This window comes from Corvus moneduloides, chromosome 25 (genome assembly GCF_009650955.1).
Source record: "Corvus moneduloides isolate bCorMon1 chromosome 25, bCorMon1.pri, whole genome shotgun sequence".
In the NCBI taxonomy this organism is placed as follows: Eukaryota; Metazoa; Chordata; class Aves; order Passeriformes; family Corvidae; genus Corvus; species Corvus moneduloides.
Genome location: NC_045500.1, coordinates 4215884 through 4488366, shown reverse-complemented (window position 1 = coordinate 4488366; position 272483 = coordinate 4215884). Strand labels below are relative to the sequence as shown.

Below are 272483 nucleotides of genomic sequence, written 5' to 3'. Positions count from 1 at the left end.
AAACAGGCATCTGTCTTAATCTAAGTATGCAGTCAGCTCCCACCAAAAAAAAAATCAGCATTTGCAGAAAAGAGAAGCAGTCACAGTTTCAGAATCTATGTCTTAGGATTTCCTCCAGCTAATTGTTCTCGTTATGTTGTCATGCACAATAAAATATAATTAAAGTAATAAAAAAGCATTGAGGCCTAATATGCAAATACTGGGCCTGCCATGAATCAGATCTCCCAGGAGCTTTCCCCTCTCCAGACACAGTACTCGATGTTCCCAAAGTTAAAAGCAGGGAGGGATTTATTGCACAGAAGATGCAATAAAGAGATATATAATAAATAAATATAGCTATATGGAGGCATCCAGTCACTTCATCACCACTGATGACTGTATTGCACACAGCTGCAGAAGGAGAGGCAGACGTGGCTGCTTGTCTTGCACTCCCACACTTTTTTTTTTTCCTCCCAAGCCTCTATTTTCCCCAAAAGGAAACCAAAAAAGGAAGTATAAGTGTCCCGCGTATATATGTGAAGTATCATGTAGAAAATGATTTCATCCCACGCTTCCCCTCTTTGCTCTGAACTTCACCAAAACAACAAATTCTTCAGACTCTCAGACAGTCTGCTGGCTTCCTGATCCACACTCGCTTCGCTCCAAGCAGGAAAAAGCTCCGTGTTCCAGAGCGGCAGCGGCCTGGATGTAGCTTCAGGCAAGGTATGGTCCTGTGTGCCGAGCGAGGCATCTGCTCCCGAGTTTCCAGAGCCTGTTTTCCAGCCTCTTTCCAAGTCCAGTGTCCCAGCTTTGAATTACATCCCGGCAGGATTAATTAAAGGGAAGAAGCATGGTGTCCTAGATGATTTGGATTAGCTAATAAGGTTATTTTAGTCTGCTGGCATTCGGTAGGGAAGAGTGATGTTCCACAAGTTCCTTTGTGCAGAGGGGGCAGGAATTACTGGCAGTGGAGACATCCTGCTCTTCATTCCACATCTGTGCTGCTCACGAGCTTTAATTTCTGGAGCAGTAGCATGGAAGTTTCCTGAAGTTCTAAGACAGATATGTTACTTCCAGGTGTTGGGAACAAGTTGCTTGTAGTGCCAGGACAAGGGGGAATGGCTTCGCACTGACAGAGAGTAGGTTTAGGCGGGATATTAGGAAATAATTATTCTTTGTGAAGGTGCTGAGGCCCTGTCACAGGCTGCCCAGAGCAGCTGTGGCTGCCCCTGGATCCCTGGAAGTGTCCAAGGCCAGGTTGGAGCACCCTGGGATAGTGGAAGGTGTCCCTGCCTGTGACAGAGGTTGGAACAAAATCATCTTTAAGGTCCCTTCCAACCCAAACCATTCTGGGATTCTGTGTAGATTCGAGACAGGCATTTCTCTCTTAGACTGTGTGGTACGTGGCATAAGTGGCAGGGAGTTACAGCAAGGATGTGTCTGTGTTGAGGCTGCGGCTGAGGAGAGGGAAATCCACACCTGCTGAAATTTAAATGCCCAAATACCCTGTGTTGCTCATCTTTTCATACCAGAGGTTTTGAAGGGGAGCAGGAGCAGACCCTTGGTCTCGGTGTTTCCAGAACGTATGTGCAGGGAGGGATCAGTTCTTGGATTTGTGTTGACCTTAACCTGTGAGAAAAATTCCTGACGAAACGTGTGTGGGAGATGCAGGGAACGCGAGACTGGACAAGAGAGCCAGGAAAGGCCTGGGAGCAAACAGCGCAGCCGGGGACTGCCTGAGGCTCCGGCGCTGCACAGCTCCTGGCACTTCTAATCTTTTAATTCGCCGTTTATTTATTTTGTTTCTGCTGTAAGTTTCGTCGGTGTCACATTTTCCATGGAGATGCAGGGAGCGCCACATGGCTGGCGACACGGCAAAGCCGGGCGACGGATGGCTGGGGATGGGGAATGGAGACGGGAAAAAGGGAAACCTCTTCGGGTTAGGGATACAGGGTGAGGGAAAGCTCTTCGGCAGGGACACACGGTGAGAGAGGAGCGGCTGCGACCGAGCGGAGACGGCAAGAGAAGGAAACACCCCGCGGGTCTGGAAAAGGCTTCCCGAAGGGGAAAGGCCTCGGCAGGGACCGCGGGAAGGGCTGCGAGGGAGGAGGAGGAGGAGGTGGGGGAAGAGAAGGAGGAGGGGGAGAAGGAGGAGGAAAAGGAGAAGGAGGAGAAAGAGGAGAAGGAAAAAGAGAGGGAGGAGGAAGAGGAGGAAGAGGAGGGCAGCCGGCGGAGGGATCCGGCGGCGGGGCGGGGCGGCCGGAGGTACGAGCCCCCCGGAGGCGCCGGGGAGGGGCGAACCCGGCCCGGCCCGGCTCGTGTCGGCGCAGGCTCCTCCGGACGCGCCGCTCGCGCCTCTCAGCAGCGCAGCGGGGCCGCTACCGGGCCGGGAGGGCAGCGCAGCGGGGCCGGCGGCGGCAGCGGTGGGACTCGGCCCCGCGGCGGAGCGGAGAGCGGAGCGCAGCCAGCCCGCAGCGCCCCGCTGGGTCCCGGGCCGGAGCGAGAGGCGGAGCGGCGGGGGATGGAGCCCCGGGCCTAGAGGCGGCCGCCCTGCCCGACCCCCCTGCGGGCGCAGCACGGGCGGGGGTCGGGGCGGGCGGGCAGCGGGGATGGGCCCGGCCGCGGGCGGGGAGCGCCGCCCGCCCCCCGAGCGCCGCAGCCCCTGAGCCCCGGCGGGGACGGGCACGGGCCCCCCGCGCTCTGCCCGTGCCGGGGAGGATCGGCCGCTTCTTGGGAAGGTTTTTTTTTTTTTTCTCCGAGTCCACCGAGCTTGATTTGTTGCCTTTTTTTTTTTTTTTTTTTTTTTTTTTTTGGAGTTTTTTCTTGTTGGAGTTTTTCCTTTATCCCCCACGCCCCACTTCCGTGGTTTGGATATTCTGGGTGACTGCAAGAAGAGTTTTGGAGTTGTTTTGGATTGGGTTTGGTTGTTGTTTTTTTTTTTTTTGTTCCCTTCTCCTGCCCTTGAACTGAGTTTGTCCTCTGTGCATGCCTCTTCTGGAGCAAGGCTGGATCCTGAACCTCGGTGCATGTGAGGGGCAAAGCCTCGTTCATATTCCTGCAATAATAGTAAAATGTAAATTGGATAATACGACTTCTTGCCAAAGGCTCCAATGAGTGGCACACAGTCCACAATCACGGACAGGTCAGTATAAAATGAGATTTCTTAATTTTTTTCCTTTTTTTGAAGTGGGAGATATTCGCAGAGCTCATGTACTTTGTGTTTTGACTTCAGTGACAGACGGGATCAGAAAAGCAGGATTAAATCAGAGTTTCTGGGAACCAAGAGTGTCTTGACTGTCAAAGTGACTGGGTTAACTTTGAAACCGGAGTATTTCAAGTCCAACAGCTTTCAAGCCTGCCAGGCTGACTTTGTAGGAACCAGGGGTGGTAATTCAGCTCCCAGAATGGGCTGGTGCTGCGAGGAACACCGAAAGCAAGTGTTCCTGCAAGAAGTTTAAGCAGGAGAAGCCACCAGAATTTAGGATATAGCTCAAGCCTCAACTCAGAGACCGTGTTGAGGATGCACTTGGGTCTCCTTGGGTCAAGTACTGCAGAGAGGTCACTCCAGGTGAGGGCAGGAGGGATAGTTGACAAGCAGGAATGTCTGCTGGTGTCTATCTTAGCAGTAACCTGGCTTCAGATACCTGCTCAGGCCTCTGGGCTGCTCTGCAGGTGCCTTTCATTATGTTTGGAGTTCTCTTGTTTGCTCTGGGATGTTTCAGAGGAAGGGGAAAAATTATGACCAAAAAAAAGTCAAGTAGGAAACCTCTTCACTTGCTTTTGAAACGAGTGGAATGAGAGTCCTCAGATTTTTTTTTTTTATGAGAAGAAAAGATACCTTTTTTTGACACTGTACGCTAAAAAACATTTATTTTATCGCATCTTTATCGCGTTTCTCTGGTGGTTAAGGTTTGAATGCGTGTGGCAAAGGCCTCACTTTGGCCTTTCATGACCAAGCAGTTCTGGCACAGCAGCGCAGCTGAGGCTGGGATAGAGCAATGATGCTTTTGGGTGCCTGAGCTCACCAATTTTGGGCTCCAGGTGTGGGCAGGAAAGAGACTGAGTGTGGTTCTTACTCAAACCCAGGCCTTTTCGTGACTCCACAGGTCCTCACAGACAGCACAGTCCAAAGGGCTCTGGGACAGCTCAGACTTGTGTACAGTCTGTGTTTACAACTGTTCACAGAGTATTAAATCTTGGCAATTAATTGTGTAGTTTGTACTAGCGGAATTGTTTCTTTTGCAGTGCATGAATGATTCTTGAGTTGCAGGATGTTTTTCTCTGTACCAGGCAAGGCAATGACAGTAAAAAGGCATTTCAGTGGATTTGTGAGGATTTTGTTACGCACTTAGGGCCATATGTCTTGTGGCAGTTGCATGATATCAAAAAGAACGACAGGATTTTCATACCAAGAGGCAGCTGAGTGATGCATGGAAAGGAAAAGCATGAGAACAGGGAATTTAATTTACTTGTTAGTAAAACAAAATACTTTCTATTATTGAATTGGGGCAGCCAAATTGAAAATGCAGCAAAGACAAAAAAAAAGTCTCATTTCCTTTTGCTCTCAGTCATGTCAGGAGGATGTTTCTGTTTGGTGTTCCATTAAGGTTTTGGATCAAAAGGCTTTTAATGTCAGGTGAGAAGCTGTCTCCACAACCCTGGCAGGTGGATTTCTGTGATGGCTGGGGGAATGTGGGGAATCTGGATCTCTTCTTGTCTCTGTTTTTCACCTCTGGCCTGAAGCAGTCCCAGCTCTGGGGGACAAAGTCATGGTCATGGTTCAGCCTGGAGAAGAGAAGCTTTGGAGTGACCTAATTGTGGCTTGCCAGGACCTGAAGAAGCCTAAAAGGAAGATGGAGAGAGACTGTTTTAAAAGGCCCGGAGTGACAGGACAAGGGGGAATGGCTTCAAACTCAGAGATTAGGGTTAGATTGGATATTAGGGAAAAATTGTTCCCTGTGAGGGTGGGGAGGCCCTGGCACAGGTTGCCCACAGGAGCTGTGGCTGCCCCTGGATCCCTGGAAGTGTCCGAGACCAGGTTGGAGCAACCTGGGATAGTGGAAGGTGTCCCTGCCCATGGCAGGGGGTTGGGAGTGAGATGATCTTTAAGGTCTCTCCCAGCCCAAACCATTCCACGATTCTCTGATGATTCTGTGATTGTTCCCTGGCTGAACCTTCCAGCAGAACCGCAGACATGGTGGTGGTGTTTGTTCCCATCATGTGGATCTCTGCCATTCCTTTTTACCTCCAGCATTGTGCAGCATTTGGAGGGGATGGTTTTTGATCACCCTCGTCCCTGCAGTACATTCCCCTTTTCTCTTTAGGCCCAGGCAGCCTCTGTGTTGCCTCTTTCAGTGTGGCTCTTAAGCTTGGAATGTAAAGCAGGTGCAATATAAATAATGTTGATGCTTCCACTGTCATTAGATCTACGTGGTATAAATCATCTGACATGTTCAATTCTCTTTTTGCTTGTCAGTCACCTTCCTTGGTGGGATCGAGATGGGAATTGCCTTAAACCAGGAAAACCCAGCTTGCATCTGTGCCAGATGGTATTAGGAATATAATAGGGTAGCTTGGGTCTGGATTTTTCTTCATATTAGCTTTACATATTTGCATTTTGCATATGTAGAGCTGCCTAAATGCATGTTACAGACAGCAGATATTTCCTTTGGTATCCCTTCAGTTTAAGGTGGTAATGATTTGACAGCTGTCACATTTCCCTTGTCCAGGGTTGCACTCGTCTCATCCTTGACATGTTTTATATCTCATGTATTCGTTGATGATGTCATGATTACCATTAAAATATATCAATTAGGAGTGTATGAATGGCCATTTCTAGTGCTGTTCTGTAGCCAGGATGATAAGCGATGTTTTTATTAAGTCCCCTCCTTTTTATTTTTTTCCCCTTTTATTTTCGTTCTCTTTCCCAGGAAAGTTGAATGGACTTTAGTGTCTGGCACTGCTGAAACACAGTCAGGCCAGTTCATATCTGATGTGTCTGGGCTCACTCTCTCTGTGGACTAAACCTTAACCCAGTTAATTTTGGTAATGGTTATGCTCAGATTTTGTTATCAGAGCTCCCAAAGCAGCATCATTTTCTGGTGTCTTTTTCTTCAAGTGCCTTCGGTCTGGAGGGAGGTGAGTGCCGGGGGGAGTGGGGGAATACCAGGCATTAAACAAAAAAGGCAGAACAGATGTTAAGGCTCCTGAGAGTGTAATGGCTGTTGAGAGTTCCTGGAGGAACTCCTGGCACACACTGCTCCCCATCAGCATTTCGGGGAGCACCTAAAGGGTGCAGGCAGACAAAAAATTATCTCCTAACGTAGCCCTTGAGGCTTAGAAACACAGCAGCAGAACGTTCTCCAGGATAGCTGTGGTGCCTTGCATGGCTTGAGATGGTTTAAGAGAGTTAAACACTGACTTCAGCTTCCCCTTCTTTCCCTCAGGATGTTCTTTTACTCTGTCAGCTGCTTTTTTTTCGTAGTCCCGGTGCCCATGGGACCGTATTCATCTCCAGCCCTATTGCTCCTCTCCTTTCTGTTTGTAAACATTTACACCCTCTTAATTTAATCCTCTCTTAGCTATGCTGTATTTGTTCAGAGGCCTCCAAAGGTGGCATTTGTCTTGCTGAGCTTAGTAAGTCTTTGAGGTAGACATCCCTGAGCTGCTCTTCTGGCTTGACTTGATCGTTAGTGGAAGGAAATCTGCGCATCGAGGGGACCTTTCTTATCCTAAAGGTATCTCAAATCAGTCAGCTGACTGAGCTTCATCCAGCTCTGGATTTAGGTGAGATTTGCCATATCTTTTAGCCTGAAAAAATCTATTTTTGGCTACTCGCTGGTGCTCGGTTGGATTTTTGCTGCTGGATGCTGGTTTTTGGCGGGGGGATAGTGCACTTTGAGGCCCATCTGTGACCGGCTGAGAGGTAGCGGGTGGCTGGGCAGGGTTTGTTGGAGGAGTTTTTGTGTTCCTGCTGGAGTGTGCCCACATTCCCTGCCTCTGGAGCTCTCCTGGCCGGACACTGGCCAGCTCTGGGCGTTGCTCTGTGCCGTGCGTGGCCGGCCACACATGGCCGGGTGAGATAAGGGCTTTATTCTTCCCAAGGCCACGCTGGGGCCGGGCTGAAATTCGGCCATTTCCAGCCTCTGCTTGGCCACCGAAGGCCGGGCCGAGCTCGGCTGTATCCTGTTATGACACTAAAGAAACATTTGTGTGCCATTAATTTTTTTCGCTCTCGGAGTTAACTGTATTTTTCTTCCTGTCACCGTTCCAAACACACTTCAGGGTTGAGCAATTGCGCGGCTGCAGGACTTGCTTTATGTTTCTTTCTGTTTGTTAAAGGCCAATAAAAGAAAGGAGGCTCTTGCTTTCGCAGGACCTCGCTGAGGAACTGGTGGCTCTTCTCTGCAGTTGCTTGCAAATGAGTTTTATTTATAACCGTGCTGTAGTTTCTGTTGCTATGATTGGAAAACAGCAGCACATAATTATCCTTGAGAAGTTTTAATTGGTGATTTGCTCCTGACTTGGTATTAAAATAGACTCTAATTGTTTCTTATCTGCTTTAGATGCACTTTCCCTGTCTTCGGCTTTTTGGAAGTCCCTGTAGTAACTGGGAATTCTTTGACTGTATGGTGGGAAAAAGGGCTTTATTTCTTCCAGCAGGGTAAAAACTGCATGGGAAGTCACGCCTTACTGAGTAGCTAGATGTCATTATCATGCATTTTTAAAATTAGTAGAGTTTGTAAAATCCAGTCTTTATGGAAAATGGGCTGCAGCATGACATCTAAGGACTGAAAAGAATAATAGTCTTTGAGTGGGGCTTTCCATCGTTGTGCCTTCACTGTGTTTGGAAATGAGCAGTTGACAGAGTCTGTGCATAAATTCATGTTTTATTTTGCTGCTCTTGAGGCTGGCAGAAGAGAGGACTGTCTGGGGTGTTTACTGCTGGCTGGGACACAAATGCTACCACTTCATGTTGCATAGTTTATTAGGGCTTTCACTGGAGACAGGAGCTGAGGTGAGCTTGATTTTCTAGTTTTGAGTAGAGCTGTGGGCGTTGTGATTATTTGGGTGGAGGCAGGAATGATATTTCATCTGTGAGCCCAATTGTATAATTCTCCCTGCGCACAGAACTCCTGTTAATGGCATTTTAACATTTCGAACGGATTGATTAGGAAGGGTACTGGGATGTTGGCTCCCTCAATTTTAGATTTAAAAAATTCTGGACCACATCTACGGGAATTTAGCAGCAAAAAAAACCCCAACAACTCAGCGCTGCCCTAGCTGGAGATGCTTGAGAAGGAAAGTGCAAGCTTGCCCTCGGAGCAGGAGTTTGCCGAGGTCACTGGTGGGACTTGTGGGTGTTCACTGGTGTCCTTTGACTTCGTGACCCATGTGGGAGGAGAGTTCCTTGGTCCCGGAGGGTGACAGCGGTGACCACAGTCCTTCTGCTGGAAATCAAAGAGTCTTCTGTTCACTCTCACAACCGGTCTGGACCATGTTGTTAAAAGTGATGATTTTGTAGTAGAGGTGATTTAGTGTGGAAGTGGTGATTTATTGTAGGAGTGATTTAGGCATTGGAGATTTTGGCGTTTCATGCTAAGGCTGTACAGAGTATTGATGAATTTGCGTGGGGAAGGTGGTGCAGATACCAGTTATTTTCCGTATTTCATGATTGCACACAAGGATTATTTGGTTATTTCCTGAAGTGGGGTCTCCCAGTGAATTTGTGTCTAAGGAATTTGAGTGGCTTCAGTGACTGCTTCTGTTTTCCCAAGAGGCTTTGGAGTATAACCAGCAGGATTTTGGACATTAAGTGTTGTTTTCCCATTTTCCCCGCAGTGTTTTGAGCAGCACCACTTACCTCTGATGGTTATAGTTCTCACTCCCACCTGGCCAGCCCTGTGCTGTAGTTTCCAGTTATGCAGAGTGTCTCAGAGAGGAGCAGTGTTTGCTTTGGTCTAGAGACTGAATTCTCCACTCCACCTCGAGGTGGTCCTTTGGGTCACCAGGGAGGTATGTTGGCTGTGCTGCTTGAGAGATAAGCTCAGCCTCTTGCCTCAAGGCTTTATCCTCTTGGTTTCTCCTTGAATACCTCTTCCTTCCCTCTGAAAATTAGCAGTTGGAGACTTACTAATGAATCCCATTTGTATTATCCTCGAGTTTCTAGTGGATGAGTTGCTATAAAAGTGCTTCTTGCAGCATTCCAGATACTCCTCTGCCTAAGCACTCCCCCTGATATTTTATCTGCTTTGAGATAAGTAGATTCTCCTGTGTAAGAGATGTCAATAGCACTAAGAGAAAATAGACTTAAATGCATATTTTCAGGTAGGTGATGCTGTTTTCTGTGCCCCTGCTCTGGATAATTATTAGGTTTAAAGAATGAAAGTCTTAGTTCATGTCTCAGCTTGATCAAACTAAGGGTCAGGAGCCTGGATGTTGGTAATATCTCAACATCAGAAGAGAGGGCTTAAAATAAGGACAGGAGAAGCAGCAGCAAGGGAATTAGTAAAATGAAAAGGGATGTAAAATGTGCAGTGTTTAAGTAAAGGGGATAAAATACAAGGCAGGATACATACAAAATAGTAACAGCACACTTAGAAAAAGACAGGAAGAAGCAATGTTTACTCATTTTTCTTTGAAAAGAAAACATGTAAAAATAAATACATTAAAAATGACAGGAAAAAACAGTGTCCTTATGTTTCAAATGGAAGCATAAGTATAAATAGTAAAAGCCAAACAAACAGTGTTCAGCCTGTGACATTCACAAATCGTCTCCTGAACGCGGCAGATGCTTTGTTATCACCCTGCATCCTTTCCTTGAGGATTTTCAGTGTTGTGTCTGTTTGACTTCTGAGGCCCATGGGCAGGAACCCTTTCTTGCAGAGCCTGGTGGTAAATAAGAAACATTGCTGTTTACATTTGTTGGCAAACACTTAAATGTGATCCTGTGGGGCTATTCTAAGCTCTGTTTTGACAACGCTGAAAGGTCTGGGCTGGGATGTTCAGTGGCAAAGGCGCTCCATGGAATTGCTCTGGCACTGGGAAGGCAGATGAGAAGAGTCCTTCCTGAGGTGGAAAAGATCACAGCACAGGTTTCTGTACTTGGCATAATTCTGGTGTGAGCTGTCTCATTGTCCCTTTAGTCCCTGGGATGCTGTCAGATGTCCTGCTGCAGCCAGGCCGTGTTCCTGGCAGGAGGGGCATGGTCACAAGTGTGTGCTGTTCTGGATGTGGCACTCGGGGCTCAGTTCTTCCAAAAAATAAACCTTTTATGGGCAGGGAGCAGGGTTGTGTAAAAGCGGAACTGTGTGAATTAAGCAGCAGGGCCTCTCTTGGTGGTACAGAGAAGATGAAATGTTGATGCTAAAAACCTAAGAGAGAATCTCCAGGTTCTGGCAGCTCTTGGTTGCTCTCACTTGGCACAAGAACTGTGGCTGCAAGGGTAAGACTTGAACTGGTTTTACTCCTGAGCTCTTGAAGTACGTATTGGAAATCTTCAGGGATATTGGTGGAAAGCTTAACTTTATTCAGGTTCTGTTCCTTATTTTAATCTGTGAGTGCAGCACAACTTACTCTTGCTTGTGTGAGAAGCTGATCCTGAATTTATTTGCACGCTGTGCATCCTGGTTTGTGGTATCACATGCAGTTGTTTTACAAAGGGCTTGGGTGACCTCCTAAGTGGAATCAGTAACCTAAAAAGAATTAAATACTCTTTTCTGAGTATTTAACTGAGTCCTGAGTGAGCTGGAGAGGGGCTGGAAAGCTGAGGTGGGACCTGGATTGACCTGAGCAAGCATTTCCCAGTCTGGAGGAAAAGCCCCATGTGTTTAATAAAGCACCAGACTGATGTGAGACAGGCACAGGACTGGGAGTCCGCCACTCCCATAAACATACAGGCTTCAACCTGCAGGCTTACCTGGAGCATCTGATGGCTGCTTGAAAGTCTTTTTTAGCCTGTTACGATAGTGGCTGTTGGTGCAGCTTCTTGGCAGCACTTCAGACAAGGTGTCTCCTCTCAGTGCTCCGTGCCACAGAGGCACCGCTGCCTTTCTGCTGTGTCCAGATGCAAAAGAGGGTTCAAAGCTGCCAGAAGAGTGATGGAAAACGTGGAAAAGAAGAGAATTAAAGGAGGAAGCCATAACAAGCGAGCAGAGAAAGGAAATAGGAAAAAGCTGCAGTGTAAGACAGGAGAAATCAATAGGAAGTGAGTGAGAGGGAGAGAAAGGGGAGAGCTGGTGGCGGCTGCCAGATAGGAGAGGGGTTTCCTGCCTGCCCCATGCTCTGGAGGCACATGTCAGCCCTCGGGGGCCAGGACCTGCTGCTGGAAGGCACAAAGCCCTGACAAGGCAGGGCTGCAGCTGAATGTGCTGTGCAGGACTGAAGGAACACGGTTGGTGTCTGGGAGCGCCTGTCTGGCTCTTGAGGAGGCTGCTCCGAGTGACAGCAGGTCCCGTGTGACAGTGTTTGAGCCATGATGGTAATGTTCTTCTGTTAAGTGTCTTCAAAGCTGGTGCTTACAAGCAAGAAGATAATGTGGTTTTCTGCTCTGTGTCGACTTTTGAAAAATTATAATTATGTGATGTCCTCACTTAGGCACTGACCTCAGCTAAAAGTGAGCTGCTGCTCTGGGGTCTTAAAGGAGGGATTTTGCCTCCATCCTGACTGGGGCGGCAGCATCAGCTCTGGCAAATATCCAGGGGGGACTGCAGTAGAAGAGAGCAAATTTATATCGTGTGGATATAAATGCAAGGATGGGGGGAATCCTCGTGTGCCAAGGATGAAAGAGATCTCCTGGTGCTGAAGTGCAGCTCTCCAGCTGGCAATTTGTTCCTGCAGCCTGTTGGGAGGCACCAAATGATAGGTTGTGGTTTGCCCTGCGCAGGCCCTGCGGTCTGGGGAGCGGAAGTGGTTCCTGTGGGCGCAGATCTGATCTGAGCAAACCCAACACCCTCGGTCGCTCTGGGGATCCTGCACAGAGAGCCCTCTGCAATTGTTGTGGGATTCACTTTGTTGGGAGGATGTGTCAAAGTCTGTCGGGCGCCCGAAGGAGCACCTGTGCAGTGCTGCTCTACCCTGAACCATCAGCAGTAAAAGCAAATACCTCGGAATAATTTGGAAATAATGATTTGAAAGAGCAAAGCTTTCTAGGTTGTCATTCCCTAGACATATCTGGAATATTTATCTAGATATCTAGATCTCTGGAGCACAGGTTTGGATGCTTCAGTGCTGGGTGACTAGGTGTAAGAGTTTGATAATACTTGGAATTGGTAAATACTGTTTGCCAAGCACAGCAGCCCCTTGGAGTGCAGCTGAAAGCCCCAAGTTTTACACTTGAACTGGTGTAAAATGCTCAGGCTGCTCAAGTTGTGAGAATGAAGTACTTAGGGAAAAAAGGGGGGGGGGGGGAGGGAAGGCAAGCACATGTTTCTTCCAGTGTGGAAAGATGTAGGAATGTTGGTGCTGGCTGTAAATGCTGGAGTGGTGTTTACTTTGGATGTTAACCAGTGCAACTTCAGCTGTATGTATGGCACAGCAAACCCTGACCTCCCCTCCCTTTCCCTTCTAGCAGGCTCATGATCAGCTTTCACACTCATCAGTGACACTCCAGCAGTGTTTTTTGGTGTCTGCACCTGCTCACCCCATGCCTTGGCCTCCCCTCTGTCGCTGGGGCACCTGGCCCTGGTAATCCAGGCACAATCCCAGGTTTAGGCCAGGAAAACCCTTCTTTCCTGGCAGGGTGGATCTGATTGCCTGGCTCGGAGGTCAGTAGGGCTCCAGGTGGAGGGGACAGTCCCTGGGTGCTGCTCTGGCACTTGGCATTCTGGAGGAGGCTCTTGCCTCTCCCAAATCAGGCAGAAGCAGATAATTAAACTTAGCTGGAAGAGGGAGAGGAAACAGCTTTGCAGCAGGCTTGAGTTTTGGGCTGCCTGCAAAACTCTAAATCCTTTCCCTGGAATTCAGCCAGATGAAAAGAACCTGTCCCTTCCCACTCCCTTCTTTTTTTTTTTTTTTTAATTAATATCTGTTTTTTTAATCAGCCTGGCCCTGCAGCTCCTGGGAGGCAGCTCTGCTGAGCCTCCTCGCTGGCTGCAATGACAGGAACATCACAGCAACTCAGAATGTGCTGAAAATTTTGTTCCATCTGTCGCTCTCCATATACAGAGAAAATGGCTCCTTCATATCTCTAAATTGATTCTTGGAACTGATGGGATTTGATCAGCAAAGGTCTTGAGAAACTTGAAGTTTACACTTGAAATAAGTTGGTTTCTCTGTTGTTTTATTGGGGAATCTGGCTGTGTTCTGGCCCTGATAATCCAGGCACAATCCCTGGGAATATATATATATAATTTTGGGGAGTATATTCCCCCCCAAATAAGTGTTCCTATAAAGTATATATAGGGATTTAGGATTTTCCTTTCTTTTTTTTTTTTTTTTAATTACATGCCTTTTAGATCAAAAAGCTGGCCCCAAAAGAGCATTTCAAAGAGGGGAAAAAATAACAAAGAACATGCAAATAATGAGGTGGGGTTTGTTGTTCTTTTTTTCTTTTTGTTAAATAAAAAAGGTAGTTTGTAATTGGTTGTGGGGATGAGCACAAAGGGACCCTGGACACTTCAAACAAGGACTGTGACTTGTTTATTTAAATTGTAAATTTAAATGTCAAATCTCTTCATCTTCTCCTCTGAGTTGTATTTGGATCACTTTGGCGTGGCAGTAAATTAGAATAAATGTAAAATACAGGGATGAGCTGTATGGACACGAGGAGCCCTCCCAAATATCTGGGACCCCACCATGGGAAGCTCGTCCCCTGTGGGATTTTCGGGAATACTCTCTCAGTTGTGCTGAGCTTCGTGGCAGCTGATTCCATGATAACGTGCAGGGAGAATTGCCCAGTAGCAAATGAATTTTGTCTTGCAGGATCAGGAGCTGCCTGGGCTCTCCCCCTCTCTCTCTTTTCCATCACGTGGAGATGTTTGCTTTAGATTAAAGCACTTCTCTGGCATCCTGGTGGTTTCCCTGCTGCGGAAAATACCTTGGGAGGAGTTGTCTTACTGAACTGAGAGAAAACTGCGTTTCCCTTTGCTTTAATGCACTCAGCACTGACATTCTGCTGGTGACCAGTGCTTGCTTTTTACATTTACAGGTTTCTTGCATATGTGGTAGCGTGGATCATCTCAACTCCTTAAGCTCAGCTGTTGCTTCTGGTGATAACACAACATTTTGTTAGTCCTGGGAGATGTTTGACTGTGGGCAGCTGATGGGTGGTGAATGTATTGGGTTCATACAGAGGAAATTGGAAAGAAAGGGTTGTGTTTTGGCATTTGGAGTTTGCCAGGACAGCAGGGAGAGAGTTGTGGTTTCTTTCAGGCATGGGTGACTCCGATCTAGCTGATAACAGCCAGCATGTTCAAGTTTCTGTGGGCAAACTGTGTGCGTGCTCTGCTTAAATAGAAATAATAGCACTTCATGTTGTGTATTTGATGATCAGTTTTACCTGGAAAGCAGTCGCTGGGTTAAAATTTGTCTGGTTTCAGCCCTGCTATCCCTCCAGAGAAGCAGGAAGCACCTCGTGTGCAGCACAGTACAAATATATTACGTGCAAATATTCAAAAATTCAGATGAATCAGCTGCCAGGCCCCACCGAGGAGGTGCAGTGAGCTGTGTGAACGTTCCTGCTTTGCAGTCTCAAAGCAGAGGCAGATGCAGGGTTGGAGTTAAACCAGCAAAGCTTCCTGGCAAGGTTTGAAACCTTCCTTTCCTCCCTGTGTATGCCTTCAGTGCTGGGCTTTAGGGGAAGGGGGAGATGGAGAGCCCTGGAAAAGGCTGGTGGTTATCCACTGGCTGGAGGGCAGAGGAGGAGTTGTCAATAGGACAGAGTCAGAAATAAAGTGAGTTCTGGGGGAGATCAGCTGGTGTTTGGCTCATCAGCAACATCTGGAAACACTGGGAACTCTAAATTTGTGTCCTCCTTGTTGCACTGAAGCAGGGGGAAAATGAAAGTGTGTTTTAGTGCATTAAAAAAATGGATTTCTGCCTTTTCAGAGGTCGGGGCTGTGAGTACAGGTGTTGCTACCTTGCATTTTCACTTGGGTTTTTCTTCCTGGCTTTTTGAATTTGGAACTCTAAGGCTGCAGGTGTGGGATAGAATAATGATAAAGCCAGTCCTGACTTGCTTCTGGGGTCAACATTTTGATGTTGATGGTGTCCTTGAGTCAGTTTATGTTTTGTACTGTAAAACTGGGGTGGGATGAAGTTTATGGTGAATTAAAAAGGACCTGCAAAATTCTTTGGAAAGAATAAATGAAGCTCTGCCCCTCCCTCGCTGGTTCTCGATGAATAGTGAGCAGTTCATGGAGTTTTATAGGCCTGGAAGTATTTATTGCTGACAATTCCCAGCTCTGGAGTGAACCAGAACAAGGTACTGAGTCCTAAATCCATGAAATCGGTCTTGTGTTTTTTATCTCTCTCTGAATTACGACACAGTTTTAACAACTGTGTTCAGTTTGCTGGGAATGAAATAGATTTTGTCTTAGCAAATGGAGTTTCCCAGCTCTCACTGCTCTCTTCTCAAATTGTCAGCTATAGAATAATTACGTTTCTCTAATTTACGCTGTTTTGGCGTGGACTCAAGTTTGCATTTAGTGGCTGGCATAAATATATTTTGGAGCTGCTTGGGGGGGGCTTTTTTGTTTATCAGATTTACTGGAATTGGTTGAGCTTAATTCAATGACAGGATAAGCAAAAAATTGTTTAGATGGGCTGTTCTGAAATGTTTAATGCCTTCTAAAATTGTTCATGGTAAAAGATCAAGGAAGGAAACTCTGTGACCTTTTAAATGCAGCCCCATAGAACCCATTTTCCTATGCCAGAAGTCAGCCCAGACAATGAAACTGAAAGAGGGTTCCCTTTCATAAAGGATCTTTCATGTTTTGCTTTTGCAGATTTATTTTTTTTATCACAGATTTAGCAGACTTTACAGCTGTCTTTTAATCAGTTTCCATATTTGTACCAGAACTTTCTTATTTTAATTACTGTCTGTAGAAACCATTCAGCTGCTTGTTGTGTGACACAGTAGAAAATGATAATTTTCTGTAATTCTTTTCTTGGCTTAGATCACTTCAGTAATATCTATTAGCAGCAAATGCACAGAGTTACAATTTTGTGCTGAAAGTTTTAATGATTCAGTGTTTTCTCTTTTTTTTTGAGAGCTGATTTTTAAAGCACTTTGCTGAGGGTTAATGCAGCCGTGCATTAAAAGCAGACAGCTGTGGTTCAGCCTTGTAATGATTGACTCTAAAGTAGGTTGCCAGTCTAATCCTAACTTGTGCTGATCTGGGCTTTTTGCTCAGCTGCCTGCAACCCACGAGGTGGGTTTTGTTCAGGGCACAGGATTTGGGTGGTGAATCATCCTAAATAATAAACTGAGTTGTATCTCCGGCAGTAAAGTTGATTTTCCCACTCACTCACTTTATCAGTTTCTCTCCTGTCTAAATCATTGCTTTTGTGGGTAGGACTTCTGCATGTGATTTAATCTTTTATTTCTTCTCTGCCAGTTTTAATTTGAATTTTCCCTGGCATACTGCAGATGCTGTCCTCAAGTTTCACTCAGTGACTGCTGCAGCCCTGTCCATGATTGTACTTGAAAAGCTGAGGGTTTTTCTTAGGGCATTCTCATCTGCATCCTAAAAGTATTTGCTTAACTCATATAGCAAAATGCTCTGAAAATTGAAAGTTTGCAGGAATTCTGCCATGTGCAGTGCCTTCCCAAACAAGTTGTATATGCTAAATATCTGTAATATTTTCTGTACGTCGCAAGGTGCCACAGACTTCTGTCACTTCTCTTTAAAAAAAGGAATTATGCTACTGATGTAAGGTAGAATGGCTGATCTGGACAGCATTTCCACTTCAATTGTTGATCTCCCTTTTTACTGCAAAAACAATTTCCTGTTTCTGTACCTTAGTTTTTTGTTTTTCCAGCTAAGTTCCGGTAATGGAAGGAGCTGAAGTAATGAAGGGTTGTCTCTGTGAAGCAGGGGGTTTGGAAGATGATTACTTTATCTGCTGTAAGCTGTCCTTAAGTTGTCTCCTCTGACTTGCAGAAATTCCTAAGAGGAAGCTGCTGTGTCTTTAACTTCCACTGCCTCTTATGTAACCCAGCATAGCTGGGATACTCAAATGAAATATTTACTCATTTGCTCATCAGGTTGTCTCCTGCTTTCCGTAAAACAGACCCAGAGCAGCCAGAGAGAAGATTTCTTAGTCCTTTGCTGCTTGTGAGTGGCTGAGTCCAACAAAAGGTTTTGAGACAACACACAGACACTTTTTTGATGGAGAAAAGAAAACATAAAATCCCCCATATTCGATTCAAGTGCAGTTCTGTGCCTCTAACACCTTTATGACTTTTTGTAGGATGTACTGACAGAGCAGCCCATGATTTTTGTGCTTGACAACACTCAGGTGTTTCTCAGATGTGTCAAAAGATGCAGGTCATGAGCGGACTCTGATTTCCTGCTGAAATATGTCAGATTTCTCACATTTCTTCTTGTCTGTACTTTTATATTTACCCATTTTCTCAAAAAACCCCCATCGCAGTCTTTTGCTAGTTCCTGTTCATTTAGGATGTGTGGGATGGGTTTTGTTCCTTGATATAAAATAGGAGAAATGAACATTCTGAGCCCAAAGGAAGGGGGGAGAATGAGGGTCAGTGTTTATAATATAAAGCTCTGTGGAGTATTTGGGTACTCTGATGGGGAAGCTGGGCAGCCGTTCTCTCAGGGATGATTTTTGGGGCTAATAAAATCTGTTGGCAAGCTTTTTATTCATTGTGGTGTTACAGTGTTAGGGATTTACTGCTTTAAAATGCACATGTCCACCTATCCCATATCCTGGTAGTGTCTGTATGGAATTCTTTGGTCAATAACAGATTTTTTTCATCCATGGCTGCCTGAACTTCCCAAAAATTTGAGTGAGGTTTGGCCTCTCCAGCTGAGCTGAAAATATCACACCATGGAATCCCAGACTGGGTTGGGTTGGAGGGGACCTTAAAGACGATTTTGTCCCATGGGCAGGGACACCTTCCCCTATCCCAGGTTGCTCCAGCGTGTCCTTGGACACTTCCAGCGACACAGGAGCAGCCTGTGCCAGGGCCTCCCCACATCCCAAACAGGATCCTGAGGGTTTGGTGTGTTGGAGGCTGAGGATTTCCTGGCAGGACTCCCCCAGCAGTGGCAGGATCGGATGCTGAGCTCCTCCTGCTGCTGCTGCTCCGTGGATTCTTTCCACAGGGGTGTGGACTCCGTTCCTTGGGGACCACTTGGCTTCCGCTCTGTGGAGCTCTGGGAAGCTCTGCTTTTCCCAGGCCTGGCTCCTTTTTGGGCTAAAGGTCTGGAAATTCTGTGTAAATATTTACCATAGGCCAGCCTGACAGGCGGAGAGCTGGGATTGAACAAGGAGAGGAGCTTTGCCGATGGGCAAGGAGGAAGGAATTCCTTAATCAATGTGGAATATGGGGGACCAAAATTGCTGTTCCTTGCAAAGAAGGATGGAGCACAGAGACTTCAAAGTTCTGGAAAGTGAAACCTGGGATATTCAGGCTTGGGACTTGTGTGATGTTTAAGAAGCACTTATTTAACTTAATTGCCATGCATTTTATTCTAAACAGGCAAAGACAACTCTCTAAGTGAGTTGTTCACTACTTATTCCTATCCCATCTTTCCTATGTTCTTAGGAGAGATTTCTTTTTAAATTATGTATTTTTTTCCATACTTTTCTTTCCTTATCCTCCTTTCCTGCTGTTGTCCAGGACTGTAGAAATCCCCGTGGATTTAAAGCAGTGATATTCCATTTACAGTCCTCACCATTTCTTGGCTATCTCTGATTTCTCCTAAAAACCTGATTGCATCAGACTTTCTTGCTTTTTATGGTCATTTTTTTTTCCTCCTCCAAATTGTTTTCTTATTATGTCCTGTGACTGAGCGGACTGGGGGAAGGAAATCTGGGAAATCAGAGTAGGAAGCGAGACAGATTCAGGAATGGAAGCTTCTTTCTTGTTTTTACACTGTTTCCTGGCAGCTGTGTTGGTTTGCAGTTGAAAGGGATGTATTGTGTTGCTTTCTCCCAAAAACTGTAGATAAAATAGAAAAAAAAATTAATTCTGTGATTTTTTTTAAAGTTAATTATTTCCATAAGCAAAACAAAATTGCAGACAACAGTTAAGTCTTACATGACTGTGCCCTAAAGTCCTTTTTTTTAATACTAAATGTTTTTCCTGATAGACTGAAATTTCATTTGGATTCTTCAAAGTCTGTTTGACTTCTTTATAACGAAGAGAAGCTGCAATATCCATTTCTGACCCTTTTAAGCTTGTTTTATGGTACAAATGCATTTGTTTTCCCAAGTGCTGATGCCAATAACAGAATTTTTATGTTTCAGGGAATTGAAAATGTCCCTTCTGAGTTAAAAGCCTTGAAGCATATTCCTTTTGTATTCCTGGTTCCTTCTCACTGAGTTTAATGACTTCAAGTTAAATATTTTGCACGAAAATTTAAAATGGATGAATCTGAGGGGTTTTTTTGCAAGGATATTTAATATATATAAATATATAAAAGACACAAATACGTATATAAAAGACATAAATCTATAAAATACAGAAATACATAAAAGTAAGATATAATACTCTATAATGTTGTACATATTTGTATGATTGTAAAGCAACCTGCAACCTTAAATTGGTGGTAAGGGTGAAGTGTGGCAAGAAGCTGGGAAATGTGAATTTGCTCTGTACAGTGAGGGAAATAAGAAATACCAATGTTTTAACCAAAAGATAGTTCAGTAAATTAAGGTTTATTGGTCTGTGAGATTGTCCCATCTGTGTTTCACTTGATGATGAGGAGCATTAGGGAGAAAAATTTGGAAGTCATTGATTTTAGAATGTAACCCAGGTTTAAAAATATCTCTGTTTTGACACCCTCAGCAGAGGCTGTTTGGTGCATGTGATTCTTACTCAGGCATGCATAAACTGGATATGGAGCCCTGCTCTGGGATTTGCAGCCCCTTTTCCCTGGCGTCCTTAACTCTGATTCCACACTGGTTAAAAACCCCAATATTGATCATTTTTTCCCTTGTGCTTCCCAAGGACTGTGACAGGAAGGGGTGCTCCTGTGAGGATCTGAGCTGATCCTGGCCTGGCTTTTTCCTTCCCTCTGGTTACCATTTTCTTCTGGAGAGCTGACATTTTCTGCTTTGTGAAATTCCTAGAAAATTGAGGAGCTGGGCAAACGTTTCAAAATAGGAACCAATGAGACGGAGCTCTCTGCTATTTCGAAAATGATAATGCATGCCACTGGAAAAGGGAGAAGCATGGAAAATACAAGTTCTGGCTGGGAAATTATTGCATGGAGCAGGGAGATGGAGGGGTAGGAGTTGATTTCTTTGGCTTCCTGTCCTCTGGGTAATTGCAGCCTTGCTGCAGTTATGGCTTGGAGATGATGTTTGGTACCAGCATGCATTGGACTGGGCAGGCTAAAAAATTCAGTCATGAGAACTGAGGAAATGCAAAAAGAATATAACCCTGTTAATATATTAAAGTGGTTTGCTGCAGTTTCATTTTGTAATAGGCCTCGTGATTTGGGAGGAGAAAAAAAATAGTGGAATTTAATGAGGAGTAGGGTAATTCAAATCAAATCACCAAAAATGAGTTTGGTGGAGTTCTCTGGGGTTATGGCAAGGACTAAAATAGAGATCTTGGTTTTTCCCTGCCCTGTCTGTATGTGGCAATTTGGCCGCTTGTTAATGGAGACCCGCAGCCCGGGGCGTGCTTGGAGCCCTGGGAAGATTTACATTAATCAAACACAAACAGACAGTGTAGCGTGAAGAAATTTCTATCCCGCCAGCACTGCTCCCAAACTTCATTAGGTTATTGGGGCAGAAAAAGAAAACAGCCCCTTCACCCTCCAATCCTTCCCCAGGGCTTGACCACTCGGGGAAGCTCAAAAACCTCACAGCCCCCCTGTTTTGACCTCTGAGTTTCCCTGTGTGGATGGCAGAGAGGGGCAGTGCTTCGTTCTCAGCCCGTTGCCTGCCTCCCCACTCCTGAAACAATCCAGAGGCTGTGTTTTCCTGGTGTGGGCGCTGCTTTTCCAGGTGCCACGCGTTGCAAAACGCCTGGAAACCCAGTACGTGCCCAGCGTGGCACAGCATGACCCCTGAAAGGCTGGAAGTGGATTGAGGGGAAAATCTCAGTGCCCTCTGCCAAGCCTTTGTTCCTGTGCCTCGTGATGCAGCTCCTTGGATCAGTGTTGGGATTTCCTGGCGGGAATGCACACAAATCTGTATTTTTTAATATATATATATATATTTATGTATGTTTATATGCACGCATATAGATGCACACAGAACATGCACCTCCATCCGTCACGCATACATAAACATATATAGAGATACATATTTTTCCGCCCTCCCCCAGGACAGCCGGAAATGCTGAATTTTAAAATCCCAGCTCTGTCTCCTGCTTCCCCTGTTGCTGTGGGCTGGCCATGGATGCTGCTCTCCCTGAGTCCATGAGCAGCCCCGGCTGATGCTGCTTGGGAGGAGGTGGGAGAGAAGAGGTGGAGTTTCTTCCCTCCCCTTGAGTGGTCAGTGAACAATCAGGCAGATGCCTGCCAAGGATATCCAAGGAGAAGCGTGAAAACCCCGGGAAGCTTCCAAAGAGGACAGCTCAGGCTCCTTGGGGAGGATTTGGGATCAGAGCACTCCCCCTGGGAATGGGCCTTTGGGATCTCCCTGCTCAGCTGACTTTGGCGTGTGAAACAGGTAACACAGAGCCTTTGTTCCTATTCCCTGAGACAGGAATACCTTCCTTGAATGCAGAGCAGAGAGAAAGGATTTTTCCTTTAATATCTACTGGAAAAAAAGGGTGGGAGGGGAGGTTTGTCTCCTTTTTTTTTTTTTTTTTTTCCCTTTCCTTTTTTAATAGCTGTTTTGTGAACCTGAGTTGCTCCTTTGTATTTTCACTGTGAAAATGGCCAGTTTAATATGTTTGCTGTGAAAATCTGTGTCTTGGTGTCTGAGCTCAAGAACAAAGGTTTTGACAGGCTGGAAAGATGCTTTAGATGTAGATGCTGGCAGCTCTCCCTTCTTTCCATTTCCCAGTAATTCCATACCAGACCCTTCTCACCAGCCATAGGGAATGTGGTTTTTGATAAGCTGATATTTTATGCACGTTGATGTTAAATTAGCTGTTGCTGCTCAAGCAGTCATCTCTGAGTGTTTTGGGTGGGGTTTTTCTTTTCTGAATACACTTTTCACTGATATTACATTTTTTTTCCTAATTTTATTTTATTGCGTGTTCTAAAAGTGTTCTGAAAATTAAACTTAATTGTATCAGTCGCAGTGGTGGTGTGGACAGATTTGAGGCAGTGTTGATACAGTGACAGCCATCAGATGAGCTATGAGAGAAAATGCAGTGTTTTGTACTAATACATGAGGTTTTGATGTGGAGAGGCTGTGAGATGCTGGGGGGATTTGTTTCTTTTTAATATAAATACAAATACAGGCAGTGAGGGCTGGCAGTTCTCAGCATCCTGCCTGGCTGAGGGAGAGGCACCAAGAGCTGCTGTCACTGAACCCAGTGGGGAAACAACTCCAATCTGGCATTGCTGTTTCTTGGTTATCTCCATACCCCTTCCACATATCTTGGGGAATTTGCTGCAGTCACCTCTTAGCAGCTGGTAGCTTTCCTGAGTAAATATTTGTTTGGGTTTGGTTTTGGGTTTTTTTTTTTCCTTTTGCTTGTATTTTTATTTATTTTATGAGACCCAAGAGGCAAATACTGATACAAACACATTCAGAGGCCTATTAATAGCTCTGTGTTTGACTCATAGGCTGTTCGTAGGATCTTGAGCCATTTTACAAGGAGCTTCACTCCTGGTTTTTTATCTTCCATTTTACAGTCAAAGAAACAGGGCTTGATGTTGCTGAGAAATCCTAATCCTGTGTTCTGCTCTAGTCGGTCTTTCTGGATTTATGCTGTACTTTAGATGGAGGGGAGATGAAATGGGAAGGAGCAAAGCATGCCACGAATGCCTGTGTACATTTTTCCCTCCTCATGCAATGTGTGCTATGTGCATCTTTTCTCTGGTGTTTTATGGGCCAGAGCTGCATTTCAGGGCAGAAGTAACAGGTTTGCGTATCCCAAAAGCCTCTTTCTTTTTCTTGGGCCATTTAAACAACTGAGAGAGCTTCAACTCCAGTATATAGCGCTGCTAATCTCTTTATAGCTCAGCTGACATCACATTTTCTTTTTTTGGAAATCCTGACAAACTGCAATGCATGGTGGAGAAACTTTCCATGGATGCTTCTAAAATCTGAGCGAATGCTGGGACAGAAACCCTCCTGGGAGGTGTGGAAGCCAGCAAGGTGAAATGCTCCTTCAGTTGCATACTTTGAGTTTAGGCTCAAATAGTTTGGGTGCCCTTGGTGTTTGTATCTACAGGAGTAAAACTTCACCAGAATTAGCTGGGAAGGACTAAGAGCTAAAAATACACAGTACAGGTTAAGCAACACTGTGGTAATGATTTCTTGATTCTCTCCGTGCTGCAGCTTTCCTTTGTAAAATTGTGGATCCAATTTTTCCCTTGATGTAAATTAAGCCCCTGGGAGCACTTTGCCTTTGGGTGGTTTAAGACATATTAGCTGTAAATTAGTTTATGGCAGCTGGGAAATATTTAGAAGCTTTGCAGAGGTCAGAGGGGTGGATGTTGTCTGCACATCCCATGCAGAATGGGTGTAATTTGGCCAAAGGTTCGTCACTCAGTGGGAGAAGGGAAGGCAGGGCTGGAAATGCTTTTGGGTTGAGTCTTTGCTTAGCTTTGAACTCATAAACGGCTGGTTCTGGTGAGCAGGCGAGTCTTGGCTTACATTTCCGAGCAGTAAACGCACATGAACCTTTAAAACAACCCAACGAGTGCTGAAGGAAAATTTAAATTAAGACAAGGTGCCTGCTGACCTCGTTTGTCATAGAAGTAACTTAATGAAACTTCTGAGTTGTACAGTAGGTCAGACAAACTGATAATACCTTTGGAATGTGTAAATCCATGGGGGAAGGTGCTGCTGAGCTCCTGTGCTTCTGCTGATGTTGTCAGGTTGTAGGGACATCTGTGTCAGGTAAATCACAGGATCCCGGGATGGTTTGGGTTGGAAGGGACGTTAAAGATCATCCAGCTCCGTGGGCAGGGACACCTCCCACTATCCCAGGCTGCTCCAAGCCCCGTCCATCCTGGCCTTGGACACTTCCAGGGATCCAGGGGCAGCCACAGCTGCTCTGGGCACCCTGTGCCAGGGCCTCACCACCCTCACAGGGAACAATTCCTTCCCAATATCCCATCTAACCCCACTCTCTGTCAGTTTGAAGCCATTTCCCCTTGTCCTGTCACTCAAAGCCCTTGTAGAAAGTCTCTCTCCATCTTCCCTGCAGGTCCTGGAAGGCCACAATGAGGTCACCCCAAAGCCTTTTCTTCTCCAGGCTGAACAATCCCAATTCTCCCAGCCAGTGACACATTAAACCGGGCAAAGCTCATAATGCTGAGGAGCACAGCAACAACTTAGCCTTGTCTTTTCTTTAAAACATCTTTTTAGAAAGACACACGGGAGGAATAATAAATGTCTTATTGCAGGTTCTTTAGTACGCTCTCAGTAGTCCCAGGCCGTGGAGGTGTGGTGTTCCTGTGCCAGGCAAGTGTACTCACTCCCCAGAAATGTGAACTCTGGGCCAAATACTCCTCTGTGCCTCTGAACCTTGTACATATATTTGCAAAACTTAAAGCTGCCTAATTGGAGGCAGCGTTACACTGCGTTGAAAGCTACATTTCCAGTTGTATTACGTGCACTGTGTGTTGGGGTTGGTGTTTTTTTTTTTTTTCCTCTCCTCCCTTTCTAATTGCTGTCTTTTGCTGTTTTTAAGGACTGTTTCCACACCAGGCTCGTTGCTGGTTCATAACAACCACAAGCTGGGTATGGCATTAATAAGGAACTAGGCTTGGTGCCTAATGAAATGCACCAACTGCTCCCCGCGCTGGGGCAGCACGAGTGATGCCAGTGCTGGGGGTGTGTGTGCCAGGTGAAAGCAAATCCCGCGGCACTCCACAGCTGTGGGCCTCTCTGGTCTGCTTAGGAAAAGAAAATTGTCTTGTTCCTTTGATATTTTTTTTGGGGGGCATTTCACTGGAAAGCTGTTGCAGACGCTGTGGAGGAGGAGCGGTGCTGCTGCCACCGAGCCAGCTCCGCATTGCAATTATTGGCAAGCAAAGCAAACATTTCATTTCCCCGTAATTAGCTGCAGTTTAGGGAGGGCAGGTTAATTTGGACTCCACGCCCTGTCTGCGCAAGAAACCCTGGTGCTTGATTTGATTCTTTCAGGCTGTGGGCAAAGGGGTTTAAAAGGACTTTTCAGAAGTGAAAGCTGGTGGAATGAATCACAACAAACGTGCTCTACCCCTCTTCCTTCCCTTCTTCCAAACAGCTGGAGCTCAGGATGCAAAGATGATGTGAAAATACGGAAAAAATGGGGTATTCTGGGGCTCTTCTAGTATGGCCAAACTGCATATTTCAGCTTTTTCTTGCTTCAGGGAAGCTTGAGCTCTCAAGGCCTGGGAATATTTGTCCATGGCCTACTTCAAAATAAATAAATGAGTGAGAAAACTCATAACTTTTGAAGTCACAAGCTTGACCTTTCTCCTGTACCTGGCCACTTGTGTTAAATGGGTCATGCAGTAAAAGGTTGCAGAGGAACAAATCGTGAATGTTTCTTGTCTGCTGGGCGCTCGTTCTGTGTAAATTTTTGTGATGATAACATTTTCTGGAACTCTTTTTAGAAAAGCACTTGGCCTCTTTCAGCATTTGTGGTGTTTAATTTTTTTTCCATTTCAAAGCTGTCAATTTTTCTTTCCCAGAGGTGAAAATGGAGAGATTCAGTAATTTGTAACCAGTCACGTTGGGAAACCAGTAGGAAATCGCCTGGGATTTGGCAACCTCTGTTCCCCACCAATTTCTGAGCGGGGTTTGTGCTTGCTCTGAGCTACATTCAGTGGCCAAACCTCATCCCTGTTACTCAAATCTTGCTTTTAGGCTGAATCTAAAGGCAGCATTAAGGAAACGTGAGCAACCTGGTTTATTTATGTTCCCTCCAGAGCCCCCTCCCCAGTTTTCATTTGTTTGGCTGCTTCCACCCTGCTGTAGGGCTATTAAACAATAAATGGCCTTGTGTGACAACTTCAGGGCCTGGAGAGGGAAAGCTGCTGCTTGGAAGCTGAGCCTTGGAAGTCAGTCAGGAGTGGAAGAACAGCACTGGCTGCTGAAAATGTCTCTGTCCCCTCCCCTTTGGAGAGTTTCTGCGGGGACTAAAAGTTCTTGCAGGGTCCTGGCCTGAGCAGCAGAGCAGCACAAAGGCCACATTGAGAATAGCTGCTGGGGAAGCCCTCCTTCCTTGCCTGCCCAGTAAATGCAGCTCTTTCTCCATGAAAAGCCCTGACATCAGCTCTTGGAAAAATCCAAGTGCTTGTGTCATGGAAAATAGCTGAGGCACTTGCTTGGGCTGGGGCTGAATGACTGAACTGTGGATGAAACGTCTCTGGAGATGCTTTTCTTCTCCCTTTTCCGAATGGTGCTGTTCATGGAGAGACTGAAACCTTTCCCATCTCAGGGTTTTACGGGGAAGGACGCTGAGGAAAGAGCTACAGCTGGCTGTAGTAAACTCAGAGTACCCTGCTTGTCATTTTTACAGGACATACTATGATGATACATTCCTGTATCATCAGGAAATTCCATGTGTGGAGGCAAATCTCCAAATTCTTGCTGTTTGTTTTATGGAGCAGATTTATCTTTGCATTCTGCTTTTCTTTCATAATTTAAGCTGGGGGGTTTTTTTTCCTCTTTTCTTGCTCCCTTCTCATGCCGCCACCTTCTCTTCACCCCTCTTGATGAAGCCCCTCACCCAGAGCCAACCACAAGAATGAGAAAGAAATCTGTATATAGGTATTTAATTTTTTAAAGCTCAATGAGGAAGCATCCTGTGAAGGCAAGGCACAAGTGGAATTCTCTTTTTCTGTAGAAATACCTTCCTCTTGGAGCCCTGACCCTCCCCATCTTACAGATGGAACTTGCCAGCCTTCCAGACTTTGATTTTTATCAAATTCATCTTAACCTAGTTTTAAGTGTTTTGCTCAGCACGTTGGTTGCCATAGCACCAGTCCCTTGCATCGATCCATATCCTGATCCATCAGGAAATATGCTGATGGGCTCTGTTGGCTACTCTGCGCTTTCTCTCCTGAAAGGAAAATTGAATGGCATATTCTGGTTATGGATAGAGACATTAGTGGCTTGAAAAATGATAAAATATTGAATGGGAGGCATTTCCTGATGCTTTATTAAGGCAAATGCAACACTGAGGCTGCTGGGGATGTTCAGGGGGGTTTGACACAGAACATACTGGCTCTGTGGGCTCTCTGGTCACTTCCCTAAATTTCCCGTGTTCCTTCTCCAAAGGCAGTGATGCCTGTTCACGGAGCTGTCAGCAGGGCAAGGTTAATAATGCCAGGAAGGATTCCTCCATGAGTCACTGCGTCAGCTGTGCTGCCTGCCTCGGACTCCCACAGAAATAACATGGAGCTTGCAGTGCCTCCCTCCCTTCTGCCTCCTTGCACAAGTCCCCGAGATCCATCCATAGGCTCTGACAGTTCCCAGGAATCCTCCCCATTTGGATCCCCGTTCCCCTGCTCCGTGGGTCCAATCTGTTGACATCAGTATGCAGTGGTTTTGGGGGTTTTTTATTTAGGAAAAAACCGCGGTGGTTTCCTGAGCTTCTGTACTTCGATCCATGGAAAAGATGACCCAGCAGAAAGCTGCTCTTTCCGTGGGTTAATGCCGAGGTGAATGGACTGGATGTGTTGGATCAGGGCTGTCCCAGACTGCCTGGTGTGCTTCCAGCTGCAGTTGGTGGCTGCGTTTTCTCCTGCTTGCCAAAAGTTGCCCGCTTGCTGCATCCGTGTTTTCCCTGGATCTGCCTGTCAGTTGTTATCTCCTCAGCTCCTTTGGCTCTCCCACTGCCCTGTGCCCTTTTCCTTGGGACACAAAACTGCCTTTAGCTCCGTGGAAAGGTCGTGCGGGTGCCACTTCGTGTCAGCACTCTCCCCTAATGCCTTTGTCAGGGCTTTTAAGAACCTGCTCTGGTGGATCTGTGCCTCTGCAACCCTGGAAAACAAACTCCCTGCCGTGTTCTTCTTTCATTCTGTCTCTTCCAAGGTGAAATTCTGGGAATTACCTGCAGAATAGCATTTATGACAATGCTTACTGTGCTTTCAGGGCACTTTAAACCTCCTAGATTTAGATAGAAAACGAAGCATTTCTCTGAGTGCTGTCGGTGAGGTCCAATCAGGGTGTTGAAAATGAAGTTTAATAGGTATTAAAGGAGCTGGGTGCGCTAGGAATAGTCCTGAAACTGTTCAGTGATTTTTACCTGTCACCCAGGAACAGACTGGTTTTTTCAGGATCTGTTTGGGGATGTATGAACGAGAGGAGAGCACAATCCAGCTCAGCCTTTCCGAAATCTTGAACACCCATCCCTGGGAGCGTCCAAGGCCAGGTTGGATGGGGTTTGGAGCAACCTGGGATACTGGAAGGTGTCCCTGCCCATGGCAGGATGAGCTTGAAGGTCCTTCCAACCCAAACCTTTCTGGAATTCCAAGTGAGCTAAATTCACTTTTCACCAAAATCTGTGGAGCTGGTGCTGGCCAGAGGCTTCTCATTGACTCGTGGCTTGGTGAAAACCTCCTGAATTAGGATGAGATTTTAAAAAGCCATAGTTTAGGGTTTTTATTGGGGGGACTTGGAGTTAACCTCTGGTTTCCCTCTTCTCTTTCTAAATGTATGAAAAAGACAATGAAAATGATCAACCCTGGAGTATTTCTCCTCTCTCCTGAATTTGGCATGATCAGCTGTGCTTGCTGCTTTTCTTTCAGAGTTAGAATTCATTCCGAGGGTTTTTCTGCAACAAGCAACATCTTCTTTAAATGAAACTAATAAAGCACTGAAGCAGCTTCTATTGCAACTGTTCATCTCCTAATTAAAGATGAGTTCTGTCAAGCAAGCAGTTTTTGGCTGTTCTCTCCTGCATGGGTTTCACAACATTTCTTACTCATCTGGGCACAAGTTGGAGTAATTTCTCCTTGCACGGTGCAAACACACACAAGCTTCATTTCAGGCGTGTGAGCAGTCCTGGAACTAAAGTTAGGCACATGAATAAATATTTCCAAGGTTGAGGCCCTTGTCTGAATCTAAATATTTTTCTCTTTGATCAGCTTTTGAGATAACAGATACTTGAATTCTGGTAATATTTTAGTAAGGGAGGAAAAAACCCCCCACATGGTTATCTGGATGCTGTGCTATTTATGGTCAGCTATATTTTCAACCTCCCGGGCTAGAATGGAATGCTTTGTACTGCTGGAAGCCGGGAATCCTTCCTGCTCTCATGTTTTTTGACACATTAAGTCTTAAAATTACCTTTTTCTGCCTGGCTTCGAGGTGGTTATTAGGCTCTGGTGGTGCTTATGTGTGAGCTAACCTGAAATGTAATGTTTAATCTGCGGTGTAACTATTGGTAGGTGTATTTTCCTCACTTAGATTTTCCTAGTGCAGCATGACTAAGACGACACGCTTTTAGTAATTTGATGCATTTAAATGACTTTTAAATTATTCGGACCCAGCATTTTAAAAACAAAATCTGACTTGGCTTTTAATTGGTGCTGGTATTTGGGAGAGTGGAACAACTCGTTTGAAAATGTGCTGATGTTCATCAGTTATCAGACAAAATGTCTACAGGGTTTTTATCGTGGAGCCTAAACTTGCCAGCTCCATTTGGAATTAAGGCTCCAGCTGTTCACCACACCCTGCTCTGCCTTCTTGCTCCTGTTTACAGTAGGAGGTGAAATATATTTTAATTTGAATTATGTTGTGCTGGGTGCCGTAACACGGGGAGGGGATTTTCAGGGCTGCTTTCAAATGTAAGAATATTTGCAAGTGAAGATCAGTTGCCCTGAAACACAGATAAACTCACGAGAGCTCCTCTGTGATCTTTGATGGGATTTTATCCACTTTTGCTCCGCTTCCTGCTGTAGTGACACAGCGTTTGGGAAATGAGGAATGTTCTCCAGGTGGTGTTCAGGCAGGGAGCTGGGAGGAGAGGCAGAATGTGGTACTGCATGCTCCCAGCAAGGGTCGGTGTTGTAGCCTCAGCCCAGCTGACTCTTCCACCTCAGATTTCTGTGATTTCATAACTCAGTGCCCAGGAGTGATTGCAGATCCAGGAGGGGAGGTTTTTTTGGAGGGGCTGGAGAGCTTCACCTTCAGCGTGGCTGGACAAAGCCCGTCCCTTTCTTACTCCGTTGATTTTAGGGAGTACCTGTGAAGCAAAGGAAAGGCAGGAGAGGGTGTGGAGTGGTGGATGTGCAGCATGCAGAGGCTTTGCTGGGGTGCCCTGCTGCCTCCTCCCCTGCTCCCACCCTGTCCCTGCCTCCTTCTCTGCTTCTTGGGAAAAGAAGGAAACTCGGGATGCTGGCAGGTGGCCAAGGGGCTCCAGCGCTTCCCAGAACTGCTCCCGGCACGGCTGCATGGGATGGGGGACACAGCCCTGGGCTGGGGTCTCTTCCCAGGGAGGAGAATTCTCCAGAGCCAGCTGGATCCTGACCCTTTGTACCATCCAGCTGTGAGCACAGCTATGGATTGGGAACAAGGGGATTTTGGCTCCCACCCCACAGGAACTTGAAATTCACTGGTAACGTCAAAGCACTGAAAAAATTCCAGTGATTTCAGTGCTGCTTTATTTACAAAAACTTTAAAGTTCCTTCCTAAATAATTAATCACCAGCCTAGGTATAATAAGCAGAAAAGTTTTACACAACTTCTGGACCTGGAAAATAGGACGTTTGTGTTTCAGAGATAATAAAGAGCTCTGAACCAGCCCAAAAGATACAGCAGTGAGCTCACTTTGTGTTGTCCACAAACTCTGCCTGTTGCTGCAGGAGCAGAGCCTGCAGTTCTGGCTGCTGATAAGAACCTCTATAGGATTAAGTTTGTCACTGAAATGCTTCATTAAAATACTTACCAGTGGTGGTAGGGCTTTTTATGCGGCTCAAAAGTTCAAATGCATCAGATAATAAAATGGGGTGTAATTCATCCTAAGCATCTTTTCCTGTCTTTCCCTGGCTTCCTTTTTTTTTTTCTTGTTTTCTGCTTTTCAATGAAACACTTGATTGCTGCTGCATCTGTTGACTGCTCAGGGTTCAGGCAGGGTTAGATTGGCCTGAGATGACTTTTGTTTGCTTTGCTTTGGGATTCAAGCTGTCTGTCCTGCACCAAGTCCTCCGTCAGTGGCTGAAATGTGTAAGTGGGAGGATGGGATGCTGAAGAGATGTGGCTTTGCAGGTAGAGCTGAATGAGGAGGGGATGTTTCTTATTTGAATCAGAGTGGATTTCTCAGACCTCTCAGATTAAAACAGAGCTCTTGGGGGCTGGAAGAAAGAGGACTGCCACCTCTTGCCTTCAATGAATTAACTTTCTGCTGTTTATGCAATCACAGGGCCCTATCTACCCCCTTAGTTTGGAAGCTGCTGTTGCAGTTCAGCTAAATTCGATGCTGTTATCTGAAAGATGGCAAGTGTCTTGCTGTGTATAATTATTTTCAGGAACAGGCAGACAACATTTTAATTTCCCTTGCCTAATGTGTCATCAGATGCTCGTTCGGAGTTCCATATTAGTGCATGTTTGCACAGGGGATTGGCATGTGGGAGCTGGCCAGTTTTGGGTGTATCCACACTTGATGGCACAGCTCTTGCTCCAAGAGAGGCATTAGGCTGGCTCTGTGCAGCTAGTTACGGTTTTCAGGTAATGGGGAGGGAGTTACTGGAGCTTTAGGACTGGGCTTTTCCTGCCTGGGCCGCTTGAGGTGGAGTTATCGAGGAAAGAAGAGGGGAGTAGGTGACAAGAGGAGCATTTGGGGCAGTTTTGTGGTGCCACAAGGAATCTTGGATGGAAAGCTCTGGGAGAATGGTTTGGTTCTGTGTGCTGGACCAGTTTCTGGGATGGGGCCATGGCTCAGCTCAGAGTCACAGAAACGCCACATCCACGTGTTCCCTGCACACCTCCAGGGATGGGGGCTCCAAACCTCCCTGGGCAGCCCCTTCCCATGTCTGACCACCCTTTTCATGGAGAAACTCCTCCTGCTGTCCAGCCCTCCCCTGGTACAGCCTGAGGCCGTTCCCTCACGTTCTTTCACTCATTGCCTGGGAGAAGATTCCAAACCCTCTTGGCTCCAAACTTTGAGCTGAGCCTGACTTTGGAGCTGCTCCTTGTCCCTCTCGTGTTGTCCTGTTCTAATCCAGACTTCCCGTGGGACTGTTGATCGTTACCAGACTGGTCTGTTTAAACTAAAAACATCAAATGAAATTATGAAATGGTCATTTATTGCCCTGGTAACGTCTGTGGTGTTAGAATTGTGTGGGCTTGAATTTCTTCCCTCTAATCCCTCACCCTGGCACTTCTTGGAAAAATGTATATAAATAGGAGAAAATGCATTAAGAATGACTGTTGTATATAGAGGGGGAAATTATCAGCTATAAAACACCTGTAGAGCCTTCATTTAGAACAAAAAGTGATTTAGGTTACCTGGTCTTTCCTTGCACAGCTCTAGAGGTGTGTTTTGCCTTCCAGATGAAGGATCTAAAACACAAAACGAGTAGGAATGGAGCTGAACTTGTGAGTCTGAGAAGGAAATAGTTGTGTTTTTTGAGAGCAGAAGTTTTGGTGCCTCGAGCTGGATGGCACCACCTCGTCCTGGCAGTAATTGAAGGGAAAAAAAATCTTGGATTCGTAAATCCCACGTTTTCCTCAGTTACAAACACAAACAGACTTTTTTCTCCTTTCAACTTTGTTGCTTTTGTTACCTGTATGTGTAATGCTACTTGGAATAGGTAATACAATTTCAGCTTTGTTGCACTTGTCTCAAAGATGGCAAGTTCGTGGAGTTCCATGAAAATAGAGATTGTGAAGGTATCACAGAAGTGTAAAATAACTGTTGGTATTTAAGCATTAATGGTGATATCAAACCTAATACTGAAAAACATACATTAAACTTCTGTTCTTTTTTCTTTTCAGGTTTCCTCTCAAAAAACCTTCGAGGTGAGTTCCTGAAAATTGTTTTTTTTATTGTAAATTATGTATTTTTTTATTGTCAGTGATGCTGCAGCATTTTTGCAGGGGGAATGCTTTTAAAAGTTTATAAAAAAATATAAATACACAAACACAGCTTGTAGTACCCATTACAGATGTGAGGAAATCAATATCCAGATGGGGATAAGGTGCCAAAAATAGATTTGTTGGTGGTGTCCTTGGCATAGGGTGAATGTTTGCATTCTGTTACATGGCTGGGGGCTCATCTTACCTGAGATTTGAGATGGTCAGGGAAGGGACACTGTTGGTACATCATGTACAGGTGCTTCCCTTCTGGGGCTATTCTGAATCTTTAATTTTGGCATGCTGAGATATTTCAACTTTGCTGGGAGAGTTAAGATTTCAGGAGGGTTTTTTCCATTAAATTTATTTCGCTTTTAAAATAAAATACGGGCTGATGCTGACTGATAAAGAGAATGCACTTGCTGTTACCAATTCTGGAGGTTACCAAGACTGTTCCTGGAACCTTGGATACGCTCCCAGAGATTGCAAGGGAGATCATTTTCCCCTTTGAATTCAGCCTGGGAATAAATTTTTTAAGCGAACTCGATGCCTACATTTCAGTCTGAATTTCTGGTGAGCAGGCAGAGCTGGGTGAGGTTTTTTCTGAGCAGTCAGGCAGCTCCTGTGGGCTCTGCAGTGAGGATTTTGTGCTTTTCTGTGCCCCAGACATGGCAGCATTCTGAGCAGAGAGTCTCCAGCTGACAAGAAGCAGAAGGTTGAACGCTGCAGCAGCACCCACGACTTTGATCCCACAGGTAAAATCCTAAAATTCGAGAAAAAACCCCAGCAAAAGCACTGGGAAGCAGAATAAAAATGATTTTAATGTGCCATAAATGTGGTTTTCAGAGCTGTGTTGTTCTGCAGAGGCAATGTGGGCATTGAAATGAATGTGGGCTTGATTTTTAACACCCTCATAATCAACCTGGATTAGTGTATCAGTAAATAATTATAACAGCTTCCACTTTGAGGAAAGTCAGGAGGCAAAGGCTGTAATTAGCTGTGAGGAGTTCTTTAGTGAAGTCTGAAATTGGAGATGTGGTTGGCTCAGCCAGCACTGGGTTGCCCTGTTGGGGTTTTTAGTTTTTGGAGGTTTGTTTTGCTCTTTGGTGCATTTTGATCCCTCTCTGCCACTTGCAAAGTGAATTTGTGCTTCCCAACGTGACACATTTGAAGATGAACACCTCATTTTAAAGGATTTGCTATCCTGCTTTTATTTAGCCTTCCCAAAGGTTCAATTAGGGAAATGAGGGTGAACACAGGATTCTTATTCTCTCTGAAACACTCACCCAGTGCCTGGTCATGAAATGCCTGCTCCTGTCTGAGCCCCCTGGCCCCATGCAAGGTGCATTTTTCCTGTCTGTGCATTCAGGCTTTTCCTTGGGGCTTGGGGAACACAGGGGAGGTGAATGGAAGGGTGGCACAATTTGCAGGATGTGGGGTTTTTTGTGCACAAGGCTGATGTTTATAAACCACCCTGGTAATGGTTTCTGCCACTGGCTGCATGAGTCCTTCTAGTGTGCACAAAATAAATGAAAATGGGCTTTAAATGCCAGTTAAAGACATCCTGTAAGGGGAAAAAAAACCTGATTTAGTGCTCACCTTTTTTTTGTTTGCCATTTGGGAGAGGTAATGTAAAGTCATTTCAGGTCGGGGGAGGTCTCAGGCTGTGAACTCGTTTTGTAGAAGGAATTTAGTTTCTCCAGAAACAAACTTCAGGAATCCTCTAATCTTAATTTGCAGAAAGTCACTCCAATGTTGAGAGCTGTTACCTGGCTTGGGATTTGATAGGGGAGCTCTGCAGTGCAGCCTTCAGAAAATCCTTTTCTTTTCGAGGGGTGAATTCAGGATGCTGAACTGCTGTGCCTGTGCTGGTTGTTTACTCTGGGGAGCAACATTGCCAGAATCTCTGTGCTTGGACTGGTTTTTTATCTGTAGTTACTGCAGAGAGCTCCTTTGGTTGTGTCCTAGCTCCTGTAACAGATTCTGTGTGCTGTTACCTGTGTCTCTGTGTATTATTCACCCCTTATTCCAAGTGTTCCACCTATGTTTTGTTCACATCTTATTTGTGTTTTGCACGATTTAACCCAATAAATCCAAGTCTGTGTTTTTCATGAAGTTTGGTTTGGTTTTTTTTTTTTTTGGTTTTTTTTTTTTTTCTCATGTTTAGTCTCCATATTTTCTATATCTCTTTCTCCTTTTCTCCTGCTCTCGTGCAGATAGCTCCTCCAAGAAGACAAAGTCTAGTTCTGAGGAGAGTAGATCCGAGACGTATGGTAAGCCAAAGCTGCAGCCTCCCCCTGGGCAGCTCCTGCTTTTCCTGTCTGTGCATCCCAGGCTTTTCCCCCTTCCCTGATCCGCATGGTTGGCTCTGCAGCAGGGACTGCCCTTCAATCCTGCTTCAGTTCTCAGCTTGTAGCGTGGTAGTGGCTGGAAAAGGTTTGATCTGGCACCTGTGGAGAGTTGGGAGTGCCCTCCTGGTGTCACTGGGTGCTCCTGGCAGTGAGGGCACAGCTCCCGAGGGGTTTGTGCTTGTAGGAAAGTCTGTGCCATCTTCTCACCGTGGAGGTTGGAGCAAGAAATGCATCTTCCTGCATTATTTGTAGGTTGTCTCTGTCAGTTCCTTTGAACAGAAATGGAGAAATGTATCTGTAAATAATTTAAATGAATGTAAGGATGTGAATTTCCCCATTCTCTGTCTCAGAGGGAGTGAGTGGCCCTGCACTCCTGGGCTTGGAGGCTGGAATAAATGGCACATAACGAGTTTGGGATGGGAATATCCCCACACATCCTGGCGTTGTCCCTTCCCCATGAGGGGCCTGTTTGCTCCCTCAGCTTTCCCAGATGTGTCAGTCTTGGGCTGTGACACTCCCCATCCTGTAATGACTTATTCCATTTCCAGTCGCTGTAGATATTTGCATTCATACCTTAGAATTTAGAAGGGAATGAGTTCTCACAAGTTGTTTTTTTGGATCCTGTCAGCATCTCCAGCCCCTTGGACTTGGGCTGAATCTGGCTGCATTTCTTATTTCCAGGTGTGCATGTCTTAACTCCAGCCATGGGTTGCTCTCTTCCTTTCTTGTTTCGGTGGTGGTTTTTTTGTTTTTAATTCATGTTTAAAACAGTCTGTGACACTTTCTGATTTTAATTTGTTCAGAAAATTGCTGCTGCTGTAGGATTTTGGATGCAGTGACTCTTCCAGAATCATCAGCTTTTATCATTCCACTGGAATAAACTGCCAGGTGTTCATGGCTGTGCTCCAGCTTCTTAACCCACCTCTGGAATACAAAATGAGGCTGTCAGAGCAAGAAACACTAAAAACTAACCAAACAACACCAACCCTGAAGAGTTTAAACCAACATAGGCATGTTAGGAAAAGCTGGTGCAGTTCAGGGAGGTGTGTCCTGTTCTTTCTGTGAGATCTCTTCACTTCCCCTGGAATTTTGAATCACACACTTTTTTTTTTTAAAGAAAAGTAACATGATAGTCATGTTCCTGAGGGTGTGAGAGTGTTCCTTCAGAGCTGTAAACAGCTTTGGAGGGTGCCTTGATGGAAACCTGTCTCAGAGAGAGCTGGCTTGCTGCAGCTTGTCATTCTTCCTGCCACCCTCCCAGGGAATGAGCAGGGAAAGGGCTGGAACAGCAGGGATTTGGGGATGATTTTCTGGTGTTGAAGCCTTGTTGCTCCCCTGCCAGGTTAGTCAGGATAACCAAACCACCCTGGGCTCCTTTCTGCCCGGTGCTGTGGGTTAATGACAGGAAGCATTTGCTGCCTTTGCTGGAACATCTCCGTGGTGATCCCTCTGCCCCAGCCCAGGCAGTGGCCTGGCTTTCCCTGTGTGCCAGAACCAAACACAACTTCCTGACGTAAGCTGTGACTTCCCCCAGGCTTCCTGCAGATGCTGTCCCCGTGTCCAGGATCCGTGGGAGCAGCTTCCACTCATCCTTCCTTTGCAGCAGCCTCAGCTCTGTTGGGCCTTGCCCTGCCTTTTGTCTGCTTTTCCCAGGTTTCTCTGGAATGTGTGCGGAACTCTGCTGTTTGCTTTGGAAGGGACCAAACTATTCCAAACCCTACAAGTAGAAATACTGTACTGATATTTTCCTCGCTGCTGACTGGATGGTGGCTGGCCTCTGGAAAGGGAATAATGGGGAAGGCTGGAATGACAACAGGGAAAGGAGGTGTGGCTTTGCTGGGTGTTTGTTCTCACCTCTTGAAATTTTGAATTAAGGAGCCAGAATTTCTGCAAGTGTGTGAGTGGCTTGGAGGGGCAGAGTGGTCAGGGAGGGAAATCGTTCTAATGTACAGAAGTTAATTTATGGTGACATGAAGCTCTCAGTGAGATACTTTCATTCTTAAATCCAACCCTCCCGTGTTTATCTGTTCAACAAAATTGAGATGGTCAGGAGAGACACTTGAGTGTAGTTTGTTATGCTGTAATTTGCTAATTAGTGCCATGATCTCTCATGGTATTTAATATGTTTTTCTTAAAGTAGAATTTTCATCTCTTAAATGAACTTAAAGCTAAAATTACCTTTCAAGGTGGTAGCTGAGGTATCAGTTTCTCTTTCCCTTTCCTCACAACTTGGTTGGTCCCCAAAGATCTTTCTATTTAGCAGTCATCAATTTCTGGCCTAAATATCAGCCTGGACTTGACACAAACTCTTTCACAGATTTTCTCCAACTTTGTGATAAGTTTTTGGATTTTGTTTTGAAATTTGAGATGGTTTTTAATTGAAACTTATTCTCCCTGGGTTTTGGGGGTTTTTTTTGCAGTTCTTAATCAGCTTTGCATTTTCATGTTGTGGCCACCATTTTTTCAGAGAAATTTGCCTTCATAAAAGTTCTATTTCTCTTTGTGGAGCAGCATTTCTGACAATAATTTATAGACAGAAAGCTTCCCAAATGAAGTGAAACATTTGTCCCCTCTCAAAACCCTGAGGAGTTTGGCTTTTTGTTTATGGAATGATTCATTTCAAATCCCTCTGTTAAACTGCATTTTCCTATGGTGGCCTCATGCCCCCAGGGGAGGTTTTAGTTCCCAAATCTCAGCTCCCAGGCCATGTCCTGCAGACTTGGGAGATGGAATTCATGTCCCATGGAATCCCAGGCTGGTTTGGGTTGGAAGAATCCTTAAAAATGCTCTTTTTCCAACCATTCCATGGGCAGGGACACCTTCCACTGGCCCAGGTTGCTCCCAGCCCCATCCATCCTGGTGTCTCCATTTTCTCAGTCAGGTTTTTAGAGTGAACCCCCTGCCCTGTTTGTTGCTAAAGAAATTCCCTGTTTCGTTAAATAACTTCCAAGTAGGATGTACAGAGGAGACAAATAAAAGCGATCTCCCAGAGCAGCTGTTGGACAGCCCAGATGTGTCTGGCCAGGCTGTTTGAGAGAATTATTTTGGCCATGGGGTGTCAGTGACCTTGAGAAGTTCAGGCTTTGCCCTTCCACCATCCCAAAGGCGCTCTTGGAGCAGGGCTGGAGAAGGGAGAGGGACGAGTGCCACCTATTGAGGAGCCACTCCTCTCAGCTTTCATTCTTCTCTCTGCTTTCACTTTTAATTTTAACCTCTGTAACTCCAGCACACCTTTGGCTGCTTTGTTGTGCTCCTGGCTTGAGGCTACACCAGTGAGTTTGGGGCAGTTTTCATCTCCATGGGGACAAAAAAGAGAAAGATTTATTATTGTTTTCCTCCAGAATTTTATGAATCGACTGAAGACACAGAAATTTAAAGCGTAGTTAAGTGATAACTCACTTCATAACATGAAGATACTGTTAAGGGAAAGCAAAAATGAGAATTAACATGATTATTGATTCGATTTTGAGTACTGTCAGTGATGAATTCTGTTGAGTTTGTAATACTTACTAAATTTCAGCTGGAAAAAGTGAAATATCACGGTGAGATATTTGAAAGTGAGCAGAGTAGAAGAGAGCACGTGAAGGGTGGTTCAGGCAGGGAGTGCTATCAGAGCTGATCTAGTCCTGCAGGTCACACTTATCTCCAAGAAACTTTTAAGATAACTTCATTAAAATCACTATAAATTGTGTCTCAGTCATGCATGGTATCTCCTACGCCTCATTCCAGCCTTTTATATTGGATTAGGGGAAGGGTTAAGTGTTTGCTCCTTATCTGAAGGAAACAAGTACAGGAAAAAGCAATTATGGACTAATTTTGGGTCAAGTTGTCCTAATTTCAGCTGTCTCTCCATTCTAAATTTAAATTCTTGGGTGAAATTGAGCCTTGTGGAGTGAGAGTTTAACTTGAATAAACTTGAATTAAATTAAATTATATTCTGCCCGGTCAGTTTATGTTGCACTGGCACTGCTTTGGCATCTGGCTCACCCAAGGAGGAAGTTTATCAGTAGATCCAAGGATTATTGCTTCTGGAGAAAGAGAAATCCAATGGCAGAGCAGACTCAGGGCTCTGCTGTGTCTTTAAACCAGGACAGTCCTCGTGAGTCAAAAGCTGCGTTTAGTGCCTTACTCATCCAACCTGTGGGGCTGGCAGGGAGCTGGAAAGGAGCTGTTTCTCTGAAAGAGCACCAGTTCCCACACCCCAGCCCCAGGCATCATTCTTGGGAAGTGAGGCTTCAAGAAGCTTGGTCATATAAAAGAAGGGGAGGTGCACGAGGGAGAGGCATGTTCCTTCACTCATCCCTGTGCAGAGGGGGTGAAAGGTGGGGGGATCCTTTCCATCGCTTCCCCAGCCCTGCAGAGCACGAGGTATCCCATGCTTTGCCCTGCTTTGTTGGCAGGAGGGGAATTACTGGGATGTGACGGTGCTGCAGAAGGCCTGGAATACTTTTTCCACTGCTCCCACACCCATTTTCATCTGTGCCACACTGGAGGAGAACAGGACTGACTGGGCAGGCAGTGTTTGCTCTTGAGGCTCCTCATTTCCATGGGGAGTTGCTCCAGAGAAGTGAAAGGAGCCATGGTGGTTTGGGAGCAGTGTGAGACACGGGAATGACTCCCTGCTCTGTTACCATGCATCCCTTAAAACTCATTCCAGAAAAGCCAGTCTGGCTGGGACAGCATCTTCCCAGTTCCCCGTGTTCCCTCCATACCAAACAAAACTGCTGCAGTTTTGGAATCTCATTTGGGAGAGCTCTGATTTCTTTCTCAAGGTGCCAGTGTAGGAATTTTGCCTGCTGCGCTTTTAGAAATGGAAAAGCAAAGCAAGCTGTTAGAAGGAAGGGTGATGTAAATAAAAGAACATTGGGGGAGCATTTTACAGAGTTCCTGAAGTGTCTTTTCAGGATGAGGGCTCCCTTGTGGGAGGCTTTTTGCAGCTGCTCCTAGGAAAGTGCTTGGCAAGGAGTATGCCAGGGCTGCTGCTGGCTTTTGTTTTGTCTTTCCCTTATTTCATTTCCAGGTGAACAAAAGACATCCTCAGCTTCCCACCTGGTCCAAACGCTTCCCCTACTAAATGGATTTATCTCTGCACCAGCATTTGTGCTCACATTATACTGAGTGCACCAGGAAACAAAACAAGTTGCCTTTGATGTCTCGCAGCAGGTTAAAGGAGGGGCAGATTCATCTCCTGGGATTTTGGCCCTGAACTGCTGTTTATTTCAGAAGCCCTGTTCAGGGCAGTTGAGTGTGGCTTGTACTTGTTCACCTCTGCTGTTCTGGCTCTGTGCAATATTTCACCTGGAGCAGAAGGTGCCCCAGGAGGAGATTTTGGCTGAGAATTGGGAGAATTTTCCTGATCAATAGATCTGTTTTAGTCCAACCCCCTCGTATTATTCTGAGGGATTTGTGCTTCTCTTTCAGAGCAGCTTGTAGAAGCTGTGAGGGGTTTTTGGTGGTGCAGTGGTACCTGACAGCCCTCTGAACTATTAATGCAGACAAAGGGAAATTCTGCTCATCGGTGTGGGTACTGCTGCTCTTCTTTAAACCCTGCTTTTCCCTCAGGTTGTCTCTGATGTGCCGGAGCTGTCTGCATCTCTGCTGTGAGATTCCTCCATTTTGCGTAGCTGGAGCAATAAGCTTGACCTGTCTTGACATCCCTCTCCATTTCTGGCCTGCTGCCCTGTCTCTCCTGTATTTCCCCTGTGCTGTGTTATCCCCATTCCACTGAGTACTCTGTGATTATCTGGGAGATAAGGATTCGGACTGACACCTGCCTTGTGTCTCTTTGTGTTCCTCTCCTCCTCTCCTTGCTGCCCTCTCCCCTGTGTCCTCAGGCCTGGTGCAGAGGTGTGTGGTGATCCAGCGGGATGAGAACGGCTTTGGGCTGACGGTCAGCGGGGACAACCCCGTCTTCGTGCAGTCCGTCAAGGAAGGTGAGAACACCCTCACACCTGCCAGCTTTCCATGGGGATCCTGGAAGTATGTGCGAGCTGGAGCAGAAAGCTCCCAAAGCCCTCCCCAAGCGGGCTGGCTGCAGCTTGGGAAGGGATGTGCAAGGACAGGGTTGAGCTGCGGGGATGCAGTGAATCCCTTCCTCTGTAGTTTCTCCCAGGCAATCACTGACAGAACGAGAGGGGACAGTCTGAAGCTGTGCCAGGGAAAGGTTAGGTTAGACATCAGGAAAAAACTCGTCCCTGGAAAAGTGATTGGGCACTGGAATCACCTGCCCAGGGAGGTGGTGGAGTCCCCATCCCTGGATGTGGCACTCAGTCCCATGGTTCAGTTCGTGGGGTGGTGTTAAGTCATAGGTTGGACTTGGTGATCTCAAAGGTCTTTTCCAAGCTGGTTCCTTCTGTGATCTGGTGGATTTGGAGCTGACCTCCTGCATCCCAGGGGGAGGAAGTGAGTCCTTGGCACGTGGTGGGATTGTGGCCTGGCGTATCCAGTGCCAGGTGAAAGCAAAACTGCTCTAGACTTGATACTCAGAGATTTTACTGATAGAGGAAGTCTGGCTGAGTGCAGGAGTATTTTGCATGTTTTACAGAAGTCTTAAAACCATTTTTGCTAGAAATGATTGTATTGAAACGGGAACTAAATGATTTCTTGCCCCTCCAGATGGAGCAGCCATGCGGGCTGGAGTGCAGACGGGTGATAGAATTATCAAGGTAAGAGCATTTAAATTGTGAGAGAAGTGGGTCCTTTGTCTTAAATGAGCTCTTTCCCTGAAAAAAAAAGTCATTGATGTATCTGCTGTGGTGTTGGCATTAGGAATGGTCTAAATTTCAGTGTTCCTCATCTCAGGATTTTATGGCCAAGTTCAGCATCCTGCCAGGTTCGAGTATCACTAATACAATAAAACCAGAAATGGCAGGGAAGAAAAGGAAAAGTTGTTAATAATGACCTGTATGTACATAAATAGCCTGCCTGAATTATTGTTTTCCCCCTAACTGCCCCCACATCCATGTTCTTTTTTAGTCCCAAGCGAGTAAGAAATCAAATCAGTAACTTAAAAGACTGTGTAAACTATTGCTGCAAAATGCTACAGCAGTTCCTGACACAGATGGAGCTGGGATTTCAACCAGGCATTGAAATTAATGAATTAAATTAGCTACCCTGTTGTTTTTCTGCCCAGGCAGAGATGGATTGCTTTTTTTTTTTTTTTTTCCTTTCCCTGCCTCCTTGGGTTCTTTTTGGTGGTGCGTGCACAGTTTTCTTTCTGCAGAGCTCTGCTCACCGAGATAAACTGTTAGAAGGATAAATTATTTATCTGGTAATGTCTTGAAAGATGCAGTAGCGGAGATGGGGGAGAAGAAAATGCTGCTCCTCCTCCCGGTGCCTGCTGTGGAATGTGTGGAACTGCTTGGAAATCAGGAGTTAAACACTGAATTTTCCCCTCTCCCTGCCCAGGTGAACGGGACTCTCGTAACACACTCGAACCATTTGGAGGTGGTCAAGCTGATCAAGTGTAAGTAAAGGCAGGTGGCTCTTCTGTCACCTCTAAGGCATGGCAGGCATCATTCCGAGGGCCCGCTCGAGTGGCAAGGGTGAGGTCAGTGCTGAGAGATAAAGGGAGTGTGTGGAACAGAGAAGTGAAATTGGGGTTATTTTGACATCCTGAATTCAAGCTGATACATTCCCCTGTAGTTTCTCCTTGACTTAATGTTTGAATTACCACCAAGCCTTGCCTGGGTGCTTTCCCATCTTTTGTTTCCACCTGAACTACCACAGCTGGGCAGGCACTTGATGTGTGCATTGCAGAGCACTACAGGAAATACGTTCCTGGTGGATTTTCTGCTACAAAGAAGGAGGTGGTGATGGTTTATTTTGTGTGTGTGCGCTGTAAATGTAACGTGCTGGGCTGGAAATCGGATTGCTTGCATTTGTAAGGGATGATTCTCATGAAGGTTTTTGGAACATCTGAAATTTGAACAGATTTCTAAACCAAGCAGTGCTCTCAGGTTCATTGGTTTGGAGGAGGAATGGTGTGAATTGTGTCTGCAGGGTGAAATGCCAGTGAGGGAAACCAGAGAACCATGGAAATGTCCCCGTGTGTGTGACCTGTGCCTGTCCTTGTGTCCCCACAGCGGGTTCCTATGTAGCTCTCACTGTCCAGGGGCGCCCTCCAGGGTCGCCCCAGATTCCCTTGGCGGATTCCGACGTGGATCTGGCAGCTTTTGGGCATATGTCTCCCATCATGACATCCCCCCACTCGCCTGGCACGTCAGGGAATGCAGAAAGGATCACCAGCCCAGTGCTCATGGGGGTAAGGCTTAAAGCTCTGTTTCCAAGGGAGAAATGGAGTCGGGTGATTTTGGCCTGAATTTTTTCGCACTTCAAATTGGCAGTGGAATATTTGTCCTGTCAGTGGGTATTTGTTCACTTCTGAAAAAGCATTGTGCAACTAAAAATGTCTAGTTCTGTTTGAGATAGTAGAAATACAGGTTTTTAAAGTGTTGATAGCTATGTTCAAAATTAAGAAAGAATGCCTAGCATAGGGTTGGAAATGTGAGTTGTTTCTCATCGGGCTTTTCAGAGCCCATGCTTAGGAAGTAGGTGAAAAATGTGCATGTCTATTTTCCTTATCTGCTCAGCTCCACCAGAAATACCCCAACCCTTCATCTCTCTGTATTTCCTAGGAGGAAAATAACATTGTCCACAACCAGAAGGTGGAGATTCTGAGGAAGATGCTCCAGAAGGAGCAGGAGAGGCTGCAGGTACTGGAGTTGTGCAGGTTGGAGAGAAGGCGGGGGAAGCGATGCAAAGAGGGCTTGTTGAATCACAATTTATTAGCAGAGCTGTGTAAAACACACATTCTGTAGCAGCTCCTTGAGCGTGCAGATGTGCTGGTGATCGTTTAAAACAGCCACACAATTCTGTTCCAGTTCCTCCAGGAGGAGTACGGCCGAACCTCCTCCACCCGCCTGCTCAAGGAGATCCAGGAGGCAAAGAAACACATTCCTCAGCTGCAGGAGCAGCTGTCCAAGGCCACGGGCTGCTCTCAGGTACAACAGGGTGCCAGGCTGCTCTGGGGACAATTCTGGGGTGCTGATGGTGCTCTAGGCAAGCTGCAGTTCCCTGTGCTCGGACAGGCAGGCTGCACCCTCTAGAGATGACATTTGAAGTTGGCTGTCAGGCACTGTAATGTCAGGATGTGGAGTAGATTTTACAGTGGGCTCTCAGCTCAGCTGTGAAAAACCTGCTTTTAAGAACAAGTGCAAACAATGATGTGTTTATTATCTGTCAGTGCAACTTAAAATACACGCATGAAGTCATTCTTGGAGGCTTTAAACAATTTTGCTTTCGCTTTTGAAAAAAAATAAACGTGGGCCGTGTCATTTTTCCCTTTTCCATGTGTTAAAAGTGCTGAAAACTTGGTGTGGGTTTTGTTGTTTTCTTCTAGAAAAGCACTGCAGCCTTTTCTAGATAAATTAAGAAGGTTTTATGAGTAATGTGAGCTAACTGGCTTTTGAAGGAGTTGCTGTTTAAGGATGGTCTCTTGAAATATTCTGCTGTCTCCCAACTCACTTTGATCTTTCCAGGATGGAGTCTTGTCCTCCAGGTCTGGGTCGGAGTCGCTGCAGATCAGTGAGGGGGAGGCAGAGAGTGGGGACAGTGGCAGCAAACTGGATTTCAGTGGTGACAGCCCCTCCAGACCCAACAGTGACATTGCTGATGTGAGTCTGGGACAGCCCCGAGGCTTTGCTTCCCTCCCTCTTGCATTTGGGTTTCCTTGGCAGATTCTGTGTTTGTTGGCCTGGGTAACACTGTGCAGTACTGGAACAGGCTCCTCAGTGCCCAGCAAAACCTTTTCCCTCTGAAAACCTGGTATGTTGGACTGGGATTAGAGACTGGGAGAGAAATAGATTTTGGGGCTTTATCCAGGGTTAGATTGTCCTGGCATTAATCCCTGTAACCAAACAAAGAAAGATGGATGCCAGCATCCTTCTCAAAACTCATTTGTCTATTAGAGCATCTTTGAAGGGAATATTCCAACTGCACACTGGGACTCAGATCCAGGCAGTGGGCAGCTTGCCAGGAAAGTGGGAAAGAGCTTCCTTCTGCCGAATGAGCTTCAGCTCTTGGCACCAGCAAAGGCTCTTAAGTGACTTCACTCATTAGTTATCAATCAATTAGTGCTCCTACGCTCTCCCTTGGTGCCTAATCCTTAATTAAGTCACTGTCTGATTAGTGCAGGGGAATTGAGACTCTCTGCTTGGATTTGGCCTAAGTTTGTGGATTGACTTAAGGATGTGGGAGCTAAATTTGTCCCAGCAGTTGGAAATGAAAGGGAGGGGGGTCAGATGGGAGCATCCATGACTCCGTTTTGAAACATTCCAACTCCCAATCTGACCAGCTCCCGCTCAGTGTTTGTCTATAATAGATGCACAACAAAATTCATCATTATCCTCCTAATAATCATCATCCTGTCTGTTTTGGGGATGGTATTTGATCAGTGCAGGTGATTGGCACACCAAACATTCCATTTTCAATCCAGCTCTGAGAAACTTAAGGATCAGGGGTGAAAGAAACATTTGGAAGTGGAAAGAGTTCTCCAGCTGGGAAAAAGCCAGGCTGGAAAGCAACAGCCTGAGCAGTAGCCTGGCTGGAAAAACCTTTGGCCACACTGAAGATGAGCCAGCAGCACGTGGTTTTTGCAAATAAGGCTCTTCTGGGCTTCCTGAGCAAGAGGATTGCTGGGAGATTGGAGGAGAGAGCTGAGCTGTGAGAGAAGGTGGAGAGAGCAAGGAGAAAGCCGAGGGCTGGGGATTTTACAGCTCAGCTGTTGCTCACTGTCACCAGATTTCTGAGCAGCACTTCTGCATTCAGTTGTGTTTTGGGGTTTTTTTTTGTTTGTTAACTGTGCATGTAGGACACAGATTTTAGTCTGGTGTTTTACACCTCCTTTTCCTGTGAGAAAGGAGAAGTTTTTTGGCTGTTGTGGCTGACAAACTGCACTGTGCAGTTCTCCCTTTCCTGGACTTGCTGGTGCTTACCAGAACTGAACTTCCCTCTTTCCCAGAGTCCTCGCAGTGGCCTGAAGGAGAGGATTTATCCAGATGAGAGCCCAGAAAAGGCTGAGCTTCAAGATACTGTGAGTACAGAACATCAAGTGTCACAACAACATCTCCTCTAATGGACCCATTAAAATCTTGCTGCTTTCCCCCACTTTCTAAATGGAGCATGCCTGAACTTTGCTTTAGAAGATAAAATGCAATTAAAGTGGTGCAGGGAAAGTTAATTAGCTGAGTAAATGTTTATGGAGCTTAAGAGCAGGACCATTTAGAGGCAAGAAATACCTAATCAGCAGTAAAACAGCTGGGCCTGGAATAAGCAGAGCAGTTGCACGTGTTTTATTCCTTGAGTCCAGCCTTTTTTTAGGATATTCGGCCATTTGGAGGCTGGCATTCCCAGCAGGGCTGCAAGTGGAACACAGCAGGAAGTGCAGACCTGTCTGAACACATCATCATCCTTGGGATGATTCCTGAATTCTCGTTCCCCTCCTCTGCTTGTCCTCCCAGAGCCACATTTCCCCATCTGTGCAGAGATGGCATTTGCCACGTGCCACGTGCTTGGTGTGCTCCTGGCTGCAGGTGATGCAGCTGCTCTTGAACCACCTGATCTGGTGTTTGGGAGTGTTTGGATCCTGGGAGAAGCTTTTGGGAAAGGGAACCAAGGTTGAGTGGGGGCGTGTGGGTTTCCGTGGCGTTCTTGAAAGATTAAAATGATGAGAATATCTCGAAGTTTTCCTGGGAAGGACAATCACAGCATTGTGCTTTCCTGCCTTCTCTTTCCCAGGACTCCCAGTCCAGTGTTGGAAGCCCCTTGTCCCGAGTGGGCACTCAGATCATTGGAGCAGAGGATGATGATTTTGACACGGAGCAGGAGCAGGTGGGAATGACTTCCAGCCTTTTCTCCCCACCAACCAGAATTCTGTGCCCCTGTTCCTAAACTGCCTTGTTTGTGCTGAGCACTTCTTGTATGGTGAAATAAGAATTAGGGAGTGGGATTCCTCTTATTGCTGATCTTGCCAAATAAAAACATTTGGGGAGTTTATATCCATCTTTGAGTCTGTGTTATTCCTCGTCCTTCTCCTAACTTCAAGCTTTCTAGAAATTAATTAGCCTTATTTAATTTTCTTCAGTCTCTGTTAAATCCTGAATTATTGTCATGGCAGTGTGGGCTTTGGCATACTTACTCTGAACTATTTTAGCTGTCCTTTCTCTTGTTCCTCAATAATTCAGATGTAATTCTTGTGTATCCCTGCAGATCAATGGGCAGTGCAGCTGCTTCCAGAACATCGAGCTCCTGAAATCCCGCCCAGCTCACCTGGCTGTTCTCCTGCACCACGTGGTGTCCCAGTTTGATCCTGCAGCCCTGGTGAGAAGCTCTGGAATTGTTTCCCTGGCTCACATTTGGGAATCTTCACCAGATCTTGTGTAGCTCTCAGTGCCATGACTTGGCAAGGAGGGAAGTGCAGACCCTGTGCAGGCCTGAGGGTGATAAATCCTCATTTATCTCCTCAGATAAATGGAGAAGCACAAAAAGAATTGTCTCTTCTACATTTAGCTGCTTACAAATAATTACTTATCTCTTGAAAGCCTCTCATTCCACCTTCAGGTGTGGAATTGTCTACAGGGAAGGGCTGACCTCTCTGTGCCTCTTTCCCAGCCCCTTCCCTCTCCCACCATTGCCAGGGCACCTCCCTGAGGAGCCAGGAAAGGTTTCAACCCAGCACTGCTGAATTCCTTGAACTATTGGAAAGAAAGCTTGGAGTTTTCATGGTTTTCACCTAATTTCTTGCCCTCCTGTTCCCCACAGCTGTGCTACCTTTACACAGACCTGTACAAACAGACCAACTCCAAAGAGACCCGGCGTGTTTTCCTGGAGTTTTACCAGTTTTTCCTGGACAGAGCTGCAGTAGGTTCCACTTGTTTTCCTCATTTTCACACATGTCCAGCAAGTTGACTTTGACCTTTCTCCACTCAACCTGAACTGCGAAAAACTAAGGGGGTTAAAGCCCTCCAAAATAGATCGTTTTAAAAATAACAATTGGAATAATACTTAAGAAATAACTTCATAAAATTTAACAACGTAATAAAAGTTTGAAGTATTTTTGTTGAAATGTTACCAGGAAAATGAATGGCCTCAGATGCCTGGTAACAAAATAAATCCCAGGGGATTTGTTGTTGATAGCAGAAATAATTTCGTGGCAGGTAAGCAAGTTCTGGCTCTTCTGCATTGCTTTTTAGTTAATAATTGCTGTGGGTATTGATGTGGCTGTTCCAAGGATTGGGAAATTTTATCAGTCTGTTGGAAAGCTGAGAAAATTCTTTGCTGTCATGAATTAAACTCCCAGAAACTGTAGCAGAGGTTTATAGACCACATGTTCAGATGAAATAATCCCTGTGAATTACAATCTATTCATGGGAGTCTCCCCTTTTCAAACCAGCAGGTGCTCAGATTGGAGGATTTTGGCTTTTGAGGGAATTCAGTGTGTGATCTGTGTGTTTCATTGGGTGCTCTTTGCTCTGTTGGTTCTCCCAGCCTTTCTTTCCTTTTGCAGAACCTGAAAGTCCCAGTTCCAGATGAAATCTCCTTGGAATTAGGTAGGGTGCTGTGTTTGTGGGAGTGAAAGGCAAAGGGTGGGTTAATTCAGGGAAACGGCTTTATTGAAGGTGGGGACTGTTGTTAGTGGAATAATTGGTGAATTTTGTGCCTCACAGACAGGAGAAGGCCAGAACTGCTCCCTGAGGAGCTCCACCGCCAGTTCATCCAAACCATGCAGGACAAAGTCTGTCCAGAGGTTCAGAGGAACCTGGAGGATTTCAGGTACCAACAGCTCTCTGTGGAGTTTCCTTTTAATTCAAGTTTGATTTCAGTCAGCATGTCCAGCACAGGGAAACCTGAGGGACACAATAATTCCTCTTGAGTTGGATAGGAATGTACCAGGAAAGGACCTCCAGGTCACCTGTGACCAATCTTTAAATCAAGTCATTAATTGCAGTCCTAGAGCTTGGATTCTTCATTCCTTGCAGCTGTGTGAGGAAATGTCAGAGTATGTTTTCTTAGGTGTTATATAAATCTCTCTTACTGATTGTGTTCATAATCAGCTTATATTTTTTTTTTTCCTTTCCCTGTTTTCCTTCCGTCTCCCCTTTGGGCAGGCAATAATCCCCTTTACAGAGTTGTCACGGGCATGGAGTAGAATTTGATAATTAATTTGCTTTTCCATGTGGAGTCCTAAGAGCTCTGTGCCAAGCTCAACAATGAACTACTTCATCCCTAAAAAAATCTCTCCATTCACGCAGATGCTTTAAACATCCCGAAAGCCCTTCCGTGACTTCCCCATTTTCGTAATGAAACCTGTGGGACACCCTGAGTGCCACAAGGCTGCTGCTCCCTATCCCAGGGCAATACCCAGCTCCAAGGGATGCTTCCTGTGCCCTTTTCCAGGCAGAAACGCAGCATGGGGCTGACCCTGGCCGAGGGGGAGCTGACCAGGCTGGACGCGGAGCGGCTGCGGGACCGCAACGCCGTGGAGAAGGAGAGGAGCTGTGCAGAGCAGATCATTGCCAAGATCGAGGAAGTCCTGTGAGTGACAGCAAAGAGAATGGTGGGGGGAAAAAAGGAATAATAAAGGTGCTGCCTCAGACCTGGGAAGAGCAGGATAAAGGAATTGGGGGGTGGAATTTGGCATCCCTGTGTTTGTATTTCTGCCCCTGAGTGTTTGTTGGGATAATGACAGCCAGGACTAAGCCAGGAGGGAAGTGAAGTCTGTTTTGTCCAGGAGGCTGCTGTTCAATAGTGCAGGGAGTGCTGCCATTGTCAGCTTGTGCATTATTAGATCAGAGCCCTTCTCCTGTAGAAACCCCAGCTTCGCAGCCCATTTTGTCGTTTCGTGTGGGCTGAATCCAATTTCCGCAGCTGAACCTTCAGTTTTGATTTTTGATTTTATTTTTTTCCCCTGCTGGGACTGCTGAACGTTCTAAAGGACACTTGTGGAACACAACTGCTGGTGCTCTGGGTGGATGGAACCGAGTGGTAGTTGGGTTTTGAGTTTCATTTTAAAACACTTTCTTGTTTTTAGGATGTCATCTCAGCCTCTGGAAGAAGACAAGAGGTAATGGAAGCTGGGGGAGCTTGGGCTGTGCCAGTGCTGGTGTGCTGTGCTGATAGAACACGACAGCCCTCTCCTGGCTGTACCTCCAACACTCACCTCCTAAATCCCCTGGCATAAATCACTGGAATTCAGAGCATCAGCCTCTCCTTTGCTGATGTTTGTTGTCTGTGTTTCACATTTTAAAAATTGCTGTCACTGAGAGTTCGTGTTTATTTTTGTTTTGTGTTGGCTTCAGTCTGCTCCAACATTTATTTTCTGTTTCTGCCTTGTCCTGCTCAGTTTTTATCTGAGCAGCTTTTCCTCCACTCTGTGTAGTAACCTTTTACTGCTGCTTATTTTTACTATAACTCAGAACTAGAATGGGACATCAAATGTGGTTTCAGTGTAGAATTTTAGGACCTTCTGTGTAATTCTCAAAATTGTGTTTTCACCTCCTAGGCTTCTGTGCCTTTTATCATGGAATGATTTGGGTTGGAAAGGATCTTAAAGATGATTTAATTCCACCCCTTGCCATGGCAGGGCACCTTCCACTATCCCAGGTTGCTCCAAGCTCCATCCAGCCTGGCCTTGGACACTTCCAGGGATGGGACAGCCTATGCCAGGGTCTCCCCACCCATAAATTCCATCTTTATTTACTCCATAATTTACAAAAGGATAAATTCTGATGTTGGCTGAGCCTTCCCATTATCTGTGAGAGTTTATTTCGGTTCATTTCGTAACTGACTTCAATTTAAAAATTAACTTTGCAATAGAACCTTGGCACTTAATTTTACTGACTAAATGTATTTTCCCAACATACTTCTCTTTGACCTCACTGTTTTTTATGCATTTGGCAGCTCCACAATGCAGTATGTGATCCTCACCTACATGAAACACCTGGGAGTCAAAGTCAAAGAGCCTCGGAACCTGGAGCAGAAGCGTGGCCGGATTGGTTTCCTGCCGAAGATCAAGGTACTGCTGGCGTGGCCACAGAGGATTTGTGTGCAGTTCAAACCCCAATTTAGCAGGAAAAAGTTAAAAATGGCTGTGATTTTCCACTGTTTCAAGAGGTTCTGGGATTACTGAGCTGCACAGCAAACCTAAGAGCTGAGATTGGGTTCTGCATCCGTTTGGCAGACACGTGAATTAGAAATAAATAGAATTATTTCCTTTGCCCCTGAATTCACCTTGTTTTTTTAACTTTGGGTGGGGAATGTTTCATAGAACACAAGCTTGAACCACATGAGGGTCTCATGAAAGCTGTTGCCTTGTTTACTTCAGTTTTCTTCTGGAGAAACTTGCTCATACCCTCCTGGTTTGCGATGCAGGAGAGCTCTTCTCCCTGCCACCCCCACTTTTCCTGTTGCATAATGAAATTTTCCACCAAAACTTCATCTCTGTGGGTGTGATCCCTTGTCTCCCACAGCATGGGGGTGTATCTGGTCACAGTAGCTACTTATTTCCATCAGCATTTCAGCTTCCTTTGAAATATTAAGAGAGTTTCAAGCAGTTGTGCACTAACTGTGAGGAGGTGAAACAGTGTGAAACCCTTTGGTAGGTTTGTGTCCTCTCTCTTCTACACCTTTAAAGAATTTAATTAAAACCTCAGTAAACAGCTGGATTTGAAGCAGTGAGTGATGAGTTTGCTTTTCTTTCCCTGCAGCAAAGCATCAAGAAGGAGAAAGAAGGAGAGGAGAAAGGAAAGAGGAGAGGCTTCCCCAACATTCTGGGCCCCCCAAGGAGACCGAGCCGACACGACAGCAGTGCAAGTATGTCAGCCCAGGAAACTCACGTGCCCTGGCAGCCACAGAGAGTCCCTGCTGCCTTTAAAAATTCATGCCAGGAAGACCCAGTAAAATTATTGTTCTTAAAATACGGTTTTAAAGATGCACAAACCAGTTTTGGTCCTGAAATGCTGCTTCTCTCACCACTGGGAGCAGGCACAGGTCGTTTCAGCAGTGTGATGATCCTTTTCGTTCAGTTGGCAGGGCCATGGAGATGCAGAAGCCCAGGCACCCCAAGCACTCGCCCACAGCCTCTTCTGTGAGCCCAGAGCCCCCAGAGGCCAGCAAGCTGCGCCAGAGTGGCTCCTCCAGCGATGGCACCGATGCTGCCTACCCCCCTGCCAACCCCGTGTCCCCGCTGGCAGTGGGGCCCTTTGCCTCTCCGGAGGGCAGCAAGGACAGTGACACAGGTAGGGTGGAATGCAGAATGATTAAAGGTTGTGCTGGGAACAGGATGTGCAGAGCACCCATGCAACAAAGCTGGGCAAATGAGGAAATGCTTTGATGTCATGAGAGCTGCTCTTCCTCACCTTGGTCAGCTTTCCTCAATTAGGGAGTCTTACCGTGAGCAGAAATGGTTGTTAGTGGGTTCTGCCCCTGTGGCATTGGATCATCCAACAGGAAAAACCCCACCTCAGGTGCCAGCCTGTGTCACCTGGAAGCTTTTGTTACTGAGGCTCTTTTTCCCAGCCTGGGCATTGGGTTCCTCCAGCTCTGAGCTGAAATGAAGCTGGAATCAAGAGGCTCTGGAGAGGCTGGGATTTCTCTAATGTCCTCCAGTTTGGTTCCTCACCTTTCCCGTTTATTCGGCACGCAGGTTTGAAGCAGCCTGGGGAAGCCCCACCTGCCGGTGACTCCATGGATGGCACTCCCCGCACACCCAACAACACCTTCGAGTTCCCGTCCCCTTTGGAAAACCTGCAGGAGGAGGAGGGAGAATCAGAGAGGTAACTCGGAGTGCTTGAGGGAGCCGAGAGAGAGAGTCAGGAAGTCTTGGAATGGCTTGGAAAAGATCATTGTAGTCCGACTCCTGTGTCAGTGTGACTGTGGCTGTTGAAATTTAGTACATGAAATTGCAGTGATGCCACTTGTGTTAAATGTTGTTGGGAGAATTAGGGAACTTTGGGCTGTGATAGAAAACTCTCAGGAGAGGGGACGAAATACTCTGGTTTGGAGCTCAGACCACCGTTGTGAAGTCATGCTGAGTGTGTGAGCAGGGAGAAATTCAGGCACAAGCTTCCCTAATGGTTTCTTTCCTTCCTTGCAGGATGGTTGACATGGGAACACCAAAGCCTTTCCGCAAGTGAGTATGCTTAGAAATGTTTGAACTTCACTGAATTTGTTTGGATTTCAAGAGGTTATGAAGCAGAATGCAGCAGTGCTTATTGTTCTGAGCCAGCACAGTTGTCTGCATGATCTTTTTTCTTTAAGAACACATGAAATCAGACACTGGCAGCCATTTATAGGGCAGGTGGGGTGAGTCATATGCAAAAAAACCCCTTTGATCTGTGAGTGAAGTGGAATGATTGCTGTATCCACTGACGTGAATGGATGGGAGTTAGGTTAGGAAGTAGAGATAGCCCTGTTTTCCTTTTAAACCTGTCTGTTGCTGTTGGCAGATAGACAGAGGCAAGAAACTGTAACCTGCCCTTTTCACTGACTTGATATTTGACTGCAAATGATTTGATCTGTCATGGATCTGTCACCTTGATGGAAGGTGATGAAAACACTGTCAGAACAGGCAGCCAGTCTGTAAAGGGCAAAATTAGGGAACGTGCCCAGAGGTTCAGGCATCAAACAGCCTCCAGCTGGCAGGGACAGTGTACTCATGGTGCTGAGTTATGTACTCAGCTTCTGCCTGAAATGGGAATTATCTCACATTTTTCCTCCTCCCATCAGGATGGACAGTGTTGGCTTTGCAGATGTGCAGAGTGAGGATGAGCTCTATGACTTCGACATGGACATGGATCCTCCCAACTGGCAGCAGCTTGTGAGCAGGGAGGTGCTGATGGGGCTCAAACCCTACGAAATCAAGCGTCAAGAAGTGATAAATGGTGAGATGGAGGCTCTTTCCTACCTGGCCAAGCTCAAAGTTGAAACCTTCCCCTGGAGCTTTGAAGTTCTTAAAATTTACAATTAGGTCTTCCTGCCCTGATTTGTTTAAAGTAGGGGCTGGAGAATTGTAGAACTTTTGATTTGAAGAGTTCTTAGGTGTGAAAGTTGTGCTTGTTACTGGGAAGTAACCTGAGGTGAGATTGATCCAGTCCCTGGTTATTAAACCTATGAAGGCACTGAAAGGCCAATTTTTAATATGTTCTGTAAAAGAAAGCAGGAAAAGCTTGGCTTTTTTGGAACACAGGTGATGGAAATGCTACTCCCAAACTTCAGAAGATTTTAGTTGCAGGTCCTGCAGAAGCCTCTGTGTGGGTTTGTGAGCTGCTCAGAGCTCACTGTCGGTTTGGGGTAAACGATGGAATTTTACAAACAATTCAAACAAGGAATTACAGCAGAGCCTGGAATATGGGCCAGGGAGGGAAGTGCTGCTGGGGGGACTTGCTCTAAACTCCTTCCTGGCTCCACAGCTGCAATCCTGCTCTCCTGTCTCCCCAGAGCTGTTCTACACGGAGCGAGCCCACGTACGCACGCTGAAGGTCCTGCACAACGTCTTCTACCAGAGGGTCACCAGGGAGGGCATCCTCAGCTCCAGTGACAAGCGGAAAATCTTCTCCAACCTGGAGGATATCCTTGGGCTGCATGGTAGGAGCAGCTGGACTCTGGAATTCTGGGTTCCAGTGGCTGCAAAATTGAAGCAAAGGGACCCTGGAACACGAGGATCCCTTTGCTTCAAGCGCCCAATGCTTGAGATAAAGCAGAAATTCTTAAGGACAGTACCCTGGGCCTGCTTTTGCTCACATTTCTTCCAATTCTGATTTGCAAAGATATTTTGATAAGAAATCATGTCCAGTGCTCCTTTTCCTTATCTGTGTTGATCATGCTTGATAAAAGAGCCTTATGGGCCAGCATTTGAGATGTTACAACTGTTCTTGAAGAGACCATGAAAACAGATTTATAGAGATTGATGCCTTTTTGTTTCTGAAGAGTGGCCCTTCCTCATTGTTTAGGGAAAGGACTGCTCACAGTAGGAATTCCAGCCACTGGATAATCAGTTGTGTGGGTTTATGGCTGCAGTTGTGTTCCACATTATCCCTGTTTGTACAAAAGTGATATTGAGCCTCAGAAAAGATAAGTTTGGAATGGTTCTTAGGGGTCACTTGAAGACAGGTGAGACAGAAGAGCAAAGGAGATACGTGACACTTCATTAGATATTCTAGATTTATTAAGTTGCAGGATATTGTTTATTAGCTAATTAAAATAATTTCAAATCTAATCTTCTCCTAGAATAGCTTTTATGTTAAATGCTGAAAATCAAGCCAGCAATTTGACCACTATTAATTAAAATTTACTTTTTCTTCCTTATTTTTAAGTTGCACTGAACGATCAGATGAAAGCTGTCCGGAAAAGGAACGAAACTTCTGTCATTGGCCAAATCGGGGAAGATTTGCTCTCCTGGGTAAAATTCTTTTAATATTTCCTATATTTGAAAAGAATATTTCCTAGAATGACGAACAGAGCCAGAGGCTGGAGAAGGTAATTCCCAGCTAATGGGAACTGAAAGGCTGGGAGTTGTCATTTCTGTGGAGCCAAAAGAGAGCTGGAGGATGAGGGTGGAAGGGAAAGCAGGAAAAACTCCGAGGATTTTCTTCTGACTGGAGATAAGAGTCATTTAAGGCACAGGAATAATTTCCTTGGGATGTGTGGGTAGAATAGAAAGGCACTTTTGGAGACATAAAGGTGAGAGTGGGATTTTGAGAAACGGAGTGGCACAATTTGTTTCAGTAACACTGAAATGTGAGCCTGGTGTTGGCTGCGGTGCAGTTAAAAGGTGGTTAAAAATACTGATTTCTAATCTTAGAATTGATAAATTCAGGGTTTATAGTGCTGGTACAGGCTTCACTTTTGAGATCTTTATGGAAAGATTTGGCTGCCCCAGCCCTGGAAGTGTTCAAGGACAGGTTGGAGCAGCCTGGAATAGTGGAAGGTGTCCCTGCCCATGATGGAGTGGGACTGGATGAGCTTTAAAATCCCTTCCAACCCAAACCAATCTGGGATTCTTTAATGTGGGAGGGCTGGATTGAGGAGAACTGTGGCGTTTGAGGTGTAAAGGGCTCCTCTGGGAAGACAAAGCCATAAACCATGGCAGAAATTACTCCTCATTTTTGTCAATAATTCATTTCTTCCCTGGTGAGCCCGGTCCCGTGTGGCTCTGCCTGCCGAGGGTGGCATGTGCTGAACTCCAGCCTGTCTAAACTTGGCTTTTTTGGCTTTCTGGCACAGTTTAGTGGAGCAGCAGAGGAGAAGCTGAAACTTGCCACTGCCACCTTCTGCAGCAACCAGCCCTTCGCTCTCGAGGTCATCAAGTCCCGCCAGAAGAAGGACTCACGCTTCCAGACCTTCGTGCAGGTGAGTTTCCCACAGGGCTCTGACTTCTCTCCACCAGGCTCTTTGAGTTTTTTCCACTGGGATTTGAGTTTTCTCCACAGGGCTTTGAGTTGCCCCAGGGTGTGGCTGGGAGCCAGCACAGCCCAATGAATCCTCCTGGCAAAGTTCTGATAATTAATGGCATTAATTAATGACATCATGCCTAACGTTGCCTTCAGCTCGGGATCATTTCCAGCACTGTATTTATCTCTCCTCATGGTTCCTGGAGGGAGGAGCCTTCGGCTTGGGGAGCACAGAGTGTCCTGATGGAATGCAAGGCAGCACGCAGTGTCCCAGGCAGGAGATGCCACCTCCCTCGAAGTCAAGGATGCCAAGTTGTGTGGGGAAGAGTGCTCAGAGTGCCCTTTGCTGCGTGCCAGGGGCAGGAGACAGATGATGCACACCTGCTCTGCCTGCCAGGAGCGGGGTTTGGGTCCATGTGGCGTTTGCAAGAGAACATTATCTCCATTAGCACCGGCTGGGAGGAGCTCTGCTGGTACAAGGGGAGATTACCTTGACGAATGTCCCGTGTTTTGCTGCGGTGTGAAAGCCCAAACTGATGTGTTCCTGGCTGCTGCTGACTGAGATTGATTGGGGATGGGCCCATGCCCATGGGGAGTAATGAGGGAAGGAAGGCACTGCCTTTGTGATGAGCTTTTCCTGCGGGTAATTGCAGATGGAGAGGGGATGTGTTGTCTGGGTGATAGATCTTGGCATCTCTTGTCTTGTATTTAATTACTGGAAAGTGAAGTAATAGATGTTTAAGTGATGAATAGATGTTGTGCATTCAGGTAATTATGGCCTTAATAAAAATGACAAATGCAGATATTGTGCTGTTGAAATTTAGGATGCTGAGAGCAATCCCCTGTGCCGGCGGCTGCAGCTGAAGGATATCATCCCCACGGAGATGCAGAGGTTGACTAAATACCCCCTTCTGCTGGATAACATTGCCAAATACACAGGTAAAGCCTTTCCACTGGGGTTTGGGCACCCACCTCTAGTAGGTTTTCTTCGTAAATGTGTTGAGTAACACTTCAGTTTTGTGTCTGTTTCTGTTTTCATTGCGACTTCACTGCTGCCTTCTGCACAGGAGGTGTAAAAAAATACTAATAAAAAGGCAAATCCAGTGTTTCTTCCTCCTTAGTAAAATAAAAAGGAAATTCAGTGTGAAATAAGTGAATCTGTCAAACCTGTAAAGCGGCACAGAACGTCCTCGTGCTCTTGCAGAGGGTGGGATTTAATTAGGATATGTTACACTGAAAGATACTTCCAGCACAGCAGGTAAAAATGTGATAAATAATAGCACAAAATACCTCTCCAGCTTTACTATCTGATACCTTCTGCAGTGTAATTTCATTACTCATAAAAATAGACTGCAGCTACAAGTTCCCTCTAATCCTAATTAGGAAAGCATGTGATACTCCATTATCTTTGATGTACTGGTTTATGTTCCTGTTAACTGAATTCTCAGTGTGGCTGCTGGTGCTAGTGAGAATTGATGGGTGCACCTGGGCCTGTACTTTTAGTAAGGATTTTAGGTTTCTCAGATTAATGTGAATAGTTGTCACATGGCCCTAAAAAAGAAAGAGTAACAGTTGTATTAGATGTAATGATCTGCAGGTCACGACGAATTCTCTCCTGTCACAAATCTTATTTTTGCCACTTTTGCAGTGCTTTTGTTGATAGACTTCTCTGTGAGTTTAACTCCTCTTTGTCCAGTCTGAGGCCAGCAAACTGCACTGGAGGGCTGACTGTTCAAACCTGTGCTGGGAAGCACCGTCACACTTTGTTTTATTCTTGCAGAGCTGCCTGAGGAGAAGGAGAAAGTTAAGAAAGCAGCAGATCACTGTCGCCAGATCCTCAACCACGTGAACCAGGCTGTCAAAGAGTCCGAGAACAAGCAGGTGTGAGGGGCACAGTGAACACCCAGGGCTGGGGACAGCAAGAAACCTCCACTCCGGGGAGTTTTGCTGCTCCCAGTGACCATTTCCTTGCATTTCCTGCAGCATTTGGAGGATTATCAGCGGCGACTCGACCTGTCCTACTTGAAGCAGTCAGAGGACCCCATGATGGATGAGTTCAGGGTGAGTTGAGAGTGTTAAAACGATCCCTGAGTAAATTCTGTTTGCAGCCCTGTCACTCACTTTGTGCTTCTTCTGATGCACAAGCAAGTGGTCTTTGGAGGTAAATATTTCTGTATGAAAATGAAAACAGTTAGTCTCAGAAATGTGAGTTTTACCACCTTCCTGAAGATTACTGTGGCTATAACAGCCCAGTTCTGCACATAATGGTGCTGATGAAGCTTGTCTGATCTTTATGGCCTGCAATCTCAAGCACTGTATCACAGAAGAGATACCTGATGGATAATGAGATTATTGTGGATATTTATCTCATGTGAGTGCATGTCTTAGTGATGCTGTTGGAACTGGGCAGGCCTTGGAGAGCCCTGAGGTGTAAAAGGAGAGAGCTTGTACAAAAATGTGGGAGATCCATGCAGCCAAACAAAGCCTGAAGTCCAGCATTAAAAATATTCTGTTTCATGGCTCCTGTAAACCCCTGCAGTTTTGTTGGAAGCTGGTTACCTGCTGCTTGCTTCCCCATCTTCCTCAAAGTCCCTGTGAATCAAAAAAACCAAATCTTTTCTGTAAAACTGTGTCGTGTATCCTTCTCCAAATAAACTTGCAAGCGTTCAGTGAGGGGAAGGAAGAACTTCCTGGCAGCTCTGAAATCTCGCTGTCATTGATTATAGACTCTGAGACTTGGAAGGGAGGAATTGTGAAAATTGTCACTTCTGCTTGCCTGCAGATCTAAATGTCACAAGCGCTGAAGTGCCTGAAGAATCCATTGACATTACAAATCCCGTCAGATCGTTGGGATGATTTGTAAATCATTTGTAGGCACACTTGACTTGCAAATGGAGAGCTGAAGCGTTAACCAGTTGTAATGCTGGAGCTGGATGTGGGGTATTGGAAAAACTCCTCCTGGGAAATGGATGACATCCTAATGCCCCAGGAGGTTGATTTGGTGGGAGAATTCTCCACCCTGTGACACTGTGACACTTTTGGCCTGTGGAAAAGAGCAGTGGAAGAGGAACAGCGATAACCAGCATCTCTCACATGATTTTGGGTTCCCTGCTCCGTGTTTCTTTTCCCAGCCTGGGTTTAGCTGCTTCTCTCCAGACTGGAGTCCTCTGGCATTCCTGTGTTTTATCATGACTTGCTTCCATAGAAATTTCTTTTTTTTCCTTTCCCCTGGTGGCAGAACCTGGATCTAACAAAGAGGAAAATGCTCCATGAAGGGCCCCTGACTTGGAAGGTGAATCGTGACAAAACCATCGGTGAGTCTGGGCCATCCCCTCGCTCCCCTGGCTCTGGGTGAGTTTGCTGGGGAGGAGAGGAGGGAAAAGCTCTGCAGCAGCTCCCAATTACTCTTCGTACTGCCACCTCTGATAATGCCTGTGTGCTCCTCCAAGCTGATTAAATTACTCTTGTCAATTCTGAAATGTGCTGGAGTATCATTAGGGCCATGCAGGGACACAGCAGTCAGTCATGAGCTGATCCAATTCCATCTGTAGCTTTCTGTTGGAGTTTTCACGAGGAAGATTTGCAAGCTTTGCTTGGAGTGGCACAGCACTGATTGCTGCCTCTGCATGAGTAATCAGAAATGCAGCTTTCTGCTTTCTGATAGCATCTCTTAACTCATTCTGGGCTCCTCTGCTCCCTGGGCAGATCTGTACACTCTGCTGCTGGAGGACATCCTGGTGCTGCTGCAGAAGCAAGATGACAAACTGGTGCTGAAGTGCCACAGCAAGATCCTGGCGTCCACAGCTGACAGCAAACACACCTTCAGCCCCATCATCAAACTCAACACTGTGCTGGTTCGCCAGGTGGCCACAGGTCAGTGCAGCCCACTGAGAAAGCACAAGGAGAAGCCAAAAATAAAGATTAGCTCAGTTGAGGAAGATGATTTTTGTGTAGATTTTCAGAGTAGAACATGGAAAACTGCGTAGGCTTAATTCTTGGTTGTCCAACATCATACTTAGTATGGATGAGCTGTTTAACTTCTTTGCATCAGTAATAGGCATTGCTTGAGTTTTAAATAGACTTCTAAATGAAAGTACTCTGATTGTGTTAGAGGAAGAGCACTCTGGAAATTATTAGAAGGGAAAAGAGGAGAAATGAAGCTTTTTCAAAATGGTTTGAGATGGGTTTTTTCCTTTGAGGGCAAATTTCTTTGCTAGGGCAAGGTCTGTGTTTCTGTGTTGGTGTTGGAGGGTTCTCTCATGGACTCTTTCCTTGCTTTGGGCTGGGGTTATGGCTTGTTCTAGGAGTTTTTGGGAAGCTGTGTGGGACCTGGCACCTCTTTAAATCCTCCCTTCCCTGTGTTGGTGCAGATAACAAAGCTTTCTTCGTCATCTCCATGTCAGAGAAGGGGGCTCACATCTACGAGCTGGTGGCACAGACTGTCTCAGAGAAGAATGTGTAAGTACTGGGTTCAGTTCCAGCTGCTGCTCTGTCTGTTGTACCTGGGAGGCCTTCACCCCATGAACTCCCTGAGTTCCTTCTCCAAACTCAGCTGCAGACCTGGTGGTCTCTGTAGGAAGCATCCGAGGGTAGATCCCTCCCAACTGGCTCACTCCAGACCCTTTTCTGACCTCCAGAATGCTTTGTTTACCCTTAAAATCCTGGTTTTTTGTGCCTGACTGCCAGATCAGACACAGAAATAATCCTACATCTTCATGCAGCACCAGAGATCTTTGCAGATTTACATTCTGGCATCATAAACACCCCGCTGCAGAAATTGGATTCCATGGCTAAAAGCTTTGTCTTTGGGAGAAACTCTTTTCTCCTGAAGTATAAGCAGGGATAGATTTGTTTATGGGATACATGGCTATTGTTGCATGTTTTATACCTCAGTAATGTGTGAAACAATGCTTTTGTATGTATTTATATTTAAAATAAGTGGTTGATCTGACAAGTGATAAGGTCCTGTCTATCTGAGGAGCATCCAGGTGAGCTGAGCTTTATGCTGTGGTGATTGCAGAGTGTTCCTGGAGGGACTGAATGTAACAGAACTTAAAAAAAACCCCCCTAGTAATAATATGAACTGGGTTTAAGAGGATTAAATGGAGAAATGCTCATTCTGCTTCACTTGCTGCATGGTTTTATTTGCTGTTTCTGCTGCAGCTGGCAGGACCTTATAGCTCAGATGGCAGGAACTGTGAAGATGGGGAGCAGCAGAAGAGTGATCCCATTGCCTCAGTCAGGCCCTGGCGAGTAAGTCAAAGCTTCAGGAAGAAGAAAAGCTGATTTTTCTGTCTCCAGCACCCCTTTTCCTGCTCAAAAACTGCCCTGCAAGGCAGGGATCCTCCTGCGGATCAACGTGACTGAAACAATGTGTTTGTTCTCCCCTCCCTGCAGAGAGGAGCGTGAAGAAGAGGAGCAGCAGAAGCTCAAAGAGCAGCATGACATTCCTGCCAGCAGCCTGCAGAGTCCAGGTAAAGCAGGGATTCAGGGAAATGGGATCAGGAGATTTGCTCCACGGAGTGCAGATGTGCCCAGCCATGTTCCTGGGGGCTTGGGGATCCTAGGCCAGCTTTGAGATTTTTCTGGGAAGGGATGATTTCTTTACAAGTCATTCAGAGAAGTGATGCTGAATCTCTGGGAAATGCACCTTTTACTGTTTCCTTCTGATTTATAAACTGCTGGGAGAGTCTTTTTTAACCCTGGAAAGAATTGGCTTTCTACCAAAGCCACGCTCAAGAATTTTAGTGGTTTCAAGAGTCGAATTTTCTGCAGTTTTATCATCGTTGTTTCACCTGAATTAATGTTTTCTGTCCTCTAGATAAAGATTTGGGCCTGGAGTCTCCCTTAATACTGAACCCTCAGTCTTCTTCACCCATCATGTCTGAAAAGGCCAAGGTGGAAGGGCTGCTGGGGGCCGAGGGACAGTTTGAGAAGGTGCAGCAGGCAGAGCTGGCACTGAAAGACTCCTCTGCCTGCTATGAACACACAGCCACCAGCTCAGCCTCGGTGCCAGAGGGGCAGTGGGCACGGGATGCTCTGAGGAACTGTGAGTACCCATGGGCAGTGCCCAGGGGGGTGGGATAGGGAGGTGGAAGTTGTTAAAACAGCCCGTTTGCATGAATTATCCATTGCCCCTGTGCATGAATTATCCATTGCCCCTGTGCATGAATTATCCATTGCCCCTGTGCATGAATTCTCCATTGCCCCTGTGCTGAATGGAGCTGACAGCCAGGAATGCTGAATTCACACACTGCCCTTCCGTGGGATTTGGGCATCTCCTTGTTTTCCTGGGGTTTTATGTATCAAATGAGGGTGATAATGAATTTTTACTGCCCGTGGAGTGCTTTGATGGCAAAATTATATTGCAGAACTTAGTGTCCAGTGCCATGGCTGGTCAGCAGTTTTTAAAGATGAGGCACTCGGCCCTGCACTTATTTCCATAGCACTGGAGCAGAAAGGAGAGGTTGCTTGTGTTGCAGAATACAATTTTCCTTTTTTTTTTTTTTTTTTTTTGTAAAATCCTGCAAATTATTAAGCTCACCCATATCCAAAGCCCAGGCTCAGATTTCCTGAGCACTTGGGAGGTGGTTGGGTCTAATGAGATCAACGCTTGTGTGTGTTGAGAAGTTTTCCTGATGGACAGATCATTGTTTGAAATTGGTTTGGAGGTTTTTAATCCCTTCTCTGCTCTCCTTTCAGAGGAGGAATGCAGGGCTCTGCAACCTGCTGGATCAGCTCTGGCAGTGCAGCTCCTAAATAGAACTTCCTAAAATTTGAATGAATTCATTAATCCACTGATCTCCTCTTGGCAACTCTGGAAGGGACACGGAGTCCCTCAGCTGTGCTTGGAGGGAAGAGTCTGTGGAATATTTGCTTTGACCAAAATGCAGAGCTCTCACATCCTTGGCCCCAGTTGCCTCTTCCATCTCTCTGTCCAAGCAATGACAGTTCTCTGCAGTCTCAGAGTTATCTTGGATCTTTAAATCCATTTATTCTCCTGCTTAGAGGATTTAAAGTTCTTTTCTAGATCTGAATGTTGTACCAATATTCTTGGTACTTGTTTTAAGAGACTGGGGCTAAAATAATCTTAGTTTGGGGCATGTAAGGACAGTTTTAGTGACCCTACAGCATCTCCCGAGTGTTGAGAGGTAAAAGAGCAGCTCCCCAACAGCAGCAGTGGCTCCCTCACACTGTGACAGGAGCCTGAGCTGAGTGACAGTTCTGCTGTGTGACATCACAGCTTTTTTTGGGTGTTGCAAGAGCACTTTCTGGTGAGGATGAACAATCTGAGGCTCTTGACAGCAGCACGTTTTTGTTTGGAACAATATGTCCCTGTTATGAAGTGTTTGGTTGGGATAATTTGAGAACTAAAGGAATGTGGGTTGAAGTTCAACCAGGCATAAATTTGCATCAAATTTTAGGGAAAATGTTTCTTCAATTTTTTCTGGTTTTTTTTTTCTCTGTCATTTCAAACCTGAGTGGAATATTCCCAATTTCCTTGAGGTGGGAATCCCCTGCTACAGCCTCAGCTGTGAGCTCCTTTGCAGGGTAAAACCCAGGCACTCAGGGTAATTTCTGGAGACAATTTCTTTGTTTTTCTCCAAGGAGATGCAACTTGTCCTGACGTATTGTAAGGTAAAACAGGGCAGTGAGGCTGGAGCCCTTGACAGATTTATTTTTATCCCTGTTTTTCCAACCAAGAGCAAGGAGAGGAGTGGCACCTCTGTGAGAGGGTGACCTTTGTGTCTGCTTTTATCCCTTTTGTGCTCTGTGAGCGCTGCCTGAACGTCTCCTGTCCTCGCAGCTGGATTTGTCAGGTGCCATGAGTGCAAGTGCAGGATTTTCAGCCATTAGCATAGAAACAGAGATTTTGGGCAAGCAGGAAGCGGGGTGGTGACCTCACAAAGTATCCTGAGGTGGAGAGGAGCCAGAAGGATCATTGAGTCCAGGTCCTGTCCATCTCATTACGGGGTTTTTGCCTGAACGTTGCCTGTCCTTGCAGTGGGGTTGCTGAGGCAGCTCTTGGTGCAGCAGCTCGGCCTGGCTGAGAAGGGGACCCTGGAGGACAGACAACGCTTGCCCAGGTTCAGGACCGTGTCCCAGGAAGCCCAGACAGAGAGTGGGAATGATCTGCAGCCCTCTGACAGCAGATTCCAGCAGCCTGGAGCGGACAGAACCCTTCCCAGAACTCGAGAGCCCGCGGCTGGGCACGGCCCCCGGACTGCAGCTGAGTGCCCGGCCTCAGGGGATGCCATGCAGCTGGCGGGCACAGAGCCCGGTGCCAGGGGCAGTTTGCCCATGGACAGCATGAACCTGGAGGGCTCTGGCTCGGAGCTGGAGGGGCTGGGGGCCGAGGAGAGCGGGGAGCATTTCTTCGATGCTCGGGAAGCCCACAGCGACGAGAACCCCGCGGAGAGCGAGCTGCTGGACAGGAAGGAGGACGAGGAGGTGCAAATTCGGATCTCAGGTGAGCCTGGGGCACTCGCTCAGGGGGTGATGGCCTGGCCAGGTCCAGATTTAGCACTTCACCTCTGGCTTAGCTGGGATAGGACAGTCAACTCCCAACTCTCAACCTTGATAAGTCATTTTAGCCCTGTGCAAACACGGACTGATAAATCCTGCATGTGATGGAGGAGAAGCTGAAATGCTGGGGGTGGCACTCTGTGACAGGCTGGAATTGCAGAGGCACCAGGCACAAGCCAAGCCCTTGATTGTGGCTGTCCTGGACCACTTTGTCTCTCTACTGCCTATAGGGACCTGTAGGGAAAAGGTTTTCCTTGGAGGCAAAGCACTTTTTAAGGCCCTTTTCCTGATCAAACTTTAGAAGAGAAACTCTGTAATAGGCTCCTGTGATCCTACCCCACTCTGAACCTCCTAAAAGCTCATTATTTTATTAATTTTATTATTATTGCTGCACATGGACTATCTGACAGCTACCTGAGCACACCAAACAGCACAGAAGCTGAGGTTTATCTCGTGTGCATTCTGTAGTAGAAGCAGCTGCTATCAGGTGGATTCAACACTCACAGTCACACAGAAGTCTCTTATCCGTAAATACGCTTTTATTTAAAAATTGGATTATATCCACGTGGATAAGCCAATTTGTGACTGCCCCAATGCTACTTTCCAACTCCATATTGCAAATAATTTTTCTCACTGAGACATTTTAAATTATTAAAACTGAGCCAACAACTTGAAGCATCTAATTTATTTGTCACCTCTTCCACTGTTTACTTTTTTAACTCTACGGGGACATCAAAATGAGATTGATCTGTTTTTAGTCAATTCTGAGTCCCCTGTGCTGCCTTTGCTGGAGAGAAATTCATTAAATAGATTCCTATTGCTGGGTGCAGGTTGTGAAACCATTTTCTGCCTGTAATTACTTTTATCTTTTAGCATATCAGCAAGCTCTATTTTAAACCTCACCCATCTAAAAGCATCCTCAGTGCCAGGGCTGGGGAGTGGAGTTTGGAAATCAGCAGCTGGATTTGTCAGGTTAGTTCGTGCAAGAGCAGGATTTTCAGCCATTATCAGACAAACAGAGATTTTGGGCAAGCAGGAAGGGGGGTGGTGAGCTCACAGAATATCCTGAGGTGGAGAGGAGCCAGAAGGATCATTGAGTCCAAGTCCTGTCCGTCTCATTATGGGCTGTTTGTAATGTACAGTGTAAAAACCAGCCCTGATCTCTGAACCAGCTCAGAACCCAGTGTGGTCTGATGCAGTCACTGATCTTTGGAGTTTTCCCAAACGAGTTTTCTCAGGGCAGTTTAAAATGTCTCAGGAGATGGGCTGTGGGACATCCCCACTTCTGTCTCTTCAAATCTGCTCAAAACTCCCTCCAGCCCTGAAGCTTCTCGAGGACTCTTGACTCAAACCCCTTTGTCTCCGCAGGAAATTATTTGATCCTTGATGGATATGGAACAGTGCAGGAGAGCTCCACGGACGAGGAGGTGTCAGCCCTGGTCCTGCAGTGCACCTCCCACGGCCGGCCCTCCCTGGACAGTGCCCAGCAGCAGCAGCAGCCCCTGTCCCCAAGGGACACCCAGTCGGACGGGGGCAGCTCTCCGTTCCCCGAGGAGCTGCTGGGCTCGCGCTGGGCAGGGCTGGAGGAGCCCTGCCCCTTCCTGGGCAGCCCTCAGCTCCCTCTGGAGACCCGTGTGCAGCTCATGCAGTACATCCAGAACATCGAGGATGCCCTGGAGAAGCTAAAGGTGCGCTGCCTTTCATCAGTTGTTATTATTAATTAGGATTATTGCTGCACGTGGAGTGTTTGATGGCCACCTGAGCGTTCGACCATTTCCATACCCATTAAGTTTTGGGTCAGAAAAAGAAGCTTTAAGACAGTTTTGATGGGCAGGAGCACTGCTGCATTTCTCTTTATCTCTGGCTCTTACTTCTGGAAGCCTTTAAAAGCAGAATCTTTTGCTTTTTTGCTGTTTTGTGTGCATTGAGTTGTGGATCACGACAGGCCAATAGTTCTGCTGGAGCTGGAGGGCTCATTATGGCTTTGATTTTGATCTGGAGAAATTTCTGAGGGACAGGACAAGCCTGCAGAAGTGGAGTTGTGAACAAGACACTGAGCAATGTGGATTCCTGACATAAAGATTTAGGTTGGACATTAAGGAGAAGTTCATCACAGAGGGGTGGGAGGGGCTCCCCAGGGAGGGTTGGAGTTCCCATCCCGGGAGGTGTTTAAGGAAAGTCTGGATGTGGCAAGGTGACAGGGTTGTCTTAGGGCATAGGCTGGACTCAAAGATCTCAAAGGTCTTTTCCAGCTTTGGTAATTCTGTAAAATCCCTTCTGTGCTGCTGCTCCTGGTGTCACGTGAAGGTGCTGAGTTGCACTGAGGATATCAGAGCAATAACGAGGTTTTCAGGCTCAATATATTCCAGATTATTTTTGCATGAGAGAGGGATTCTCTTTACAGAATAACTGTAGAAGGTTTGATGTGTGAAACGTTCAGTAGCCAGCCTTCAATTTCACTGAAATCAGAGTACTGCATGCAGATAAAGGTTAAATAAAGGAGTTGAGGGGGGTACTCAGTGTTTGCAGTAGTGAAACTTCTCCTATTTGAAGCCCTCTTTGTCTGCTTGGTAGATCGAGAGCCAGCTGAGTTCTGAGTTTTGGGGTTGTTGTTGTTTTGCAGGAGGTGGAGGAGGACTACAGCATTCTGCGACGCCAGGGGCTGGCTGGCTCAGCCTCCACAGGAGAGCCCTCAGGTAGGAGCAGCTGGGACTCCCCGAGCCCCAGAACCAAACTCAGAGCACAAAGTCGAGCGTTTGAGGTCCAATTTTGCCTTTCTCACACACCCAAAGAAGGTTTCACCTCCTTGAGCAGCTCTGGCAGTGCTGCTTGCAGGAAAGGTCGGCTCCATCCCTGGAGGCTCAGCTGAGCTTGTTCCTCCTCTGGGAAGGTTCTGTTCCAGCTGCCTCCCCCCGGACCTTCGTCCCAGGGCGTGCAGCTTCTCCTCCAGGCAAGGCCAGAGTGATGGGAATTCCCACAGGGAGATTCCTGCAGTGTGGAATGCTGAGCCTGGCTCTGCCTTCCCTGGGATGGCTCTGGGGCCCTTCACATTGGCCTCGGGCACCCTCCAGATGGAGTTGCTGAACTCCTGCCAAAGTTTTGGAGGTGAAGTGGGTGTGAAGGCTCTCACTGAGCAGCTCTCTGCCGTAGGAGCGGTCACAAATGCCACGTGCTCATTCCCCAGTGCGTCCCTCTCTCTCACCACCTTTTTTCCCTTTTTCCCCCCCGCCTTTTTCCCTCCTTCAGACAAAAGCTAGTCGTGTTTCCAGGAGTGGCTGAAGACTGGATGAAGAGAATCGGGACACAGCACCCGCTGTCTCCCCTGTGGACTCTGGGATGAGGGTTTGGAGCATCCAAACAGGAACCATTCTCTAGCAAAGTGGGCATGGGGTGCTTTTCCTGTGGGGCATCTGCACTATCTCGTCAGTGAGGGAGTCTGTTCTATTCTGCTCCTCTCCTTGCTACCAGAAATTCTTTTTTTTTTTTTTTCAGAACAGAAAAAAAAAAACCAAACCAAATGTACAGAGCTTTGGGTGTAGGATATAAAAAAAAGTGTATTTAGACATTTAAAAGAAAAAAAAAAATCAATGTATTTATTTGACTTCATTCCGTGTATCAAAAGCACATTTTAATTTTTTTAATCTGCCTTTTTTTTTGTTCTATTTTTGGGTAGTGACAGTTCTGGCCCCCTGCATGTGGCCAACCCTGCCTGGTGAGGGGACGGGGGGGACCTGTGTGCAGGAGTTTCCTCACTGGACTGGACTCTGCACTCCCTGCTGGCACTCAAGCTGCCAAGAGCTGCTCATGAAGGTGTTAGGATGGAATTTGTGGCTGGAATTTGTCTGTATCCAACCAGCTGCATGGGAATTGCTCATGTCACCACGTGTGGAACAGGAATTTTCCATGCACTAAACAGCCAGGCACTTGAGATGGGTAAATTTCCCTTTTCCCCTTTCCCATTCCTTTGCTGGGAGAGGAGAAAGAGGTTCTAATTATTTTTTTTTTCTTGACTTTGTTGGCTTTGATCATTGTCTCCTTTGTAAAGTGATAAAAATACTTGGACCTGCAGCACTTTTGTAACTCTTCTCTGGATCAAAAAAAAAGAAAAAAAAGAAAAAAATGCAAACCCAGAAGTGTTTCAAAGATGTGGGGCAGCTCTGCCCCCGCTTCACTACTGAATGAAAAAGGGCTGCCATTGGAGTTAGCCACAGGTACTGCTGATTCTAGGGCCAGTAAGTTTTAGTACCTGAAAGTATGTCTTGCTGAGGGCTTGGGGTGGGGTCTGGGGTTGGTTTTTTTGGGGTGGGGTTTGGGGTTGGTTTCTGTTTAATTTTTTTTTTTTTTTTTTCCAATCATTTGTGCCAGTGTGTTCTCACCCAAACGGAGATTTGCAAACCCAGAAGGCTGAACCAGCTCTTCAGCGCTTCCTTAGGCCCGTCCTGGTGGGGTTTGCTGCTGGAATTCCTGCCAGGATGGGGACAGGGTGGGAATTAGGCTGTCCCAGGGTAACACGGGGCAGCCTGAGCTGTGCCTCTGCCCTGAGCTGGCCCTGCTTGGCACAGAGTGCTCCAGGCTGTCCCCAGTGTCACTGTGTGGGGCTGCTCCTGGCAGCTGTGTGAGGAACACGGCCTCTTCCCGAGTTTCAAGCTCTTTAGGGAAGCCAGACTGAGCATCCTGCACATCCCGTGGGTAGTCAGAGCAGTCTGCCTTTGCTCAGCACCAGGATCCTCCTGCTCCTCTAAACCAAACGGTTTCCCTTGAGCTGCTGGCAAGAAATCACCTCTGTCCCCCGTCAGAAAAAAATCCCAGCTCTCCTTCCCCCCCCCCCCCCCCCCCCCAGGATCCTGTGAGGGATGAGTTTGGGTAAAAACAGAGGGGAGCAGAGGGGATTTTGATGTGGGAGTTGGAGCCAGGAGCCCTCGGAGGGTAGGGAGGAATTCCTGTTGTTTTAGGAACACCATCTCCCACCAGCACAGCATCACCGCTGCCAGCACCAGCCAAAGCCTTCTCCTGCAGCCTGGCAGGAGCTCCCTTTTTTTTTTTGGGATGTCCCAAGGCCTGTCCTGTTGTGTGGGATTATTGTCAGTATTAACCCAGCAGTTCATTCCTCATGGATGGGCTCTCCCCTCCTCACCTCAGCCATGCAATTCCCCAGGTTACAAACATCCAAACTTCCTCTGAGAAGCCCCCAGGCTGGAATGCTGCCATGGGTGCTGCCAGCAAGAGAACTGGGCAACAGCCAGACCTGGTGTTGGACCCCTTTTTCCCCCTCACACTCCAAAAACAGGAGCAGTTATTGTGACCTTGGTGATCTAAAAGCTTCCCAGAGGCTTCCATGGTTGACAGGAACTGATCCCTGGACTCCAGAACAGGGAGAGCTCAGTCGGGCTTTAAAAGAATGTGCTGGAAGAGCAGCCAAGGTGAGGCTTGTGGAGGCCTGGCTGTTTCCTGCTCTGTCCTCGTGGTTGAACACAAAATCCTCGGTGGTTCTCTCCAGGTTGCCGGAATTCCGAGGTCTGTGGTGGTTCCTGGTTCCACAGTTCCCTCTCTGCTGGTTGTGGCAGCAGTGAAAAGCTGGGAGTGCAGCGTGTTTGTGAATTCACCTTTTTGCCTGCTGGAGTGGATTTTTCCCCAAATCCCTTCGTTCTGCCGGGGTGGAACGCAGGGGTGAGGGGCAGCTGCGTCCCTGTCACCTCTCAGGATGGGTGAGGGGAGAATCCCCACTCAGTGCCAGGCTGAGGGTGGCACAGGAGCCTCTGGAGCAGCGGGCAGGGCAGGGCAGAGAGGTTTCAGGAATGTTGGAGAGGCCCAGCTCGTCTGAACCCGGTTTTATGGGCGCCGTAAATCCCGCTCTGGGCTCGGTCCTGGCTGTGCTTCCAGCTCTGGATCATCCTCACACACAGGGAAGTGATGGTGGGGCAGGGATCCCTTCTCCTGGAGGGGCAGGGAATTCCTTTTTCCTCCCTGGCACATTGCTGCACCACAGACCTCGGGCTGGGAGGGAGGAGCTGCAGCTCAAATGCACTGTTCAGGATTCCCACGGTTTTTTCCTCCTTTAAGCCATAAGATTCCCCTTTTAAAGTGAAATTTTCACTGGAGGGAAGCATTTTCATTTGCCCCTGGTTGGTGATGGGTTGGACATTCCCTCATCCAAACGGTTCTCTGGGGTTTTTGTCCCTGCCACTGTTCCCAAAAATTATTTTGTTTTCCCCTTCCCCAAGGAGAAGAGCAAGGATTTCTTATTTTGGGAACAAGGATGGGGTATAACAACATCTCCTCCTGAGAGGTCATTTCCCCTCTGCTGTCCCACAGCTCACGGACAAGCCAAAAGCTGAGATGGATTCATTCAGGAATGGGAATTCTCTTCTCCTGTAGGAGATTCCTGAGCTGCTCTGCAGGGAGGTGGGATGGGAAGGAGGGAAGGATGGGGAGTGCAAACCTCAGGAGCTCAGAGGGTTTGGCTCAGCCCTCAGGCTGCACTTGGCCTGATCCAGTGTTCTCCTAAAACCTGGATATTCTGATTTCCCCTCTCCCTGCTATTGGAAGATTCCAGGCTCCTGTTAGCCGGTATTTTCTCCCTCTGTTCCCCAAAGAAATCCCTGGATTCCCTCCCCTTCCCCAAAGGTGCCAACTGACAAGCAGATGTACTGCAAAAGGGATACTGCAGCCAAAACACTGCTGTTTTATTTTGAATTAAGTCTTGTGGAGCTCTCTTCATACTAGAATATTTTTATTTTCTTTGTACAACATACAATCATGTACTCTTAACAGAGATTTACTTTAAAGAGAAGAAAAAAAAAATCTGGAAGTATTCTTTAAAAAAAAATACACAAAAATCTTTATTAATAATCCTGTATTTTTACTGATCATGTTTGAATGTCTAAAAAGACTTTATTGTTCTAATTATCCAGATGTATGTTTGTAAAATAGCTCTTTTATGACTTAGCTGATGGGGTTGTATGTTTCTGGAATTAAATATTGGTCACTTAAAAAAAAAAAAACCAAAAAAACAAGAAATCTGTTTTCAGGACCTGGGAAATAGAAAATTTAAGCGTTTCAAATATCATTAAATAAGCTTAAAGGAAAATGAGTTTTGTCTGGCGGATTTCTTGGGGTGGTTGGGTTGTGATTGCCTGAAGTGTTTGGAGGACAAACGATGGCAAAGGAAATTTTCCTTGGGGATGAATTTTTGCAGAGGTTGATGTACCTTGATGGTATTTTTGCTTGTCAGCGTTAATGAATTATGAATTAATTAATTAATTAATTGACAGAGCACCAACTACAGAAAAAGAAATCCCCCACTTGCTCCAAGCTGAGAGGATCCCTCGGGACATTCCCTGCAGGAATTGAAGCCTTGGGTGTGTCCTGCACACCCGGGGCCCTCCCAGGTGCTTCTGCAGCTGCCAGGTGAGATTTGGAAAGGGAGTTTTTGCCCTTTTGGATGGATTTCTGCTTGCCCTGGGCACTGACAGCAATTGAATGAACGCTGGGAGTTCAGTGGAGCTTTCAGTGGCTCAGCTCTGGGGACAGTTCAGCCTGAGCAGGGATTCTGCTTTCAATCCCAAATCAGTTTTGGATTCTTTCCCTGCTTTCAGAATTTCCATCAGTGTCCTTTTAAATCCAACCAGAGCCATTATTCAATTAAATTAATTAATTGAAATTAATTGATTTTATTAATTTATAGACCTATTTTTTTAAGGGAATTTGTTTTGAAGGCTGGGAGTCCTTGCTGTCCAACCCTTCAATGTGATATTTCACCTCAGCATCTTGCAAACATTGATCTGCATTCCCATTCTTCTGCTGGATCTTTTTCCCTCCGCTGGGATGGACCCAGAAATGTAAAAGAGAAGTGAAATTAAAATTCAGCTGTTGAGGGAACCTGTGAATTTTGGAACAGGGAACATCTGTGCTGAGAGTGTGATGATTTTTGAGCAGAGGCTGCTTTCCCTGAATCCCTGGCATTTGTGACATTCCTGTCTTTAGCTTCCCTGGAAGGTGATGATTCCTGACAGACAAGCTGACAAAAATAAATGAATTAAAGAACAACACCAGAATAGAAAACAAATCAGGTTCATTTCTGAAAACTTGGGAGTTTTTTCCTTTTTTCCCCCCTTCCCTGTCTGCATTATGTACATAAAGCTCCTTGAGAGATTGCTTTATTACTTTATTATAATTGGTAATCTGAGCTCTATTGCACTTTCCTAATGATGCTCTCTGTGTTTTGCCTATTTAAATGTTATTTTATACATTCCCTTTACTGCCTTGCTGTAAATAAATGATTCAAAAACCGAGCAGCTCAGAGAAATCCGAGCTCGGTGCCCTCGAATCCCAGCTGGGGATGGGGGAGAGCTGTGCTGCAGCTTCGGGGCTGTTTCCCAGCCACAGTCCTGGAATTCATCTCTCCACAGGCAGGGAAGACATGAGGGGATCCAAGGAGTCACTGCAGGTGGGTTTTGGGTCAGTTTGGGTCATTTTGAGTAGTTGTTGGGTTATAGGAGGTTTAAGATCCCTTCCAGCCCAAACCATTCCATGATTCCAGGGGTTTTCTGAGCAATTAGGATGACGTTCTATCCATCCACCTCCCGAAATGACAAAAAGCAACTGCTCATTCCGTTTGTTCTCTCAGCAAAGATCCCCTTGATAGTTGCTGAAAAATATCCATAATTGCCCCTTTTTTTTTGTCAACTCAGTGGATTTTAGGTTGTTCTTTCAAAATATTGATGGAGGTTGGTGTAGGATGGAAGTTGTCCAGTGCCTGGCACGAGCTCTTTGCCAGTTGGGCTGATCATTTTGGGGGGGAAATGTTTCCCATCAGAGAGGGCCCAGCACTCCCAGAATGAAAAACTAACTTGGATATGTTTCCTTCAAAGTGTGATCCAAAACTGAGCTGGGAAAGAGTCTGGGGTTATCCCTGAGCATATGTCTGGGTTAGAATGTTGGTTTAACAAATCCTCCAAAATTTTTAGACACCTGTTATTAAAAAAGGAGGCTCAGGGGAGTTTTGGAAGGAGCCAAAAGTTTTGCTCCCACTTCAACTCCACCGTGGCGAGGTCAGGTTGGGAGAGAGGAGCAGCCAAGCAGGAAAAGAGAGCTGTGATCTGTGAGGGATTTCAGAGCCTTTCTGCAGAGCTGCGTGTTGGTTTCCAGCCCCATTCACTGATTCCGTCCCTTCTTGGAAAATAATCCTGGGAGAAGGAAACCAGGAAGGCGAGGAAATGGCCTTGAGCTGTGCCAGGGGAGGTTTAGGTTGGATATTGGGAGATAGTGCTCCATCAGAACAGGGCAGTGGTGGAGTCAGCATCCCTGGAAACGTCCAAAAACCTGTGCATGTGGCACCTGAGGACACGGTTTGGTGGTGACATTGTGGGTGATGGGCTGATATCATCATTGGATGATCTTAAGGGGCTTTTCCAGCCTTGAAAATTCCGTGATTCCAAGTACATCTCTTGCTTGATCCCTCCTGAATTTCTCTATATCCCAAACCAAAAATCCACCAGCGTTTCCTTCAGTCAGGAAGCTGAATAATTAATTTTTTTTTCCCTTCTTCCTCAGCAGCTGGGAGTTTACAGCTGCAAATCATCGAGTTGGGCTTTTGGCAGAATAAAACCCCCAAAATATCCCAGCCTCTTTCTTTCTTGCAGCAGTTTGTTTGTTTCCAGATGTCTGCAGCTCATTCAGTGTGGAGCATCTCCCCTGATCAATATTTTAACCTCCTTGTTGATATTTACTCAGAGCTGCTGAATAAACTCCGTGCAGTGGAGCTCCAGAGTAAGTCTCTGTTTCTCTCAGCTCTCCGGAGGTTTGGCAATAATTCACATTATCTGGGGTTATTGTTATGCTGAGATATTAATGAGCACATCTCCCTTCCCTCTGGCTCTCTGAGCTTCAATTCTGAGCCCACTTCTGGTGCTGAAACAACTTCCCAGCTCTGAATTAGCACGGAGAGGAGGGAGCTTTGTGCTCTTCTTTTGTCAGCTGGCTTTGAAAGAGCCCTTTTCTCTCGAGTCTTTTAAAGATGGGTTTGATGCAGCTCCAGCTGCTTGGGCCTTGTGATGAGCGGGAGATTAAACCCTTCTCGGTGGCATTTTTAAATCCTCCTTCTACCATCTTCCAAAACTCTGGACTTTAATCCCATTTCTCTGGCACTTCTGCTGTTTGCTCTTCACCACAAAAACTCCGTGCCAGAACTGTTCCCTGTTCCCCTGTGCCTGCCCTTAACCTGTTCTTTCACCTCCAAATCCTGATTTTTTTTTTTTTTTTTTTTTTTTTTTTTTTTTTTTTTTTTTCCTTCTTTGGTTTCTTGGGAACTTCTCTCCTGGAACAAACGGGTTCACAACGATTCATCATCATCCTTTTGGGGTGTGCATGCAGCAGAAATCAAATAGCCTCGATTGCAGCTTCTATTGAACTCATCTTTTCTCCTCTGCAATTTCTTTATTGTGCCATAATAAAGCTGCCCCTGTCACTGCTGAGCTCGGCCTCATCCGTCTCCCTCTGCCAGATGGGAGCTGCTGCTGGGCTGGGAGAAAATGCTTTGCTGAGGTTGGACTGGATCAGTCCACCTCAGAAACTGGAAAAATTCTCCCCAAAGTGTTTTTTCCCTGCTGGAAATGCTGTTACAGCCCCGCAGGCCCAGCAGTGGCTGTGGATGCCCCCGCTCAGCCACAGAGGTGGGAGAGCTCAGAGCTCGACTGGGAATAGCAAAGGAGCAAGGAATGACTCCAGCCTTGGCTTCTCCTTCTCAGCAAACCCAATTCTCTGATTTAGGCACAAGTTCTTGCCCCAAAATCCACAGCAGCAGCGTGGTCCCTGCTCCAGCTGCTCCTCCAGGGCTCCGTGCTTGGAGTTTCCTTACAAAACTCGGGGTTTGGGCCCTCAGCCAGATGCAAATCTCCCTGGTCAGGTGCTCATCCCCCTAGGACTGAGTCCATCCTTCTCTGCTTTCCTTCCCTAACTCTCCATGGAGCTCTCCATGTCCTGCACTGCGCTGATGGGAGAAGTCAGAGCTGGAGTTCTGCGGTTCCTTGGGAGATGCAGGGATAAAAGGCGGCTCTTTGCCTGAAAAAGGAAGCTTTTAGAAACTGGTGGAGATTTAAAGGCAGGTGAATTTGCCCCAGAATCGCAGTCAGGGCTGGAATTCCCTGAACCTGTTGCAAAAATGAGAGGTCTCCTCCTGAGTCCTTGGCCCAACCTGCCCATGACTCATTCCGATCTTCGTTCCTCCCTTTTCTTAATCATTCATCTCTTGAGAGTCTCTTCATCTTTTGTCTCCTCATCTTTTGTTTTCCCCACATTTCAAAGAGAGGTTGGGTTTTGGTTGGATTTTTTTTTTTTTTTTTGCCATGCTTAAATGACTGCTTTGCTTTCTCTTTGGGGTGTGAATGGGATGCACAGAGGAGAAAACATCCCTTGATGGCAGTAATTACAAGGAGGAGAACAAAAAAAAGAGCAAGGAAAACTGTGATGGAAGGAGAGATAGGCTGGAAATGATCAGTCCAATATTTCTGATTGTCTGAGGGGATGGATCTCATGACTGCTGAGATGTTCTGTGTGACCTCCCTGAGATCCTGTCACTGCTCCAACCCTCTGTTCTCCATCCCTGAAGTGACAAAAATCCCGAAATCCTTAAATATTGCACCTTCTTTAAGCGCTCTGATCTCCCAGGGTTCTCTCACTGCGTGTGCAGCACCTGAGAGGGGGTGGGATCCATTCTTGGGAAGCTTTAGGCACTAAAATCCCCAATCCCACAAATATTTCTGGGATTAGATGGCAGTTCAAGGCTTCCCAAATTGGGAACCAGGGTGTGGAGCAGCCTCCAGCTGGGCCCAGGAATATCCTCCCAAACTCTGCAGCAGGATGGCAGATGCCACTCCTGACTCGTTGAAATTCACACACATTTTCCTTTTGCATGGAAGGGAAGGCAAACAAACTGTTCCACAAAATGTTCCTTATTTATCTAACTCATCCTACCAACTTCTTGGAGCTATCTAAATATATATTTATAATTAGCTGGGCTTTTTTATATAACTACCACGGGCTACTCGTTCCTCTGACTGCTTCCTTCAGAGCAGTTCTTAGCTATAAAATTACCCTATTTGGACGAGTTCTATTACCAATAAAAACTTGTTACGAACCCGGGTGCAAAAGAAATCCCACCCATAATAGATTTATCCTTTGTGTCTCAGTCAAATCTTGCCTTTCCGTGCCTTTTATCCCCCAAAATCTCTCACCTCTGCCTGAATTTGACTCCTTTTTCTTGCAGTGGGACTGTTATTTACAGTTCTGCTGAAACACAGCCACCCATGAAGATAAATGTAGCAGGTTTTTAAATGATTCACTGCTCACCTCCACGTCAGTTTGAGATCAGAGCCCCTCTCTGTGCAGCTGGGAGGGAAAAGAGAATTGAATTGCTCGGATGAATAACCTGCCATGAGGGAAGCAGCGGGCACTGCTGGGGGCTCTTTCTCCTGGATGTTGGGAGCTGGAGGTGTGGGATTATTGTGGGATTATTGCCCGGAACAAACAGCCTGGAGTTTGGGGAAATTGGGGCAGATTCAGCCAGGTGCAGCACCACAGGATCTCCTACACCCTCCTGCTGCTCGGGAAAGAATTTTGGGGCTGGATTGAGGCACCAAAATGTGTTTGGGTCTGGATTGAGGCCCTGGGTCTGGATTGAGACCCTGGGTCTGGATTGAGGCCCCCAAAGCATGTTTGGGTCTATACTGAGGCCCCAAAATGTGTTTGGGTTTGGATTGAGGCCCTGGGTCTGGATTGAGACCCTGAAGTGTATTTGAGTCTGGACTGAGACCCCAAAAAGTGTTTTGAGTCTAGATTAAGACCCCATGGTGTGTTTGGGTCTGGATTAAGCCCCCAAAACACATCTGGGTCAGGACTGAGCTGGACCTGCAGTGGTACCGTGGGTTTATGCTGCTGTTTTGGACAATGGACTCCATTTCCCAGTCCTGCTGCTCTCCTCCTGTGCCTTGCTGACCTCAGGGAGCCTCTTGGCAGCGATTCCCCGGGAAGGAGCACCCAGGGCTGGCTGGGGGGGACCAGAGCCCTGCCCCGAGCACCCCCCAGGCCTTTTGGAAGCCTCAGCACCTCTCTGCCTCTGTGTGCCCTGAGCGTGAGCGGGATCCCACACCCTCCGTAACACTTGGATTTGCAGCCTCACATCAACAACAGCTCCTTCCCCAAACGGGATTTTCTAGGCCACCAAACCCTCCAGCTTTGGCAGGGAACTGTGTCACATCACCTCATTCATAAAATGACCAAACTCTATTTTAAACCTCGCTGGGTGCCTTCCCTCCCCCTCCTCTCCCCACGTAGCACTTCCCAGCAGAAGGCACTTTGGAAACCTCTCTCTTGTGGTTAGAATCCTGGCTTTTTTTCCCCCCCCAAACCAAACCAGATTTCTTTGCAGGCAGTTTCTGGAGCTGTCTCCCCTGGATTCCTGCTTTCAGGTCACCCTGTTGGCTGCCAGGGTGCTTTAACTTCTGTGATTCTGCTCTGATTTTGGAGATTTTGGAGAAATTTTAGTTTTCCAGCTCTTGAGTTGCCTTCTAAGTGTACAACAGCAGGGTTGAGGCTCCAATAATTGCATGAAGGACCCAGGGCATTGCAGAGATGGACCTGAACCATGCAAAAAATACCTAAAAGAGAGTGGGGTGGTGGCACAAGGTGGGAGCTGTGAGGAGGATGCAGAATCCATGTGGATCAAGGTGGATGGAGGAGCCCTGCCTTGCCCAGGTGTGGTCAGAGCTGAGGTAAGAGGTGGGATCCATCCATGTCCCTCTCCTGGAGCTGGCACAGAGGCTGCTCTGGGTCCAGGAGAAATCCCAGCCCCATCAGCCAAACCTCTGTTCACCCAGGCAGGGCTGAACCTGGACCTGCAGGGCCACTGACATTAATTAGAAGCAGATGCAGCCCAGGTGAGGGAAATGCTCATCAATTCCAGGAATAACAAACGCTGGGAATGGCCTGCTGGGCAGGGACAGTGGCCCGAGGATGTGTCACAAAGCCACTGACTTGGAGCTGTTGTCCTGAGGGAAATGATGTGTAAAAGAGATGAGCTCAAAGACCCCATGCCTGTTACCTGTGTATCTCATGAGTAATTTGTCTCTGAGGCAGAGGCGTTTTATTTTTCTCCTGTGAAGCTGATTCTTTTCCTCCAGCTTATTTCTTCTCAGCAGGAGGGGGGAAGATGTATTTCTGTCAAATAATAGTTCATTGCTCTTAATGCAAGAGTCCAATTAATTGATGGTTTAAAAGCTTTGCTTTCCTCGCTGTTACAAACAAACAAAAGCAGGAGGACAGGACTGCAGCACTGCAGGCAGGGCTGGAGCAGCACAGGGACACGGCTCAGGCTCCTGCCTGGCGTTTCCCAGCCTCACACCATGGGATGGCTCTGTCCCACTCCTGCTTCCCAGGGCTGGATGATGGCTTTTCCCAGCCTGTGCTGCTGTTCCGGACACCAGGAGGAGATTAACCTTTAACATGGAGATTTCAGCAGCTGGGAGCAAAATTATCTCGCCCTGTGTCCTTCTCAGGGAGGGGAGAAGGAGAGGGCATGGACGGAGGCTCGGGGTGCTGGCAGGGAATCCCAAAGCAGTTGAGGATTTGGGATGTGTGGGGAGCAAGCGCAGCTTTCCCAAACCCAACTGTCCCAATCTGGGGCCTTTAGTCCAGGCTTAGGGAAGCCGGTCACTGTTGGAAGCAACAGTTCCAGCGTCACCCTGCTCCCTGCCCTCCCTCCTCAGCCCCCTGCATCCCAGATTCTTGTGCTCCCTCCGTCCTTAGAATCATCAGACCATAGAACAGGCTGAGTGGGGAGGGACCCACAGCATCACCCAGTCCAACCCCAGGCCCTGCACAGACACTCCAACAACCCCACCCTGGGCATCCCTGGCAGCGCTGTCCAAACGCTCCTGGAGCTCTGGCAGCCTCGGGGCCGGGACCATTCCCTGGGGAGCCTGGGCAGTGCCCAGCAGCCTCTGGGGGAAGAACCTTTCCCTGAGATCCAACCTAAACCTCCCCTGGCACAGCTTAGTGCCCTGTCCTCCCTCCATCCTTCCATCCTGCCCTGTCCTCCTTCCATTCCTCCATCCTTCCATCCTGCCCTGTCCTCCCTGCATCCCTCCATCCTGCCCTGTCCTCCTTCCATTCCTCCATCCTTCCATCCTGCCCTGTCCTCCTTCCATTCCTCCATCCTGCCTGTCCTCTTTCCACCCTTGGCTTCCTCCTCGCCCCGCATCCCTCCACCCTGCCCTGCTCTCCTCGCATCCCTCCCATCCTTAGTCCCCTGCTCTCCCCGCATCCCTCGATCCATCTCCTGTTCCCTGCTCTCCCCGCATCCCTCCCATCCTCAGTTCCCTGCTCTCCCCGCATCCCTCCATCCCGCCCCGCTCGCTCCCTCGCCGCCCCTGCCCGCGGGGGGGCCCCGCCGCCGCCGCTGCCGCTCTCGGTGCCCCGGCAGCCGCCCCCCGCCCCCTGCAGTTCCCCCTCCCGCCGCCGGGGACCCGCGGCCGCCGCTGCCGGAGCGGGGCCGGAGCAGCCGCGGGCAGAGCCCAGCCCAGGTACGAGCCGCGGGCAGCGATGGGGGGATGCGGGGCGGAGGGGGGGAACGGCGGCCGGGGCGGGGGGCGGGCGCGGCTCCCCGGGACCCCCGCGGGATGCTCGGCAGAGCCGCTGGCCGCCGCTGCGGAGCCGCGGGGCCGGGAGCGCTCGGAGCCGCAGCCGCCGCCGCTCGCTGGCTGCCGGTGGCTGGCGGTGCCCCTGGCTGGCACTCAGTCCCCCCCCTCCCCGGCCACATCCAGCCCTCCCCCGGCCACATTCAGCCCCCCTCCCGGGCACAGCCGGTGCCCCCCGACCGCCTCCTGCACTCGCTGAAGGACTTTGGGACCAGCCCTTTGCGGTGTTTTAGCGCACCAAGAGTTGAAAAACGCCACGCTCGGGCTCTTAGCAGAGCTGAAGTTCAAAGAGCGCGGGGAGGGGGGCACTCGGCGTGGCTACAACTCCTGCGGATCACCCGGGAGCGATTGCCGGGTGCGGGAGCGTGCGGCGGGCAGGGATGCTCCCCGCGGACCCGGGTGTTGCTGCGCTCGCAGCCTGCGTGCCACGCTCGGAGGCAGCGAGGAAAATGCTCTTTAACTCATATTTCGCTCAGGCTCTGGATGGGGAAGAAAAGGTTCCTTGTTCTGGGAGGCGTTTGTGCGGAGTTGTGCTCGGGGATGATTCGCGTTAGGATCTCTGAGGCGCTCGTTGTGTGCGCAGACGTGCGGGGCCGATGCTGACAGACTCCTCTCCTGAACCGGCAGCGCCGATCCCGGGCAGTGTGGGGGGAAACTCCATGCAGAAACCTCTTCCTAGGCCTAACTTTATTCCGGGTGATTCATGCTCAAACTCCGGCTTAGCTGCGGCTCGGGCCGGGGCTCTGCGTAGGTGAGAGATGCTGCAAGTGGCGCTCGGCTCTCGCCATCCATGGGGCTGGATTCTCTCGCTTGGTAGGATTGAGACCTCGAGGCTGTGGCCCTGGGGGAGTTAACTGGACCCCGCTGGGGCTGGCTGTGTCCCCCACACGCGTGTCCTTCGCGGGGAGGTGCTGCTGGCCGGAGGATCCAGCGCCGTGCCCGCCTCCCCGGGGACCTGCCGCTAGCGAGGGATGCTGAGGGACAGCTCAGCCCGCTCTGCCACCGCATCCCGGCCGCTCTGACGGGGCTCCGGCAGCCCCCACACCACGGGAGATCCCCCCAGCAGGAGCCAGCCCTTTGTCTCGGCGAGGCAAGGCAGCCTTTCCTCCGGGCAGCGGCTCAGCAGCCACATCCCGGCTGGATGTGAGCGCTGCAGGCAGCCGGGAGCAGAGCCCTCCCCGCTTCCCTGGGCAGCGAGTCGGGAGTCTACGGCATCGGAGAGAGCCAGGAGCATCCCCCAGGAGTCTGTGGCTCTGCTGAGGAGCTGACAGCAGCCGGCAGCTGCCTCTGCCGCCAGCTCCTGGGCGCTCAGACGTGTGTGCTCGCAGGTAGGAGGGGGCTGTGGCCGTGCCGGGGGCTTCCCTGCCGTGCTTTGCGTTAGTCTTGTTTCACAGAGGGGGAGAAGCGATCTGCAGTGAGGCTCCCACCGCGCCAAGGCGTGTTTAAAGTGCCTCCATGCGAGCCCGCTTCAGTATTTATGGGTCTGAAGCTGTGGATTTGAAGGGAACCATCTGCGTGGAGAAATTGATGGTGAGAGGCAGAACCTTCCCCTCTTGGTTTCCATTTCAGGGCTGGGCCTGATGAGCAGAGACAGAAGTTGGGAAAGTTGCTGGGTGGCTCTCTGAGGTTCGCAGGTGGAGCTTTCCCCTGCACCTGGCAGGAATTAATACCTTGGGACGAGACACCTGGAATTTTGGGGAAGAGGGAGCTGCTGGCAGGCTGTGCTGAGCAGAGAGTGGCAGCGCAGGGAAGGAGAATGCTCTTTTTTTTTCTTCTTCCTTCCTTCCTTTAAATGGCCATTTCTCTTAAACCCTTTGTGGTCTGGCTCCTGTGGGGTGGGAACAGACTGCCTGAGGAAGGTGAACCCCGAAATGAAGGGCTTTATCCCAAAATCTTGGGATAAAGACATGAACATCTCCCTGACATGAACATCTAAGTGGGCGATCTGGAGCAGCTGCCTGCAGCTCTGAGAGGCACAGAAATGCTGCTGCTGCTGCTGCAAGTTTCTTGCTGGAGGTTTCTTTTGCAAGCTGTGCAAGGAAAATTAGCCAAGGAGTCCTGTGGGCTGGCAAAGGTCTGGATACCTCGATGCCAAGGAGCACTCAGCAATCTGGGGATGAGTGGGGAAGGATTTGAGGGACCTGGGCTTCCAAGAGCTCATCAAAGCAGCAGCCAGGCAAGGTAGGGGCAGTGCTGCCTCCAAACTGTCCTGAAAGCTCCAGTGTGCCAGGAAATCTCATCTGTGTGTGTGTGTGTGTGTGCTCACATCGATGTCCCTGCTTGATGAGTGAACCTCGAACTCACCCAGGAGCTGGGAGGATCTTCAGCTAAATCCTGGCTGATTGTACGGGAAATTCTGGTGGGAATTTTATGTGGGATCTCTGTGTTCTGCCACAAGAGCCACATGGGATCACATCCCTCTTCCTCCCGGAGGAACCTGCTGGTTTTCCGTGTGAAGCAGGGCCAGAGGAAAGGCTTGGCTGGAGGAGAAGCTGGGTGTTTTCACTGGGTGATGTTTGGGTGGGTGGAAGGGTCCTTAGGGTCAGGCATGGCTGGGCCAGGCAGGAAGAGGACAATGCTCTGCTCCAAGAAACTTCATTTCTTTGAAGGCGATTTAAGCTTTCTTCTGGTTTTGTTCAGCACTGAACATGTGCAGCCAGTCAATGTCTTGCCCTTTTGAAAGGCTTGCTGATGTTCCTGAGGTGTGGATATTGATTTTCCCTGACTTTGGGGAGAGATCTTCGTGAGCAGCACTTGTTGGGGTCAGATTTTATTTATTTTTCACGCTTCTAGGCAGGCAGAAGGCAAGACAAAAGTTTTGCAAGCCTCCTCAGAAATGTTTTCTGTTCTGGGGCAAGAGGTTTCTAAGGCAGCTCATAAAAGCTGAGGAATCTGTTAAAACAAGGCACCTTTTGCTGTGTGTGAACAGGAGGAGCAGTGAAATAGTGGCTGAGCAAGATGAGAACAGCTTGGAGGGTGTTGCTTAGACCTGAGGGAGGAACCAGTGGGGTACCAGCAGCTCCACGAGGAAAGCTTTGTGCAGGGATGGAAAACTGTCTGCAAAGGAGACTGTGGGATTGCTGGAGCCGTGCCTGTGCACAGGAGGCTGCCAACTCCACTTTGTCCCCTCAGGGCGGCCACTAACGCTGTCCTGGGTTCCCTGAGAGGGAAAATGGGGGACGGGGAGAGATAAAAGAAGGTATAAAACCTGTGAGGAGGTAATGGAGCAGTTGATAGGATCCCCATAATAACTTCATTTATGGGCTGGAGCTTGCCAGGACAGATTGTGCTGGTAACACACAGGGAGTTTTGTGTTTGTCCTGGTGCCTCTGGAAAGTTTGGTTTGCTAATGGATGTGGGGCTTGGTTGTGATGAAGGAGGAGGAAAATGTAGTGAGGAGCAGATTGTAGAGCCCTAGAATGGTTTGGGTTGGAAAGGAACTTAAAACTCATCTCATTCCATGGGCAGGGACACCTTCCTGAGGATAAACCAGGATCGTTTCCATGCGGGTCACAGGGAGTGGCTGCTGGGCAGGACAGAGCTGGCAGTGCCCAGCTGCGGTGAATTAGCAGGGATTGGATTGTTCAGAGAGGGAGGAATGGAGCCAGGGTGCTGTAAATCAGTAGATCTGAGGTAAATCAGGTGTAAAATGGCAGCAGGTGTAAACAAGAACGGGAGAACTCCTCCTCCTCCTCCTCCTCCTCCTCCTCCATTCCCCTCCCCGCCCCGGGCATTACCGAGGCAGGAACCTCAGTGGGCAGAGGGACCTGGTGGATGTAGCGGGGATTTTTGCCACGCTCTGCCTGTCCAGAAACCAAACCTGAGGAAGAGCTGGGATATCAGGCAGGTGAGTTTTGTCTTCTGTGCCTGCTGGGAGGGCCTGATTATCCCTCAAATACTCGGGTGGTCTATCCCTGGGGGTCAAAGCACCACAGTTGATATGCAGAGGATGGGTGCCCAGTGGGGAAGCCGACCTTCCTAAGGCTGAGGGAATAAAAGCTCAACGTCTTCCAATGGGCTCAATTTATTTGGATATTTCATTAAATCCACCCAAAAGAGACTATTTTAGGAAATAAATATGTGGGCAATAAATAGCTGTGGGATAAGGGGCAGAGTTCAGTGCTGGCTTTCCTAGTTAAGCTGCAGAAAACAGAAGTGTAATGGCCGAGTGCTGATGGGAGTGTAGATATGTGATTATGTGAGGGCTCCTCACACTGAGGCTGGGCTTATTTATTATCTTTAATGATCTGGAGGTGGAAATGGATCAGAGCTGGGTTAGGGAGAGTGAATATGCTCACAGAAAGGGGTTGCTTTTGCGAGAATTGAGAGGGAAAGCTGCTGGGTTGGAGCGTGAGGCAGCTCGGCCACCGCAGCAGCAGTTGGTGTAACTCAGATTTGAGCATGTGAAAAAACCGGAAGATCTGAGTGAATCCTTCCCTGATAACAGAGCCTGGGTGATTCTGTGGGATTCTAGCAGGAGAACGTGCAGGGACACGAGGAACTGGTCTGGTTTGTGTGCAGCTGATGAGGTCCTGGGGCTGTGTGGATGAGCTGCAGGTGCCAGGGAGCCCCAGGAGATGCTCTGCTGGGGCAAACAGTGCTCTCTCCATGTCTGTGTGGTTCGGAGAGGGCTCTGCAGTGACATCTGCTCTTCCCAAAGCCTCCCAGGCCAGGGATTTGCTGCTGCTGGAGCAGGGGCTGTGGGTGTCTGGACTGTGCCAGCATCCCGCTGGATTTGCTGCCTTGGAATCAATCAAGGGGAACTTTGCTGAGTCCTGACCTCCTGGTGGGACCATCTCCTGGATTTTCCAAGGGGGTAGATGATGGATCAGGGATGAAGGAGCCAAGACACCCTGTCCAGATCCATGGCACCTCCAACCCTTGGGGCTGTTCCGTGTTTGAAGCGCAGCCTTTGCAGAGCCTGTGGTCCCTCAGTGCTGGGAGGGGGGCTGGAGAGCCCAGAGGGTTCTGTTCCTGCTGGAGACCCCAGAGGGTTCTGTTCCTGCTGGAGACCCCAGAGGGTTCTGTTCCTGCTGGATTGTGCCTCCCTGAGCCAGCTCTCATCCAGATAACAACATTTATTCCCTGCACCCTTTGCACGGGAGCAGCTCTGTAGCGCAGTCCCCACACAGTGCCTCACCTGCCGAGCCATCCAGCACTGGGGGATTTGCAGCTCTGCTGAGATCTCCTGACTTGAAAGTCTGCAGAATTTATTTGCATCCTTCATGAGGGAGACAGCCAGGCACGGGGTTGGTTGTTTTTTTTTTGGTTTTTTCCTGTTCCTCCCCCCCCCCCCCCTTCCCCACTGGCTTTTGAGTTTGTTTATTTGGTGAGCTCAGCAGCAGCACAGTGATGTGGAAATAAAGCAGAGGATCTTCCTCTTGGCCTCCCTGCATATGCATAAATGGGAGACATAGATCATGCTGGCAATCCCCGGCCAGGCTCCAGCTAATGGAAATTCTCCTGTGACCTTACAAACCCCTCTTTGCCAGGGTTTATAATGAGTCTGCAAAAACCCGTTCGGGGCACAAACAAGTCATCTGAGGTCTCAGACCCTGTGAGCACGAAGTCATAATAATAACACTAATTTCCCACCCACTCAGGCATGTGCTCAGCTCCTTAAAGAGTTTGCTATTTTTAAAAAGCAGTTTTTTTACCTTTCTGGGGACTGTTACAATGTCTGTGTCGGAGAAGAGGAGAACAACTGGTGGGGAACAGCTCTCCCCGTGCTGTGTGACACCAGTTCCCCCTGGGAGCATCCCTGGGTCCTCGCCTGGCTCTTGCTGGAGCAGTTTTTTTGTCGTGAATCTCACAGCCTGATGAGCTGTGTGATCACACCTCAGCTGCTTCAGCAGAAAATCAACTTTCCCTGCGTCTCTCTGTGCCCTCTCCCCCCTTCCTACAGCAGAGTCTGAGAGCAAAGATAATCTGTGCCCCTCAGCAGGGGATGGGTTCCTGAACACCCCTTGTTCAGCCTTGACCTTTGTGTGAACCTTCTGCTGCAAACCACGGAGTTTTTAGCTGGATGACAGGAGCTGATGCATTTGGAAGGAATGCGTGGGGTTTTGATGCTGAAGGTTTGGTTGATGGCTCTCTGTCCCTGCTCAGAGACACGGGGACTGCAAGGGCTCCCTGTCACTGATGTTGGAGTCTGTGTGGGATTCACGCCGGGCAGCTTTCCCTTCGCAGGCTGTGATGAAGCAGCAAATTGCTGCTGTGTCTGAGAGAGCCGCTCTAAACGTGGCCTGGCTCGGGGGAAGTGGCTGAGCCAGGGGCTGTAAACTCAGTTCATTGCAGCCACTGCTGATCTGCAAACTGTTCCATGTGCCAAAACTGCCTTTTTCACCCCAAAAAAGAGGTTGATTGAGATATCTGTTATTCTACCCGCTCTCGTTATTCACTGTTTGCCCTCGCTATTTTCTTGTTTGCTCTCTGTTTATTTCCCGTTTCCTGCCCCACCTCCTGACTGCTGTTCAGGATTGTGTGTGCAGCTCTGAGAGCTATCACATCTCTTTTTAGCCTGGGAAACGTTTGGGGCAGAGCCTGTGCTGATGCTCACGGAGCATCTGGTCCTCTCCAGGTCCCATTCATCACTGTCTCGCAGTTTGCATTATTGTTCACACCGAGGGAAAGTGGGTGTGAAGCTGGAATAATAATGTTTCACACTCGCTTTGCATTGGGTTTGATACCCAACAGCGTTTGAACTGATCACGAAAGGCAGCGAGGAGCGGGGTGCTTGGGAGCTGGAGGCACAGCTGACAAATAACAAGTTAATTACCTTTAGTGAGGAAATGACCACTGTGCTCCGTGTTGTATCCATGACAAACTGGAAATCAAGATGGGATTTCTAAATTCTGCCTGACCAGGTTAGAAGGAATCTGCAGGCTGAGGGCAGAAATCAGTGCAACTGAAGTTGGAACTGAAGTTGGTTCCCCCAACTTCAACCTCGTTCTTTCAAATGGAATTCCACCATGGATGGGCAGCAGGGATATTTTCCTGAGCCTGCAGAGTGTTGAAAAATATCTCTTTAGTCTAACATGCCTTGCTCATTTCCAAAGGGGCTGGGTGGTTAAATGATGGACATCGATGCAGTTGTTTCAATGGCATAAACACGGAAGGAATTTAATGCTCCGTGGAATATCAGGAGTTTGGTGTTTGGGAAACGGGGTCTTTTTGGCAGGTGGACCTCCCAAGGGTCTCTCAGGAGACGTGGTTTTCGGTGATTTGGACTGACATGCCTTTTGTTGTGTTCCTGCTGGGTGTTAAATAAGATTTAAGTCTCCTCAGTCACTATTTAGGTATTGAAGAACATCGCAGCCACCACAAGTGCAAACAAAACTGTCTGGATGTTTGTTTATGCAACAGATCATTAGAAAGTCTGTAGGAAAAAAATGTTCTTGTCTGTTAGATAATTAATCTGCATTTTAAGAATTGTCTAAAGACATATTTGCCAGCCAGTCCATTGAGCTGCTGCTCATCTAGTCAATAATCCCATATTTAATAGTCCCCGAGAATGTATTTCCATAATGTGCTGAGAACAGTTGAGAAATCTGCATCTTTTTTTGTCTTAAGATGTCAGTGCTCGCACATTTTCTATGACAAATTTTTTTTCTGACTGTGGGTGAGAAAATCCAGACATATGAACTCCCAACTGGTGGGGCTGGGGGCAGGGAAGAGGGGAAGCTGCTCGGAGCAAACCCCTGGGTGCGGATCCCTCGGAGCGCCGGATGAGTTTGCAGTTTCCATCTGGTGTCTGCGAGCCTGCAACGTGCTGGCAGCACTGCCCAAACCGCTCCTCGGGGCCGGGGAGAGTGGGCCCAGGGCCTTTCCTGGCTCCCAAAATCCCGCTGGAGTCAGGGAAGTGGGAGCATGTCTTGGGAAGGAGGCTCTGGCGTGAGCTGCGCCGGACCTGGTGCTGCGTCGTGGGAGATGCTCTGGTGGAAATGCCATGGTCCTGGTGTGGTAGAGTCGATCCTGGCAGGAGCAGGGAGAGCCTGGCAGTGCTGGGATTGGGATGCTGGAGCTCGTTTGGCTCCCAGGATGGGGCTTTGCTGCAGCAGCACAAAGCCACCAGGACCTGTGGCTGTGTCTGGGTAGTGCCTCCCCTCTTCCAGCCCGGAATTCTGATAGCAACCATTGGATTTTGGGGTGTCTGCAGCACCTCTGAGCCAAGGTTTTCCGTGTTGCCACACGGATGGGTGTGAGGGTGCAGGGTTTAGCCAGTTCCCTGGGTTTATAAAGGGAGTGAGCGCACAGGCAGCCCCTGTGATAATTTACTAATCCACGTTAACGAGAGAGGGGAGTAAAACCCACACTTGGCAAAAGGAAACCCCGGGAGCCGCCACATCAAGGTGAGAAGCAGGAGCTTAATTTCATTATCTTATCAATAACTGGCTGGTCTTGTGCTGTGCTGTGAATCCTCAGCAGTGCTAATGCTATCTCGGGCTGTCTAAGCAGAGAAATAATGAATACAAGCAGGAAGAGCATTGTGTGCAGCCCTGGTATCTATACCTTAAAAATGATGTTGGCAAACTGGAGGGAGATAAGGGGAGAGCCACAGGGATGTGAGGTCTGTAAAACAGGCTGGAGAGAGACTGAGCCCAGTCTGCTGCTTCTCACGAGAGGGAGTGATTTGATTGTTGTCCATGAGGACTTAAGCAGGGGAGGAGACTTCTGCTGGGCAAGGGTTCGCAGGCAGGCCGTGCTTCTGTGGCTGGGTGCTCAGGCTGGATAAACCCAGACAAGAAAAAGCCATGTTTTGTTTTTGTACAACTTTCTATTTAAGCACAGGAGCAAATTACCCCGGACTTGGTGCATTTGCTGTTTTTTAAATTGAAATGATACATCTTGCCAGCGCTCTTTTAGGTCAACTGCAGGTTTGGAGTGGGAAAAGCTCAGCATGAGTCAGTCACAACTCAAACAAGGTTTTCAAAATGGTCATTATTGCCCTTCACATCTTTCGTTATGTTATGAATGTTTTTTTTTTTTTCTGATGTGGGGGAGAGCGGGGATGGAAAATCCAGCAGGGCTTTGGGCTGTAGTGTAGAAGGGATTGGGTTGCTGACAGCTGAGCCCATGTGTAGGGCTTACCCACTTAAAAAATCCCCTTTTCCCACGGCTTTTGAGACTGGAACAGGCCCATTTGGATGTGTTCAGGGTGGCTGGAGGGTTCTGCTTTCCTCAGACCCACTTTGCTCTCGCTGTCCCATGAGATTCACCAACCTCCCGAGCCTCCTGCACAGACACACAGGATGCTGCAGCCACAAATCCTCTCTGCCACCACCCGAGAGGTGCTCAGCAGACCCAGGGAGAAAGATTAAGAGGCATCATTACCGTTCGGTGGGTGGTTGGCATGTTAATTAGGGCACGGGGCCGCTCTGGAAGGTTACTTTCCCCTCTTACCTCACCAACCTTAAAGCTGCAGAGCGAGGTGGGAGCGGGGAAGGAGCAGCGGCAAGAAAATGCAGCTGGAAACAACCCCAGCTTCACCAGGGATTGGGACAGGGAGGTTTAGCCAGTGCTGCCTCCCCTCTTCCCGATGGAAAGTGATTCCAGGTGGGCATCCCACAGCCTTGCCTTGTCTCCTTCCCCCACTTTGACTCAGCTCTTTGCAGAATTGAAGGATATTCCCTTTCAGAGGGTGGCACCTCATTCTTTTTCTTTCCCTGCTTGGTGCTGGTGCGCTGAAGAAAATTAAATTAGGGCTGTATCATTACAAAGGAGAGATTGCCATTTGCAAAACCACGTTTCGCTTAAGTTAGTAATATTGTAAGTGTTAATTGAGTGTTCATTGATTGTCTGTCACCACCCTGATGTAATTCTGCTCCTCTCGGGCGGGTGCCCTACCCCTGATTAAACAGAGCTGCTCTTGCACCAGGAGCCGGCTTGGCTGTTCTTTTCTTCCCCCTAGTGATTCCATTTTACCAGCTGGATAATTAGCATCATCTCCTCCTCTTTGGAGCCAGCTCAGCCTGCACACTATCCTTGTTCTCTCCCAAGTACCTCTAATGCTTTAATACTTCAGGGTTTTTAAGTGGCCCTAGACAAGAATTTAAGCAGGGGATGTGTTTGAACTCGGTCCAGGAGCTGTTGTCTGCCTGGATTTAGGGTCTGAGTTCCCCCAGAAATTGCTCTGTTCATTAGAGGTTCTTTGTTGCCGGAGGTTCAATTATGGGAGTGAATGGTGTTTTATGGGAACAGAGGTGGGGAAGGAAAAGCCAAAAGCTTTCTCTGTAATGGTGTCTGTTATGTAAATGGCTCTGTAATCAGGTAATCGCGGACTCTGCCTCATCCTTCCACTGGAGACTTGTCAGGGCCTTTTTGTGTTCCAGGGAAGCTGCTCGGGCTCCCTGCGGGGGCCGGGAGCGTTCAGGTGTGGGAGGTTCCTGTGCAGGACGCACCAAGGAGAGCTGGAGCAGGAGGGATGAGCGCAGCACGGGCTCCACACGTCCTTGAGTCCTCCAAGTCCTCCTCTGACCCAGCCGAGGAGCTGGCAGCACATCCCAGTAATCCCCAGCACCAAACGCGGCTCCTCTCCCACACCCGCCCCGTGATCCAACGTGTCCGGAGTAATTGCATTTTCCCTCAAAGAACGAGGCTCGTGGTGCAGTTCTGCATATTCAATCGCTCCTTCCCTGCCAGATCTTGCAGCAGAGCTCTAAGATTTGTGGTGGGGCTTTCCTGGTGTGAAAGATCTTCCTGGCATGTGTTTGGGGGGCTGGAGCACCTTTGGGAAGATTAATTAACCCTAGGTGAGAAACTGTGATTTAACATTTATGTAGGGGGGACAGAAATTAATATTCCTTCTGCCATGCAGAATCTGTTTAAACTCCTGCCTTCAGCTTGTCTGACTTGGAATCTCCTCTAACTTGTACAAATGAAAGAACAATTTGTTTTAGATGATGAGTTATGAGAATATTGCTCATAGACCCAGAACACGACATTTTCAATCACATCTTTATTGCATTGGTAAGGGAAAAAATGATTTTTAGGATCTTGACATGCTTATCCTTTGGAGACCAAGTCAATTATCATATTATATAAGAATTTACTCCACGGTTCTCTGGTCTCTGGGAGCATCATCATGTCAAGAGGAAAATCCTGCAGGGTTTATTGCAGCTGTTGCAGAGTTGAAAGCATTGCCCAAGTTTCAATCCACAGGTGACCTTCAGAAGTAGGAAAGTGGCTTAAGAAATGTAAATATATACGTTAGACTCATTCTGTCCATTCAGTTTTTGGCAATGGGCAGCTTTAACCTTGTCTTGAGGGCCACAAGAAACCAGAAACTTGTTTTCCATCAGCCTGGTGAGGTGGAGATTCTCTTGCTGGGGACTTTGAGCAACAGGTCAGAAATCCTGAGTTGAATGGTCAGATCCTGAGCTGAATGAGCAAATCCTTCTTTATAGGCCTTAGCTGAGGTCATGGATGGAGTCTGTGTGGTTTCAGTTGTCTGCAGGGTCCATCCTGCTGGGAATTGCAGGGGTTGGAGTTGTTCTCTCCGGGCTGGGTTTTTTGGTGAGGGACACTCTCACTCCTCATTTTTCTCTGCCTGTAAAGCATGGACAAGCCTGTGCTCCTGGAATGTGGCAGATTACCATGGGATGATGCTAGAGGAGCTGGAAATGCTGCTCTGAAGGCAGAACTCGGAGCACTTTTCTCCTTGAGCAGATTTCCAGTCACAAAAATATCCGAGTCCCATTTGCAGGCATCGGTGTTAATGCAGTGCAGCTGCTCTGCTCCATTTGCTTGCATAAATGCAGCTTTTAGAGCTGTCACATATGCTTGATAGAGCCACTACCCCTCACCTGCTCCTTCCTGGAGTGGCAATTCCTGGCAGGGATTGCCGAGACGAGGGAGATGATGGTTGTACCCGTGCATTAGTGCATATGTCAGGGTGAGAAACCCACCATTTCCAAGCTGCTCTGGATGGGTGGAATGCTCCAAATGCACTTATGCAGATGGAATTTCGGGCTGTATTACCTCGGCTCGAGCCCTCCCTGGTTCTGTAGCTTTGTTTACGTGGAGGGTTTTGAGCTGGGTTTTGATTTTGCTGTTATCGAGGTTGTTGTATTTTTATGGTGTTGCATTACTCATTGGTTCCTTTTATTCCTCTCGAGTTTGCCAGCCATGACTAATGAAGAGTTTTGCTGCAGCCTGTTGTGGAGTGGACACTTAAGCTGCTTCAAAGGGATTTTTAGTGGTTTATTTTTCCTTTCCCATGATTTGGTGCCGCAGAGTCGGTGCTTTCGGTGGGAAGCTGGGAAGTTGTGCCTCCTTTTTCCCCCCAGACCAGGAGGGGGTGATTTGGGAATTTCAGGAGTTGAGGGGATGATTGAAAAGTTTAAAGCTGGAGTGGTGCTTCAAGGCCAGGTTGGATGTGCTTGCAGCAGCCTGGGCTTGTGGGATGTGTCCCAGCCTATGGGATGATTTTAAATCCCTTCCAACCCAAATCTTTTTGTTATTCAACGCTCTTTCTAATGAGTGCATCCTCTGCTGGAGTGCCATCCCCATGCTGTATCCTGGCAATCCTTGACTGAGTGGGGCTGTGTTTTATGGGGCCACCAGGACTCCTGAGGGATGGCAGGGTGGGAGGAAATGTGCTGCCTTCTCCTGGAGACGTGGCAGGAAGGTTTCCAGCTCATTTTATTTCCATTACTGGCGTGTTTGTGCTTCCATGAACAGCTCCAGTGTGGTGAAGAAATGAATCCTTCCTGGGGAAGGGATGAACTTCTGCTCAAGGGAAGCTCTGAAGCCTTGAACTTGTCAGGGTCTGTGCTGGTGCCACAGTGGGAGGGTCATTGTCCCCTTGGTGTCCCTGCTGTCCCTGTTCCCAGCAGGATGCCCTGTCTGGGATCATTTCTGTTCTCAGTTTAGCCCTGAGTGTTTTACCAAGGTCACAGGCAGGACCTGCACCTGCTCTGGGGACACTTGAGTTATTTCTGCCTCCTTGCTGCCGTGGTTTTTCTCTCTCTCTGCCTCTCTTGCACAAGGCTTTGTCTTCCACGCCGAGGAGCTCAGCAGCTGACCCAGGCTGTGTCGTGCCATCTGTTTGGTCACATCCCCGTGCCCCCAACTCTGGCTGAGCTGATTCTTCCCTGGCACTGAGCATTTCAGAAATCAGGCAGCCCTGGGAAGGCACCAAAAAAAAAAAAAACCAGGAGGGGAGCTAAGGGTATTTTAAATAAATAATTCTCTCTGGCTCATACAACACAGCTGGGCAGCTTGCTGAGCTAAATTCAGCTTAAAAAACATCTGTGAAGCTCAGTTTTAGAATGATGGACAAGCTGGGTTCAGTGGGATACCCTTTGGGGTCTGGGCGGTGTTGGGAAGAGCAGGTGGATGTTTGACTCCCTCTTCCTTCCACTCCCTCCTCCAAGAACAATGGATCTGGAGGCTCAGAAGGGACGAGTGGCAATTTGGCTTCCTCTGACCCTGTTTTGCCCTTCTTAACTGTGAATAATTGGAGGTGTGGAAACAGGTAGCTTTGGACGAGCAGCTGTGAATTTCTATTAAAAATTTCAAATGCCCTTCCTAAAAAGAAGAAGAAGAAGGAAAAAAAAAAGACTGTGGAAAACAGATTGAGATGAGTCTTTTTTTAATTAAAGGAAGCTGTTGTCTTGTGTACTTGGGTGTTCCCACGGAGATGACGAGCTGCTGAATTTTAATTCACTGCACATTTTTTTTGTTCACTTTCCTCCAGCTTCTCCTCCTGAACTTTGCCCCATGGGTGGAACCGGTGCTCGCCTTGTTAGAGCATCTAAAACCTCTAATTATTGGGGAAACGGCTGAGAATTATCAAACCAGCTGCTGTGCATGTTCTGCTTTTTTGGTTTTTTTTTTTCCTAAGTGTGGATGCCGCTCCTTAATTTAAACAGCAGGGAGATGTGATTGGTGTGGTACTGGCCTGGCAGAACGAGATGTGCTGGGGTTTCTGTGTTTTCCTGTCATGTTTCCATTCCTGTCCAGGAGAATTGTTCTGTGTTTGGGGTATTGTTATTTTGCAACTGAAATCAAGTTACATGGATTTTATTTTATTTTTTTGTTTAATGTGGAGCCACTGGGAGCAGTTACTCAGTGAATACAAAAAGGCACCAGCCCTAATGATGACAGGGAAAAGTTCTTTATGGGATCTGGGAGCAAAAGGCAGGGAACAAATGGGTACAGCCTGCGGAGGCACAGGAGGGAATTCATCAGGGGAGCAGGGCTTGCAAATAATTGCATCTGCTTTTGTTAATGTCTCAGGTGATTAGTTGGGAGCTGCTGCCCCATCCTTCCTGGGAGAAGGAGGGAAAAGAAGGTCGGATGGACTAAAGTGAGATAAAGGAGCGACTCCGGGGCTGTAAGGGCGTTATGGAGTGGTCTGGAAGGATGGAAAAGGGGAGGGGAGGGTTCTGAAGGAGGCAATCCCCGGATTCCAGCTCTGTGCAGCCAAGCAGGCGGTGGCAGGGTGCTCTGTGTGTGTGGCAGCACCTCTGGCACAGACAGTGGGGAGGAAAGTTGGCTGCCTTGTTTCCTTTTCCCACCTTCTGTGAGGGTGATGAACCCCTGAGTCCCGTGGTCCCTGTGGTGTTGGGCATGGGAAATCCAGGCAGGGCTGGCTGCTCTAGGAGCAGTGGGGGTGTCCCTGTCCCCAGGGATGGCCCCGGGAGGCTGCAGGACAGGCAGAAGTGCTGAGCAGTGGTAAAAATGTCATTAAACAGGAGAATGATGTAAAGAGAGGTGCTGAGGGCTCGTTCCTGCCCCTGCTGTGGTGAGGGAGCTCTGGGATGATCCTGTTGGTGTTCGGGCACTGCTGGAGCTGCAGGCAGCGCTGTGTTGGTGGCTCTGCCACCGAGGCCATGGCAACACAGCCAAGCCATGGCAGGAGCTGGGTGGTGCCTGCTGTGCTGCCCCGGTGCCCCTGGGGTTGTGGGGATGCTGGGAGGGGTCCAGGGATGCGCAGAACACTGCAGGACACACAGCTGGCCCTGCAGTTGGTGTTTGGGGCCAGCCAAGGCTGGAGGCCACGGCTCTGCCCTGTGTTGGAGCACGCAGTGACCCAGATGGGCTGATGGATCGGGGCAAGGCCCACCTTGGGATCAGCAAAGCCGCTCCATTTGTCCCTGGGTGAGATGCAGGCAGCTCCCTTCTCCCCACAGCGCTCGTTTCCTGCTCTGGGGTGGACAGAGAGGGAAACCTGTGTGTAAGGAGGGCTTGGGAGCAGGGCTGTTGCTCCCCAGTTTGCAGGTGTGAGGTTGTGCCCCTCGCTGGTTGTGGTTACTGGGAGAGCTTTGCTCGTTTTCCATTTGCTTCCCATTTTGCTTTCCATTTGCATGTTCCTGTTTTTTCCCCCCATCCATTCCTCTGTTTAACACCTCGTTTGTGTGGCCTTGGCCCTGGCCGGGGGCTGCCAGGTCCCAGCACAGCTCTGGCAGGGCACGGCTTCCCTCTCCTCTGCTTTCCCAAGGCCACAGGGCGATGTTTCAAAGGTGGGAGCTCTCATCTGCAGTTTGGGCACAAAACCCACCTTTGAACTGTGGCGTCTCTGAAGGTAATTAACGTGTCTGAAACAGAAACTGCTGCTTTGGGTGCCCAGATCTGGGTGCTGGGGTCTCTGTGCAAGGGAGAATCAGGGCTTTAGAGATCTGGCTGTCCCTGTTACATTTTGGTTGCCAGTTTGGGGTTCTGACCCGCAGAGCTCCTGTTTGTGCTGAGCCATCTGAAAAGGTCTGGCTGGCGATTCAGCAGCAGCAAATTCCCGAGCTGGGCTTGCACAGGGCAGCTCAGATAAGCTGGGCCATCAGTTCTGTGCTGTAATGTTTGATTTATTAAGGCCTGGAAATCTGAACACAAGCCCCCAGGAATCAAAGAGAAACAATCTCCAAAGAAAGAGAGAGAATGAACTCCTCTCAACAGCAGAAATTGCAGCAAGAAAAATTGAGGCTGGACATCGGGAAATGTTGTTGAACAGTAAAAATAGTGAAGAGCTAAAATAGATTGCTAAGGGAGTTTGCAGAGGATCTGTCACTGGAGGTTTTAAAGAACAGATTAGACAAATGGCTTGGAAGGATTGAGCTTGTTGGACGGACGGCAGGACTAACAGAGCTCTTCATTTACTGCTGGCTTCCCACGGTTCCTCCATCAGTGTCACAGCGGCACTGCCCCGTGCCAGCCTTTCTCCCCACACAGACAGCCCTAAACTCAACCTCTGCCTGGTTCTGGGGCTGGCAGAGCCCTGAGGACGGGGAATTTGGGGTTTCCTGGCTGTTTCTCAGTGCTTTGTTTCAGCCTTGTGGCCACCGAGCAGCCTGTGCCACTGTTGACAATAATGCGCAGATTCAGGTTTAATTCGTAGCTCTGGCATCTGACCTCAGGAAAGTCATCTGAAGCTCCTGATCACTGGTCAGGCTTTCAGCAACAAGTAGAGGTCTCCTTGTTGGGGATTGAGATGAATTTTTTTGGCCTTTTTTAGTCCATGGTTAATTAGAGATAGTGGTAATTATAGAATAACAGTGGTTTGGGTTGGAAAGGACCTTAAAGCTCGTCCAGTACCATCCCTGCCATGGGCAGGGACACCTTCCACTGTCCCAGGTTGGTCCAAACCCTGTCCAGCCTGGCCTTGGGCACTTCCAGGGATCCACAGAAGCTCCCAGAAGCCACAGCTTCTCTGGGCATCCTGTGCCAGGGCTTCCCCACCCTCACAGGGAAGGATTTTTTGGGAGTGGCTCTGCTCCCTGTGATGTGCAGTCCATCCTTCCTGAGCAGATTTATGTAAATTGAGATGGGTGTTATGTGAAAACGTCATTATCTCAAGGCTCTCAGGGCTCTGGAAGGCAAAAAAAAGAAAAGAAAAAGGAGAAGAATTTTGGAAAATTAAATATTTCTGACTAGGGTATGCTAAATCTTCTTCTGTTTAGGAAGGTGAGAAATTAAAATTGCAAAGCAGGCGGCGAGGGAGCGAGTCGCTGTGCGTGGCAGGGTTGGCTGGGTCTCCTGACTTCACAGAGGCTGTGAGAGGGAATCAGCAGAGAGACAGAGCTCCCTCATATGCAGAGAAGTCTCAAAACCCTGTGTGTGACAAGGCTGTGGCTTCGTTTGCATGTGCAGGATAACAGCGACTCTCACCATGCAGTGCTGAGCCTGTGTCTGGAGTTATTTGGCTGGGGAGTGTTTTTCCCTGGCCTCTGTAGTGCTGTGATAGGAGAGTGCTGAGAAATCGGGGGGAGCCCTATATTTGTGTCCTTTCACTGGCTGTTTTCATCTGCAAAAACCTCTCCAAAGCTGAACTGGGCAGTGAGCTGAGTGGTAGGTTACAGAGGAAAAAGCAATTTATAAATCTATAAACGTGGGGAGAGGGAAAGGAGGGAGAAGCAGCGGTCGCCTGGTGGTCTGCAGAGCTCGGGGCTCAGCTGTGATGGGCAAACTTCAGCCTTGAAGCAGGAAAATCAGGGGGTGTTTTATTTGATCTGCAGAGAGTGCACTCTCTGTCTGACAGGGCTGCCTTGGCACTCTGGGTGTACAAAGCACAAATTATATTCTCCCCGTGGAAGAAAACCACTTCTGTTCAGCCCTTGCTGGCTGCCTGAGACCAGGTTTGGCTGGGTCAGGCAGGAGACACGGCCAGGGTTTGTTTCAGACCGGAGCACACCCCAACACAGGGACGGGGGTGACACAGGGACCTGTCAAACCTCCTCGCTGCCCTCGTGTTGCGTGTCCAGGCCCTTAAATGTGGGAGAACCTTGGGAAAAACTGGGTGACGGGCTGGATAGTGACTGCAGCAAGGCACAGACAGGTCGGAGACTGGTCTGAGATGGGAAGCTCTGGCTGGAGAAGGGTGGCAAAGTGGGAGTTGGAATCCCAATTTCACAGGGGCATGCAGAGGCCGGTTCACAGTTGTTTGAAGCACCTCCAGAAGATGCCAGGAGTGATTCCTCATCTCCAGAGGCCTCTCCCTTTTCTCTTTTGGGAGCTCTGTGGGCTGAGCTCACCCTGCAAAAGGACCAGGGACCCTTTCCTGGTGTCCCCAGCCCTCCTGAGCGCGATGGCAGCGGGTGCCAGGCAGCAGCCCCTGCCCTCCCCTGAAGCACGGCCCTGGCAGCTCCGGTGCCTCGGTTACTCTGGCAACAAACTGCAGGCAGACAGCACCAAGCAGCTGAATTCAGCCCCTTGTTCCAGCACAAAAATGCTCTCATTGAAGGCAAGCCCGAGCAAAACCCTCCTGCTGAACGACTCGGGCATCCACAGGGACACTGAGGAGTTGGGGAGTGTGGGAGGAGCTGTCCCACAGAGCTGTGTCCCCATCAGGGCCCCCAGGCCACGTCCCTCGTGTTGGGCAGTGTCTGATCCCCAGGGACGTGGGGAAGAGAGGAAGATGTGGGGAGGTGACGGTGCAAGAGAGGCTGGGGATGGGGAGCTGCTGGGAGGGGTGGGCCAGGGACACCCACCAGCAGTGTCATGGTGACAGGGCCACACGTCACCAGGAAATGGGAATTCTGCCCTCATCCCAGCAGCAAAAAGCAATCCCCGCAGAGCTCTCCTCCCTCTCTGCTTGTTTGTCAGCTCGCAAAGGTAACAAAAGCATCCGTGGCACCCGGGATGTGCTGCTGCTCTGGGATCCAGCGAGCTGCCCAGAATGATAATTGGGTGCTTTTTCATTTTTTTAAGGAGCTAACAGGCTACTGCACAAAGTAATTAACTGGACAGATGGATACAGCAGAATTTGTAAACGTCGACAGCAACAATAAGGCTTTTTTTTTTTTTAAAGGCCTTGTGTCAGCAGAAGGGCTCCAGGTTGGGGCTGGCTTTCAGGGAAGCAGCTAAAATAAATGAGACTTTAAAAAATTAATAATCTTCGTGGCTGCAGATGATGCAGGTGTCTGGTGGGGGCAGTGAGGACAGCCAAGAGATGGAGGAGCAAAAAGGCCAGGATTTCTGTGTAGCTGCTTGTGTGTATATATTCATTTTACCCATGCAGAGCATCCCCTCTTTGTGCATATAAAGGGGAATTTACTCACCAAGAGTGTGAGAGGACTGGAAAAAAAATTAGCTTGTTGCAGCAGCAAATCCAATCCAGGTGGTTTTTAGGTTGTTACCTGTACTCTGGGACTGCCAGATTTATTTCAACTTGTCTGCAGTGGGTGATTCAAATGCTCCTTTTTCTGCAGCCTGGCAGTGTTTGGTTCAAGAGGGAAGATGTGTGGTGTTTTCCTCATGTTTTCTCAGCAGTCCTTTCAAATGCCAGGCCTTTGCTGTGTAACACATCAGCCTTTCAGTCGTTCTCTTTGCTGGTTGATTGGGGGGTGGGTTCTCCCCTCCGTGTGCAGGAGGTGCTGGTCACTCCTGGTGGATGGCCTCTCCATGAGGTGCCACAGGCAGATAAAATGCAGAGCAGAGAGCAAGGGAAGCAGCTCACACACAATCATGGAATAGTTTGGGTTGGAGGGATCTTAAAGCTCATCCAGTGCCACCCCCTGACGTGGGCAGGGACATGTTCCACTATCCCAGTGTGCCCCAACCTGGCCTTGGACACTTGCAGGGATCCAGGGGCAGCTACTGCTTCTCTGGGAAATCCATTCCAGGGTCTCCCCACCCTCACAGGGAGCAGCTTTTTTCCTAATACTTCATCTCCACCTCCTCCCTGTCAGTTTAAAACTGACATTTGTTCCCCTGTCCTGTCATCAGGTGCCCTTGTAAATAGTTTCTCCCCAAGATAGGCTTGCTTGCCTGGGCCCCTCTGGGCCGTGCTGCGTGGTGTAATTAGTCTGACTTCAGCAGGAGTGAAGTGCTGGTGTTGATTTATCACCGGTTATTGGCTCGGGGCTGATATTGGTCTGCTCAGCAAGGCTTGGAGGATGTTGTCCTCCAGCATCAGCCTCTCAGGAGACGTCTTCACAGTGAGGCGAGCAGCCCATTCTGCCTGTCAGCTCCGTGTATATCACCCGAGCCCCATCCTTCACAGCAGCGCTGCGCTCACGGGCAAGGACACTTGTTGCACGCCTGTCCCTGCCAGTGCAACAGGTTTTTGGGGTTGGTGGCAGCTCCAGCCCTGTTCCCACTCGCTGGTTGTTGTGGCTCGGTTTGGGATGGAGCATCCTGGTGGCAGGGCGGCCTTGCCTTAGGCCCGGAGGGACTGGCTTGTTTTTGTGGGTGCTGTTTGCTTGTTTGTTTGTTTTCAGCAGCACGAAGGTGCCCTCGTTAGGGCTGGGATGTGCGCTGTGTGCCCTGGGGGCTCGGGAACATCACAGCGAGCACAGAGCGGCTGCCAAGGTTTTGAAGCTACACCCAAGGAGAGCATCCCTCGAATCATCTCCAGGCTCTTCCTTTAATTAGCAGGCAGGAATTGGGACGAGTTGTACCAACTGCAGGAGTGGGGGCATATGGGGAAGGGAGCTGCAGGAGAATTGGCGCTGTGTGAGTGTGGCTGGGTTGATTACGGAGAGAGGGAGAGGGGAAGGCGAGAGGCGTCTCTGGAATCCCAAACGACCCTGCCTGGCTGGAACAGCCTCCCCCTGGCACTGGGAGTGCAGAGCCTCTGAGAGATCCAGCCTTGTCAGGAAAACAAGGAGCAGCAGTGGGGGAACCATGCCTAAATCATGCTTGTCTTAATCAAGTTAACTGTTTTATGGGATTGTGATTAGGGCTTTCAATACATCGATGGCAGAGGTGCCTCCGCTGTGGTTTGTGCTTCTGGTTTCCTTTCCCTCCTCCTCATTGCATTGTCCTGCTCTCCCTTCCCTGAGAGTGAATTTTTATTTATTCTTTTTAATGAGTTGCAATGGAAAAGGTTTGGGGCTCAATATTTTTAATAGGAGGGAAAAAAAATCTTTACGGGAACAAGAGCAGCCTCGTGGTTTCCTTTGGATGCAGCAGTTTGAATTCTTGGTGAAGCTTTGTTTCTTTCCCCTGCCTTGCTGTGGAACTGGAGAACCTTATTCTGCTCTGAAATTGTGCTGTCTGCACTGGTTTTGGGGATGAATTGAGAGTTTTGCTTCCTTTCCACTTTGCTTAGCTCAAGCTGCTGCTTCCAGTGTGTTGGGCTGATGTGGCAGGGACCACATCCCTGCAGCAGTGTTAGGATTCCCCCTGGCGCTGTCACAGGGTTTTGGCTGGGATCTCCTGGATGAGGGGGATCTCTGTTGGGATCTCCTGGATGAGGGGGATCTCTGTTGGGATCTCTTGGATGAGAGGGATCTCTGTTGGGATCTCCTGGCCCTCCACTCTGCAGCTGAGCCTCCGTGTGAGCCATGAATTCATCTTTTCCCACGTAATGCAGCCTCTGCCTGCAGACCTGGCTGCTCCAAGATATCCTTGAGTTCAAAGTCATTCAGATTGGGCACTCTCGGGGACAATGGGAGAATCAAAAACGAGAAGTGAAATTATTATGCAGTCAGGATATTTTATTTTATTCTAGAGGACAGACATTTTTCTCATGCTGGAGGTGGCAAAGGCCCGGCATAATTCTCCCTCAGGACAAGTTAATCTGCTTTTCCTTGCAACTTGGTCCAAATCTTTTGGTTTAGGACACGAGATCTAGGACTGGCCATGCCAGAATTTAATCCTGTGGAGCAATTATGGCCCACCAGATTTCACAGAAACAGGAAAGGGAAAGATCTTGCAATCTTTTGGTGGCTCTAAACCCAGCTTTAGAACTGTGGTGTGGATGAATTGCCTCCAGTCACACCAGCTGCTTGTTGTTCTTTTATGGGAAAAGCCGCCAGACAATTTTTAGGGTGGTTTTGCTGGGAAAAAAGCAAGATGTTTTGAACAGGGGAAGTTCTGTTTATCCACAGGCAGAGGGACTGCTGGGAGCACAAACCACAGTGCTGAATCCCTGGGATTTGTGAGCTCCGTGGCGAAGTGTTCAGGTCACTGATTCGCAAGATAAAAGCCTCCTGACTCGAGCAGAACAAGCTCTGCTACAAATTGCTTTAGTTCATTACACTTGGGTAATTAATAGATGCTCTCCCCAGTCTCCTGGAGCCTTGAGCTGCCAGGCAGGGAGCAGGGACAGGTTGGGAGCCTGTTTGCTGCCCATGGGTGACAAACCCCGGCACAGCGCTGCCCCTGCTGCTGCAGGGGAAATCTGGAGGCACTGCCTCGCTCCTGGCAGTGCCAGCCTGAGCTGAAATCCTCCTGGAGCTGCAGGAAGGGGACATCAGAGCAGCTGGAGCAGGGAAAGGGCGACTGGCAGGGCAGTATTTGGGGTGGGGAAAGGCAGCAGAGGTCAGGGACACACGCTCATCATCCTGCAAGGACCAGGCTTTTTCTTGCTGTTCTGTTTGCTGCACCTTTTGCCAGGATGACAAAGGAATAGGAATATCCCAAGGATGACATAGAAATCTGTGGAATAAACCTCGCTCTGAGCCCCCTGGCTCCTTTTTTGGATGTAAACGTGTCAGATGTGCAGCCAGGAAGGGGCATCCGGGCAGAGGAGGGAGGCTCCCAGCAGTTGTTACAGGAAACTCCTCCAAGGCACTCAAGTGGAAGGGAAAGCAGGGACATTTTCCATGTAAAAAGACATGAATGGCACAATCAGCTGGAGCACTGGCTCGTGCCAGCGGGGTGGGAGCACTGCTGAGTCCCTGAATCCAGGCACTTGTCTTGGAGGCCATGGGAACACCTGCACTGGGGAGAGGAGGCGAAGGCAGGGCGTGCTCCTGCTGTTGGCTCCCTCATCTGGGCTCCTGACCCAGCTGGAGCAGCCTGGCTCATCCCCTCTGCCTCGGGCTCTCTGTGGGCTTAAATAAACCTGTGGGAGGTGGAGGAGGCTCCGAAATAGCAAAAATACACACGTGGAAAAATAGTTGCAGTTTTGGAGGTGAAAAAGCAAAGCTCTCATTATTCCTTCTCACAGTCTCCTTTCCCTTCTGCTCTTTTTTCCTTTTTTTTTTTTTTTTTCTTGCCTTTGGTAAGAGCTGTTTTCTCCAGTAACCCTTAATAAAGGAGACAAGAAATTGAATGTGTTACTGGAGGGGTTTGTGGGAAAAATTGGAAACTTCTTGGTGAGGGGGCTGAATTGCAAAAATTACCAATTTTTGGAAGAGGGCCATTCGTTTGACAAAAACTGTTTGAGAAATTCTCCCCAGCTCTCGCTCTAATGTGTTTTGGCCACCATCCTGTGTAATCACAGTTCATTATTTCTGAAGCACGGATGCTGCCTCATCTGAAATATCCCTCATGTGAGAGAAGGATGATGCCTCAGGCAGCTCCCTCCCTCTGACCCTGCTGGCAAGGTGATAGCTCTGCTCTACCCTGGACATGCTGGCATGTATCCATGTAATCCCATGGATAACACATGGCTTTGCCTCCTAGGGGTTGGGCTTTGCAAGGTTCCAGGGTCGCAGGAATGGTTTCAAAGCCCCTTGGCCGTGTCTGGATCGTGGGGTGGCCAGAGCAGCCCCTTTTGCTGCTGTCCCCTCCCTCTGTACCCCACTCCCAGCTGGAAGTGTGGATTCCCTGACTTCCACCTCTGAGCAGGGCCAGGGCACAGGGAAAATGCAGATTTCCTTTAACTCTGGGTGCTGGGTTGAGTCTGCAGCTTAAAGCTCCTTCTGTTCCTTCTCCTTGGAGGGGACAGGAGCATTTTGCAAGTGTTCTGAGGTCCCAGTGACAGCAGCACGATCCCAGCACGGCTCTGTTTGGTTCTTTACCTCTCCTGCCTCCCCCCTCCCCTCAGCCTCCGCTCCTCCCTGAGCACCTGCCTTTTATCCAATTTAATTTTCACACCTCCTCCTGCCGCTGCTGTCCTTGCCAGTTATCTCTGTGCTTCTGCAGTGGGTGTCTTTCCTTTATTGGAGTGATTGCCTTCAAGGTTTCCATCCCATCCCAAACTGGCTTCCATAAACCTGGTGGATCTGGTCCCAGCTTCCTTCTGTCCCGGGGCAAAACACTTCAGATTCCCACCAGGACAGGTCTAAAGCACAAGGGCAGCTGTGACTTTGTGTTGGTTTGGATATAAACCAGTCCCTTCTTCCTTCTTCTGGGGTTTTCCTTAGGGTTCTCCTGGACATGAGCACCTCCTCTTGGTGTCAGTGCCCACCTCCCTGTGACTTCAGTGTGGTTCCACCCTGAATTCACCCTTCTGCTTTTAGCCAGGCTCATCCTCCTGGCTCCTGCCAGCCCTGCAGAGCCACAGCAGCAGCTGGAGGACAAGTCATCATCAGCTCTGGCCCTGCCAGCACCACAAGTGCTAATGAAGTCTCAGCTGAAGGGTCAGGCAATTGCACTTCTCTGTCCCTGAAAACAGAGCCAGAATCTCCTGGGCTCGGTGGCCTCGCAGGCTGAATTTGGCCTTGTGATGTTTGTGACTCATGGCCCAAAAAGACCAAGGCCCAGCTGCCATCTGAGCCTGCAGGGTGGGCAGGAGAGGAGAGACAGAAGGATGTGCTCTTAATCAGAAACTGGGGCTCACAGGATGCTGGTGCCACCCTGCTGGGAGTGCCCAGCAAGGTTTGGGCAGCTTTGGTTTGAAAGTGCCACAAACTTCCAAGGCCAAGCCTCCAGCAATGGTGGGAGCACCTCTGGATGACAGAGAAAAAAATACCAGGGGAAAAAAGGAAGAGGGTTGGAAAAGCTGTTGTAAGCTTTGGGTTTATGTCTCATGGTCTGATTTGATTGGTAGTAATTTCCTGAAGCTGAGGCTGTGTTGCCTGTGGCAGGAGTTGGTGAGGGATGTCCCTGTCCTTATCTCGACCCACCTTCACCCCGGGGTGCTCAGGAAGGCTCAGCTGGAGGTTGACAATGAGCAAGGTGCTCCCCACTGGATGTGGGATGTGTTCCCTTTCATTTTAGTGCCCAGTGCCACCCTAGATGGGATCTAATAATTTGTACAGGGCTCTGCCTTGACTCCAAAGAGGATTTTTCCAGCTCAGCTGGAAGTGTTGGCACTGAAATGCGAAGTGCAGGACCTCATAACCATTGATGCCGAGCTACAGGTGTAGGACAGATGAAGGAAGGACTCAAAATATGGGAATTATGGCCCGATATCATCATTTAAAACAGATAACTGCATCCCCCAGGTATTTCTTCAAATATTATTCTTCCTCTGTAGATAAAATTTAGCATTTCCATGAGATAATGAGATCTGGCCATCACTCAGAGGTGCCTTGCTGGCCATGACCAGGAACACCAGGACAGTCCCTGCTCAGCCCCAGTCTATGTGTGAGTGTGTCTGCAGCCCTGTGCTGATTTATTCGACACAGGATGAAATCTGAGATGATTATGAAGGACCTTCATCAAAAAGACAGAGGTTATCCTAACTGGGAGGAGGGAAAGATGGTGCCTGCACAGCTGGGCCTGCACTGGGAGCTGGCAATGTCCTTTCCAGCTGAGGAAGCTGGGAAAGGGGAAATTTGCCATCTTTCCTTTTTTTTTTTTTTTTTTCTCTTGCTAGGATGAAAAGACAACAAAGTATGAATGGTCATAATTTAGTGGGCTCCTGGGTAAATTTGTATTTCATTCCGATTATTGAGTGCATTCCCTAATTGCAGCAATAAAAAGGAATAGTCCATCTTCTAAATGCAAGTGGTAGTGCTGATTGTTATTTAATTACGCGATTCCAGTGGTCGAGGGGTGAGCCTGGAATTCCAATTGCATCTTGTATTATTTCACTGAGATTGCTGAATTAATTAGGAGAACAATGGGATCCTTCATTGTTGACATCTTAAGGACTTGTGACAATAATTTTAAAACCCAGTGAATAGTAGAAGGCCTCTGCCATGGGGTTTTCTCCTAAAAAAAGAGAGAAATGGGGGAGCTGGAGTCCCCCTATCCCCTGTTTCCCCTTCTTTTCCCCTCCACTGCCCTTCCCTGTTCTGTAACTTTTTCATTCAGGAAAGAAAAGGTAATTTCAAGTCAAACTCCAGTTGCGGATCTGTGGGTTAATTCCTGAGTATCATGAAAAAACAGCCCGTGGTGTTCACTGCCACCTGGTGTAATTGAAACCCAGAGTAGGTATTTATGGGGCTTATCAGACTTTTAGGGACTTGGGAGTATAAAAGCATAAATGAAGAGAAAGTTGTAAGTTCTTGTGCTTCAGGATATGACCTAAGCTCTGCTTAATGAGAGCTGAGCAGAGACTTAAGCCCAGGATAAGCTCTCTCTGCTCTGCTTTTGCATTTCCTTTTCAAATACTTGGTGCTGGCTGAGCCCAAGGAGACCAATGGAAAATCCCAAGGGAGGTTTGGGAAGGGTTGTGCTCACCTCAACGATCTGCTGGCCCCTCACTCCAGGAGGTGCTGCCTTTCCAGGCATCTCACTGGGATGGTTTTGTACAGAAATCAGGAATTTGCCGTGCTCTCTTCTCATTGCTGTGCTGGCTCAAGGTGGTTTGCGTCCATGTGGGAATATTGGAGGAAATGAGGTCTTGCCCTCTCCTGCCACCATCCAGACACGCTGCTTGGGAATGCAGGATGACGAAAAGGGCATTTTCTTTAGGGCTGATAATGCCCCCCAAAAATTGTTCCTGAGGGGAACAGCAGAAATATTTAAAAGTGAGGAAGTTGTGGGTGGGTGATAATGAACCAGAGACGGAAAATGGTGTGAGAGGGGAAATATTCAGATATTCAGGGTGGACATTTGTCTTCATCTACTTAAAACCAAGCAGAAATCCACCTCCAGCACCCCTGATAGTGGCGGGCAAGAGGCGTTGATTGAGGTTTCACTCTGAAAACGTTGCCTTTATTGTTTTTCTCTTCTCTTTTTTTAAAGTTTTATTGAAAATGTGTTTTATATAATGGCCTTTGTTGTGATGTGGCTTTCATTGTAGCTGACTGAGTGTTTGTGGGGTTATTACAGCCTTGCAGTGGAGGAAAACACAAAACAGGTTCTCTCAAAAGCCTTGGGGGGAGGCATGATTATGTTAAAATAATCATCTTCCCTGACCAAACTTGGCTTTCTCTTTCCTGGGTGCTCTGCAGAGAGTTGTTCCTTTTTTTGTCTACATCTTTGTATTGTCAGGATTAATTTTTCAGAGGGAGAAATCTCCATAAGCCGAGTGGTGCCCACTCCTTCCTTTTCAGGAGCAGGAGGTTGGATTTTTTCCCCCCCCTCCCTCTTCTCTGCAGAAATTCTGTGGCTTGAATCTACTCCACTGCTCCCTTTCTTCCCTTTCAACCTCTGATTTCCTCTCTCTTTTTGTGTGAGTTTTCTGAGCTGATTGGAAGTACTTTGAGGTGCTTTTTGAGGTCCTTTCCTCCCGGATTTGTGGGAATGAGGTGCTTTTTGAGGTTCTTTCCTCCCGGATTTGTGGGAATGAGGTGCTTTTTGAGGTTCTTTCCTCCCGGATTTGTGGGAATGAGGTGCTTTTTGAGGTTCTTTCCTCCCGGATTTGTGGGAATGAGGTGCTTTTTGAGGTTCTTGTCTCCCGGATTTGTGGGAATGAGGTGCTTTTTGAGGTTCTTGTCTCCCGGATTTGTAGGAATGAGGTGCTTTTTGAGGTTCTTTCCTCCCGGATTTGTGGGAATGAGGTGCTTTTTGAGGTTCTTTCCTCCCGGATTTGTGGGAATTTGCAGGGCCATCACAGATGGAGGGGATTTCATGAAAAGGGCTCAGGCAGAAATGCATCCCCTGCTTTCCCAGCTCCCTCTCTCCATCTCCCGCATCCCTCACTCCTCTCTTTAGGTCTGGCTTAGCTCTCCTGCTCCCCAGTCATCCGAGGGACTGTATTTCACCTGCCTGCAAGACCTTTTGAGTCTGGCTGGGCTTCAGCTGAGCTTTTAGCCAGGCATGAGTAACTGCCTGTGCCTCAGCACAGCCAGCAGCTTAATGAGGGAGAGCTGTGCCAGGGCCTGAGCCCCAGGGAATGGGGCAGGATCTGCAGGATTTGGGAGCTGGGGGGGTGAATCTGTGGGCTGGGGATGATGGGATGATGTTGGGGGGTAGAAATCCATGTGTGGGTTCTGTAGGGAAGGACAGGGAAGGGCTGAGCAATGGGGGGAATCCTGGGAGTCTTTGGAAGGGTGGGATGGAGAGGAAATCACTCAAGAGCCAGGGTGGGGTTTGGGCAGACCTGTCCCTGTCAGGTGTGGATGTTCAAGCGCTCCAAGCTGTGTCTGCTGCAGCAGAAGGAAGAAGCTTTTGGCATCAATTTCTTCTCTTCACCCCAAATCAGCTGAAGTACAGGGCAGGGGAGTTTGCAGGATCTGCTCTTTGCAGTCTGGCTTCCTCCCTTCTCTCGTCCTTCACTTCCCAACCCATTTTATTCCCTTTGCTTCTACTTGTGCCTGACAAGCAAATATCTCCTCTCCCTCTCTGCAAGAACCTTTTCTTCCTCTGCTGCCTGATTTTCCCCTTCTCCAGAACATCTCTAATCTCTTTTCCTGCACTGATAACTGAAATGAGTTCTTTTCCCCAGCCAGCAGCAGCTTGGCTTGGACAGGGCTGAAGGGCAGGCTCTGATTGACAGGGGATCTCTGGGATTTTGTGGCTCTGGTGATGCATTTCCCTCTTTTCCCCCTCCCTTCCCATTGGGAATTTGCCACCTGCAGGAGAAAGGGCAACCAGGCTTCATTGCCCGAGTGCAGAGGGCGAGGAGGAGGAGATATGGAGCTGATAAGGGCGTGGGTGAGATCAGCCTGGCTGGGCTCTGGTGGTCAGGAGTCCTTCAGCCAGGAGCTGTGGAGAGCAGGAAACCCCAGGGGAGAGCGAGGAGAAGCAGAGAGGTGAAGGAAAGAGAGCAGCAAGGAGGAGGGGGAAAAAAATAAAGAATGGCACCCTGGAGATCTGGAAAAGAGCCAGAAAGAACAGGGTACAAAATACCAGGGAACTGACAGTTAATTTACAGTCTCCAGGGAGAGAAAGGGAAAAGAAAAGGGGGGAAAAAATGTCTTTGTTGAGAAGAAGGAAGTGATGGAGAAGAGAGTGGATGGTGGTGTGGAATATGTGGCATCCTCCTGACTCCTGGGGTTCCTCCTCTTCCTGCTGCAGCAGTCCTCAGTGTCCTGGTCAATGCAAATTCCATCTTCCCGAGGATCTGAGGGAAACCCTTGGCCAGGAGCTTTCTCCTGGCACCACAGGGAGGTTCTGGGTTAGCCAAAAGCCATGGGAGGAATACCAGAGCTGAGCAAGGGCTGCTCACAGTGTCAGGCTGGGATCTGGGGAATTTGAGTTTGGCACAGATTGGATTTGGCGAGGTCATATCCCCGCAGTGGGCACCTGAGAGCCCAGGTGGGGCAGTGGTTTCTTGTTTCTGTGTCTGCTTTTGCCCCAGGGAGGGCAGAGCTTTGTCCTCTGCTCTGGCTTAAACTTTGTACAAAGTTTTCCTGGATTTGCTGAGCGTTCCCAAACGCACCCCAGGGCCTGCTCCTCGAGGAAACGCTGCTGGATGTGCTTGCTCACTCCAGAGCTGAGCCTGGCTTTCTACCTGGCCATTGATCGAGCTCGGGTTTGGAGGGATAAAGCGGATTTTGCATCCAGAAATGGAAAACCTCGTGTTCCTCCTGAAGGTGACACACATCCCAAGGAACTTAAAGACAAGATGTGCTGAAGGGGAAGAGGAGAGCAACTATAAAAAATCCTGGGTTTTGTCCTTTGAGCTCAGGGTTCTCTCCAGCTCTGAGCTGGAGCTGCTGGAGTGAGCGAGGTGTGAGGCAGAGGGGGCTGTCCTGTCCCTCCCACCCTGCTGGTCCCTGCTGTTCCCACCAGGACAGCCTCACTGGCAGTTACCCCCAGCTGCCTCTCTGCAGTGGAGCTGTGCTCTGTGCTGCAGGACAGGTTCCCTGCTGGAATAGCCCTGTTCCAGGACCTGCTGCACAGAACCCCTTCCTGCCTCCTTCCTCTGGGACCACCCACTGCTCTCCTCCTGATGCCAACACCCACGACCCTCCCAGGCCAGCCTGTCCCCTTCCCTGGAATTGCCACCTGCTGAATAATTCACAGTTTCTGTGCGCTTTTGGCTGAGATGCAGAGTCCTTTCCTGGAAGAATCCTCATTTAGTTAATGAGAGGCTTTCAACTGGCTGAAGGCATGGTGCTGGAGAAAGGCTGGGGTGCAGTTCCAGCTTGCTTAGAGCTGAGGTTTGGGGGTTTGGGGAGCACAGAGGATGTGCCCAGGTGGTTCATTTACTGGCCCAGAGTCTCCTCTGACAGCAATACAGATGCAATGGTTCTTTTTCACTGTCTGGAATAGCTTTGTAATAACAGTGGGAGTCGGAGAGGCATTTTTATTGATTAAACAATTGAGGCTATTTGTCTTTACCAAAGCAAAAATATTGAGGTGTCTCTCTCTCCCTACGTATACATTATCAACATTTATTATGTGCAGCAGGCTCTGTAATCAAGCTGATGTTTATGATGGACTGGATTGAGATGGTGTAATGGGAGTTGGAGTGCAAAGGAAACCTGGTGTCAATATTCTCAATAACCAGGGCTGGGGCCGAGGGGAGGGAGGGAGGCCAGGGATGGGGTTTTTGCAGGAGGTGTGATGTGAACAAAGGATTGCTTTGCAATGTCTGCTCCTGTGCTCCCTCCCTAAGGCATTCCTTTGATCAGACTCCATTTCAGCTGTTGGAAAATTTCTAATTTGAAAATTTGTAGCTGCACCTCCCTCTTGGCCCTCGTGTTTCCCTGAGGCTGAGCAGAGTCCTCTGTGGTGCCTGTGCTGTGCAGAGGAACATCTCTGCCTTTGGCACACGAGCCCCCCTGGTCTGGGGCTTTCTCTGCCCTCCCCTGTTTGGCTTTATCAGTTTGCAGGTCCCAGAGCGTCGATACAGATCTCATCTCTCGGTGTGTGTGTTTGTACCAGCTGTAACCGAGCGCTTGGGGATTAGCTCTGATTTCACTCTTACAGATTTCCTTTTAATTCTTTTCCCCTTTCTCCACACGTAAGAATTTACCTGCAGCCAGCACCATGTGTGTGATGGAGCCTGGGTGGTGCCTTTGGGCTCGTGTGGGCTTCGAGAGGTCAGACACTGAGCGTGCTTTGTGTAACCTTTTCCAGCTGATAAATGTGAGAGCTCTCTGCTGCATGCCTGCCTCAACCCCTGGCTTTGGGCTGGCAAAAGGGGCTTATTTTGGTTGGAAATAGCAGATGTCCCCCAGGGGCTGAGTTTTTCCTTGCTTTCCCACTTGCAAGCTCCCATGTTCCTTCCCAAGCAGGCTGGGAAAGGAACCTGAGCCTTCCCAAGAGGCTTCATCCAGGTAGAAGTGAAGCCACTTGAGTCTGGCAGAATTATTAAGCCATTATTTGAGTTCCAACGCTCAGTGCTGCGTTGTTTGTTCTGGTTCCTTAGGAAGCTGAGCCATACGGGCTGGAGAGGACCCAGCTGAGCACAGAAAGCCTTTGTAGGTGTGTTTGTTGATACCATTTCCTAGGTGCACAATATGTCTGTGTACAGCACAGCCACCTTCTCCTGGGAGGAGGGGAGGGCTTGGCTGGAAACGCTGCCTGTGGCACATATGGACACGTTGCTCTGTTCTCCCCATGTGATGTGTTGAAGGAATTTTGGATGTGAGCCTAGACAGGGACCTTTGGAGGCACCCAGCTCCTGCAATCACAGGTACCTGCCTTGGGAAGGCTCCACAAGCACCCGCCTCCAACCTGCTTTGGGGTTTTTCCCCCTTTGTTAATTTTTGGGAGGGCAGTTCCAGCTCCTTGCTGCTCTAATGGCAGCCTAAATTAATTCCAGGGCTTGCTTAGCCCCATTAATTTTTTTACATCATCATCATTATTATTATTAATATAAAATATAATATAAACAACATATATAATTAATTTTCTTCTTGGCCATCAATAGTCCCAGAGATTTATCTCAGATTTATCTCAGACTGGAATTGAGCATCCCAGCAGGATGGATGGGCTGCCTTGAGTTGGGGGTTTGCTTCACAGTCCCCTTCAGCATGAAGTTAAAATGTGCCCTTGTCACTGCAGCTCAGTGGGGGGTGATTTACATCTCCTCCTTCAGATGAACTTGTCAAATTTCGTGATAATGAAGCAAAAAAAAAGAAAAAAAAATTACAATGGATAAGAAAGAGGTGCCTTGTGAAAAGCCTTCCTTAATGGAAAATGTCTTTTTTGATGCGGAAATCTCATGTGTGTGTGAAGTGGTAGCACAGCTTTGATTTTGCCATGATTTAAAACCAATCAGCTTTGTCATGTCCTAGAAGGGAGGAAAGGAAATGAAGCCAGCAGAAATAAAGTGGAATATTTGGATGGAAGTTGTCTGACATGTCAGAGGGGCTAAAGACCGCCAGTAATGCACTTTCTTCTCCCTGTTTCTTCCGAGCTGAGCCAGTCCTGGCACAGTTTTCCCACCTTTTGTGTGGACTGAGCAGAGCACAGGAAAATGAGGGTGGTTGAAGTGGCATCTGTGTGCTCAGGGTTCATCGAGCCGTCTCCATTCCACTCCGGTGTTCCTTGATTCCGTGCCTGCCTTAATTGGGTGCTGCAACAGTTCTGTGTGTTAAAATAAATGAACTTTTTACTGCAAAAGAGGAAAAGAGGAGAGACAGATGATCCCTCAGCAACAGCTGTTTGGAGAAAGAATCCCACAGAAGCTGCTTTCTTGGCTAATTAGAAATCTGCTTTCCTTTAGGAAGGATAACGTTTACGTTCTTGACTCCTGTTCTTGCTTCTAATTACTTTTTGGAGGAATGAATAAAGGCACTTTCACATGTTTTACTCAGAGTCGCTGAGGCAGAGAGTGCTGGGTGGGAAACGTCTCCAGGAGCTGGGAGGGGAGCCAAGAGCAGGAAATCAAGGTGTCAGTTTGCACTTTAAGGAAAGGGGAGTTTGTGGTTGTTCCAGCGGCGGCACCGGGTTGGAAGCAGCAGAGAAGCTCCAGGTGGGATCTTCTGGGTCTAGGGAGGCCCTTTATCCCTGAAAATTCCAGCTTTCCTGCTATTTCTCTGCCTAATTCAATGAAAAAGAGTGGTGGTTGTGTCCAGCAGGAGTTGTGTCCAGCCAGGGAAGGAGGAAAAGCGAAGCACAGCTCCCCCAAATCCTTCCAGTCCCACAAAAATAGAGGCCAGACAACAGGCAGGGTGCAAGGCAAGCTCACTCCTTATGGGAGAATTTACATTTCCTATGGCTGGGACACTCAGTCAGGGCCTAAAGGAAGCCCAGCACAGGAAAAGGGATGGAGGAACAGCAACCAAACCTCCAGCTGCCGTGCTTGGAGGTGGCTTTGGGTTCCCAGAGGTGGCCCTGGCACCAGGGAGCTGCAGGAGGCTGGAAGCAGTCGGTGGCGGGGAGGAAGGTGAATCACAAAGGCACCACAAGCTCAGCTGGGAAGGGTTCACTGCTCCACCTCGGTGTCAGCCTCCTCCTGTGGAGCACAGGGGTTTTTCCAAGGAAGGAAAAGCATGGCAATAAGCCCAGCTAGCTCCGTGACGCACTGTGTCCCAGTGGGAATTGAAACCACTTTGGGGTTCTGGCGTGGTGGTTACAAGGCAGAGGGGATCCACTCGGGCTGTTTGGTACCTGGAGAATGGAGAGGCTTCTGTCAGGAGCTTTAAGTAAATTTATCACAAAACAAATGCTCAGGAAAACGAAATGTTCGAGGTGAAATTCTCGAAAACAGCAAACGTGCTCGCTTGGCATCTGCCGAGAACCACGCTTTGATTGTTTGCCGTGAAGGAAGAATTTAGTTTTGAAATGTGTTTCATCTTTTTATTAAGGTTATAAACATTGAAATTGGAACAAAGCCTTTTACTCAGCCTGAAACAAAGAATTCTGTCCTTTCTCTTTTTTCTCCCCAGCAGCCCCCTGGGAGTTCAGGGTGTCTCTTCCAGGCTGGAAACTGCTCCTGCTGGGTTTTTCTTTTTGGTGCGCAAGGGCGATGATTTAAGCAAAGCCTTTCTCTGCCTCTGCTGAACTTTTTAAAGCCTTGAGCAGGTGTTAGTTTGCAATCCAGCAATTCAATTACTCTGGGCAATAAATTTCAAGGTAAACGTTGGAAGCTCCATCACTTGGAGTACCAATGTTTTCCTTTTTTTCTCCTGGTCTTCAGGGTAGTATCATCAGCAGTGGAAGTAATGAAGCCTGGTTTCCTATGGATTGCTTTCTCATGGTTGGATTCTTTGATAACTAAATAATTTCAGGCTCTGACTGAGTGCCCCAGCCACAGGAAGAGCTGGGTTGTGTGTAAACTCTCTAATAAGGAGTGAGCTTTGCCTTGTATCCTGCCTGTCCCTGAGGATGCTGAGAGCCTGGTTATTGTCTGTCCTCTGTTTTTGTGGAGCTGGAAGGATTTGGGGGAGCTGGCTCTGGCCAATGTGCTGCAGGTGGGTTCATTTGTGGGTGGCTTTGCCTGTTTCCATAGGAAAGCAGGTTGGAAAGATAGGTGGGTAAAGGATATTTATGGCAGACGGACCTGGTGGAGTCAGTGCCACCATTTCTGGACTCTGAGAGGAGGGAGGAGGATGTTTTTTCTGGGGAATGTGTGAATAAACACGTCCATTAGCACGGTGACAAACAGGACTTGACATGCAGGGTGGTGCTTAAATTAAAACTGCTCGTTTTCCATGACCAGGGGATGGGATTTCAATGCTTTGGCTCCTGTGCTCGGTACTAGGGCTGCATTTACCACAGGGTTACTTCCATTGCCTGCAGTATTAAAAAAAACAAAAAAAAACCAAACAAAAAAAAAACCAAAAAAAAACCCACCAAAAAAACAATTTCTCCACCGGAGATGCAATTTTCCTAAAATCCCTTTACTCTTTTTGGGTGTTATTCATTTTTAGGAGTGTGATTAAACAAAAACAGCGATGAAAAGTGTGAGTGTCTGGGCAATAAGAAGAGAAAGGAGTGAAATGTGTGTTTCATCTCTCGCCTAGGAGCTCTGCAGACTGAATTCCCCCAGCTCCTGACGGGATGGGGCTGGTGCTCTCCAGCATCTGATAAAGGAGTGAAAATCCAGGGGCAAAATCAGTAAGGGACAGTGACAAATCTTTCTGTACAGACAACAAGTGATAAGCTGATAAGTGGTAGCCCAGGCAGACAATTAACACAACGGGTTAATGAGCTGAGGGCAGAGATCTCCTCTGAGCTGTTTCAGCCCTCTCCAGAGGGAACAGCTCTGGAGGGATGGAGGTCTCCAGGAATTAGCAGTGACTCTGGAGCAGAACAGGTGATTAATGAGGGTTTATCGCTGCTGATGGACAAACCAAGCAGCTCCACTTGCTCCTGTGAGTGATGCTCGGCTTTCCTCCCTCCAGTGAAGGATTCCGCCGCTCAAACTTTTCTAGGAACAGGTAGAGGGAAGGAGAGGGGAGAGGAGGGAAGAGCTGGCCCCCTCCCGGCTTGATTTATGATCCAACCCTTTTGTAACAAGATTTCCAGTGTTGTAAAACATGAATACATCCTTATATTCAATATCACATTTTGATACATTTCATGCCTCATTTGCTTCTGGAGTCAAGGACAACTTCACATTTCTCATGGCACCGGGCCCAGATTTGTCTATTTATTTATTTTTAATCACTGCGTTTTTCTCTTTTTTATACCTGTATCGTTCTGGATTAGATCTTGGGAACCATAGCAACCTATTCCAGTTGGAGATTCAGGTCTCCAGCACGTGGCAACTTTTTGGCTTGGCTGATTCCCCCCGGGCTGCTGTGCAGGTGCCATCCACGGGGGAGCCGTGGTTGGTAGGGAATGGGAAGAGAGGTGGTTTTGCGCTGGGTTGGAGGCTGAGGCAGCAGCTCTGTCCCCGGTGGCGTCACTTTTGAACAAAAGGCTGTTTGATTGAACAGCTCACGTGCTGGAATGAGGGGGATTAAGTGGGATTTGCTGCCACAGTTAAAGGAGGATGCACGCAGCTCCCGTGAGTTAGGGAGGGGCTGGAATTTCTCTGTGTGGGAGGTTTTTGTTTATTTTTTTCTTCACTTTGGGGAAGAGCAGCTGCCTCCTGGTGCCTGGTGAGTGGAGTCAGCAGCACAGAGGGTCCCTGCTCCTGCAGGTAGAGGTGCTTGTGCTGAATATTTGTGACCAGAACAGGGTGGGCTCTGTCCCATTTCAGCTGTGGGACCTTGGGTGCATCCTCTTAAATTCCATATTCAACCAAGGACTGCTGTGGAGGCTGAGTGGGGACGTGCTTTCCATGGCTGGGGGTTGGATTTTTTGGGGAAGAACTCATTTCTCACGTCCCTCAGCCCGGAGCATCCCACTTACCCTCACTGAGGTGTCTCATCTCCTTAAGTCAACAGAGAGCAATTGGACTGTGTTCCCTCCGAGGTGACATCTCAGATGTGACTCATCCTCCTGGGCTCAGGATGTCTTTCCCTTTTTACAAAATCCTATTTTTTTCTTTCTACTGCCAAGGTGACTGCAATTTTTAAATTTTTTTTGGTCTAAGAGAGTACAGCAAGAGCCACTTGCAAGGAGCAGGAGCTCAAGGAGCTCTGCTGTAGAACTCGGATAGATGGTTGTGAGAAGTGAGAGTAATTAAAAACTGTAATATCTCCCCTAAGGCTTGTGGTCAATTATCCATGAATGGCAACTTCAGCTTGTGATTGGATGCTTTTCCTGAAGGATAAAGCTGGAGTTGGAATGAGCTCAAGAAGGCCCATGGCTGGTTGTTTTGGAAGGGGGCCTGGACTACCACGGGAGTTCTGACTGATCTGTCAGAGGGAGCTGCTTTAGCAAAAGAACCCAGCTGTTTGTCCAGACTTCTTTTCCAACTCTTTTGAGCTGCTCCAGCTTTGCCACCGAAGCCAAATTCCTGGAAGAGTGGCCACAAGACTTGGAAGAGTTTGGCTGGAGGGAAAACTTTCCGGCTCATCTCTTGGTGGTGCTGCCCTTCCAGTTCTTAAGAGCTTCCAGAAGTGGTCAGCACCCAGAAACGAAATAATTTCAGTGATAACACCTCTGAATGGGCAGCACTGAGCTGCTTTTGGGGACAGGTCGGGTGTCCTAAATGAGTGACTTTGAACCTTCTGTCCCGTGGCAAACGAGCCCGTGAAAGATGAGAGTCTCACAAATGAGAAACAAACAGCTTTTCTCCGTAGGAGAGCTTGGATCTCAACTGGAAAACTTCTAAGACTTGGGATCAAAAAAAGCTTCAAAGCCCTTTTTTTGTAAATGAAAGTATCAACAGGAGTCAGGGGGCCTTAGTTAAGGGGCTCTTGCAAATCCCACGAGGTGCTTATCAGCCTCTTTTGGTGGCTGATACCCTTTGAAAATCTGTCCCAAAGCACTTGAATCACTCCTGGAAATGGAATTTACACTTCTAAATTACCTGCCCGCCTGCAAACACCGCCATAGCCCTGCCTTTTCCTAATTGCCACATCAATTAAAAGCCTCCCTGCATCCTGCTGCCAGCAGCCCCTCGTGGATGGTGGGGAGTGCAGGAGTTTCACCCAGGCTGCTTTTTATCGTCCCCACTCCTTGGAAACGCAACAAAATTTAGTGAGAGGACCTGTCTTTGTTCCCTCCTTCCCATCCAGCAAACTAATTGAAAACAACATGAATGTTAATGATGCATTTCGCATTCGGAAGTTAGAGGGGTGATTAATACGTTGTACATTGTATATTAACACCTTCTCAGGGGCGTAATGAAGCCAAAATACACGCTCTGAGACGAGGCTGTTTATTTGTCCGTGTGTTCCCTGTGTTCCACCACCCCTTCCCACGGTGAAATACAAGCTCTCCAATCCAGAGGGTTTTGTTTCAAAGCATAATTTTGAATCAATCAATGAACTTTAATGTCTTAATCCTTTATTTCCCCCCTCTCCTTTTGATTGAACAAAAGGCACGAAGGGAACGGGATTTGAGGAGGGAAAGGCTGAGAGGGTGCTGGCAAAGGCCAGGGATGTGCCAGGTTCCTGGAGCTGTCACCTCATGGTGCTGGTGGGAATGATCTGTTGGTAGAGGTAAGCTGGAAAAAGAGTCCAGGGAAAGCTTTTTTTCCCTCTCTTCTGCTCCTTGACCGATGGCTCCAGAATCCTTGTAATGCTGCTTGGTTTTTTTTTTTTTTAATTATTGTGATAAATGGCTCCTGTGGCTGGAGCTTGGCTGGAGGCTGGAGCTGTGATTAATCTGTGAGGCTGCTGGAGGCTCTGAGTGCATCCATGTGACGAGCACAGATCAGTCTCCTGTGTCCCTGCCTGGGACCGGGGTGACGAGGGCTGTCCTTACTGGGGCCCCTCTGCCTGTTCTTCCTCCTGGATGCTCCTCGCCCTTCCAAGGAATGTCACCTTCTGGATTAGGCTGGGATTTGGATGCTGCTGTGGCCCCAGCCTCACTGCTGGTTTATCCCAACTTCTTGTCTGTGCCACGTTCCCAAAGTTCTGTTTCCAGGAGGGATTTGAGCAGGGCAGGGATCACATCCAGGCACAGCCCTGGCACAGCTTTTGGGAGCAGTGACATCCTAATCGAGACCAAAAGGGTTAATTCCACCCCTTTGCCCTCTGGAAGAGTTCAAAAGTCGCCCAAAAGTTGGTTTTGTTGCAGATATTTGAACAGGCTCATTGTTTTCCAAGAAACTTGCAACTCCTGCTTCCCTTTCCTAGCCAGATTAAGTCTCTTGCTTTCTAAACAAACCTTGGGCACAGCAAATGTGGTCAGAAAGCGGGAGGAAATGAACAATCCTACTTAATTCATTGGATTAACAACGATTCTGGTTAATTCCAGCATGTAGTGACAGGAGAAGGGGAATGATTTCAAACTGAGAGTAGGGTTAGATGGGGTTATAGTAAAACATTCTTTGCTGTGAGAGACTGGCATGGTTTTCCCAGAAAAACTCTGTCTGCCCCATCCCTGGAAGTGTCCAGGGCCAGGATGGAGCATCCTGGGATCGTGGGAGGTGTCCCTGCCCGGGCAGGGGTGGGATGAGATGGCATTTAAGGTCCCTGCTAGCCCAGGCCATCAGTGTTTCCATGCTATTGGTATTCACCTGTTGCTCTGTGCGTGTTTGGAGATTTATTACTTTTAGTGTGACTTTGTGTGGTGACATTGGAATTGTTCCCTCAGCTGCTGATTGTGTCTGGGGTTGTTCATGATGGACAGCGTGGGATTTTTATTTTATAATGAAGGAGGTCTGGTTCAGTGCCTCGATGTGCTCATGTGGAAGTGCGGGATCTGTTGAAATTCCCATAAATCCTCAGGGACGGTGAAGCTGTAACCTGGGAAAGCCCTTCAGGTGGGAAGGCAGGACTTTGGTGCTCCAAACCTTGAGCACCAGCTGTTTCAAGAGGAGGGAGCAGATCCACAGCCACGTGGATAAAACCTCAGCACGAGGCTGGAAGGTTTTTTTTTTTACGGCTGTGACAGAAACCTCTGAGCCCTTCTGGCCATCCCAGCTCATCCCAGCTGCTCCCCACAGGCAGCAAGGCTGAGGAGCATCTTCATTTTTGCCTCTCTCGGTGCTCTGAGTAGAAGACTCAGGGAAATGAGTAGAAAACTCTGGGAAATGACTCTTCAGGAATATTGTGGTGGTGGGTGGGAGCATGCTGGAGGCTGTTATGTAACTGCAGGAAGGGGAAGGCGAGCACGGGAGCTGTAACACATCTATAATTAAGCACAACAAACAGCCAGAAAACAACAAACACTTCTCAAACCCCATTCTTGGCCACAGCTGAATTATTTTTCCTGCTTTGGCAAAGTCGTTAGAGGGGAAAGCGACAGGGGGGAAGCATCGACGTGTCAATTCATCAAGTGTGTTTGAAACCTTTTTTTTTTGGGGGGGGGGGGGGTTGTTTTTTGGGTTTTTTTAATCTTTAATGAATGAAAATGAAATCTGAGAATGGGTAGAGAGCCCTGGTGAGAGCGGCAGAGCTCCCTCAGGCCGTAGGCAGCTCCTATTAATAGCACCTGGCACTGCTGTTCCCACTGCTTGGGCGACAGAGAGCCCCAGTTCTGGAGTGCTGCTCCAAACAGGGAGGGGAGGAACCAACCTGGAGTAATTCCTGCTCTGCAAGCTGAGTGTTTATCCACTTTCTGAATGAATGGAAATGTGCTTTATTTATTAAAACGAGCAAAATGCCTTTTTTCTTCAGGACTTGGCATGTTTTTCCTGTCCTTGCTGCCTCCTCACCCCTTTGGCTGCCCTTAAGCCACGTATTTGCGTGAAGCCAGCATAAAACTCTGTTTTATCTGGATGATTGTGGGCTCAAATTAAGGCTCTTGGGTTTCTTGGCTGTGTCCTTGCCCTCAGAGCAGAGTCCTGTGGCTGTGGACATGATCTTACCCTGCTGTATTATAACCTCCTTTCTTGCTTGGCTCTAATTAATATCCCATTAATAACTCAGCCCAAAAGAGCTCCAGACCTGAGGAGTCACAGATAGAGCTGAAATTGAGAGTGATGCTACCAGGAGAACCCAGGGAATCTTTCAGGTTGGTGGAACAGGGTGATTTTATCCTTGTCTCGCTGTTCCTGGGCCAGCTGTGGTGGGAGGGAGGATTTACTGCTGCTCTTCCCTGCCTGTTCCCCTGACCTTCTGCTCCACCAGGCATTCCAGCCTGGCCATAAATCCGGGGCTATTGCTTCTCCCAGTCATGCTGGTGAGCTCAGTGCAGCCTTGTGCTCGCTGTTCCATGTCTGTCTGTCTGCCTGCCGCCTCTCCCGGGCTCACATTCCAATTTTTTGGGGGTCACCAGGCTGTGTCCTTGCTTTTCTGCAGCTTGCCCGGTGCTGGAGGGAGAGGGATGAGGGGGAGGGTTGTCCTCTCCCACCTCGGGCAGCTTATCTGGTGTCACCTGAGCAAAACTCATGTGCGGGAATATGGCCAAGGAGTAACAGGCTGGAAAATGGGAATGGTTTGGGAAACTAGGAGATGGTGCAGGAGCTGGTGAGGCTTGGGTTCCACCCATATTCTTGATGGTTTAGGTAAGGGAAACCACTTTAAACGGGGAGTTGTAAGGTCCTTCTCACTCATGGATAAACATTTCCCCGTCCTCCAGGGATCCTTCTGTGCTCTGGAATTGTCAGGGTTGTGCTGGCACTCTCAAAAGTCGGGAATGCTGCTGGCACCGGGAGATCAGGAGGGCTGATCTCAGGGGTGCATCAGCAGCTCCATTGTCCTGGAACGGTCAGGCAGGAGGCAGAAGTGACTGCCCTTAGAACCATTCCCACGTGGAATTTTCTGCCTCGCACCTCGAGGCAGAGTAAATCCAAACTGCCACAATCCATGAGTGCGAGCCCTGCTGCACAACCCTTGAGCAGATTGCATGAGCTGCTTCCAGGAGAATAATTCAGGGGATAAGGAGTCCCCAGCTCCAACTTAGGAACGGCTTGTAATGACTCCCAGGGAGCAATTCCAGCATCCATAATCCTGGGAGGAACCACGCCTGTGTCAAAGAGCTGAATGCAGTGGGCAGCTAAGGTACAAATTTGGGGCAGTTTGTGGGGTTTTGCCATGAAATCCGAGTGTGGGAAGCAGCACTGGGGCAAGGAGGAGTAAAGGGGCTGGTTAAAAAAGATAAAGGCACAGACCTGAATGTCATTTTAGAAACCTTGATAAAGAAAAAAAAAATCCAACTCCGAGGCTGTTAAGACCAGAGTGAAGGCTCAGATCAATAGGCTTTGAATGAATTCCTATAAAAAGGAAGAATTTGGGTTTGACTTTGTAGGCACACTGCAGGAGAATCGAATCCATTGTCCCCAAAGGAGCCGTTCCAGCCCTCCTCTCGTCAAGATACTCGGGGATTTTAAAACCTGCCAGCTTTTAGTGGTGGTGGGGAGGGGAAAAAAAAGTAGAGAAGAGGCGGAAATTAAACTACCAATGTTCACAATAAAACCATGATAGAAATGGAGGTGGACAGGGAAGAGGAGAGAATCTGGATTCAGTCTCAGGAGAGCAGTAACTCACCCAGGCGTTTGGGCTGCTCTCAGGAATTGCTGCAAAGGCCGAAATCAACCCAGAGCTGGGTTTTTTTGGCATATTTTGGGTGTCAAAAATGTGATTCCCATCCAGGCAATTGCTTGGATCCCCCCCCCCCCACTTTTTGAAATACGCCCAAAATCTGGGCACAGAAGCGTTTTCCGTGCACATTCCCAAGCGTTCGTGCCTTGCCTCTTGTCAAGCCCAGCTTCCACAAACTTGTGTTCTGCACACAAACAGATTTTCCACCTCGAAGCTGAGCTCTGTGTGTGGATATACGACAAACTTACAATTTTTTGATAGCGATCATTCATTTTTTGGTGGTTTCTTGGCTCTCCCTCCCAAATCTCCTTACAGAGGGAATCAGTGGCTGCCCTCTGAGGGCTGGAGGCATCTTCTCTCCTCGTAGCAACGTTTGAATCCACGGTGGAACTTCCAGGGATGTTATGGCATAGACAAAACAGCATTTCTGAAACGCCTTGGGAATAAATCCGTGCAGTACCAAAGCCAAAAAGCCTCGCGGGGAATACATCCAGTTTTACAGAGGGGGAAGGAGAGCCAGGGAGTTATTTAGGGCTAGGGAACGGGGCATTTTCGGGGCTATAAATGGCTTTGTGCAGTGGCAGTGGACTAGCCCAGCCTCGGGGGGTGTGTGTTGGCTTTGGCAGGCTCGGTCCTGGGCACAAACAGCTCCCCGCCCACAGCTTCAGTCGCAGCCGCTGTGTCAGACACTGCTGCGGGGCGAACCCTTGGAAAACTCCACCAGGCAGTTCCAGAGGCGCTGCCAGAATTTCCCTGGCTGGTGGAGCAGGAATGCTGCCCCTCGGGGCTCCCTTGGAGGAGCAGCTGCGATTTTGAGCAGGGATTTCCTGGGGAAGGGGATTCCCCCGCTGGCTGTCCAGCTCTGATATTGCCCCTCCTGGCCCCAAGCAGAGCCAGAAATGGGAATAACGGGAATAAAAGCGTGAAACTTTGTGTCTTTTCCCCATGAACGTGCAAAACTCAGGGTTGTGTTGTGGTGGGGCTTCTGAGCACGTGGCTGAGGCTCGATCCTCTGGTAACTCCCAAATCCTGGTGGATCAGGTGCTGCCAAACCCAAATCAGTGCTTTGATTGATTTTTTTTTTTTTTTTTTTTTTTTTTGTTATTTCTTGGATCTCCTGGACTTCTACACAGTCAAGATACTGGAAGGTGCAAACCTGAAGGAAGTTTTCTGGTTCTATCTCGTCCAATGTCGTCCGTGGTGGGTTTTGTTGGGGTTTTCCCCTGGTTTGCATTGGGAGGATGGGATATTTCAGGGCTTGCAGCGTTACCCTGGGATCTCAGTTCAGTGTCCTGCCAACCATGGGCGCTGTGGGATTCTGGAAAACCCCTTTGGGATTCTGGAAAAGGGGAGAGAGTCTGAGAGTCTTTGGGTCTCGGTTTTTCACGTGAGGATGGACATGTGCCGAGGAGCGTCCGTCACCCCCTGACTCTCGCTGGTGCCAGCTCGGGGTTTATTTGGACGTGGCTTTTTTGGAGAAGGCCACTCCAGTTCCTCTCTGAAGCCCATCTCGTCTGTGTGGGGCCAGCAGGCAGCTCAGGAGCCCGCTGGCAGCTTTGATTCTGGGTTTGCCCATGACAGCGATGAATTGCAGGCACAGCGGATGACTAAACAGCTTCGTTACCACGTCGTTAATTACCTTCATCCCCGCGCTGCTCTGAGGCAGAGCACTGACCTGATGCTACCAGAGCTGTGTTGCTTGTCCTGAGCTGTCAGGGGAGAATTATGAGAGTCTCTGCAGCTGGTGAATCACTGCTCTGGTTTGGGGTGAGAGAAGTGTTGTGCAGAGGGAATTTGCCTTGCGTAACCCGCTCGGTTCGTGTCTGCAGGGAGCTCTTGGAGTGACTTTTCGACGCCCTGTCCCACGGTGGGGATGGGAATGGCTGAGCTGGCTGCACCGCAGGGTGAAAATCCCCGTGGAAATGTTGTTAAAAGCTGTTATTTCCTCATTTTGCTGAATGTTGGGCTTTTCTGCGACTGCTGTCTGTAGACTTTGGGTGTGAAATGTTAATGGCAGCATCTTCTGGTTCTGTTTTGGGGGGCATTCTGAGGCACAGGGTGGTTTTCTTGGGGTTGTGCTGTGCGGGGACAGGAGTTGGACTTCGATGATCCCTTTCAGCTGCGGATATTCCACGATTCTCTGTCTTTTTTTTTTTTTTTTTTTTTTGCTGTGCAGAGCAGGAATTGATTTGAATGACAGGACATGATGTTTGGGGACAATGATCCTTGAGGATTTCATTTGGGGTGCTGCTGTGCTCCAAGTAAATGGCAATAAATTCCAGCCAGGCAGAGGAGCAGGGTGTGGGCTGGAGGGAGGGAAACACATTCCAAGTGCAGCTGGAAAAACGCTGCTCCAGGTTCCCAGCGCCTGGGTTATTCCTGGCCAGAGCTAATGATGATGTATGAGCCTTACAGAACACTCTTCATCCTGACACCTCCTCTGGAGAGGTCTGTGGCTTTATTCTCACTAGGTACAGGTGGGAAAATTATTGCATGAGGACAGAAAGTTTAGCCAGGCAGCAGAGCTGGGGAGGAAGCGTTGGTGTCCTGAAGCAGTGTCAGGCTTTGCCTCGCAGGAGCCTTTCCCAGCTCCTGCAATTTGCTGGTGCTTTGATTTCTAAATCAAGCCTTGCTGTTTTGGAAGGTCAGCAAGCTTCATACCCCTTGTTCCTGCATAATTCCTTGTCTGGGGTGCCACGAAGGGCTCTTAACCCAGCATCTGCCGTGTGCTGCCAGGGAGAAAATCAAACACGAGTTTATCATCATCATCTCCCTTCTGCCGAGCAGCTGCTGGCAGTGCCACATGCCAGTGCTTCAAGTCTCACAGATCGCTCACAGAGCTTGTTGTGGAATTTTTGAGGCCTTTTTGGGGGATGTGAAAGCTTCTGCAGCACCCTGAAAAGCCCTGGGAAAGAGTGAGGCCCGTGGCTGGTTTGGGATGTGGTCTATGGATGGGGTCACACCTGTGTGCAGGGCTGCCCAGTCCCAGGGATACTGGCACCCCTTTTCTCATCCTGGTTTTGGGATAGAATCCTCATTTTAGCGTGGACAAACTAAGTTCAGGGCTGAATGACATCAGGATGTGCTGCCTGCTCCTGAAATGCATCTGTTTCCCTTTCTCCCTCTCTGGTTCCTCTCTCAGGGTGCAGAACTCTGCATCCCTCGGTCTTGTCCCTGTTTCCTGCCCTGTGTCTCTCAACTATTAGCAGCTAAAACCTGTTCCTTGCAGTTTGTGGGGGTTTTTCCCCCCCCGTTTTTCCTTGCATGGGTCCTGCTGAGCCATTCTGCACCAACCCAGGGATCTGCCAAGCCTGTGCCTGACTCTCGTGGTTTTGGCTCCTTTATGTGACACTGCTGCTCCTGCCCTTGTGCCAGGGGGATGCGTTGGCCAGGAGACACCCAGCAAGGAGGAGTGGGCCAGCACCAGTGGGAGCAGGGATAAAGCCATGACAACCCACAAAAATCCACAAAAATAGGGAAATCCTCTGTTGGACAGGAGCACGTGCCTCCCTTCCTGATCTGCTCTTTTCCTTGGCTTCTCCTCGGTGCCTCTCCAAGGTGTTGGCTCTGCTGCCTCCCTCAGCTTCTCCACCACCCTGGCAAGAGTTGGATCAGGACAGAGTGGGGGGGAAAAGGGCCCTGCATGCCTCCCCTGCGGTCCCTGTTTCAGCACTGCCGAGCTCCCCCTCCCGAGATGCTGCACAGATGGCCTGAACAGTCTGGGGAGCAGATTCTCTTCATTTGTGTAAAGGCAAATAGGCTTTGAAGTGCCTAAACTGCCACAGCAGGAGCGATGGGGGAAATCAGGGGGTTTGGGGGGGGATTGATGTTAGGTTTGCTCCCTTCAGCTGCAGCCAGAGGTGGTGGCACGCACAGGGGGGATTCTCTGCACGTTCCCACAGCCCTGGTGACGTCCTGAGCTGCCCCCAGCTGCAGCTGTGCCCTGAGCTGTGGCCTCGTGGCACAAACCTGTCCAGCATCTCCCAGCTGTCACTTGGGAGGTGATACTGGCTCTCTTTTGGGAAGCTTCTCACTCATTAAGGGGTTTATCACCTGGAGAAGTCACTGGGGTGGAAAGAGCCTTTTCTACCCGGTGGAAAATCCCTGCCGTTTATTCTGTGAGCGAAAGGTCAGGCTGGCAATCTCCCCTATTTAGATAAAATAAGAAACCCTCCCCTCTCTGCTGCCTGGGCTTGCTGGAGCACTTTTTGTTATCCCAGCGTTCCTATGGGAGGGAGCAATGGACTGGGGAGATTCTGGAGCTGGTTCCTTGCTCACTCAGAGGCTTCACTCATGTCCCCACCCCACGCTCAGACACTGCTGCTGCCCACCAGGAGCTGATTAAATGCCACACAGGGAAGTTAAGGAGAGCTCGAGATTCCCACTGCAGCTGTGCAGGATGTGGCACAGCCCAGAATTCCGGGCAGGCTAAAATCAAATTAAAGTTTCCCAGCTTGATGTTTTAGGAGGAGGAGGAGGGAGGAAAAAAACCCCAAAGATAAAGAGATGGGATAAAAGAAAACCCCAAACAAAAAGAGCCCCCTGCGGAGTTCATCTGGTGGATGGAGTTACATTAAGTGAATGGAAATTAAAGGCTTTTCATAGAGATCTTCAGTATAATTTGATGGAAGACTTTAATTATTTCAAAGTGCCTAAGAAAAGGAGCTTGGAATGATTTCGGGAAGGGAGGGGGGAGCTCTCATAAAAATATCTCTCCTCAGCAGTGTTTTGAGCTGTTGTTGGGCTGAAAGGCTGCTGTCAGCTCCAAGAGAGGGATTTGAAAATCCTGTGCCCCCCATCCCTCCCCAGAGAGCAATTCCTGCCTGAGTGGCAGCAGCCTGGGAAGAGAGGGACAGGGAGTGAGAGGAGGAGGCTGCAGGAAGAGCAGAGAGTCCTTTATCGGCCTTCCCAAGGCACGGGGGATGGAGAGGGCTCCTGGCTGGGAATGTGAGGAGGGCGGGATGTGGGGAATTGGGATTTCTCATGGAGTTTCAGGCAGAGAGAGCATCCTCTCCCCGGCACCCTGGGGACGTGGGCCATTGTGGTCGTTGTGCTGAGGTTGTCACTCACCCAGTTCTTGCTTGGACAGCTCAGGAATTAATGGGTCCTTGTCTAGTCTCCAGGTTGCATAAATCCAGGGATCTGGAGACTGTCCATTCTTTCCCTGGGACTTGGATGCTGTGCTGCTGCCTCCAGCCTGGCTCGCTTTGAGGCAGAAATGTGGTCTCTTTGGGCTCTAAATGCTCAGTGTTTCCAACTCCTCCTCTTCCTCAGACACTGGGGTTCCTGTCTCTACCTCCCTGTGCCCCTCTCTGGGATAGGGAGGGCAGCAAGCTGAAGCACTGGGGGCAGGACTGTACAGAATCAGGTTTAGAATCCAACATTTAGGTTGGAAAAGACCTCCAAGATCAAGTCCAAGCTGTCCAAACCCCACCTTGTCACCAGCCCAGAGCACTGAGTGGTTCCTTGGACACCTCCAGGAATGGGGACTCCAAACCTCCCCTTTCAACGTTTAACAACCCCTTCCATGAAGGAATTCTTCCTGACCAGGATTCTGCCACCCACTCACGGACCTCTCTTCTCCTCTCTGAGCTTCTGCTGGGCTGAGACTGGAGCACAGTGGCCAAGGCTGGTGGAGTTGTCATCAGGGAATGGATTCGAGCTGGCCTGAGTTAAAATGCCATGGAAAACCAGCTGCTCTCACTCCTGCAGATCCAGGATCCTGCAGATGCTGTGGTGGAGGCTGGCACTGAGGAATGGCAGCGGCTCCGTGGAACCGGGAGCCTTGCCTGGCTCCCGACAGCCCAGGAGCTGTGCAGCCCTTTAAACTTCAGGGTGCTTTTCCTTGCTGTGCCTCTCCCCCTCCCTTCTGACAGTCCTGAGGTTGATTTGGGGGCTTTGTGGGGGCTCTGTGTGCCCCAGCAGTGCCTCTGTGTCCCCTGTGGCACATCAGGCTGTGAGCTGGATAACAGCACCGCGCTCCTCTGCAGGGATGCCCCGAGGACAAACCCCGCCAAGGAAGTTGAGGGCAGAGGGAAAAACACAACCAGCTTGGATAAATAGGGGAGATGGGGAGAGAGCAGTGGGATCCATTGCCAGGGAATGAGTTCCAGAGCAGGGAAAGGCAGGCACTGATGCCTCCTCCCCGAGGAGGGGTGTTTGGCAGGCAGCTGGCAGAGAGTGCTGGTAGCCATGGGGATGGGAGGGAAAAGGGGATGCAGGTGGGAGTCAGGGGAAAAAAGGACAGGCACTCATCAACCTGGCTGCAGCAGGCAGCACAGGAGGTGAGCTGCTTCCATTTTCAGTTTTCCTGCTGAGCACTGCCAGGCTCGGGGAGGCATCAAGGTGAAGCAAATCCAAGCAGGGAGCTGTTGGGGTGAACATCCACATTTTGAGGGAGATGAACTCGGTTTTAGGGGGCTCGAATGACTGCAGTCGCGCAGGGGAGAGGGAGCACGCAGTGAACTTCAGGGAGAAGCTGGTTCTGAAGGGGCTTTGGGTGTTTGCAGCCCTAAGGAGCAGCTCCCTGCAAGTGCTGCTCGCAGAGGTCCTGCAGGACGGAGAGTCTGAGCCTGGTCAGGGGCCAGAGTTAATCCAGCGCCTCGGTAACAGCAGATTGTGCTCTGTTTATTGCTGAGAGTGTTGTTTTCTGGGTTTTTTTTTTTCCCTTGATGTGTCAAAGGCTTTCTGCACCCATCGTTCTTTGCTGCATTCCCTCGCTGAAGCTGCTGCTGGGGGAAAAGGAGTCTGTGCCGTGCCCCTGGCCAGGCTCCTGCGCGGTGTCACTGCACGAGTTCGGGCTGTGCTTGTCACCATTTTCATTTCGTGGTAGCAGCACCCAACCCCGTCCCTCCCACACCCCATCTCCTGTGCCACGGGGTGGAATTGGAGCCCTTTGTGAGCCCCCATGGGCAATGCCCAGATCAGTGGCAGAAATTCATGTGAAATAACCTTCCTGATGTGTTGTCAGCCCAGCTGCTGTGGGAGAAGAGCTGTTGGGGTGGGATGGTGGGGGCAGAGAGCATCCTGTGGGTTCGGGGCAGGGCCTGTTGCCCCACCAGGAGCCACTGAGGTGCTGGCAGCTGGTTTTGTTTTTAATTTAAGGCTCTGTTTGCACGCACCAGGCTGCCCTGGCTCTGTTAATAATGGGGGGTCACCACCTCGCTGTGCTCTCTGAGGGTTTGTTGTTGGAGCAGCAGCGTTTCTTGGGGGTGGCAGAGAGAGAATGGCCCCCTGATGTTTGTGGTTTAATCGGGGCTGAGGATGGAGAGGAGGAAAAGCTGCTCCAGCTCCAGCTGGGGGTCTGATCAAGATCCTTCCTCCACCTTCAGTGCTGTTCTCTCCCACCAGCAGTACGGAAACTACTTTTGGGAAGGAATAATGTGGATTTTAGCATTAACAGCTTTTCTTTTTGGGGGCAGGGGGAGACTCAGAGGCTGCCAGGCTGCTATTTGACAGCAGTCAGCAGCAATCAGCTGGGCTGGTGGCTCCTGGGCAGCTGGAATAGTTTGGAAGCCTGCTGGGCTCCAGCCTGCTTCAAAATGAGCTGTGCTGAATCACAGCCACTCCAAACTCCCTCTGCTTGGAGCGGGGCTGAGGTGAAGTGAATTCCAGAGGCTGAGGGGATAAAACCCAAGTGGTTCCCGTGAGCTGGGGAGTTAAGGCAGCCTGGAGAGTTGTTCATGCCTCGTGGCTGAGCTCAGCAAGCTCTAAGTGATGATTTTCCCTACGTTTAGGACATGCATAGTGTCCTTCCCTGGTGGATTCATTGGTGCCTGATGGAAGCCGAGCTGAACACGCCGCCCTTCCCTCTGCGAGGAAATCTTTCTCTCCTCTAGCAGACTGTTATTTCATGAAGCTCAGAGAAACCAGGAGTTTTTTATGAGCCTGCATCCCCATGAAATTTGGCTGGGAGCTGGCCAGATTGACTGGGAATGGGCACAGAAATGGGTGTTGAAAGCTCAGCCGTTTAAGCCTCTTTTTTTCTCTGTTGTTGAGACACAACCAGAAGTGCCTGGATGAGAAAGAACAAGTCTGGGATGTCACATTCCCGAGTCCTGTTGGCCCATCTGGGCAGACAGGCTGTGAGTTTGGGCTCGGGGCTGACAGCTGCATTAGGATGTGGAGCTGGGGCTTGGATGGATTATAGGTCAAGATGCAAACATTGAAGCTGGGCTGAATCTGCTTAATGAGGACAATTTATGATAGAGCTGGAGGAGATGCGATGATGCTTTTCAGAGCGCTCAGCTTGGGCATAACTTTGCACTTCCCTCATTGAACCAGAATTGATGTCAAGCCAGTGATGAGAACAAGTGCAAAGCCAGCCCTGGGCAGGGCTGCTCCTTGCTCAGTTTGGAAATTGGACATCACTGACGAGGATGAGCGCTCTGGGAGCACTTTTGGGCACGCTGCTGAGCCAGGAGCACGGCCAGCCTGGTTACAGCAGCGAGGCAAGGTGGGCACAGAGGATTTGTTCAGGGGACAGATTTGGTTTTGATGCCGAGGCCGTGTCCTGGGCCTTCATGGGGCTCTGTGTCACGCTTTGTTAACGGAGCCAAGTGATCTTTGCTCGCTGCACACGGAGCTCCTGGAGGAAGCCCACGACCGTGGTGTCACTCCTCATTTTGTACCACGCTCCAGACAGGAGAGAGAGTGGAGTAAAACCTCCTTAAGTGTCTGGCAGATTTATCCCGTGCTTGGCTCTTCAAATGCTGGCTCTGTCTGAATCACAGGATCGCAGAATGGTTTGGGTTGGAAGGGTCTTCAAAGCTCATCTCATTCCAAGCCCCCGCCATGGGCAGGGGCACCTTTCCCTGGACCAGGTTTCAGAATCGGTGCTGAAAATTTTTGTGGCTGTGGGGTTTTCCTCAGGGCTTTCCTTGGGGTGGTTTTCGTGGCAGTGCAAGCCCCATTAGCACTTCTGGGGATGTCTGCTCACCTTGAGTGTAGAAAAGCTGAGATCTCCTGCAGGAGTGGCTCTGCCTGGGCAAGCTCCCCTTAGCAAAACAGGAGAAACAGTGAAAAACTCAGGCAGAACCACACAGGAAGTGAGGAGCTGCCCTGGAATTGTGTCTGTGAAGTGGCCAGATTTTGGAGAAACAGAGGATAAAGGAGGCAGAGAGGAGTTTATCTTGAGGCTTATGAAACTCGAGTGGTGCTCGGTTCCACTGCGCTCCTTGCAGCACCAGGCAAGCTGCTCTGAGCCCAAACTTCCCGTTATGCAAAAGGTTCCCCAAGCCTTAAATAAACCCACGAAAGGCCATGAGACAGGCAGGGGAGCGTGGGGAGAAACTGAGAGGTGCCAGAGCCAAGGCTGTAGAGGCAAAGTCATGTCTGCGAGTGAATTCTCTGTGCCGTTGTTGTGGTGCGGGGAGGAGCGGAGCGGGTTCCTGCCAAGGATGTGTGTGTGAGGGTTTGTCTGGTCTCCTGCCCAGCAGTGTATCGACAGGCAGGAGAGGAAATTTCCTTTTGTCAGCCAACAGTGCCTCTCTCCTGTCCTTTCCCCATCCCTGCTCCAGGGGTGCTCTTGCTGCTGAGCCAGGAGGGTGAGGGCTCCTTTCCCGGGGAGTCTTTGTTGGATTAAAAGCAAATCCGACTCCCTCAGGCTCACGTCCTCACCAGGGAGGGAGGTCAGCAAATAGTATCTCCCAAAAAGCCCTGAATACTCCACTTGTCTGGCTGGTATTTCCCCTAGAGCCAGAATTTCCCTCTTTTACCTGGGATTTGGTGTGTGGTTACAACAAGCAGAGGAAAAGTGCCAGGGCTGCCCGTTCTCCTCCGTCCCTCTGGGCTTTGGGTGTTTCATCTCAGCAGCACAGAAGCACTGCACCCCTAATTGGTGCTCTTTGCTGTTCATTAATCAAACCCATGCTTTTCTGGCCTGAAATCTTTTTTTTTTTTTTTCTTTTTTTTTTTCTTCTTGTCACTTTTGCTACGAGCAGGATTAAAAGCTTCTCTCATGCAAAATAATGCCTTTAATTGCAGCTTCAGATCCAAGTTTGGACTTTGATTCTGCCTTCCTGTGCAAGACTATTTATTGCTGCATTATTCTTCGGCATCTGCTGGTTCCATGCAGCTGTGCATGAGCCTCTCCCAGCTCCTGTATTTTCCTTCTATCCCATTAATTTTGCAGGTTTCCTTGCTCCCTTGCCCCCAAGCCTGTCACCCCTGAGCTTTCTCGTGCCTGTTCTCAGCTTGGCATCTGTCCTCGTTCCCACCTCCTTCCCCGTGCAAATGCTCCCTGTCATCCAAAGCACCCCCAGCGATCCTTGCTCCATTAAAACACACAAATATCCTCCTCAGCCATTCACAAATTTCCTCCTCCTATCCTCAAAATCCAGGCTTTTGGAGCTTGGATGGATCAAAATGTTCTTTGGGTGATAGATGGGAGATTAATCTATTTGTTTCACTTACAGTTTTGGCAGCAATAAAAAGGAGCGAACCCGGCTTTTTGGCCATAAACCACTTCTTGCAGGTTGATTTGGTAGAGGCTGCTTTGTTTTCCTTTCTTTTCCCTCTTGAATCTGCCAGGGACTCTAAGTTAAACAAATAGATTAATCTTCTTTCTGTAGCCCAGAGATCAGGTTGATGCATTTAAGAGCTTCTTCTCCCTCTAGACTCCTGAGATGCTCACAGATCCGATTCATATTTTAGAACTTCCTTCATGTGTAAAGAGCCTCGTTGGTAGCAGCAATTCTTCACTAACAGCAAAACAGGGCTCCGTGCTCCTTGGGTTTCTTTTCTTCTGAGAGAGCTGAAAATTTTCCATCAAAGCCTTTTTTTGATAAAAGGAGGGGTTTTTGGGTTGTTTTTGTGGGGCTTTTTTTGTGGAAAAAGAGCAGCCGTTGGAGGGGTAGGGGGAACCACCTCAAACCTGAAGGTCTCCTTCAAAAGGAGAAAGTTGGTGTTTTGTGTGATGAAGGTCGGATCATTTAGAGCCAAATGGCTGAGAGCAGGTTCCCAAAAGTGTCTCCACTTAGCAAAACAAAAGCGTGGCCCAACTGGAAGAGTCGTGGCTTTTGAGGAGGGGAAAATGGGTTTGTGAGCAGCTCTGTTTGCTGTGATCAAAGGTGATGCACTGAGTGCAGGAAAGCTCAGGCGAGGGATGTTTTGAAGCAGTTCCTTCTGAATGCAGTGCTTGGCACGTTGTAAGTGCAGTCCTTGGGGTACTGAGTGGGGTTTTGATCCACTGTGTGCACTCACAGCATGGCTGTGTAAGAGGCAGGCAGGAAGGTTGGAAGAATGAAAGGTTTAATGCCAGCCAGGTGCTTGGGTCTTGCACTGCCCAGGGAAAGATGTTTTGCTAAAATTGCTAAAGCTGTGGGACACCTTCCACTATCCCAGGTTACTTCAAGCCCCGTCCAACCTGGCCTTGGACGCTTCCAGGGCTGGGGCAACCCTGGAGCATCCATTTGGAACAGCCACAGTGGTTTGTTCCCTATTGGAACAAAACTCACACTCCAAAACTCAATTTTTATCCATTTCTCAGTGTGAGACCTTTGCTGTTTTAAAGCCTTTTTCCTGGTTAAGCTTTTGATGAATCCAAGGCTCTGGCTGTGCTCATTTATTCAGAGTTTCTTTGCAAGCAGACTTGTTGAGCAGCTCAGATTCTGCTCACCTCGGAGTGTCCCCAGGCCACCTCAGCTGGAGAGATCAGTTTGCATTTCCCCTTCCGTAAATCCCCTCCTGCTCTGCTGTATGCCGTGCAAACTCTGCTCTGTCCCTCACCAGAGGTGCTTTAATGGAAGTGAAGGCCTGCAGAGTGGGCAGGTATCTTCTGCTGAATAAATGTGGCACAGAATATGTCAGGAGAGCCCCTTTAGGTGGGAAAATCAGCTGTACACGGAGGGGTTTGTGCCTGCCAGGGCTGGGGAAGCAAACAAAGCTTTCCTTCCTTCTTTAGAGATGATTTTTGACCTGCCCAGAATCCTCCTCCAAGGTAAACAACCCTCAGCCTTGTGTTTTGTGCTCAGAATGGTCAAGGACTGAGGTGCTGGCTGTGGGATCAGAGGAGCAGCGCTGCTGTGGCCGGCTCTGGCCCCTGTTTAATGACAGCTCGCTGTCCTTCCCAGCTGGGAGAAATCCTTCCCTTCTCCTCCCACCTGCAGCCTCCCCTCTTCCCCCAGCCTGGTGGTGATTTTACCTTTCAGACAACAGCTCCGAGCCAATTAAGAGTGTCTCACGCAGTCCTCGCTGTGGGAGACCACGGTGCTTTTAACTGCTATTGTTTGTTAATAAAAATAAATCGTGGGCACCAGGGAGGAAGGGAATCCCACGTGGCCTTGGTTTTCTCTTTTCCTTGTGGTTTTTTAATCAGTGGATGGTCACAGCCAGGGAGGTTTTGACAGATGATGTGGGGAGGGATGTGCTGGGATGTTTGGTCCTGGGTGTGTCCCCATCCTCTGTGCAAGGTGCAAATCACTGCTCAGCTTCACTGTGAGGGGGCTGCGAGGCAAAACTGGAGCTGTGCTGCTGCCAGGAGCAGCAATTCCTGGCAGAGGGATGGGGCAGCTGGAGCAGCATCCTCCCTGTGGCAGCAGAGGCTGGGGCAGCTCATCCAGCGCAGCAGCGAGGCCAGGGAGGGTGGGCAGGGTTACACCAAGCAGCCCCACAACTGCAGATATGGGGCTGTTTTACTCAGATATGGGGCTGTTTTATTCACATATGGGGCTGTTTTACTCAGATATCAGGCTGTTTTACTCAAGTATTGGGCTGTTTTACTCAAATACTGGGCTGTTTTATTCACATATGGGGCTGTTTTACTCAGATATCGGGCTGTTTTACTCAAGTATTGGGCTGTTTTACTCAGATATCGGGCTGTTTTACTCAGATATCGGGCTGTTTTACTCAAATACTGGGCTGTTTTACTCAAGTATCGGGCTGTTTTTACTCAAATACGGGGCTGTTTTACTCCCAGCGCTGTGTGCACCCATCGTGCTGTGTGTTGCTCAGCAGCCACTGGATTTTTTTTGTTGAAGGCTTTAAAGGAGGGCAGAGAAGGCACAGCAGCTGGATCTCCCAGGGCTTTGCACTGCCTAAATTCCCAAGCAGAGACCCAGCTCGAACCCACTGCCAGGATCAAGCGAGCTGCCCCAGCCAATGAGTTCTAATGCTGCGGGGTCGATGCTGCAGTGGGACTTTGGTGAGCGTGGCTCAGGTGGGGTTTCCACACTCATCATTCCCGTCTCGGTGCCAGCAGAGCTCTCCAGAATTGACAGAGCCTGGGAGGGCCGGGGGGTCGAGTGATAAACCTGTGGAGAGGAGGAGAACTGCATAAAGATGTCCTGTGGCTGAAGCCTCCTTGTGCTCACGGCTCCGGGGTTGATAATGCTGGGGGAGGTCTCACTCTGAGATAGCCCAGCCTCTGTGAGCAGTGAGGATGGGGACACGCTGCTTTTATCTCTGAGCAGTGATGGGAAATTTGATCAGGCTTTGCTAATTCTGGGGAGGATTGAGAAGGGTGAGATGAGAGGACTCAAGGCTGGGGAGAGAGAAAGTTAAAGAAAATAATCCACAGCAACGAGAAATGTCAGGAATACGTTCGTCCTTCTGCTTCACTGCCTCCAGAATTCTTTTCTCCTTGAAGTTTTCTTGCTGCTTTTTCTGGAAGTCACGAAGGGTGGAGGGGAAAAAAAATGGAGAAGAGAGGGATGAAAGAACACAGCTAGGAGAATGAAAGAAAAAAAATACCCATTTTATGTATCAGCTGAGCAGGTGTTTATCACTAATATCACCTTCCCTGGGCTGGCACCTGCTCTGGGGTTACCTGGCTGACTCTCCTGGAGAGGTGTGGTGTGATGAGGAGCCCAGGGTTCCTTTTATCCCCCTGACACCTGGGGAAGGGAGGTGCCACCACAGCTCTGCCTCTCACCCTGGGTACATCCATCCCTGGCACTGGTGTGAGGACAAAGAGAGGGGAGGCTGCGAGCAAAGCAGGCTCTTTAGTGCTGATGAAATCTGAAAAACGAGACGTGGTTTTTATAGGAACATAGAAATTGCCAGACTGGAACCGAGCTCTGCTTCATGTTGTTAAGTATCCTTTTTAAGCGCTGGCTGCTTCCAGAGGCTGTGTGAGGAGCCTTGCCCCGAGGGCTGATTCTTCCAGCCCTCAGAAATTGGGAATTCACCAGTTCCTTGCAGTGGGAAGGGTTTGCACCCCATCCGAATCTTAATTTGTATTTTTTCTCCCCCAAATTTACTACTGTAATTCCAGCCATTCGTTCTCTTTATAGATGTCGATCCTTCCCTCAGCCTCACGGAGGTTTTTTGACTGCGACAATACCTCGTGGTAATGATTTACCCGTGCTAATTATGCATTTTTTGCCGAGCGAAACATATTGGTGGTGGCTTTCAACGGAGTGATTTTTCAGTTTAATTGAACTTACATCTTTGTGGCCCCGGGGCAGGCTGGCAACGGAGCTCTCCCCTCCCCCTGAGACGCTTTCTGGAGCTCAGCAGCAGCCACTTGTTGAGATGTTTTTCAGGTTTTTCAAGTTCCTCCCTCCTTGCTTGTTCCATTTAAACCCGAGCCGCTCTGCAGATGAAGCTGTGCAAAAGGCAAGAGCTCTCTTTGCCTGTCGGAAGAATGAAAAAGGCCCCGTTAAGTTGTTTGTTGATATTTCCCGACAGTTTTCCCCCCAATTCCTTGCTGCTCCGCAGCTGTTAAATTTGTTGTCTCAGCTGTGAGCATCACTCCAGCTCCTCTCGAGCTGCGTTTTCTCACCATTCATCAAGCTTCTGGTGAGGCAGGGAGAGATCCATCAACACCAAAGCCCCCTCCAAACTCCTGCTTGGGTGAAAATCTGCCTGGAGAAGGTGGAATTTGCTGCCAGGTTTTTCCAGGGTGTTTGTGGTTTCTCAGCTTGCAGGAGAAGGCGTGGAGGGGGGGCTGCAGCGTGCGGTTGCATCGGGATAAAAGCAACACATTGGGATTTTTGGGAAGCCGGGGCCTGGCACTGCTTTCCAGGGTAGCTGGAGATGCTGAGCCCTGTCTGGCTCCAGGGCTTTGTGGGGACAGATGTGGCAGGAACAGGTTCTGTAGGGTGATGGCGATTTTGGAAGTGAGAGCAGAAGTCACTGGCACAGGTTGCTCAGAGAAGTTGATGCCCCATCCCTGCAAGTGTGCCAGGCCAGGCTGGACAGGGCTTGGAGCAGCCTGGGATGCTGGAAGGTGTCCCTGCCCACGGCAGATGATCTCTGAGGTCCCTTCCAGCCCAAACCACTCCATAATTCCCCGAGATAACAGCAGATTCCTTGAGTGTCCTTGTCAGGCTGTGGAGAGGGAACAAGCAGAGAGGTGGCTGCTTTTCAGGGATCTCTTCATTATCTCCGTGGCAGCTTCAGCAGAGGGGTTTTTTTGGGGTTTTCCTTTAGAGATTTAACATTTTATTCTGCCTTTTGGCTTTTGCTCTACTGTCTAAGAATTTTTCTGCAGAAATCTCCAAATAGCAGGACGCTGTGGTGATAGCAGTGAAGAAGAGCACCAGCTCACACAGTCATTAAAAATGTATCAGCAGTTTCAGAAGCAACTTGCTCCCTCTCGGAGGCAAATCGACCATAATTCTGCTTGGTATTTAGAGACTTTTATCTCCAGAGAGAACACAAAACTCTCCAGTATAGCCCTGATTTATTTTATTCTCTTGAATTTTCAGAGCTGAAGATGGAAAAAAAAAAAAAGGGGGGGGGGGGTGCTTAGCAGAAAAAGAATGCCACATTTGTGCTGCACACAGGGGTCAGCTCGTGATCCAGCAGCAGCTTCTCGGCAAGGCACCTCCCACCCTGAAGGACCTAGGGAACTCTTTCCCAGCCATCCCACTCTTTTTTGGGGGAGCAGATTGGGAATGCTCCACAGACAGCTGTCCATCAAGCAGGCTCTCCAAGCCTGCTGTCAGCACAGGAAAGAGGAGCCACTAAAGCAGGAGCTGTGAATGCACAGCTCCTGACGTGTTCTCAGTGGAAACTTCAGCAGAGGAAGTTGGTTTGATTTATTTTCAGCCAGCTGAGGATGAGTCTGGGATAAGTCATCTTCACAGGCACGAGAATTAGTGCAGCAAGCTGCTAAATATCTTTGTCTCTTCAGGGTTTTCTTGGCTTCTGAGGTTTTTATATTTGTGTTGCATGAAGGAAAGTTGTCCTCCTCCCTTCTCTGGGTGGAATTTGGGGCTGCACCAGAGTGGATACCCCAGCTGTAGGCACAATCCACTGGTGCACGTGGGTGGAACTCCTGGTTTGCAGCATTTCCTGGGGACGTGAGGGGCAGGCAGATGCACCTTGCAGCTGGAAGGCAGCCTGGGGAGATGGCAAGTGCAGTGAGGGCCTTTGAACTGTGCTCACCACCCTTTAGTGCCCCAATTTAGGGAGGAGGCGGCAAGGGGGGACCGGGCAGATGCAGAGGGGTGTGAGGACTGAAACACCTCCTTGTTTGCTGGGCTAGGAGGAAAATCCTGCCTCCTTATCCGAAATCTGGAATGCCAGCCTGTGTGCAGGTGGGCTGGTGGGGAGGCATCCTTGTGCTGCAATCACCTCCAGCAGCCAGATGGGCACGGCTTGTAGGATCCTGTGTTTTCTGCTGTTTGGCAACCCCCAAGGTGCATTTCTGTTGCTGACAGCTGTTCCTTGGGCCCGTGCTCCAAAATCCAAGCCCTCCTGAGGGGTGGGAAAGGCGTGAGGTGGAGCAGCATCCCCCTGTGCTCCATGTCCTGGGTAATTACAGCCCCGCCGCTCCCGGAGCAGAGCTCAGCGGGTGCCCTGGATTTATTGCTCAGCTTTGGTGAACTCCGAGCTGCTGATGCACAGGCAGCTGCTGCTTCCCTGGGAATCTCCTCGGCACCTCTCCAGCGGGCTGCAAACAGGAGGAGTGGCCTTGGGGTCTGTCCCTCAGAGCAGGGAGTCACAGGGGCCTTTCCCCTTTCCCCCAGGAGTTGCATGCTCCTTGTGCACTTTGTCTTCGCAGAGCCTGAAGTGAGAACCGCTCCTTTTCACCTCGTGGTTCGCAGGGTCACTGAGGTTGGAAAAGCCCTCCCAGACCATCAAGTCCAAGCTCTGCCCAGTCCCCACCTTGTCCCCAGCCCAGAGCACTGAGTGCCACCTCCAGGCTTTCCTTGGACACCTCCAGGGATGGGCACTCCAAACCTCCCTGGGCATCCCATTCCAATATTTAACAACCCTTTCCATGGGGAAATTCCTGCTGCTGTCCACCCTGAGCCTCCCCTGGCCCAGCCTGAGGCCGTTCCCTCTCCTCCTGGCCCTGTTCCCTGCGAGCAGAGCCCGACCCCCCCGGCTGCCCCCTCCTGTCAGGGACTTGTGCAGAGCCACAAGGTCCCCCCTGAGCCTCCTTTGCTCCAGCCTGAGCCCCTTTCCAGCTCCCTCAGCTGCTCCTGGGGCTCCAGCCCCCTCCCAGCTCTGTTCCCTCCAGCCCCTCAGTTCCTTCTTTGTAGTGATTCCATAGAGTTTTGGCAGGGAATGATGGGGATGTAAACTCCAGCACCCACCTCGAATTTCAGGCAGTCATTTCCCTCCTGTTTGGCTGGAAACTGAGGGGTTTGTTACCCACTTTTCCCTGCCCTGGTCCTGCTCTGAGATTCCCAACCAGATGCTTCAGCTGAGCTTTGGCTGTTCATCACCAGGGACTGGCAAGGAAAGCACACTGGGGGTAGCACTGCAAGAAGTAGGACATAAAAAAGACCTAAAAAGGGAAGAAAACAGGACTGTGAGTGCTGGGGAGCAGCTTTAGGGCCAGAACTGAGCACGAGGGAGCTCTTTGGGTGGCAAACCTCAAGCTGCCCTCACTGTCCTGCAGTCTTCATCCCTGCTTCCACAGGGAAGGGATGTGTCTGTGTGTGTTCCACGAGCTCCAGCTCCACATTCCGGGCTGTGAGCGCGTCTGACGTGATCCTGCTGTTTTGTCAATATCTTGGAAAGTTTAGAAATAACTGCTTCAAAGTGCTCAAATGATACGATGCTCCACAATCTGTCTCTGCTGCTGCCAGTGCTTCTATGTAACCAATTCCCCATGTGCTTAACCTTTTAGGGCTTCTCTTCCCCAGGAATTACTCTGGAACTCCCACTGAAAAGAGGGGGAAAAAAAAAAATAAGGAGGAAATTCCTATTTGGCCTTCACAGAGGTGGCTCACAAGTTCCAGGTGGTTTTGGGGAGTTTCTGGCTTTTAAAAATGGGTTGAGCGTGCTGAAATCAGGATGCTCTTCCCGTGTGTGACTGACAGCTGAGCATGAGATCCCTCAATTTGCTGGAATGGAGAGGGTTGGGATGCAGGAGGCAGAGCTGCTGGTGGGAGCTTCCCAAGGGAGGCGTGATCCAGGCAGGGATCGAACCCCAGCGAGTGGAGATGTCCCAGGGCTCCCTGGATTTTTCTTTCTGTGGCCCTGCCTCTGCATTTCCCCTCTGTGAAAGGGGATGGTCCCTGTGGAGAGTGCTGAGATAAGCTGGAGGAAGTCTAAATGTAATCTAAAAATAGATTAATTGGAAAATTGCAAGTAAAAGGCTGCGTCTTGCTCGGACAAAACTCCTGGTAACTTCAAAGGCAGATTAAAGACTTTGCCTGTGTCAGGACTTGGATATTTGGCCCAGGAAGGAGACAAATGGAAGAGTGTGAGGATGTTTGCCAGCAAGCTGGGGAAGGGAGAGATAAGGTAACAGATGAAACACTCAAAGTCAGCATTTAAGGACATTGCTGCCTGTGGAGATAATTTTATCAACTCCAGAGACAACCTTTTTTTTTTTTTTTTTTCTTCCCTATGAAGTAAAATCTGCCCTTTATGAAGCTGTTTAAAATGGTATTTGTTACAAATTTGATTAGCTGTGCTGCAGGAGCCTGCTGTGGGACAGCCGGTGCCAATATTCGTGCTGATGATGAGTTTGTGGATTTTCCACCTCCTGCCCTTCATTTTGGTGGTGTTTTGACTTTGGAGCTTGGACCTCTGTGTGGTGGGGTGGTGAGACCTTGTGTGAGGAGAAAAAGAGATGCTTTTGGTCTTGTGCTGAATCTTCCTGTTCCCGAAAGGGAGGGAAGGAGGTGACTGGAATTGTGGCAAGGAACTGGTTTCTAGTTTGAGGCCCAAGTGACTCTCTGCCTCCTAAACCCCTCCCTCAAATCACGTTTTGCTACGAAAATGTTTGTCCCATCGTAAAATCAGAAGTCAGTATTATAGAATGAGTTGCAGGCTGCTCTGAGTGGAAAAAAAAGGGGGGGGGGGGTTGGGTGAGAATAGAAGTCAGAGATGTGACTCAATATTGATTTCCACTTGTTTTTTGTTGAAACGCTAAAAATGCCAAGATGAAATATTTGGACTTCTCCTTGTGTTTCTTTTCCTTCCTTTTTTTTTTTTTTCCTTTGTTTTTGCTAGAATCTCTCTGCCCAGTTTGATTCCAATCCCTGAATAATTCATAGTCTGTAAATAGCTTCCTCCTCCTCGGGTAAATGGAGCCTTTGTCCCCAGTGCTGGACGAGCTGGGAGCTGTGTGGTGCTGCTGGGGGAGAGCTGGGAGAGCAGAGGGGCTCACGGCCGTGTTTTGTGTCTCCCCGCAGAGTTATGTCATGCCCAGACCACCGCAGGGCTCCATGAGGATTTATGGAAGATGCTCCGTGTCTTGGCGCCTCTGGTGCTCCTTCTGCTGTGGCTGATGCGGATCTGGGCCAGCCCCCATTCCCTGAGGATTGGTGAGTGCACACCTCGCTCTCATCTGGGTCTGTCCAGCGCTGTTTGGCCACTCTGGAGGAATTCTTGGAGGGGGGAAATCCTCCCTGCCTCGGTGGGGTGTCCCTGTTGAGGTGGGGCTGACACCCTGAGCGAAAGGTTCTCTCCTTCCTCCTGTGCATGAAATGTGATTTATGGTGAGCTGCCACTCCTGTATTTTGGGAGAGTTCTGTCTTTAGTTTGTAAATGAAATGTGATTTATGGTGAGTTTACACACTGAGCTCCTCCCTTCATTTTGGAAAGGTTCTCTCCTTCCCCTTGTAAATGAAGGGCAGTTTATGGTGAGTTGACAAGGTTGCTGAGCTGCTCTCTGTGTTTTGGAAATGTTCTGTCTTTAGCTTGTAAATGAAAATAGTTTATGATGAGTGGACACGCTGGCTGAAGCTCCTCCCTGCATTTTGGGAGTGTTCTCTACTTCTTGTACATGAAGTGCAGTTTATGGTGAGCTGCCACACTGAGCTCCTCCTGCTGTATTTTGGGAGTGTTCTGTCTTCAGTTTGTAAATGAAATTAGTTTATGGTGAGTTGACACAGTTGTTGAAGCTCCTCTTTGCATTTTGGGAATGTTCTCTCTTTCCTCTTGTAAAGGAAATGCTGTTTATGGTGAATTGCCATGTTTGTGTTGGTTTTCATGGTGTTGGTGCTGTTCTTCCTGTGTAAATTCAAAGCCACCCCTCAAAGGGCCACTGAGGAGCCAAACTTGTCCGTGCCATGTCCTACCCCCTCTCCTAAACTCCACATAAAATGCAATATTTCTGTCACAAATACATTGATGAGCCAGGAGTGCCTGAGCCCAAACTGCCCCCAGTTCGGGGGTGCTACAAGAACTGTGATAACCCCAAAATACCCATTTGCAGGGAAGCCCCATGAACTCAGGCTCCTTTGGGCTGTGTTAAAAAGTGTTCAGGAAGAGGCACTGTCATTTTTTCTGGCTGCCTGTGCGGATTAGGGAACAGAAATGCATCCAGAAACCTCGTAATGAAACTCACCTCCCAGTATCGACACTTTGCTCTGTTGTTTAGAAAGGAAACTGCTTCCCCTGGCTGTTCCCCCTGCAGCCACCAGCTGCTTTTATTAACTATTTGTTGCAGATAAGCAGCTAATCTATTCCTGTCCCCATCTGCAACTTGCACAGGTGACACACTTGAAGCAAAATTACCTCTCCCCTCCGCTAGTGGAGCATGAAGCAGCTCAGGAAATATGGGAGGGGAGGGTGTGAGCTGGCAGGAGCTTGGGAAGGGTGGCTGGTGTTTTATATCCCCGGCATCCCTGATTCATGTGGAGCGCTCCCTGCGCGCTCCCAGCTCTGCTGCCTGCATTTCTCGTTGATGGCCACATCCTCCGCTTGAGCCAGCAGGCAGGGATGGGGATGGAGGGTGAATCATCAGGGTGCTGAAGGTGAAAATCCTTCACTTTGCACTGTGTCTCGTCTTTTTGGGGAGCACTGTGGGGTTTTGGGAGTGTGGGAAGAAAGGGGAGCTCCCCCGACAGCACAGAGCTGCAAACCTGGGGTCTGTTTGTTTCCCACCTCCCCAGAGTGGAAGGTGAAGATGTTTGAGACCTGGGACTGTGATTTTAAGTTTTTAAGGACTGGAAACTCAAATCTGTGCTGCAGCTTCCAGGTGGGAATGGCAGCTGCCTTCCAGCTTGGCTTGGCTGGGGGGTTTGATGAGTGTTGTTTCTCCAAGCCACAGTTTCATTTTTACAGCGTCTCCAACAAAAAAGTTAATAAAAATAAAGTGCAGAATAAAAAGAGGGGAGAAAATATTACCAGCAGCCCTGAAATCATTCCCAAATGCATGCTCTTGGCAAGGCAGGGAGATACGGTATCTAGCAACATCAATCAAGGCTCTGCATGGGGAAGGAAAAAGAGACCAGCAAGAACATTTAAATATTCCAAGGAAATGGAAGCTAACCTTTAAAACAATCCTGAAAACCATCTGATAGGGGGCTGCTGGAATGCCCCGGGATGTGATCAGTAACAGGAGGTGAGCTGGGCACTGCCAGGGTGGGTTCTTCACCAGCAAAAAGAGATTATTGCCTGCAGCTCTTGGCTTCAGGCAGAAGGAACCACGGTGCTGCTGAGTCAGGGGCACTTGGCTTGTGAACCGAGCCCTGAGCTTCCCCGCTGCTGCTTTTTTGGGGTTTCGGGTGGATCTTGGCCCTGGCAGCCCTCAGTGGAGCTGAGAGGCAGCAGATTGCCTCATCTCTGAGCACACAGTGAATTTCTGCTGGCCTGGACAGGACCCACAGCGAGTGTTGCATTGCAGTGAGCTTGGGAGGCGTCATCTGTGCAAGAAATCGAGCAGAATGTGGGCTCCAGGGTGACCTTCCCCGTGCATGTGGCTGTAGAGGAGCAGCCTGGAGCCTCCTGAACGCTCTATTTCTCTCCTTGATACACAGTGGGGGGGGGGGAAACCATCAGTGCAAACCTGTTTCTTCAGCCTTAAACTGTTTGTTCCTTTATGATCCAGCCCTGGAGAAAACCTCCTTGTCCTTGTTCTCCTGGAGGCCTTGGTGGGGAAATCCAGATCTAAAAGCTTTATCCAAAATGGTGATGTTTTAACTAAGAATGTCTTTTGTCAGTCAGTTCCCTGCTCTGTCTGGGTGAATTATTGTATCTGTGCACCTCAAAAGCTGGATCTGATCAGGGAGGGAAGGAGCAGGCAGGGCTGGGAGCGTTCTCAGCAGCTTTAAGAGCTCTGGGAGGGAAGGAATTGCCTCCAGGCAGCCTGTAGAGCTTGGAAGAACCAATGCAAAGCCTCCCAAAATATCCTGGGGTGCAGCGCTTGCCCTTGCACAGGTTGTGTTGCATCCAGCCACCCCAAAAAGCGAAAATCATCAGCTCCCTCCTGCTCTCCAGGGCGACATCTCCCCTGGCCCTGCTTTCCTGCAGCACACAGCGTGTGTGGGAGCAGTTCTGGGTTTGTTTTTCTCCTGTTCACTCATGCTCAAGGAAGTGTCAGGAAATTTGCCTGAGTTATTTGCTGGGTTATTTACTCGGGCTCGCAGAGCAGAGCGTGGGGGCCCTAAATTGGCGTTCTCTGCCTTGATTCATTGGGCGTGCTAAAAAGCTCATTTAAAATTCATACCCCGGCCAAAATTGGAGTTTAGCCACGGCGTTGCCCTCACCAGCAGCAGGACCAGGAGCCCTGACAGAGGATCTGCTGACAAGCTCCTTGCAAGGCCTCCTGTATCCTCTCAGGTGCTCGTCTGTGATTCCCTCTGCCCGTGAAAATCCCTTCCCTGCCTCTGTCTCCCAGCCCTGCAAACTTTACACAACAGCTCCAGCATTTAAGGATGTTTTTTAGGGTGGAACTTGGTGTTTTTCTACCCCATAGTCAGGGACTGTGGCATTAAGGGTGTTTTTTGAGATGAAATTTGGTGGTTTTCTGCCCCCTGCCCCACCCAGAGACTGTATCCACTTCTGGCTCAGCTGTCCTTGCTGTCCCAGCGCTTTGTGGTTTCGTCCACCAGAGAAGCAATTTGTGGTCCAAGTCCTCATGAATCCCACCCTGATGCTGGGGTATCACCAGAATTGTCTCTCTGGGGTGTCTGTCCTTGTTTCTAGGGACGATTCCAGAATTCTGGAGTGCCTGAGGGGTTGTGAATCTCCCGTGTCTGCTCTGAACTATAATCATAGAATGATGGAATGGTTTAGGTTGGTTTAAAGATGAAGTTCGAACCCCCTGCCATGGGCAGGGACACCTTCACTATCCCAGCCTGGCCTTGGACACTCCCAGGGATCCAAGGGCAGCCACAGCTGCTCTGGGCACCCTGTGCCAGGGCCTGCCCACCCTCCCAGGGAACAATTCCTTCCCAATCTCCCATCTAACCCTGCTCTCTGTCAGTTTGAAGCCATTTCCCCTTGTCCTGTCACTCCAAGCCCTTGTAGAAATTCTCTCTCCATCTTTCCTGCAGCTCCTGCAGCTCCTGGCAGGCTGCAGTGAGGTCATCCCAAAGCCTCTCCTCTCCAGGCTGAACAATCCCAATTCTCTCCGCTTTTCATGTCCAGAAGATGTTCTTGGGGATCCCCCAGAGCACGTGGAGCTGTAGGAAACCCCAGGCATTGATCTGTGTGTGCTGAAGGAGGTGGCAAGAGGCAGAACTGGAGCTTTTCCTGCATCGCTGTGGTTGTATGGAGCCCCTTTATTCCCAGCCCATCCCTCTGTCACGGCCGTGGGTAGCAGAGCATCGTTTGCACGGCCCTGACTCCCTGTGTAATCACCCTCCTGAGGTGTTTATGATGTACTCAAGCACTTTTGCAGTGAGTAAAGGCCCCAGAGCTGCCCTGGTGGATGCAGTTTGTCCATAGGTGTGTCTGAGCTGGAGGGCTGAGGCGAGGGAAAAGCGAGCGTTAAAAACTCATTAAAAATGAACGGTAACAGCAGAGGAATTGGGGATGGTTTGGTTCAGCTCCTTCAGGACACGCAGAATTCTCCTGCAGGCGCTGCAGGGGAGATCCCACAGGGCAGCATTAGCATTTTAAAGGGTGCTGGTGGCTCTGATGATGAAGGTGCAGCCAGCCCCTGGGTGCTGGGGAAGGAGGACGCTGATGTCAGCAGGTACCAGATTCTTCCTCTCAGGAGTGAGGCTGGGATGAAGGGGGGAACCCAGCTGTGCCTTTCAGTGCAGGCAGGCAGAGAGTGCCTTTGTGGCGTTGTGGCAGGTTCTGTGCCATCTCCAGCTCCCCCTCTCCTGCTTGCAGCTGGCTCACACAGCTTGAAACTCCTCTTCTCCCTCCTGCTGGGAACATTTAACACACACAAAGCACAAACTCCTTTCCTGGTGTAGCTCTGCCTTAGCCAAGCCCTTTGTGGATGATACTGATGGATCTGGAATAAAGTGGCCGTGGATTTGCTGTTCCCCAGCAGAGGAATGGCCTTACCCTGGCTTTGAACCCAGCCAGGCTGCTGTGATCAGCTCAGAGCACAGGAACAACCTGCAGGGCTCACATGGTGGTGCTGTTGCTGGAAAACCTTTCCACCTGTCATTAGGATGAGCGTTTAATCCCAGCCTGGCTTGGGGAGTGGGGTGGGAGGAGGGTGTAGTTATTGGGATAAAATATTAATAGTTCTCCCAATATTAAAAACAGCCAGTTAAGTTTATTAAAGCGAAGCAGGTTCGTAGTTATTTATCATTTGCTGCTGGAGAATGGTGAGAGGTAGAGAAAAATACAATATTCATTTGCTATCTGCCCTTTTAATTTGGTTCTGATTATTCTTCTAGGAGAGTGATGTCTTATTTATGGGCTTAAACTCTTACGGAGTTCTGTGCATAAATATTTTTTTAATAAAAATCACCTGTACAGATGCCAGGCCCTTCAGCAAAGCCTCGTTAAACTTACAGTGAATCACAAATGGTTTGGGTTGGAAGGACCTCACAGATCACCCTGTTCCAGCCCCCTGCCATGGGCAGGGACATCTTCCACTGGATCTGGTTGCCCCAAGCCCTGTCCACCCTGGCCTTAGACACTTCCAGAGATCCAGGGGCAGCCACAGCTTCTCTGGCCAAATTTTATCCTTGGATTCTCTGCAGTTCTCGCCAGCTATTCCTGTGTTCCAGCACTGGGAAGAGTGGCTGCCACTGCCCCATCCTTTACCCTTCCTGTCCTGATCTCGTTCAGGCGACTCATCCACAGAGGCTACTCAAGGATAAAATGAGATGAGTTTATTTCAGGAAGAGGCAACTGGAACTGTTCAGAGAGGGGCTGGTGACTGGTGCAGTCATTTATCTACCCTGTTCTTCTCTGGAATGATCTGGTGAGAGGAGTTTCCTTGAAAGCTTTTGGTGCAGGACACCAGGGCAGGGTGTTGAGGCTCAGCCGAGGTCGGCGGTGGGCGCCCGACAGTCTCCACGGGCAGGCAGGAGGTTTGCACACCATTCCCACTAAACCTGTGGATGCAGCTTTTCCTGGGGCTGTGCTCGGCACCCTCTGAGCCTGCAGAGGCAGGAGCTCATTAGCACCACGGAAGTGTGAGCGAAAACTGCGGGAGGAGCGCGAGCGCTTCCGAGCGGGAACCGGGACGAGCCGCGAGCGGGTTCTCGAGGGGTGTGGAAATCCCGAGGGATGCAGAAATCCCGAGGCGTGCAGAAACCCTGCACCCCTGCTTCGTTTGGCTTTGGTTTCCAGCAGTGAGAGGGGCCTGTTTGGCAGACTGACAGGACTGGCTACCAAGAGGGAGAGGGGGGATTGATGGCTTCCTCCACCACGGAGGTTTGTACACGAATTCTGTGTGATCAAGGTTGGATGTGTTTGGCTTAAAAATCAACTGAGCCTCATCCTGCAGGGAAACTGCGTGGAAAAAAGAGGAGCTTGGTGCAGAGCAGGGAAACTCCATGGAAAAAAGAGGGGCTTGGTGCAGAGCAGGGTGAGCTGCCCTGCAAGGGGAAGGTGTCCGTGGCATCAGGCAGATCCTGCCCAGCAGAGCAGTGCCCCTTGCCTGGCGTGGGAGGGCTCTGCCTCTCTCCAGGCTGCAGCTTTGCCACATAAAACATAATGAGCTCCCCATCTCCAGCGGAGGAATCCAGCTCTGTAATAATGTGAATAATAAATAATAAGCAGATTTATATTTCAGATCGGTGCCACAGGGCATGGAGTGAGGAGGAACGGGGAGTCAGCCAGACAGATCATCTCCTTCCATCTCTTGCACCTCTGTGGCAAGAGTTATTTTTCCTGATCTGTTCCTATTCATTAATGTCCGAGAGGCAGGTTATATTATCCACCCCAGGAGGCCTTTAAGCTTTGTTTTGATTCATTATACATCCACATACATATTATATAGATATAGATCTCTCTGTGCAGAGCAGCTGCATGGGGAAAGCGGCTGGTAGTTATGGAAAAGAGCCACGTTACTTAAGCAGCAAATCAACGTTCTATTTCTTCACTCTCTTGTTTATTGAAAGCCATTTAGTCACCAGCACGGGGGGGAAGCTGTGGTGCCCCTGGGCACAGCAGCAGCTGCTGCCCTGGCCTGTGTGGCTTTGTGGGTTTGGAAGGTGACTGGGTTGGAAGCAGTGCTAATCCAGCAGGAAAGGGGAATTTAAGGAGAGGAGCCAGGCAGAGAGGGGTTGGTCAGTGGAAAGGTCACATTTATCTCTTGCGGGCACAGTCCTGAGCTGTGGCAGGGTGACAGAGGACAGGCACGGATAGGTGCATGTGCAGAATTTTGTATCAAAGGTCTGGTTTTTTACATTTGTTCCTGAATATTAAACATTCTCCCGGAGCCAAGGATCAGGATCTGAGAGTCATGTAACTTGTTTTATATCTAAATACTGCTCCTGCCCCTGGGCAGCACTTTGTGTATTTAGCTGCTGAGCCACTTTTAATGCAGATCTTCTTGCTTCACACAGAGAAAGCTACAGATAGCAAGAGCTACTCTGCAATTTCTTTCATTATTTTTTCATCTATATATATGAATAAAAAAGTCAATTACATGAATGAAAGATCCTTGGTTGCCTGCCTAAACAGCTGCCAAAATGAATTCCAACTCGGAGCCAAATTCAGCAGAGCTGGAATTTCTGCAGAGAGTTCCAGTGTGGCGTGAGATGGGATTGTGCACGAGGCTGCATTACGGATTCCTGCTGCCCAGCCCCTCGCCCCTGGCTATCCGTGTGGGCAGCGAGGGAGGATGGATTTCACTTCACTGCAGGGCTGGATTAAATCTCCTCCTCAGAGCCGAGCTGGGGTGAGAGCCACCACCCTGCCAGGCTGCTGCCTTGGCATCCAGAGCACCTGGGAAACGCATGCCAGCCTCGGTGATACTTGGAGCTCCAAATCTGTTCCTCCCCACAGACCAATTAACTTGTGTGTAAGGAACCATCTGAAGTGAGCAGGAGAATTTTGGGATGTAGACGGGAGTTAAATAATTTGGATAAGCACGTAGGGGAGGCAAGTCCTGCGCAGAGGCAGGAGCAGCTGTGGGAGTGACTCCTGAGGACGGGGCACCTCTGGATGCCTGGCTGAAGAACATGTTCCTTGTTTTTAGGGAACTGCAGGTCTGCAGGGACCATGATGTGATTGGAAGGTCCTTTTCGGGCAGTGAGGGGGAGGAGAGTCTTTAGGCAGATTTTAGGTAGATGCCCAATTTCCTCAAGGTGAGTGGAGATAAAGCCGAATTTGTTACCTGGGAGCTGTTGGAACGTTTCTGGGAAGGGCAGGGAGAGGACGGCAGATGGGAGAAGGACAAAAAGCCACTCCAGCTCCAGCCAGTTGGAGCAGGGCTGAGATCCCCACCCTGGGAGTGCAAGGAAGGGTTTCTTTGTGCTCCAAGCCTCGTGCTCATGGTTCATTCCTCCTGCTCTGTGACTCTTGGCACGTTCCCTTGTCCTTGCCCCGTGGATGGGTGGGCTGCAAGCTCAGGAGCTCTCCAGGCTGCCGCGTGCCCAGAGCTGAGCTCAGCGAGGTGTTAAAGCCCTCTTGCCGAGTTTAGGCACTGCAGGGCTGCTGGGCAACCTTCCCAGAAGAGGAGCTTTTGACCTAGCAGGGCATTTATCTCGAGTGCCCCTCCGCAGCTAATTGCTGCTGGCTCGGTGTCAGATAAACACGGCCCCTGAGAAGCTGAAATCCCAAATTGCCCTGGCTCAGATCCAGCAGCTCCCACTCTCCATATCCAGGTGTTAGGGACACGCAGCACTTGGAAAAGTCCCAATCCCAGAAGTGGAGAGCAACCTGCTGACAAAGCAGGGTGAGTGGTGGCTCCTGCCCTTCCCTTGCTCCCAGCTTTGTGCTCCTCGTCCTCCTCTTCTTCCTTTCTGAGATCAAAGCTGCTGGCTGAGATTGCTGAGGAAAAAGGGAAGGATGGAAGGATCTGACAGAATGAAATTTGCTTTGCTGTGGGGTGTCAGCTGTGAAGAGCAGGGGAGCACATGGGAGAGAAGAAAAACACCCAGGGCACAACCCATGGCAGAAAGGGCTGTGAGCAGGCAGGGAAAATGGGGGCCTTTTGTCACTGGGACAACCATCCAAGAGCTTTGGGGGGGTGGCATCATAGCCCAGAGCTCTTCTTTGGGGTGTTGTTTGGAGAGGAGAAGAATGTGGGCAGCCTGGGAAGCAGAAGGTGACAATCCTGGCTGGAGGAGAGCGCAGAGAATGCAGATGTGACAGCAGAGAGGTGGAGCTGGGAGGGAGCTGAGTGCAGCAGGAGCAGCTCAGCCTGGCCTTGCCCTGACTCCAGCCCTGCCAAATGAGGGCTGTGGATGTCAGGAGGCCGCAGGGAGGGATGGCTCCTGTTCCCAAAGACATCACTAATGAATTCCTCTTGCACCTCCAGACACTGCAGGGCCTTGGAGAGACTAAATGTAACTTTATGTGAAAGTGATGGCTGAATGTCAGCGCTGCTGTCGGAGCCAATTTGGGAGCTGGAAAGTGCTGAAAGAATTAAGATTGTTAAATGGAAATAAGTCTACTTGGTTGAGATAAAATAGGGTTTAAATGAGTGAAATTATCAGTGGATTACCCTTGTTAGAGCACTGCCTTATTTAATAAACTGGGTTTTAATCTGCTGCGAGCATTCCTGAAGGGAGAGCTCAGCCTGTGGAGGTGCAGGGATGTGAGGAAGGGGGAGCACCAGCTGTGCCATCATCCTCTAGAATGGAGCCACAGGAGCAATAACTTGCCCAGGAGTGCTTTGTACTTTCACAAGGATCTTTTTCGCTGCTTTAGAAGTGGATTGATCTTTGTTCAAGTTTCTCTTGCTGGCAGATTTGGGATGGGATCACCTCAGAGTGGGGATCACCTTGATACCTCTGGGTCCCTCGTGTCCCTGGGGAGCAGTTTTAGAGCAGGGCCATGCAGTGCTCCATCCTTTTTGGGGTAAAATGATGCACTCAGAGCTCCCCTGGAGTGCTGCAAAGGGAGCAGCCTCTCGCTGCGTTTAGGAGAGAAAGAGAGCGCTGGGAGCCTTGAGTGCTGCAGTTTTACCCAAAGAGAGAGTGCAGGAATTACTAATGGCCGCTGGCTACCTGCTTCTGCAGGAGCAGAGCTGCTGCAGCCAGGTGCTTTGGGCCAGCTTTACCTGGCCACCTGACTCAGTGCAGGTGTCACCTGTCACCTCTCGTGTGCTCTGGAGCCGTCTCTCTGCAGCAGCAGCCCCGAAAGCAGAACTGCTCCAGATGCTTCTGGAATTGCCCGTGGAGGGAAGGAGCTGATCTTCTGTCAGCGCTTTTGGGAGCCTGCTCTTGGCTGCTGGAGCTCTGAGCCCAGGAGGTGACGGTCCCTGGCCTAGGGGGGAGCATCTGGTACAAAGGCACAAGGAGGGATGGAGCTTGATTTTCCTCTTAGTTGTGCAGCCCTGAGGTTTCAGAACATCTTGTGTTCTTTACTTGCAGGATTCATGAATTTTCATTCGTTTTTACAGACAGTTTTAAGAGAGAAATCAAATCATTGGTGGGTTGGGAGGCTCAGGTGGGATGCAGGAATCCGGGATCAAATTCCAGCCTTGGGGTAACCAGGTTCTGGGTAACCCACCTGGATTATGCTCTTATCTCTTCAAAGGAGTCTGTCTCCTGTAAGTATTACATTTTTGGTAGCCTTGCAGTTGTCAGAAGGGCTGATAAAGCTGGCTGCAGGCAGAGCTGAGCCCAGCCTGGATTTTTATCTCTTTTCCTGGGCTTCTCCAGCAACCTGGTCTCTATAAATGCCAAAAGTTCTTGCATGTCACGCAGCTGAAATTGTGTTCAGGGGGGAATTTAGAGCTGGAGGAAGGCAAGGAAGGGGCTCTGTGTCCCCACTCTTGCTGGAGGGATTGCTGTGCACTCCCTAGAGCAGACTCCCAGGAGCTGGGCTGTCCCCCGGAATTATTCCTGGTTTCCTATCATAGAGGTGCAGGCTGGGATGAATGCCTGAGCTCCAGCCCCTGAGCTACATCCCTGTCCTGGGGTGACTCTAATCCCACATGAGCTTAAAACTTCTGTGATCTCCTTGCCAAGCCCAGGGGGCAACGAGGGCTGGAAAGTTGTGAGGTGGGGTCAGCCTGGGTTTGTCTGAGCATCTCCTCACTCATCGCAGATTCCAGCCTCCCCTTTGTAGTCCCCAGGACCTGGCAGGATCAGTGCTTTGGGATGCCCGTGTGTGCACGTTGTGGTGTTCAGCATCTCACGTCCTCCACCTTGTTCCAGCCCTGATCCACGGCAGCTCCACCGGGGCAGGATGCCCCTGAGCTCAGCCCTTCCTTCCCCCTGCAGAGAGGTTTTTCTGGTCATGCTCAGCTGCCCCCACTTGTCCATATTCCCATTTTTCCAGCAGCAAGTCCATTCTGCTCTTTGGCTTCGGCACTTCAGGACGTTTTGTTCCACATCCCAGTAGAGCTTGGCAGTTGCAGACCTTTAGTGTTGATTGCCCGTGGTATTTCCACCCATTTCAGTGGATGGAATATCCACTAGAATATCACACAGAAATTTTTTGGCGTTCTCGCTTCACTGGGGGCCCTGCTACAGTGGCAAGAAGAACTTTTATCATCCCAGCCATGCCTGGAAATCCAATGATCTTAATGACCACAGAAAATAAAGTGAAAAACAGAGGAGCTGGCAAGGAAATACCTTGCAGTGCTCTGGCAAAGCCATAAATACCCCATGTAACACCCAGCACAGATGCCTCATGAGCCCCAGCTGAGTTTTTTAGGGCCAGGTGAGGCTGGCAGTGGCTTTGCACAAGTCTCCATGTCCCCAGCATGACCAGTCTTTGCCATGGGACAGCTCTGGCACAAGGCAGGCCCTGTGGGTGCCCAGCTGGGCACGACTGAGGAGGATCAGCATGGTAGGAGATGGTTCTGAGCTGCCCAACTCAGATTTTTGGAGCAGAAATCTCGTTTTCCCTCGGCTGTGGTTGAAATCCTGCTCTTCCCTCCTGCATTTAAATCCCATGGAGCATCTCATTAGGAGCAAATGATGCCTCGGGCAAGCGGAGCTGTAGAAAAGTAATCTTTATTAAGCACCCTCAGTGGTCAGAGTTGCTTGATGAGCTCTGGAGTTTTATTTGCAGGCAGCTTGGGTTGTTGTTGGGCAGGAAAAGGCTTTGAGCTCCCTCCATTCCCATCTCCAGGCTGCTGTTTTCTATTTCTGCCCTCAGTCCCTTCAGCCCTGCAGACGCTGCTGGCAAAGCTGTTAGCATGGGAACAAAGTGAGGGGAAGAGGCTGGGGGTGATAAGTCAGGAACGTGAGGAGGGATTCAAGGTGCCTGCAGCTCACCCTGAGTCGGGCACAGACACAGATTTCCCTGGAAAAAAGGTGTAAAGAACCCACAGGCTGATGTGGCTTTTTGCTGGCGAGCCAGAGGGGGGATGGATTGAAGAGCTCTGGGACATGAAGCAGGACATGGGGTGTGAGTGAAGGTGCTCCCACCACAGGTAACCCTGAGCTGTTGGAGGCTCTGCTGCTGCACAGGGTGGGATATTTCCAGGCTGAGCCGCAAACCTGGAATCTCTGCTGCCGTTGCTTCTCCTTCTCCTCAGAGAATTCCCAGGGCAGCTGTGGCTGCCCCATCCCTGGAAGTGTCCCAGGCCAGGCTGGACGGGGCTTGGAGCAGCCTGGGATAGTGGAAGGTGTCCCTGCCCATGGCAGGGGTTGGAATGAGATGATTTTAAGTTCCTTTCCAACCCAGACCATTCTGGGATTTTATGATTTCCTGGCTCCTGCCCTTTTGAATGACAAACCGCGACGGATCCGTGGCTGTTTGTTGTCCTGGGGCTGTCAGGTTCCATTGTGAGGAAATGGGAAGCGTTTTCAGGCATTAGCTGGCAGCACAGAGAGTTTTAGAGTAGCAGTTCATGGTACTGAACATGCTTTTGGAAGACGTGTCCTCATGCTTGGAGAATCAATTAACCTCGAAAAGATTTGGTGGCTTGGTTAGAAGAACACTGACTCTGAGAATTTCCTCTCCCGCTGCTAAAATTCAGCATGAAGCATGGATGGTTTCTAGCACTGGAAGGTGAGGTGAGAACAAAAAAAAGAGAATAAAATAACAGCATAATGCCAGAAGAAATGCAAAAAAAAAAAAAATCTATAAAAAAGAGAGCATCTGTGTGACTAAAACCCTTCTGAAAAGCAGATATTTGCTGAATATAGCTGTTTTAAATGTCCTGGCTCTGTTCTCTGCTCTCCCCCACCCTCCCCACCTGGAAGCTCTCCAGTGTTATCTGTGCTTGAGAAGGCAGCACTGGCCGTGTGTTCTGCCCGAGCCAGCACCTGCAGGGAGCTGCAACAGGTCCCTGTCTGCCTGCTCCGTGGTTTTGGAGCTTTTTTTGGGGGGGGAGGGAAAAGCAGAGTGATCTGTGCACAGCAGTGGGGAAGGGTGTCCTCACCTGCTCTGCTTGCAGGCTCAGGACAACCTGTCAGGGCTAAAGCTCCTGCTCCCCTGGGAGACTCCTGATGCTTGGAATATCATCCCTTCCCCGCTGCTTTTATGGATTTCTCTGCCAGGGCTGAATTAAAGCAGCTTCTCCAGCGCTGTGGGGGAAAAGTGTTACGACCTCCTTGACCTAAAGTTCTCACCCCAGCAGCCTTGTCCTTCTCAGTCCCACAAGGGGCTCGAGGAGGGTGGGTTTTGCTTTCAGTTGCAAAAAGTGAAAAGTACAGTGGGATTTAATGCAGGCATTGCTGCTTACATCTCTCACCTCTTCTTCCCTTCTGATTCTCAGCCCTGGGTTTGAGGCATCTGGATGAAGCATTTCCAGGAGAAGCACCAAACTCTGGCTTCCCCTTCTCAGAAAACCATTCCCTGGGTACTAAGATTCAGTTAAAAAGTTGAGAATCTGGAAATGCAAAACAATAGCATTGAGTTCAGGTGTTTTTCCAGCCAGGTGATCAACACCTGAGCGGGGAAAGCAGGTGGATTTCTTGTGGCACCGAGAGCAGCAGGGGCTGAGAGCTGTGGTTGTTCTACAGGGCTCTGGCCGGGTTTTTTTCTGCTTTTTGTAAGCCTGGGCACGCCACGCTCATGCTTTAGATTTCAGTCTCAGCTTGCTAATCTGCTTTCTGACCTATAGAAGAAAATAGCTGGTAATTATTTGTTTACTTTGCGCAATTCAGCTGTGCAAGAGCTTCCTTAGAAGAGCCAGGCTGGGTGATTAGGAGGGGAGGTTTATTTTATTTTATTTTGATTTAGTTTATTTTCCCTGGCACAATTTCTTTTCATTTGGAAGGGCTGAATTTCTTGGGGAGGGTTTTGCCTTTTTTTTTGGAGGCTTGAACTCCGTGGCTGCGTTCAGTCTGTGAAAGAGCGAAAAATGAAGCAGAGAGGGGTTGTGGGGGGGGGGTGAAAAGTCAATTTGGATGCGCTGTGTTGTCAGGGTTTGGGAGATGGGGCTGGCCCGAGGCCGTGGAGCACGGCAGTGTCACCTTGATGGATTTGGAGGGACTATGAGGCACAGCCTGGGCTGATTTTCCCCCACGTTATTCCTCAAATTCAATCTGACCCCGCGCTGCACTGCGGTTCCGTGAAAGCAGGAGGGTGCTGAGTGTCGTGCAGACAACAAAACCTCTCTTCTGGGCTGGGATTATTCAACTAATCTCGTGATTATGGTGATAATCCCCTTTGCAGCCATGCCCCTCTCCAAGGAGCTTTTCCCTCGGGGCCTTCCAAGTCCCAAATCCCATTTTCTCCTGATGCTGAAGTGCTCTATATTAAATTAAGGCACTCTCAGGGATCAGAGGTGTAAAAGTCCTGTGGTACTTAAAGCTTCGGAGTCTCCTGCCTGCCTGACCTCCTTGGGGCTCGTGGTAGGGATGGAGGAGAGGGGCTCTCCTGTTGGAGAGAAGATGGATTTTGATATTTTACTCCTTGTTTTTGGAGCAGGACGAGCTGTGGGCAGGGTCACAGCCTGGCCAGCGATGCCCTGGGGGCCAGATGATTCCAGGTAGGGTTTTCCTGCAGGCACCTCTGAGGCCAGGCAGGGGAAAGCAGCTCCGTTCCCTCTCCTGCTGCCAGGTGCTCGGCGGCAAATAAATATTTTGCTCACAACTCATTGGAGGTGGCATCTAACCAGATGTGCTCTCACTTGGTGCAGCAGGAGATTTATTTGGTTGTCCATTTATAGCTTATTATTTCCTGCTGTTCCCCCCTCCCCAGCCTAATAGCAGTTTGCTATCCACCAGGGTATACATTTTCTTCTGATTAAGTGCCGCTTAGCCGTTGGCTGCTTGCTCATTTTACTTTTATAGACACATTTACAGAGGCACAAGCGCCCAGGAGCAAGGGTAAGGAGAATGGAGACTCGCAACAGCTTGATTAGATTGGATTTTAATAAAGTTTCCAGCTAAGCTGCATCACAGCTATTCCTCAGCGTGCGGATGATCTCCAGAGGTCCCTTTCAACCCTGGTTATTCCATGGTGCTGGGGAAGGGGTTGCACAGCTCCTCACCTGTGCAGTGGGAGAGAATTCCCGTGCAATCCTTCACCAGCAGGGCTGTCTGAGCTCTGAACACCTCCGAGCTCTTCTCTCTGGAGCGAGGAGAGATTTTTTTTTTCCCCGTCTTTCCGCGGCTGCTAATTAGTTGCAGATGATGAGATAATTTATAAAAATTAGGAGTGATTTTCCCTCATTGTGCTAATATCGCTTGGCAATAAAACTGCTCTTTTAAGAGGGTGACTTTTCCCTAATGCAGGGATCAAGGCTAAAAATACATCCCTGTGTGTGTCAGCAGGGAGGGGGAGCGTGCTCCATCACCACGCGCGAGGAGCTGTTTCAGAAGTTCATCAGAACCACGAGAATGAACTCAAATTGAAATGCACATCCCAGCCTTGCTGTTTGGGAAGGAGATGCTTGATGGTGTCACCTTGGTGGCAGGGCAGGAGGGAAAAGCAGAACGCAGCTGCTGTGGCAGGAGGCCCCGGCGTGGAGCAGACAGCGCGTGTGACGGGACAGGGAATCGGCACGGGGAAGGTCGCTGCTCCCTCTCCCCTTCCCCAGCAGTGACAGTGACTCAGTGCCAGCTCCTCACGGCACCAGGCAGGAGCAGCAGCTCGCAGGGAGTGCGACAAGAGCGGTGTTTTGTCTCCTGTGTGCAGCGCCTGGGGGACCAGGATGCGGGAGCCACGGGAAGGTGTGGGAGCAGAGTGGGGCTCAGCTCCCAGCTCTGCCTCTGCACGGGCTCCCCGTGGTGCTGGGACACGTTCCCTGCGGATCTGGGGCTGGGGTTTGTTCCCTGTGCCAGTTGTGGGTTTGGAAGGTGCTGTTGGCCCCTTTAGCTGGTGTAGGATCAAGGTGAGCCCTGTGTGTGCATCCTCGGTCTAGAGGGAGCTGAGAAACAGGGGGGTTGCTGTGGCAGTTGTTTGGAAAAAGACATTCATTTGGCTGAAGAATGAATTTTCCATGAACTCAGAAGGCCTCCAGCACTCCCTCAGGCTCCTAATGATTTTGTCACGGCGTTAATCCCTCAGGTGAGCGGCGGCATTTTGATATCAGCAAACAAATTACGTTTTCTGCGCAGATAACCCAATCCGGAGGCAGGCATGGGAGCAGAAAGCAATTCATCAGCTCCTGATGGGCCCTGCAGATCCCAGGCAGGGCTGGATTCAGCCCCGGTGTGCAGCTCCCTGTATCCCATGGCATTCCAGGGAATGTGTGTCACCCCAGGACACCTGGTTTTGTATTTTGAGAGGCAATGCCTGTGCTGGAGAGTTTCCAGGAAGGCAAATCCGGGGAGGAATGGAGGTGGGGAGGATCAGCTGGTTTTGTGCAACGAGGGATTGATATGTTGAGCTCGAAGGAAGTGGTGGGTACAGAAAGTTTTCGCAGATTTAAGAGGAAAGTGGCCGAGCACAGGGGAGAGAAAAGCACTTAGGAGTTATTAAGTATATAAACAACATCAGTTTCAGAAGTTTCCTAACCTGAGAGCAGCTCAGGGCTGGGAGGCTATTAGCAGGAATTATTGGATGGACTTTTGCTTTGACAGTAACATTTGTTCTTGCGATCCAGATATGAGGCAGAGGCACAGAGAAAATGGAAGGAATTGCCTGTAGCAAGCTCTCAAATTAGCACCTCTATCTCCCAAGCCCCAGCCTGGTGCAGTGTCCATCAAGGCTGGGAAGTGTGGAAATCTGCCCAGGCTGTTAGCGACAAACAGAGGGAAGTTGTGGCAGCAGTGACGCAGGTGCAGAGGGCTGAACCAGCAGGGTCGGGGTGGGGAAGCACCTGGGAACTGGAAAATTCAGCTTGGATTCATCCCCTGGTTTAGTGGGAGCAGAATGAATGTAAACCTGTAAAATATTTGGGTTTTTATCCCAGGAAACAAAGCACTCCTCTCCCATTTCTGTAGCTGTGCCTTCATTTCTGCTTTTTAATGGCATCCCTAAATATCTGCTTCATCTCTAAACGATTCTGTCCTACACTTTATGGTGGGATTATCTTGCTCTCCCCTTTTCTCCTACCTCAGATTTAGTTTTTAGGAAGAGCAGGCTGGGTTCATTCAACCTCTCTGGAGATGTTGATACACAATTCTTTCCAGCATTTTATTGGTGTCCGTTGGATCCCTTCTAATTTAAGCATCTTTGCAGTTTTGGGTGCCTTGCTTTATCCCTGTCAGACACAGAGGCACGAGCACAACCTCGCTGAGACTCCATCAGGGAGGACCCCTATCCTGGGTTAATTTTATCCATGTGTGCCTTTGAATCTCCCCTTCCTGAGTCCTCTCTGATTCAGTCTCTCAGACATTTTTTTTTTCAGTTTTCTTCATTTTTTCTTCTTTTTTTTTTTTTTTTTTTTTTTTTTCAAACTTGCAGCCTCCTGACGGTGTGGCCAAAAGCTGAGTGGCCTCAGGCTGTGCTCTTGTCCAGCATGAGTGAGGAAAGCTGGGTGTGGACAAAAGGCAGAGCTGGGACAAGGGCATGAAAATTCCCATGAAAACCAGGGAATTTGAGCTGGAATTTGGACCAGCTGGACTTATCTCCTTGCATCCTTCAAATCCCTTCCGATCAGCCTGTTCTTCTGTGATGGCTGCAAGAAGCTTATCAGTCATTTATCTGCTAAGATATGTCAAATCTATTTATCTAGACAGTGTAATAAATATTCCTGACTTAGATCCATCCATCCAAATGTTAGCAAAGTTGTGGTAAAAGTTGATCCTCTAATGCAGGGAGCCCCTCTACTTTTACTGCGCTGTCCTCTGCCTTCGTTCCTTATTCTCATATTCCTTATGTTGCATGCAGATTAATTTGGGATATTTTCTAGGCTCCTTGTAAGCACAAATATTTGATCATTATCAAGAATCAAATTACAACGTTAATTAAGTTTTTTTGCAACTGGAAACAAACGTTAACTGGCAAAGACAGAAATGCGTCTTCACTGTATTTGAATTCCTTTGATTGTCAGTGGAATTGGAGTGGAATAGGATGGGGTGGGATGGAATATGGTGGAATGGAATAAAATGGAATTCCAGCTGCTCCAGAGGCTGCAGGGGGAGGTTTGGAAACCTCCTGTGGATCTGGGAGCGTGTGACTGGTGTTGGGATGGGAAAAGCAGAGGAGGGGAAAGGTGGAGCAGGGAGAGGATGAGGAGGGAACCCATCACCTCTCATTAGCAGGTGCTGCTTGTTCTTTAGAAGGGAAAAACCAAGCCCCCTGGGCCCCCTGGCCCTGCAGGTCGATAAAATGAGCACTCACTAATGGCTGAATCAGAGACTCGACAGCTTCATTCCACGTGTAAAATCAATGGCCGTTACCCAGCTCTGCCGATTGATCTGAGCTGCAGGATGTCAGCACAGCCTGCCCGCGGGCTGGGCGCTGACAGAGGTTTGCTAAACATGTCTGCAGCCCATTAAAAGACACTCTGAACACTCTTCCCGGTGGGCCAGACCTTCCTCTGATCCTCCATCCGTGCTCCCTGCAGGGCATTCCCGCACCCACGGCCAGGTGAGCTGCCGGCACAGGTGTCCTGGAGCAGCCGGGCCACGGGCAGAGCAGCAAGGTCAGCTCATGATGTAAAAGTCCACGCTACTGAAGGGCTGCTGAGGTGATTTTGTAGCTTCTGGACTACTGCTGGGAGGCCTGGATGTAAATGACAACTCAGCTAATAAGGTCTAATTGGCTATTAAAGGAGGAAGCGGCCCCGGAGATGCTGAGGGCCAATTAACCCTGGGAGCCTGACAGTGCTGCTGTGCAGTGATGTGTGAGAGCCTTTCACAAACAGAGAGCAAAGGGGCACTGGGTTTGGGCCTTACCCAAACCCTCTGGAAGTTGCTGGGGTATTTCAGTGCTCACTTGCAGGTGCTCGCCTGCCTTTGTAGTGAGAGAGGATTTAGTGGCTGAGCAGTGCGGGCACAACCCCTACAGACACCCCGTGGGCATCAAAGGGGTCCTGGCGAGGTGGAACTTCTCAGGAGGATGATTTTTTTAAACTCTGCTCAGCTCTGAGGGGCTAAAAGCTGAGTCAGGTGAGGTGGATCCGTAGGGAAGGCGCTTTCCTGCATCAGGCTGTGATGGAGACAAGTGCCAGTGAAACTAGGTACCAACCCCGAGGCTGGGGACCAGGGGGAGGCAGGAAATGCCTTGGAATGCTGAGATGGATTCTTGAGCAAGCCAGTCCAAAGCCTGTGGAAGCCACCAGGGGCTGTGGGAGGCCCAATCAATCATCCTGCCTCAAACACTGTGTGAGATCAGGGCCGTGGGGAGCCCGGGGTTTTGACACAGGCATGTTGCTAATTTGAATAAACAAATTGCGTCTAATGGCTTTGTCTTCTAATTGATGCCAGTGCCTTCTTGATGAGGGAAAACAGAGATACTCAGTGTTGCAAAGCAAGCTACCTGTTTCCAGAGTCTGTTTTTCTGCTAGGAGTGGGCAGGCAGAAAATGGGATTGGGTGGATTTGATGAGAAATTGGGACTTGGGAATCTCAGCATAATATGGGCCATGGCTCAGACTTTGGATTCTATTGCATCTTAATTACATGAGGCTGGCTTTGTGTGCTGCTGCTGTGATGATGATCTTTTTCTTGTTCCTCTTCCTCCAGTCGATTTTATTCTAATTTCTGCGTCTAATTTTTTTTTTTATTATTTCTAATTTCTGTGTCTTTGCTGCTCTGAACTCCAGCCTGTCTGAAATCCACGGATTTCAACCCAAGCAGGAGATGAGCTCAAAGATGGGGCTCAGGCTGATATTTTTTTATCTTCTGGGCTTTTGTCTGCTGGGCTTTTTGCAGAGCAGAGAGAAGGGGACTGTGACTGCAGGGCCTGTCCCTCCCACAGTGACACCCATGACCCATCCCAGTGGAAGAAATGAGGCTGATGCACTGAGAGCAGCCCCGTGGTCACTGCAGTTTCCCGTGGAAAGCAGGATGGAGTTTCTGTCCCCATTTCTGGTGATCCCTGAGGATGTTTCTCTTACGTTGAGGAAGCAGCTGGAGGGAAGATCCAGTGCTGACCTCAGCAGTGCAGACAGGGTGTGATCTGCTCCCTCAAACCTGGCTGAACCATCTTTTAGTTTGTCTGGGCCACGAGACTCCTGTGGTTTGTGGACTTGGTGGGTTGGAGGTGAACTGGCCTGAGCTGGAGTTCCACTGCTCAGAGCCAGGAATGGACTGGGAGCCCCTGCCATGACCCCTTGGGCTGTGGGGAGCCGGAGAAGGGCCTCAGAGGCTGCTTTTTCTCCTGACTCAGCTCCGAAAGAGACAAAAGCTCCTTTCAGCCACACAGCCGGGAGCACTTTGCTGAAATAATTTCTGTTACCTTTTATCTGCCTCAAAGGAGCACTTAAAAAAATCCTCCTGCCCATAGCGGGTAACCTGATGAGCCTAATTTGGTGGTATGAAAACACAGCCACTTGGAGGTTTCCAATCCATGTTCTGGCTAATTAGATACACTTCCCCTGCCAGCTCCTGCCCGCTGTGCAGTGTTGCGTGTGCTCTAACACCCCAGCACGAGCAGGAGTGTGGCACACGTTGGTTAAAGTGCATTTTGGCTAGTGGGTTTTGGGGGGTAGCAGTTGATGTTGTTCACTGCCAAGCCAAGGAAAGAGGCTGCGCCAGCCCCAGCTGTTCCCCCAGCTTGGGGGTCACACCGCAGCCTGCTGGTCCCTTTGGGCTTGTGGGGTTGTTTGTTTTGGTAAGCTGGGCTTGCAGGCAGCTCTGGAGGGGTCTGGGGAGAGGAAGGAGGATGTTCTCCAAGGGGGCTGTGGCTGGGGAGGGCGTGAGTGGCGGCACTCCAGGGCTGGTGCCTGGGCAGCGAGCACTTGGCAGCTCCGGGTCACTGCCACTTCCCATCAGGGGACACAGGGATGATGGCATCCCGTCCTCTGGCCCTGGAAGGGTGTCCAAGACTGTGCAGCCATTGCCTCAAAGTTTAAGTTACAGCTGCTGGAATGGTCTGGAAGTTCCATCCGCACAGAGGGAACGGACTGAGCAGTTTGTGTGTGTCTGGGTGCGGCCTGGGTTGAGTGAGAGCTGGCCATGGACCAGCTACAGCTCGCAGGTCCGGGCATCTGAGTAACACTTCCATGCCCAGGGCTGGCATTTCGATGCCTTTTCCATAAAAAATTGGCTTTATTTGTGGAGAAAGATGGGCCAGTTTATCGTAGGAGTTGACAGAGCTGCAGTTTTTCCTCCAGCACAGAAAACGCTCCCTGTGGTTCAGTGCTAGAGGAGCTCAGAGCGCTGAGGAAACTTTCCTGCCCTGTAAGAGATTGTTTTGTGTCCACTTAGGGATGCCAGCAGCACGTGTCCTGTCTGCTCACCCCTCCCAGCATAAACAGCAGCAGTGGGGAAGCGGCACAGAAATTCAGCAGGGTCTGGCCGAGGTTTCCACCCAGGCAGAAAATAAATTGGCTGCTGCTGCTATTCTCTTTTCTAAATTGGCGGTGCCTGGAATGGGGCCAGCTCTGTTCCCTTCTCTGGGAGACACCCACTGCTTCTCCAGGGAAATCTCAGAGGGGACCTAGGGGAACGAGATTGGCTTGTGGGTTTAGCAAGCAACGGGATGCCGCGGAGGTTAATTGCATCCGGCCGCCGCGCTACCCAAACCGTGAATTTTGGGTTGAAAAACCGCTGCAAAACCGAATCCCTGGTGTTGCAGTGTGCCCTGGACTTGCTCCCACCCTGCCTCCCCTGTGCGTGCCGGGGTGAGGCGTCTGGGCAGCAGATAACAACAGCCTCATACACATTCATCCCCCGGCGCTCCTGCAGGTGAACATCCTTGCGCTGATGAGGCTGAGAATATTATCACTTGTGCCTCTAATGGCCGAGCACACGCTGCAAATTCTGGCTTAAACGGAATCTGATGTGCTTAGAAGCTGCACAAGTCTCTTAAAGAAAACGAGATCTTAGCAGGAAGCCTCACACCAAACAGAAGGCTCTTTATTGACCGTGGGATGCTGCTGTCGGAAGGGGACTGCAGGTGGCTGTTCCTGTGTAGTAAAACATGGCAGGCTGGGCTGGATGGGTTGGGTTTTTTTTTTTTTTTCCCAGACAGTTAAGAAACCAATAAAGTTAAATTGGTAGGACTGTCTAATGTGATTACAGCAAGATGGGGATAAATGTGGTTCCATTAGAGCTTGTTTTGAGACAGGAGGCTGTCATTTTGTGATGGAGAGCTGAGATGACAGCGACTATTGGTGTTCCAAGGGCCTTTTTCTAAGAATGACCTGCTCTGTCTTTTTGACATCAGACATATGTCTGCATAAGGAGAGCACTGGTTTGTGTTCTGGTGCAGCTCCACTTTTAGTCCGAAGTGTTCTATCAAAAGATTTATGAGGGAAGGGGAAAAAAAGCTGTGGATGAAAGTGCTTGAAGTGCACTCCCCAGGGAGAGCCTGCAAATTCCAGCAGGGGAAGGATGAGCTGTGTAGGGCCGTGAGGGGCTCAAGGTGAGCCCAGCAGTGAAGGTGGCTTCTGGCTGCAGGCTCGTGCCTTCAGGGCAGCCCGGACCACATCCTGTCAATGGTAAATTGGAGTTCTGGTGGGAGCTCCTGGGCTGGTGCCGTGCGCAGGACAAACCTGGTCTGATCCTGTCTTTGAGGCTTCAGGTTTTGGGTTCTGTCTTGGGGTAACCCCAGTCCTTGACCACCCTGGAACCAGGATTCTGAGTTTCCTCTCCTTGCCATCAACACTTGGTAGGAGATCCAGAACTTGCTCCTTGCCTCTTCCGAGGAGAAGGCTCAGAGCTGACAGTCAGCTCCCATCTGGTTTCTTTGCCTCCTGGCTCTAATCTCAGTGTTGGCTGTTAAGTGTTTCCCAGGGACTTCCCACTGCCCCAGGGATGTTAGTTAAAAGATTTCCAGCCTTAAAAAAAAAAAAAAAGACATTTCAAAATAAATCCCTCTGCACTGTTGGTATTCTGCAAGGAGCTACAACGTGGATTGGTGTTTGTACTGGAATCTCCTGCATGGATCCATGCATGGATTGATATTTCCTGGTGGTCAGAAAGAGAGGAAAATTCCAGATTCTACCTCTTGGTCAGGAGGTGGAATCTGGAATCTCATGGATAGAAAAGCACCAGGAAGGACAGGAGAGGAAAGGCACGGCCCAGATCTTACGAAAGCAAAGGCGATGTGCCATCAAATGATAACACTGATGGAAAAGGTGGGAACTGACTAACGTTGTAGCCAGAGAAATTGTTTGGAGGACTGGCATTTCTGGTATTAAAAGATTTAGAGTGAACTTCCAGTAAATAAAGGAGGAATTGGCCCTGAAGTGCAGGGCTAAGATTTGACAGCCAGGATGGAAGGAGGAGTGTGTGTGTGTGTGGTGGGGGGGTTGTTTCAGGTACTTTAAGGAAAGGAAATAATTTTTCCAACTGCATTTCACTTAACTGAGTACCAGCAAGAAGGGCTGGACTGAAAAATCTGTATTCCACAGAGCAAACATCACCTCAGCGAGGCTGCCCATGGAGCTGGAGGGAAACTTCCACATCCCTGTGGATGCAATCCCGTGGGATTAGAACATCAGCCCCACTTTTTGTGCTGCAGAAACAGGAGCTCGTTTGCTGCTTGGTGTGAGGCTGCTTTCGCACTGTTTCTGTGGAGTTCTTTGTCTGTGTGTGGTGGCAGCCACAGCAGCTCTTCCAAGCAGTGGATGCTGCTTCCCTGGGATTATTTCGTTTCCTTCATGGATGCTGGGCAGCCAGGGCAAGGTAGAAAAACCCTTTTGTGATGGGCTGGCTTTGTTCTAGTCTGTAGTCTGGGATTTGAGACTGTCTGGGAGAGCGTGTTTGTGTAAACTAATGATCCCGTTCCCTCGCTGCCTTTATCCACCTCATGATCTTCCTGCTGCCTTCTCCAGCAATGCCTTTTCCACAGGGTTAAATCAAAGTGCAGAGCTCTGGTGATTTGAGCCAGTTAGTGATTCTCAGGATGCTCAGGGCCGGGGGAAATGGGGTGACATCAAACACCAGCTCCTGCCCTGGTTCTTTAAGGGGTTTGTCCACTGAGGTGGGATGGGGGCAGGAGAAGGGGATCGTTAGTGGGAGCAGAGCAAAGCCCAGCCAGGTCCTAATGAGCCGCTATGCAGAGCTTTTAGAAAGGTTCTTGTGCCTTTCAGAGTCAATTTTTTCTCCCTCATTTCTCCGTGGATTCCTCTGCTCAGGATCAAGAGGGAGCTGTGATGTTGAGGACAAAGGTCTGGGTGTGGACCCTGAGGTTCAGGTCACAGAAATTCGTGCTGGGACCAGACTGGGAATGGTTCTCTCTCCTCCCAGGGGTGCTCAAAGCCATTGTGGGGCTGACACCAGCGGCTCAGAGCTGGCAGGACACAGGGGAAGGGCGGGCAGCATTCCCAGAGCCTGTTCCCCTTTCCCCAGGTCAGGAATGTGCTGCGGGAACCCTGAGGCGTGGAGCTGAGCTCGGGGCTGCTGGTGCTCTGATTAATGCTGCAGCAGGGCTCGTTCTGCTGGAGAGGAACCTTTCCTCCAGAGACATTAAATATTAATAGCAGCAATAGAGACACAGATAAACAAGAGCGAGTTATAAACTTCATTTTAAGGGCACTGCTGTTTGCTCTGGCAAACTCCTGTCACAGCCAGCTTGGGAACATGGACCAGAGGCTGGGGCTGCATTGAAATATCTGCATTTCCACCTGGAACTCCGAGTTCCTGACTGTTTGCCCAGCAGAAAAAAGCCTCCCTAGCCATGATCAAACCCCTGCTGGAAGGTGACAGTGACCTGCCACCAGTGCCTCTCTCATGGTCAGAGCTTCCCCAGCCGCTGCCATCTGTGCCTTGTGTTTTCTTATTCCACTCCAGTGCCTCTCCTCTGTGCAGGGCTTTGTCCTACAAGTTCCTGGAGAGCTGGGAACTCACCTTCAAAAACCACTCAGGTGTTTCAGCCAGGTGGTGATGAAGTATCCAGGGTGGACCAGGCTGGGGACAGGGATGCTCTGGTAGGATGAGCCTTTCTCTGCTGTGTGGGTTCAGCTCTCTCTGTGAAGCTTCTCTGCAGCATACATCACTTCACGTATTTATTTGAAAATCCTTGTGACCTGTCATGGTGGTTTACAGATCACACCTGTTTAAAACGTGCCGCTTCTGGTGCAAATACCTGCGCTTTTTGGGATAAGAGGAGTCGGGTATTTTCGGCAGGTGGTTATGAGCTATCCAGGGTAGATCAGGGTGGGAACAGGGATGCTCTGATACGATGAGACTTTCCCTGCTGTGTGCTTGGAGCTGGGGGTGTTCAGATCTCTCCGTGAAGCCTCTCCGCAGCATAAATCACTTTATTTATTCATTTGAAAATCCTCACCACGTGTGATAATTTGTAAATCACATCTCTTTAAAACCTGCCACCTCCTGGTGCAAATACCTGGCTTTTTTGGGATGATAGGAGCTGTGTGGGCAGGCATCCCATAACTCCGGGAGCTGAGAATAGAGGGAAAATCAGTAAAAGCACTAAATACTTCCAGTGCAAACTGGGCATCAGTAACGAGCCTGGTGTTTACTGCTTAAACAGCTTTCAGATGAGAAATGATTGTAAACTCATATTTTAGTAATGCAAAGTATTATTGACTGAATTCAAAGTGAGAGCGTTTATAACACGTCAAGTCAACTTTTGTGCTGTGATTTATATTGGATTCTCCTTCCCCAGGGGTGGGAAGGGGGGAGGCAGCTGCTGGCTGAGGTGTCACACTGGAAGCAGCTGCATTTTGGTGTTTTATAGCATTTTGGGTGCGCTTTGGGCTGCACTGCACCTCGTTATTTAGGGAGGAGCACTGGGACATGGAAAATATAGGGGGGAAAAAGGGATTTTTTGAGTCACCCTGCCGGTCTGGAAAACTAGACCCTGCAGGTCTAGAAACTGCTTCTGGTTTAAGAATGTGAGATTGGATGGAAAGCTCCAGCCCCTCCTGCAAAATAAGATGATGAACTATTTGTGCAAGCCCACCTGGGCAATGAAAACCCCACCAGGTGTCTTGGGGAGTTCCAGTGGAGCAGAACCGTGGAGCTGTGATCAGCAAAAGCAGGAATAATTAATGTAAAAGGAAACAAACCCCAACCAGTGGCTGCAGAGGGAAAAGGGCAATAAACCCAGCCCTGCTCTGCCTCCCAAAGGCTTGACCAGAGGGGTTTGAAATCTCCTCTTAATAATGTATGCAGCAGCAAGGAAAATCAGACTGGGAATTTGAAGGTTAAATATTAGGGGAAAAAAGAAAAGAAAATCAGGCAAATAAATCTTGATTTCAAATTTGCTCTCATCGTCAGTGAATTATATTGAGTTTCTTTTTTCAGTGCCGTTGGGACAAACACACCTTAATCACTGGGTTTTAGCATAGCCAGCATGGATGTGTTGAGGTGGTGTTTGCTCAGATCTTTAGCAGGTGGTGTGGAGATCTGGGAGACTTTTGGTTCAAGATCTAATTAGTCCTTACCCACAGAGCCCTGTCCTCTGCTCCTGGCCCCTGGCAGCTTCCCACCCCGTTCCCTGCATGCTCCTGCAGCTCTTGGAGCTCCAGTTTAGCACTGATGAGAAAAGACAAGTGTTTTCCAGAACTGGATGGCACAGTGAGGAAATGGCCCTCATCACTTATATTTATGTTCTTAATTCACTCCTCCGTGGTCATTGGCCGTTGTACAAGGCCCCCATCATCTCTCCTGGTTACAACACTTGAATAGAGTTTGTCTTGACGTGATTTATGGCAGCAGAACTTTCAAGGTAATTATTGAGATTGCTGCAGCAGTTCCTTGAAGGGATTCTGAAGGGTATTTTTGGCTGGTGGTGGGGAAATGAAGGGGGCTGCGGGTTTTACCTGACTCGGTTTTTTCTCCTTTCTTGTGATGCTGGCAGAAAAAACTGGAAGTCACCTGTGCAGAAGATGCACAGAGAGACAGACAACCCCCTCCTCCTGCAGAGTGTAAACCTCACTGTCTTCTCTGGAATGAGACAGCTTAAAAGGGGAGGAAAATTATGGAGCAAAGTTTGGCTAATGCTCGCTTTCAGTGCAGCAAGACCCGCTCCCATAATTCCTTCCAGGATGGCTTTGGGTGGCGTGGCTGGGAGATGGATGGAGCTGTTGTGAGCACCCTGATGGGAGCTGAGCAGCGTGGAGCTGGAGGGAGAGGGCTGTGAATCTCCTGGAAGTGCACGCCAGCCGGGATGCTGCGCAGGGAACAGATGTTGTGCTGGTTTAATGAGGGGTTTTTATAAACCCAGCTCGCCCTGCCCGGGCTCTGCTGGCTTTTAGATTCTCAGATTGCTGCTGTTTGTGGCACGTGGATGGCCCCGTTTGCTGGGAGGTGCTGCTCAAGTGCAGGCAGGGACACAAACAGGGGCTCTTAATGTCAAACTGGGAGGCACCAAAAGAAACTGGCCCTGCTGGAGGCAGCTGGGGTGGAGCTTATGGCTTGAGCTGCTCGTTTGGATTCGGACTTGTGTGCACAGAACCCTCTGTCCCCAGAGCTGGTGACATTTCCAGGCTCCCCTGAGAGCTCTGGTGTCACCTTTCTGTGGACTCGGTGTTAGCTGGATAAAGGGATTTGTGCTTCAGTTTATTTTTCCAGGAGTTTCATCTCCCCAGCTTTTTCTCTTTGGAGCTCAGCCATGGATACCCCCACATTTGATCAGATATTAGGAGAAATTTCTGGCTGGAAAGCACTGGGACAGGCTGCCCAGGGAAGTGGTGGAGTCACCGACGCTGGAGGTGTTCAGAAAATATGTGGATGTGGCACCTGGGGACATGGTTTAGTCCAGGGACACCTTCCACTATCCCAGGTCGCCCCAAGCCTCATCCAACCTGGCCTTGGACACTTCCAGGGAAAGTTTTTCTTCCTAGAAGGTTGATGGTGAGGCCACTGAGCGATAAATTTCAGCACAGAAATTGCACAGGGTTTTGATTTTTTAAATGCTTTTTTGTTTGTTTGGTTGAGTTTTTTTGGCCCAGGAGTAAAAATTTGTAAACTGAGGAGATTGATAAAAAACTTCAAATCAAGAGATCAGAAACCCTCTGGGAGTGTTTTGTGATCAATCCACATAGAACTGAGGAACAAGGAGAGTGCTGAGATAGAAAACCCTCTGGTTTTCCTGCCTTTCCCTGCCAGGGATAAAAGTCAGGAAGGGTTTTTAAAAATCCATTGTGTGGCTGTTGCACACTCCCAGTAAAACCAGGAGCATTAACGATGGCCGTGCCTGGAGCCCGAATTATTGTAATGCCATTTGTCTTGGTGATTGCAGAACAGAACCTGGTGCAGAGCTTTGCTGAAGGGATCATGAAGTTGCTGTGAAAATAAACAGAAAAGGCTTTTACAAAAGAAGCGATGAAATGAGGTCTGGCTGAGAACTGGGGCACGGAGGAGGGATGTGGCTGTGGGGTTTTGCCTCTCCCACTGCTCCTTTTCCATGCTGCTGGAATAACCTGTGCCCCACAGGTGTGTGCCCAAAGCAAATTCCCATCCTTTCCAGAGTCCTGGGGTTCCTGCAGGGTGCACAGGCTGCAGGGGAGGCCAGGAGTGCACGGGAACAGCAGCTCCTGTGCCATCCTGAGAGCTGATTAGTGGCTTTAATCCATGTTTTCCAAGGAATCCTGTGAGTTCTGGTGCCCTTAGTGCTGACTAATGGCTTTAATCCATGTTTTCTGTGGGATCCTGTGAGTTCTGGTGCCCTTAGTGCTGACTGATGGCTCTAATCCATGTTTTCCGTGGGATCCTGTGAGTTCTGGTGCCCTTAGTGCTGACTGATGGCTTTAATCCATGTTTTCCGTGGGATCCTGTGAGTTCTGGTGCCCTTAGTGCTGCCTGATGGCTTTAATCCATGTTTTCTGTGGGATCCTGTGAGTTCTGGTGCCCTTAGTGCTGCCTGATGGCTTTAATCCATGTTTTCCGGGGGATCCTGTGAGTTCTGGTGCCCTTAGTGCTGACTGATGGCTTTAATCCATGTTTTCCTGGGATCCTGTGAGTTCTGGTGCCCTCAGTGATGACCGATGGGTTTAATCCATGTTTTCCATGGAATCCTGTGAGCATCCCGTGAGCCACCACCCCGTGAGCATCCCCCTTGCTCCCCTTCCTTCTCCCCCTCCTCATCCCAGCTCCTGAGGGGCTCCTGGCAGCCCCTGGGTGCTGCTGGAGCCGTTTCCGAGGGCAGCAGGCAAGGAGGGAAGGAGGAGAGGCAGCGATGAGTGCTGGCATCTCCAAAGTGCCATCGCTCAGGGAGTGATGCCGAGGTGCTGCCGAGCGTCCCTCACCCTGCTGGGTTGACTCTGGGTGAGGTGGAGGGGCAGGAATTCAGTGGGGGCACGGGGAGAGCTGGAATCCCTCTCCATCCTCCCCCCTGAGCTCTGGCGAAAGGCGGGGAGCAGCGAGGGCAAAGGGAGGTTTGTGCCAGCCCTGGAGCAGATGGAGGAGCAGCCGAGCTCTCTCCAGCACGGAGGAAATTAAAAAGGTGGGATGCAGTCAGGGAGCAACGGCTCTGGCGTGTGCTGATCTCCTGTTCCTGCCCTGGCAGTGCCCAGGCGTGGGGCACAGGGAGGTGACACTCTGGGGACATCCTGCTGGCATCACGCTGTGCTGGCAGCGCCCTGGGGTCACTCTGGTTTGTGCTGGGGGTTTGCCCAGGCTGAGGGTGAGGCGAGCTGGCACCCGGAGCCACGGGAGCATCCAGCCTCTCCTGCTGCTCCGTGGTGAGCTGCCCAAAATTCCTGTCAGTCAGGGAGACAGGCAGCCTGTCCTTCCTGAGCTGTTTGGTGCCGTGCTGGGCTCTTCCAGCACCTCACGGGGGTTGCATCTCCGCAGCACCTTTCTTTTAATTGATATTTTCTCATTTTAACCCAGCTCTGAGGTGCAGGTTGAACTCCCACTGAACAACCACGGGCAGACAGAGTTACTTTAAATGGGAAAAATTTCCTTTTTGGAGTGTTCCTTATGGAAGTGGCATTCAGGAGGGCCAGGATCAGCGCTGTCCGGTGGCTGGTTGTGACTCAGAGAGATCCAGCCCGGGTTAAGTGCTCAGCAGTGTCCATAATTGCACCTCTAAGGGGAAGTATTTTCCTTTCATCACTGTTAGCCTAATTACTTTTGTCAATGGGAGTCCTGCCCCATAAATCAATAAGGAAGGGAGCTTTGCTCGGCTGTGTAGGAGAGGAGGTGCAGTTCTGCCGCCTCCCCTTGGCCCTGCAGCAAATAAAGGTAATAACAAATCTGTATTTGTGCTTTTCGTGTTTGCTGTTACCTGGATCTTGTTGGCGAGATAACACGGGCAGAAGAAAAGCAGCGCTCTCTCTTTTTTCCCTTCTGCCCGTGTGTTTTCATATTTTTAAATTAACCTTATCGACCCACCTGTGGCAAGCAGGGCTCTGCTGGCTCCTGGCTGCCAGGGCCTGGGGGAGGCTGAGATTTCTGCACCAGTCACAAAATCCCAGAATGGTTTGGGTTGGAAAAGACCTTAAAGCTCACCCCATTCCCCTCTGACACGGGCAGGGACACCTTCCATCAGCCCAGTCATCTTGGGGCGTTTTCATGATGAAGTGTGAAGGTTTTTGCCCTTTTATAACCAAACTCCAGCGCTTTGTCCCGTTTTTGTCCCTCACAAACGTTCACCTGTCCCTGGTGGAGAGCTGAGGCTTTGTAGGACGTGGGATTATTATTATTATTATTATTTTTTGGGCTCTTTAAGCAAGCAATATGTATTCCAGACTAAGAGGCACTCAGGAAATGAAATTGCTGGCGCTGCTGCTGCTCGGAGGGGAAACCATTTCCGTCCCTGCTAATGGAGGAGGGGTCCTGCTCTCGGCTCTGGGGTCACAGAAACAGCAGCAGCCATCAAAAGAAGGGAGAAAGGAAAGCCAAACATAGCCAGGGGAAGCCTCTGGAGGAGCTTGCAGGTTGGTTATGTTCAGGTTTTTCTCCATCCCCTGGGGTTTCCATAACATCTGGAGCAGCTGGACATATGCCCAGCCCTGGGGGCAGGGTTTTGATCAGGAAAAGCACTTAAGGAAGCTCCCAGCACCTCCCCAAAGGCTGTGTGTGGCCCCTGGATTAACTGCAGCCAGGAATGAGCCCCCTCCAAACCCTTCCAGAGGCTTCTCTAGGCCTGGGTTAAGCTGACAGGCTCTTAAAGAGGGATATCCCTGCCTTTCCCATGATGTGGGAACTTCAGCTGCCAGAGAAGGGTCGGGGCACGGAGGAACGAGGTGAAATCCTGAGTCCTTCAGCCTCTCCAGGTAGAGCAGAGGGGTTTTTGGCTTTCCCTGCAGACAGAGCTCTGGAGACCCGGCAGATCCATGCCAGAGCTGTGCAAATCCCTGGCTGCACCTCCCGGGGTGGGAGGAATTAGGAACGTCAGGTTAAATGAGCTTTTTTTGGGAAGGGAAATCCTAAGAGTGAGCGAGCTCGGAGACTTTAAAGGCTGGGATTTGAATTGCCGTTGCTGTTGATGGATTTAATGTGAAATACAAAGAGTGGGGATGGGAGGGGGTTGTGGAGGGATGTCAGGGGTGTCTGTGAGGTGGCTGGGAGGTGACAGGGTGATGAGGGAGCTCTGTGGAGTCTGTGTAAGAGGGGAAAGCTGCAGCTCTCAGCTGCTGGAGAAACACCTCAGGCAGCTGCTGCTGCACGAGACAGGAAAAGCAAGGAAGGACCCCGAATGAATCCCAGAATCACTGAGGTTGGAAAAGCCCTCCCAGACCTTCAAGTCCAACCCGTGGCCCATCCTCACCTTGTCACATCCAGTCATTCCCTGGGGACTCCGAACCATCTCCCTGGGCCACCCCTTCCAACGTTTAACAACTTTGCCATGTAGAAATTCCTCCCCATGTCCAACCTGATCCTCCCCTGGCGCAGTTTCCTCTCATCCTGCCACTGGCTGCAGCTGGTTTTGGGTTGATGCTTCACACTCTGCCTCTGCTCATCTTCTAAAAATCCTCCCTGGGTTCAGTACCCGGCTGTGCCTGACCCACCCACGGGACTCCAGGCACCAGGAAAATCCCTGTTCCCAAGGGAGAGCCCTGTGTGCCCTCAGACACCCTGATCCCATCCCGGCCAGTGGCCGGAAAATTCATTTTATCACTGCAAACCAGCACAGTGCTGGGAAATGCAGGAGAGCTTTATGCATTTCCTTGAAAACCACGTTAATGTGGCAGTTTTTGATAAAATAAAGGAATGGGGCTGGAGGTGAGAAAAAGCACACATATATATATGTATATAATTTCTCAGTTACTGCTCCCAGAGCTTTTTTGATTTGACTGTTTCCCCTCTGATGTGTGAAATCTGAATCCGAATCCCGGCTTTCTCAGCTCCCTGCCTGTTGACCTCGTCAGAAACACTGAATGCAAGAGGGGAAAAAAGAACAATAAATTGCTTTCTGTACCTCGAGTCAGGAAAACCCTGTGCTTCCCCTCACAGGCAGACTTTGCCATGTGTTACCTCGCCACGCTGCCTCCAGGTTACCTCAACAAGAAAACTTAATTGAGGCGATGTCATGAGAGAAGGGTACATCCATTTGTACAGAACCACTTCTGTAGCCTGTTTCACTGGCAGCACACCCACAGCGGGCTCCGTGCCTCTCAAGGTTGGTTTTTTGGTTGGTTGGTTGGGTTTTTTTTTTTCCCCCCTTTCAATAATCTCCTTTCACGATGTTTTTCATTCATGCACAGGCAAATACTTCCGAGCTGTCACTGTGGGTTGTGTTGCCGTGCCCGTCCCGTGTGTAACCCACGAGTGCCGGTGCATAATGAGGGGAAAATCTCTGCTGCCGGACTGGATAAAGGGTGTGAGAACAGAGGGATTATCCCTCGCTCTTCCCGACACGGAGGTGACATCGGGAGGCTAATGGGAGGCTTTTTTAGCAGTAGTTAGAGACTTAACAGGCTGTGAGCGCTGCCTCGCTGGCTTTACGCAGCCAGATGGGAGCTGGGGATGCTCAGAAGTTGTTGCTGAGCCCGTCCCGAGCTCGCTCGATGGCTGGGGCTGAACCCCAGCGGGTTTGAAGCTCCTTTGTAGCACAGGAAGCAGCGCTGGGTAATTTGGCTGCCTCAGAGCCTCCCGTTCCCCTTTTCAGGCTGGCTCCTGCCTTTAGAAATAACTGGAATTTTCAGACCTGTGGCTCTCCTGAAGAGCAGATCAGAGATGCTGGTGCTGTGCTCCCAGCTCCTCGGTGCTCGCAGGTGGAGGAGCAGGTGCCGAGAGGGTTTGGGGCTAAAATTTTGGCTCCGTTCGTTGCCCCCTGAGTATCCCAGAGCACCCCCTTGCAGGCAGGAGAGCAGGAAGGCATGGGGTGCAGCCCCCAGAGCATCTTCCCAGAGCATCCTTCTCCTCCAAGAACTTTCTGAGCCCAAACTCAGTTCCCAGCACTCTCCTGCCTTTCCCAGACTCAACATTTAATAAATGGCAGCGGAGTGGGTGGGGGAGCCATGTTTACCCCGTGCCTGCCAGGCAGACAATGAACCTCCTCTCGCCCAGATGGCACAGGCTCTCCTCCAAGCTGATAAACAGGGCTGGTGCCATTGAAACGGGCCCAAACACAGCGAGAGTGTGGCAATTCCAGCGCCTCCAGTGACCATCTGGACACACAAACTGATTTTCTATTTGGATAATAAAACCTCTCCTACGTCTCCAATATTAGCCATGTATGGGGATGCTAATTGATTTAATTGAAGCTCTCGATGTTGAGCCGTGGGCACTGCCAAGCTTCTCAGTTTGGGTACGTGGTGGGGTTTAATAAGTGTTGGAGGGGAGGAAGTTGGGGGGTGAGTGCTCTGCTGTCGAGATTTTAGGAAAGGAAGGGCTGTGGGAAGTCCTGGAGTATGGGAATCACAAGTTCCTGCTCCAGAAAGGAAATGGAGACGCTTCTGCTGAGCTCCCCTGAGCAAAGGGACGGAATTTGGCTGCTCTTGGTAGTGCTGGAGTCTTTAACTTACCAGTTAATTTTAAACAAAGGTTGTCTTTTCATGTTTTATTTATACATATTCACGCAAACACGTATCAGATTTGGTTAGATGAGAAATAATAAATAATAAAGTTGTGGCCAAGTGATTAATATCCTTTATTTTTGGACTTTACTAGCATCTCACAACTTGGCTCATGATGTTCTACAGGAAAAATCCTTCATTCAGAGACTTCTAAAGTAATGAAAACCCTCTCTACCCCTTGAAAAAAACACTTGCTGGGCTCAAGAAATTTAAATTTTTTGAGAAACACCACTTTTGACCTAGAAGATATTGTCAGGGCTTCTCTGCCAAAAAATTATCCCAGCCTGCCTCTTTTTGTTTTTTCCTTTAGATGACCTTTTTTCTAGCAAACAAACCCAACAACAACAAAAAAAGCAAACCCACAACCTTGCAGCAAAGTTACCCACTTAAAGGAGAGGCAGAAAGTGACCTCCTGCAGCAGGGACAGCATCAGAGCCAGTCGGTTTAGGAGCTATTCCCACAAAAGCTCAGGCTTTTATTCGTGAATATTCCAGCTCATTAAGGAGCTTTATGATATTACGGATATGTAGAGGGGGTTTTCCTAGGAAAAGCACTTTTCCACTTGAGCTTTTGCCACTCTTGAGGGGAATATTTTGGATTTTTTCCCTGTGCTTTCCCCTTGTTTCAAACAGGAGGGATGCAGTGGCTCGTGCTGGCCTCATTTCCTGCTGGGTTTGCTCTGTGCAGACTCCCCAGTAAGGGGTTAATCAGGAAAACGCAGCCAAGCACGTTTGGTGAAGGTTTGGAAGGGAGGAAAACAGCTCAGAGGAGGCACCTGCAAACCACCAAGTTGTTGGCCCGAAATCCTTTTATCCAGTAGGATGGTTGGGAAAGGGGAGATAACTCGGGTTTTAGGAGCAGGGATGGGTATTTTTAAAAGGTGGGGGAGTCCAAGTGAGTGCTCTGGGCTGCCAGGGGAGGATCCTGAGGGGAGAAATGACAATTTTCTGGGGACTTTCGCCCGTCTTCTCAAGGGTGGAGGCTCCTGTCAAGTGGCTCTCGCAGGAGACTTGAGGAATCATGTCCCCTGATGTCACTGCACTTGTTAATTGGGCTTGACAGATGATAATGAAGGAGAGGCTGTGGCTGAGCAAGGGCAGAGGGAATGGCAGCACTCCTGGGGGAGCAGGACAGAGCAGGAAAATCCAGATGTCCAGGAGTTACGTGAGGTCACTCCAAGCATTAATCTTTGCTATTTCTGCTTCCAGAGGTGGCAGGGGAAAATCAGTGACTCCGAGCTGGGCAGCCTGTGAAGGTTATTTATCTCCAGTTCACAATCCTGGCTTGGCTTTGCTGTTAAACCATTTATGAAAATGAGTTTTTTGGGGAGGGACTCTCCTCTTTTGAGGGTGTAGAGAGGAGCAGATGTGGAGGGGGGGTGACATCGTGGTGCTGTGTCCCCAAAATGCATCCCCGTTCCCTGGAACTGCGGTCCTGTGCCCACGTGCCTTATGGCTAGTGCATAATTAGCCTTAATTAACCTGGAAAATGGGGGGTTTTGCCTTTGCTGGGAGCTCAGCGTGTCCTCCGCTGGCTGGGTGGACATTGTGACCTTGGCAGGGTGAGCAGGACTCAAATGCTGGTGGTGTGTGCTGCTCCATCAAGGAGAGGGATCAACTCCTTGGAAAAGGTGGGATTTTACCCCCCAGGGGCAGGATTGGGCTGCATTTTCTGCCTCTTCTCCCCATGGAAAGGAGGTGACAGCCCTTCCCTGGCTGCTGAGAAATGGAGCTGTTTCAGAGTCCTGAGTAAACGGCCGAGAGCTGCAGTTGTCCCGTGCCTGTCACGAGAAGAAGGGCCTTGTTCATCCTCAAATCACACAGAAGTGGCACCTTTGGTGGGGCAGCTGCATTTGTAGGATGCTCAGAGGCTGCTGAGTGCCACAGGCAATGTTTTCCCTGAGCTGAGAACCTGCCCAAGTCATGGGGACTCCTGCTCCAAGGTTAGTTTGGAATTCTCCCTTCAGCAAAGTGATCCTCGCCGAGGATTTTCAGCTCCCTCTGATGTGTTGTCTCCCCTGACTGTGGGCTCTCTTGTTTTCCCTTGTAATTAGCAGGAAGCTGCCTGAACAAAACACTTGTCCCTGACTGGCAGGAGCACAACACCCACTGATGAGTCAGGGGAGGAAGAGCTCCTGTTTAACTGGAAAAGGGGATTGGGGGAAAGGAAGGGGAAGAATTGCTGCCAGAGAGCTGTGGGATGAATGACATTTGTTTAAAGACACATAAGGAGATTAATGATGGGAGTTAAAGTATGAAAGCAACAGGGCCTAAGTGTGGCATTAATGGAATCCATTTTCTCCACCATCTCCTGCAGGAACTCTTTGGAAATACAGAAGGAGGAAAATCACTGTACAGTAATAACTGTTATTTATGTAAGAGAACAGCTTTGGATATATCAAAATGCGAGGTTTCAAGGTAATAACTGGGCCCTCACAATCATTGTTATCCATTTAAAAGACAGTTTCTGTGATGGTGAAGAGATGGAGGAAATAGCCCCAATCCTGCAACGGATCCAAAATGAAGTTTATTTTATTATTGTTGCCATTAGTCAGTTCCCAATCTGATAGGATTGTGTTAAGAAAAAGGGGAAAAGGCTGGAGGAGATGATGGGGCTGGTAATCACCCTTGCAGGATTTGTTGGGACCATTTGATGGGCTCATTAGAGACTTGGGGCCTCGTCTTGGCTCCCTCCAGAGCCTCCCTCCACTGTGGCTCTGCTCCTTGGGCAGGAAATCCATCTTGCACAAAGCAGGAGCTCAGCTCTTCTGCAGGAATCAGGAGAGACTCATGAATGATTCATGGGGAGGGATTGGGGGTAGCAGGGAAGGATGATAATAATATTCTCCATGTGTCAAAATATAACAATAATTTGACCAGCTCTAATTTTTAATAACCACTGGGTTTGGGAGCAGATGTGATGGATGAGCTGGAGCAAACCATGGTCTCCCAAGCTGGCTTTTCACTTCAGAGCACCAAGGCCACTCTCTGAAATATTAGAGCTGTATAAAACCTCTCAGGCTGTGGGAGGAAGGAGCACAAAGCTGAAAAGGAAGGGACAAAGGGTCTGCTCTGTTTTCATAATTCCAATTAGAATAAGTGTTGGACATGATCTGTAATTGATCCTGGCTCAGAGTGGCGCTGGAGTGGGATTTTTATCTCTAAACCTCCAATCTCATGGAGTGAAGCCTTTCAGAAGGGTTTTCCCCTTTAACCCTGCAGGGTGTTATTGTGAGCATGGAATGAGCTGAGAGGGGTGGCCAGGAGTGGGTGACAGGGAGGGGAGGTTTGGGGTCACAGTTTGCTGTCCCAGGCGTGGCCCAGGACATCTCTCCCGTGGGAAGAGGCAGGGGAGGATGATAAAGCAGCCCTGTTTCTCCAGGCAGGCTCTTCTGGCTGGGATAATGAAAAAGAATTGGATTTGTGAGGGCAGCTGACACAGCTGGCTGTCTCCAAGATGTTTTCATTGCTGTGCTAAGAAGTCTTTTACAGACTTGGAGAAGTACTGGGAGCGTGGTGCTGCCTGAGGCTGCCAGCCCTGACTCCTCCCGTGACAGCAGCGAGAGTGAAGCCCCAGCAGAAATCCCCAGCAGGAATTCCAGGACCACCCACTGGAATACGAGACAGTGGGAAGGAGCCGTGGGAAAGAGCCTTGGCAAGGCCCCCTGCCCTCCCCTAAGTGTGTGCTTGGGCTTGCAAGTGTCAAACATCAATGCTGGCTTCAGCTCTTGCAGGTATCCTCATTAAGATGGTTGGAAGGAGGAGGATTTAACGATCTGAACCATGACTTCAATTAATCAGTATAAATGTTGCTTATTTATAACATAAACCCCAGCCTATGGATAACTCTGTTGTTTAATTAAGCTTATCACTGGGAAGCTGATCCCGTTCCTTGCTGCATTAATGTCACTAATTCAGGATCCCCCCCTAAGAAGCTTCAGAACAGACTGCAGGGGATGTAATTCACTCCACTCACTCTGCTTTACAAGCCTGGCTGGGTCTGGAACGTCTCAATCCTCACCCAGTGCTGGTGCTGATTCCTCCCCGATCCCGGCTCTTCCATCATTCCTGACATCCCCGGGAGCCTGGAACAGCTTTTCCTTCGGGTTTGTTCAGCCTTGTTCACTAAGAGTTTTTATGTCTGCTTTAATTTGCTCTCTGCAGCTGAGCCTTTTCTGTGTCCTTGCTTTCCCCCCTTCCTTTCTTGCTCTTCACTTGCCCTCTCCAGTTTCTGTGTGGTGTCTTCAAACTTTTCCAGATGCAGGAAAATCTGTAATGAGCTCCCAAGCTGAAAGCAAAAGCTGTTTGCCCAAAAGTTGTTTACCCACACTGGAGAGCCTTGCACTAGGAACCGCAGAGATTGTCTGGGAAAACTTGGAGTAACTTTTTAAGGATTTCGTGGTTGTTTTTCTGCTGTGCCAGGGGTTCTCCAGGCAATGTCTGACACCCCCCACTTAGGGGTGGTCTCCAGAGGATGCTGAGACAAATTGCTCCGAGCGAGGATGTTGCTGTGCATCACTTCACTCACTCAGGGCTCTGCATATCCCTTCTCTCAAAAAGCCATCTGAAAAACAAAGTGGAGCTGCCTTTTTTTGGTCCAAACGACCAGGAAAAGTATCCTGGGATTAGGTGAATGAGCAGTGTGCTGCTAAGATGGATAGAAAGGCAGGGGAAACCACATCAGAGTCCAGGGAAAAGCAAATTGCTGTTTTTCTTTCCCACCCAGAAGTCAGGGAAGAAGCCATCAGGGCAGAAGGATTGCAGTGGGCAGAGCAAACGAACAAGGGAAGGCAGGAGGATGTTAAAGCAAACCCATTAAATCAGCTGAAGGCTGAGTGGCAAAAAAAGAAATAAATAGAGGCTGTGCAGATTGATCAATATTGGATCTGAAGGGCTTCCACATCTGCTGTGGCAGCTCCTTAGCATCTCATTCCAGCGTGACTCAGCAGCAAAAGGTGTTTGTTCTGGCAGGAAAGCACAGGGATGAAAACAGTCCCGAGGCACGGCAGGGGAGGGCTCGAGTGTCGTTTCATACCTGCATCAGACCCTTTGATGTGGTTTGAGACATCTGGATCCTCTTCAAGAGGGGTGAGGTTTCCAGTGTCACCTTTTCCCACCTTTATTCATCTTTTCAGCTTTCCTGTTGGAGCAACCTGGTTTAGTGGGAGGTGTCCCTGTCCATGGAAGGTGTCCCTGCCCACGGAAGGTGTCCCAGTCCACGGAAGGTGTCCCTGTCCATGGAAGGTGTCCCTGCCCGTGGATGGTGTCCCTGCCCGTGGATGGTGTCCCTGCCCAGGGAAGGTGTCCCTGTCCATGGAAGGTGTCCCTGTCCATGGAAGGTGTCCCTGCCCGTGGATGGTGTCCCTGCCCAGGGAAGGTGTCCCTGCCCAGGGAAGGTGTCCCTGCCCATGGAAGGTGTCCCTGCCCATGGATGGTGTCCCTGCCCATGGATGGTGTCCCTGCCCACGGAAGGTGTCCCTGTCCACGGAAGGTGTCCCTGTCCATGGAAGGTGTCCCTGTCCATGGAAGGTGTCCCTGTCCACGGAAGGTGTCCCTGCCCATGGAAGGTGTCCCTGCCCATGGATGGTGTCCCTGCCCATGGATGGTGTCCCTGCCCACGGATGGTGTCCCTGTCCACGGAAGGTGTCCCTGTCCACGGATGGTGTCCCTGTCCACGGATGGTGTCCCTGTCCACGGAAGGTGTCCCTGTCCACGGATGGTGTCCCTGTCCACGGATGGTGTCCCTGTCCACGGAAGGTGTCCCTGCCCATGGAAGGTGTCCCTGTCCACGGAAGGTGTCCCTGCCCATGGAAGGTGTCCCTGTCCACGGATGGTGTCCCTGCCCACGGATGGTGTCCCTGTCCATGGAAGGTGTCCCTGTCCATGGAAGGTGTCCCTGCCCACGGATGGTGTCCCTGCCCACGGATGGTGTCCCGGTCCATGGAAGGTGTCCCTGTCCACGGAAGGTGTCCCTGCCCACGGATGGTGTCCCTGCCCACGGATGGTGTCCCTGCCCACGGATGGTGTCCCTGTCCACGGATGGTGTCCCTGTCCACGGAAGGTGTCCCTGCCCACGGATGGTGTCCCTGCCCACGGATGGTGTCCCTGCCCATGGATGGTGTCCCTGTCCACGGAAGGTGTCCCTGCCCACGGATGGTGTCCCTGCCCACGGATGGTGTCCCTGTCCACGGAAGGTGTCCCTGCCCACGGATGGTGTCCCGGTCCATGGAAGGTGTCCCTGTCCACGGAAGGTGTCCCTGCCCACGGAAGGTGTCCCTGCCCACGGATGGTGTCCCTGTCCACGGAAGGTGTCCCTGCCCACGGATGGTGTCCCTGTCCACGGATGGTGTCCCTGTCCATGGAAGGTGTCCCTGCCCACGGATGGTGTCCCTGCCCACGGATGGTGTCCCTGCCCATGGAAGGTGTCCCTGCCCATGGCAGGGGGGTGGAATTTGATGACCTCTAAGGTCCTTTCCAACCCAAAGGCTCCCAAGCATAGTTTGACTCTTCCATCCACATTCCGCTATGTGGCATTGACCTGTTTATCCACGTTCCTGCTTCCAGGGATTCCCACCTCCCAAAAGATCTGCTAACGGTGCTGACTTTGTGATGCCCTCAAATGCCTGAGGATCGAGGCACAAGTGTCAGGTTTTGGTGGTAGAAAGGCTGAGTCTCTAAACAAGGCTTTCTGAAGCCTCCTGGCACGTTAAATCTGTTTATTGGCCACGTGGTCCTGGAAAACCTTGAGGAGCCACTTTATCTCTTCACTCTTCATCCATCATGAGAGAACGAAAATCATTTCCCCTATCATTTGTCTGGCTCATATCTTTATAGGAATTGCCATATCTACATCCAGCGTGGTGGGTCCTTGTCCTTGGGTCCATCTTTTAGAGATTTGTCACAGCAGCAGTGCCCAGGGATTTGTAACAGGAATAGAAGTGGTGCAAATTATCTCCAAACTCTCCATGTGAATGCAAGCAAACCCCCAGATCCCTCTGCAACATTTGCTCCCTTCTCACCTTGGCGTTATGGGTACATCCAAGGCCGTTCGCTGTCTCTGTGTGTGGATTAATCACTGGGTGGGGGAAGCCAGGACCTGGCATTTCCCCCCTCCATCCTTGGGGCTGAGCTGTGCATCCCCTGCAGTGCACTGGGGTTTGCCAGCCTGGGAGGGATCAGGCACAGCTGTGATGCCCCTGAAGCAGGGAGGTGCTGGAAGGAGAGCAAATGCACTTTGAATGCTGAGATATCTGGAAGGGTTCAGAGGAGAACGGTCACTAAAGCCCCACTTAATGGAAATACAGTGGCTTTAGAGGGACTCTCAGTTCCGTAAATCCTCTACCCTGCTGTCTCATCCTCACCAGGATGAGACGAAACGGCCTCGAGTTGCACCAGGGGAGGCCTGGATTAGATATTAGGAAAAATTTCTCCATGGAAAGGGCTGTCAAGCACTGGCACAGCTGCCCAGGGCGGTGGTGGAGTCACCATCCCTGGAAGTGTTCCAAAAACGCATGGAGGTGGCACTTGAGGACAGGGTTTAGTGACCATGGTGGTGGCTTGATGATCTTAGAGGTCTTTTCCAACCTGTGATCAGAAGGAGGTTCAGGAGATGGTTCCCCCTGCAAGGCAAAGTGCCAGGTTTGGGAATATTTCTGTCCTTAAATCCCTGTCAGTCAGAAAATCCCAAAGCGTTGCAGATCTTTGTGTGTGCTGGAATAGCCACTGAAACTCAGCCACCTCTGGGGACGGAGCTCTGGGATTTTGTGGGGTTGTGGGTACAAAACACATTTATTGAGGGTATTTTGTGGGGTCTGGGTCCTTTCCTGCCTCAGGCTCTTCCCCCCACTCTGCTCTCCAGCCCCAAATCCCACAGCTCCATTACTCATTGCCATCTCTCAAATCCATCATTAGAGCCATAAATCCTACTGGACTCTCCCATTTGTTTGTTGGCTTTTTTGTTGTTGTTTTTGTTTTGGAACTCAGGATTTCTCCCCATTGTTTCTTCCTTCCTCATTCTTTTTGCTTGCCTGGCAGTGGCACTTGGGGTTTCTGTGGTTATTTTTCTTAAATTTATACTCTCCACTGACTTAATTAAGTTCTTGCTCCTTTCTTGGTCTTGCCAAGTTTATTGGCCCCACCAGGGCTTCCCAGTGCTCTCTTCCTACAAAACCACAGCTGCTGCCAGTCACCTGAGACCACGAAAATGAGCAGAAAAACTTCCTCTGGAAACTCAGCTTGACATTAAGGAAGCAAAAGACAGGCAGAGAAACGATCTTCCCAACCCAGGCCAGCGGTTTTAGGCTGGATTCCTAAGAAAAGAAGATTTAGGCATTTAGGGGATGTGGGTGGCCATGCAGAAGCTTGGATTTTTGGCAAACTCTGGTCCAGTTTGACAGATGGGGCTTTGCAGAGGTGCTGAAAATCTGGATTAGAGGGCAGTGCTGGGGGGAGCTCCTGCTGGGAACAAAGTTTCAGGGAAAACAGAAAAAAGCCATCCCATCACACCACATTCACCTGTGCAGAAACAAGCTCCTGGTGGCTGGAATTCCCTGGTTTTGGGGCTTTCTGGACATGCAGGAGAGCCCCTGGTGTTCATTCTTCCAAAGTCAAAATCCCATTCCCTACAGCAGCCCTGACCTTACACCTCGGGAGGGTTCAATCCCTCATTCTTCCTCCTCCTCCTCCTCCTCCCAGCTTTTCTCTCCTCGTTTTTGGGAATTCTCTGGGCAGGTTTTTCAGGGCATGGAGTGGGACTTAACTGGTCACAATCCCAGTATTTAAATCCCCACATCAGGACTTTCTCCACAGCTGCAGTGCCTCAAGTCTGGCTGTGGAAATCCACAGGAGTTTCCCTTTAAAATCAGTTTGCCACCCTGCTTTTTTACGAGAGGCTGGGCTCAGACCCCATGAGCCAGCTCTGGCTGGGACATTCCTACTCCAGACCCCCTTCTTTTCTTCCTGTGCCCTTCTACTCCTCTCTTCATGCTCAGGGTGTTTGCTGCTGCCTTGGAGAGTGATTTATGTTCCCAAAATCAGGTGAGATGAGGAGCCTGGCAGGGTTTTTCCCTGCCTGCCCCAGAGGGAGGATGTTTCTGGGATGCAGGGATGATCCCACTGAGGCTTTGCATCCCAGCATGACGGACAGGTCACCACCTTCCTTCTCAATTTTCCTGGAAACTCCAGGTGTGGGGGAATGTAATTCTGATTTGATGTACACAAAGCAGTTATTAAAGAAGATAAAAGAGAGATTGTGTTTCAGGCAGCAGGAACTAAAGCCCTCAGCTGTTTTTATCACGTCTCCCCTCCTGTCTCTCTCCCCCCTGAATTTGCTCTCTCTGGATAGCAGGAATGAGAGGGGAGCTCCATTTAAATGCAGATTTCCAGTGCTGGCCAAGAGCAATAAATAGCCCTCTGCTACCCCGACCAGACAAACATTATCAAGCCTCTTTGTGAAGGAGATTTTATGTTTTCAGATCTCCTTTTTTCCTTGATGAGATGCTCTTTCCTCGCAGAGTAATAGCGTGTTGACGCCTTTTTATTTTATTTTTAAGCAGCACTTCAGAGATTATAATGGAAATACAATCCCACCTGTTTCTCCACTGGAGCTCCACTTGACAGCCCTGTAATGAGGAACTGTGCAAATTTCTTCTCCTTTACTGTACTGACAGCCTGAAGGGTTGATACCTTATTCAGCCGAGCAGAAAAGCACAAAATAAGGCAATTTTGGCAACAATTTTGAATCCCCTGACCCTGCAGCCTCGTGGTTTTGGAGGTGGTTTGGAGTTCACGAAGTGGGGAGCAGGAGCAGCAGGTCTGGGGTGGTCCCTGGGGCATCTCCTGCTGTTCCTCAGCAGGACAGGGGTGTTTGAAGAATGAAATGTTTTCCTGGAGTGCTTTTGGGTTTCCTGGTTTGGAGAGGAAGGACTGGTCGGCTCCAGTGGCAGGTGCTGGATCTTTTGGGTGGCTGAACTGGGCTGGACTGGGATTAGAGCTCTTAATTTGATAAAGGGGGCATAGAGGATTTGAGGATTAGGGAATGGTGTGGCCAGCAGGAGCAGGGAAGTGAGGAGGCACCTGGAATTCTGTGTCCAGTTGTGGGCTCCTCATGGAGTAAGGGACATGGAGGGGCTGGAGCATGTCCAGGGAAGGGGCTGGAGCCCCAGGAGCGGCTGAGGGAGCTGGAAAGGGGCTCAGGCTGGAGCAAAGGAGGCTCAGGGGGGACCTTGTGGCTCTGCACAAGTCCCTGACAGGAGGGGGCAGCCGGGGGGGTCGGGCTCTGCTCGCAGGGAACAGGGACAGGAGGAGAGGGAACGGCCTCAGGCTGGGCCAGGGGAGGCTCAGGGTGGACACCAGCAGGAATTTCCCCATGGAAAGGGTTGTTAAATATTGGAATGGGATGCCCAGGGAGGTTTGGAGTGCCCATCCCTGGAGGTGTCCAGGGAATTCCTGGAGGTGGCACTCAGTGCTCTGGTAGGGATTTGGCACAGGTTGGACTCGATGATCCCAGACAACTTTTCCAGCCTCAGTGGTTCTGTTGCTGTGTTTACAGCATAAATCAGAAGAGGTTGTAGGTGTGATCTTAAGTTGTCATTTGGGATGTTTAGGAAATACTACAGGTACCTTTATGTGTTTTTCACTTGGAGGGACAGCCTATGAACAGTGAAATATCCTGTTTACCAAGCCAGTGCTGTGTTAAATCTACATTTTCAAGAGATGCCTTGAGATGGAAATCACGTTTCTGAGTATGACTTTACATTTCAAAGGTATAAAAAGCATCTGAGAAAATGTAAATAAATAAAAAAATGCCACGAACAGGGAAAGGTCAGCTGCACACAGTTTGTTGTATGATCCTGCCAGTAGCATCTGTTCGCTGTTATTGTTATAAAAATGTGACTTCATTAGATTTTGGATGAATCATGAGTTGGGGAGTGATGTTGTAGCTGCCTTGCAGTGGGATCAGCCTGTCAGGGCACATATGTTGGGAGTCTGGCTGGGGCAGGCGGTGCTCCAGGAGCCACATGGCCTTGGGGAATGGAGGATGGAGCGTTTCTGCTTCCTGAGCCCTGCTCGGGACCAGCTGAGGGTGGAGAGGATTGGATTTCTGAGCTGGCTGAGCTGGCTGGGGCACTGAGTCAGACAATGGCTGGGTCTCACCCAGCTCTGGGAGACAGCTGTCTGCAGCTCAGAGAGCACACAAGTGACAGCCCTGCCTGGCCCCCGGCCGCTTCTCTGGCACAGCTGAGCTGTTTGGGGTGAGAAATGAACGTCCTTCCTCCCCCTGGAGAAGTTTTTCCAGGGGAAGAGGCAGGAGGGGTTGAGCATCTGCTGTCACAGAGTGCTGTGCTCGGGGCTGGAAGGGCTGTGGCCATATGGCCCCATCCTGGGTGGGCTCAGGGATGTGGGGCTTGGGGAAGCCACAGGGAGCTCCTTGTGCAGCCCTTGGCTCAGCAGAGAGGACCAATTCGTCCTTTCCTAGTTCCTGGCTCAGCAGAGAGCACCAATTCCTCCTTTCCCAGTTCCTGGCTCAGCAGAGAGCACCAGTTCCTCCTTTCCCAGTCCCTGGCTCAGCAGAGAGCACCAATTCCTCCTTTCCCAGTTCCTGGCTCAGCAGAGAGCTCCAATTCCTCCTTTCCCAGTCCCTGGCTCAGCAGAGAGCACCAATTCCTGCTCCTGTCTCCTGTCTCCCCATCCTGTCTGCTCATCCCCGAGGGCTGGGAAATCCCTGCAGGACAGTCACTGAAATCTGCTTTTCTCAGAAGGCACCATCCCATCCCCTTGCATTTCTCTGGCTCCCAATTATACCTTTATTTTTTTCTGCTTCTTGCTGTTGAATCATTCACTTTGAGGGTTGCCTTTGAAATCTGTGTCTGATGGAGATCTGCAGTGGAAGTCACTTGTTGCTTGAAGCTTGATTGATTATTACCCAGCTCCTCCAAAGGGATGAACTCTCCTGGTTTTGGCACTTCTGGAGTGTGGATTTTGTGTTAATTGTATGGAAATCTGCACATATTGAGTAAAAAGCTGATTATTACGACATAAGGGATGTTTTTCTGTCAGGATTGGACCATCCCATGGGAAGAGATGTTCTTCCTGAGAAGAGCTCAGTCCTTGCTGGCTTCCCTCGACTCTCAGTGCCTGGGGAATCCTGAGCAGTGCTGAGGCAGGCGCTGCAGATCCAGGTGCTCCTGGCTCCCTGTGCAGTATTTTTCTCATCATTCATGGAGAAGCAGTCCAGACTGGAGACATTTATCACGATGGGGAAGATAGAAGTGATTTTTGAGGGCAACAAAGTTCAAAGACGTTGCTGTAAGTCTTCAGGATTAAAGATTTACTTGATGCATCTTCCCCTGTTTAATAGACAGGAAGAGATGAAAGGGAATTTCTATAAAGATTTTCGTTCATACTTAATGATGCCACTATTAGATGAGCTTTGGCACAGTGTCCTGAGCCATGAAGCTTTAAAACCAACCTTTTTTAAACATTAAATGACCTTTTTTCATCCTCCGGCTTTAATAAATAAAGATTAGTTCAGCCTCATTACCTCCCCAGTCCTGGGGGCTGGTTCAATATTTAGTTAAAGTAACCAGTCTCCCAAAATGAGCACATTTTGCTGGTTTCCTATCCCAAATCCCACAGGGAGACTGGAAGCTCTGCTGGAGTTTCATCTGGGTTCTAGGAATGCTGCTGCCACTTCCATCCTGGATCCAGGTTCTCCATCTGAATTCCTTATTTTCCAAAACTTGCACTTTCCCCTTCCTCTTGTATTTTCCCCCAAAGTTCAAATTTAACCAGAGCTGAGTAGGGAAAAGAGTTTGCTGTTATTTTGGGTTTCTTCTCTTCTTCCCCTCTTCTTCCCCTCTTCTTCCCCTCTTCTTCCCCTCTTCTTCCCCTCTTCTTCCCCTCTTCTTCCCCTCTTCTTCCCCTCTTCTTCCCCTCTTCTTCCCCTCTTCTTCCCCTCTTCTTCCCCTCTTCTTCCCCTCTTCTTCCCCTCTTCTTCCCCTCTTCTTCCCCTCTTCTTCCCTTCACCTTTAAGGAAGTTTTCAAGATTCTCAAAAATAAGAATAGAAAAGCCCATCCTGAATAGAGAGAAAAAAAAAAAAATCTTTGTGCAAACTTTTTTGCCTAGCTGGCTTGAGGAAATGATTCAAAATGCTTTGGTTTTGACTGTTTTTATACTTAAAAATAATTTAACTGTACGTCAGTGAAAGTGGGTTTTGTTTGAAAGCTGCCAATTAGGAAAATACTTGAAAACATTCCCTAATTTAGTGATTTTGAAGCTTTAAATTAGAAACTAATGAATCTGAGAATGCTGACATCCACTCCCCCACCGCTGATCTTTAATTTCGCAGCATCAGCACCTGAGCAGGAGCTGCATTTGGTGATGTTCATCAGACTCAGCACTTGGATTTACCCTTCCCTGGGAGCAGGGCTGGAGGAAATGTTTTGTCAGTGAGAAACTTTCTCCTCTGCTTCTCTCCTGGAAAAGTGGAGTTTGCAGCAAATTGTTCTCCCAGCTTTGTTGTAATTAAAAGCAGTCACCAGTCATATTAATATCCTAAAACCCTGCTCCTGGCCTTGGAGGAAAGCACAACCCTTTTTGTTGCATAATGAGATTAGGATGAACTCAATTTAGCTCCCATAAAACTGGGAAGAGATAGGAAAAGAAGGAATTCTTGAGTGTTATCAGGATGTGAAGTAAATCAGGCTGGTGTGGGCCATCTTTGGGCTTCCCCTGCTGGGGTTAGGGCAGGGCAGAGACACAGAGATGCTCTGCAGTTGTGCCAGGAGAGAAAAGATCCCACTGGGATGAGCAGGACGAGGCTGGGAAAAGAGCCCTGAGACGTGGTGCAAGCTGGGTGTTGAAATCGGGCTCTGTTTTGAGGTTTTTTGGTCTAAGCGAGTCTCAGGGGCAGGAAAGCCAAAGGAAAAGGAGCCCGGGCCCCAGCCAGAGGCGTCTGGGCCGTGTTGGAGACTCTGTGGTGGCAGTGAAGGGTGACAGGAGCAATGAGGAGCTCCCAGGCACAGCCCAGATCCCTCTGTGGATCCCTCAGTGCCACCTCCAGCACAACATCCCTGAGCTGCTCTAAGCCTGGTCCCAGTCAGCTCTGCCTTCCAAATCTGGGTGTCCTGCTCTTGGGACTCAGGGTATCCCTGCTGGGTTTTATTTCAGTTCTCAGCTCAATTTTGCTTTTCCCTACCAAAAAACCCACTGGGGTGCCAGCTCCTCATGAAATTCTGGCACGAATGCTCCACTCCTGAATCCTTTATGCCTTCCCTCAAGAAAACAAAAATAATACCCCTCCCCACCTCCCTCTGCCTCACACAGCTCTGAGTGGGCAGCCCCAGGAGCTGGGTTCAAGAGTCAAGTGCCTTCTGTTTGAAAAATATTTGTCTCTCCCCACCCACGGCTGCCCACGTGCTTCCTGAAATATTCCAGCTCTCAGCTCCCTTTCAATGCTTCCACAAAGGAACCATCCGGGGGTTTCTGGGGACGTTCTGCCTTTGTTGGGATGTGAGGCGGTGCCTGGATCTGCGTTTTTTGGGCTGGACAGCTGGATGTGCCTCTCTGGGAGCACCCAGCCCGTGTGGCAGTGGGTGCTGGGAGCCTGGCAGTGTGGGTGGCTGTGCTGTGCCATTCCAGCAGGTAAAACAGAGGCTGCTGCCGAGATTTCACCACCCACCTGTCTGGCAAGACCTGGGGAGTGGGAGAAGCAGCGGGAAAGGCCACGTGTGGGAAGGAGGATGCGCCATCGGGTGGTGACGGGAGCAGCAGCGGAGCTCCTGCAGGGATCAGGGAGCGTGGGCATGGGAGGGGAGTGCGGATCCCAAGCCTAACCGGTGCCAACACCTTCTTCCCCCCACAGCTGCCATCCTGGATGACCCCATGGAGTGCAGCAGAGGGGAGAGGCTCTCCATCACCCTGGCCAAGAACCGCATCAACCGCGCGCCCGAGCGGGCGGGCAAGGCCAGGGTGGAGGTGGACATCTTCGAGCTGCTGCGGGACAGCGAGTACGAGACGGCAGAGACCAGTGAGTACCACCCCAGAGAGCCCAGCCCTCCTCCCTGCCGGCTCCCAGGAGGTGTCTGGCACACTGAACTTGTGATTTTGTGGCAGTCAAATGGGGACAGAGAGAAAAAAATTCTCTCTCAGTTCCTTTGCTCCTTGCAGAGAGCAGTTTTCATTCGAGGTGAAATGAAATGTGCTGTGAGCCCAGGCGTGCACTGAGAGGATCCCTGCCCCCAGTAAGCTTTGCCACCACTCAGTGGCTCGGGACAAATAATTTCCTTTAATCTGCCTGTCAATAAGCAGGGGTAATGCTGATCCTTTGTCGAGCATTTAATGGTGAGCAAGCAAGAGACTCTCGGGCAAGTTGGGTGCAATTAAGTTGTTTTTAAAACCCTGTGGAATCCTGTGTGTCAGCAAACATGACAGCTCTTCCCAGAGCTCGAGATTGGCAGTGGATTTATTTACACCAAGTGAAGTTTTTCAAGTGATGTTTGAAATCGTGGGGATGAAGAAGAGCTAATTTCGAAAGAGCAGCAGATTTCCCGTGGCACTTTAAGGTCCCTTAATGAAACTGTTCTTTATTAGGGTTGTTCCTCTGGATGCCCAATGTGCCAGTTCTGTGCTGGTGAATAAAAAAGAAATTGATGGTCACTGTCCCACAGTTTGAAAGAAACCCTAAAGGTCTGTGGTAGTGCTTTCCTGTAAGAGGGAAACCCTTTGGAACAGGAAATCCTCTTTATAGGATCATTGTCAAGCTGACCTTTAGAGTTCAAGAGAGGGCTATAATTTTTTAGTACCACTTGGCTCAAAAAAGCTGGAGGAATCCTTTTAAATAACAGGGTTTTTAGACTCGTTTCCCAGTGGCTCTGCATTCCACGACTGTGTGATTTGCAGGGTATCCCCAAAAAAGTGGAGCAGAGTGTTGTGGTTTGGGGCTGGCTGGCTTTTCCCGGAGTTTCGCTGCGTGTTGTGCACAGCCCTGAGCATCCCTGTGCCCAGCAGTGCTGAGGATTCTCCAGGTGAGCTGGCAGAGCAGGCTCTGTGGGACCAGCACATGGCTCCTTCATTTCCTGAAGGAGCATTTGCATTATTTATAGCCATGTGCTGTTAATAAAGCGCGTCTCAGCGAGTACCTGGGCGCTATTTATAGAGCCTGTCACCCGGGAGCAGCCCAGATCAACCCCAGCTCAGCGACTCTTCCACCCAGCACTTCTCCACTGCTTTGGATCCCTCATTTTTTTTCAATATTCTCCTGGTCTTCCCCATCTCCATTGTGCACACCCTGTTGTCCCCTCCCTTGGCACAGCATTAGAGCAGATCCAGTGTCCCTGGCCAGACCTTGCAGAAGGGATGGGAATTGCCTGGATTGCACGGAATCACAGAATACCAGACTGGTGTGGGTTGGGAGGGTCCTTAAAGCTCATCCAGCTCCACCCCAACCTGGCCTTGGGCACTTTCAGGGATCCAGGGGCAGCCACAGCTTCTCTGGGCACCCTGTGCCAGGGCCTTGCCACCCTCCCAGGGAACAATTCCTTCCCGATATCCCATCTATCCCACCCCTCTGCCAGTTTGAAGCCATTCCCCCTTGTCGGGTCACTACATCCCTCCAAAAGTCTCTCCCCATCTTTCCCTTTCCTTCCCTTCAGCTGGAAGGGACAATGAGGTCACCCCAAAGCCTTTTCTTTTCCAGGCTGAACAATCCCAACTCTCCCAGCCTTTCCTCACAGCAGAGCTGCTCCATCCCTCTGATCACCTTGGTGGCCTCCTCTGGACTCGCTCCAAGCTCATTCCCAGTTTGCCCCTTAAAATATCCCAAATCTCCCTGCAAGACTCCCAGAAAATGAGAAAATGCCTCGTTTTCCTGAGCCTTCTTTGTCTTTGAAGGACCCAGCAGCATTTTTAGCTCCATTTTTGTTCCTTCCTCATAAACATCCAGTGTGTAGCAGCATTCCTGGCCTTTAATTTTGGGAAGGAGACTTGATCGCAGTGACCCCCGAGCTGCTGTAAGGATCAAGAAAGGGATTTCTGTCTTATTTCCAGCCTGTAACACTGCTCAGGAATTCTTCTCTTGGGAGGTTTCTCAAGGAGAAGAATATTAATTGGCTGAGAATGAAATATTATGCAAGAAATTGTTGATTTCAGCAAATTGTGTTTGGGGAGGAATTGGAAACAGGGCAGGTGAGGAAGAGGCATCTCCCATTTCCAGTTTTCACCTTGGGGCAATTTTCTTTGTTTTCTTTACTTGGATTTATAGAGTAGAAATTGGAGCAAATGGACTTGATTTTGGTGAATTTTGCAGTGTGTTATTTGCCTCTTCTTCAGAGCGGAAAAAATGTCTGGAAGCTTTTCTTAGAAAAGGAATAATCTGGATTCTGTATAGCTCCGCTATTAATGTCACTGATGTTATTCTTGATTTATCCTGGTGGCAGAGGAAAATCAGATCCCCTAACTTAAATTTCAAGGCTTTCATGGCTTTCAAATGCTTCAATACATTGCTGGTATTTGTTATGACACACAATATTAATAAAAACTGTTGAGATGTTTTAACCTGTGACTGCAGAGCTGTTTACAGCTGTTTAATGCTGTTCTCACATTTCACACCCTTTGATTCACTCCGAAATATCACAGCTCCATGCTTTAGCTGACACATCTAGGAATGCTGGGATTACACCATGTATTGCATATACAAGAGGAGGAAGAGATTTGGGGAGTTAGGTTTTGTCTTTGGGGATTTAGGGGTTGGGGTTTTTTGTATGTTTTGGTTTTTGTTGTTGTTTTTGGGGGTTTTTTGTGGGGTTTTTTTGTTGCTTGGTTTGATTTTCTTCCTGTTTTTTGTTTTTTTCTGGAGCTGTTTTCCTCCCATTTTTCCTTCTGCCTGACTCAAGTGTTTTAACGTTAGAGAGCCCCAAAATCTCAATTGCTCCAGCAATAAAGTGAGTCAGTCCATCACATTCATGCCTGGTTTGCTATTCCAGCTTTAGATATGAATGAACACAAAGTTTGGCTGTTCCTGTGTGATTTTAAGGAGGTTGCAGGGAGAGGTTATGGGCAGAGCCTGGTTTTTTTTGCTGTTACAAGGAAAGCCTGTTCCCTCTTTGTGTTTGATGTTCCAGCTCCTTTTGTGCAGCTCCAGAACGCCTTGTTTAATCATGTCTTGATCTAAACCACCTTGTTCCATTTGATGCCTGGGCAGGACAGATTTCCCTGTTTGTCACCCTGTCCCCTACGGCCTCGTGAGCCTTTGAAGCTCCTCTTTGTTGTGAATCCAGACACGCTGGGGCAGCTCAGGATCAAGAGCCAGCGAGCAGCTGGAGAGTTGCAGATTTTGATTTATCCACACCGGTATTTCAAAGTGCCCTTTCACAGGGCGTCCTCGTGTTGTTGTTACCTGTGCCACCACTTCTATGGGGATTTCGTGTTTCAGCCTGCTCTGGTTATCGTGGAATCGTGGAATCACAGAGGGGTTGGGGTTGCAAGGGACCTTAAGTATCATTTTGTTTCACCCCTGCCACGGGCGGGGACAACTTCCACTATCCCAGGTTGTTCCAAGCCCTGTCCAGCCTGGCCTTGGAAACTTCCAGGGCATCCCCAACCTCTCCAGGGGTTGCAGATTCCTGTCAGGAAGCCCAAGGGATGCTCCAGGAGTATCCCTAGAACCCCTTCTGTTTATGCACTTGGTGTTTTCTCTCTGAGAATCCCATGAGCAGTCCCTGTCTCTGGAGATCTCTGCTGTGTTTTGCAGGCAGGGAGCTGCTGAGGTAATTGCACACCTTCCCTGCTCATTTATTTGGAATTAGAGCCAGGAATCTTGTCTGCATTCTGTTGGAAACTCTTGGCTCGGTTATCTCTGTGCACTGAAAGAGATGCTGTGTTCTGCCCCTCTCTCTGGAGGGAGCTTTCAGCCCTGCTTTGAACAGGATAAATTTGGATAAATGTTTTCCAGGTGCCCTGGCCTCTCGGGAAGTGAAAGACAGACTCTGCCCACGTCTGAGGGGATGTACATCCATTTATCATCAGAGCTACTCATTTGTTGTGCTTTTTCACGTTCAAAAATAAGTTTGCAGTTCTGCCTGGCTTTAAAAAATACCTTTCTGCATCCCAAGTGTCCAAACATGGACTTAATTCCCAAATATATTCATGGAAACAATTGGACACAGCCTTGCTGTGTGAAAGGAGGGTCACTGTGCCCTGAACACACACCTGATCCAGGATGGTCAGTGGTGCCCATGGTAAAGAGGTTCTTAAAGTGATGCCTCTTCATTGTCCAGCATTTCCTGAGACCCTGAGTTCTAAACAACATCAAAATTGGGACAGAAACCCAGAGCTGGTGGAGCCTGCAGCACTCACAAAGTGCCCTGCACATCCCACAGCTCTGGTGGTGCCCTGGTGCTGGAGTATGAAGGGATTTGAGTGGCAGGGGCTCTGTAATTGTCCATAGTTATGGTCCCTGTCATTATCATGGATGGATTTGGGATACAGGACCAACATTTCCTCATCCCTGAATGCCCACGGCAGTAGCAAGGTCGAGCCTTTTCTCCCTGTGAAGACCTGACAGCATCAGGTAACGCTCTGAAATAGGAAATGTGCTTGGATTACAGAAGGAGCTTTCCAAATGTGGTCAAAACCTTTGCCTCAGGCACCCCACTTTGTTTCCATTCATTTTCCTTCATTTTTGTGGATGTTTCCCCCTGGTAGTGACAAGCCAGGTCTTTTTCTTCCTCCATTGTTGCTCCTCCGTTGCTATGGCTACCTAACCCACTTTTTGTCCCTGCTACCAGGCACGAGGAGCAAAGCACTCACCAAACTTTCCTGTCAAACTTTTCCCCAGGAACTTTTTCCTGGTGACCTGTGGATAAGGGAGGGCTTGGAGCAGCTCCTTCCTCCTGGATGCTGAATGGCAGAGCTGAGAGGGACTGGTGAGTGCTGCTGAGGCAGCAGGCGAGGCTTTCAAACCACTGCTGCTCTTTATTTAAAAGGATCTTCTGGAGAGGTGTAAGTGGCTGTAAATTTTTTAAGCACGGAGGAGAAGCAAGCCCTGGATTTCCTTTGAAGATGCTGCAGAAAAATATCCCTCGTTCTGGAGGAGATTGAGTTGTTGGAGGGTGAGGGAGCTCGGAAAGAAGGAAAACCCAAGAGGAGATGTTTGCATTTCATGAGCACTTTCTGTAAGAAGTTGGAGCAATCAGTGGGGACTGGGGAGGATAAGGAGTTTTTTCTTCAAAGGAGAAGTAAAACCAATTCCCCAGAGTGAAAAACTAAATGACATTTGGGCCTCTTCTTCCAGACGTGAGGCTGGGAAGGCTTGAGGAATCTAAGGCCGGAGATGAGAGAATCACAGAATGGTTTGGATTGGCAGGGACCTTAAAGATTCCATTCCCTGCCATGGGCAGGGACACCTTCCACTATCCCAAGGTGCTCCAAGCCCTGTCCAACCTGGCCTGGGACACTTCCAGGGATCCAGGAGCAACTACAGCTTCTCTGGGAAAACTTGGACTTGGACATGTTAACTTCCCAAACCCCACACTCAACCCCACACTCACTGTTCTAAACCCACCCCAAGCACGGTGTAAGCTTTCATTTCACTTCCAGCCTTGATTTAAAGACTCAAAGTTGCTAAAAAACCTGCTCTGATCTGTAGCTCAGCAGTTTTGATGATGAATTCACTCTACTACCAAAAAAACCCCACGTTCGGATTTGAATTTTTCCTGCTTGGGTAACTCTTCACAGCTCTTCACAACCCTCACAGGAGCTGGTCTGAGGTGCAAGCCAGGGGAGGAGGCAGGTTTGATACTGAAGAGCCCCAGTCTTTAAAATCTCAGCTTTGTGATGCAGTGGTTTGGTTTTCACACACAAAAATGCTGTGAGCCAGAACTGAGAAGAGTTCTGGTGCCTCTTTTCTCCCTTTGGTGCCTCCTTCCTCCCCTTCAGTATCCAATTTCTTCTGAAAGATTCCAGTTGAGCAAATGTGGCTTTTTCTGGGGAAAAAGCTGGGTGTGTGAGGTTGCTGAGGCAGCTCTGGCTTTGCAGAAGGAGCCGTGGCCAGCACAGGAGGCTTTTGGAGCTCAGGGATTGAGGCATGAGGGGCTCTCACCTTTTGTTCATGAGGTTTTTCCTGCTCTGCTGGAAGGGTTCTGAGCGCTGCAGGGGATGGGGATGGCAGCAGGGAGGTGACACCAGCTGGGCTGCTCCTGGGAGTGCAGTTCAGCTGGATTTGTGCTGTGAATTAAAAGGCCAAAAAAAGGTTGCAGTTTAACCCGGGGAGAGATTTAACTTGTTCAGTTTGTCAGGTGTTTTTTATGGCTCCGCTAACCTTGCTGGCATGGAGCCAGAAGATTTAACTCCTGCCAGGGAAAAAATAACACAAAACAAATGAAAACCAGCAAAGCAATCCTTATTTTCACACTGAGTTCTGCAGAGATGAGGGGAGAAATTCCTATAAGTCTGTTTGATGCTTTGAAGCCAGGTCACTGCTGTGTGTAGCATCTTCCATAAAGTTCAGTTCATGTTTTAACCTGGGGACAGAAAGGGGTGGTACAAGGCAGTCAGAGAGGAGGATACTGGGATGTGAGGGGAGTTTAGGTGGGGTTTTAAAAGGCTGGGGAAAGATGGAGAGTGCCACAGGCAGGGTGACAGTGCTTCAGGGGGCGTGAGGGGATTTTGGGGATGGAAATGGCCGAGAGGGTGTTGTGTGAAGGAGATGATGCCCTGTCCTCCTTGCTGAGGTGCAACAGGCACTGTAAGCACGACCGTCTGCTGGAAGTTGGGATAAATTCTGACACCTGTTCCCTCTCTCTGGTGCCCACAGTGTGCCAGATTCTCCCCAAAGGTGTGGTGGGAGTCCTGGGACCTTCCTCCAGCCCAGCCTCCAGCTCGATTATCAGCAACATCTGTGGGGAGAAGGAGGTAAGTGGAGAGGTTCCCCTGTGATGGTCAGAGTGGACAGCGTGGTTATCACCCCTCCTCCTAATGCACAACTTTTGAAATGTCTTCCTTTTCCCTTTCCTCCCTCTTTCTGCCTCCCTTTTCCTCTCTGCATCCCCTTTGGCTCCAACTCCCCTCACATCCATCACCAACACAGCCACGTCCCCACTGACTGAGGGGTGCAAACCCCAAAGCTTGCCCTGCTGGATGCAAATCCACAGCCCCTGCTGTGACATGACTGTGCACGTACTTGGGAGCTTTATGTTTGCTGCTCTTCCACCCAATTCAGCCCCTTTTTTCATCTGTGTCCAGACTATGTGCTGGATTTAATATTTTATAAGCCTCGAACCATCCTACACTGATCTGGCTCTGCACACGGGAGAAGAAATTGAGTTCTCTTCTCATAGTTCATCCCTTTAAAGCCAGATAACATCTCTCAGCCATTTAGTGGCTCTCTCTGGAGCCCAGCCTCCGAGGAGAGGAGGCTGGGACTGAGCACTGTAAATAATTTGCATTCACAAATGAGTGCTGTTCATTGTTCCTGGAGTGTTGAGGAGAGGGAAGGGATCTTTCAGCCCTAATGCACCGGGCTGCAGCAGGAGGGGGTATTTTGTAGTGTTTTCTCCTGCTAAATATCATGGACATGTGCTCCATCCCAGGAAAGGCAACTCTGCAAGTGTTTTTCCTCTGAAATTCAGATTCAATCCAAGCCTCTGATCTGAGGCTTCTGATGTATTTTTCTCTTCAGAAAGGAGAGGTGAGTGCTGGTGCGCTCCGGAGGTGTTTGATTCTCTCGGCTGCCCTCCAAGCGGTGTAAACCTGCAGTAACTCCCTGGGATTTACATCCCAGCAGCATCAGCTCGTGCCACCGTGTCAAACATGGCACAGAGCCCAGCCAGAGCCCCCTGTGCCCACAGCCAGCCCTCAGGGAAAGGGAGCAGTGTCCCCAGGCAACCACCGAGCACCAGGTGGAGGGACTGATGTTCACTGGGGGGATGAATCTGTCCTGTGTTACCCCTCCTGTGCCTTTGGCCCAAAGAATCCCTTCCCACCTGTCCAGAAAGGGGAGTTGCACTGGGACAGAGCTCTTGGAAAGGAGAGGAGGACTCTGGGGCTGGAGGCAGGGGATGAACAGGGCTGTGCTCAGCTCTGGGAGCTGATGTGATGGTGGATTCCTCCCCCCTCTGTCTGCACCTCTCTCTGAGTCCCAGGCTGGGTCTGGATGACTCCCAGGAGTGATCAGGATGCTGCCAGGAGCTGCCCTGTCTGCTCTGCTTAGAGGAATCCACCTTCCCCTCCCTGGGTGAGGGCTGCAGGCTGGAATCAAGGCAGATAGCAGCTTATTACTCCTTAACTTCCCCTTGCTAACCAGCAGCTTCTGCTGTCAGTGAAGCAGCCATCACAGGCTGCTAATCGACTTTCCCAGGAGCAGAGGGGTGGGAGGCAGGGGCTGATGGCTTCGGAAGGACTGATAATGGAGGGAGAGAGAACCTGACACGTGGCTAACGAAGCCGTGGCAGATGTTTCCCTTTCTTCAACTTCTGTTTCTTCCAAAATAATTCACCTGGCAGAAGGGAAACAAGATTGCCTCTCTTTATCTGGCTGAGCCCTCAGTGTCTGGGCTCGATCTGTGTGTCTGCCCACCCATTCCATGCACACTGGATGTGTAGCAGAGCTACCTCGGAGGGAGCCCTGAGGCTTCCCAGCTCCTGAAATTCCCTGCAGAGCAGCATCCTGCTCCAGCTGCTGCTCTGCTGGATCAATGACAGGCCCAGCATTGCCAGCACCGGTGGTTCCAGCCCTGTCTGGCTGCCTGTTGATCAGAAATGCCCAAAGCTGCTGGCTGCTGCGGCTGTTCCTCCCCTGCCCAGCCTTGCCAGCGCGGGGTCGTCCTGTTCTTGCCTTCATCTCTGCTAATTAATTACCTGGTGGCACCTCTGTGCAGCAGGCAGGGCTGGATTCACAGCACTGGATGATCCCCTGTGTCCCTCCCTGCCTGCCAGCCCCGAATGAAGGCTGGGCCCGGCCACAATTAGTGCCCCAGCTAATCAGGTTGAACTCACACGGAAGGTTTCCTGGGCTGTAATCACAGCCCCCGTTGCCTTTCGCTGAGTGGCTCAGCAAGACTTTTCCTGATCCACTCCTTCCCGTGGCTTTTCGTGGCTGTGATAATTATTTTCCTCTGCTGCTGCATGAGTCCCACCCTCCCCTCTTGACTCCAGTGGTGCTTCTGCAGTTTTATTGGGATATTCCACTTTCTGCCTGCTGTGTACTTCACACCACAGGCCCTTTATCGCAGATTTACTTGTTTTTATTTCTACTTCCCTCTTTAATGATATTTTCTTTCCTCCTCCCCACGCTCAGGTTCCTCACTTCAAAGTGGCTCCGGAGGAGTTCCTGAAGCTGCAGCTCCAGAGGTTCACCACCCTCAACCTCCACCCCAGTAACACCGACATCAGCGTGGCCGTGGCAGGAATCCTGAATTTCTTTAACTGCACCACTGCCTGCCTCATCTGTGCCAAAGCTGAATGTAAGTCTTTGCCAGGCTGGGTTTGCCTGCCCCTCTGCTTCACCTCCTTCTTGTTTGGTGCTTGCTGGAGAAGGTCCCAGGTCCCCTCATGTCTCTGGTCAGAGCAGCTTTTTCCACTCCAGAGCAGTTTCTCCACCCTGGTGCCCCATGGAGGTGTTTCTCAGAGGAGGAAAGGGCATGGGAAGAGATTCTCCTGCCTTCTGTTTGACCATCTGAAGAGCGTTTTGCTTCCACAGATGGGGCTTTGAATAAGAAAAATCAAAACTTTAATAAAGGCTTAGGAGGATTATTTTTAGGCGAGTAAAGCACTTTGAAATATGCCTTGCCCAAAGGCACATGGAGTTTGTGGCCTAAAACCAGGATTTGATTAATAGTCACCACAATGCGCTCTGCAGCCACACACGTGCTGGTGATGGTGCATCTGGACACTGGAGTTCCCACCTCGGCAGGGCCACCTCCACCTCGGCAGGGCCACCTCCACCTCGGCAGGGCCACCTCCACCTCGGCAGTTCCAAATCCACCTCGGCAGGGCCTCTTCCACCTCGGCAGTTCCAAATCCACCTCGGCAGAGCCAAATCCACCTCGGCAGAGCCACCTCCACCTCGGCAGTTCCAAATCCACCTCGGCAGAGCCAAATCCACCTCGGCAGAGCCAAATCCACCTCGGCGGGGCCTCTTCCACCTCGGCGGGGCCTCTTCCACCTCGGCAGGGCCTCCTCCACCTTGGCGGGGCCACCTCCAGCTCGGCAGGGCCACCTCCACCTCGGCAGGGCTCCTGGTGTGGCAGGAGCAGGCTCTGCATCCCAGTGCTTGGAGCAAAGCGTGTCCTGTTCTTCCTGAGGTCACTGTGCAGCAAGTGTGGGGTGGCCTTACAAATTCTGCCTTTATTGTCCTGTGCCAGATCCATCAGCTCTGGAGTTTGCCAGACAAACCAGCCTGGAAGAGGGGCTTTGGAGAGGCCCGTGGGTGCAGGGAGAGCTTTGGGAATGCTGCTCTCTGACTGGGCCGGGTGGAGGAAAGGCAGATCATTCCCAGTTAGCCCTGGGCAAATGTCCAGCAGCAGCTGGGTGAGCAGGGCAGTGCTGTGGGGGATTCCTGCTCGGGGACACAAGGAACAGGAGTGTCTTTGCCTTTCCTCTGTGCTTTCTGTGCCCTGAGGACGGCGGGCACTCAGCTGAGGTAAGTCAGTAAATCACCTTCAGTGAGCGTGCCCACATTTACCCCAGGAAAGGGCCTCGCTCAAAATGATGCAATTAAAATCATGCAAATGGTCTCCCACATTACTCCCAGTGCTGGAATTTTTCATTGTCTAACCTTAACCTTAAGCAAGAAGGGAAGCAAAGATAATTAGGTTTTCTCAGCTGCCATGCAGGAGGCTCAGGGCTCTGCTGCCAGGAGCTCACAGGGCTCTGCACCCCTGCCCTGCTCCCCACTCCTGGGCCAGGTGCCTCCCGCTGGGATTACCATGATTAATATGATTTTCATTTAGCTGGATCAAACCCTCTTACCCAAAGCAATTCAATTTATTTCACTCCGGTGCTGCTGCATAACTCAATATTTAGGGTGTGCTGAGTCCTTCCCAGAGCCAGGGAAGCAGTGGGGCAGGAGCCTTTCATCCATCCTGCTCTTTGTGCTCAGCAAGGACCTGATCGGAGCCAGGCTCGAAGCCCAACATACCCTGACTGTAACAGAGCACAGACAAGGCTTAATTGAGCTTCATGTAGGAGCACAAACCCTGATTTTCCCTCAGGACATGCACTGCTCCTAAGAATGGTCCTTAAACAACTAACTGGAGGCATTTCAGGCTTTTGGAAGGTTCCCTTGAGGCAGCTGAGGGGAGCACACGAGCTGCCTGCTCATCAGTGAGGAAATGCTGTTTTGAGGGATGTTATTATTTAGATCCCAGGAGGGGAAGTTGGTGCTCCTTTGGTTTAAGTGCAAGGCTGTGTGATGGGACCCCTGGGCCCTACCCTGCCACACTCATCCTGTCACATCCTTCCTCCGGGGACTGACTGTGATTTCCCCTGGCAGAAGCAGAAAATGACCCTTAAAGCCAAAGAACTTGGGCCAGCCTGAAGTTTAATGCCGTGGAGAATGTAAAATGTAATGCCATGAATAGAGTGGGATTTGTGTGACTCAGTTTGGTGAATAGAATAAGATTATCTGACTCAGTTTCTCTGTGATGTTCAAAAATTGACTGGTTTGGGCACTGCTCTGGAAGGTTTTGTGTGGTTCCACAGAAACTTTAACCCAAAAAGGCAAATAGAGGAGTGCATAGACTTGTTAGGAGCGTCTCTGATTGTCAGAGAGGAGGGAATAACACCCAGGGCTTGAGAAGGGAGAGCAGGACACTGAGGTCCAAGGCCTTGTGCATGTCCCTGATCCTTTAAAAATTTTTTTTAGGTTCAAACACCCAGGGAAATGTTTGAAGCGATGGTGTTGGGATTAAAAGCAAGGCTGGATGATGGGAATGTTCTCTTCCCAGCCATCCATGTCAAGGACTGCAGCCATCAGCAGCACTGCAGGTCCTCCATCAGCAGAGCCTCGCGGGCAGGAGCAATAAACAGGGATGTGGCACTCCAGGAGAGCTCCAGCTCCTGCCTTTGCTGCTTCCCAGGAAGCAGCTGTAGTGCTGAGAGCTCCGTGTTGGGCTGCTCCTGCCAGCTCCGGATGTTTGCGTAAGGAAAAATAAAATAATCAAGGTCAGGACTTGCCCCAGGCCAGCCTGAACCTCTCTCAGAGCTCCCCACGGGAGTGTTCAAGCAGCAGGTGCCTGGTGCAGCCTCTCTGTCCTCACTGTAGTACTTCAAAGGTGCCAGGAGGAGTCTGCAAGCCTTTGCTGGTGTTCATGTCCCTCTGAAGTCCCAGTCTGGCAGCAGAGTCTCACATCCTCCCGGCATCAAACAAAGGGAAATCTCTGAACACAATAGAGACTTCCCTGCACACAGCAAGAGCAGCTGCAAGCAGAAGGCTTGATGAGGCTACAGGTAGGATCTAACGTGCTGGAAATGATAATTTCCTCGAGCTGGAGATCAAATGATCCCTTTTTTTTTTTTTTTTCTCCTGGTTCCACTTCTTCCTCTCTGTGCCTGATGAGCTTTAGAAAAACTTTCACAGCAGCAGAGATGAGCTGCAAGTAAACTTGGTAGTGTCAGGGCTGTAACTTGCAGCGACCTGTCTGGTCCCCTGCAGTTGTGGAATGAGGTGAAAATAAACCTTTCCACATCCTCAAGGGTCAAATGAAGGGCTTAGGTAAAATTTACTGTTCACTTGGGCTAGAACACAAAAGAAGAATTCAGGTGAGGTCCTTGTGTGCTGTAAGCAGAGTGAATTCTCTGCCTGGTGAGGAAGAAAAAGCTGGTGTGACCCAGAAAAGTCCTGGCACAGCTGTTTCTGTAACCCTTTGCTGTGTTCCTGCCTGTACCCAGAGGAAAGGTGAGAGGCAAGAGCATTGTCAGGAGCTCAGAGCAAACTCGGAGTGCTTTAAAGCTCTCTCGCTGTGAACGAGAGGCTCCTCATCTGGGGTGTGTCCCCTTTCCTGCGCTGCTTTGTTACCTTGTGAAGTGCTGGCAGTCCTTGAGAGCAGCGCTCCAGCACTGACCCCATCCCGCTGTGTCCCTTCCCTGCCTCCTGACCTGCTGGGGAACGAGAGGATTTGTGCAGTCAAAAATAAGTCAGGTTGAGAGTAAAACTGTGACTTGAGGGTTAATTTGCCTCTCTACCAGCTGGGATGTGATCCTGCTGGTAGTTCTGTTTTTCCAGCTCAGCTTTCCCCGCTCTTTTGGGGTTGTCCTCCTGTAGGGCTGGGGTGTGTGGCTGTGCTGGCTGCGTGTGTCTTGCTGATGATTACATCTGCTGGTCCCTCTGGTCAATCAAACTTGACAGGAGGTTATTTCTTGATGAAACTCAGCAGCTGGAGAGAAGAGGGGCTCTATCAAAGCTGCTTTCTTGACTAACAAAATCTGCAGCCGGAGTTTTGACATCTTATTAGGCTTCAAGGCAGCTGTGTTGGAAGGAGCCCTTGATGTGCCCATCCTTATTTTTGTCACAATTTCTTAATGTTGTATTTTTGCAGTGACTCTCACCAGAGCTTCCCATCCCCTTGGAAGAGAGAGCAGCTTCCTATCAGAGCGCTCCAAGATCTCCAAAAAAGCTGCGCCTTCCTGGTCACTTAATTTGGGAGCTGGAAATGCAAAGGCTGAGGGGGAGGAATAATCCTCCAATAGCCAGAACAATCCCACATGCAGGGAGATAATGGAGACCTTGTCTGGACCATGTACTGATGGTTTTATCTCTTCCCAAGAGGAGTTTGGGGCCACTTCCTTTTCCTGGAGAAGAGCTGGAGCAGCTCTGTCATTTCTCATTCCCTGCTGGGCCCAGAATTGAGTCCCAAATCCTTTCCTTTCCTCTCTCTTTTTCTGGGGAACAGCTGGAGCAGCTCCATCATTTCTCATTCCCTGCTGGGCCAAGCGCTGAGCCCCAAATCCTTTCCTTTGTAGCGCACAGACCCAGAACTTCAGGAATGCATTCTGCCATGGATGACTGTGTTCCATGGGAGAACCAAGCCTCAAATTTAAAGGGATCTGTGTTTTTTCTCTCCGAAGGCCTTTTAAACCTGGAGAAGCTGCTGCGGCAGTTCCTCATTTCCAAGGACACGCTGTCGGTGCGGATGCTGGATGACAGCCGGGATCCCACCCCTCTCCTGAAGGAGATCCGAGATGACAAGACAGCCACCATCATTGTGCATGCCAACGCCTCCATGTCCCACACCATCCTGCAGAAGGTGAGCGTCCATCCCCTGCTCCCCCAGCCAGGTCCTGTGTGATGATGGAGTGTGAAAAGTCCTGCAGCAGCGCTGGGAATGCTCTCTGCCCAGAGGGGAATTGCCACTGATGGAGTTTCCAGGGCTGGATGTGTGGGAGTGATGGTTTAATTGCTCTGAGTGGATGTGTTTGCTCTCCACAAGTGGTGTGTGCGGATGTTGCCATCAAAGAGCTGTGAAGGGCTGCTCAGCTCTGAAATGACTCCATCAGTGCTCTTGTGCCTCCTTTTTTCCCCTCCCATTATATCTCTAACTTCTTCCTTTTTTTTTAATTTTAATTGTCTTATTAACCGAGATTTTATTTTAATCCTGTTTATTTTTAAATGGTCTCTGGCTGCAGTTTTTAGCGCTTGTTTTGATAGCCTGCTTCAAAACTGAGCAGTGGCTCCAGATGGAGCAGAGTTTCCCACATCCTGGAGGGAACAAGAAGCACATTCCTGAAGGGAGGCATGATCCAAGCACTGGGATCCCCTGGCTGGTGCATTCCACACTGTCCTGGCTGTTTTATCACGGAATGTGTCATCCAAAGGCCTTGCCTGTGTCAGGTTTATCTCTGATGACAGCCAGCAGGGATGCTTTTATTGTTCCTCACTCCCCCCAGAAGATTTTTATTCCCCTACATTCAATTTTTATTCCTAAACAGGCAGTTTGGGGGATTTTTCGTGTTTGTCTAATCGGGGGGGGGGGGGGGGGGGGGGGGGTTTGGTGGTTTTTTTTCCCTTTTTCCCCTTTTGCTGCCTGGCTGCTGAGGGCTGTCCCCCTTCTCTGTTGCTATAGTGACTTCCCACAGGCTCACAGCAGTTCTCTCCAGGCACCCACATCTCCCTGCCCAGCTCCAGCCTCCTCCTGCCACCACTGAGAAACGTCAGAGATTGCCAGGATTTCCCAGTAAAACCCAGTCCTTCCAGCTAGAGAGCTGTAGGAACAGAAGGCAATAAATAAAGAGCTCCTGATCTGGCACCTTCTTGCACCTTGGGAGGCTGGAAAGTGTTTTCTTTATAGAGCTGGAGCCAGGGATGGTGGTGGCGAGCACCAGGTGCATCCTCATCCCACCCCCCGCGGCACCAGCAGCAGGAAAAATGCGCTGCTGGGTCTGTCCCAGTGCTGCACAGCGAGAAGAATTAGCAGTTTCTCATCCCTCACCCTCCACATATGGGCTGGAGACACATGGCTGCTCCCCACGTTCCCAGCCTGTCCCACTCCCAGCTGCCAGGGCAGGTGAATGGATGGGAGAGGCGCTCGCAGGCGCCGCCGTGCTGCTCACCTGCGTTTTCTGCCCTTGAAGCCAAACACTCGGACCTCAAAGTGAGTCACAGGGAGAGCTGGCATTGGCACTGCCCCCAGGAAGGGACGAGGAGGGGGAATTGGTGCCAAGTTTTGCTGGTAGGGGGTGAAAAATGAGGCGGCCTCCTCTGGAGTCGGGGGGCTCCTTGAGCAAACGGCTTTGCTGTGTCTGTTTTGAGACCTGGGCGAGGCACAGGGTGACAATGGGCAGCCAAAGGGCTGGGCAGAGCCGGGCCTGAGCCACAGGAGCAGGTGAAGAACAGGCAGGAAAAGGGAAAGGTGCACTCCAAGCCGCCTCTTTGTGTCTTTCCTTCCCTCACTTCCTGTTGTCACAGCTTCTGGGAGGGATAAAAAGGGACTCGCACCAGGAGGTGCTGCCTTTGGTCCTTCCCCCCTTGCCTCCCGTTGCTCTGTGTGGTCTGGACTGCTGTGAAAACCTCTTTGCCAGGGTCTGGAAGCTTTATTTTAGACCAGCTGTGCTTGGCAGTGGAACAGAGGCTTCCAGGAGCATCTGCAGATTAATGCCCCACTTTCCTGAGCATCTGTTCCCACAACCAACTCCTTGTGTAGTGAGAATTTTGGGAAAGGGCTTCAGTTATCTGCTCTGTGATCTCTAGAACAGATCATCCCCATGGAATATTCTGTGTCCTTCCCTCTGCATCCCTGGACACTTTTGCCCTCTTTTCTTCTATTTCTGTGGCCAGCACAGCCCTGTGTCAGTTCTGAGAACAGGCTGAGTTACTGGGTCTCATCCATGCTCATTAATTTGTGGGATTGGAGCCCACATTTGACTGATAAAACTGGAAAACCACCAGTGACTTGATTGTCCTTTTTTCTGTAACTCCCAAGGGCTTCTCCTGCCTTTCTCTCTCCATCATGGTGTTTGTGGTGGAAGGGACAAGCCTGGAACTCTCAGCTGCTGTTTTCCCCCATTATGTCCCAAAACAGGAGCAAAGCAGCATCCATACCCAAAGTAGGAAACCTCATTTTCCTCCCAAACCATAATGGAATTTCTCATCCCAAGGGGTTCTGGAGCTCTCAGGGCTGGTGCTGCAGGACCCGCCTCACCTTTCCAGTGTCTCTGTGGACCACTGGAGTCTGCCCAGGGCTCAAAAAGCTGTTCTGTTGGGAGTTCAAAAGCTTCTGCTTTCCACAGGCATCTTCCTTAGAGTTTGTCCTTGTATGGATGCACCTGCAGGATGCAGAAATCCCTGAATTCCATCTTGGAATGCTGTGGAGGGAGTGGGGATGCTCCCACGGGTCTGGAGCTGCAGCTTGGGCAGTGCTGGGTCATTTCTCCCTGTGCAGGTGCTCTGTCAGGGCTGTCGTGGGCAGGAGACCCCAGGTAGGTTCAGTCCTGCTGAAAAATTGCTTCCCCAGACCTCAGTTTCCAGGTCAAACTGTGCTGCTGTGTCCCACCCTCCCCTCCTGCAGGGAGATAGCGGCGCTCACAGGGAGAGATAAGCCTGAAAAAGCAAAACGTGGCCCTGGCTCTGCCTTGCTGGAGTGGAGATTGGAGCTTGTCAGGCTCTGGTTTAATCTCTTTTTTCCTCTCCTTCACAGGCAGCTGAACTGGGGATGGCGTCTGCCTATTACACCTATATCTTCACTAATCTGGTAAGGAGTTTTTCCTGGCTTTTCCTGCCTGAGTGTGGAGTCATTTTAATGGGAGCTGATCCCCCTGACCCACGGAATCCTTGGGAAGAGCCACGTGCCTGCAGTGGGGAGGGAGGGAGGGAGGCAGGGGTGTCACCTGCTGCCTAGAATCCAAAGGCAAAATCTTGCCAAACAACATCAAGAATAGTAATTCCAAAAGCAGTTTTTAAATGAAAGCTGTCAGTGCTTTCATTTAAATCCCTGGTATTGGATTTCTGCAATGTTTATCAGGTTAATCAATTAGTGCATCTAGCAGGTACATCCAATGAGGGACCAGTTGCCCCAGCAACCCACCCTTGGGTCTGCCCCTCCAAGTTGTTCTGTGTCTTGTTATGTCTCTTAAATTCTGGTGCAAAACAAGACGTCCTCGTTAGAAATTCCTGTCGTGAAAATCAGACTAACCAGGACGTCAAGAATGTGTTAGGAAGGGTTGGCTTATTGTTCTAAAATGTGAGGAAGGGCAGGAACAGTGCTGGGAACAACTACATATTAAAAAGCTACGAGGCTGCAATTGTATGAAAAACACACAAAAAGCTAAAAAAATCTTCAGGCGTCATTCCTGCAAAGCTGGGAAAGCTTGCACTGGTCTTTGGGAGGTGGAAAACGATTGGTGTGGCATCCAAAGGCAGGAATTGTGGACATTGTGACAGAAGCAATGAGATGTGCAGATGGGAAGCTCCAGCAGATGGGTGGCTCCCAATTTTCCCGATTTTCCTGATTTGTGGGTGTTATGCTGGAGTTGTCACCCCCCGAGCCCACTCCCTGTGCTGGGAAAAGCCCAGGATGCTCTGGGATGAGCATTGGAAGGCATCACAGCCCTGTGCTCTGCTGCTGCGCTGCTCCCCGAGACAAAGGAAGGATGATCCCATAAATGTTGAGAGCAGGGTTTATCTCCAGCACGGTGGTTTGGCTTTATGGCCACTAATAACATTAATGGGGGCATCGTGTGGTTAAACCCCACAGAGCTGTGCTAACAAGGAGTGATGGGCTGAGGCAGCAGCAGGGCAAACCCAAAATAAACATCAGAGAAACTTCTCCCTCTGCGGCAGTTCCAGGGCTGCCACGAGGCGTGAGGGAAGTGCCACCAGGAGAGCAGGAACCCAGCTGTTAGTGCTGGTGTGGGGCTGATGGAAGCCTGGAGGATTCAGTGCAGGTGCCTCCCAGCCCAAATGATTCTCCTATTCTCTAATTTCCATTAATATTTCTGGCAGGGAAGCCGAGAGCTGAGTCATGCTTTGTGTTTGGGTGGGAGACAGACGGGAAGGGCTGGAGCCAAACGTGTGGGCAGGGGAGCTGGAGTGGAGAGGAGCAGGGGAAGGAGGGAAATGGAGGGGTTGGGAGCCAAGGGAGCGCTTGGGGCACAGAATGGAGAAGGGGTAAGGGGAAGGAGGTGTCAGAGAGAGAGAAATGCAGGAAGTAAAAAAGGCCACGAGGCTCCTGGCTGGACCAACAGCACTTGGGTTCCTGTCAGTGTTCAATCCATAGATCAGCCCAGCAAGAGCTTCACTGCTCCTGTTCATCCCCATGGAATAGGCAGGACAGGCAGAGGCACGGATGTTCCTGAGGGGATCAGGCAGGCATGGAGCCCGGGGGTTGTGGTTTGTGCCCTAAATCACGGTGTCACTGTGCCGGCAGAGCTGCTGAGGGACACTGAGGGACGGTGCCATCCCCACCAGATCTGCCCACCCTGCCATTCCCCACTCCCAGGAAGGATTTCCACTGCTCCCAACAGCTGTTCCTCTTCCACCTGCCCTCCCCAACCCTGGGCACAGTCCCACAGAGCAGGGCTGGGCACGCAGTGAGGGATTTCCACCTGCACATCCCCAGCACAGCAGAGTCTGCTCAGGGATGCTGCTCAGACAACAGAAACAACTCTAAAAATGAAGCTCCCACCTCCACCCCCACACCATCCCCGAGCACGGGTGTGATTAAGCATTTGCTGGAGGTGAAATTTGCCTTTCAAACCCATTCATCTCGTGGAATGCAGTTATGGCAGGTGAGAAAGAAATGAGTTTTGTTGCCATTCACGCTCTCAGGATATTAATCTGTTTACCCAGGTTATTTTAACCACTTTGTCCAAAAGCCCAGCCCTTAGCAGAACTAACTGGATTTTTGGCAGGGTTCGTTGTGGAAAGGTGACATCAGACAAAACCTGGGCAGATGGAAGAGTTGTTTAAGGAAATTAGTAATATTTAAATGGGGATTGGAGATGGGAGTGAGCAATTTAGGCTCATAAATCTGGAGGGATTATCAAGCTCCTAATGAACCCTCTGAGGTTCTGCAATCACTGCCTAACAGAAAAGATAAAATCATAGTGAACTACTGTCGGGGGGGCAAGCAAAAAGATGGCTTAAATGGAGAGAGAACCCATCAGGAAAGGGAATAGAGAGTTTGTAGAGCACTGAGCTGCTTGGAGATGGAAAAATATTTCAGGCAAAAAAGAAAAAAAGAGGAGAAAATAGGATAAAATGCTGAATTAAACACCTGCCCTGCAGCTCTAGAGGGGAATTCTGTTTCTGTCTTTTAGCATTAATTTTATTTAATAAGCACATCCCAGCCGACAGCTCGTGGTGTGGTGCAGCTCTGCTCTCTTGTGAGGGTTAGAGGAGGGAATTCTCTGTGCTGGGGCACAGGAAGGGGATTTTTGGGGGTGATGGCTCCTCTGTCCCAGCTTGGTGGCTGCAGGGAGTGGCACCAATGCTCTCCCAGCTTTTAGGAGAGCACTGGAGCAGATGAGGAGGAACCCCGTTGTCAGCCCCCGACACATTTCCGTGGGAGCTGAGGCGAGCAGCCTGATGGAAAAATATCCACGGGCTCCTTTCCTGCGTGCAAATTCATTATCAGCCTCCTCCAGCCAGCTCCAGGGACCCTTTGTGTCAGCAGCAGCAGCCTGGCAAGTTTTCCAGGAGTCCTAATGGAACTCTCAGGTCTGGTGCTTTTGTCCTCCCCACATCCATCACCTGCATTTGGGGCAGCCCTCCTGTCCTCCATCCCCTGGCAGAAAAATCTCCATCCAACCCAAATTTCTCTCCGGCATCTCCATGTGGTGATGGTTCCCTTGCTCTGGGACTTTTGGGAGGGATGAAATTCCTTGAAGAGGTGCTGGGATGAGCTCAGAGCTCTTCATCATCCCTTCCCCTCTCCCTGGCAGGGCTGTCTGGGTCTCCACAGAGCTCACGGCTGTGTAAGGGGGCACTGATATGAATAATAATAATAATAATAGTAATAATGCATAAATAGACCATTGCAAGCAGACTGCTGTGCCTTGAAGAAAATGTTCCTTCCAGCACTGGAAATCCCTGAAATCAGCAGCACAGAGTAGGGGGGGTGTTGGATGCCTCCAAAACCCCATGCTACAATTAATTCTTTTAGCTTGTTAATTTTGTGTAGCTTGTTGGGTTTGTCTTTTTTTTTTTTTTCCCCTCTCTGTTTGTTTTTTTGTTTTTTTTTTTTCTTTTAATAACGTACGGACCTCAGGCTGGGTTTGAATTTCAAAACATTTGTCAAGGCCATTAGATGGGAATAATTGAAACAATTAAAATTATTACTGTAAGGGGAAAGGTGTAAAGGAGGTTTCCCAGTGCCTTAAGTCAGGCAGGGCTATTCACGGGGTGCAGTTTTGTTCCCTGACAAAATTGTGTGCAGGTGTTGTTGCTGATAAAACAGCTGCCGTGTTCAATTCCCTCAGACCAGATAAATCAGTTTGGGCTTGGTTCTTTTTTTGTTGTTTCCCTGCTTTTTCTTCTTTGTTTGGTGATTTATAAAGAGGTCTTCATACAGGACAGGGGCTTCAAAGCTGAATTGTCAGCCTGGAACTGCAACTGGAGGGGAAATTGGTGTCCAAATCCCGCAGACAGTGTCACACGTTTCAGCTGTAGCTTGTCAGCAGGGTGACATCCCTTGGAAGGAGGGAATGATGTCAGATCAAGCAGAGGGACAGGGAACTACACATTAGGCTTTGACCAGGGCTTAGGTTTTCAGTCCTGCTCTGTGAAATTACCTTTTTTTGGTGAAATAATCTTTTTGGCCGTAAGCTCCAGCACAGGCTGTGGTGTTTGGCCTTTCCGCTGCCAGGGGTACCTCTCTCTCAGTGCCCAGGCGAGGAAGGCAGAGTCTCTCTGTGACAAATCTCCCCTCTCAGCCCAGCCAGCCTTCCTGATTCCCAGCAGCTGATGCGAAGTGTTCTGGAGAGCCCCGATCGTTGCCTGGATTTATGGATCATATTTTCAGTGGCATGTGGTAGCAGGGCAAACAAATCAGGTTTTTGCAAGGCTGCCAAAGCAATTTCTCCTCATTCTAGTTAGCATGAGGGAAGGAGGATTTAGACAAAGCAGGAGCTGGGCCTCCCTGCCTTTTGCTGCCTGCCCGAGTCTTCTTTACTTTCTGACCAGATTCCTGTGCTTGATTCCCAGTTTTTGGGTAAATCATTCTCTCAGACACACCCTAGTCCCTCTGAGGTGAGGGCAAACCTCTCTCTTTCCCTCTGCCCTTCTTCCCACCTCTTTTTTTTCCAAGAGCTGGGTTTTTTTAGGTCCCAACATTTAGCACTTGACCTCTTTGTTCTTTGTGGATGTCTCTCCAAGTCTTGGGCTCCCTGCAGAGAAGTCGAAGTTTGGGCAGTGTATTTTCCTAAAAGTGCTGTTCTTGTTTGAAGAACAGCCTCCAAAATAACAGCTGGCCTTGCATGAGGAGATTCAAGACCCATATGGCACGTTGATGCTTTTTTGGGAAGAAAAATCCGATTATAGACATAAATAGGGTTCCCCTAAATCCTCCCTGAGCTCCCTGAGGTCACAGCTCCTCTTCCCCTACCTGAATGGCCAACTAGTGTTGCCTTGAGTAGATCTACCCCATCCTATTACCTACTCAAATTGTTGCTGTGATGACTTTTTTCCCCTCCTAGAGAAATTGATTTTTACATGTGGCCCATTAGAAACTTATTGACTCCGTCGATAGTTTATAAATAAATGGAGCCTTTCAGGAAAACCATAGAAAGCACTTAACATGATATTGTCCACTTGAGTAAACAAATAAATGTGTTCTGAGGGGAGCTTTGGAATGATTAACAGACTTGGCAGCTCAGCTCTGAGGGCAACAGGATGCAGAGAGGAAAAGGCAGAGTTTTCTCCACCTCTAACTGAGGTGGTATTTGGGGGAAAAATTGGTCACTTTGGGTCAGGGGGTGAAGAACTGACCATTGCAGGCTCAAGCTCCTTTTGGGTTAAGTGTGGTCATTCTGCCTTCCGTGAGCTGGGAAGAGGCTCCCTGGAGTTCAGTTTGCCCAAAAACCTTCTCTGGGCTACTTTATTAACCCTAAAATGGTTGATAACGGCACACTTTGGTGATGTCAGCAGTGAAGTCACCAGCGCTGTGCTGAGTTGGCACTGCAGGTTTGGCTCTTGCAGAAAAGCTGCCAAGAAATCTCAGCATGGACATTGCAGTCTGGGTTTGGAGAGCTTTTCTAAGCACCAAACTCTCTGGACAAGGAAGTTTTGCCAGAGCAAGGGTTTAATAGAGAAATGGAAGCCTTGGCCCAGAGTTCTCCTTTCCCATCCCACATAAAAAAAAGAGAAGGAACAGCACAGAGTGTCCTGGGCCTGGTGTAAATCAGCTTTTGGTGCTGTCAGAGGGGCTGGAGGGGGACGAGGTGAGTGCAGCCTCTGCTGCGATTACAGCAGTGAGTTTCTCCTGCTGAGCAGAGTGTTGGAGGGTGTTTTGGAGGCTGTTAATCAGCAGATCCAAAAATCCAATAAAGTCCTTGCAGTGATTAGGAGAGGAAGATAGAACTGTGTGTGTGCAAGGGAGAGAGAGGAGGGAGGGAGGCATCTTGCTCTTGGTGCTGCCTGAATTGAGCAAATGCTGTTCCTTGCAGAGGCTGGGGATGAGGTCAGACGGGGTGTGGGAAGGTCTGGGTGTCCCTGGCAGTGACAGGAGCCCCTCTTGAGGCTCGTCCCCAGCCTGCAGGCACCACTCACTGCCTCCCGCTGCCCGGGCGCTCCGGGTTATTAAAAACGAGATAAGGATCGAGGTCCTGCACACACAGCGGGCTGCAGAACAGGATCACCGGCAAAATCGGTGCTGCTGGAAGGAGCTCAGGAGCTGCTGCAGTGCTGAGCAGCAGAGTGGCCACTGCAGGGGCAGCAGGTACCAGGAGCCACTCTCCGGAGGGACATCCCAGTGTGGTGGGGCAGGGCAGGCAGCTCCACACTTTAAAATCGTTTTTTTTGCCAGGCAGGCTGCTGTGACACTGACAATCTCCTGCTGGGCTGGCCCTTTCTGTGCTCCAGCCTCTTCTTGCCAGAGTTGGGAAGCAGTAGGATGAGTGATGACGGAAGGAAGGACTGGCCACAATTTCTGGGATTTCCTTTAGCCTAGGAGTTGATTGCTTAGCTGCAGATTTGGGATGATGCCTCATTAGTGAGATGCTGATAGATGAATGCTGGCTTTGATGTTTTGCGTTGTAAGGCAGGTTTTTAACCCACATCTCTCCTGGGCGGCTTGGCCTGGAGAAGAAAGTCTTTAGGGAGACCTCACAGCACCTTCAGTGCCTAAACATGACCTACAAGAGGGCTAGAGAGGGATTTCACAAGGGCATGGAGTGATAGGACAAGGGGGAATGGGTTTAAGGTGAAGGAGGGTAGATTTAGGTGGGATATTGGGAAGAAATCCTTCCCAGTGAGGGTGGGGAGGCCCTGGCACAGGATGCCCAGAGAAGCTGTGGAGATAATTCCCATCCCTGGAAGTGACCAAGGCCAGGTTGGACAGGGCTTGGAGCAGCCTGGGATGGTGGAAGGCGTCAGGGTGGAATGAGATGCTGCTTAATGTCCCTTCCAACCCAGACCACTCCATGGTCCTGTGTTTCTACGAGCCGTGCTGCCAGGTGTTCAGTCTCTTGGTTTTTACTGTGCACCTCAGTTTCCTCCTCTGTGTTCCAGGTATAACAGCCCCAAGGCAGGATTCCCCCCATGCTGAGGCACCCTGGCCCAGTGCCAGTGCGAGGGGCAGCGTGTCACTGCCGGGGTGTCACAGAGCGGCACGGGCAGGGCAGGAGGGACAATTCCCTCCCAAACTCAGGGGTGCTGCAGGAGCCCCGGTGCCAGCTGAGGTGGGAGAGGGCTTGTGGGTGCTGAATCCTGGTCGGGATCAGCCGATCCTCCATCCAGACCTGCAAAGCACTGAGTAACACGCTTGTTCCTGATGGCTTTGTGTCCCTAATGGAAAGGGGACTGCATCCTGCAGTTCTGACCATAACTCATGCCCGGCAATGCCGGAAAATCCAATCTCACGGCTTCAGGACCGCAGAGCTCATCTCTGTGGCTTTTATCAGCCAGGTCCTCCCAATGATCTCAATGCTGGGGTCATTCCGTGGGGTTTGTGTGCTGCTGGAAAGTGAGAGTGCGGGTCGAGTGCTGCAGGAACCCGGGAAGTGACTTCATCCTCTAATAACTCCTCCAGCGCCGTCTCCCAGGGAGCCCCGTGGAATTCAATTAGCTAATGTGTGCCTAGCACTCGGAAAATATAGAGTGCCACGGAATTGCTAAGTGTTGTTATTTAACAGCACACGTTTAGTGGTTGCAGCCCTGTAGTAGCAGTCACAAAATCTACACCGTAATTGCCTGCTCGTGCTGCTGCCGAATTCGCTGTGGTTGGAGCAAGGCCTGAGGATTTTTCTTCTGTAAAAAAGTTCATTAATTTTGGCTGCAGATCCTCCAGGCCTAATTTTTTACCGAGGTCTTTTGAAACAGAATATTGACATGCGGTGGGGTGTTTTAAAAAAGAGGAGTGGAAAGAGGGGGAGGAATTCAGGCGGGCAGGATTTGTGTCCCTGAAATTCACCTTGGCGTGATTCCTGGTGGTCTTCTTTGTGCCTCGGGTTGGACTGAGATTGAGGGCCAAGTTTTAGGCAATTACTGCAATTCCTCCAATGTATGGAGAGGAATAAAAAACCCCCAATAGAATAGGAGGAAATGAGGGAGCTGCTGTTTGCACCCATTTGGATGGCATTTTCTGAAAGCCTGTGGTTACAAAGCTGTGTTTGCACAGGTGGAGGAGGCTTGGAGTCCCCTTTTAAACAGGATGTGAGAGTTATTTTCCTAATGGCTCTTTGCTGTTATTGCATTGGGAATCTTCTATCCTGTAAAAGCACCATCCGGCACTGGGAATGAGGGAGAGTAACTCCAGGAGGAGAAAAAGGCAGCTGGGAAACTGTTTTGTGTAGGAATCAACTTCACTATGCCTCAAGGAGAAATCGTTGGCTCTCCAGCTGAAAACACCCCTAAGATCAGGGGTTTTCCACCCCTTGTCCTGCCTGTGTTTGCCTCTTGCAGCATGGAAGGAAGGCAGGACGGGTGGGAAATCAGCTGAGAGGTGCAGGTCTCGAATAGCAAATGAGGTTTTGTTTGCAAAACGTGGGTTTGGAAATGTCAAGCGTGGTGAATGAGTGTGTAAAAAGGGAAAAAAAAACCCAACAAATAGGGACAGAAGCTGAGCTGGCAGCTCCGGGAGTATCGGGATTCTCTCACCCCTCTGCCCTCTGCAGCAAAGCCTGACCTTACCAAATCTCTCTTATCCCCCTGCAAACGAAGCGTGTCCCCTAGGGTGGTTCATCTCCATCTCATTGCATAGGCAGCTCACGGCTCATTTCCTCCTGACCCCGCTCTGCTGGCTGCCTTTGTGCTCATCTGATGGAAAGACATTTAATGGCCAAAGATTGGAGCTGGAGCAGAGGGAAGGGACAGGGAGCAGCGGGTGGAAGGGGTCGGGTACAGGCCATGCCACCCCTGTGTGTCACAGAGGTGATGCTTTATGGACGTGACAGCCACAGAAATGGGGTTTTCTGCAGCTGGAGGCTTGCCTGGGAAAAGATGGATATGGACAGGGTTGGCTGTAGGAAAAGACCAAAGCTTGCACAAAGTAGCCAGGGGTGATGGGAGCTGGGCAAAGCTGCTGGTAACGTTTGAACCAGAGCAAGTTCTTGGCTCTGGGGGAGCCTGTCGGGGTCTGGCCATGGTTGTTTTGCAGGCAGAGAGTCCTGGCAGCTGCCTCGGGGCAGCAGTGTGGAATTTGCCCAGGGAAAGTGGGAAAAGGTCCCTTCAGGGTCTGGTTCTGACCGTGGCACTCAGCCAGTCAGGGCAGGCAGGACCTGTGGGTTGAGCCCTGTGGCTGTGCCTGACTGGGGTGAATCTCACCCCTGCCTCAGCTTCCCCTCATGAAGTGAGACCACTTCATTCCCTCACCCAGTAATTGCTAATTTAAAGATCAGAGCGTAGCAAAACCTTCAACTTCAAAAGCTTGGAAGTGTTTTCAGGGGAGAACAGGCACAATAAATAAATAAACAAGCACACTAATTTCAGCTTCCCTGAGGCTGGGGTGGGCTGGCACGAGAAGGAAGCCTTGGATTTTGTGCATGTTCCAGTACAAAACATCTCATTTTCCTCCTGGATATCCCGAAGCCAAGAGGGCAGTGGGGCAGCTGTTTGCCTGGTGCCCTGCACAATTTGCCTCAGGGCTCTGGCTGCGGGGAGAGAGGATTTTACAGGGGTTTAACATCCCTCCTGCTGCCGTGCCTGCAGCCGGCATCTCCTCAGGCCCAGCTCCTCATTAGCCATCTGCCCTCGTTGCTGGGCTGACAGGATACCGTGGGTGAATGGATCACCTGTCAGCGAGGCAGGGGGATAATATCATTCAAATGAATCAATAGTTCACAGGCAATTTCACGTTACCCAACGTTAACGTGGCACCGTGTCCAAAATGCGCTTCATCCTGGGCTTGATCACCTTCCCGTGGGAGCTGGCCGGGCTGGAATAGTCTTGTAAGTCCCATGTTTGGGAGATTTACAGGAATTGCTCCTGCGTGCCCAGCAAAGATAAAAAATGGCTCGACTTGCTGGAATCTCATCGCCCACGGAGCCCAGGGCCGGCTGTATCCGTGATGGGCATCCAGCAGTTGCTGGAACCATCACTCCCACCTTCTCACTCCACTTCAGCAATTAGCAGAAGAGAAATTAGTGAGGAAGGGGCATTTATTCCTGGCTAATAGGACAAGGAGGGCTGGACTCTTCTCCAGGCTTTGTCATGTAGCTGCTTCCATGGATGTGAGGAGCAAAACAGAGCCCTCCCTTTTTGCTTTAATTTTTTTCATGTAGTCGTTTTTATAGTTCTTACCACCTGCAGAAATGCAAGAAGAGGCTCCCAGCTCCAAAACCCACAGTCGAGGCACCTTCCCACCCTCCCCAGGGCATTAGGGTGGCATCTCTTCCTGGTACCTGGCAGCACAAAGGAGCAGGGCACGATTGGGTTTTTTTAGGGTTAGGCAGAATTTGGTTCCTGCCCCTGTGGGAAAGAACTGATTTAATTTAACAGTTGAAACTTGGTGTCCCCAGACTGGATGTGGTGATAGAGCAGCTTCACTCTGCAGGTGAGTGACACCCTCTTTGGAGGGTTTGGGGGTTTTTTTGTGGGATTTGGCCAGTGATGTACTGAACTTAGTTGACATTTTTGTCAAAAGCCTGAGATGAGCAGCACCTGAGTCAAATCCTGGTTAAACCCCAGGCTCTCCCTTCAACACCTGGGTGGGTTTCACATCCAGGGTCTCACAGCTCCATGGTCCCATTCCCTTCGAGGGCACTGAGTGGGTTTGAAGCTTTCAGGGCCTGTTTTCCCCTCTAATCCCGTTTTATGTTTTGGGCTGCTGTAGGAGTTTTCCCTCCAGCGCCTGGACAGCCTGCTGGATGACCGAGTCAACATCCTGGGATTCTCCATTTTCAACCAGTCTCACGCCTTCTTCCAAGAGTTCGTGCAGAGCCTAAACCAGTCCTGGCAGGAGAACTGCGACCACGCTCCTTTTACTGGGCCAGCAGTGAGTGAAGTCCATTCCATCCCCCAGAACCTCCCTGAGCTGGGAGCTGTGACAGACCATCGGGAAAACCTTGTGGGAAGAGCTTCAGGATAGTCCTGAGCAATGCAGGGGTAGAAACTCTGGTCTTTAAATAATTTTTTAAAAAAATGTTTAAATTATTAAATAATTTAATTACTTAATCCTATTTAACCTTGTGCTAAAGAGCTCAGGGACATCCCCAGGCTGCCGTTGTACCTTGGATTGGATTTTGTGGGGAGATGCTGGTCCAGGAATGGGAAGGATGAGCCAGGGCAGAGCATTTTTATTAAGTAGGTAGGAGAGGACTTGGGGTGTCAATCTGTGATTTACAGGGGAGCCTCCCAATGTGGAAAATACCAAGGAGATCCTGAAAGTCAGAACTGCCCAAAGGACCTTGGCGAGCAGAGCTTCTCTGTCCTGGACTGGGGGCACAGCTTAAAGTTCAAACCTAATCTTAATTTGGATTGTATTTCTCTGTGAGTGCAGGGGGTGATGCAGCTCTGGTTTGGTGTTTCCCTCAGGGAGTTTGTCCCTGTGTTTAAACTCCAGGAAAATGGCTCGTGGAGAAGGGATTGTAGCTGCAGATGGCACAGGAGGGGCTGGCTCAGGCAGATGCCGAGGGGCTGAGCTGTGCTCCTGCTCCAGCATCTCCCTGGGGAGCATGCACATCAGCACTGGAGGATTCCCCAGGGATTCTCCACAACTGGGAGAGTTTGCAAAGCAGATTTGCCACAGCAGAGGTGCAGGGAGCTGCAGCTGGGGGAGGGGAAAGAGAGGAAAATATCATCAGCCGAACCCTTTGCGTGGATTTCAATGAACTCAGAGCCCCCTTGACGAGCTGAGCTGCTGGAAACCTCCTCATTGTCGCCACGAAGGGATCCTTAAGAGGCAAAATAAGGAGATTTTTGCCCTTTGTGTCCTCATCCTTTGGCTTGGCTTGAGCTCACGTGCCTGGGACCATCCTGCGCTCCCTCCCACCCAGAGGCAGCTGCAATCAGCTTGCCCTGCTCAGTCTCCATGGATTTGTACCAGGAAGATTCCTTTTTGGATTGCAGGGGCTGTTGGGAGGCATTAAAAACAAATTTCCTCCTCGTAGTGCAAACAGGAGCCAGCAGGAACCGGCAGCAGGTGCGACAGGGAAATGAAAATTCTCACTGCAGGTTCGTAGCCCGCGTTGTCTTGAGCATCCAGCAAAACCTGCAGGTGGGAGGGTGATGCCTGGAGGGACTGGAATTCTTCAAAATGCCACGCCCCAGGTGGTGGGAAAAGGATTTGAGGGTGGGCAAGTTACAGAGCAGAGGTGAAATATTCCCAGGCAGAGTTTCTTTTGTCTGTGAGCTGAATCCAGGACCTTTCTGCCTCTGCTGTTGGAAATCCAGCAGGGAGTGTCCCTCTGTGTTAGGACTTCCCTCGTAGCCCTGGGAAGGAGTTATCCCATGGGATAACTCATCCTGAAGGGAGAAAAGGAAGCTCAACATCTGGAAGTGACAGGAGGGAGGTTTCCTGTGAGCTGCAGAAATCCCAGGGCCTTCTTGCTGGAGCTGAGGAAGCATCTGACAAAGGAGGAGGGAGCTGCCTGCTCTAATGCCGTTCTCATTAATCACATTGCAAAGAAAGGAAATCAGAGAAAATCATTCAAATTACAGATGGCTAGATTTGGTAATTAGAATTTGGGCTAAAACAGATGTTTGTAATTAAGTGTTTATGTCATTGAATAAAATCCAGATTGCAAAGTCTATTTCACAGGGTTTTAATGGTTTTAATTCCCCGTGTTGGGTTTGGGGGCAAAGACACAGCTGATAATGTTTTAGGGAGAGAAAAAAGCCCCATGTGGCAAAACCCAGAGCAGCCAAACCCGTTCGTGTTTCAGTGTCAAGGATTGTCAAGAATTTGGCTTTGGGGATTGAGGGAAGTCCCCCAAACCCCCTGGATTTTCCCTGGAGCTCTGATACTGCAGAGGGGCACAAAACCAACAGGGCTCTGCACAAATCAGACACTGCAGGAGAGGGAGAGGATCAATTTGTTAGCAGGCAAATTGGCTTTTTTGTGACAGAGGGACAAAGCTGTGGTTTGAAACGAGAATATAAAAGTAGTGAGAGGTTTTTATAGGTGACATGGGGAAGTTGAGGGCAGTGACTGATCCCTCTGGCTGGATCTGCCTGGAGGATGTTCCAAAGGGTTTTTTTTCGCTCCTCTGTTGAAAGTTGTGACCTCAAAACTTTGTGGTTCACACCTGTTCCATGCAAAGTCAGGCTGCAGGGAAGGGATTCCTATTCCATGCCACAAGGACTTGATCCTGTGCATCTCCACACCCTCCCCAATACTTAAATTGCTTGAAATCATAAAGGGTGCTGGCAGAAATCCTAATGAATTTTCCAGAGTTCAGGAGTAAAACATTCCAATCAATAATGTCAAATGCTTCACTGAGATCTACAAGTCTCTCGCTCACCAGCTAATAAGGGATTAACTGCTCAGGGGAAATGGAAATGGAAACCCAGCAGGAGACAATTAAAAATGCTGGGCCAATATTCTGATTTGGTAGGAAATGGGTGAAACTTTGGGTCGTGGGGTTGTGTTTGGTCTCATAACAGTTTCATTTGTCCGGCTGATGTTAACACAGTTCCTGATTTGGGAAAGAATTGCTGATTGGGTGTGACATCCTGTAACCTGGACGGGATTAAGTTCGTAATTAAAATTAAGTGTATGGAAAGAGCTTCATGGAACAGAGGCTGAGGACAGGAGGGGCTGGAGAAGCTCTGTTAGGGAAAGAATTTGTATTGAAGGAAAAAATAAAGATGAGGAGAAAGGATTTATCAGCTTCTTTAAGAATCTCTGGAAAAGGCTTTCCAGGAGGGGAATGTTTAGGTCAGCCTTAGCAGGTTGGAGGAGTGAGAGGTTACCGGTGCTGTCAGAGCTGGTGTTCGAGGTTTTGATGGCATTGGGCTGGAATCCTGCCTTTAATTTAGGATAGCTTGTAGGTTTTGAGGGTTTTGTGCTGCTTTTTGAGTGCCTGATCCCACACCAGTGTGGTCAGTGAGGTCTCACCAGTGGTCTGAGTAAAATCAAGCAGGGTTGAGTCCAAATTAGGAACAGAGTGGAAGCCAAAGATTTGTCTGGGATCACTGAACTGGGTGAGGTTGTCCCTGCAGGGCCACTGGTCAGGCTCTGAGAGGAGGAGAGGATGCAGATGCCACTGCAGGGCTGGAAGCCACAGCCAGGGTAAGGTGGGGAAAGCAGCCCCAGGAAGGAGACTGAACCCTCTGCCAGGAGCTGGGATGGGAAGAGGATGCTCCTGGAAGTATCCATGAGGAAAATGCAGCCTTGATAGTAATGAGCTGCAACGGCTTAATTCCAGCAGAGTCAGGAGGTGACAGTAATTAAAAGTGAAATCTCACTCGCAACAGTGAGCACGAGGGAGGAAATGGCTGATTGGTAACGAGCCCAAAGCCATGGAAACTGTTGTGCACGGGTGAGAAACGGGGTTTGTGAGGCTGGATGGACAAAGAGAAACCTGGGAAAGGCAACCAAAGCCAAGGTGAGAAAGGAGAGGGGGTGAGCTCTGTCACTCTGGACGTTCCCTCAGCAGTGCTGTTCCAGCAGGGAGCTGGAGGTTGTAGGAGGGATGAGTGATGTCTGTGGGGTCTGAAAGGCAGGGTTTGGCTGCTTGACAAGCAGATCGAGCAAAACTTCATTTTTTGTGGGTCTGCCTGTTAGAGAAGGGGTTGGACAAGGCCACCCGTGATGGCTGAAGCAGCACCGTCTTCCCTTCTGTGGGAGCAGGCGCAGGATCTCAGGAGCAATTCCCCCTGGCAGTTCCTGGTTCTCTCAGGAGCATTCCCCCTGGCCAGCAGATTTGATCAGGGCCCCCAAAATGCTCAAAAAAACCTCCTTTGATTAGGAAAGGAAAACTGCAGAAACTGAAAGGATTGGGAAGGAGCAAGGACAAACAGAGACAGAGAGATGACGGTGACGGATGAAACAAGCACGCAACAGCTACCCCAGCTGATCCCAGGCTGTGCACAGAGCACTCTCCAGCTCCAAGGTGCAGCAGGAAGGTGGATTTTTGTCCCTCCAGCTGACTTTTCCCTGCCTTTCCCCCCCAGCTGTCCTCGGCGCTGCTGTTTGACGCCGTGTACGCCGTGGTGACAGCGGTGCAGGAGCTCAACCGCAGCCAGGAGATCGGCGTCAAGCCCCTGTCCTGCGGCTCGGCGCAGATCTGGCAGCACGGCACCAGCCTCATGAACTACCTGAGAATGGTGAGAGGGGCTGAGGGCTGCTCCTCGCTGCCAGCTGGCTTTTGAAGGCAGTGAAAAGAGAGATCTGGGGGTTTGGGTTGTCACCGGCCTTGGAACGACATGAAACTCTCCCTTTTTCAGGCTTTGCTGCAGAAAAGCTGGAATTCAATTGGTTTTTTTTTAAAGTCTGAATGTTTTGAAGTGATTTGAGCTCTGACTTGAGCTGATATGAGATCACGCAGTACAATTGCTCAGAGCTCAAGGGCAAGATGCGAGTTCCCCTATGGGTCTGGGCTCCTTTGAACTCAAAGTTGTCATTTCTGGGACCAAACTGGCACAAGAACACTCTGAAATTCCATCCCTGTGGCAGAGTCAGAGCTGAGGTGAGCATGCAGCAGGAGGTTTCTGAGTCTGTTTGGGTGCAGCTGAGACAAGGAAATTTTATAAGGGGTTTTTTATTTATGAGGGGGTTTTTTCCCCGCAAAGGAAAGCTCAGCTGAGCCTTGTACCACTTTGGCCCATTGTTTTAAATCTCACCTTTGCTAGGGACAACAAAATCCTCCAGCTCCCCATAACTCTGCTGCTTGGACACCCAGTGGTCTTGGCCTTGGGATGGAGGGAGGCAACGAGGGGATGTCGAGCTGCTTTTTCCAAAGCAAGGAAATCTGGGGAGTCCTGCACCTCTTGCTGCTGATTCCCTGCTCCTCTCCGTGTCTTTTCTCCTCTATCCAGACTCCAAAAATAATTAGGATTGAGACAAGAGCATTGTTCCTGCTGGGAGTGTGGGGTGTGTGTGGGACCACCCCTCCTGTCTCTGGAGGGGGGCTCTGGGGTGGGGCAGCCTCGCTGGGCGCTGTAACTGAGTCTCTCTTGGACAGGTAGAATTGGAAGGTCTCACCGGCCACATCGAATTCAACAGCAAAGGCCAACGCTCCAACTACGCCCTGAAAATCCTGCAGCACACACGCGGCGGCTTCCGGCAGGTGAGGCAGAGCCAGGGAGGGCTGGGAGCGTGTCCTGGGTGTCCTTGGCTCAGGGTGACCCTCTGGGGGCAAAAAGGGGCCGTGGATCCCCATGGTTTGCACCGTGAGGTGCTCGGGGTGTCACCGTAGCTCCGGCTGAGCCCCGGCTGGCAGACACGGCGCCTTTGGCTTCATCAGGAACGCGCCTCGGGATCATTTAGATTTGTCTTGATCTATCAGGCCCTGGAGGGGGTGATGCCAGAGCCAATCTCTGGCCTGTCACAGCTGCTAATTCGGGGCGGGGAGTCTGTGCCAGCTGCAAGCTCACTCTCACAACCCTTTTGTTCTAAAGCTTGTGGCTGCATTTGCTCAAAATTATTTGGAATGGGGAAAAATCGGAAGATTTTCCATGAAATAGGGAAAAAAGGGGGTACTGTGAACCTTCTTGAACTGTTTCTGGGAGGTAGAGCAAATGGGACAATCCCATGTCAGGAGCTCCCCACCATCTCTCCCCTGTGTGGGGAAGTTCAAGCTCATTTCACTCTTGGTTGATGGTTCCTCTCCAACAGGGTTGCTCAGCTCACACTCGCATTTACGTTTGTCTCAGTGCTCGTAGGTTCCTCACAGCTTTCCTCTGCCCACAGAACACCGAGCAGATTTCATTAAAATCATTAATTCGAGTGGTATTTCCTCATGTCACACTTTCTGCCCGAGCCATATTTTCTGGTTTGAGCTGAAGTTAAGGATAACTGTGTGGGACCACAGGTATCAGACTGGTGTGATTACATGACACCAATCCAAGGAATTTGCTGGTAAATCCAAACCTCATTCAGGCAAAAAAAAGTAGAAATCCCAGAAAACAAGTGGTTTCGTCAGTCTTGTTTCCCTGCTGACAGCTCCACTGCTGCCCTTTTCTCAGAGATTGCCACTTCTAGATGCTGACAGAGAACAAAAGCTATTGTATCCTGCCCTCACCAAGAGAGCATTTTGGCACCAGGAACCCTCCCCTGGCCTGGCAGCAGTGAATTTCAGCCTTGGCAAGGATGTTACCTGCCAGTTCTTACCTGTCAAGTGACAGCTTGGCTTTGATGGTGCCTTTCTCTGAGCGAGCAGGGGCGATCAGGATGGCATTTTCCCCACAGTGAGATCTCTCACAGCATCAATGCCCTTTTAATCCTTTCCCCAGCCCATCACCCTCTGAACAGAAGTGACAGATCCAAGCCCATCTGCATTAACAGGAGCACGCATTCAGCTGGATTCGGGAAGGAAATGCTGCAAAGCTCCCCGAGACAGCTTTGGTTTGATGTGTTTGGATGTGGCAGGGACTTCACGTTAAACGCCCAGGTCCTCTTGGAGCAGAGCTTCCCCCAGAGCTCCGCAGGGAGCTGTGACTGCAGCCTGATCTGCCCTGAGACTAAAGCCTCTTCTCTTCCCCACAAACCTGGTGTGACAGGAGAAAACCTTTCCTGACCTGTTGTAACAGCTCGGTAAATAAGGAGCTTTGTGTCTGTGAGATGCCCAGGAAAGCTGTGCTGGGATTAAGCCTTCCAAATTCCCCGTCGGGGTGCACTGGGGATGGAGCACTTCCAGCCACAGGGAAAAAGTGCTGGAAGGACAGGGCAGTGCCTTGGGGGTGGCTGCAAGCCCTGTCCTGTCACAAACCCTCCAGGAATGAGCTGATTTATATAAAACTGCTCCTGTGACAGCTTTTCCGCCTTCTCTCCCTTTCTCAGAGATTTTTCCTGACCCACAGCAGTGCCCAGAGGGATGTCAGGGCCCCTCCCAGCCTGAAGGAGTTTGTTGAGATGTGTTTGACTGGGAAGGGCATCCCCAGAGAGCTGTGAGACCCATCAGGCTCCTGCCCAACCTGCCTCCCCTCCACATTCCTGCTAAGGGAAGCCAAAGGCAGCCCTGCTGTGCCATAAATGGTTATTTTCTTGTTGCCAGCCTAGCTTCTTTTAATGAAAAGGACTAAATAAATCATTAGAAATATTTTAATTAAAGGAACAGGGTAAAGAACAGACATTCACATCCTGGAGACAATCTTGCTCCCGAGGGTTGTATGAACTGATTTGTTTGAAACACTTCTATTCCCTGCTTGGTTTTAACCAAGCTCATTTTAACTCTGCCCATTCCTCTCTTCCTCTCTTTCCATCTCCTCCTTTCTCTCCTTCCATCCAGTGGAGCCACAGGGGCTTCCAGCTCATCAGCTTTGATGGAGAGTTCACCGAATTTTGAGGCTGATCCAGCCAGCAAGCAAATTAGAGCCACTTAGATTCTCTAACTTGCTGCTGCTTTTGGGCAGGGAGAGGCAGGGCTTTTTGACATCCAATTTTTAATACGTTTATGTAACGCACCAAACACGTCCTTTCCTGATTTAGCTTAACCAGAGGAATTTTTTCCACAGCCATATGAGAGCTGCTCTCTCTGCTCGCAGGATGCTCCATAAAGCACAAGCTCATTAATGTGCTGGTGATCTATAGATCTGACAAGGGCTGGGTTTGGTAAATGTCATCCTTTTTATTTTTTTTTTTCCCCCCTTTTCTTTGCCCCTCTAAAAACCACTGCGGAGTTCCAGCAGGGTGATTTGCTGTAAATCACCAGCTGAGGTTTGGGAGCTGCACGGGGGAAGGGAGCGAGGAGGGGCTGTGATTTAGGGAAGGGAAGGAGGAAGCTGCAGACCCTGACCCCAGCTCTCCCCATCCTAAGTGAGGCCGATCAGTCTCCACTTAACCACAGGCCCTGCTGGTGTCCTGAGACAGAGCAGTGAAGTGCTGGGGCTGTTAATTGGGATGTTGATGAGATACAGATGAGTTCCCTGCCGATAGCTCTGGGACCCTCCGCAGTCCCCGCCACATCAAACCTTTTTCATTTAGCAGCAGCTAATCAGCCTCGGTGGGACTGGTTCCTCTTCAGCTGCTACCCCCACGGACAGCTCAGGGACAGGTTCTGCCAAGAGCTCGATGACTTTTGCCCCCAGGACCTGACAAACTCCGTGCGTGCCACCACAGCCCTGCCTGGGCTGTGCCAGGTGTCAGTTGTGTGGTCCAGAGGGGAGATTTGGGGAGGAGGGGACATCTGGGGGATGCTGGTGGCCTCAGGGGTGAGGTGTGTGTGGTTCTTTGGTTTAACAGTTGATGCTTTCAGTGCTAATTTCAGTGGAGGAACCTCCTTGCTGTGCTGGCATCAGTGGTGTCACTCAGGAATCCAACCCCGTGGCAGCCCTGGGCTGTGTCCTCAGAGGGATTTCCTTTGTTTGTTTGTTTGATTCCCTTTTTCCCCTCCCCAGTCACTCCCAGATTCCCTCTCCTTAGGGTACCTCGACTGCATTATGCACTCCTTCCTTTTCCTGGGGACACGGAGAGGAGGAGATGATGAATGCAAGCTGTAGGACAGCACTTGTAATCAGAGCCCAGAAGGTGCTTGTTGTTGTCTGCCTGTTCCAAGAGCTGGATTCAGAGCTGCCTTTACCTTAATTTGAAGCTGAGAATGGGGATGGTAAATTCCTGTGGTGCCTCTGAAGCTTGTGGAGAAGTCTTGCCCTGTCATCCCTGTGCCTCCAGAAAAATAAGCAGAAGGTTTCATGAAAATCATTACTTTGAGTGGTCTTTCATCACCTCACACCACGAGGAGCCTCAAAGCCTCTGCACAGAGGGTGGAAGGAGCGAGCCAGGAATGCCCCATGTGGGGATTTTCTTTGGAGATGAGAAATCTTCCTGTGCCACCAACCCAAATAACACCTTTGTGAGAGCAGCTGAATGGAGGCCCCTCATCTGCCCGTGGGGATGGAGCAGTGGCAGCAGCAGTGGCACTTCCCTGCTCCTTGCAGGCTCGAGGCTTTTTGGGCTGATTCATGCTCCCAGTTTCACAGTTTGTGTTTGCTCCCTGCCTTCACAAGGATGAACGAGGCAGACCTGCCTCGAGATGCCTGTGGGTGTTCCAGGATCTCCTTAGGGCACAGGGAGACGCTGGGAGGTGCTGAGATGATGCCGTGGGAGTTGCACATCTCTGAGGACGTGGAGGGAGCTTTCTCCATCAGGCCCTGGGCTGTCACCTGTCACCAGGTCACATAATCCTTCTCACAAAGGTGTTGAGCTCCAGCTTGCAGCCAGGTGCTTGTGCTGCCCTCGTTGCTCCTCTAGGACAGGTATCACTCCAGCTCCTCTGATCATTAGGAACCACTTCTCTGGTTTTTCAACCTGTTTATTTCTGGCTGGTTTGTGTGTATTTATTTTTGTTCCAGTGCCATCGTTTCAGCTTCAAAAAGCTGTTCTACCTCTTTGCTACAGACCTCCTCCACCTGCAGTATTTATACAGACCAATCACATCCACTTCTTAAAAACCCTGAGTCCTAAAAACCCTGAAGTCCTTGTCCAGAGCCTTAACAACAGGATGGTCTCATCCATGTCCGTGTGGAGCATTTGATTGTTATCTAAAAAACTTTGCAGATGGATATGTTTGCTGTTTTCCAGAGGCTCTTTATATGTAGATAGAGATGATTAAAATCACCTTGACATCCATCTTGCACAAGGGGGATGTGAGGAGCCCAGGCACCCTCTGACACTGCAGAAACAGCAGCGTGAGGAGCTTTGTCGCTGTGTGAGGGGCACAGTGGTGAGCTGGCACCCGCCAGGATGGGGGGAAGTGCCCCTGCACGTGGGATTGCATGGCCTTGGTGCTTTTAAAGGCAAGGTCAACCCCACAGCACTGTCAGAAGAAGAGGCAATTAGTCTCAGCACATGCCAGCAGGGGAGGGACAAATTGGAGAACAGCGAGGGCTGTTAAAATTAAAGTTAATCTGTCACTAATCTCTGGCTGAGAAATCCAAGAGGGAAGAAAAATTAGGCAATGTTTGTGAGTGATGACTCGATCTGAAAGGCGACTGCTGCAGAGGGGCTGGTGTTCAGCAGTCAGAGCAGGAGGAGACACCTCTGTGCTGAGCTGGGGAATTCAGGAGGAGTTCATCCCACATGGATTCAGACCCTGTGCAGGCCAGTGAAAGCTGTGCTCCAAGGGCTCCCTGCCCGTGAAATATGTGGGAAATCTCCCAGTTTGTGGCTGTTGTTCCCAGAGGTGAGTCCTGTACTACGAACGGGCACGGCCCCGAGGCTGCCAGAGCTCCAGGAGTGTTTGGACAATGCTCTCAGGGACGCACAGGCTGGGATTGTTGGGGTGTCTGTGCAGGGCCAGGAGCTGGGCTTTGATGCTTCTGAGTGCAAAGCTGTCCTGCTTGCCCTTCCCACTGCTCCTTGTGCCTTGAGGAGGCTGGATTTGGGACTCCTCACAGATTCCCACTGTGGCTTGTCGGTCACTTGGGCTGGATTTGCACCCACACCTGGGAGAGGAAAGGACTTGGCCCTTCCCTCAACACCCAGAGGGATCCAGTCTGTGAGGGTGTCTGTGCTGGGCTCAGATCCGGGTGACCCCCTCGAGCCACTGGTCACACCAGAGGCCAAGTGGTGCTGAGAGCAGGCACGGAGACAATTCCAGGGCTCCAAACCACCTTCTCCCCCGGGACCTAACAAGATTACTCAGTGACAGAAGGGAAAATCAATTAATTCCTCCCACCCTGACAGTGAGAGGATAGCCTGCCTCAGTCCCAGTGTCACAGGAGGGAGCTGGGCATGGATTTGCTCTGGAGGAGCTCTGAAGACCCCCAGCACCTTTAGGGTCACCTGCTACCTCTCAGGGCCACAGCATCCCACTACAGAGGTGTCAGAGGACGCCAGCAGAGTGCTGGAACCTGATGGGACAGAGGAGAAAAAGGAGGAGAAGGGGGTTCAGAGGGAGCTGGCCTCCATCAGCCACGAGTATCCACGAGGAAAAGCAGAGGAGGAAAAGCAGAGGCTCTTTTAAGGACAATAAGAGAGCAAGAGTTTAATTTGCATGCTCTGAACGAGCTGCTGGAGGTGCTGATCTCCCTGCCCAGAGCTCTGAGGGAGGGAGATTAGGCTCTTGAAGTTAAAATTAGGTTTTGTGGAATATTCCTCCCCCCTGGCTGAAGGCAGTTGTGTCACAGCTGAGTCCTGCTGTCCTCCCCAGCGCTGGGAGGACTGGTCCCTGCCATCCACGCTGGGAATCTGGGTTTGCTGCAGCCATGATGATGCTTGGATGGGTAAATCGAGCTGTCAGTGGAGCTGTTGGGTGTGATGAGCCTGAATCAAAGGATTAGGAAGTGCTTAATTGTGGTAGTTAGGAACTGGAAGAGGACATGAGTCGTGGAGCAGCACTACTGAGAAGGTGGCTTTGTCCCATCACCTGCCACCAAGGTGCATGGCAGAGGCTCCCAGCACCACGCTGGCAGGGACAAACCCGCAGGTTGGGGATTTCTGGCTAAGATGGACCCATTTGGTGGCATTTGGGGACAGCACACAAGGCTGTGTGGCTCCCAGGGAGCTGCCCAGCTCACAGCGTTGTCCCCGCGCAGGGCTCTGCAGGGAGGACGCGTGGGAAGGCAGCACAGGGCCGGGTTGGTGGCACTGCAGAGCAGGTGGGGGGTGCACAGCGGGTTAATCTCTCTGCTGACCCGTTCTGGGGTGCGTTGTGAAGGTAATGGAGCATCCCTAAACAGGCCAGCTCCGGGGTTGTCCCTCACCAGAGCCATATGGGCAGTGACTCGCCCTATAAATCCCCTTATTGTGCTGTTTCTCTCTCCAGATTGGCCACTGGCATGTCTCTGAAGGGCTCAGCATGGACAACAGGATCTTCTCCTCCAACATATCCGACAGCCTCTTCAACACCACGCTCATTGTCACCACCATCCTGGTAAGGGAGGGGGGCACCTGCAGTTCCCATCAGCTCCTGGCCAGCCGAGCCCTCAGGGGTGGGGTCAGCTGGAATATCGCTCCCTGGTCCTACCCCCCACCCTGTGGCATTTCCACGCTGACTCCACAAAGGAGAGGAGAGCAAATCTCTAATTACAGCACGGGGAACAATTCCTGGCAGAGTAATTAAGATCAAGTCGATGTTGTGTGGAAATGGTGTTTGATGGTTCAGAGGCAGCTGGGGGCAGGGCTGGGATGGGGACACGCTGCCATTCTGCATCCAGCTTGGAACTGGGCTCTTGTTTGGCCTGTGGAGTGGGAAGGGACATTTGCCCCTTCTACCCATAAAATTATAAATATCGGCCAAGATGGGCACGATTTTTATGAGAATTTCACATCCACAGGCACCACTGTCTGTGTTCAGCAGGTTCTCCTTCCAGGTGCTGCCTGTCCAGTGATGTTTTTGCTCCTTCTTTAAAGACACCCAAACTCCTGACTGTCTCCTCTTGCCCCACAAAGTTTGTTGAAAAGGAGACAGACTGGAGAAGTGGCTCTGTGCCAGGAGAGATTGAGGTCTGGATGTCCTGCCATGACTTGGAGCAGTCACTGGGCTGCCCTGGCACTTCCCAGCTGGAACCAGCTCCCAAATCATGATCCCTTAGCTCTGCTTCATGTCCTAAACTGGGATAAATCTGCTGCACCCCCCCACAGCAGAGGCCAGTGTGGAGACAGCTCTGAGAGCTTGGCACCACCTGAGCTCCCAAGCCTCCCATATCCAGGCTGAGGGGCATTCATTGGGCTGGGATGTGCTTTTTGGGATTGGAACTAGATGTTTCTGAAGGTTTCTTCCCAATCAACCCACCCTGTGAGCCTCTGGCGCTGCCCTCCCTGCTCCGTGCTGGCGGGACGCCTCGGCTAAGATGGGAATGACAGCTGCCCAGTTTCACTGCAGGAAAACCCTTACTTAATGCTGAAGTGGAACCACCAGGAGCTGGAAGGCAACGACCGCTACGAGGGCTTCTGCGTGGACATGCTGAAGGAGCTGGCGGAGATCCTGCGCTTCAACTACAAAATCCACCTGGTTGGGGACGGCGTCTACGGAGTCCCCGAGGCCAACGGCACCTGGACAGGGATGGTCGGGGAGCTGATAGCTCGGGTAAGTGGATTAGCTGCTCTTTTTAACTCTGCTCCGCTGGGATTTGGCGCTGCAAAGCCCCGGTGCTTCGTGAAGTGCTCCGGGAGGATGAGGATGGATGGGGTTTTAGTCCATGTGGGAGGCTTGGAGCAGAGGATTTCCACTTAATGTGTTCTGCCGGTGGAAAATGTGTTTCTTGGGGTGGTGTGACGGTGTGGGAAGAAGTCAGAGCAAGAACAGGGCCGTGGGATGCTCTCAGGGGTGCTCACTTTGTTGGAAAGGAGACCTGAACTCTGGGATTCTATATAAGAACTCGTTGCAGAGTTAATTATTAATGAAAACTTGCAACAGGAAAATGCACAGACTCTGGCAGGGCTTGGTACAAGCTGAAAACATTTACAAAACCAGACCGGGAAGGAGGCAAGGAAGAATACCATTTCAGCCTAGAAAAGTTTTGGCAGATTCAGTTCAGCTGCTTAACTCGGTGCTGCTTTTGGAGAAGAACATTTTCTATTTCCTTGAAGTGCATGGCTTGAGTTCTTTTCACTGCTCTGCTCTGTGGAGCTGCTGCCCAGCAGCAAAGCTGAAAACTGAATTATTTTGCTGGGTTTGACAATAATTCTGCATACACCTGGGCTCAGCCAGGCTGGACTCCCCCCTCCCTGCTCTTTGTTTTCCTCTGTGTTCCTTCCCAGGCTTCCTGAAGCTTAAATACAGCTCGGAAAATGCTCTGAGATCCTTAGGAAAATAGGCTTAGCCCCAGCTAACAGTGGGATTGATGCTATTTAAGCTAATACCTCCTCACTGATTTCTACCCTGCCTTGTCATTACTGATGTGCCTGTGAGAGCCCAGTGACACTTTCCCAGCTGGTGACAAATCCACGGTGACGTGGATTGGTGATAATCCCCCCACTGTGGGAGAGAAGACCCTGAGTCATTTGCCTTCTGCAGAGCAGGAGGACAAGGGTCCAAATCCATCCCCTGTGGCTCCAGGCTGGGCTCTGAGGCTCCTGCCAGATCTTTCCTCCCTGGAAAATGAGCGTAGCTTCACTCTGTGGTTTATTGGGCACAGTGGAATTAGGTTGAAGGTTGGACTGGAGGATTTTGGAGGTGTTTTCCATGATTCTGTGGTCTTTAATGGTTCCATGATCTCTCAAAGATGCCCACTGGCACCGTCTGCTTCTTCCCCACATGGCGAAGGGTGATGCTCATCCCACCTTAGGAGTTTCAACTCAGTGTTTGAGGTCAGCTGGGACAACTCTTTTTCTGAAAGAGGGAGGGATTTGGGGTTTTCAGAGGGTCACAGACAGGGCACTGAACAGACTGGAGACTCTCCTGAGCTGCCTCCCTGTCTCCTGGGTCACCCTTCCCAGAGCAGTCGCTCTCGACACCAGCTGAGATCCCACCTCCATCTGCTCTTTTAAAAGAGCTTCTGTGAGGCTGTTTGCAAATGCTCCAGGCTATTGGCATCGTTTTTATCCATCCTTGTGTCTGTGTGTGTGTACACACACACAATTACACTCCTGCAACATTCCTTTGGGGAGGCAGGAGGGAAGGAGCCGAGCGCAGCATCTGATCAAAGGGAGGGAGCAGCCATCAAACTTTTGGCCTACTAACCTTGGCAGTGCCTCTTCATTAAATGGGACCTTCTGGAGGGTTGTTTTTCTCCAGTGAAGAGTGTTTTAACTTCATCTTCACAGAGAAACCATTTGTTTCTTCTGCAGCTTGAGCCTTATTTAGGAGGATTTTTACTTCTGCTTCTGCAGGGCAGAGCTGTCAGAGCCTGTGAGGCTGGATCACAAATTGGAGAAGAGAAACAGCTTTGTCTGTTGTTCTCCCTATATCCCTGAGAGTTTTTAATAATGGTTTCAGCAAGTTTTTGATCAATCCCAGGGACTGGGCTCAGGTCAGCCAGGGCAGAGCTGTGTGTGCTTGGTGTTGAGTTTATTCAACACTGCCTGGGGTGTTGTTTTTTGAGGGCTTTTCACTGTCCAAGGGGCTCCTCTCCATCCTTGACAGTCAGTCCCCAAGAGAGTTTGTCCTTGATTCCAGCCCCTTGTTCATCCCTGTCCCGTGGGATCCAGCAGATCTGTGCTGGGTGCACATGTCCCTCTTTCAGTGGATTTATCCCTTGGGCACTCTGCTCCTTTAGGACAGAGAGGGGATCAGTTGGGGCACAAACCTCTCAAAAAAGTCCCAAATCCTTCCCAGAATGAAAGCTTTTCCTCTGTCCAGCACAATATCACTGTAGGAAAGTGATTCCTCCATGACCCTGATCAGCCACCAGAAAATTAAGTTTAACTCACGCTCAATAATGTGCAGGACCAAAAGGTCACAGACTTACCTAGCTCCATGCAACACTTTCCCCGTAATCCCTCTGTGGCACGGAATCTTCTCAGAGCAACTCTAGGCTATTTGGGAAAAAAAAATGTTTCTTTCTATTGCTTCTAAATTAACCAGCTATTGATTTATTCTTAAGCGCTGGGAATTCCATTACAGCTAATTGTGCGCCGTGCTATGACTGAGCAGGATGCTGTGCTAACATAAATTTGCTGTTGACCCAAATTCACCAGTACATGTCTTATTGACCTGCTCACAAAACAGACTGGGAGGTAAGGAAGAGAGGGAATGGGCTGGCTTGGGAATCCTGTACAGTTTGTGATCAGCTCATGGAGGTTTGGCTTGGGAGAAACCACTTGGAAGGACTCAGAATCACAGAATGGGGATTTAGTTCCAACCCCATTTACACCTTCCACTGTCCCAAGCTGCTTCAAGCCTCATCCAGCCTGGCTTTGGACACTTCCAGGGATGGGGCGGTCACAACTTCTCTGGGAATTCCATCCCAGTCCCCCCCCCCCTCACAGGACAGGACTCCTTCCCAATATTTCATCCTCCTCTCTCTCAGTTTGAAGCCTCTCCCCCTTGTCCTGTCACTCCAGTTCCTGATGAAGGGTCCCTCAAGCCCATTCTGTAGTGAAGGATGTCACCAACCCAGACGAGCCTGGGCTAATTTGTCCCTCTGAGCACGCAGGGCAGGGAGATTGAGCACCCTGCTCGTTCCTGGAGCAAGCAGGGCAGCAAAGTTGCTCTCCCTGTCAGCCTTCCTGGCTCTGGCACAGACAAACAAACAAGGGAGAACAGAAAATCTTCCCATCTCCTGCTTTCTGGCATCAGAGACTTAAAGGGCATTTGGGCTGGAAGAATTACATCCTGCTCCTTGCTGCTGCAGTGCAGCTCTGGCTCAGAGTCCCTGATGGTGTCTGCACTTCCCCTTCTCTCTCTCTCCAGCTCATCCTCGAGCTGAAATGAATCCTTTGGCACGGCACAGACCAAGGGATGTATTGTCACAGCAACATAACAGCCTTGGCCTTGTCCCACCACCCCGGCCTTTGCTCTCCTGCCTTGAATCTGGCCAGGATCAGTGGTGACCAAAGCTCTTTGTAAAGTGAGGGATGTGAAGTTGTCCATCTTGTCCAGCCTCAGGAGCAGCAACACCAAGAACAGGAAACCCCTTAAAGCTTTGGGGTGCTGGTTTTCCTTGCTGGAGGACGGGTGCTGCTTTCCCTTCAGCTGCTCCAAAGCTGGAGAGCGGCAGGAAGGGGAAAGGGAGGAGAAAACTCTCCAGAACTGGCAGAGTCCTGGTGGGTGTTGGTGTGTGGAGAGAAGAGCTGCGTGTGGGTGAGGGAGGCAGCGGGAGGGGGTTTGCAGGCTGTCGTGGTGGCAGCTGTGACAAGGGGGCTCCAGGAGAGGCTGGGAGGGGAGGAGCTGTGGGTTTTTGTGCAACCACGGCGAGGGGATGGGCAGAGGGGTCTGCAAAGCGCTGCTGAGACATCAAACACAGGGTGGGGTGAGCTGGGCTGGTCTCACTGCTGTCCCTCTGTGCCTTGGGTCCCCATTCCTGGTGCTTCACCTCAGCTGGCTTTGCCGTGGGCAGAGTGAACACCTGGCACAGGCTTTGTCCTCCCAGCCACAGAGAGAGTCCAGCTGAGGCAGGGTGGGCGAGGGCAGACTCGAGGCTGACATCTGCACTGAGTGCTGGTCACCCACCCCGGGCTGTGGCCTGCAGGGAGAGCTGCAGCCTCCGGGGTTTGCAGGCTGTCACTTCCGATACAGCAGAACCCACACTTGTCCTTAAAAAATCCCCAAACACCTGTTTGGAGTGACCCTCCTGCCTTTAAATGCAGGAATAGGCATTTGAGCTTCATGGAGTTGTGTGGAACAGCAGAAAACCTCTGGAGATGATCCTGCAGGGAGCAGGGTCACCTCCAGCTGGGTGGGTTCCCAGCGGGGCAACAACCCCGTGCTGGTGCTGCTGGCTCTGCAGTCGGGTAATACCTGGCAGCCAGGTGGCTCCTGCAGCTTGAACAGCAATTTCACCTTTCTGAGAGGCTTTTTGAGCACAGGGACAGGGTAGAAAAAGGTTTTGCTGCCTCTGGTCACGCTGCCAGGGCTCCGTGGGCAGCGCTGGTGACAACACCGCTGTCATGCGCACCCAGGGGATGCGGCATCCAAGGAGCTGTTCAAGCGAGGGACTCCTGCTCCTGAAAGAGATCCCAGCCCTGTGCTCCCAGAGCTGTCCTGGCTTGTTTTCCACGTGTTTGACACAGACACAGCTCCGCTGGCACCTTCTCCCTGCACTGTGTCCCCGCAGCCCAGCAGAGGGCTGGGAACCGCTGTGGGGCCGGAGCTGGGCTGTTCTCCCGGCTGGTTCCTGCTATCCCATGCCGTGGGAGGCTTTGCTGGGATGCTCTCCGGGCTGGGGCTGACGTCAGGCTCCATTCATCACCATTAGCACCGAGCTGAGCCCTGCCAGCCCCGTGGAGAGGGGGTGGAAGCCGCCTCTGGACTGGCAGTCCCTGCAATTTGCTCTTGAAGGATGCTTAATTGTTGTTCCTCCTCGGGAGCCCGGCTCAGCCCCCGTGTTTAATGTCCTTTCCAGAGCCCCGATGCAGGCAGAGCCCACGGGAATGCCAGGTAGGGTGGTGGTGCTGGCAGCTTTTGTCTGGCACGCCAGCCCACCTGGGTTTCCTCTCACCTAGCGAGGGTTTGGCCTTGTTTAGGCGGTGTTTTGTCAAGAGAAGCGGCTGTCTCCGCTCCCAAAAAGCTCTGGGTCGTTTTCAAAGCCTATTTCACGCCGACATTTATAGCTGCAACTGTGCTGGGAGGATGAAAACCAACCCCTCTTTCCCCCCTCTTTGCCTCCTGTTTTTCCCTCTCCCCAGAGCCCAGATGTGGACAGAGTGCAGGGGCACAAGGCAAAATCCATTTCTCCTCCCCCAGGGCATCCCTTAGCCCAGAAAATCCCAACACCTACCTGTACTCAGGTGGGGGAGGCTGGAGGGGACTCAGGTCTGCAGAGCTCCACTGAGCTCGGTGAATCACAAGAAGTTTTGTCAGGAAGCAGAGCTGAAAGCATGAAATGGATGAAATTCAGGCAGAGAATTCTTTGCATGCCATTGCCAGATCAAAGTTTCCTGCTATCAGAGATCAGCTCTTAACTTGCATGACTGAGCCTGCAGAGAGAAGAGAAGAGTGATGGGGAGCTGGGGCTCTGCTGCAGAAAGTTCGGATGTGGCAGGAGTCCTAAAAAGTTGGCAGGGAGTGAGCAGAAGGAATAACTCTGGTGGAATGGCAGAAGCCGCTGGAGATGAGAGAAGGGAGCTGGGCACAAAGTCAGAGTGCCCAGGGAAGGCTGTGCTGTGTCTGTGCTCCCTGGGCACAGGGAGGGGGATGGATTTTGTCGTGTTTTGTGTAGGGAAGAGCATTTCAAGGTGCTGCTGCCTACGTTCAGCAACCCCGAGATGTTCAGGGAACAACCAAGATGTTGCTTCTCCCCAGGGAATGGTCAGGACCCCAAAGGTGGGTAAGCGTGGGGACAGAGCTGCTCCTTCCATCAGCACTTCTGTATTTGCCCCCGAAATGAAAATTTCCTGGAAGCTTTGCCATGAAACACTCCTGACGTGGCATTTTTACCCTCTCTTTTAGTCTGTGGCTTTGCTGGTGGAATTGTGTTCAGTTTGGAGAACTGGGAGAAGAATTCAGACTAAGCTGTGTCTGCACCGGGGGCTTTGCTGGGAGAGCTCTCCCTGGGACAGTGGTACCTACAAACCTTTTAAGTAGAGACAAGAGAGGTTCAGGGAGCTTTAGGCTTTCCTTGTAGATAAAATTCTCCACATGCCACGTTCCAGAGATGAGCTGATCCCATTTTAGTAATCTGCCGGTGTTTACCCAGGGCTCAACTGCTCGCACACCACGTTTGGATTATTGGTGTCTTTTAAAAAGCCTCTGGGTAAATGTCTGGCTATGCAGAAATTCTCCTCAGCTCATAATTCATTCCAGCCTGAACCTCTTAGGAATCTGTAAGAGCTGCTTGGAAACAAAAAACCTGCTGCTGAGCATGTCCAAGCAGCCCTGCATGGCCTGTGAAGTGTCACCTTCTCCGTGACCCCTTCCTGGGCTCCTGGGTCGCCTTGCCTTGCCTTGCCTTGCCTTGCCTTGCCTTGCCTTGCCTTGCCTTGCCTTGCCTTGCCTTGCCTTGCCTTGCCTTGCCTTGCCTTGCCTTGCCTTGCCTTGCCTTGCCTTGCCTTGCCTTGCCTTGCCTTGCCTTGCCTTGCCTTGCCTTGCCTTGCCTTGCCTTGCCTTGCCTTGCCTTGCCTTGCCTTGCCTTGCCTTGCCTTGCCTTGCCTTGCCTTGCCTTGCCTTGCCTTGCCTTGCCTTGCCTTGCCTTGCCTTGCCTTGCCTTGCCTTGCCTTGCCTTGCCTTGCCTTGCCTTGCCTTGCCTTGCCTTGCCTTGCCTTGCCTTGCCTTGCCTTGCCTTGCCTTGCCTTGCCTTGCCTTGCCTTGCCTTGCCTTGCCTTGCCTTGCCTTGCCTTGCCTTGCCTTGCCTTGCCTTGCCTTGCCTTGCCTTGCCTTGCCTTGCCTTGCCTTGCCTTGCCTTGCCTTGCCTTGCCTTGCCTTGCCTTGCCTTGCCTTGCCTTGCCTTGCCTTGCCTTGCCTTGCCTTGCCTTGCCTTGCCTTGCCTTGCCTTGCCTTGCCTTGCCTTGCCTTGCCTTGCCTTGCCTTGCCTTGCCTTGCCTTGCCTTGCCTTGCCTTGCCTTGCCTTGCCTTGCCTTGCCTTGCCTTGCCTTGCCTTGCCTTGCCTTGCCTTGCCTTGCCTTGCCTTGCCTTGCCTTGCCTTGCCTTGCCTTGCCTTGCCTTGCCTTGCCTTGCCTTGCCTTGCCTTGCCTTGCCTTGCCTTGCCTTGCCTTGCCTTGCCTTGCCTTGCCTTGCCTTGCCTTGCCTTGCCTTGCCTTGCCTTGCCTTGCCTTGCCTTGCCTTGCCTTGCCTTGCCTTGCCTTGCCTTGCCTTGCCTTGCCTTGCCTTGCCTTGCCTTGCCTTGCCTTGCCTTGCCTTGCCTTGCCTTGCCTTGCCTTGCCTTGCCTTGCCTTGCCTTGCCTTGCCTTGCCTTGCCTTGCCTTGCCTTGCCTTGCCTTGCCTTGCCTTGCCTTGCCTTGCCTTGCCTTGCCTTGCCTTGCCTTGCCTTGCCTTGCCTTGCCTTGCCTTGCCTTGCCTTGCCTTGCCTTGCCTTGCCTTGCCTTGCCTTGCCTTGCCTTGCCTTGCCTTGCCTTGCCTTGCCTTGCCTTGCCTTGCCTTGCCTTGCCTTGCCTTGCCTTGCCTTGCCTTGCCTTGCCTTGCCTTGCCTTGCCTTGCCTTGCCTTGCCTTGCCTTGCCTTGCCTTGCCTTGCCTTGCCTTGCCTTGCCTTGCCTTGCCTTGCCTTGCCTTGCCTTGCCTTGCCTTGCCTTGCCTTGCCTTGCCTTGCCTTGCCTTGCCTTGCCTTGCCTTGCCTTGCCTTGCCTTGCCTTGCCTTGCCTTGCCTTGCCTTGCCTTGCCTTGCCTTGCCTTGCCTTGCCTTGCCTTGCCTTGCCTTGCCTTGCCTTGCCTTGCCTTGCCTTGCCTTGCCTTGCCTTGCCTTGCCTTGCCTTGCCTTGCCTTGCCTTGCCTTGCCTTGCCTTGCCTTGCCTTGCCTTGCCTTGCCTTGCCTTGCCTTGCCTTGCCTTGCCTTGCCTTGCCTTGCCTTGCCTTGCCTTGCCTTGCCTTGCCTTGCCTTGCCTTGCCTTGCCTTGCCTTGCCTTGCCTTGCCTTGCCTTGCCTTGCCTTGCCTTGCCTTGCCTTGCCTTGCCTTGCCTTGCCTTGCCTTGCCTTGCCTTGCCTTGCCTTGCCTTGCCTTGCCTTGCCTTGCCTTGCCTTGCCTTGCCTTGCCTTGCCTTGCCTTGCCTTGCCTTGCCTTGCCTTGCCTTGCCTTGCCTTGCCTTGCCTTGCCTTGCCTTGCCTTGCCTTGCCTTGCCTTGCCTTGCCTTGCCTTGCCTTGCCTTGCCTTGCCTTGCCTTGCCTTGCCTTGCCTTGCCTTGCCTTGCCTTGCCTTGCCTTGCCTTGCCTTGCCTTGCCTTGCCTTGCCTTGCCTTGCCTTGCCTTGCCTTGCCTTGCCTTGCCTTGCCTTGCCTTGCCTTGCCTTGCCTTGCCTTGCCTTGCCTTGCCTTGCCTTGCCTTGCCTTGCCTTGCCTTGCCTTGCCTTGCCTTGCCTTGCCTTGCCTTGCCTTGCCTTGCCTTGCCTTGCCTTGCCTTGCCTTGCCTTGCCTTGCCTTGCCTTGCCTTGCCTTGCCTTGCCTTGCCTTGCCTTGCCTTGCCTTGCCTTGCCTTGCCTTGCCTTGCCTTGCCTTGCCTTGCCTTGCCTTGCCTTGCCTTGCCTTGCCTTGCCTTGCCTTGCCTTGCCTTGCCTTGCCTTGCCTTGCCTTGCCTTGCCTTGCCTTGCCTTGCCTTGCCTTGCCTTGCCTTGCCTTGCCTTGCCTTGCCTTGCCTTGCCTTGCCTTGCCTTGCCTTGCCTTGCCTTGCCTTGCCTTGCCTTGCCTTGCCTTGCCTTGCCTTGCCTTCCCTTCCCTTCCCTTCCCTTCCCTTCCCTTCCCTTCCCTTCCCTTCCCTTCCCTTCCCTTCCCTTCTTCCTCTCCTGCTTCCAGCAGTGCTGCTCCTCCTTCTTGCAACCCCAGCCTTTCCCAGGATCCCCATCAGGCCTGGTGGTGCCTTGGCATCTGCACAGACCTTGTCAAATTTAGGGACAAAAAGTGCAAATAGCTTTTCTTTCCCTTCCCATCTTCTCTTTTTCCACATGCATAATCATCTCCCTGCAAAGCAGAGAAACAAATGGATAAGGGAGTGGAGGTTTCATTTTTACTGAAAGCAATTACAGACATTAAAAGAGCTAAAGTAATAAAAATAATATTTAAAATTCAAATCCCTTATCTATATTACAAGGGTATTAACATGGGAAGAAGTTATTTTTATTTTTTTCTCCCCCTAATCTCTTTTGCTTTGCACGTCAATCTGCAAACTTTAATGCCAAGCCTCTGAATTTTATTTTATTTTATTTTTTTTGAGACTAATCTTTAGTTCTGGAAGTCTGGGCAGGTTTATGAACTCCATGGCTCAGAGGACAGGGGTGAGGATGCTGCTTTGCCACCTACCTGTGGTGCTTGTTTGTACCTGAACAGATGTGTTCAACAGGGAAGGGGGAGGTTGTATTTTCTATACATTAATATAATATTTATTGGTTTATGGCTCCAGGTTTTAATGCATTAAATGAATAAAAATGGCAAGCAGGCTGTGAGCACTCAGGGGAAGGAGCTGCTGTTCTGGTGCTGCTCCAGCCTGAGAGGGAAGGAAAAACGGGGAAAGGGAAGGGAAAATGGAGAGAATGCTCCAGAGCACAGGGTGGGCTAAACTTTGGGGTGTGTTTGAGCAGGGCTTGTGTGAAACCCAGCCGGGCAGGGGGGTGTGGGGAGCCAGTGGAGGCCACCAGCAAAGCTCCTGCTGTTTCCACAGCGATGGCCCGGGCAGGTGGGACACCCCCCTGCAGGAGCAGGTGTCCTGTGTGGCCCCAGGTTTGCTGCTTCCCCAGGATTCTGACCTTTGCCACTGTCCCTTCTCTCCAGAAAGCCGATCTGGCCGTGGCAGGGCTGACGATCACGGCGGAGCGGGAGAAGGTGATTGATTTCTCCAAGCCCTTCATGACTCTGGGAATTAGCATTCTCTACCGAGTTCACATGGTAAGAGCCTGGTTTTAGAGCCATTTATGTCCCTCCATTATTTGCATGCAAACCTGCCTGGTTATAGGAGAATAATGAACGACTCATAAAAATATTTTGGTTTCTCATTTAAACGCAAATGTGCTCGACCTTTATTTCCTGCTTTTCTCTGTCCTTCTGCCCTGTGTCAGGATTGGTGAATTCCGCTCCTGTCCAACCCCCCAGCCTTTGGCTTCTCTCCTCACTCCTTCCAGGGCACATGATGGGGTTTTTTTGGCACGGTGGGGGTCGCAGGATGGTTTTAGAATGGCTTTAAGTGGCTTTAAGAGGCTTTAAGGCCACAGGGTGAGGGGTGCTGAAGGCAGGCTTGGCTGGAGGGGTGCAGCAGCCCAGCAGCGTGGCTGGGTGCTCCCACAGCTGCAGAAAGCTGGTTTGGAGTCACCATCCAGTTGGATTTAGTGGAAAGACTATCTGGGAGGCTGAGCTGGGATATCTGTGGGTGCAGATTAGGCCGCGTTCCTGATCTCAGCTTTGCTCTCTTGCTGCCTTCTCTCACCCGAGAATCACATCAGGGAGGAATCCTGGGTTGCTTTCTTTGCTGTCACCTCCTGGAAATGCTCTACAGCAGAGATCAGCCCTCTGCTTTCCTGACCCCAGGGGAAAATGTCCCTCCTGGAGTGCCCGGGGCAGGCAGGGTGCCAGGCTGAGCTCAGCATGGGCAGTCAGCTCCTCGCCCTGGCTGGGCTCTGCCTCTCAGCCTCCTCATTGTTCACCCTAAAATCAGCAGCCCCTGCAGCCCAAGGAAAGCTCCTTAACCTCAGCGGTGCTCCCAGCACAGTTGTAGAATCACAGGATGCTGGAATAGTTTGGGTTGGAAGGACCTTAAAGCTCATCCAGTGCCACCACCCCTTGCCATGGGCAGGGACCCCTTCCCCTATCCCAGGTTGCTCCAAGCCCCATCCAGCCTGGCCTTAAGCACTTCCAGGAGTGGGGCACAGATTTTTCTGAATCAAAACAGCTGGGAACATTCCCAAGGGATTGGTGTGTGCAAGCATGTACATGGTGGTGTGTCTTTGCTTAGCCAAACTTGTCTTAAATTCCCACAGATCCTCTTTTATTTGCATTCTCCATTGTTTTGTCGTCTCCCTGAAGCTCAGGAGAGGCCGGATTTTCCCCAGTTACTCCCAAACCCCAGTGTCACAGGAGGCCAGCTCCTTTTGCAGCCTCGTTATTCCCAATGTGCATTTTGGAAATGCGCTCTGCTCGGTGTCGAGTGTGACGTGAGTGACAGTGCCTCGGTTTCTGTCAGCCCAACAATAGCAGCCAGAAGGAATAAACCATTCAAGCTGCCTCTCCCAGCCCCCTCTCCATCCTGTTAAGGATGCAGCGTTGGGGATGAACAGAAACAAATTCACGCATCTATCTCTGTGCTGAGTGGCTCCTGCCAAGAGCAAACAAGTAATTAAAATCTAGTTAAAATTCTGGTTCCTCTGGTACGTGCAGAACTTAGGATCAATGACTTAGCTGATCACAAAATTAAAGGGGGTTGACTCTTCCAGCTCCTGGAAATCAGCTGGAATTGTCCCTTCCCCACCTCAGCTGGGTTTTCACATCAGCTGCTGCCTTGTGGAGCCAGGGCCTTTCTCTGCCAGTGTTTCCTAGGATTACAATCGGATTTGGTGATTAAATACTGTGTTATATTAGGCAGGAATTCTTCCCTGTGAGGGTAGGGAGGCCCTGGAATGGATTTCCCAGAGAAGCTGTGGCTGCCCCATCCCTAGAAGCATCCAAGGCCAGGCTGGATGGAGCTCTGGGATAGTGGAAGGTGTCCCTGCCTGTGAAAAAGGGTTGGATGATCTCTAAGGTCCCTTCCAACCCAAACCATTCTGTGCACGTCCTGCCTCAGATCTGCACCACAACCTTCAGCAGTTCCCTGAGCAGCATTCCCTGAGCAGCACTCCTCCCTCCAGAGGAAAGGCAGGAATGCTGGTGCAGGCTTTGCACAGGATCTGCTCCTCAGAGGCCTTTGCTGCTGCCTCGGGGAGCTCTGTGGGGTCGTCTGACACTTCTTATTTAGGGTGGCACTTCTTCAGGGCAGGGAAGCATCTGCTGCCACCAGAGGAGCACAGCCCAGCCATGCTGCAGCCTGCCCTGCTCACCAAACGGAGCAGGATTCACAGGTACAGGCTCCAGAGGGGTTTGGGAATATCCCCTGCTGTCAGCACGCCTTCGGCTGCTCCACACCCGGCTTGGATCCCAGCAGAGGAGCTGCCCAGGGACCCAGGCAGGGTTGCAAAGACATCTCCCAGGTCAAGTCACCCCACAGTGAGCCCCAGCTGGCTGCACTGGGGACATGAGGGACTCAGAGGGGCACCCAGGGCTCGTGCCCTCCCCAGGAGAGGGGGGATCCCCAGAGGGAAGCTCAGAGCCCCCCCTTCCCTCTCCAGCCCTTGGCACCTCTTCCTCCAGACCTCTCCCGCTCAGCTTGAGGAGGCTGCCTGAGAGCTCTGTGCCCGCTGACTTCTCAAACTGGTAAATATTTGTTCAACCAGACAGTTCTGGTTTTCCTTTAAGGATGTGGTTTTCAGAGCAGCCCCACAGCCTTCTTCTCCCCACCCCAAAAACCACCTCTGCAATGTCAAAAATTGCAGCTGACGTCTGTTAATCACGGCTCAGATGAGATGGAGCCTAATAAATAACCACAAATGAGCCTCTTCCTCGCCGAGGAGTTGTCTCCACACCCTGGGCTCCTCCGAATGCGATGACATTTCATTTTAATTTCCATGTAGCTCCAGTGGCAAGTGATTTCTCACCCCTTTCTCCTCCCCACGCCGCCAACCCAGCCACCACAGAGCCTGTGCCTCTTAGCACACATAACCAAATATGGCAGCTTTAACCAGGGCTGTCATTTTTCTCAGTTTCACTGCTTGTGATACAATCAAGGCTGGATTTCTGACACGGGAGCTCTAACAGGCTTCCTGACTCGGAGGCTGCTGAGAGGAAAGGCTTGGTTGGTTTTATTAGGTGCCCGTTCTGCCCAGCCAGGGGGATGTGGGCATGGCAGGAGAGGGGTGAGGAGCCCTGAGCAGTCCCTGGGTTTGGCAGGGGCTGGGAACAGGTGCCCAGGGTCGTTTCTGCACAGAGGATAAATCAGGATTATTTGTGTCTTAAACATCTTTGCTCACATCCTGCCTCTGTGGCAGGGAATGAGGGACTAGAGATGATTCTGCCTCCTCAGCCCTGGAAGTCCTTGCCTTCAAAATGAGGAAATGGAGGTTGGGAGAGTGCACAGGAATAGCTGAGTTTAGGCCAAGTGAGCTGAGGCTTAAAGTGCTTCGACTTGATTGCTGCAGAGGACACGAAATGGGAAGGATGGACTGAAAAGCTCCTTCATTCCTGCCAGAGGAGGCTTGAGAGGGGCTGAGAGGAGCTGAGCCCTGTTCCTGGCAGCTCTGCCAGCAGGAATCCCTCCCCACCAGAGCACGGTGGGAGCAACGGCTGGCCCCAGGACTGTGGAATGCATTGGCTGGTTAAGAACCTTGTGATGACTCCAAATGAGGCTCAGGATTCACAGCAGCCTGTGCTGGGCTTTTATTGACTCCAGGGAAAAGGAGGGGTCTGGATCTGCCCCTGGATCAGATGTGGTTATCCTGGGATATGCCCTGGTTCGGTGCCCTGCAGTTGTACCGAGCACACGCCAACGTTCTGCCTCTCCAGGCTGAGTTTTCTTGCTTTCCTTCTGACTTCCAGAGGCAGAAGAGAGTTCTCTGTCCTCCTTTTTAGGGGAAAACACTTGGGAGAAATGACAGGGAGAGGGCTGACTGGGGTCCCTCCAGACTCCGTGTGTGCAGGGGAGGAGATGCTGAAAACAGCAAATCCAGGGCTGTCCTTCCCTTGCCAAATGTCCTCCTTGTCCAAGCTCTTCAGTCACCAGTGTCTTCCCAGAAAACTGCTGCTCACTGGCTGAAAAAATGAAGATTTCCAAGAACAACTTAGGAGGAGGGTAAATTAATCTCTCCCACTTCCATCTGAGGATTTGCAGGAGGCCTTCATCAATTATTGGACATTCTGAACATATCTATTCCAGAAAAAATAGCTCTTCCAATTAACAAAGCTCTATTGGGACTGCCTAAAAATATCTGACAGACTCCAGATATTGTCATTCCCATCTTCAAAACAGACAGATAAGAGAGAGTTTGTGCCCTCCGTGGGAACAGAATATCTTTATTCTTACCCACAACTGTGAATGAAAAGAATATGTCCCAGCAGCCTGGGAATGACTGTAGCTGAAAAGAACCAGAACTACTACAACTGTAAAGTCACAGGAGAGATTCACTGCCAAGCTGGAGACTTAAAGCTTCCAACGCAATTTCCTTAATGAGAGTAATTTATTGACAAACTGCCCCAGAAATATGAAGAAGACATCAAGGCCTTAATTGCAGAAAGGAACTTTGTCACAGGAGCAGCTCGCAGGGGAGCCTCAGCCAAGGCTCTGCCAGGGCCTGCGAGTTCCCTGCCAGCTCCGGGATGCCAGGGAGGAACATTCCCTGCCCTGCCTGGAGTGATGTGCTGCAGCAGCTCCAGTTTGCTCAGCAGCCTGTGCCGTTCACACCTCGCAGGTTCCCACGGCCTCATTTCATCCTTGAGTGTGCAAACACCTGCAGGAATAAAGAGTTCTGGAGCCAGTTTAGCTCCAGAGGAAGAAGGGAACCAGGGCTTGAGGGGCATCCAGGAGAGCCATGAAGGGGAGAGCTTTGGCAGTGCAAATCCGTTGTCGCTGTTGTACCGAGAAACGGCGAGAATCACAACACAGGTCCAAGGAGAAAATGGAAAATGGAATTGTTTCATTAATTACAAACTGGGTTGTATAACTTGGTCTGCAAGAGAGCATGATAGGATTGGTCCCTTGATCAGCCACCCTCTAGAATGATAGGTGGAGGTTCCACAACGCCCATTCAAAATATTTTCCCCAGTGTACCGAAACAACAGTTGGAAAACAAGTTCACGGGTGCAAGATAAAGTCTTGGTTTGCAAAAATCTCTACACTGTTTTCAGCTAGTTTGCATGAGAAGGGAAAACTTCACAAAATGCTTCAGCTGCTGGAAAATTCCTCTGCTCCTGGCTTTTTACATCCACAGTCCGTGATCCTGTGGATGGATCAGTGGGAAGGGCAGAGGGAACACACCGCGGCACCTGCAGGGCTGGGAGGGGGTCTGGCCTCCCTGAATTAGTGAGAGGAGCTCCAGCAGGGTGAGCAAAGGCTGATCCTGGAAATGGGAGTCCCTCGGGGTGCTGGGGGTGCAGTTTCCTGCAGTTTCTGTGGCTCCGAAAGCCCTTGGCTTGGAAAGCCAGAACACAGCGGCAGCTGACCAAAAAATTGGGAAAAGACAAAAAGAATGCGGAGTTTTCACTGTTTGGACCTCACCTGTTTATAGGAGATAACCTGGAACAGAAGAGAGACGTTGCCTTAAAGAAAGACTCTGCAATTAAACCCAGGAGAACCCGAACTTTTCCTTGGGAATCAACTTCAAATTAATCTGAGAATGGATGCTGAACCACTCAGTCCTCAACTCATCTATTTGCTAGAAGCCCTAATAAGCCAGATTCTCTAAAAATGCTCCTCCCAGAACGGTTTGGCTTGGAAGGGACCTCAAAGACCCTTTAGTTCCAACCCCCAGGGACAGATCCCAAACTCCTCTTGTCCTGAAGGATCCAGGGACAGGTTGTTGAGGTGTGCTGGGTTTCTCCTTCGTGCAGGCTTTGCTGGGGAAGGTTTCTGACACGTTACAGGTTCCCAGATGGTGACTGGAGCTGAGGATTTCACAGTCTCCTGGATATTTTTAGCAGAGGAAGATTTTTGTGCAACAACTGTTGCCTTTTCTAGCAACAACTCGAGTCTCCAGGAGAACTGCTGAGACCTTGTGAAATTCAGGTTTTGCATAACATTTAGTAGTAAAACAGCGAGGTTTGGATGGAAATGGAATTTAAAGTGCTGGTCTAAGTCTGGGGAAGGAATAAAAAAGCCTTTGCAGAGCTGAGACTCGTGGGAAGCTTCCCAGTTACAGGTGCTTGGGGAAGCTGTGGAGCTGCTTTAGGGATGCCAGGATGGATTTTGTGTTTTGGGAGAGAAAAAACAAAGCTCTTGTGAGCTATGGGATCATGTCCCTTGTCCCTGTGGTGACTTGGCTGTGCTTGAGCTGCTCTTTCCTTTCCGGGCAGCTGCACCCACAGAGCTGGTGGTGAAAGGAGAAATCCACTCAAAATGGGAGGTGTTCAGCTTTTGAGAAACTTCTCCAAAAAATTAATCTCCCCCTTTGCACAAATTTTGTGACGTTTGACAATTTTCAAGTGGCGGCAGCATCCTTGTGAAAATTTCAAATGCTCTGGGAGATCAACCTGCTTTTTCTAGCAGTCAGGCCTGAGTTTTTTTCAAGGAAAGGTGGTTTGCTGAGGAAAAAACCAGGAAATTCTGACGCATCCTGGAGATAAAAATATCCTGTTCCCTGAGATAAAAGTAATCATTTTATTGGGGTTTTTGTAAAAGAAGAAACATTTCAAGGCCAAAGAGAGAAAAGTTTTGAAAACATCTCTTTTTTTTTTTTCTACCTTCTGCTGCACAAATCTATTTCCCACCCACCTGTGAGCTCAGCTGTGCCCTGCCAGGGGAGCCCCTTCTGCCCGGTTAAGTGTGGACAAGGCTGGGGGGACCCCCACTCAGGGCTGAGGGTGCTGCAAACCCTGCCAGGGAGGGAGCAGAGCGCTGTGATTGCCTCATTTTTCTCTTAATTCACCTCTTTCTTTGCCTGGAGGAACAAAAACCGGGAGAAGAACAGATTTAGGGGATGAATCCAGCAGGGAGATGCTGCAGGACTTCATTGTTTGTTGGGTTGCTGTCACTTGTTTGCCCTGCAAGGCTGTTCCAAAGCCTGGTTTATCCCCCTTTTCCCATTTATCCCCTTCTCTCATTTATCCCCCTTCTCCCATTTATCCCCCTTTTCCCATTTATCCCTCTTCTCCCATTTATTCTCCTTCTCCCATTTACCGCCCTTTGCCTCAATTATCCCCTTTGCCCCATTTGTTCTCCTTTCTCTTATTTATTTCCCTTCTCCCATTTATTCCCCTTCTCCTTTTTATTCCCCCTTTCTCCTGTTTATTTCCCTTTTCTCCCATTTATCTCCTTTTTTCCCATTTATCCCTCCTCTCCCGTTTATCCCCCCTCTCCCGTTTATCCCTCCTCTCCCGTTTATCCCCCTTCTCCCATATTTCTGTTTCCCTGCTGCTGTGCCACCAGGGCAGGTTTGTCCCCTCGTGCCTTTCCAGAACTATTTTCACCCCTCCAAACCCAGCCAGCTGGAACTCCTGTGCCTTTCCCTTCCCAGGGCCGCAGACCCGGCTACTTCTCCTTCCTGGATCCCTTTTCTCCCGGCGTCTGGCTCTTCATGCTGCTCGCCTACCTGGCCGTCAGCTGTGTCCTCTTCCTGGTGGCTCGGTAATGTCGCGGTGCCTTTCCCTTCCTCGCGGTGCCACCTAGTGTCACTCGCAGACCCGCGGAGAGGGGATGCCCAGGGGGACACGGGGATATCCTCTGCCCCCCAGCTCACCGGGATGGGATGGGCTGGCGAGAAGGTTTTGTTTGGCTGAGGTTTGTCACCGTGTCCCCACTCTGGGATGGCCATCGTGGCCTGGTTCAGGATGTGCTTGGCCACAGCGGTGCCCAGAGCTGCATGGGAAGGGTGGGAGAAGGTTTTGGAGAAGGTTTTGGTGCTGTTTGAATGCTCCCTGCAGATGTTTTTTTACCCCTTGTCCTGAGCGGGGAGGATGGAGGCTGTTGGGAAGCTGCAAATCCGTTCCGAGGTGTCAACACAAATTCCGTGAGTGATGTCTGGATCCCTCGGCCCTGAGCAACTCAGTTTGTGGAGGACAGGAAGGTTCATGGCTATCTTTGAGCAGCTGACATGCAGAGCCTCGCTCGGCAGCTCTCAGCTCCGTTCCCCTGTGACCAATTTAAATCAGTCTTAAAACACCGCGCCGAGTGCTCGCCTGCAGCGTGGCCCCATCGAGGCCCGGGCTCTGGGCTCCGCTGCTGCTCTCCCTGACCTCCCCACATCCCTGTGGATGGGCTCTTACAGGCAGAGTGGAGCCGTGTCCTGGCTCAGGGCTCGATGGCTCTTTGGGGACACCCTTAATGCCCAATTCTCACTGCACAAATTGGAACTGTGCTGTCACCTGCTCCCTCAGCACGGCTACAGTTGTCATCCTGACAGGGCTTGACTGGGTTCTTCAAATGCTGTTACAGCCTCAGAAACGCAGTTCTGGAGAAACCATTGAATAATGCAGAGCTGGTGCCTCTTTAGCCACTTCTTCATGTTTTAAATATGATCCTCCAAAAAGGTTTACCCGCTGGTAAACCCTTACCACTCCTTTACCCACTGGAGAGGGAGCTTTGGCTGCTGCTCCCTGCCTTGCTCAGCAGGAAGGAGCTTTTGACCCTGTGCATTGCAGACTCTCCCAGAGCACTGGGGTTTGCTGCCAGTGCTTGATCCACCATGGAAAGTCTGCAGGAAATAACCTCCTCTCCTCCCTGGTACCACGGCGAGAGAGGGGATGCAGGGATGAAAATGACCCCTGCATTTTGGCTAAACACGAGGTGAGCTGGCAGGGCCCTGCAGCTATTTTGGCAGCGGCCCCAAAATGACCCTCCCAGGCCCCAGCTTCCTTAGCCAGAGCGATAAGATGGAGTGCAGCTCAGGAATTAGCGGACTTTCTTAGCAACCAGGGATCTGGGGACTGGAAACAGCAAAAGAGAGAGATAGGGGTGCAGTCACAACAGTGACAGGCTGTCAGATATTCCCCATCCCCACCTCTGGCCTGTCTCTGAAGGATGGGATGCTTTGAAACACCAGCACTTGACTTCCAACTCCCCCTCAGACCTTCTCAGAACAACCCTTTGCACCAACATAGTTTTTTTGATGGTTTAGTGCAGTCAGGGCTCACACACTTCGCTTTTGAACTTCCCATCAGCGCTTGTGCTCCGGCAGGGAACACAGCCAAAGACGTTTGATTTCTATTTCCATCCAGTCCGTGCACATCTGGAGTTGCTGCTGTGCTGTGAATCTGCACACAGGGCTGCAGGATGCACGCAGAGCTGCCCAGAGCAGAGCCTCTCAAAGTTTTTGCAGATCTTTACAAGAAAGCCTCTGGCTCCTGAGTCTTAGAGCAAACGTTTCACGCAGCTCTGAGCCCTGGGCATCAACTGACAGCAGAGAGTTTCCTCCTCAGAAAGCTCTGCCTCCAGGAGAGCTGGAGCTTCACAGCTTTTTTCTCTTCTTTTTTCTTTTTTAAGTGTCCCATTTCGCAGCACATTCCCTGAGCTCCCCGTTTCTTGTCCTTTCAGGCTGACGCCGTACGAGTGGTACAGCCCCCACCCCTGCTCCCAAGGTCGATGCAACCTCCTGGTGAACCAGTACTCCCTGGGGAACTCGCTGTGGTTCCCAGTGGGGGGGTTCATGCAGCAGGGCTCCACCATCGCCCCCCAGGCGCTGTCCACGCGCTGCGTCAGCGGAGTCTGGTAAGGAGGGCAGCCCTTCCCTTCAGGAAGGTTCCTCTGGCCAGAAGTGGATGTGGAGGAGGAATTTCCTCATGGAAAGGGTTGTGGGACGTTGGAAGGGGCTGCCCAGGGAGGTGGTGGAGGCGTTCAAGGATGACTGGATGTGGCGTTCGTCTCTCTGGGTGAAAAGTTGGGATTTGATGGTTTTGGAGGGTGTGGATACAATACACAGCTAGCAAGATTCCTCTATTTAAGTATTTTACAACTCTCTTATAGACTTTTTTCTTCGTAGTCTAATTGGTCAAAGGGTCAGCCACCCCTTGGGGTGATCAGCTAAAATCCTAAAACATCCATTGTCAAAATATTTTCCTACTGTACCATAAACAAAGCTCTGCAAGGTCACAGGTGTTCATAGCTTATAGAACTCTGCTGATATCTTCATGAGAGAGAAAGTATCTCACAGGACTGGAAAGAAGCAAGAGAAATTCTTGCTAGCAGCATTTTGTATCCACAGGAGGGATTTTCCATCTTCAGTGATTCTGGGATTCTCGGAGGCAAAGGGTGGGGACGGAGGGCAGATTTTCCAAGGGAAACCTCATCTTCTCTTCCCTCTCCTTAGGTGGGCGTTCACCTTGATCATCATCTCCTCCTACACGGCCAACCTGGCAGCGTTCCTGACCGTCCAGCGGATGGACGTCCCCATCGAGTCCGTGGATGACCTGGCTGACCAGACCACCATCGAGTACGGCACCATCCACGGCGGCTCCAGCATGACCTTCTTCCAAGTAAACCCCGTTCTTTGGCTGCCTGGGGGGCAGGGGGAGCACAGGGCACCCCTCAGTGAGATTTGGGTGTCCCCTCAGCCTGCTGTGCCCGTGTCACTCCAGTTTTTGGAGAGATCCCTGCACAGGATCCACAGTGGGGATGATGGGATGAAGGCGGGAGAGGCGTGGTGGGGGACAGAGAAGGGAATTAGACAAGGAAGTCAAATTTTCATGGGTCTCCAAGTGGTTTTAGCTTTTATTTGAGAGTCTTTCAGGTGAGATAAGCAAAGCAACATTTGCACAGCCCAGGCAGGCTCGCAGAAGTCAAAGTGCTGGCGCCTGTGTGAGGTCAGTGGCACTGAAAATAAGTAAGTCAAGTGTATGCAAAGTTATGTGGGCCATTTAGCCCAATTTAATTTTTATCTTCTCTGCTCTGCTCAGAAGGGAAATAAATGAGTGAATCTTTTCTGCAGCGCTCTGAACGCACAAAGAACTGCTTGAGGATTATTTATTTATTTATTTATTACTTGTTGAAATTCCAAAAGGAGAGAAAGCTTGTTCTCACTCTTTCCCCCCACTCTGAGTCTGAACTGAGTTTGGAAGGCTGGGAAATCTCTGAAGTGAGCCTGAGCTTTTCAGGCCAACTTTATGCTCTTCAGCGATATGGAAAAGAGCTACTTTTAAGCCAAATTTTACATCTAAAATGAGCTGAGCAGAGCCTAAGTGAGTGAGGTGGTTGTACACGGGGGGCTCCCTTGAGGAAAGCTTTCAAGTTTAAACCCCTGACTGTGTCTCTGCACTGCCTGACGGGTGCTGGAGATCAGAGAGGAAATTAGGAAAAGAGGCTTTTGTCCCATTTGCGGTGCTTTAAGCTGTGCTGGGATCTATTTGCCCCTGGTGTGAGGATGGGGAGGTTAGAGCAGAGATGGATAACACAGGCTGCCTCCATCACCCCTCCCTTCCTGGGTGCATGGGGGAATGTTTGTCCCCTCCTGAAGCGCCGTGTCCTGGCAGTGCTTCCCCTGATACCCACACAGAGTTTCAGGTTTAAAAATGCAGCGAATCGGGTCCAACTCCCCCCCTGCTCATCTGTCTCCTGCCCAAGTGGCTGCACCCAGAGGACAGAGCTGGACAGACGAGGACGGGAAGTGGGTCAGCAGCAGAGTCCCCGAGGCTGTCCAGCATCGCTCGGCAGCCACAGAAAATGAGCCCTTGACAGTGTGAAAATCCTGGTGTAGAGCAGAGTGTGTTTATATTCAGTCTTTGTGTGAGCAGGTCTCACTCTCTGCTCAGTGCAGGCAAGAGAGATTAATCATTCTCAGTTTTCTTTTCATCAGACCAAGGTGGTTCAGCCACCAGCAAACTCTGAGGATTTGGGGCTGGCTGAGCTTTAGTTTATTGTAATCACTGACAAAAAAACCCCAGTTCTTTTCAGCAGGCACTTTGACTTGCTTCACAGGGGGGTGAACCAAATCTGGATTATTTTTTGAAGAAAATTTGCAAGCACCAAGCTCCAGAGAGCTTTTGTGCTGCCCCCAGCCCTCAGTGCCCTCCTCAGGGTGCTGGAGTCTGGCTCTGACACTGAAGAACTGTTGGGACAATGTTTGAGGGATGGTCAGTAGGGTGTGAGCTCTACAGGAAGCATCCAGAAGTTTCAATCAGCCAAGCAGGAGCTATTTTTTCTGGCTTTTTCTTTGTGTTTTTGATACGTGGTTACTGAAAGTATGATTTTTTTTCTGAAGTTGAATTTACACAAAGAATTGGGGAATTGGAATTGGGGCATTTCATGCCCAGCTTTGCCAACAAACTGCCAACATGTTTGGGCCTGTTTGAGATAAATGAAGATGAGGCATCAAAGTCCTCTCTGAATCTAATTTGTTTCCTCTCTTCACTGTGGCCTTTTTGCAGCGGCGCCCGATTTGGGGGTTTAATTTTGGGGAGTCTAATTCACCCCAAATCTCCTCCCTGAGCTGTGGCTGCCTCTTTCTCCTCACCAGAACTCCCGCTACCAGACGTACCAGCGGATGTGGAATTACATGTACTCCAAGCAGCCCAGCGTCTTCGTGAAGAGCACGGAGGAAGGGATCGCGCGCGTGCTGAACTCCAACTACGCCTTCCTGCTGGAGTCCACCATGAACGAGTATTATCGGCAGCGCAATTGCAACCTCACGCAGGTCGGGGGCCTTCTGGACACCAAGGGCTACGGGATTGGCATGCCCGTCGGTAGGCAGTGAAGAACAATTCTAGTCCTTCTCAGCTGTCGGCAGAGGACCGGAGCGTTCCAAAGGCTGCGCCGGCTCTACAAGCCAACGTTGCATCTCACAGCTCTGCCCAGAGTCCTTTTTATTTCTTACCTGTTGCCCACGCTCAGAGCCAGATGTGCCAGACCCTGCTCTGGTCCAGAGCCATGTGAGACGCGAACCGCGGCTCTTTCAATAATTCATGTGAAAGATGTCTCAAAATTGCTGCTTGTTTTCTGCATATCTGCTCTTTGCTGACTGTTTCCTTCCCCAACCAGTGTTTGTGCATCGTTTTGTGCTTCTTGTTTTGATCCCAGAAGTGATGTCAAAGTAACGCTGTTGCAGCTCTGGTAGTTTTTAGCACGAGTGTCTTAACAGCTGGTGGTTCTTAGAACTGCAGGACAGAGAGTTGGGCGGTTCAGGGGCTATCTCAGCTCATCATCATTTAACAAATGCAGGGGTTTTGTCTTTCAAATGCATGAGCTCCTTGCAAGAGAACATCACCACTAAATAAGGGCTTAGTCGTTGTTATTCCAAACGATCCACTGATCTTTTGGACAGCCTGGAAGCCTTGTCCTGACCTTTAAGCCCTGGCATTTAGCAACACAAAGTTGAGGTGGATTACATAAGGCCCCGTCACACAAACAGCCTCTCTAGTTTAGTGAACATGGGTAAGCTTGTAAAGTCACAGCAACCTGATCAAAGTGAGTACAAATCCCTACCTTCAGGGCTAAATTTGTTCTGACATTGTCTTGTTAAACAGTGAAACCGTAGCAGATAAGAGGAGCAGAAAGCTGCTGGCTGGGACAATAGTGCAGAGTTACTGGGAGAAGCGCAGCCTTTCCCACGGCCCTTCCTCGGGATCTCTGGTAGCAGACACTGGGACTGCAGCAGAGCTCCACGCCCAGCACAGGACTGAGCTTCTCCACCATGGACATTTGGGCTTCCATGATCCTTGGGGTCCTTCCAACTCAGGATTTCTATTCCATGGCCAGTTTGAGGGAAAGAGCGTTAGAGCAAGGTTGAATTGGAGGTAGAACGACAGGAGAGGGACCTCCGTGGTCTGCAGGAGCAGTGATACTGAACTGCTCATTTAAAAGCCACAGCTCCCTTTGTCATGGACCTCCTCCAGTGGCCTGTGTGGGTCGTGGTGGCCAGGCAGAGTCACCTTCTGCAAGTGACATTAACCAGGTGACATTCCCAGCGGGGAGGCCGCAGCTTTCCATGGCTTGCATGGACTGACATCCCCTCCGAGGCACCCGGAGAGGAGCTGTGGTAGCTGGGCACGCTGGGATGGGGCGAGTGGGGAGGAGGAGGATGATGATGATGATGATGATGATGATGATGATGGGGAGGAAGGAGGGACCCTACCACGTCCCTCTTGGCCTTGCAGGCTCCGTGTTCCGCGACGAGTTCGACCTGGCCATCCTCCAGCTGCAGGAGAACAACCGCCTGGAAATCCTGAAGCGCAAGTGGTGGGAAGGAGGGAAGTGCCCCAAAGAGGAGGACCACAGAGCCAAAGGTGAGCCCTGCACTCCCAGGCGACCAGGCACAGAAACATCCTGGCCAGAGGTGCAAGGATGAACACCCAGCTGCATGTCTGCCTTGTTTTCTGCCTGGGAATCACTTTTTCCCCTTCTCCTGACCTGAGATTCCTTCCCTCACAATTCAAGGAGAAAGCCAAACAGCTCCGCTGTGCCTCACGCTGTGTGTTTTTGCCTGGGGCAGAGATAGCGGGAACAACCAAATGACAAATATTGGAGGCATATGGAGGGTAAATTAGCTTCTAATGAATGTCTGGGAAAATGGATGGCTATAGGGATCAGACCAAAATCCTGGGTTCCTTGAAGGGAGATGGATCTCCACCACAGGCCCGCTGGTTAATGGCTCCAAGTGAAAGCATCTTTTACACAGCCAGGGGAAGGGGCACGAGGCCTTTATTAGTACATTTGTAAACTGAGGAGCAAATTCTTTTGGGTAATGCTATGCAAATTGCCATAAAAGCCACCACATTAGGCTGATGTCCCAGCGTGAGAGCAGTTGCCAGCTTAACACAGTTGCTGCATTTTTTTAGTTTTGGCAGCTGCCCTTTCCTCAGCAAGTGTTTTCTGGGAGGCCAGCAGGCCCCCCAGTTAAAAGCACAGCCTTGTGACCTTTGTGAGGGCAGAGAAAAGAGCCAGGCCAGATGTGGGGAAGCTCTTTTGGCGTTTTTGACCTTGCAGCAGGTGTAGGTGTGTGTGTCTGCGCAGTTCCTGATGGGACCCCCATGGGGCTGGGAGGTGATGCTCAGTTTTGGGCAGTGCTGCTCTACAGGCAGCCCCAGTTACTAATCTCCAGGTTGAAGGTGTAAGACATCAGGTTACTGCTATTAAAGGAGTTACTTTCAAAGGTGGAAGGGTTTGGTTTTTTTTCTCTGTGAACTGTGCAAAAATCAACTCCAAGGTGGAATCTAGGCTGGGGGCTGTTTTGAGATGGCTTTGGAAGGGGGAAGCTGGGCTGTTTCTGGCACTACCCAGCACAGTCTGTGACCCTGGGCAAGTTTTTCTGCTGGTTTGTTCCCTGTGCCATGGCTCACTTCCTCAGTTTGGGAGATGAGGAAGGCTGTAGCTGCATGGGGGAAGGAAATACCTCTCAGTGAGCTTGGGTGTCTGAGGTGGCACCCAGGCAGAATGCTGGGAGGATGTAGAGGGAGGTACCAACCCTGAATTCACACTTGTGAGCTGCTGGGAGGAGCGGATGGCCTTTACCTTTGGGTCTAAATTGTGATTCCAGGCTGTGTTTTCTGCTTTGCCACTGCTGAGGAAGCAAAAGTCTCTGATTTACAGACTCCCTGCATTGCTCTGGGGGTGGTGCCAAGAGAATGACGGAGGAGGGGGCAGAAATGTGACCTCCTAAGTTTTAGAACAAAACAGGTCAGCGATTTACAAGGATTTTGGTGCGGTTTTATGTCTAAAAGCCAAGCCGAGATTAAGTCAATAAATCATCGATTCTTACACTTTGATTTAATGCTACAGGAGGGAGAGGAAGATTTTTATAGATGTTCTTGTTGAGAAATGGCCTCATACAGCAAACCCAGTGCAGGGCATGTGTTTTTTAGTAATCAATCCAATCAGGGACCCAAACCAAACACAGGACAGAGGAGCCACATCCCAGGACAGCGAATGTCGAGGTTGGCTCATCTCACAGGCAGATGAAGGCACAGTTTTGGCAACCAGGGCTGTGGTGGGAAGTGAGGTGACAGCCTCAGAGCATGGAAAACTCAGGTATTTTAAGGGATGGATTTTTCTTCAGCTGGTGAACTTCCTGGAATGCAGGCTGGGTAGGCATCGTGGTCATCCAGTGGAAGCGGGCTGTCTGAGGGAGGTGGGATAAAGCACCCCATGGAAGGGGCTGTTTCCTTCTCATGGGCCAGGGGTGCTGGGCAGAGAGATCCAACCCATAACAGAGACCCCATTTTGTCACCCTGTAGAGTGACACAGCATCCTGCTCTTGTTTGGAGCCTCTCCTTTCCCACTGCAGTCCAAGCAGCCGGAATCATTTTCCTGCAGCACTTTGTGATGTAATCAGAGGAGCTTTTCCTTGTGCCAGCTGCCTTTAAAGCCCTTCCCTGTCTCCTTCATCTCTGCTCCTTTAACAACCTTGCTCCTCTTCCTTTGCAAAGTTCAAAGCCACCGGAGCTCGGTGAATAATTTGCAGGGATTAATGTGCCCCATTGATCCCGCGTTTTTCCCCTCCTGTTTTCGGTTTGTCCACAAATTGCTTTGTGCTTCCCTCCAATGTTCTGGCTGTTTATCTGCAAAATCATCATTTCTGAGAAGGCATCTTCGATCTGCAGTTATTGCAAGTCACTCACTTGGCCATCTGAGTCATGCAGGGAGCTATTAATAGGACACTGCTGGCTCCGTGGTTTTGGTCCCTGGCTGGGTGTCTCCGATGCCAACAAAACAGCAAAACCTGGGATTTCTGTGCAGCATTACTTGAGACTGATGATGTTTCTGCCTCTCCAGAGTGTCCCTCCTGCTTTATTTTAGGCTTGGGAATGGAGAACATTGGTGGAATCTTCGTGGTGCTCATCTGTGGCTTAATCGTAGCAATTTTTATGGCAATGCTGGAATTTCTGTGGAGCCTTCGACACTCTGAACAGTCAGAGGTAGGACCTGGGAGTGTCCTGAGGGGACAGGGTGTGTTTATTGCTGTCTGTGGGGTGTCCTAGAGCAAGTCATGCACCCAGCTGGAGGAGCATTCCTAGCTTTGACACCTCAAACACAGCAGCAGGCTTGGTCCTTTGGGCAGGGTCTAAAATCCATGAGCTTCTCGTGCACTCCTACTCAGAGCGAGGCTGTAGGGATGCTCCAAAGGATCAAAGCTGTGCACAGCATCCAGGTACCTTTCCTGGGGATGGGATTTCTACCTGCAACAGGTTTGGATCTTGTGTTGATGTGAGGAACACACGGGAGGGTCTCTGCTGAGAGTCAGAGTTGGGTTAAATCAAGTGTAGATGTCTGAACATTGATGTTAAAACCAACGGCACTGAGTCCATAAAAACTTGGCATCAGAATCATGGAATGGCCTGGGTTGGAAGGGACCTTAAAGATCCATGGTCAGGGACACCTGAGGGCTCCAAGGCCTCACCACTCCGGGAGCCAGAGCCCCTGAGGGACTCCGAGCTTGCTCAGGTGAGCAGGACGCCTCTGCTCTCCCCTGCAGGTGTCGGTGTGCCAAGAGATGGTGACGGAGCTGCGCAACATCATCCTGTGCAAGGACAGTTTCCACCCCCGTCGGAGGCGAGGGGGGGTGGTACGGACTCGCCCCGCTCTGCCCGAGGAGCGCCGAGCCCGCAGCACAACCACGCTCAGCAACGGCAAGCTGTGCAGCGGGGGCGAGCCAGACCCCCTGGCACAAAGACTGGCACAAGAGGCCGCCCTGGTCGCCCGGGGCTGCACCCACATCCGCGTGTGCCCCGAGTGCCGCCGCTTCCAGGGGCTCCGGGCGCGGCCGGCCGCGGGGTCGCCGGCGCGGAGCGAGGAGAGCCTGGAGTGGGAGAAGGCCACCAACAGCAGCGAGCCCGAGTAACGTTGGGCCTGGGGGCGTCGGGGTGGGACGAGAGGGTCCTGTTCCATTTTACAGAACACGGACTTGTACAATGTCAACTCGTTTTTAAATCAATAGCAGTTACCCGGCTTCTCCAGAGCAAGGTGGACCTTGGGGTGGATGCAACGGCGGAGGCCTGGCCGGAGGGCTGGCTGCGGTTTTGGTGTCCACTGCAGCCTGGCGTGGCAGGAGGGAGGTCCTCAGGCTGGTGGGTGTCCAGAGGTTGTCTCTGGGAAGGAGGGATGTGGTGGGTGGCTGGTGCAGCAGATATTGCCCACCCAGGGGCTGGAGGGGTTCTTGGAACTTCTCCCCCCTCCAAGGTCAGGAGAAAGGACACTGGCACTGCCTCTCCGTCACTTACTGGGGGATGTTCTCCGAGGGCAGGGGGTGGGACTTTTTATTTGCTGTGGATATGGGAAGGGAGGAGTCATTATTTTGGTTTTTTTATTTAATTTGGGTATGTCAGGACCCAGTCTCCAAGGCACCAGGTGCTGAACTCTTCTTCCTTTTCGGAGAGTGGCAGGTGGGTTGAAGGGGGAAGGGGAGGATGGGATGGGACACGCTCCCTGTGAGAAGCAGCATTTGCTGGAAGTCCATCTGAGGAGTTGTTAAAACTACTTATATAGAGAAATATATCTATACATAGATATATATACATATATATGCCAAAAAACAGCCAACAAACACAGTGAACTCAAAGAGGCCTTGAAACGCCTGGAATTTCAGGGGTTCTGTGTCTTTTGTTTTGTTCTGGGGTTATCTTTTGCCTTTTTTTTTTTTTTTTTTTCTTTTCCTTTCTGTTCTTGGGATGGGGTGGGGGGACCCTTTTGAGGGAGTGGGGAGCACTGGGGGAGGCTGCCCGTCCCCCCCAGCTGAGGGAGGAGGTGTTGGGACCCCCAAAGTGTCCCTGGCTGTGCTCTGCACGCTCCTGAAGTGACTCTGAGCTCTGCCCCAGGCTCACGAGCTCCCCAAATCCATGACCCCACAGAGCACCCTCACCTTTCAGGGTGAATTCCAGCCACACAGCATTTGAGAAAACCATGAGCCCGGGATCTCGTGTAAGGAAAATACTGACTTCCCTAGAAACAGCAGCAGCTCACCCTCTGCTTGGTACAGATGTGGGGTTTACACTGGCAAATTTAATTTTCTGATTGAAAAAACAAATTCTATGCAATTTCTGGTTGTAAAAGGAAAGAGACGACAATGGAGAGGGGCAGGGGAGATAAAGCCTTGAGTGAAGGTACATCCTGTTCTTGAATTGTTTTCTTTTCTTTTTGTCTTGAATGTACTGAAATAAAAGATGTCCTTGTATAATCATGCTTTTTTTTTTTTTTTTTCCCCCTCTTTCCATCCCTATTCAGAGTCAGGAAAGTTGTGAGACAGTTTGAGGCCTGTCTGCTCAGGGAGAAACCCAGCAACTTGACAGGCAAGAGGTGTTTTGGCTATTGCAGGTCTCTGCTGCCCGAGTGTGAACACACCTGTGGCGTTGCTGGTGGTGTAGCCGAATGGAAAACAGGAGTTAAAAAGCAAAGGTCAATTAAAAAGAAAGCCCAAACATCCGGTGATGAGGAAGGAGAGAACTCAGAACTGACAGCAGGGTGAGCAGGGATGCAGTTCCATCCTTCCCAGACCTGCTGGTCGGAGCCCAGCTGCCCAGGGGAGAATCCAGAGTGATTCCAGCAGATGTTTCTGAAGAGGATGTGCAGGGAATGGGGTGGGATCCAAGGTGATGGGCACAGCAGGGTCATTCTGTTGTTCCCAGCAGGGTGTGAAGGGAAGCTCTGCCTCCCAGTGACTGTAAAACACACAACAAGGAGAGGATTTAGAGCTTGTTTTACAGGATGTCGTAGGAGATGTTCACAGAGGTCTTTCCTGGCTTTCACATCTGTGAGTCCACAGGGCGTTCCCCTCTGCCTGACTTAAACTGAGCAGTGAGGTGAGGTGAGGCTTCCCCAGTGCCATGGAGTTGGAGAGGCAGATCCTCAGCTGAGGTGAGTCAGTACAACTCCATCCAACCCTGCACGGAGCCAGGCTGGGCTTTCAGGGTCCTGACAGCAGCACTAGAGACATCTGAGAGTGCCTGTGTTGTGCTTAAAGGCCAACATGTTTCCACAAGCCGCAGAATGTATTCATCAAAAGGAAGCTGCTTTTTAAAATTTATTTACAGATTAGCAGAAGAAAAGGCTCCATGAATCATTTATCAGACTTGATGTTTTTTTCACCACTTCCCTGCATTGAATTAAAGAGAAATCTTGACAGAGCCAGACATTATTCTGCATCTCCAAAGATCTTGCAGTCATCTGCTCAGACAGAGGATGTCAAGGAAAAAAATGATGAAATGCCACCTGGTTTCTGAGTGTCTTTGCTTTTTATCTCTTCTGTTAGCTTGCTCCACCCATGGTATTTTATATCTGGGTCTGTATTTTAAGGAGATTTGTTTCATGTCCCTCTTGCCCTCTTCTCTCTTTTTAATGTTACATTTTTTTTTTCTTTTAATGTTCAGAGGCTTTGCACTCAGAGCAGAAATGGACCTCAGACGAGGAGGATAAAAGCTGCTGTCATTGAGATGCTTTCTCTAATGTGCCTCTGTCCTGTATTTTCTGCTCCCTGGTAAATCCTCGCAGGTCCCACCCTGGAGGGAGCAAGCAGCATTATGTGTGTGCTGGGTTTGTGCTCACACACGTTTGCATACCCAGATGGGTTTACATCTCACATATTCCCTCTGTCCCCAGGTTCTTTTTTTTCCTTTCCTCTCATCTTTGAAACCATTGTGGGGGCTCTTTTGCTCAGCCAGCCCCGATGCTAATGCAGTTCAAGATCTGGAGTCGCTTGCCTTGCAAAAGGCACTTTCCCAGTATTGCTGTCTCCTGATAAACACCGAGTAATTCTAGTAAGATATCTCTGCCAATTCTGCTGGGAGCCAAAGATTAGATCAATTAAAATGTAATACTTTGCTTTATCCCCTCTAACCAGTGTGTTTGAGCCTCCTGCTGCCCTCTGTTTCGGGCTCACGTCTCTCCCTGCCCTGACAGCCAATTCTCCAGCCCTGGCTCAGTCGACAGCAGCCTGGCAGCTTCCTAACTAAAAGGCCTGGAATCTCTCCTCGTGGGCTAAAACCCGTGTTTGTGTTGTTTTTTCCAGGCAGTTCCACTTTCACCTAATGATAAAAAGCTGTTTTCTCCCTGGAGGTTGCATGGGTGAAGGTATTAACGAGGTCTGGACTAACCTGGGGGCATTTCCTGAACCTAGCCGTGTACATGAAATAGAAAAGGGTTGTTCTGTGAGCACAAAACCTTGGGAAGAGAAATGCTGAGCTATAAATTATAGAACAGACACTAAGCCCTCAGTGGTCCTGCAGCAGGAATCTTTTTAACCATTCCAGACCCACAGAAATCTTCCCTGCTTCTGCCCTTCTCCTTGAGCCCCAAGCGCCTCACCAGGTAAGTGACCCAAAAGGTGGAGGGAGATGCACAGGGAAGAGGTTTTTTGCAGAGATTTGGAGTTCATAGAGGGTCTGGAAGGGATGTGAGTTCCTGTAAGCCGGCAGGGAACTGGGAGCTGCAGGGTAACTGGGATAGACACTGGAATGTGGGTAACTGCTTTGGATGGTTCTTGGGTGATGGCTCTGAATGGTAAAAAAGAAGGGACCTGTGGGTGAGAGCTGCTCAGTGGAGGCTGGCTGGTTCCTAAGGAGGTTTCTAAGCTGCTTTCATTTCTTTAAGAAAGAGCAAATAAGCAAAGATGGTCTGGTTTGGGGTGAAGCTGTCACAGCTTGGCTGTGAAAATCCTGGTATGAGTGATCAAAGCCCCTCCATCACTGCAGTTCCATTTAGTTCTGCAGTTAATTACCTGCAGGATGGGTGTTTCTGTCTTCTGCTTCGCTTGTGCATCCAGTGAAGGTGATGGAATTTCTTGCAGTGACTTTGGCTAAAGGGGGAAAAGCGGCACTGGCCATCAGGAGGAGAGTGAGGCACTGCTCCAGGCAAGGGAAATAGCCCCAGCATGGGCAGAATCAGGCAGAAGGAATGGCAAGCTGCCCTCAGGAATGGTCTGGGCTCACGAGTGACACTTGCAAGTCTGCTGAGGATCTAAGAGTGAGGGGACAGCACGTTTTCCTGGAGTGAGGGGCTGAACACAGCTCAGGGAACGGCTCAGTGAGCCCAAACGCCTGCAGAACAGAGCATAAAGCACCCACAGTTCCAGAAACCCCATCAGGGTCTGATGGCCACTAACTGATTGAAAACACAGAGCTGAACTCTTCTGGGCACAAAGTGGCTCTCATGAATTCAGTACAAACAGGCTCCCCTGGAACCCGACACCACACTGGGAAAACCAGCCCTGTGGGACAATGGGCAGGTTTGTGCATCCTTCAGGGAGGGATTTTTCCCCTCCGAGGGGGGAATCTGCTGTGTTCCAGACGAGTTATGAGTCTGGGTGGTGGCAGGGCTGCATATTTCATCCCGGGGAGCTTTCCAGCTGGAGGGTGAGGATCTGCAGCTGTCCTGGCTGGGGGGGACGTGTGGCACCATCGCCAGCACAAAGGGCCACACAGCAGTGGCTCCCCGAGAGCCCCGCCAGGGCCAGAGCAGTATGAAAATGAAGGCAGCTTAATTAACAAAGGCTTTCTCCTGTGCTGTGTTGAGGTCTGCAGTTATCAGCCTAGCTGGCAGTTCTCAAAGACTGAAATGACAGTAGTTGGCTGTAAAAGAGATAACTGTCAGATTAGCTGGGACATATCTCTGCCGAGGTTTTCTATATCATACCTATCTTGAAGCATCTCCATGTATCAAAGGGACTAGTTGGCCATTTGCCTCTCCAAAATACCCTTTCCACCGTGATAAATAAGGCTCTGTTACGAGGGAAAGGCCTAACATTTCTTGTGCCTTGACTCAGGCTGGTTTGGAGCAGTGTTTGTCGGGCTTTGATCAATACGTGGAGACGAATCCTTTCTGTTGTTTTCAGTGTTTGATGTTTAGGGTACAAGGGACAGAAGATGTCTGTTGGGGGGTAAAGGCAGGAGAAAGGACATTCCTGGCAGGTTCTTCACAGGGTAAGTGGGATTTTCACCGATGCTGGTGAGGAAAAGGCAGTTTAGAACCATGTTTTTTTCAAACCTCTTCCATCTTTGTCATCAAATCCCAGACTGGTTTCAGTTGGAAAGGACCTTAAAGGACCTTGTTCCAAGCCCTTTCCATGGGCATGGACACTCTGCCTTCCAAGCACCTGTCCCTTTGCTGTTCATCCCTAAATACTTCTCCTCGTGCTGCTCAGTCTCAGAAAAAAAGGTCTCAGCCTGGCTTTTGCCTGAACTCCCCAGGAATGTTCCTGAACGGAGCCCTCTGGCTTCCCAGCTCTTGCTGAGCTGATATTTAAAGCAATTTCCTTTCAAAGCCAGAAATGAACACAGATGAGGGGAAAGAACCAGGGGAGGAAAAGAAGAAAGGCCTTTTTATCCCCAGACGAGCGCTGAGATGTCTGAGCTGCGAGCCTAAAACTGATTGTTCTTCCAGAGTCTACAGCAGATGCTCCTGTGAGCTCGTGAGCACGGCCAGGGAGGATGCTCTCATTGCTGCTGGCTGAGCTAAACTGCAACGAGGAGGTGAACACACAGCCCCTGGTTTTACTGAGCCTCTGCTCAGCCACAGCGCCCTGAGCCCTCAGCTGAAATGAAGGTCAGGACATGGTAGGGAGCCAGGTGTGAGCAGAAAGCCACCAAATGTCCGTGCTCTCAGGTCCTGGGAGCCAGATTGTTCTCCCCTGTGAGGAAGGTCTGTCTGCTGGCCTTTTCTGATGGCCCTGGCACACTGTGACTGGGTCAAGTGGATGGTATTTCTGTTTGGAGCTGGGCCTTGAGTGGGAAACTGGAGTTTTGTTGGGGAGTGTCTTTGTGGAGGAAGTCTGCTGCTTCAGCAGATGTAATTTTTCACTCTAACCAATCTATTTCATTCTAATTCCTCCCTATGAACACTGTATTTCAAGGGGGCATCACTATTTTGGAGTGAAACCCACTGCTTTTAGGTTTGTTTCAGATCATGTCCACAAGAAGCTGTTAGGAAACAGCAGCAAGGATGGCAACGCTGGGTGGCAAAAATGCCACCAAGCCATAGCAGGAACAAGAGAAGCTGCTGTCACAGCGCCCTGTGCTCTGTGCTTTGCTCAGGGGTATTTCTGGGTCACTTTCTGCTGTGTCCCAGCAGCGAGGACAGAAGCAGAACTATTTCTCCACCAGTTTGCTGATCCATGACAAACTCTGGGCTGAGTCTGCATCCCTTTCCTGCTTGGGCTTTCTTGCCAGTGAGATAAGGATGAAGCCCTGCCAGGCAGAGGAAGGAGGGGGCAGGGTTGGAGGCCACAAACACTCAGTTTTGATGCACCAGCAGGGCTTGTTGGGGCTTTGGAAATGTCACTTTTGCCACCACTCTGTAAAATGGGGGTGACCTGAGTACTTCCCGACCTCACCCTGTTTGCTAAATACCCTGTCAGGGAATAGAAGTGGAGGAAAATCTTTGGATTAATGTGTAGGACTGGAGGGGGTCTGGCAAGGTTTAATCTGTTCCTGTTTGCAGAGGGCTCTGAGAGCAGGTGGAGATTTGCCAAGTGTTTGCCAACATTACTGGTTAATTATTACGAGTTCTGGCAGCCCACAGATGCAGCCAGCATCGTTCTCAGAGCGGGATCCAGACCTGTGTTGGAGTTGTTACACACAGAAGATGGGAAGAGACAGCTTCTAGCTCAGTTCTGTCCTGTTTTCCCAGCCAAAGCCCCATTCCAAAGTCAGACAGCAGTGGCACCTCTCTGTCTCCCCATTCCAAAGTCAGACAGCAGTGGCACCGCTGTCTCATCAGAGCTACAAAGCCAGGGCATTTGGCAGAGGGAGGCTCAGCCTTTTCCACGTCTGGGCTCATTTCTGTCTGCCCGTGCCCTTTTTGTCTGAGTGAACAGGATGGAAATTGTGGTCCGAGATGAGATGTGTCTGGAACAGGTGGGTGCCATGCCAGGGACAGACCCAGAGCTGGCTGGCCAAGGGCTGTGAGCACCATCCATGCCCAGGCTGGGTCAGTGAGCTCCTGCCCGTGCTGTGGCACTTCCAAATGTGAGGATGCCACGCTGAGGGGTCACAGGAGAGGACAGGGCTGGCACAGCAGGTCACACGTGGCTTTGGGGGTCTCCCAGGCACAGCAGGGCAGCTGCATCCTGCACCGAGTGCCCAAGGGGATTCTCCTGGTGATGGAGAGGGTGACAGCAGCCAGCTGACGGGTGTGGCCCCAAGTAGGGGAGATTCGATTTGCCAGACTTCATTTGCAGCAGTGCCATTGCAGGGTACCTGAGAAAGCTGCCTTTATCTAATAGTAGCCATCCAGAAAATGAAATCAACTGCATAAAAGGCTCAAGGTTCATTTGGTCCAATGAGCATGCCTAGCAATTGCCAAATTATGAAAATGCAATAGATCTTGAGGCTGCACCGGCGCTGATTTATTTCTGGTTTCTCCGTTTGAGTGTGCAGCCTCAATTTCCGAAGCTGAAAGCGGCATTGTCCCGATCTTTGGGCTGCTGATAATATTTTAGAATTATGGCCATGGAGAAATGTTTGCTCTAAAAGGTAACTTCAAGGTGCATTAGTCTCGGATAATTGACAGAGACTGAAGAAGCGATTTGGGAAGCGTTTGTGCGGAACCGAAGATCCTGGTGAAGAGTTACCTTAAATTAATGGTGTGGTGAGGAGCAGCTTGGACTTGATCAGCTGGCACTGGTGCTAAATGAAGACAGGCTCTGAAGTTATTAGCAAAATATCTATGAAACAGCTCTGCTGTGGATTTATGAGCTTGCTTGAGTCTTTGGGGGCCAAATCTGCAGTGTGCTCAGCATTCCCTGGCTTGGGTGGGAGCAGGGAATGCTCAGCATCCATCAGGATTGGGCTTTCCTGGAGCTCAGGTCAGGCTAGCAGGGCTCCCACCTTTAACTCCCTTCTTAATCCCCAGATGGAATGAAAGGTCTTCTCTGCACACTTAGTAAATCTCCAATTTTATTTCTCATTATTAAATCATCGAATTGGCCATAAATGTTTAAATTAAGTGAAAGGAAGAGAGATTTGTGAGAAAATTGAAGCCTCTTTGAGGAATTGAAGAATAATCTCCAAGGATGAAGAAAGTTGCATTTGCCAGACCCAAAAGTGAAAGGATCAAAAAGCTACAGAAAAGAAATAGAAAATTGCATGGTTTAAATCCTCTCCCCCGCCCTCCCCTAAAGCCTCTGCTGTTTTTAATATAGGGAGAGTTATTCTGATAAGCAGCAGAGTCTAAGAGATGCTCCTTCCTCTGCTGCTGCCATTATCTCTGTGTGTGACCCAGGGAAATTTGGTGACCTCGGTGTCCCCGTGTCCCCAAGTGTGACAGTGACACTCCTGCTCTGTGTGCAGCGAGACCTTTTGCACATTATTAGTGTGAGCTGGGAATTAATTGGGTTTAGACGCCTCACTCTGACTGGAATAAAGCCTGCTTTATTTTTTTTCATTAGCACAGGGAGTACTTAACTGATTTTTTACAGACTGGCTCTGATTCTCCATTTCAGGTAATTTTTCAGGAATACACGGTGGGGGTTGTTTGCCTTTCAGACCAAATGGTGGTGAAATTAGGGGAGTTTGTGGCTTTTATTCTGGATGTGACAGGGATTCCCTTCTGGCCTCAGTGTGTGCAACCCAGACCCTGGTAAGTGCCCCAGTGACAGTGGGTGACACTGATTTGTGGTGCATTAGAAACACGAGTAAGGAGGGAAGGCTTGGGACAGGATTATTGCCAGATATTGAGGATGTTTTGCTTGCTGAGTTTAATCAGGTCGAGCTCTAAAAGTAGAAAAATAACTTGGATTTGGTGGTTCTGTCACCTCACACAGGGTGAGGTATCACTGTTGGTATCCCCTGCACAACCCGGCAGAGGGAAGGAGGTGCTGATCCCAGTTCTCCCAGTTCCCATGGCCTGTTTAACCCTGGGGAAGCGGCTGTGGGAAAGAGGGGAGCCTGCCAGGGAGGGGCCAGGGCTGGTAAAAGCTTCGGCAAGAGGATACTTGTGTGCCAGGGAGGAGGAGATGGAGACCCACCAAACTCGAACAATGAGACGGCCAAGGTGATAAGCACTCCGAATCTGGGTTAGCTTGGGCTGAATTCAAACTGGTCCCTGGAGGGGGAAGATTGTTCTGTGTTAACAATTCCCTGCCCTGTCCAGTCACCATGGAAATGGGCTCTAAAGTCAGCCAGGGGTACCGTGGCCACTTTCTCACACTTGCAGCACTGACCCAGTGGAGGTTAACACAGACATCTGCTCTATCCAGCCCATCTGTAATTATAGAAAGCAGCCCCTGAAATGTGTTTCAAATCAAACTGTGGTGCCAGTTACCAGCTAAAGTGTGCTCTGTCTGCCTTCTAGCAACCAAATAGCACAGGTGAGCTGAGCAAAAAGACCACGAGGATTGTTAGGAAAAGAGCGTGGCCTCTGAATGCAATGGAATTCTTTATCTCGCTGAAACAGATCCGAGAGGCAGAGGGGGAAGGAAAACCAAGTGGAGACAAAGCTCTCTCCGGAATGTATTGAAAGAACCAAATGAGCCGTTCAGAGCACAGAGAGAGAGGGTTTTTAGGGAGTGTTAGCAGGGCGATGTTCAGCTGTGCTGGCCTGCCCAGGAACCAAATAATCCCAATGTTGTGTCAATGGGGTAGAAAGGAAGAACGCCCAAGTGTTTTTCTCTCTGTTAAAGGGCAAACAGGCTCATGAAATGTATTTCAGCTTGGGCTGCTGCTGTGCTGGGAGGAGAGTGGGGGTGGCAGGGTGGCACAGAGCAGAACTGTGATGGACATGGTCCACGTAAGGGGGACTGTGACACCTGAAAAGCCCGGAGCCCTTCCACATCAGTAAATTTGCCACAGATGCGCAGCAGCGATGTGAGTCTGTCAGAACCCTCATCAGGCAAGGCTTTCTCCAGCAGAGCCTTGAAGATGCTGCCCCGTGCTTTGTTCAGAAAGCTGCTGTGCACCCAGTCCGAGGAGAAGCAGGGAGTGGCAGACAGTGTAGCTGCGTTTTAGTTGTGCTAATAGGTTTGGGCACCTCTGATTAGCTCATTAGATTCTATGACTAAGCCTATTACAGCTTTTAAGTTTGCAGCTGGGGCCGATGTGATGTGTTGATGGCTCCAGCTCTGGCAATGGTCTCATTTTGCTTCTTGGGAGGGAGATTTTCTGCTGAGAAATGCTCAGTGCAACTGGTTTAGCTCTGGGGATCCCAGAATTGCCTCCTTAGCCCGGCATGAGTTGTGTGGGTGCAAATCTACAACGCCAGTCCAAAGTGAGGCAGGGAATTCCTGGCAGAGCAGGAGTTAACGCAGCCCCTGGGCTGGTGCTGAGCCCCTCCTGTTGTCCTGTGCCTGGGTGGCACCCACAATGCTGCCATTGTGTCCTGCAGCCCCGGAGGAGCGTGCACAAGCCGGGGTGTGCGGGTGGCAGGATAAAGCTGTCCCGATGATGTTACAGGCTGGGGAGATGCACTGCAGCCATTCAGCCATGACTGATGCCGCTCTCCTCCAGCTCCCCTGCCTCTGCCAGGCAGGACAGGCAGTGTTCCAGGCAGTTTCCGATTCCTGCCATGTAAACCTGGCAAGGATTTGGAGGTGGGGAACCAGGCTGGGTGGATTTGTCCTTACTCCCAGCATGATTTGTCATCCAGGTCAGGCTTGGAGCAACCTGGGCTACTGGAATGAGTCCCTGCCCATCCAGAGGGGTGGAATGGCATGAGCTTTAAGGTCCCTTCCAACCCAAACCAGGCAGGGATTCTAAAATTCTGTCCTTCCTTCTGGGGCTGTGACCAGCCAGGGCAGAAAAGGCAGAGCCAGCACTGAGAGAAATGGGTGAACTGGTAAAGAGCCGGTGGGCACTGCCAGCAAAGGGGTGTAGCTGCTGCAGGAGCCAATACAGCCAGTGCTGCTCACACTTCTCATCATGAACATGCAGTGGTTATGGGTTTGCAGGTTTTAGGTAATTTTATGTAGCCAGCTCCAGCAGGACCCTGGGGGCAAGGGGGTGCCACCCTGGGGCAACTTCTGTGCCCAGAGCTGAACCCTGGCACTGCAGGGGTCTTGGCATCATCTCTGTGTGGCATCACAGAACCACAGGCTGGGCCAGGGCAAGGAGACCTCAGCGGGTCACCGTGTCCCCCCTGCTCCAGCAGGGCCATCCCGAGGCACAGGGCACAGGATTGTGTTCAGGTGGTTCTAGAATACCTCCAGTGAGGGAGACTCCACACCCTCCCTGGGCAGCCTGTTCAGGGCTTGGTCACTGAATAATAAAGTTCTTCCTCCTGTCCAGGTGCAAATTCCCGGGCACCAGTCCCTGCCCATTCCCCTTGTGCCATTGCTGGCCCACCGGAGCAGAGCCTGGGCCCTGCTCGGAGCCCTCTCTGCGGGCACTGGCAGACGGGGATGAGGTCCCTTCTGAGCCCCTGAACAGCCCCAGCTCCCTCGTCAGGGAGATGCTCCAGCCCCTCCATCTTTGTCACCCCC

The 272483-nt window shown here is 49.9% G+C and overlaps 2 protein-coding genes across 5 annotated transcripts; both read left to right on the top strand.

Moving 5' to 3' along the window:
- The first annotated feature begins 2624 nt into the window (after nt 1-2624).
- On the top strand, nt 2625-70444 carry ARHGEF12 (Rho guanine nucleotide exchange factor 12). Of its 2 annotated transcripts, XM_032133595.1 has the most exons (41): nt 2625-3121; nt 33180-33203; nt 33924-34012; nt 35474-35530; nt 41443-41541; nt 42224-42273; nt 43016-43073; nt 43693-43871; nt 44245-44322; nt 44491-44610; nt 45148-45282; nt 46629-46700; nt 47405-47497; nt 47876-47986; nt 48428-48526; nt 49173-49215; nt 49333-49438; nt 50063-50200; nt 50697-50729; nt 51566-51680; nt 52372-52477; nt 52690-52902; nt 53310-53439; nt 53760-53795; nt 54392-54546; nt 55103-55249; nt 55978-56063; nt 56888-57013; nt 57879-57993; nt 58835-58935; nt 59038-59115; nt 60293-60368; nt 60760-60927; nt 61425-61512; nt 62218-62307; nt 62452-62528; nt 62876-63103; nt 65060-65524; nt 66949-67268; nt 68204-68276; nt 68827-70444. In XM_032133595.1, exons 1-41 carry the CDS (start codon nt 3090-3092, stop codon nt 68835-68837), a joined length of 4620 nt encoding a protein of 1539 aa, XP_031989486.1. In that variant the 5' UTR covers nt 2625-3089; the 3' UTR covers nt 68838-70444. The 2 variants fall into 2 exon arrangements, with proteins under 2 accessions (XP_031989486.1, XP_031989487.1); XM_032133596.1 differs by lacking the exon at nt 35474-35530.
- Nucleotides 70445-81756: 11312 nt separating this feature from the next.
- Nucleotides 81757-261349, top strand: GRIK4 (glutamate ionotropic receptor kainate type subunit 4). Of its 3 annotated transcripts, XM_032133828.1 has the most exons (20): nt 81757-82597; nt 142588-142719; nt 191919-192083; nt 198867-198964; nt 201347-201512; nt 206116-206294; nt 209181-209234; nt 219969-220130; nt 224252-224404; nt 225262-225366; nt 232003-232110; nt 233062-233265; nt 243208-243321; nt 250680-250789; nt 252695-252868; nt 253467-253632; nt 255609-255834; nt 257245-257373; nt 259883-260001; nt 260559-261349. In XM_032133828.1, the coding sequence occupies exons 2-20, from the start codon at nt 142638-142640 to the stop codon at nt 260922-260924; spliced, it is 2880 nt and encodes a 959-aa protein (XP_031989719.1). In that variant the 5' UTR covers nt 81757-82597; nt 142588-142637; the 3' UTR covers nt 260925-261349. The 3 variants fall into 3 exon arrangements, 2 of the variants coding, with proteins under 2 accessions (XP_031989719.1, XP_031989718.1); XM_032133827.1 differs by lacking the exons at nt 81757-82597; nt 142588-142719 and adding an exon at nt 191596-191698; XR_004244451.1 differs by lacking the exons at nt 81757-82597; nt 142588-142719; nt 260559-261349 and adding an exon at nt 191596-191698 and having other exon boundaries at nt 255609-255785; nt 259883-259971.
- The last annotated feature ends 11134 nt before the right edge of the window (nt 261350-272483 follow it).

What these genes read in the sequence shown, in the direction of transcription:
- ARHGEF12 (XM_032133595.1), top strand. Translation starts at nt 3,090, where the DNA reads ATGAGTGGCACACAGTCCACAATCACGGACAG. An exon ending in CGGGTGATAGAATTATCAAG is followed by an intron (nt 42,274 to 43,015) that starts GTAAGAGCATTT and finishes CTCCCTGCCCAG; the next exon opens with GTGAACGGGACTCTCGTAAC. An exon ending in CAGCAGCCTGCAGAGTCCAG is followed by an intron (nt 62,529 to 62,875) that starts GTAAAGCAGGGA and finishes TCTGTCCTCTAG; the next exon opens with ATAAAGATTTGGGCCTGGAG.
- GRIK4 (XM_032133827.1), top strand. Translation starts at nt 191,611, where the DNA reads ATGTGCCTCTCTGGGAGCACCCAGCCCGTGTGGCAGTGGGTGCTGGGA. An exon ending in CATCTGTGCCAAAGCTGAAT is followed by an intron (nt 201,513 to 206,115) that starts GTAAGTCTTTGC and finishes TTCTCTCCGAAG; the next exon opens with GCCTTTTAAACCTGGAGAAG. An exon ending in GACACTCTGAACAGTCAGAG is followed by an intron (nt 260,002 to 260,558) that starts GTAGGACCTGGG and finishes TCTCCCCTGCAG; the next exon opens with GTGTCGGTGTGCCAAGAGAT.